Here is a 249574-nt window from a genome sequence, read left to right as displayed (position 1 = left end):
TAGTCGGAAGGGGCGTGTGTTTGTGGCTGGCTCAGCTTGGCTGCGCGTATAGCGGGTGAGGGATGTCGTGGGGCCTCTCCGCTGGCAGGTCGCTGTAGGCCCCAGCAGCAAGGCCTCTGTGAGACTCCTACGTTGCCCCAAGGCGCCGGCAAAGCCAGGCTGGAGCACAGGCAGCAGCCACCTGCCAGCACCCCCCCACTGTGACAAGGCGCAAGCAAGTGGTCAAGGGGCAGTTGCAATAGTCCAGGCGGGCAGCCACGATGAGCAGGGTTAAGTGACTGCTGATTTTCCCCCCCCCCAGTTGTGCAACTGCACCTTGCTCCATGCTCCTCTCTTCCTGGATGTGGTGGAGGCACAGAGTGGGGTCCTTCTGCATGCAAGAGATACGCACACCCTTACCCGGGCACAAGATTTCCCTGCTGAATAAGACCTTAATGGGCAGGACTGAGAGCTGCAAGATGCACACCAAAGTGCCAGGACAACTTGTTAGCCTGACAGCTGCGGAGAATTAGTAGTAGTAGAAAATATATTTTGAAAGCACTCAAAAGCCTGATCTGGTGCCCCATTGTTCTGGGTAATACATAAATACAGTAAAGAGACAATCTGTGCCAAGAATGAGTTCTCCATGTTTTATCACCAGTGTCAATCCAGAGGGATCACCACCAAGATGAGAAGCAGCTCAGTCTTCAGGCCCATTCAGTCCTTGGCCTCTGCTACTGAAGCAACCAGTACATGTGCTAATGGAGGTGTTTGCAATGTAGACATGTGGCTATGGAGACCTGGACTGAGACCAATCACTCACTCATGTGTAAACTATCAAAACCCATCAAGTAGTTTAATTCAGAACTATCAGAACTGGATATGAACGCTAGACCAGAAGTTCAAGATTTTATATCTTGTTACTAATCCCTTGAGTAATCAAGTCTCCTAGAAATGTATTGTGATACATTTTGAGATATATAGCTAGGAGCTTGGTGTCGGCCTTTTTTACACTTGGCTTTGTTTTTAAACCTCTCCAGTACAATTGTACTTTAAAACAGTCCCCAAATATCTATAAGGGCCAATACTGTCACATGATTGCCACAATTTTATCCTGGGGGGGGGGGGATTTCAAGTGTTTACAACCCTACTTTGATTAATTCATTTTCTGTTATGGCTTTGGCTTGGTATGAACAGTTACCAGTGATTAGCTAGTTCTAGGAAGTCATGTGAACTCTGGTACAGTTTCTATTTTATTTACTCTGACACATCTCATCTCAAATCTCTCACTTTTTATCAATCCCCTCAACCTCTCACTTTCATCTTCAATCTTGTTGCTTCTGTATCAGTCCGCTAACTCTGCCTACTCCCAATTACACATAATTAATTATTCATCCTTCCCAAATCCACTTCCTTATCTCTCAGCCCACTCCAACTAGGGGGTGATATTTAGGCTTTTCTACACAAGAAAGTTTTACCAGTCATACCAATATAGTGGTACAGGTACAATTATACTGGCATAACCCCCCAGCCTGTGGACACACATATTCTGATAGGAGGTTTCAGAGTAGCAGCCGTGTTAGTCTGTATTCGCAAAAAGAAAAGGAGTGCTTGTAGCACCTTAGAGACTAACAAATGTATTTGACCATAAGCTTTCGTGAGCTATGGCTCACTTCATGAGGGTTTCTTTCCCAGTTCAGCATGTCACATGGGAATGGGTTTAAACCAAAATCCTTTTATACCAAAATAAGTGTCTAGACAAGGGCTATACCTATATAACTATTCCAGTATAACTAGTAAAACTTTCTGTGTAGATGAGGTCAGAGGGGTGTCAGCACCAGAAGCCATGCAGACTGAGGTGAAAGAATGCTGGACAGAGTCCTTTATCATGCTCTAGAAGGGACCAAGGGTGTTGCTCTTCACCTCCCTTCCTTCAGCATTCTTTGTTCTCTTGCTACAATGGAGGGAAGGCATCTCGAGATCATATCTTCCCCTGCCCAAGTAGGAAAGGGGAAGGGGGGGAAAAAGGGTTGTAAATTCTTAGTCCCTGGTATGCAGCAGGCAGCACTAGAGGATTTTTCCTTAGCCTTAGTTTGCTTGTTTCAGAGTAGCAGCCGTGTTAGTCTGTATTCTCAAAAAGAAAAGGAGTACTTGTGGCACCTTAGAGACTAACAAATTTATTAGAGCATAAGCTTTCGTGAGCTACAGCTCACTTCATCGGATGCATTTGGTGGAAAAAACAGAGGAGAGATTTATATACACACACACAGAGAACATGAAACAATGGGTTTATCATACACACTGTAAGGAGAGTGATCACTTAAGATAAGCCATCACCCACAGCAGGGGGGGGAAAAGGAGGAAAACCTTCCATGGTGACAAGCAGGTAGGCTAATTCCAGCAGTTAACAAGAATATCAGAGGAACAGTGGGGGGTGGGGTGGGAGGGAGAAATACCATGGGGAAATAGTTTTACTTTGTGTAATGACTCATCCATTCCCAGTCTCTATTCAAGCCTAAGTTAATTGTATCCAGTTTGCAAATTAATTCCAATTCAGCAGTCTCTCGTTGGAGTCTGTTTTTGAAGCTTTTTTGTTGAAGTATAGCCACTCTTAGGTCTGTGATCGAGTGACCAGAGAGATTGAAGTGTTCTCCAACTGGTTTTTGAATGTTATAATTCTTGACGTCTGATTTGTGTCCATTCATTCTTTTACGTAGAGACTGTCCAGTTTGGCCAATGTACATGGCAGAGGGGCATTGCTGGCACATGATGGCATATATCACATTGGTAGATGCGCAGGTGAACGAGCCTCTGATAGTGTGGCTGATGTGATTAGGCCCTATGATGGTATCCCCTGAATAGACCCTATGATGGTATCCCCTGAATAGATATGTGGACAGAACTGCTGGAATTAGCCTACCTGCTTGTCACCATGGAAGGTTTTCCTCCTTTTCCCCCCCTGCTGTGGGTGATGGCTTATCTTAAGTGATCACTCTCCTTACAGTGTGTATGATAAACCCATTGTTTCATGTTCTCTGTGTGTGTGTATATAAATCTCTCCTCTGTTTTTTCCACCAAATGCATCCGATGAAGTGAGCTGTAGCTCACGAAAGCTTATGCTCTAATAAATTTGTTAGTCTCTAAGGTGCCACAAGTACTCCTTTTCTTTTTTAGTTTGCGTGACTGATGAAGGTGTGAGGCAAGCTGGATAGTAGGAAGAGCCAGGTGACAAGTTGGGGTAGCAGCAGTGGGACATAAGCAGGCATCACTGTTCCCTCTAAGCTGTGCGCGTGTCCGTGCGCACACAGATCCTAAACCCCATGCACACGACAACACCGTGCACACAAAAATTTGCACAGAAAAAATTTTTTGCACACACAGCCTGTCAAAAATTAGAGGGAACATTGGCAGGGATCCCAGTTTTCTGTGATAAAACCTCCAAAATTCTCTGATTAAAAAACATTAAAATCTGCATTTTTCTACAATTAAAATGAAATGCTGAACTTTAGTTTTTCTAGCCACAATATATATAGGTAACAGTTGAACACAAGGTTTTATTGATATATTTCCAATTGTTAAGCTAGTTCAAAACCTACCAGTGCCATCAATCATAATAAAATACTAATGTTTAATGTTGTCAATGGCTGCACTGTTTTAGTCTTTTGTTTTCATTTCTTTTAATTCAGTTTATGTTTAGCACTTTCCATGTGTTCTACAAGTGACTGCCTTCAAACATAATCTATAGCCTTGCTGCATATAGTAGAGAAAGGCATATTACCATCAATGTGAAATTTGTCCTTGCCAACCTCAGTGACACAACGTTTAGGGATGGTTTTTAGTTTTTGGCATCTTTCCATAACTTTAATTATGTCTGGAGGTTGAAGTGAAATTTAAGATGCATTAAAACATGAACTCCTACACACCACTGAGTAACCTCTATACACCAGAAGCAGTTTATTGGAGTATGTTTAGCTATGTAAATTTAAAGCACATTCAAAAATCAACCACAAAGGGGGAAGTTTGTGTGCACTAAGTAAGTGACACCAGTACTTTCAGTAAAATTCAGTTAATAGCTAATGTTTTTATTTTTTTTACAAAATGCAAAAACAAAAGATACTCTGTAAAAATGCAAATTCTGCATTTTTCTGTGGCAAATGGATTTCTAGAATCCCTGGACAAGACACTGCAGCTGAGCTCCTTTGTTACTGCTACTCGGAAGCCAGGATGGTCTCTGCACTAGAGCAAGCACACATTTTAGTTCCTCTTAAGAAGAAAGCAGACCAGCTGTACTACTATCTTGTTGTGGGCCTACTTGCAGCTAATCATATCTGCAATACATATTCCCTGTACTCCTTTCCCATCCCTTCTACACCACCTTTAGTCCTTCCTTACTGTATGCCAAAATGAAGGATCTGATCTCACAACTGGGCCACTCAACTGCTTCAGGAACGATTGGTTGCTTCAGGAATTGTCATCAGAGCCAAAGGATGTCCTGAAGTGACTAGTAAACAACTAATTCTAAGATTTTGAGCAGGAAGAATGCAGGCTATGCTAAAATATGTGCAGACCACATTCAAAATATTCTGTACACAAGAGTGATCAACAGCTGCAGTAGTCACATTATTTTAGGATTTTCTAATTAATTCATGGTTGCTATGATCTCAAGTAAGTCCACAGAGGGATCACAAACTGCATTCCACGTTTTTATACCAGGCTTGTTGCCATGATACTGAACTCCTTACAGGTTTTTGATGTATTTATTTTAAACAAAGTATCTTACACTAAGTATTAAGCAGCCCTAATAAACATGAATTGAATGTAACTTAAGAAACAATTTTATTTGTGACTATGCTATAGAGTGCACCTATGAATTTCTCTAACAAGGTGCTTCTACCTTTAATATATGGCCCTACTACTTAGAAAGGCCCAAGCCAAGGGTTTGAGCTAACTTTCAACAAAGATACTTTGCTATTTATCTTCTTTAAAATCATGGGTAGTGAGGGCTGCAGCCAAGTGATATTATAAACCACTGAGGCACTTGTAAATGCCTCAAGAGCTGTGTCTCAAGAATGGTATATCTCCTGCAGAGTTCCTATCTGGTTTTGGGGAAGCCTCTTGGCCTCTCTTCACTTTACCTTCCCTGTTATTAAAATAGGGATAATATTTACTATTCACCTGGTTGTTGTGGAGGTTAGTGAATGCTGATAAAGAACCTTGCAGATGCAGTGCTAAGTGCCAGCCTGCCCCGAGTTCAATCCAATGAGGTGTGCATGCATATAAGAGTCCACATGCTGCAACAAGGGGAGGATGGCTCTAGGAGTCCCCTGGACATCATAGTTCATTGGCTTTCAGTTAGGAGTATATGGCTATGCAAAGTTCCCCAACTGCAACAAGGGGAAGGCCTGCTTGAATATCATGCCTCCCATTTTTCCTCAAACTTCTATCCAATCAAGAGAGTGTGCTAATAGAAAGATCCCTGAAGTATGTTTTTTTTTTTAAATTTATTTTGTGCAGCATTGGCTTTCTTATAGTAAAGGTTCAGATGCCCTTTCTGTTTAAAGATTGTCTTGAAATTTGTTGTGCCTCATGAGGATGTGGAGTAGGGTTAGTGGTCTAAATTTTGGGTCATTTGAGCACGGGGTTCCTGAAATACAGGCCTTAGAAAAGAATAGCATTTCACAATATCAATAGTTTATCAATTCCCCCCAACACACACACACACACACACACACACACACACACCATGGCTCTGATCCTCCCCCAACAGATCTGTTATGCAACATTTATCTCAGCTAGTGCATGTCACCTGCTGCCCTTTGGGAAGCGATGTTGAAATATTTATGAAAGAAACAGTTTACCTCTCTAGAATAGTACATGCCAAACACTCACACACCAAAGCAATTGAAAAGCACACAGAAAAACTAGCCAAAAGGGTTTCCAGCCTTCCATTTTCACATTACATGTGTGGCTCAAGGGGACATGCTGTCTATGGAACTGGAGCTACACACATGCAATATAAACATGAACCCTATGGTTAGCAGAAATCTAAAAATGATCCATAGGCATGTTGGTACTATCTGCCAAGGTCAAGGGTTATTTTTCTCTTTGGGAAATTTGCCCTGATAATTTAGAAGAGCCTCTATTTTCTGAAAGATAATAAATTACACATGCTCTGTGCAGATATGGGAGAATGATTGCTAGGCATGTGTCTACTTTTCCATCTGAGGGATTATTATACCATAGTTTCCGCACTGATTTATCAATGCCTCTTTGGTGGGTCCAGCCTCGCTCCCTGCCCCATATAGGTGAGCCAAGATCTTGAGGGGGCCTGCCCCTCTGGAAGAAGTCTGAGTCCCTCTCCCTATTCCCCCATATGAGCCTGGAGCTGGAGGATGCTGCACCTCCAGGAATTATGAGTCCCGCTCCAATCTCCTCCTATCAGCTGCAACGTGTGGAGCCCTAACCCTTCTTCCTGCCTTCTGTGTGCGTTGGTATTCAGGGGATCCTCACCCCCAGAGAGCGAGTAACTGGGGAAGACCTGCCCTGCTGTGGGGATGTCTACACTGCTGTCAGGGTTCTCTCCCCACTCTGAACTTTAGGGTACAGATGTGAGAACCCGCATGAAAGACCCCCTAAGCTTATTTCTACCAGCTTACATTAAAAACTCCCCAGGCACAAATTCTCCCTTGTACCTTGGATTTAAGTAATGCTGCCACCACCACCAAGTGATTTTACAAAGAACCAGGGAAAAGGACCACTTGGAGTTCCTCTTCCCCCAGCAATCCCCCCCCCCAAACCCTTACACCTCCTTTCCTGGGAGGCTTGAGAATAATATCCTAACCAATTGGTTACAAAATGATCAAAGACACAAACTCCTGGGTCTTGGAACAATGGAAAAATCAGTCAGGTTCTTAAAAGAAGGATTTTATTTTAAAAAAAGAAAGGTAAAAATCATCTCTGTAAAATCAGGATGGAAAATACTTTACAGGGTATTCAGATTCAAAAAATAGAGGATCCCCCTCTGGGCAAAACCTTAAAGTTACAGAAAACAGGAATAAAACTCCCTCTTAGCACAAGGAAAATTCACAAGAAAAACAAAAGAAACTAATCTGCCTTGCCTGGCTTACCTATTGGTTGTAACATTGGAGACTTGGATTGGGATGGGTTGGAGAAGATGGATTTCTGTCTGACCCCTCTCAGTCCCAAGGGAGAACTCCCACACAAAACAAAGAGCACAAACAAAACCTTCCCCCCTCCCAAGATTTGAAAGTATCTTCTTTCCCCATTTGTCCTGTTGGTTAGGTGCCAACCAGGCTATTTGAGCTTCTTAACCCCTTACAGGTAAGGAGGAATTCTAGGCTACCCTTAGCTGTATGTTTATGACAACTGCAAACAGGCGTGACTGAAGCATGGAGTTGACATACCCAAGTTAGCTTTGATTTAGTTAGCTCAAATACCAATAGCAGTGAAGCCACCCTAGCAGGGGTGGCAGCACAAGCTAGATGCTCAAGTACACATCCAGGGTCTCAGACAGGGCTGTAGAGCCTTTGCTGCTGAAGCTTCATTGCTACTGTTATGCAAGCTAGTATGTGCTTGAGTAATTGCCACCATTCTAGAGATACTAAACTGCAATCCGCAGGGGAATTATGCATTTATCACACACATGGGGCAAGAGTCAGGCAGAGCACTCAGGAAACTCCCTCAGAGAGGCAGGACTCCCCGCCCCCAGCTAGGTTGCCTCATTTCACAGCTCAGCCAAACTTCTCCAACTCATCCCTCTGTTATTCAATGCAGCAACTTATAATACAATGAACACAGCTTGAGCACACACAGATTATTCCCAGTGGTTACTGCCAGCTCCAGAGAGCAGAGTTAAGGTTAGGTGGGTGTTCACCTTAACTCTGTAGTGTCTGGTTTTCAGAGCCTTGAGTTCAAGTTTAAAAAACTAAAAAAAATTAAGATGCTTGTTTCAAACTGGTTTTATTTTTCTATTTAAACCATGACAGCAGACCCTGGATTTTTTTCTTAAATACAGAACACTGTAAATGTTTCAGAGAACTTGTGGAAGCTTGTCTCTCTTTAACCCCAAAATGCACTGATATAGGGAGCATGATCCATCTCTGAAACACCCTCCACACAACAATGAAAAAAAGTAAGCCAGTACCGAAAGAAAGTCCTATTTGGGAACTGCTAGTTTAGTACTGTTTGTAAAAATATATGGAGTTTGTTTTCCCTGGCAATAATACTTCAAAAATGCACATACACATCACAGGCTGACAACTGGAAATCAATGACTCAACAGTTTGTGTCCCAGGCAACACAACTCAAACAAGTATTTTTATACATTCAAAAGCACAAACCCTGGATTCCATATGATAGTGAAACAGACTCACATTTCATTAATGTAACTCTGCAATCTAAGAATGAGGGGACCAAAGACTGCAATCTTCTTGGGACAGAGAACCACACCTCCTTCCTGTTATGTACACTGTTAGTGCTCAGTGAAATTCTACTAGATACAACCAGCCACAAAACTTCACAACACAACCTTCTCATTTCTCCCCCTACTCCCAAGAGAATGAGGTGATTTTCTCTTCCAAAATATCAAGAGTGCTGACCATTAAATACTTAAATATATGTATTTACCAAATCATGGACAACCTTGAACAATCCCATACTACACAGCTCAGTTACTTTAGCAGTTTGTGAAAATGATGGAGCTAAGTCTACATCAGTGTTGTCACACTGAAGCCAGGTCTACACTAGAAACTTTTGCAGCTATAGTAATGTCATTTAGGGATGTGATTTTTTTTATACCAGGAAAATTCCTATGTAAAATGCAGTTATACCTGCACAAGAGTGCTTTTGCTATTATAGCTTATTTTGTTCAGGGAACTGATCTAAACTATACCAGCAAGCTATATCTACAGTAGGGCCTCATCTGCACTACAAAAAACTTTGCTGGAACCGGGTGAGAGTTCTGTAGAACTATTTCAACAAGTGGGGAACATAGAAATGAAATACTTTTCTCCAATACCTAAAAATTCTTGAAGACACTTGTACAGACAGGACAGTGGAGACAATTATCTTTTCTTTTTTTGAAAGAGTAATAAAAATAACTCTGCTATTTTCCTGCAGGGCTTGGTGCTGGCATCCGGGAGTTGAGACCTGAAGGGAAGGCAAAGCGAACAGCAGAACTCCTTTTCCTTTCTGGCCTTACTGGGAAATTGAAAATGTGGGTCTGGGTCATCTTCAAAGATGGGTTCTGCCACAAACCAACAGTCTCTAGGACTGGGCAGGGAGGCAGTACAGAAAGTGAGGGCTGCCGTGGAACCTGGAATGAATCTTGAAAAGAACTGCTAATTTTTGGAGGAGTATAGGCAGACACAATGGCACTTTGCTTTGCACAAAGTAAGTCTTCATCCTTGTTTCCCATGAACAATAGTCTTATTTCTTCTTTTAAAGATCGAGCAGCCTGTGTGTGAGGTTTCTGCATTGGAGAGAATCCCTTCCCCGTTGCTTGGGTGTTTTCTGATACAGAGTTCCAGCTGATCAAGTTTCTTGCTCCTTCCTCCATTTCCAAGGGTGGATTTTTACAGCCAATTATAGACTCTTTATTTTCCCAGTGATCTACCACTTGCTTTTGCTCATCATAATGTTGATGAAGTGGATCTTGGGGATGGAAGGATGTCTTTTGTAAGGCTGCTCCATTAGAAGAAAGCCAACCACTATCCTCTCCTTGTTTTTCTTCCACCTCTACTGCCTTCTTTCCTTTAGATTCCAGAGGTGGTCTGATCAGGAGACCCTCCTCATTTACGTTGTACTTTTTTAATGCTGTCTCTCTTCGCAACTTTTGGAAATCTGCCAGCTGATGCAGCTCCTCTGGCAGCTCCATACAAGAGGTCTGATTAAAAAGACCAGGAGAAAAAACAATACAGGCAGAGCATGAGAGACGTCTGTACAAGTCACAGCCCAACAGAATAATCGCCTGTCATTAAAATTGTTTACTATAATGCCTCCCAAATTTAAAGTATAGTTTCTCTGGAAGAGAGGAATAACACAAAAAACTTTAAACTTCCTTCTTAAAGGCAACCTACAACAGAAAAAATATTTGGGCTTGTACCTTTTGCTTCTTTATGATGTATAAACTGAAAGGTTTGTTTTTTTTTAAAAAAAATCCTTCTGCTTATTTTTACATTAGAAATTTAGGCTGATCTACCCTAAAAGGCTTTCTGCACTAGGGAATTGTAGTAAAAAAAATTCCCACTGATACCACCACCTGTTCAGCAGCTCTGGTGGTGGGGTCTCTCTTTTAGACAAGGCTCCAGTGGCTTCTGGGGTTTTTACTGCCATGTCATTGAAGTGTTGGTAGAATTCCCTATTGTGAACTGGAGAACTAAGGAAATGACCATATCACAAGAGTAAAAAAGACTGAAAGAAAGAAAAAAAACCCTCAACCTCCCCTGCAAAAAACCTCTCCCCTCCAAAAACCAAACAACTAGGAAGGAAAGGGATTTTTAGACAGTTTAAAATCTGTTTTTTTGGTTTTTTTTTTTAAACACCTATTCCAATGTTGTGACATACCCAGGGACAATCCAGACTAATAAGCAGCTATGTCACCCCTGTCCTCCAACCTAGGGTGCCCTTTACAATGCTTTACTGCTGTTGCCTCTACCCTGGACTACTCAAAAATAGCTTCCAGCATGCAAGTCACTCCCAGCTACATCTCTGTGTGATGCAGCCAGCCAACCACACCTTTGTTCTTATCAGCCTTGGTCATACTGCAAGGTGACCCCTTCATACTCCCAGTTCCAGATTTTCTCCCAGAAATGTGCGTCTTGAATTACCCAGCCCTCTCCTAAGCAGTACAAATTCATATAAAGTCCACATTTCTTTAATAGAAATAATATGCACACGCCACCTTGTTAGCCCAAATAGAGTTTCCCAGACACTTCAACTTAAACATGCTGGATTAGAACAAGAAAAGTTTATTAACTACAAAGAGAGATTTTAAGTGAGTGCAAGTAATGAGGCATAAAAGTCAGAAACGGTTACTAGAAAAATAAAGATAAAGTGCAACTGGTGCTTAACATAAACTATGTTAAATTCAAAGCAAAGTTTTTCTCACCACATACTCTCAGCAGTCTTACTGACCAAACTGCTCAGGCCAGGACCCCTTTTCCAGTTCAATAGGTGCTTCTTTGTCACCTCTGGAACATGAATTGATGGACAGAGAGGAGGGGTACATTGGGGTGTCTGTCTCTCCTTTTTATATTGTCAGTCCCCCGCTTGGAAAACATTTCCAGCTGAGATTCTGGAGACGAAAAGTCTACAGAGAAGAATGTTCCCTGCTGCTTTTCCTCACCTGTTTAGAGTTTCTTTGTCTACCCTTCCTGCTTGATGACTCTGTTTACTACTTAAATGCAAATTAAGCAGGGCACACATTCCTTTGTTTGAGACAGACTTGTTTGACAACTTCTGCTGTGGTTTGGAACATGTGTTAACAACATTATACAGAGAAATCTTATAACTTCACATACAATATTGCCACACATTTTATCAGGACAACACTGACCAGCAAATTATGAGTTTTCAGATGATACCTCTCAAGGCATAGTTTGTTCAACATTTATTACAATAGTGTGTAGGACGTGGACAGAGGGCTACATTGTCACAAAAGTAAACTTAGCATTCTGGACGGAGGATATCTTTGCTAAAGATTCACACCTCCACCCTTTCAATTAAGGTGCAAAAAGTTCATTAACATGCTCAGAGACAGCAAGCAGGTCCTTCAGCTAAATTAGAGAAGACCATCCCCAATAATCATAACATATAAAGCAAGCAGTTTCAGGCCATCCTTGTGCATCATAAAGTGGCAAAAAATGCAAAATAATTTTTAAAAAATCCTTTAACATGTCACCTTTGAAAGGGATATGTCAAATAGATTGACTCCAAAAATCTAGATTTATAAAAACAAGATTTTTTATAAGAACAACCTAAAAAATACTCATGATATGTTCTGGTTATTTAAATTCCAATGAAAGTAGTAGTTTTTTTTTTTTAATTCCCCTACAGCATTTGCAACCCAGACATGTGGTCTTGGCTTGGAGACTTTATGTATCTATTGTTAAATCCCCTACTCATTGCTCTAAGTGCCTAAATAACATAAACATACATATTAAAGAATGTCACATTAATACCTACCCAGCCCTTTAGGAACACAACTCTTCTCCTTCCAATCCACTCTCACCCACTTAACCACCCCCTCATAAAGGCCTAGAGAAATAGATAAGCCTCCTAGCTTGCCCTGAAGGTCAATGGTTTGGCTCCACTGGATCAAAATGGTGATGGTAGTACATTCTAGTGTAAAATGCTTTTAACTGAAAACGTCCTGTCACTAGCCCTATCCTGTTTGGCCAGGAGGATGTGTGTCTAGCATCTCAAGTGCTGAGGTATCCTACAGGGAGAGGGGAAGCCAGGACCTAAACATTTAGGGCTGGGTCACTTGGAAACAAACTCGAAGCCAGTGCTATCTGTGGAACACAAGCATAGCATGCTTCCAATGAGAAGTAAACAGGCAGTCATTCTGTACCAGATGAACGTTCTAAGTAGTTCTCAGGAGTAGTTGTACAGAGCACATTGCAGTCATCTGTTCTAGAAGTGACTACCATGGTTTCCTGTGTCTCTACACAAAAGACTGTGACAGGTCTGCATCCAAAAGAAAATATTGCCAAATATAAATTGAAAAAAGCACTCTTGATCATTTTCTGTAACAAGGACATTGTCCAAATAACACTGTATGCCACTGAGTCCCTTCAGGATCTCATCCATGGCTTTCTGGAACAGGGCAGCTTTTGATGTGACACCAGAAAGCCACTTGTTATAACAAAATAAACCTGTGTGTGTGTTGATTGTGAGATGCTGCATCAATCTCTATTTGTAGGTATGCATTGAGCAAATCCAAATTATTGAAACAACATCTTCCACTAAGAGTAGCAAACAAATCTTCAATAGGAGGTAGTGGATACTGGTCTGCACATAAAACTGGATTCAGCATCACTTTGAAATCTCCACAAATTTGACCTGAGCCATCCTTCTTGATCACCGGTTGTCAAGGTTCCTTCCCCACTCTGAACTCTAGGATACAGATGAGGGAACCTGCATGAAAACCTCCTAAGATTACTTTTACCAGCTTAGGTTAAAACTTCCCCAAGGTACAAACTATTTTACCTTTTGCCCTTGGACTTTCGCTGCCACCACCAAACGTCTAACCGGCTTTATTATTGGGAAAGAGTCATTTGGAAACGTCTTTCCCCCAAAATCCTCACCAAAACCTTGCACCCCCCTTCCTGGGGAAGGTTTGATAAAAATCCTCACCAATTTGCATAGATGACCACAGACCCAAACCCTTGGATCTTAAGAACAATGAAAAAAGCATTCAGTTTCTTACAAGAAGAATTTTAATAGAAAGAAAAAGTAAAAAGAATCACCTCTGTAAAATCAGGATGGTAAATACCTTACAGGGTAATTAGATTTAAAAAAAAAAAAAAAAAAAAAAAAAAAAAAAAAAAAAAAAAAAAAAAAAAAAGAGAGAGTGAATCTCTCTAGGCAAAACCTTAAGTTACAAAAAGACACAAAGACAGGAATATCCATTTCATTCAGCACAGCTTATTTTCTCAGCCATTTAAAGAAATCATAATCTAACACATATCTAGCTAGATTACTTACTAAGTTCTAAGACTCCATTCCTGTTCTGACCCGGCAAAAGCATCACACAGACAGATACAGATCCTTTGTTTCTCCCCCGCTCCAGCTTTGAAAGTATCTTGTCTCCTCATTGGTCATTTTGATCAGGTGCCAGCGAGGTTATCCTAGCTTCTTAATCCTTTACAGGTGAAAGAGTTTTTCCTCTGGCCAGGAGGGACTTTAAAGGTGTTTACCCTTCCCTTTATATTTATGACACCGGTATAATGGGTGTAGCCCACTCACTGTGTGAAACCAGTGACAAGATTCCAATATTCACTCAACGGTCCAAATTAGCCTCCACCAGAGGCTTCAGAGCATAAGGCACAACTTTGCACTGGCAATATTTTGGCTGGCTGGCTGTCACACTTAACAGTGAGCTTCACTGACATGTTGCTCATCTGTACAAGTTCTTTTTCAAAAACTTTAGAATGTCTGTCAAGTATTTCCTGAAGATTTTGAGATACTTTCATGATTGCCTTGATCTCAGTCCAACTCACATTGAGTCTCAAGCTAAGATCTACCAAATAATCATGGATACTTTCCTTCAATCACATATTGTAAGTGTAAAACAACTGACTGTCCATCTAGTTGAAACTTCACCTGGAGTATCCCTTTTGGGACCAAACTTTTCTCCAGTATAAGTCTTCAGAACTGTGTAAATTTATTCCAGAGGAACTAGTGACAAAGTCCGGTGATAGGTAAATGCAGAAATCAGTGAGATGGCAGCTCCAGTATCATGCTCCATTCTTGTATGAACTCCTTTGATCAAATGTATGACCCAGATGCCATCGCTGACTCCAACTTCTGATAACACATGTAATGCTAGGTCTCGGTCACTGTCACTAGAGCTAATCTTTTTCCACATTATGAATTCCCAAATTCCATCCTTTCTTAGGTTGCTCTTCATAGGTGTCTTCTTGGATGGATGGTTACTCTGTGTTGGTTGCTGAGCTGAGCAACAGGTCATGGCAATGTCTCTTTTCTTCTGGCACTTTCTGCAAATAAACTGGCATGGCCAGCAATCCTTCTCAGTGTGCATAGTTTGTGCACAATGGCCACATAGAAATTGCTTCCGTTCCTGTAGTCTTCTGTCTCACCAATTCATGAGATGAACTTCCTGGTTCACACTAAATTCCAGAGACTACTTCACTGCAGTTTCCATTGTAATTGATACTTCAACGGCCTTCTTGAATGTAAGCCCTGATACGGCAATAACTTCTTCCAAACCGGGTCATTGCTTAATCCAGAGAATAACCGATCAATCAGGGCATCACTTAATGTTTACCCAAACTGACAATGCACAAATAACTTCCTTAGAGCAGCAACAAACTATGTTACCAACTCTCCACTTCCCTGATGGAACCAATAATGTTCTGCTATCATTGATGGGGTAGAAGAAAAATGCTGTGGATGTAACAGTTTCGGTCACAGTTGGAGATAATAGCAGTCTATATGCCTTCAGACCCATCACTGTCAGGAAGGTTGAAACTCGTTCATTTGGAATGGTGTTGTAGGTTACAAATTGCTCAAAACATTTGAGGTACAACACCATTCATGATTTGGATTGTCATCAAATTCACCAGCAATGCCCACAAAAGTTGCCATTTCTTTGTTCTCTTGTTGGACTTCGCCTTCCTGAACACCTTTTGTTCCACAGAGAAACTCCTTTTAGTGCACTATCTGTACTCCTTCTGCAGAATTCTTCCTTTGCCTGTACGTGGCCTCCCTCTGCTGGCTATAGATCCTCAGTGCAGGTTTAAACTGCTTGCCAGCCGCTTGCATATGGTCAATCAACATGGCTGCTTGCTTTCCCCTCACTGCTTTGTTTGCAGGAGGTCCAGGCATCAACCTAGTCCTTTGTTCTGCTTTTAATTGCCAATTCCCCCTCTCTAGCTGGCTGGTTCACACTGTCCCAGCAGCAAAATCAGCAGTCTGCCACCTTGTGCCTCTAGATAAACTTTTCCCCTTTTTTCATAGTATTATTTGCTTAATGTTTCTTCTTCCTCAGGCAGAGGCAGCTGTAGACACTTGTGCGATAGGTTTCAGAGTAGCAGCCGTGTTAGTCTGTATTCGCAAAAAGAAAAGGAGTATTTGTGACACCTTAGAGACTAACAAATTTATTTGAGCATAAGCTTTCGTGAACTACAGCTCACTTCATCAGATGCATTCAGTGGAAAATACAGTGGGGAGATTTATATACACAGAGAACATGAAACAATGGGTGTTACCATACACACTGTAAGGAGAGTGATCGTTTAAGATGAGCTATTACCAGCAGGAGAGCGGGGAGGGGGGGGGGAGAAAACCTTTTGTAGTGATAATCAAGGTGGGCCATTTCCAGCAGTTGACAAGAACATCTGAGGAACAGTGGGGTTGGGGTGGGGGGGGGGAGAAATAACATGGGAAAATAGTTTTACTTTGTGTAATGACCCATCCACTCCCAGTCTCTATTCAAGCCTAAGTTAATTGTATCCAGTTTGCAAATTAATTCCAATTCAGCAGTCTCTCGTTGGAGTCTGTTTTTGAAGTTTTTTTTCTTGAAGGATAGCTACTCTTAGGTCTGTAATCGAGTGACCAGAGAGATTGAAGTGTTCTCTGACTGGTTTTTGAATGTTACAATTCTTGACGTCTGATTTGTGTCCATTTATTCTTTTACGTAGAGACAGTCCAGTTTGACCAATGTACATGGCAGAGGGACATTGCTGGCACATGATGGCATATGTCACATGCGCAGATGAACAAGCCTTTCTCAGAATGATATATTTGGACCCAGAAAAGAAGGAGATAGACACAAAGGGAGCTTATAGGACCACAGCTGCCGGCTGTGCTCCCTTTACTACTCAGGCTGCAAAACTGAAAACAGCAGGAAAGTGAGGCTTTGCACTGGGGAGGGGAGAGCACTCAAACATTCAAAGGGGAAGGAAATCACAGATGCTTTTAAAATTGGTTTAGTTTAGTTAAGGAACCAAGTTTAATTCAATTCAAGAGTATCTGCACAGTGGTTTTGCACTGATTTAAATAAATCAGTTTTTAAACAGATTTTACTTAAACTGGTGCAACTTTGTGTTTAACAGAAGGCCATAATCTAGTGAACATCTAGTTGTTTCCCATACACACTGAGGTTACCTCTGTTAGTGCAAATGTAGCTGAAAGCACAGTTGCCAACTTTCACGCAGTATATAAGCACTCCAACTTTCACAATAAGCCAAAAATCAAGCTAATCCCGTTTCAAAACAAGGCCAAAACAAGCCAATCCCTAAGAACCCCAACACTCTATATAACTAGATCCCCCCAGCATGCAGTCTGGGACTATGGTGGGCCCACTATGCACTCCGACTTTCTCCCCCCCTTGCACCTGCTTGCCAGGAGCCGATCAAAAAAAAGAAGCAACAAGCTACAACAAGCAACAGCCAAACGGCAAAAACTAGCCAACAAGCAACTCACAAGCCAATTAAGCCAAAAACAAGTCCAATTTCTGAGGGTTTTTCATGGGTTTGGCATGACTATACCAAACAGAAACAGAAGTGAAACAAACTATTTTCACTGTCCAAGATGAGAAGTTTTTTAAAAAGGAAATAGATAGTGTGAAGAAAAATAGATCATCAAATGTGAGAACTATTTAGATTTTAACAGCAATTAAAAAAAAAAGTAAGGATTTTTTTAAATGAACACAGCCAGATTAATTCCCAATCTAAATCCTATAACGTCAATGGATTATAACCCAAGATTTGACCCACTGTTAGTATGGGTACTCCATCAGAGTAACCCACGAACAATTTTTTTTTTTTTGGTGAGCTGGTAGGGAGGGGAAAATAAATTTATGCTTTTTTTCTTCTTTATTACAAATAACGATGGTCTAAAAGGTTGGGTTTGCCCCAACCCCTTTTTTTTTGCATGTATTTTACATTAGAAATTCAGGTCCCCTCAGACCTATTTTTCTTGAAAAACTACGGACACCTTTTTCTTCCTTTGCAGGTCACCTTTACAAGAAATATTTGTTATTATGGCATCTTCCCCTTCATCTGTGAAGCAACGGTGACATCTAGTGGATGGAGCGTATGAGTAGTCCCATAGGATTTAAATTTCCGCTTTGTTGAATTGGGACCAGACCAGAAAAAGTTTAGATCGTGTCTCCTTCTTAAAGGTGAGCTAAATTATTATTCCTTATCTCATGTTTCCCATTTACATGTGGGGCAGTAGAATATTATCAGTAATTTTAGAAGATTTTTCCTCTGTGGATATATCCCAACCTCATTTCTTATTTACAATAGTAATAGCTAATTAAATTAACTCAAGAGTAGGTATTCCAAGACCCAAATCCTGGTGAAGTGTGATCCAGTGATGCAAGAGGATGGATAAGAGGTCCTTTCCAATCATTATCATCTGAATTCTCCAGTGAGTCTAATTCCAGACATAGCCTTCAGATATTGAATCCAATGCAGAGATTCTAATGAGGCTTAAGGAAAAAAACCCTCAGCGACCCAAAGTGATTCTCATGCAGGGACAAGTCAAAAGCCAAAATAAATCATATTAATGTGGGTCTCAGATATGATTTTTCATATTTGTTTTTTATGCATAGATTAAAGATTATAATGATACTTTAAAACAATGGCTTCTAAAATTATACACTGAAAGAAAAAAAATTCTGCATACTTTTAAAAAATATTCACATATCCAAGACTAACATTTTTAAACCTTTGATCCCAGACCCAAATTAAATGGTTTCTACTGACATTTGTGCTGATGGTAACTCAGACCTTTATTACTGTAAACCAGGGATAAAATACTAACAAAGACCCTGATGCTGCAAACACTTATGCAGGTGCTTAATTATTCATGTGTGTAGTCCCATTCAATGGGATTGTTCATGGACATGTTTAACTATATGCATATAAATGTTTACAAGATTGAGGCCTATGGGTGGGGTTTTATGAAGGGAAACCAAATTGGAGAATGCGTCTAAGAGAATTGTTACAGAGAGGGTTATTGAGGTGCTAGTGAATGGAGCGATAGCAGAGGGAATGCAGATGCCTAGGAACATATGCACCAGAATGTACGCACAGAGAGTAGCAAGATCATTTTGAAAAGCATTGCAACTTCTTTCCCTGAAGTCAGCAGCCCTTTGAGTATCCTTGCTGGTTCTGGTTTGTGTAACAGTTCTTCCCTCCTGATATCAGGAGTCTTGCAATAACAATCCACATCCCAGAACCACTTTCATAAGAACGGCCATACTGGATCAGACCAAAAAGGTCCATCTAACCCAGTATCCTGTCTTCCGACAGTGGCCAATGCCAGGTGCCCCAGAGGGAATGAACTGAACAGGTAATCATCAAGTGATCCATCCCCTGTCGCCCATTCCCAGGTTCGGGCAAACAGAGGCTAGGGACACCATCCCTCCCCATCCTGGCTAATAGCCATTGATGGATATTTCAAGATGGATGCTTCCACAAGTATCACAGGAGACACTGCGAGGAATTCTGGGATGTGTCTGACAGGCTCTCTGCAAGCAAGGATGTGTCTACCTCTGTGCTCCCCAGCAGATCTGCAGACCCTTCCCGATATGCATTTAAGTATCCATCCACCAAGGTTGTTAAGTCAGACATCATCTCATCCAGTAGCCACAAGCGGAGAGGTAGAAGGTAAACGGTTTCCAGAGCCAACACTTTCAGCAGTGAAGGTGGAAGAGGTCTCACAAACCATATATCAGGGGTCTCCTGCATGTCCCATATATAAATGAAAAAACCCAGTTATTAACCTAGCAAAATTTTTAAGAGCAACTTCTGCTCATGTGCTTTCTTTTCTCACCTGGTCACACTGTATTTCCAGATGCTCATAATATTCCCAGTGCTATTGAAGCGCACACTAGCTATACCATTGCAGCAGCATCCTCTAAGGCCTTCTCTATGCACAAAAGTTTTGCCAGTTTAACTATTCCAATCTAGACATACCCTACATTATCCAAGAGCTTCATGTCTCTTCATGGTTTGTAGTTTTTTTGCTCATAAATCATAATTTCAGAAAATTTAGAAAATACAATTATGAGCACTGATGGCAAGTGAAGCTTGAACCTGCTGTTGAGGTGACTCATCTGAGGGGCACAAAGGGTCAAGTGCCCCTCCAGTAGGGTCAAGTTCCTCTCCAGCAGTTGGCCCGGGCAGAAAGAAGAAGGGGCAGGGCCAGAGCTGGAAGAGAAGAGGCAGGGGCAGGGCCAGAGCCTCTTCTAGCCATGATGCCTTGGATGCTGCCTGGTACAGTTGGGAGAGCACCTGGCTGTGGCAGCAGCAGCTGCCCTCCACCCAGGTTCAGCTTCTGGGGACAGTGGCCAAGTAAGCCAGAGCACCTTCCCCCCTCCCCGCCCCGTTATGCTCAGAGTCGTCTCGTGTCCCCAGAAGTCAAGCCTGAGCAGAGAGCAGGCTGCTGCTGCCCCCTCCCCAGACAAGCTCTCTCGCAGCCAGCTACTGCTGCGCACAGAGCATGTTGGGGGGGCTCCAACTCGCTCAACCACTGTCCCGGAAGCCAAGCCTGGGCGGGAGGCAGCCAGCTGACTCTCCCAGGCAGCTGCAGTGCTGTACTGGGCAGAATCTGGGAGTGGCTCCAGGCCCTGGCTGCTAGGGAGAGCAACCAAACATGGCAGGGGGAGCCGGCACAACAGGAGGACAGAGACCCCCACCCAGGTAATGTGGGGTGGGGAGGGGCCACGGAGAGTGCAGGGACCCCTGGCTGGGGGTGGGGCAGGGAGGAGTCATGTGGGGAGGTCACATGTCCTCCCCTTTAGCTGGTGACCCTGAGTATGGGGTGGTGGGGTGGCACCAGTCGTCTAATGTGCTCCCTAGGTGGTTACAGAGATTGCCTGGATAATACCAAGTAGAATCAAACTCCCTCAGTTACAATCCCAAACTGCACCAATTAATCTGAGTTTCCTACCATCAAGCTCCTTCTCCAACTGACAATCATGATAGACAAACATTTAAAAGGGGCAATGTACAGTTCCCGATTGTCTCCTTAGAGACAATGACTAGTATCGAACTGGCTGAGCCACTCACTTGAACAGCCTGCTGCCTGCACACCAGGAAGGACACCTTTCTGGGGGACATTTTGAGGTGTCGCATCAAGCACTCCTGTAGGGAGCTGATCCGATGTGGAAGGAACCCGCCTGTTATACTGGAGAAATGCAGGACATCAGCAACCTGCAGAGGGAATATGAAAGGGATCAGTATGTCATGACCAGCATCTGTTGGCCCTAAAAGCAGAGAATATAGAAGTTTGTTACTGAAGAGTAAATTAAAAATAAAATTTCCAAATCAGAATCTTTCCATGTCTTCAAATGTCGCTTAGGGCATGAACAAGGCTCCGCCATCCCTGTCTATCCTGGGCCACTCAGCACATCCTCTAGATAAGTTTGCTGCCATCAAATTAATCCTTATTTCACCTGTATACAATCTCAGAGCTAAGAGTTTTCTGCCCACTCACTTTAAAATGTTACAGTTATGTTTAAGGAGAGTTCCTGTTAGATTTCTTCCTTTCTCACTAAACTTGTTGTTTCTTAAATTATTAAACTACTGACACAAAGGGCTTGGCTACACTTATATTTTATAGCACTCTAACTTGCTGGCTCAGGGGTGCGAAAAAATCACCCTGAGGGAAGCAAGTCAGAGCGCTTTAAAGCGCTAGTGTAAACAGGCTCCGAGAGCTCGGAGCTAATCCCCTCATGGAGGTGGATTACCAAGAGCGCTGAGAGAGCTTTCTCCTGGCGTTCGAGTGCGACCACACTTGCACTTCAGCTCCCGCAACAGCGCTTTGAAGTTTCCAGTGTGGCCATGCACAAAAATGAGGAAAAATATGATGAAACAAATTTATAAACAAAAACGATAAGCTTCAGTATTATAACACAATAGTAAAGCTATAGAATCAATACTTTCGCGGAAGTACATTAAAAGCCACACATAGCTACATAGCACAAAGGGGCTGCATTGAATGTTATATCACCTAACTGATAGCACCTGATTGGGCAGTTACTACAACAATTGTCTCACAGGTAGAAGGTAAATAAAATATTTTTGACAAGCCAGGCAGACCTGGGCTGTGTCTACACTGGAGATTCTTTTTTTAAACAAATAATTTCATTGTTCCTAATATCTGCACAGCTGTTAGTAACAGCGGGACCATGCCACTGAGTGAGGCATACTGATACATCTTTTGAATTTTCCTCTGAAAAGTTGTTGCTCTTTAAGAGCTGGTATTTGCTTGCTATAAAGTGACTCATAAATTAGATCTATGTGGGTTTGCCTGCACTAAGATGTGGTGACTTCTGGGCACTGACTCCAGTGCAATGGAGTGCAGAAAGGAAAACAGGTCGATTCTTCAGTGACTGGTGCAGTGAGACAGCAGTAGAAGGACTGTTTGCATCAGTTTAGATATACTGAAAGTGGAATGCATCTGCTCTGCCACCAAACAAATTTACCTCCCACCAAGACAGAGCTGGACTGATTACGAATCAGACAAAAGATCTAGCAATGGGGGAGGGAGGGAGTACGTGAGCATATTAGTTCCCACCAAAATAAGAGGAGTTATAACAATGCAACTTGTCTGCTTAGACCAGGCACTTACTATGTTGAAAACAATTTGCAGAGCCATCTGCAATGTGTCAGTTAACCATGCAGGAGCCAGAAAACCTGCTCTAGCATGGAAGGTTATCTGATGGTGGGTACTGAAGGAAATGTTTTGCAAAAATTTGCTTGTACAGACAAAGCCCATCACTGGCTTGGTGATTCTGATTGATATTTGGCTGCTGGTGGTGACTCTGAACAACAGTTCATCCATCTGCTCCAAAAGTCATTTAATAAAATATGTTTCGGGATGAGTTAGGAGAGAAGCCTTGCATACACTAAGAAAAATTATCCTGCTAGACTATGATTTTAAGAGTTGAGACAAGAAACACTATGCTGACTATGTCTTTTCACAAGTCATGCTTAGCACAATGACTAGCCAAACAATAATTTGTCCCTGTCTACACTGAGTGGAGTCATAGTTGGCATATGCTGGTTAACTCATTTCTTCACTATCAAGTTCCAACACAATAGCATTTAGTAGTCAAGACAAGCCTCATGCGTAGTACTGATGCAGCTCTATCATAGCTAGCAACTGTGGAACCAGATGCTTTCACCGCTGCCTGGTCTACTCTATCACTCTCACTGTTGCTAGCATTTGTGGAGCTGCACCAGCAGTACATATGTGTGGCCTAACTCATTCACTCTGTTTCTGCACTTGCAACAGGAATGGAAAAAGTAAAAATAGATTTACACTGACTTTATCCAGGGGCCAATCTGGCCCTCATGTTAAGTGGGAGTAAGCCTCAAGCTCCCAAGGTTGATCATGAGCAACTAACATATCTTTAAAGGTGTTAAGACCTGTCTACACTAGGTGCTAACATATTTTTAAACCAACGCTCAAACAAAACACCTTTTTCATAGGTTAAGATTTATCTTGACTAGGATAAAAAGGTGGGGGGAGGACTCAGAACTTTAGCTAACACATTCTGACTAACACATTCAAAAATTCCAATTTAGACAAGGCAAGCTATGCTTTAGCACAAACTGGCTGGTCAAATTGAAGCCTTTGACCATCTGTTCACACATATATACAGCTTGCCTTGCCTGTACTGGAGTTTTAGAGTGTGTTCATTAGAACGTGACAGCTAGTACATTCGAAGAAAAATGCTTGTATCCTAGTCAGGAGAAACCCTTACACCAAGCCAATAAGCTTTTCTCTTGCTGAAACTATTCTCTGGTTACAAACCAGTCAGCAGGGTACCTGTGTATCAAACACGTTGGAAAGAATGACTCCATACTGGTGTGAGAGGCAGTCTGAGATCGAACGGCAGTCATGGATGACCTGAAGAACCAAAGAAAGATGCTTGAACCTGGCTGTTGATTCAATATCCAATTGCAATTTCTTACTGATGTGGCTCATCCATTTCACACCCGCCCTGCCACCCTTCTGAACACTTACTTTCAAAATGTTCTTGTCTTCCAGCACCATTTGCAGTCCATTTTTGAAAACTCGAGGCCCCAGAAGGAAAATATCAAATAAAAAAACCCGACTCCTCGTGGCTACCTAAAACAAACCAATCCCAATTTATTTGCAAGTGGGGAGGCCAGAGAGGGATCTAAAAGAAGGGGTGAGGTCTGCTGTTACCCAGCTTTGTCAAAGAATGTCGTTCACAAAAAGTATCTTGAGGACAGCAGGTTTACAGTTTCATGAATATTAATCTGGAGAAAATCCCTGCTGTTTTCAAACAGATACTCACAGACAAGTTTGCAATAAGGGATCAAACTCAGTAGCTTGTTGTGTGTAGTTACATAATGGGCATTTTCAGAACATGCATATCAGAAATCCTATCCACAATGCTTGAATTAAAAACAACCTTCCATTTCCCCACTTCCTTCACTGGATATAGACAAAGCGAACAACAGCCCCCCCTTAACTTTTCCTTTCATTGACTCCCCCTTTCACTGCAAGGGTTAAAATGAAAACACTGTCTCCTGTCTTCTTCCACCAGACTTTGATACAAACTTGGCCTTGCTCATATTCAAAGTTGCCCTGGCTTAACTAAAGGAGTTGTTTTAAACCAATTTAATTAAACTCATTCATACCCTGTGTGGACACTTAATTTTACATAAACCAGATTTAAGATTGAATTAAGAGCATCCACACAGGCTTTGAACACATGTAAATAAATTGTTTTGTAAACCTTATAAGTTAAACCAATACAACTTTTAATTTAGATAAGGCCTTACTATCATTAATCTAAACATCTCTGGATTCATGCTTTTAAGCTAATTTTCCCATATTCTGACCTGTTTCAAGATCGATCATCATCAAGGCCTTGTCTACACATAAGAGTTTTGCTGCTAGCATAGTTAAAGCAGCAAAATTCTCTTAGTGTAGATGCAGTTATATTAAATTGCTTATATTGTTATAGCTTATTCTGGTTCAGCAAAGTAAAAGTAATACTGATATGAAACACTTTATATCGGTATAATCGCTTCTATAAAATGACTTTCACCAGCTTATCTATGTGGGTTATATAGGTATATTTTTTTAAGTGTAGACCTAGCCCAAGTTTTTCCCCAGATTATGCCTTTTTAAAAGTGGAACACCTTGGGAAAAAAAAACAAAACAAAAAACCATTCTCTCTTTCTTTAACTGTCCCTTACCTGAAGCCAGCAGAGTCTTCCATGACGACACAGATTAACACCCTCTGCTGCCACACCAAAAACACTCTGTTTTTTGATGTGCAGCATCTAGTGAGAACAAGAAGGAAAGGAATATAAGAATTGGATGGCTTGGGAGACTGGTCATAAAAACAGGGAGTCTTTCAACAGAAGTCATTAGTGACCAAAAGTAATTTGCATCTGAAAGATGTTCAGTGGCCTGTGAGAAATACACTGGAGGTTTCAGTCCCAATTACTGGAAGATAGCCATATAAACACAACATATACTATAATCAGTGCCCTCAGTGATAGTCTTAGAAGAGAGCTCAAGGACTGTATGGCACATGGATAATGAACAACTCTTTCACCACTAGAGGAGGTTTGAGGCATATTGTTGAGATAGTATGGATAAGCTTGCTCCCTGTACTTTACCTGTTTCCATGGATTAAAATATGGGTGGTGGGTGAACCACGGGCTCAGGAGGTTAGCCTCCGGCCCGCCCCTACCGCCATCTTCTCCTGCCGGAACCCAGATCATCCTCTCCAGAGTGTAGGGCAGGTGGTGTGAGCACCGGATCCAGCTGCACAGGCCAGCCCATACTAGCCCCAGCCCAGGGTCCCGGCCACAGGGGAAGAGCCGCAGAGCGCCGGGAAGCAGGAAGGGGCCTGGGGTTAGAGCGTGACCGGGCCACGCAGGGCTGTTTGCGGAGGCTTAGCCTCCCCCGGCCTTTGATACCCACTGCCCATGGATTAAAAGGAGTTCACCTTCTAAAGCTGTACATATTATTATTTATATTAATGTAGCACCGAGGAGCCCACTCACGGGCCAAGATCCCACTGTGCTAGGTGCTGTACAAAAACAGAACAAAAAAAGATGGTACCTGCCTCAAAGAGCTTACAATTTAAGTATAAGGCAAAATGGATTCAGACAAACAGATGGCAGAATACAAGAAAACAATGACACAGTATTGGTCAGCATGACTGGCAGTGGTCTCAGTATACCAGCAGCCTAACCACTGTCAAATTCTGTCAATATCTTTTGCAGTACTAAAAATCAGAAAGAAACTGAAGAGAGGCTCAGTTGGGGCACTGAAGGAAAAAGGGTCTGGACCATTATAGTATTCTTATAATAAAGCAAGTCTCAGAGCATAGGCCATTCACAGCAGCAAAGGCAAACATTATCGTTTTTTAGAAGAAAAAAAAATCTCATCTTCCTTTTCAAACAATGCTTAGATTAGCTCTCTGGGGCAGGGATCATCTTTTTGCTATGTGTGTGTATAAGGCCTAGCACAATGGGGCCCCAGTCCCTCGCAGGTCCTACTGCCATGCAAAAACAATAAAAGTTTATGACAGGTTTCAGAGTAGCAGCCGTGTTAGTCTGTATTCGCAAAAAGAAAAGGAGTACCCGTGGCACCTTAGAGACTAACAAATTTATTAGAGCATAAGCTTTCGTGAGCTACAGCTCACTTCATCGGATGCATTTGGTGGAAAAAGCAGAGGAGAGATTTATATACACACACACACACACACACACACACACACACACACACACACACACACACACACACACAGAACATGAAACAATGGGTTTATCATACACACTGTAAGGAGAGTGATCACTTAAGATAAGCCATCACCAGCAGCGGGGGGGGGGGGGGGAGGAGGAAAACCTTTCATGGTGACAGGCAAGGTAGGCTAATTCCAGCAGTTAACAAGAATATCAGATTTCAGAGTAGCAGCCGTGTTAGTCTGTATTCGCAAAAAGAAAAGGAGCACCCGTGGCACCCCAGAGACCAACAAACCCACTAGAGCATAAGCCTTCGCGAGCCACATCGTGAGATACATCAGAAATGCATCCGATGACGTGAGCTGTAGCTCACGAAAGCCCACGCTCCAACAAATTTGCTAGTCTCCAAGGTGCCACGGGCACTCCCCCTCTCTTCAAGAATATCAGAAGAACAGTGGGGGGTGGGGTGGGAGGGAGAAATACCATGGGGAAATAGTTTTACTTTGTGTAATGACTCATCCATTCCCAGTCTCTATTCAAGCCTAAGTTAATTGTATCCAGTTTGCAAATTAATTCCAATTCAGCAGTCTCTCGTTGGAGTCTGTTTTTCAAGCTTTTTTGTTGAAGTATAGCCACTCTTAGGTCTGTGATCGAGTGACCAGAGAGATTGAAGTGTTCTCCAACTGGTTTTTGAATGTTATAATTCTTGACGTCTGATTTGTGTCCATTCATTCTTTTACGTAGAGACTGTCCAGTTTGGCCAATGTACATGGCAGAGGGGCATTGCTGGCACATGATGGCATATATCACATTGGTAGATGCGCAGGTGAACGAGCCTCTGATAGTGTGGCTGATGTGATTAGGCCCTATGATGGTATCCCCTGAATAGATATGTGGACAGAGTTGGCAACGGGCTTTGTTGCAAGGATAGGTTCCTGGGTTAGTGGTTCTGTTGTGTGGTGTGTGGTTGCTGGTGAGTATTTGCTTCAGATTGGGGGGCTGTCTGTAAGCAAGGACTGGTCTGTCTCCCAAGATCTGAGAGAGCGATGGCTCGTCCTTCAGGATAGGTTGTAGATCCTTGATGATGCGTTGGAGAGGTTTTAGTTGGGGGCTGAAGGTGATGGCTAGTGGCGTTCTGTTGTTTTCTTTGTTGGGCCTGTCCTGTAGTAGGTGACTTCTGGGTACTCTTCTGGCTCTGTCAATCTGTTTCTTCACTTCAGCAGGTGGGTATTGTAGTTGTAGGAATGCATGATAGAGATCTTGTAGGTGTTTGTCTCTGTCTGAGGGGTTGGAGCAAATGCGGTTATATCGTAGCGCTTGGCTGTAGACAATGGATCGAGTGGTATGATCTGGATGAAAGCTAGAGGCATGTAGGTAGGAATAGCGGTCAGTAGGTTTCCGATATAGGGTGGTGTTTATGTGACCATCGCTTATTAGCACCGTAGTGTCCAGGAAGTGGATCTCTTGTGTGGACTGGTCCAGGCTGAGGTTGATGGTGGGATGGAAACTGTTGAAATCATGGTGGAATTCCTCAAGAGCTTCTTTTCCATGGGTCCAGATGATGAAGATGTCATCAATGTAGCGCAAGTAGAGTAGGGGCATTAGGGGACGAGAGCTGAGGAAGCGTTGTTCTAAGTCAGCCATAAAAATGTTGGCATACTGTGGGGCCATGCGGGTACCCATCGCAGTGCCGCTGATTTGAAGGTATACATTGTCACCAAATGTGAAATAGTTATGGGTCAGGACAAAGTCACAAAGTTCTGCCACCAGGTTAGCCGTGACAGTATCGGGGATACTGTTCCTGACGGCTTGTAGTCCATCTTTGTGTGGAATGTTGGTGTAGAGGGCTTCTACATCCATAGTGGCTAGGATGGTGTTTTTAGGAAGATCACCAATGGACTGTAGTTTCCTCAGGAAATCGGTGGTGTCTCGAAGATAGCTGGGAGTGCTGGTAACGAAGGGCCTGAGGAGGGAGTCTACATAGCCAGACAATCCTGCTGTCAGGGTGCCAATGCCTGAGATGATGGGGCGTCCAGGATTTCCAGGTTTATGGATCTTGGGTAGCAGATAGAATATCCCAGGTCGGGGTTCTAGGGGTGTGTCTGTGCGGATTTGTTCTTGTGCTTTTTCAGGGAGTTTCTTGAGCAAATGCTGTAGTTTCTTTTGGTAACTCTCAGTGGGATCAGAGGGTAATGGCTTGTAGAAAGTGGTGTTGGAGAGCTGCCTAGTAGCCTCTTGTTCATACTCCGACCTATTCATGATGACGACAGCACCTCCTTTGTCAGCCTTTTTGATTATGATGTCAGAGTTGTTTCTGAGGCTGTGGATGGCACTGTGTTCTGCATGGCTGAGGTTATGGGGTAAGCGATGCTGCTTTTCCACAATTTCAGCTAGTGCACGTCGGCGGAAGCACTCTATGTAGAAATCCAGGCTGCTGTTTCGACCTTCAGGAGGAGTCCACCCAGAATCCTTCTTTTTGTAGTGTTGGCAGGAAGGTCTCTGTGGGTTAATATGTTGGTCAGAGGTGTGTTGGAAATATTCCTTGAGTCTGAGACGTCGAAAATAGGATTCTAGGTCACCACAGAACTGTATCATGTTCGTGGGGGTGGAGGGGCAAAAGGAGAGGCCCCGAGATAGGACAGATTCTTCCGCTGGGCTAAGAGTATAGTTGGATAGATTAACAATATTGCTGGGTGGGTTACAGGAACCATTGTTGTGGCCCCTTGTGGCATATAGTAGTTTAGATAGCTTAGTGTCCTTTTTCTTTTGTAGAGAATCAAAGTGTGTTTTGTAAATGGCTTGTCTAGTTTTTGTAAAGTCCAGCCACGAGGAAGTTTGTGTGGAAGGTTGGTTCTTTATGAGAGTATCCAGTTTTGAGAGCTCATTCTTAATCTTTCCCTGTTTGCTGTAGAGGATGTTGATCAGGTGGTTCCGCAGTTTCCTTGAGAGTGTGTGGCACAAGCTGTCAGCATAGTCTGTGTGGTATGTAGATTGTAATGGATTTTTTACCTTCAGTCCTTTCGGTATGATGTCCATCTGTTTGCATTTGGAGAGGAAGATGATGTCTGTCTGTATCTGTGCGAGTTTTTTCATGAAGTTGACAGATTTCCACTCTATACGGCTAAATTCAGTGCCTTGCATAATCACAGGTTTCAGAGTAGCAGCCGTGTTAGTCTGTATTCACAAAAAGAAAAGGAGTACTTGTGGCACCTTAGAGACTAACAAATTTATTAGAGCATAAGCTTTCGTGAGCTACAGCTCACTTCATCGGATGCATTTGGTGGAAAAAACAGAGGAGAGATTTATATACACACACACAGAGAACATGAAACAATGGGTTTATCATACACACTGTAAGGAGAGTTATCACTTAAGATAAGCCATCACCAACAGCAGGGGGGGGAAAAGGAGGAAAACCTTTCATGGTGACAAGCAGGTAGGCTAATTCCAGCAGTTAACAAGAATATCAGAGGAACAGTGGGGGGTGGGGTGGGAGGGAGATCATACCACTCGATCCATTGTCTACAGCCAAGCGCTACGATATAACCGCATTTGCTCCAACCCCTCAGACAGAGACAAACACCTACAAGATCTCTATCATGCATTCCTACAACTACAATACCCACCTGCTGAAGTGAAGAAACAGATTGACAGAGCCAGAAGAGTACCCAGAAGTCACCCACTACAGGACAGGCCCAACAAAGAAAACAACAGAACGCCATAGCCATCACCTTCAGCCCCCAACTAAAACCTCTCCAACGCATCATCAAGGATCTACAACCTATCCTGAAGGACGAGCCATCGCTCTCTCAGATCTTGGGAGACAGACCAGTCCTTGCTTACAGACAGCCCCCCAATCTGAAGCAAATACTCACCAGCAAGCACACACCACACAACAGAACCACTAACCCAGGAACCTATCCTTGCAACAAAGCCCGTTGCCAACTCTGTCCACATATCTATTCAGGGGATACCATCATAGGGCCTAATCACATCAGCCACACTATCAGAGGCTCGTTCACCTGCGCATCTACCAATGTGATATATGCCATCATGTGCCAGCAATGCCCCTCTGCCATGTACATTGGCCAAACTGGACAGTCTCTACGTAAAAGAATGAATGGACACAAATCAGACGTCAAGAATTATAACATTCAAAAACCAGTTGGAGAACACTTCAATCTCTCTGGTCACTCGATCACAGACCTAAGAGTGGCTATACTTCAACAAAAAAGCTTCAAAAACAGACTCCAACGAGAGACTGCTGAATTGGAATTAATTTGCAAACTGGATACAATTAACTTAGGCTTGAATAGAGACTGGGAATGGATGAGTCATTACACAAAGTAAAACTATTTCCCCATGGTATTTCTCCCTCCCACCCCACCCCCCACTGTTCCTCTGATATTCTTGTTAACTGCTGGAATTAGCCTACCTGCTTGTCACCATGAAAGGTTTTCCTCCTTTCCCCCCCTGCTGTTGGTGATGGCTTATCTTAAGTGATCACTCTCCTTACAGTGTGTATGATAAACCCATTGTTTCATGTTCTCTGTGTGTGTGTGTATATAAATCTCTCCTCTGTTTTTTCCACCAAATGCATCCGATGAAGTGAGCTGTAGCTCACGAAAGCTTATGCTCTAATAAATTTGTTAGTCTCTAAGGTGCCACAAGTACTCCTTTTCTTTTTGCGAATACAGACTAACACGGCTGCTACTCTGAAACCTCTCCTTACAGTGTGTATGATAAACCCATTGTTTCATGTTCTGTGTGTGTGTGTGTGTGTGTGTGTGTGTGTGTGTGTGTGTGTGTGTATGTATAAATCTCTCCTCTGCTTTTTCCACCAAATGCATCCAATGAAGTGAGCTGTAGCTCACGAAAGCTTATGCTCTAATAAATTTGTTAGTCTCTAAGGTGCCACGGGTACTCCTTTTCTTTTCCTTTTCTTTTTTCTTTTTGCGAATACAGACTAACACGGCTGCTACTCTGAAATCTATTTCCCCATGGTATTTCTCCCTCCCACCCCCCCCCCCACTGTTCCTTTGATATTCTTGTTAACTGCTGGAATTAGCCTACCTTGCTTGTCACCATGAAAGGTTTTCCTCCTTTCCCCCCCTGCTGCTGGTGATGGCTTATCTTAAGTGATCACTCTCCTTACAGTGTGTATGATAAACCCATTGTTTCATGTTCTCTGTGTGTGTGTGTATAAATCTCTCCTCTGTTTTTTCCACCAAATGCATCCGATGAAGTGAGCTGTAGCTCACGAAAGCTTATGCTCTAATAAATTTGTTAGTCTCTAAGGTGCCACGGGTACTCCTTTTCTTTTTGCGAATAAAAGTTTATGTTATACAAACACAGGGGACAAGATAATTTCCCCCAAATAAGGCTTTTAATCATGAACCTGCCTTTAGTTCAAAGGGTGCTATGACAGAACCCTCTCATCACCAGCTACTTAAGCCTCCTGGTGAGCCTCCTGAATCTACAGCAGCAAAGCCAGTTTCCAGATCAGGGGCAGATTGGGGAAGGAAAAAAAAAAGTAAATGGTGGTAACTTGCAAAAAAGCCCCACACACCACTGAAAAGACAGACCAACTGATTCTGTCACCCAACACCAAGTAATTCTGAGGCTCCACACAATACAGACCATTCAATTTTAATTCTTACAAAACACATCCATTGAATTCTGACCCCCAATGATTGATAGACCCCCATACACACATGGCCCCTTGCACAACCGCTATGCACAATTGATATAAATCACACACACAAAAAGACACAGATCCCCATATTTGATAGACTTCATAAAGATAACAAACCCCAACATGCACAGAACTCCCCCCACCCCATTTGATACATGTGCACACACCTTTCCGCATCATTGTTATGCTGGTGTAAGAAGTCATTGGTGGTTATGAAAGAGATCATTGCCACTTTGCTCAGACAAACAGTGGTTACCACATCTCCATAGGAGTTAGGTAACACCAGCTGTAAAGTGTACTCCAGAACAAGATCTCATGGAGAACTGCTCAAGAACTTTCATAACAAAATCTATTGGACTAAGACAGGGTCACAGGTCATCACTCTAAGGCCATGTCTACACTACAAAGTTAAATCAACATAAGGCAGACAGACACAGTGTCAGTGTAGAAACTGCGTTGCTTACGTCACCCTAAGTGGCCTCCAGGAGGTATCCCACAAAGTCCATTGTGACCACTCTGGCCACCATTTTGAACTCTGCTGCCGGGCAGCCAGCTACAGAGGCATGTGCCCCTCCTCCTTTAAAGCCCCAGGAATTTTTGAAATTCCTCTTCCTGTTTGCTCAGCATGGAGAGCTCACATAACATTTGCCCAACTGACCATGCTGGCTTCATGCAGCTAAACCCGCTCCTGCCTGAAGTACACTGGAGTTGTTGGATCTGCTGGGTCTGTGGCGTGAGGAAGCTGTGCAGTCACAGATCCACTTCAGCCACAGGAACTTTGATATCTATGGGCAGATAGCTCATGGCATGGAGAAGAAGGGGCACAATAGGGACATGCAGCAGTGCCATGCCAAGATAAAGAAGCTGAGGCAGGCGTACCAGAAGGCAAGGGAGGCCAATCGTGCATCTGGTGCATTTCCAAAGACTTGCTGCTTCTACAAGGAGTTGTACGCCACCCTTGGCGACTACTATCCAACCTCCAAGGCCAAGAGCCCCATGGATACTTTATGGGGGCTGGAGACAGTGGTCAGTGGAGTCAACCCCGAAGAATATGTGATGGAAGAGGAAGTGGAGTTGGAGGAGGATGGGGACAGGTGACAAGGATGTCCGGTGGCATGGTGAGCCAGGACCTTTTCTTAACTCCAGAGGTGCCTAACCAGTCCCAGCACTCTGGCTCTGGCGTGCCTGATGCAAGAAAGGGTAGCTCTGGAAAATACTCTTTGTTCTTTGGTACTGCAGGGAGACGAGAAGTAGAACTCTGCTTTTTTAATCAGGGTAGAAGAGGGACTGAAATAATCAGTCCCCTGTGCACCAAGGCAGAGGGGGTGCTGCGGAAAAATTTCTTGATGCCCACCAGGATATCCCAGGAAACATCCATAGAGATGTCTAGGAAACTTACTTGTAGGTTCTCTGCAATCCTTTGCCAAAAGTTGTTTGGGAGGGCTACTTTGTTTTCCACCCCCCGCTATAGGAAACTTTGCTGCACCAATAGGCAATTATTTCTGCAGGCGACAAAGCGACACAGAGGCAAGCAGCATACGGACCCGGTCTGCAGCCACACGTAAGCAGGAGCTGCAACCTTGCATTCTCGGTTACCCTCAGGGGCAAGATAACAGCTGCTATCACCTCCGCCTGTGGAAAATGGTGCCAGTATTCAGAATAGTGGCCCCTAGGCGCTTGTAGTGATTCCGCTCTGAAGCCCCCCACCGTTAGTCCCATCTTGCCCCTTCTACCCAAAGGCCGAACTCCCCATGACTGGGGCTTCCACCGTGCTGTGTGCCGGCCAAGGGGAAGTGAGAAAGTGGTGTTTCTAACTAGTTTGAATCAAGGCTGTGAATGCACTCACAATAGTGCCTCTGCCTATTATTTCTTTAGGTTCTGCAGATGTGCCCTTGACAGTCTCCTCCTGCACACCGGCTGAGCGGCTCTGTCAGATAAGGAAATGAAACAGGAGGAATAAGGAAGACGTTCCAGGAGGTGCAGCAATCCTCAGATACTTCGGATTGTGAGCAGAGGGCATAAAGAGAAGATATCAATGAGAAAATGCTTATGGATACCCAGGAGAGGAAAGAGGGACAGGAGCAGATGATACAGCTGCTACAGGACCAAACAGACATGCTGAGGTCCCTGACTGAACTGCAGAAAGAACATATCCATGCTTGCCTCCACCTGCAGCTCATACAGAACTGTCTTCCATGCCCTCCCCACACACACATACCTTGCATGTTCCTGGGCCATCTCAGTACCCCATGCACTCCGCCCCGAAGGACATGTATCACAATAACAGCTGGACATATACCCAACTGTGAGAACCTCATTTGAAAATGTATTCTTCATTTTCATGTTCCTTGCAGAACAAATAAATGTTTGTATCGCTGTTGAATAACAATGTACTTTTAGAAAGATATGGAATCTTCATTTGTCTCCTACAAATGGTGGTTGCATCTGAAATTCATACCCAGTGGCAACTGGTGCATTCGCATTGTAAAATTAATGCGCACACAGCAATCATTACAATGTTCATACTACGGTACAAGAAAACAATTCTTGGCTAAATGCATTACAGAGAGACATATTACTGGGGCTAATTGTCAAAATGTTCCTTCAAAGCCTCCCTGATTCAAATAGCCCCCTGTTGAACCCCTCTAACAGCCTTAGTATCTGGCTACTCAAAATCAGCAGACTGATGATCCATCTCGATGCTCCTTCCCAGGCCATTCCACCTTGATATCGGTGAAACGACCCTAGTGATCCACCAGAGATTGTAATACCATAGAAAAGTAGCCATTTCTGAGGATGTATTCTGTTGCAAGGTGGCCTGGTGCCAAAATGGGGATGTGCATGCCATCTATCACCCTGCTTCAGTTCAGGAATCCCATTGCTGCAAAGCCATCCACTATTTCCCATTCACAGTCCTTCATAATAGGAGGCAATTAAGGGCTCTGCACACTTGCATCATTACAACCCCCACAGTGGACTTCCCAACTCCAAACTGATTTGTGACTGAACAGTAGCAGTCCAGAGTTGCCAGGTTCACCGCGATCACCACTTGCATCTTCACTGTTAGGGCAGCTCTCATTTTGGTCTTCTTGTGCCAAAAGGCAGGGGTGAGCGCCGCACACAGTTCCAGGTCGGTGGTTTTGTGCATCTAAAATGTCTGCAGTGACTGCTCATTATCCCATATATGCCTTATGATGCAATCCCACCACTCAGTGCTTGTTCCTGTGCCCAGAACCAACGGTCCACCATGTGCAGCTGCTCCATGAATGCAAAAAGCAATCTTGAATTGTTTCTTTCCATGACATAGATCAGGAGTCATCATCAGATTCGCAGCTCATGAAATACTGAAATACGTTCATCACAATACTGGAGAGCAGTATAAGATCCATGCTTTGGGACAGAGATGGCAGGCAAGCAGTTTACAGTGGCTGTTGAAAAGTGGTGCAAAATATAGTTGGAAGCCCATGGAATAATGGGATGGAGAAAACTGCATCATGGGATGGTGAACCCGCCCCCACACGGCACTGCAAACCCTTCGCAGAACACCCAGCAGCAGATGGTGGCGAGTTGCACAGTGGGATATCTACCCACGGTGCACTGCTGTCTGTCAATGCAAGAGCGCCAACTGTGGATGCGCTCCGCCATCACAACAAGCATTGCGTGGACTGCAAAAGCAGTAGAATTAGAGCAGCGGATGATGGTTGACGTAACTTAAATTGATTTAACTTTGTAATCTAGACTTAGCCTGAATATTATCATTGTTATTACTCACAGCGGGACCAAATTTCTGCTGGAATTGATCTATGACTATGTACTCCATATTTTCCTCCTCTTCATCCTCTGCAATGAAAAACACAACATTTTCCCTGCATCAGTAATCACAGTGGATGTATATTCATACCTGCACTCAAGTCCCATCTTTACAATGGCTGTACACAGTCCCACCTTCCCTTTCCTCAAAAACAAAAAACTCCAAGTACATTACTGCACTTCCAAACCAAGTTTGCTGCAACTATTCCCAGCAAACATAGAATGATTGTCTGTCAGCAGCAACTCCAGCCTCCAGGATTTTGATCTCACTGTGAAACAGAAACCACTAATGAGTTTTAAAAGTGATCTTCAAAGGTAAACAAAATAGGTAGGTGCCCTTTTTAGTTTCTGTTATGAAATACAGAGGAGTCAAGAAAAGTTTTGTAAAAAGGTTTAACATTTAAAATTCAGCTTCTGTCCAGGCTGGAACATGTTATAATGAGGGCAGAACTACTAAGTGATGACATCACAAGAGAGTGAAAATTAAGGAATCAAGAGAGAAAGGGATTTTTAGACAGTCTTAAAACTGGTTTTTTTGGTTTTGTTAATACTTAGTTAACAATAATGCCTAATGAACACCTGGAGAAAGGCTCTCTTTGCAAAGACTGAGCACTCCCTTTTCTTTCAGTTAAGGTGTGAGAGCTCACAACACACCTCTCTGACACCACCAGAAGGTCCTCTAGCAAAGCTAAGAAAAACTGGACTTGACACAATCCTGACATTTCTAATTTTTTTTTAAATGCAGATTAAAAAAACCCTTCCTTTCAGTATTTTTGTCCATCTTAAAGAACTGAAAAAGAACATAAACCTCACTTTAAAAAATCCTTTGCAAGTCATCATGTTCAAACTTTGTTCCATTCTCCCACTTCCTGAGTTGTTGTAACTGTACTTCCAATACAGAACAGAACAGAAGGTTCTTGTAGCACCCCAGTATCTGAACCACTTGCAAGACATTAGCCAGATTTTGAACCTGGGACCACTTGCACACAAAGCGGAACTGTTCTACTTGACCACCAACGCACTGCAAGAATCCTCCAAGTGTAATAACCAGCCTCGCACTGATCATCAATGGCCAATTGGGTTTAAGTTTTTAGTTGACACCACAAAATAATGAAACATCAGATTAACACACTCACAAGATGTATTGCTTATTGCATGAAATACTTTGACTTCTGTACAAGAGTAGGTGTGGTGTTTTGTGAAAGACTCATTTTACAGCTGGGAGAAATCCATAGTATAAGTGTTACGAAAAATGTATAATATGACAACTAAGATTTCCTTATTTGTATAGAATATATATTGTATATTTTAATACTGCTCCTTATGAGCCTGCAGTTGAACGTGGGAGGAAAAGACGTTGTGAACCACTTGAGTTCAAAAGGTGAGGAGGGAGAGACTACAGGGTCACAGTCCCAGAATGGCTGCATGTTGATGCTGAACCAATCAACAGTGAAATAGTCAGTAATGTTGACATTTAAATTGGCATCATTAGGCTTTCGTGTTAACTGATCTATGAGATAACTGGAGCCCATTTAATGAAGTTTATTCAAAATGCCTCTTGAAGGCATATATTTATTATGGAGAGAACTTTTTCCTCCTCATTAGTCAGGACAAATTGGGGAGTATTTTAATAGCAGCTCCAGTGCCAACGGCGTCTTCTTGTTTTCAGTTTATGACAAGACAAGGAGCTTGTACCACTCTGATGTAAACTTGCACTTCTGTTTAAGGTTTCAAACCACTTCATGAAGAAGGGCTTGTCTACACACAAAATAGAAATGAAATAACTAAATCGGTTTTAATTCACACAGTTAGTTATTTCAGGGAAAGTCTGTGTGGACTGCCATATTTGGAACAAGAGTGCCTTATTTCAATTTGACTTAAGAGAAAGGCACTCTTATTCCAAAATACAGGAGTTCACACACAGATTTGCCTAAAATAACTAAAGGTGAGAATTTAAAAAAAACTGTTTAGTTATTCTGGATCTGATTTGGACATAGTGTGAAAAGGGTATAGAACCTGGGAAAGGAGCTTGTGTCGCATACTAAGTGTTTGGCTTGCAGAAAGACTGAACTTGCATTCCTAATATCACAGTTACCTGCCAGGGTATATTTTAAGTTACTCAAGGTGGTGACCCGGCTCTTTGGGGAAATGCAAGTAGAACTCTGTGGGCTGGGCTCTGCTGGTTCTCCCCTCTCCATTCCAGTTCCTCCAGTAACTAGACTGTCCCTGCACAAGACGACAGTGTAAGATATCACAGACAGCGCTGCAGTGAACACACATTGGGACATACAACATATTATCAAGTTTATGTTGTAAGGCATTGTTTGACTTTCATCCAGTATCCTACACTTACATACAGCCATGTGGTGAGCTTACCCACATATCGTAATAGCTTCCTAGTCAACATTCACATGTTTCCTGAGAGCTTCTGGGCCGTCTCTTAACTAAAAGTTTGCTTTGTTTATTGGATATTTATTTCAGAGGGCAAATGTAAAGAAGCCAAAAGGCAAAAACCAAGCAGAAAAGAGGTCCACTGAGGAGGTTGGTGATGAAGGCCCTGACAGGGAGAGGAAGGTTCCCAAGATGCAGACATAAGAACATAAGAACTGCCATACTGGGTCAGACCAAAGGTCCATCTAGCCCAGTATTCTGTCTTCCAACAGTGGCCAATGCTAGGTGCCCAAGAGGGAATGATCAGAACAGGTAATCATCAAATGATCCATCCCCTGTCACCCATTCCTAGTTTCTGGCAAACAGAGGCTAGGGACACCATCCCTGCCCATCCTGGCTAATAGCCATTGATGGATCCATCATCCATGAACTTATCTAGTTCTATTTTGAACCCTGTTATAGTCTTGGCCTTCACAACATCCTCTGGCAAAAAGTTCCACAGACTGACTGTGCATTGTGTGAAGAAATACTTCCTTTTGTTTGTTTTAAACCTGCTGCCTATTCATTTCATTTGGTGACTCCTAGTTCTTGTGTTATGAGAAGGAGTAAATAACACTTTCTTATTTACTTTCTCCACACCAGTCATGATTTTATAGACCTCAATCATATCCTTCCTTAGTCATCTCTTTTTCAAGCTGAAAAGTCCCAGTCTTATTAATCTCGCCTCATACAGAAGCCATTCCATACCCCTAATCATTTTTGTTGCCCTTTTCTGAACCTTTTCCAATTCCAATGTATCTTTTTTGAGATGGGGCGACCACATCTCCAAGATGTGGGCATACCGTGCATTTATATAGAGGCAATATGATATTTTCTGTCTTATTATCTATCCCTTTCTTAATGATTCCCAACATTCTGTTTGCTGTTTTAACTGCCACTGCACATTGAGTGGATGTTTTCAGAGAACTATCCATAATAACTCCAAAATCTCTTTCTTGAGTGGCAACAGCTAATTTAGACCTCATTTTATATGTATGGTTGGGATGATGTTTTCCAGTGTGCATTACTTTGCATTTATCAACATCGAATTTCATCTACCATTTTGTTGGCCAGCCACCCAATTTTGTGAGATCCTTTTGTTGCTCTTTACAGTCTGCTTGGGACTTGCCTATCTTGAGTAGTTTTGTATCATCTGAAAATTTTGCCACCTCACTATTTACCCCCTTTTCCAGATAATTTATGAATATGTTGAATAGGACTAGTCCCAGTACAAACCCCGGGGGACACCATTATTTACCGCTTTCCATTCTGAAAACTGACCATTTATTCCTACCCTTTTTTCCCTATATTTTAATGAGTTACCGATCTGACCTTCCCTCTTATCCCATGACAGCTTACTTTGCTTAGGAGCCTTTGATGAGGGACCTTGTCAAAGGCTTTCTGAAAATTTAAGTACACTATATACACTGGATCCCCCTTGTCCACATGCTTGTTGTCCCCCTCAAAGAATTCTAGTAGATTGGTGAGGCATGATTTCCCTTTACAAAAAATTCTTCCCCCAACAAATTATGTTTATCTATGTGTCTGACAATTCTGTTCTTTATTATAGTTTCAACCAGTTTGCCTGGCCTGTAATTAATTGCCGGGATCACTTCTGGAGCCCTTTTTAAAAAATGGAATTACATTAGCTATCCTCTAGTCATTTGGTACAGAAACTGATTTAAATGATAGGTTACAAACTACAGTTAAAAGAAAAGGAGTACTTGTGGCACCTTAGAGAGCCACAAGTACTCCTTTTCTTTTTGCGGATACAGACTAACACGGCTGCTCCTCTGAAACTACAGTTAGTAGCTCTGCAAGTTCACATTTGGGTTCCTTCAGAACTCTTGGGTGAATATTATCTGATCCTGGTGACTTTTTACTGTTTAGTTAATAAATTTGTCCCAAACCTCCTCTAATGACACCTCAATCTGCAACAGTTCCTCAGATTTGTCACCTTAAAAGAATGGCTCAGGTTTGGGAATTTCCCTCACATCCTCAACAGTGAAGTCTGATGCAAAGAATTCATTTAGTTTCGCCACAATGGTCTTATCGTCTTTGAGTGCTCCCTTAGTATCTCAATCGTCCAGTGGTTTCATTGGCTGGTTAGCAGGCTTCCTGCTTCTGATGTACTCAAAGAAAATTGTTGCTATTACTTTTTGAGTGTTTGGCTAACTGTACTTCAAATTCTTTTTTGGCCTTCCTAATTATATTTTTACACTTCATTTGCCAGAGTTTATGCTCCTTCTATTTTTCCCACTAGGATTTAACTTCCACTTTTTAAAAGATGTCTTTTTGTCTCTTTGCTTCTTTTATTTTGTTGTATAGCCACGGTGGCACTTTTTTGGTTCTCTTACTGTGTTTTTTTAATTTGGGGTATACATTTAAGTTGAGCTTCTATTATGATGTCTTTAAAAAGTTTCCATGCAGCTTGCAGGGATTTCACTTTTGGCATTGTACCTTTTAATTTCTGTTTAACTAACTTTCTTATTTTTGTGTAGTCTCCCTTTCGGAAATTAAATGCTACAGTGTTGGGCTGCTGTGGTGTTTCCCCTGCCATAGGGATGTTAAATTTAATTATATTATGGTTACTATTACCAAGCAATCCAGCTATATTCACCTCTTGGACCAGATCCTGTGCTGCACTTAGGACTAAATCAAGAACTGCCTCTCCTCGTGTGAGTTCCAGGACTAGCTGCTCCAAGAAGCAGTCATTTAAGGTGTCAAGAAACTTTATCTCTGCATCCTGTCCTGAGGTGCCATGTACCCAGTCAATATGGGGATAGTTGAAATCCCGCATTATTATTGAGTTTTTTTATTTGTATAGCCTCTCTAATCTCCCTGAGCATTTCACAGTCACTATCACCATCCTGGTCAAGTTGTCGGTAATATATCCCTACTGCTATATTTTTATCATTAGAACATGGAATTACTTTCCATAGAAGTTCTATGGCACAGTTTTGTTCATTTAAGGTTTTTACTTCATTTGATTCTACGCTTTCTTTCACATAGAGTACCACTCCCCTGTTCTGCACGACCTGTTCTGTCCTTCTGATATATTTTGTACCCTGGTATTACTGTGTCCCATTGATTATTCTCATTCCACCAAGTTTCTGTGATGCCTATTATACCACTATCCTCATTTAATACGAAGCCCTCTAGTTCACACATCTTATTATTTAGACTTCTAGCATTTGTATAAAAGCACTTTAAAAACTTGTCACTTTCATTTGACTGTTTCTCATCAGATCTTACCCATATTTTCAAGGAATTCTGAAGCACCTGGCTTACGACTGAGCTACACAGTTTTATGGACGATTTCACTACCTTGGTTAGGAGTATGCTTTTATACCAAAATACTTATATCAGTACAATCCTTGGTGTTTATAAGCTATATCGCTATAAGCGTGGTTACACCATTATAACTGCATCCACACTAGGGGGTTATACCTCTTGAACAATATCTGTTTTTACACCAGTATAATTAAAGCAGTACAAGAGACAAGCCCCTAAAGACATAAAGGATCATTTATCAAAAAGCTTCTCTTTAAAGTATTGATGAATACAGGAATAAGTTTTGTTAAAAGACTAAGTTCAACTTTTTGTACATATAAAAGATTGCTGCTAAACAGAACGGTATTCACCTTGCAAACTGCAGTTTAAGGGATCGGTTAGCAAAAGCCAGTCAATTCCCATTTCCCTTATGAGGGAAATTAAATAGTTTCAAATATGGCCTTGAGAAATACTTGAAAACCAAGTAACCTAACACAATTTGCGTTGGAGATGCAACTCTGAGCAGAAATTCAAGAGTTTTATGTACAAATCCACACCTGTGCCAGCTTCCAGATGTCACATTTACCTACATTTGATAAGGTTTGAAATGTAGCTTCCCCTGTACAACTGTTTGGCTGTGGAGGAAGGGTTTTTTGTGAGAAATATTCCCTGGAAACCACGAGTTAATTATCAAACAAACCAAACAAATTATTCATTTTTGGAGAAAAGAAGAACATCTTAGAAGAGTCTTTTCAGTAATGGAAACACCCCAGCCATCTCCTTACCCACTCCCTCTTAGAACCGTTCAACACAATCTTGGTGTCACTTAACCTTACACTCATAAGATTTTCCATCCATTTGTTGGCTATTCTAATAGGTACATTCTTTTTCCAGTCATGAAAGATAAGTCCCTTCCAACATACCTGATGGGAATTGCAGCTCCTCTTGCTGCATCTTGTTCCAGTTCCTCCAGCAATTCCACTGTAATACAAACCAACAACTTCTGTTACAGCTCTAACATCAGCAACTCATTGACTAAGAACTACATTTAATCCCCAAGAAATTGAAGATGAGCCAGAACTAGTACTGACCAGTGTGGAACACAGTCATGGCAGGGCATAGTGAAAAAAGGGGCATTCATTGTAAAAAGTAATCATAGATCAGATATCAAAGGCAATAGCATGCAATAGAAATATTTTACACCAGTGGCATTTAACTTGAACCCAGCTGATGCTGCAGCATCTCTACTGAAACCTATATGGCCCTGCATAAGGCCAATATTGCACCACCAGTTTACAGATTAAATTTTGTTGTAAATGTGATAACCTGAAGAAGGAGGCAAGGATGTACAGTACATAGATCACTCTGAGAGCTGCCTTCCATCTCCTTGCCCCCAATGCAAAACTGAGAGTGTCAGCAGTACACAGAGACAGAGAGGCCTGTCTACACTAGGGACATTTCTAAAAAATTCACAATGGCTATCCCAAATGAAGCTTTAAAAAGGCTTCAGAGTAGCATGCTGCACATAAATTCTTTATCTGTGGGAGTGGCTTCAAAATAAACAGGTTTCAGAGTGCATCGGTGCATCCGATGAAGTGAGCTGTAGCTCACGAAAGCTTATGCTCTAATAAATTTGTTAGTCTCTAAGGTGCCACAAGTACTCCTTTGCTTCAAAATAAAGTTATTTTAGATAGTTTGACTCCATAGTTTGCTTCATCAGTAAAATTCTTCTGTGTCTGAGAACAGAATGCTCTGACTTCTCTGTCTTTTTGGATCTGGGGAAAAAGACAAGCAGAGGCCCAACACAGCCTTTCCACAAGCTGTTGCCATGAATTAATGAACTAAGTGAACAAGACATAAACACAAGGCTAACAAAATGTACTTTGATCATTTATTTTGCCTAGTTTTAATGAACTCAGTATTTCAGAGCATATTAATCAGTATAATTTGGCACAGCATACTAACCAACGTAATATAGCATACTTTATACAAATACTTAAGGAGAGACCATCAACTTGAAATATTGTCAATTTTTAAAAAAAAGCGTTAAAATAGTTTAAATTAAAGGATCTGATCCAAGATTTAAAACAATGGCAATCTTTATATTGACTGTAATGGACTTTGGATCAGCCCCATAAAGCACTTTATATGTTCAAGAATTCTATAAACATTAACTAATCCTAACAACTCCCTTTGAGACTGATGATCAAGTACTACTATCCCCATTTTATAATTTTTGCAGTTTTGGATACTACTTCCCTGCCGATTTTATTGTTGCATAATCAAAATTTCCTATTTTTTAAAAATGTTCTTCTCACCTATATTGCTATGTGACAGACCCAAAACAAATGAATGGGAAAACTGACTCGTTATATAGGGAAAAGACCAAAATTGATGATATGCTAAGTGCTGTTATATGCAAAAGGTAAATAAACTAAGGGGGAGTGGGGAAAGATGAACAGGAAATATTTCCCCCCCTGACCTCTCAGCTATAGTAATCTTAGGTTTTATCTATTATTTTAAGTACATTTTCAGACAGAAGAGTGATTTTTAAGGTGACAGTATCCCTTTAAATCATAGTAATAAGAGACTTCATTATAACATCTACTATTAAATCTTTGAAAGACAGGAAAACATCAGCTATTTTGTGTGTGTTTTACAGAATGCACAGTTTAATGAAATATTGAAGAGAGAGTTCTGTGCTGTTCAAATTATTATGTCTTAATGAGTCCCTTTAAAATGCTTCCAGTTTTTAATTACTTAACACTTGGATTATAAAGTTTTATTGTAGTCAGTTTCATTTGTTATAATCAGTTTCATTTTTATCACAATTCTATTGCATTTGGCTTAAACACTCTAGGGGAAAGTGAAAATCTAAACAAGAAACTTCTCACTGAATCTTTTTCAGTTTTGTTTTTTTGAACTACAAAACTTTTGCCCACAAAAGTGCTAGTGTAGACAAAGCCTAAAGATACTTACATGGCCCTCCCTGATTACTGTAGCATCTGAGCACATCACAATCTTTAATGCATCTATCCTCACAACATCCCTATGAGGAAAAGTAGTAGTATTATCCCCATTTTACAGCTGGAGAAACTGAGGCACAGAGAGGTTAATGACTTGCCCAACATCACAGCAGGGACTTGAATTCAGATCTTCTAAGTCCTAGACTAGGTCCCTTACCACTGGAGCATCCTTCCTCTCCTTACTTAGGAGTTACTCAGCCAAAACTCTCAATGACTAAAATGGGACTTTTATCTAAGTAAGAAGTCCTGAATAGGGCCCATCATTAGAAAAGAGAAACAAAAGTGCTAAACATGTGATAGTACCCATGAACCTCACCCTTGCAGAACAAAGGAAGTTCTCACCATTCACAATTTCATAACCAAAAAACATCTTCACACCTGGCATGCTTCTGCCTGTTTCCAAGTTCGTCACTGAAATAATTAAAAGATAGGTAGATAAATAAACAGAAACATTGAGCTCTGCAATAAAAATAAAGGTAATAACTGATTACACACCAAATAAGGCCAGAAAACTCTTCGCTAATGACAATTGGCAACAGCACTAAATCAACAATTTAAAATTACTGTATTGAGTAAAACTAATACAAAAAAACAATGAGACTGTTGTATGCAAGTGTCTGGTGGACACAACAGGGCAAATTCTCGGCTCAGCTATTCTTTTGCAATCCCAAAGCTGTGAGCATAGCTGGGCCCACATCCTTTGTAACGCTACATTAAGTAAGAGTGTTCACTCTTCCGCTGCTTGTTTTTCATTGCATGAGTACAACTATGTCCCTCTGAAATCAATGGAAGGTTAGTCTGTGTCTGGTACAATCAGCAGTAGGTGCAGTCCGCATGAAAGACTGAGCAGCCTAGTTCTAGTTAGTTTCTGAATGGCTGAAGATTAATTATTCTGGAGTCATCGGTGAAAGTCAGCCATTGAGTAATTTGAGTGGCACAAATTCCAGTTACACATAATTATTGCTGAGCAAGGCATAAGTACATCAGAACCCTCTCCTGTTCCTACTAACTCTCTTGAAATGAGGACTACATGCAGATTTAATTTGTTCAAGATAAATCCTGAAGGTAGATTATGCCTCTATTTCACTTAAAATCCCAGATATCTTTTAAAATAAACAGAATCTCAGATTTGTTCACTACATTCAGAATTTGGGCAAGCAATGCCCTCCATCTACTCAGTCTAAATAGTCTCAGAAAAGACCAGAGAACGGTATAGAACAAACACTCTGTTCAGTCCTGGCACATCAAAAATTGTATATCTATCACATGAATCTATTCCTCCTCTTGTGGGAAACAATGTTCTCTTTCCAATGTGGGATATGACGTTCCAACCCACACACCCTTCCAACATATGATATAGTATGCCAATGAGCCCCTACCCTATCCAATCTAGAATATGTAAATACACCTTCGTAAACTCCCCCATTCCCCCCCAGAATTTGAAAAACTACATTAATTTAGGTGACAAAGAGTTAAACCTCTGCTCAGAACGATACTTCTGCTGGAATCCACATGCTGCAATATTCCCTGGAAGATGCCACATTTCAAGGTGATTTTCACTGCTTTTCCCAGAATCTCATTGAGGAACTGGTAATCGCTGCTCGGATCCATGCTGGTATATCCCCAAACTAGCTCCCCATATAGTCTGGTTCTCAAAGCAGAGTAGAAAATGAAAAGGAGAACTCCTCTGTAAAAAGATTTGCTTTTCTTAGGACCTCTGCAGGACAATCCAAGAAGAAAAATGAAAAGACAGAGCCAGAATCATTTTAATACCCTCCAGCTGTGACACTCAGCCTCCAGTAGAATAAAGCTGCAGACTGAGGAGGAAAGCACCCCAGCATGCAATAATTCATAAACCTATACACACACAGGCACTGCATTTGTCAACCAACTGCATACATGGAGTAATGGTAATAGAAGAAATTACATTTAGCTCTAAAACCCAGCATTGTAGGCTTCCCAGTCAAATGGAGCATAAATGCCAAAATCTGAAGACCCTTTGCAAACTACAGGATTGAAATTATTATGACTGTAGAAAAGCATAACAATCTCAGAAATTTTGCTGAACAGATCAGGAGTTTGTCTCCTAAATGGGACCTGTTAACAGTTAAGATTAAGCAGGTCCATTCACTAAAAAGCAAATACAGTCAATGCACTGTTTGGTCCCTGTATAACGGCTTCTCTGCACCTATCAGCTAGGCAGCGGTTCCCAACCTTTACGGACATCTCTACTGGTTTGCCAGACCAAAGCCTCCTCTCTGCCAGCCAGTACTGCCTACTGTGCAGCGCACTAACTCGCCCCACGCTGGGGCTCCTTTCTGTGACCTCAACGCCGCCCTTAGGAGCGACCTTGAGTCGCAGCTCACCAAGTTGGAGTGACAGTGCGTGTGGGGAGCCCCTTAGCCCGCACCCGGGGGCAGGGCAGGCAGGCAGGGCTCGCACTGGGGTCCCCAGGGCAGCTCTTCCCAGAGAGGGGGAACCTGGAGACAGCCCTGTGGATAGGTCACCACTAAGGTCACTGTATGGGGCAAGGAATCACCCCAGGTGCTCGGATCCCACAGGGGCAGCTCCCAAGTTCCCTCCCCACTACCAAGTCCTCCAGACCCGTACGGAGCTACTCGCTAGTAGGTAGCGCGGGCAGGGCGGCGGCCACCTCAGAACGTACAAGCTCCCTGCTCCTAGCGTGGCATTAGAGCCATGGTGGGGACTACAACTCCCAGAGTACAAAGCGCACCTTGCGGCGAGTAATCAGTGCAACGCGGAACGCAGAATGCTGGGAGTAGTAGTTTTCAAGGGCCGCGCTTTTAGGGCCTCTCGTGATGACGTTAAACAGCCCTAAGTGTGACCGTTAGCGAGAGGGAAGATAGGAGCCGCTCCGCGCAGGCGCTGATGAGCTCTCCTCTGTGAGAGGCGGGGAGCTGCGGGGCGGGGCGGGGCTACAGCGTGATGCGGGAGGGGCGCTCCACCCCCCGCGGCCGGGTTGATAAGAGGAAGCGCCGCGGTGTCTCTCCCCTCTTTATAGGCGTCCAGCCGCATCGGTGTCCGGTCGCCGCGACCGGGGCCCGCACGCCGCCGCTGATTGGCCGAGCCCGCCATTACCTTTCCCCCCATTCTCTGCGCGGCGCCGCGGCTGCCACTGCCCCGCTCCCCTGCGGCCAGAGGCGGCGGCCGGAGATGGGCTCACGAGCATCCTCGCTGCTGCGGGACGAGGAGATCGAGGAGATCAAGAAGGAGACGGGCTGTGAGTAGCGGGCTGCCGGCCGGGGCTTTGCGGGCTTGGGCTGGGCGAGCCGGGACGGGAGCGGCCGGCCGGTCTCTGCCCCACAGCCGGGGCGCTGCGGCGCCGGCGAAGCCTCGGGCTGGTGGTCACCTGAACTCAGGCCCGGGGGTCGGGGCCATTGGGAACCCGAGCGCCGCTTCCATGCTGCGAGCGTAGTGCGGGCCCGTCTGCCGGCTTCAGCAGCTTCTGGGTGCCGGGGCAAGCACAGTCCCCTGCTCCGGCCGTGCTGCTAGCCCCTGGGCTGGGCCGCCGGGGGGCCCTCTCCCTTCCCGCTCCGGCCAGGCGGGGGCCGCTCGCTCGCCTGTGCACTGGTGTTCTCTGCGTGGCCCCGTCCCTTCTGCCCTGGTCATTCCCTCCGTCCCGGGAACGAGCCTCCCTGGAGGGAAGAGGGATGTGACTCACCGGCCCGCGTGAGCCCCTCGCGATGGGGGATGCGATCCCAGCAAAAGGGGCCGACCATCACTATAGGATTCTGGGGCTTTGCTCTAGCGGATCGGAGGCCTTTACACCCCCCGATCTGTACCCCCTGCCCCCATTATTTGATGTTAGTAAAGGAGGAACACGCAGGTGGAAAGAACAGGAGGACTTGTGGCACCTTAGAGACTAACAAATTTATTAGAGCATAAGCTTTTGTGAGCTACAGCCCAATTAATTGGTAGCTCTCGAAAGCTTATGCTCAACAAATTTGTCAGTCTCTAAGGTGCTACAAGTACTCCTGTTCTTTTTAGGGGTACAGACTAACACGGCTGCTACTCTGAAACCAGTTATTACAAAGGGTGGAAGCAATGCAGCACTTCTCGTCAAAATCAGTTACCTTTGCAAAGGTCCTACCTGCCTCCTAGGTAAAACTGTGCTAATATCCGCCATTGTTTAACTCCTAGTGCTAGCAGAGTTCCTAACCTGATAGGCCTAAACCAGCAAGACAGATTCTCCGGTGTGGTGGAGATCTGCATGGCACAATAGAAGGTAGAGACTGTCAGGGAGCTGGGAACAAAGCTCTGATTCTGTGCTGTAGCTCAGGGAACATGTAAGTGCTGAATAGGGACTGCTATTGCTATTGAGTGAATATTAGGAGTACAACACTCACTGTCCCCTGCAACAGTGCTATAGAGTGGAAGGTAGGAAGCACAGGAGCTGTTACTATGGACATTAGAAGATACAGATGTTTTGGCATTCGCAATGCCTGAGGTGCGAAGGGAGAAGAAGACAATAGTCAATCTACTTTTGTATTTACCAAAATATAAATTGATGGGGTACTTTCTGGTAGTCATTGGAGAGCTGGCTTATTGCATGTTTCTGGTTTTCATTGTTTCCAGCTACTAAACTGCTTTAAAAAAGGCTAAAAATACAGTAAATGCCTTCCTAGTATTACTTTGCTGTTGAAGTGATTGCATAGTTGCATTAGGGATGTTATGATTGCAAATAAGAGGGGATGTTGAAAGCACCCTGTATGCAAGAGAGGTGATCCATGAGACTTGCGGATGTGGTCAACAACAGAAAAGTTTGAAAATCCTTGTACTATGAATGCAGAGGGAGCATTTTAAGAACTGTTGTAGTAAAACTGTGCTCTGTATAACCTACCTCATCCTCTAATTGTTGAACATTGCCTTTCCATAAATACAGAATCTGGGCAAAATATGAGTGGTGTCACTAATCGTCCATGTATTAGTAAATAAAACTGTCTTGGTAAAATTGAGTGTTTATGTACTAGACATGATTGTTGCAGCTCTGAGAACCACAATCATTCACTTTCCCTAGAATTAAGAAATCTTTTTTTTTTTTCTTGTATCGTCTTACTTCAGCCCCTGCAAAGAATTAAGATCTTTCCAAATTAAATGTTTCCCTATCTCTTGTTTTTTGCCTCTGTGAGGATATTGTATCTCTCCCAATATCTTCCAGAAAGATGCATTTCCACCACATACATATTCCTGACACAAGTAGATTGAGCACTTAGAGTATTTCCATGCTTGTTGGATTCATCAACAGCCATAGATCTTTATTACCTGCAGCCCCCTGCACAATGTCAGCTGGAATTTGCTCTGCCCAGCTGATCATTGCATGTGTATTCAGACATCTCTCACTAAAAAAGAGGAACCTTAAAAACAAGCAAAGGTTTAACTTAAACTGTCGGCCTCTAGATAGTCCAAATGTTAGCTAATCCCAGTACCACTAGCAAATGCTTGGGAATGATTTTCCAACAGGCTCCTGATACTTGGTACATTATGCTGTTAATATTTCAGCTAATATTGGAGAATCATTACTGAGCAGTGGGCCTGGTTTATGAACATTTAGAACAGGAGTGGCCAACATGTGGCTCCTTGTATAGGCACCAACTCTGGGGCTGGAGCTACAGGTGCCAACTTCCAGTGTGCCAGGGGGTGCTCACTGCTCAACCCCTGGCTCTACCACAAGCCCTGCCCCCATGCCTTCGCCCCCCCCCAACCTCCTGCATGCCACGAACTGGGAGATGCTGTTTGGCAGGGCTGCTGGTGGGTGGGAGGTGTTCAGGGGGGAGGGGCTACTGCTGTATTATTGTGGCTCTTTGGCAATGTACATTTTGGTAAATTCCTGCTCCTTCTCAGGCTCAGGTTGGCTACCCCGATTTAGAGTATGTGTAGAGACTGAGTATTTAAGTGACAGCATTGGTATTAGGAGAGTTCCTGCCCTGATTACCCTTAAATGCTTCACTTAACTTTTTTTTTTAGTGTGGGACTTATATTTGTGGTTTGCAACTTAAATTTCAGATTCTGGTGTTTGCGGTCTGAGTTAAAATGTTAATGTCTATTTTTAGAATTTAATTTTTGTTAAGGATTTATAAAACTCTGCTCAGTGAGATTAATTTACAATGATTCATGTTTGTATGGACTGTCACAGGCTATACATTTTTTTCTCACTTCAATAATCTTTAACTTTCTAGTCTTTAATTTTAGGACTAGAAGCTTGTTCTGCTCTACCTTGTGTAGTCTGCACAGTGGATGGAAAATTCCACCATTAGGTTAGCACCTTACTTCCCTTTTCCACTGGTGTACATGTCTACACAAGTAAAAAGCAGTTAAAAAGCAGATCAGAAAGTACCTGGAACAAAGTTTGGTGGAAAAACAGTATTGCTGTGACTATGGGTCATTCTGAAGGTTCTGTAACATCCACCAATTCTTAGAAGCTTGGTGCTCCTGATACTCCCTCCGCTAAATAGTTCTTAAAGTGAACCCAGCTAAAGCAAAAAGAAAAGGAGTACTTGTGGCACATTAATAAATTTGTTAGTCTCTAAGGTGCCACGAGTACTCCTTTTCTTTTTGTGGATACAGACTAACACGGCTGCTACTCTGAAACCAGCTAAAGCAGAACATAATGTTGTGACTAAATCTCCAACTTGAGAAATGGTAACACTATTAATTACTCTGAGGACTCTATACTCATCTGTCTCCATTTTACTGAACTGCATTTTCTCCAGTTTCTGTTGGATAGGAGGAAGTAAATGGAAAGGGCATTTGGTTTAAACATTGTCTATTGGCGGATCCTTGCCTGTGGAGTTCTCTCAATTGTGGGTGACCTTTGTCTTTCCCACCACTGAAAGTGGACCCCTGCAGGCAATGCAAAGCCACAGCTGATAGTATTAATAGCTATACAGTACTCCATATTGGCTTTTGTACCTGGAGTGGATAGAAAAGACCTTTGTGGCAGAATGCTTTTTATTTCCTCCCATTATTGAATTTAAAACTTGGGTTCAAGTTTTGGATTGTTTCATACTTAGATTCTGTGCTGACAGTCTGAGATTCAGTCTGTGCATAATAGTGATTCTGCTATACCTGTATAGTTAAGGGTTTCAAGAAGGAAAATGGGTTAATGTTCCTTAAAACCCGCTATTTGACAAGTAATCATCAGTAGATTCTTGTGTAACCACAGTAACTTCTGGACTTTAGCTCTCTGAATTCTTAGTCCAAGGTAGTGGTAGTACCATGCTAAGATCTTGCATGGCATTTTACAGTCCTGCTGTTTCCTCCCCCGTCCCCTCCCCCTTAGTTCACTGTGATCAACTTAGAAATTTGCTGGGAACTTTTTCAAGACTATCTTAAGAACCTCCCTGAAGTGCACATTTCAGTAGCCAGTGTAAGAAATAGGGGAGAAGTCTGGAATGATGCCAGGTTTGGAAAATGTTGCTTGTTGACGTTCGGTTTTTACAGGTCCTTGAATAGACATAGGAATGTTACAGTACTTGAACTATTAGGTCACACCCTTTTCCCCTTGCGCTGAAGTAATGCACCTAAACATTTAGAGTACATCTCTATCATAGAATATCTGTTGCCCTACCTGTGACCTGTCTCATTGAATTTTTTGATCATATAATCTTGTTTCATGACTAATCAGATTACTATTGATCTGTCCCCTTTCTTTGTGTCTATGTGCAGTGGGAGGGGATTACAGACCAAGTTAGGCATGTATGTACAAGATCACAAAAGAGAACTAATCAGGGAAACTCTGATTACATGGAAATATACATGGAAATATCTGATTACATGGAAAACGCAAGTTCTCAAAACATAATGAATTACACGGAAAACATAAGTTCTCAAAATACACTTTTATTTGATGATACATCTGTACTATAAGTCTCTTAAAAGCATGTGATGCAGAAATATTAAATGTAAGTGCACCAAAAGGATTATTGTAGTAGTCCTAATCAGGGTGTTTAAAAGCAGTTTTCAGGCTACAGGGCGGGGGGGGGGAGAGATTTCCCTGAAGAGAGTGCAAGAGTTTGTAGATGTGTGTAAAATTTAATTTTTAATAGAAAAATTCAAGTGGATTCTTGATTGCAAGGAACTTTCCAAACATGAAACAAATGTAAACGTATGCAAGTGATAGCATACAGTGGGGCACCGTAAGTGCTTAATGGAAAAACCAAGACCGTTTCTACCCCAAAGTATGTACAATTTAAATTTTACAAGTGATTTAATGAATAAGGATGACTAAAGTAGGGAATGTTATCTTCCTGAGGCTGCAGATTGCTCAAGGACTGCCGCTGCTGCTGCTTGGTAAAGCTAAAATCAAAGTGAAATTAACACAACTTGAATCAGTTTCACTGTTGCCTTTCAGAATTTTGTGGATAGTAGTGAAAATGCCAAGAATCTTGTCATTCTCACACTGCCATTCAAGAATGCTGAGGACAGCAGAGTTGAGCACGGCAGATTTTTATGGGGGAGCAAAGGTAAGGCTCTTTTTAGTCACAGGTTTTTTTAGTAAAAGTCATGAACGGGTCACAGGCAGTAAACAAAAATTTACCTCCCCTTGACCAGTCCATAATTTGTACTACTAAAACTTTGAGGTGGGGGAGGCAGGACCCCTGCTAGTGTTGGGGGGGGGGCAGGCTCCCTACCTGGCTCCTCAGCTTCCCCCCTAGGGCGTGGCCAGCTGGCTCCATGCGCTGCCTCTATCCCAAGCGCTTGCTCTGCCAGATGGCTCCGTGGCCAATGGGAGCTGCAGGGGCAGTGCCTGCGGGTGGAGGCAGCAGGCGGAGCTAGGAGCTGAGGAAAGGGACATGTCACCGCTTTCCAGGAGCCCCCCAAGGTAAGCGCCACCTAGAGCCCTTACCCCCTACTGTGCCCGAGCCCTGAGCCCCCTCTCCTGCTGCTGCTGGGACGCAGGGGGACGCAGTGGCTGAAAACTGCCCCAGCAGCAGCTGGTGCGGCTGGCCCAGGGGCTGCCTGAGCTATCTAGGTAGCTCCTGGGCCAATTGCACTGGCCACTGCAGAAGTCACAGAAAGTCACGGAATCCGTGATGTCCATAACTCACAGCCTTAAGCATAGGCTCTGACTCTGTGGGAGCTCAATGGCTGGAGCACCATAGGAAAAAAAAAAATAGTGGGAGTTCAGCACCCACCCACTTATCAGCTACTCACCTTCTCTCCGCAGCACCTCCCACCCACTCGTGATCCACTGTTTAGTTGTGTTCAGGAGGTGCTGGTGGGGGAGGGGAGGAACAGGGATGGAAAGAGGGGGGTGGACTGGGGGTGGTAAGAGGTGGGGTGGGAGCTTGGGAAGGGGTGGGGCCTAGGGTGGAGCAGGGATCGAGCCCCCTTCAGGAACTCAAAGTCAGTGCCTCTGTGGGGAGGACCAAAAAGAGAAGTTGAGAGAGAAACATATTAGCACAATTAGCCCTGAATTGCTTCCCCTTTGCAGCAGTCATGAGATTCTCAGTGGGGAGAAGACAATGCCCTCTCTAGTAGTAAGTACAGTTTTCAAATTTATCAAGCTTCTACTAGTTGGGAGGTGATCCAAAAGATGGAATACCTGATCATTGTTCAGAGATGATTCCTGAGTGGAAATCCTGGCACCTTCCTCCTTTCCAGTGGCTTCCAATTCTGGACACTGGCCTAGACTTAGATGGTGGTGCATCCCTCTTCCCCATCACTTAACTCTACTCAAAAGTATGCATCTGGTAAGTATTTGAAGCTCTGGGACCTATCAGCTGGTCTATAATGCAATGAACTTCAATCTTTGAAAGACCAGAGCCAATTTGCTATGTGCTTGCATTATTTGGAATTGTCATATTGCCCAACCCACACTAAGACAAGATTGTCAAGGAAGTATTGAGCAAACTGCTGTTGGCAGCCCATCCTAGAGAAGGGAACAGCAGAGTTTAAACAAATAACTTAGTGAAAGAACAAGCCTGATAAAAGAATTCAGTTATTGTGTCCCAGTCATACAGACTTGATACCTGCTGTGCAACCTATTCAAGTAAGAATAAACCTTTGCAATTAGTAACCCTATTTATCGGCTCTTAAAACAACTGAGTTGGCATGGTACCAAATTAGCACACTAAGGCCTGGTCTACACTATAGAGTCAGGTTGACAAGTGTCTAAATGAGTGATACTTGCGGCTCCTAAGCCTCAGTCTGAGTATCTCTTTAATGTGTCCCCTGAAGCTTTTTGCAGCACATGATAAAACAGTTAACTAATCAGGATGCTTTGACCAAGTATTCTACAATTGGTCAACATTGTAAGTCATTTTGCTGTGGGAATAAGATGTATATAAAAACAATAGTAAATGAAAAAATGAATTCACACTATTGTGGCTCTCTTGGGTAATGTTTGTTAATTTGGCTCCTAAACCACTGAGATCTGAGTATCACTAATCTACAATAAAATGTAGCTCCCACCGATGTAACTTGCCCACTACACTGACTTAATAACTCCACCTCCAAAAGGCATAGCCCTTAAGTTGATGTGGTTAGGTCAATGCAGTGTCAATGTAGATACTGCATTGCTTACAGCAACTGTTGCTGCCTATCAGAAACAATTGCACTGATTTAACTGCCTGTGTGGGGCATTGTGAAAGTGGTCTTGGTGAGGATGCACTGTTAGCTGCAAAAATTCTGTTACATGCGCGCTCTAGGGTAGTGGTGGGCAACCTGCAGCCCCTCAGGGTAATCTGCTGGTGGGCTACAAGAGTTTGTTTACACTGACCATCTGTAGGTACAGCCGCCCGCAGCTCCCAGTGGCTGTGGTTTGCCGTTCCTGGCCAACGGAAGCTGCAGGAAGCGGCGTGGGCTGCAGGGATGTGCAGGCCACCACTTCCCACAGCTCCCATTGGCTGGAAATGGTGCATCACGGCCACTTGGAGCTGCAGGCAGCCATGCCTGCGAACAGTCAACGTAAACAGTCTTGTGGCCTGCCAGCAGATTACCTGACGGGCTGTGTGCAGGTTGTCCACCGCTGCTCTAGGGGCACCCACCTTTACCCAGTTCCTAGCGTTCAAGGTGTACTCTTTGCAGGTTTTCAGGACCTTTATCAGTGAAAGCTTTACACAGTAATATCCTTATCCTCTGTTTATTAATAATGACCAAGCTAAATACACATGCTAAGCATACAATGCTATGCTCACCAATCCTGACTTTCCCTGTTAGCCACGCAAGGCCAGTCTCATTTGGATTCTGGTTGCTGCATGTCATGATTGGTTGTGCAGAGGATTCTTAGCAGCTCTGATCTTAGGCTGTATCTGAGAGGTGAGTTCTTCTTCCAGGTCTTTCCTCCTCCTCCTCCTGTTCCCTTTGCTGGTCTCCTTCTTGGACCACAGTTTTTATTGTGAAACTTGAGTCCTGCTTAGCTATACCTTTACCAATATTTTAGTAAAATGATTGGTTAACCGTTCTTTAAAATTCTTTAACCAATCATACCCTACCACCATTTGATTTACACCTAGCAAAATTAATTATGTAACAGATGGAAACAATGGAAGAACCAGACCTAGATCAGACATACACACAATAGAAAAGTGGGGACCATAAAGACAAAACTATCCTTATAGTACACTGCCAACACAAGAAGTGTAACATGGAGGTGTAAAACCAACTGAATTATTGTGGTGGCTGTACGTTGACATAAGTAGCTTCACTTAATTTTGTAGTGTACAGTTGTCCTTAATGTCACTTTTATAACTAAGTTTTATAGAGGGCTGTAGACTAAACATCAGGATTTAGGAAACCCCTGCTCTAGGTTTGTTTAAATTGGTACACATCTGAAATACCTAACAAGGCATGAGCCATACTGCCAGTGCAGACCTGCCTGTTGACTTGGGGGATCAGGACTCCAGAATCCACAGAAAGAACTCCCTCACTAGAGTCTTTGGTAAGATATTAGACAATATCTTCAGCAGCACCATATCAGTTGTTGCCTCCAAAACCTGGGCTGATTTGAGTAGTTTGTTTTGAATTTGGCATTTTTACCACTAATTGTAGACTTGTTGGGTATGTAATGTTTGTCTTGTCTGCATGTAGGCTCCCTTGAACTTTCTGATCTGAAAGCTTTATTGCTCTGCTCTCTCAAAACTGAGTTCCTTTGCGTGATCTGTCTTTAATTTAATTTGAATGGGTTGTGGAGATGGAAACAAGTACAGCAAGGAACCCTGGAAACTAGTTGCATTCAGATTCAGGTAGACTTTTGCAGGAGGAGGCAAGTAGGTTTGATGTATTCTTCATTGCCTTTTTTCCTTTGCATGCCCAGCTAGCTTTCTAGAGGAACTACCGTAACTGTAAGCAAGATTTTAAAATGTTTTGCTCATCAGAAATATGGAAGAGATGAGAGCTTTGGTTTATTTAGCAATACAAAATATGCTATTGAAGGATATTCACATTGTATGAATTTAGAATGTAAATTTGAAAGCAAATTATAAGTGTAATCTGTATCAATGTAATTTTATAAAAATGCAAACTTCCACTCTTCAAACCTGAGTGGGGATTTGCGAAGGGGTGGATACAGTGAACAGAACTGACTTTTGGGGCATGAAAGGCTTTTGATTGTGGATTCTGACAATTTAGGGGTGAGGAAAGACATATTGGGGTTGAACTTGGCTATCATTAAATATTTAGCCTGAAAAATGTAAACTAAGCAGATTGCCAGGGTTGAAAACTTCAGTGATAGTTTGTGGTCTTTAACAAAAAAATAATCTGATCCCACTTACAGATGTACAGCACTGGCCTCTACTCTTTTGATTTCATGGGAGAACCCCAGAATTATTCCCTGCTATTGGGGAAGGTGGGAAGGGGCAGTGGCTCAGACTTCTGACAAGCTTGCCAGTGCTTTAGTGTTTTCATCTGTCTATTTGCAGATGACTGGTTCAGTATACTGAACCAATCTGGAGATGGGGTTATTGTTTAACTGACTTGTCTAATTTTCCTTTTTTCCCTCCAGTTTCCCACAGTCAGATCACTCGTCTGTACAGTCGGTTCACCAGCCTAGACAAAGGAGAGAATGGGACTCTTAGGTAGGTACTTTCTACCACTCATATTGTGATAATCCAATCCAATGCTTAAAATCAGTTTTTAAATTTATATATTAAATGTTTATAAAGCAGCTAGGAATTTGGAGAGCAACAGACAGTTACAATTAAAGCACAATAAACCAGTGTTTTAAAATGCATATAAAAATCAATGTCGACAAAAGTCAGATATCTTAAAAAATTATACCAAAAGGTAAGCTTGACAAGCCAGTTAATTGGCTGGTCAAATGTCAGATAATCCAGGAAGAATGCCCTGATATTGGTGATGGCCTACCTTTTTGATTTCATTATGGTAATATTTGTTAGCCAGCCTACTTAAATGTCTTGATCACTTACTTACTACATGCTGTTGGGAAAAAGATGAACTAATAGGAAGTTGAGCATCTTGGTTGTCTGGAATTTTCTCAAACATTGCATGTTTGTTTGAATACCAAGCCTTCAGCGTTTGTTTGAATACAAATGTGCTTTGTAAACCACCATTAAACAAGTTTAAAGGTACCATCCCTGCTCCTGAGAGTTTAAAATCTGATCTAAACTGACTAGATGCACAGAAATTAACTCAGAAGGGAGCTGAGGAGGGAAGAAAAGTTCAGTCACTAAACCTCTTTCCCAAAACCAAGAAAATCTGCACAGTCATTAAGCCTATTCCTTCTCAAATGCATCACAACTGTTCTCTTCCACCCTCATTAAGCAAACAACTCTGCATTAAATGACTATGTAAATAAACATCCAGTTCTCTCCCTCAACAAACATGCCATTTGTAATCCTCCTGTTCCACCTGGGTCCTCGGCTAGACCTTGCTGATCGTATTAAAAGCTCTGTGCTAGTGAGGGGAGTAGAGAGATCCCTCCCTTCCTGCTGTTTTTCCTTCTGCTGCTGCAGGACTCAATTTTCTGAGTTAAATAACCTAGTTAAGTAACTTTGTAATTAGGCATAAATGTCTATCCATGGCTGTGCATATTGGAGACCATAAAGCCTTACTTTTTTGTTACTTTTCTAATAAATTAGTAATTTAAAATATTTGACCACATTTGACAGTACTTATATTTGATCAATGTTTGACTGTCAGTTAACAATTATTTTTTTTGACCAGTTAAATGCCCAACCCTACCAAAAGGCTTCTTCCAAACCAATTTTCATAGCCACCACTTTGATCTTCCCTCAAATACTTAAGACTCGCCTCTGCCCATGTTAATGGCCTAATGGCAGTGGGACAAGTAACCTGTTGCTGAGTCACTAATATCTCTTGTTCACTTACCTTTTAAAAAAGCATCCCAATTAATATATGCAACCTTGTATTTGGCCACCCTTGTTATCCCTCTACCTACCCCTCTGCAGCTGTTTTCTATGCTCAGCTGAGTCTTGACCATTTAGATTGTAAGCTCTCTGGAGCAGGGACTGTTCTTGTTTAAATACCTAACATAAATGGAGGGAGGAAGTCCTGTAGGCTCTAATGTTTGTGTAAAATTGTGCACACTTATGATGCTGTGCAGATTTTTTTTCCTACAGAAATTATTCACATTGCATCTCCGTGTAGCTAGAAGAGTTCATAAGTCAGTTGCAGTTTTCTTACATCTTTTAAAACATTGTTAGGCTTAAAGTATTGATTCCCCAAAGCCTCAGCAAGACTTTTTTTTCTTCAACACTAATATCTGCAGCATGAGAACCCACAAAACGGCAGCTTCCATAGTTGTATCTTCCACTTATCCTGAGTTTTGAAACTTTCTGCCACTTACTCAATGCTCTTAGACAGATTTGGGGTCAAGAAATGCTAAACTTCTAGCTAAAACATTTTGCTATTGGGCTGTCAAGCAATTAAAAAAATTAATTGTAATGAATCACACTGTTAAACAATAGAATACCATTTAAATATTTTTGATGTCTACATTTTCAGATATACTGATTTCAATTACAACACAGAATAGAGTGTGTACAGTGCTCACTTTATATTTTGATTACAAATATTGCACTGTAAAAATTAACATTTTTTCAGTTCACTTAATACAAGTACTGTAGTGCAATCTCTTTATCATGAAAGGAACTTATAAATGTAGAATTTTTTTTAAAAAACAAAACCAACCCTGCATTCAAAAATAAAACAATGTGAAACTTTAAAGCCTACAAGTCCACTCAGTCCTATTTCTTGTTCACAATGTCACCTAAAAGTAAGAACAGGTGTTCGCATAGCACAATTGTAGCCGGTGTCGCAAGATATTTATATGCCTTGTGTCCCTTCATGCTTCAACCACCATTCCAGAGGACATGCATCCATGCTGATGACTGGTTCTGCTCGATAACAATTCAAAGCAGTGCGAACCGATGCATGTTCATTCATGAGTCAGATGCCACCAGCAGAAGTTTGATTTTCTTTTTGGTGGTCTGGGTTCTGTAGTTTCTGCACTGGAGTGTTGCTCTTTGAAGACTTCTGAAAGTAAGCTCCCCACCTCATCACTCTCGGATTTTGGAAGGCACTTCAGATTCTTAACCTTGGGTTGAGTGCTGTAGCTATCTTTAGAAATCTCACATTGGTACCTTTGCATTTTGTCAAATCTGCAATGAAAGTTTTCGTTTGTAAGATGAACAACATATGCTGAGTAGTCATCTGAGACTACTATAACATTAAATATATGGCAGAATGCGGGTAAAATAGAGCCAGAGATGTACAATTCTCCCCCAAGGAGTTTAGTCACAAATTTAATTAACACATTTTTTTAACAAGCGTCATCAGCATGGAAGCATGTCCTCTAGAATGGTGGCCAAAGCATGAAGGGGCATATGAATGTTTATCATATCTGGTATGTAAATACCTTGCAATGCCAGCTACAAAAGTCCCATGCGAATGCCTGTTCTCACTTTCTTTTAAATAAGAAGTTGGCGGCATTATCTCCCATAAATGTAAACAGACTTTTTGTCTTAAAAAAAAAAAAGAAAAGGAGAACTTGTGGCACCTTAGACTAACAAATTTATTTGAGCATAAGCTGCTACTCTGAAACTTGTTTGTCTTAGTGATTGGCTGAACAAGAAATAGGACTGAGTGGACTTGTAGGCGCTAAAGTTTTGCATTGTTTTTGAATGCAGTTTTGTAACAAAATATCTATTTGTAAGTTTCTTTCATGATAATGAGAATGCACTACAGTACTTGTATAAGGTGAATTTAAAAATACTGTTTTTACAATGCAAATATTTGTAATAAAAATATAAAGTGAACAGTATACTTTGTATTCTCTTGTAATTGAAATCAATATATTTGAAAATGTAGAAAAACATTCAAAAATATTTAATTTCAATTGGTATCCTATTTTAGTGATTTTAAAAATGCGATTAATCATAATTTTTTTGAGTTAATCACATGCGTTAAATGTAATTAATCAACAGCCCTACTTTGCTGCCATTCTTTTTATTCTCTATAGAAGGTGCAAAAGATGTTATAAAGTTTTCTTTTGCTTGTTTACATTAAATGGAGGTCTTGTCTTTTATGAAATTCTGTGGAGAACTGATAGGTATAGCATCAGGTAAACCATGCAAGTGAGAACCTGACTGAGATAGAATTGTTTTTTTGTTCACAATTGCTTTAAAGCTCTAATGCCTGCTGAACTTAGTTGAGATCCTTCTAATATTCATTGACCCCAGGGCCATCTAAGCTCAGAGGAAGCTGTAAGTGGAAGATCTAGCTATGGAAGCTGCTGTTTTGTATGGTCCTCATGCTGCAGATATTAGTGTTGAAGAAAAATCTTCCTGATGCTTTGGGGAAACCTATTTTAAACCAAAAGATGTTTTAAAAGTGATTTCAGAAAGCTGCAACTGGCGTAAGAACTTCTCTAGCTACATGAGGTTACAATGCAAATATACAGTCTGAGCCATGAAAGAAATCTCTCAAATATAAGACCAGACTTAACATTCCTGATGCTTCTAAGATTTAAACAAGAAAATGTTCAAGCCTTATTACAAGGACACAAATACAAACCCATATTTTCTTTGTAGGTCACCTCAAACTTTTATCAATACTTATCACAAAAGTTGTTCCATGATACCGGCTTTGCAGCTGCTTCTGTGACTAAAAAGATTGTTTGTATTGCTGCTGAGTCACAGGCTATTAATTGTCTTGGTGACGCCTAGTTAACTTGATACTATTTTGATCTGCAAATCATTCACTTTGTTCATTTGCACCTTTAAATGTATTTTATATACTTTGCTCAATAAAAGAACAAACAGGAGCATGGGAGCCAAGTATTTGGGGCATGGAGGGCTGTGAATGTTGTTCTTAAAAGTAATTGTTCATATTAAAAGGGTGCAAAGTGGGAGGTCTTTTTCATAGTTTCTTGTGTACAACTTTCAAATGAGAACTACAAAAATAAAGTGAAAACTGAGTTAATCACTGTTCCAATCAACCAGGTCATGGAGAGTTTGGCACAGAAAAGTTTGAAGTTGATTCTTCATAAAACTTTCCCCTCTGACATTGTTACTTCCTGGTTTGCTAAATGTATATTCACCAACAAAAATTTTAAACTTATTTTAATTACATGAATGCAGTGTCTTGGTCTCTACTGTTAACTTTTTTGGGGGGTTGTTGAACTGTTATATTAATACTTGTCCATCTACTGAAGTAATTTGGGATTTTAGTTCCGTTCACGTTTGCTAGCCTTACATTTTGATGTCTCTTGCAAATTTGATCTACTGAATTCACAATGAGGAAACATGTAACAGAGGAGTCAGCCATGCAAAGTGTGAAGAGTTGATTAGGGTTTGTTTAGTCAAATAAATCTCAGGAAACTCAGCCTTGGAATGGGCTACAATAGCAAGCATCACTCCTTGAAATCTGTGGGTACATCTACACAGCAAAAGCTAGCCTATTCACGCTAGCTTGAATGCAGCTAGTGCAGGTAATAGGTCCATTGACAGCAGGCTTGTCTGACTATGTAGACTCCCTCCTCAGGCCCTACACTCCCAGCTGTCTTAGACACCACTGACTTCCTGAGGAAACTACAATCCATCAGTGATCTTCCTGAAAACACCATCCTAGCCACTATGGATGTAGAAGCCCTCTACACCAACATTCCACACAAAGATGGACTTGCAAGCCATCAGGAACAGTATCCCCGATACTGTCACAGCTAACCTGGTGGCTGAACTTTGACTTTGTCCTCACCCATAACTATTTCACATTTGGGGACGATGTATACCTTCAGATCAGCGGCACGGTTATGGGTACCCGAATGGCCCCCACAGTATGCCAACATTTTTATGCCTGACTTAGAACAACACTTCCTCAGCTCTCATCCCCCTAATGCCCCTACTCTGCTTGCACTACATTGATGACATCATCTGGACCCATGGAAAAGAAGCCCTTGAGGAATTCCACCATGATTTCAACAATTTCCATCCCACCGTCAACCTCAGCCTGGACCAGTCCACACAAGAGATCTGCTTCCTGGACATTACAGTGCTAATAAGTGATGGTCACATAAACTCCACCCTATACCAGAAACCTACTGACCGCTATGCTTACCTACATGCCTCCAGACCACACCACACGATCCATTGTCTACAGCCAACTCTACGATACATCCACATTTGCTCCGACCCCTCAGGCAGAGACAAACACCTACAAGATCTCTCTCGTGCATTCTTACAACTACAATACCCACCTGCTGAAGTGAAGAAACAGATTGACAGAGCCAGAAGAATACCCAGAAGTCACCTACTACAGGACAGGCCCAACAAAGAAAACAACAGAACGCCACTAGCCATCACCTTCAGCCCCCAACTAAAACCTCTCTAATGCATCAAGGATCTACAGCCTATCCTGAAGGACAACCCATCACTCTCACAGATCTTGGGAGACAGGCCAGTCCTTGCTTACAGACAGCCCCCCAACCTGAAGCAAATACTCATCAGCAACCACACACCACACAACAGAACCACTAACCCAGGAACCTATCCTTGCAACAAAGCCCGTTGCCAACTCTGTCCACATCTATTCAGGGGACACAATCACAGGGCCTAATCACATCAGCCACACTATCAGAGGCTCGTTCACCTGCGCATCTACCAATGTGATGTATGCCATGTGCCAGCAATGCCCCTCTGCCATGTACATTGGTCAAACTGGACAGTCTCTACGTAAAAGAATAAATGGACACAAATCAGACGTCAAGTATTATAACATTCAAAAACCAGTCGGAGAACACGTCAATCTCTTTAGGCACTCAATTACAGACCTAAAAGTGGCAATTTTTCAACAAAAAAAAAAACTCAAAACCAGACACAATGAGAGACTGCTGAATTGGAATTAATTTGCAAACTGGATACAATTAACTTAGGCTTGAATAAAGACAGTACTTGTATGAGGTGAATATAAAAATACTGTTTTTTGTTTTTACAGTGCAAATATTTGTAATAAGTGAACAGTGTATACTTGTAATTGAAATCAATATATTTGAAAATGTAGAAACATTCAAAAATATTTAATTTCAATTGGTATTCTAATGGTGAACTAATAAAGTATTCCCCACCCCACTGTTCCTCAAACATTCTTGTCAACTGCTGGAAATGGCCCACCTTGATTATCACTACAAAAGGGTTCTCCCCCCCCGCTCTCCTGCTTGTAATAGCTCACCTTACCTGATCACTCTTGTTAGTGTGTATGGTAACACCCATTGTTTCATGTTCTTTGTGTGTATAAATCTCCCCACTGTATTTTCCACTGAATGCATCTGATGAAGTGAGCTGTAGCTCACAAAAGCTTATGCTCAAATTTGTTAGTCTCTACAGTGCCACAAGTCCTCCTTTTCTAGGTGCAGTGAAGATAGCACAGCATGGGCTTCAGTGTTTGCTAGCCCACTCTGTACTTACCTAGAGTCTGTGCTAGGCTTGTACAAACCAAACTGAACTTAGTGCTATACTGTCTTTGCTGCTGTTGTTGGCTTTAAGCTAGCTCAGGTACACTAGTCTGTGTACAGCTTTTTTTCACTGTAAGACATCTCTCAGGGTGTGAAAACTTTGACAAACAGATTTGCAGACCTCCAGGAAGTGCTCCATAGATTGCATTCAGTGGACTGCTGTCTGAGAATGAATAACCTACATCATTGACTCATTGATCCCAGTTGAATCTAGTCAACTCTGGTCCTTGCAAATAGCTCCAGTTCAGCCTTATTCTTAAACTTCAGAGATACAGTTTACTGTAAACTGTTTTGCAGGTTTGCATCCTGAAAAGATGAGTGCTAAATCTGTTTTGAATGATTTCAGCTCCAAGCAAAATGATGTGATCCTTAGAATAAGGACGTAGAATGTAGTGTTGGCAAAGACATGTTAGCAATTGACTGAGACAAAATACTGTTGTAGTGGGAAGGTTGTTGAAGCTGTCACTTTTCAAGGAGTGGATATATGATTGAAGCTAGACTCCTCTAAAATTAGCAACGTTTCACAGGCAAACTTTGAAAATGGGTTAACTTTTTGATGCAAAGTTTAGTGTTGCATTGGACACAAACAGAACCGAACACTTTTAGTCATTTTTGTTAGAAAAAATCAGTTTCTACCAGAATGAGAATTTTTCAGGAACATTTTTCATATGAGTTGAAATGCCATTTGTCCATAAGTTTGCCAGTTCTACTTCAAGCTAAACAGGGAAGTGTACTGTGCTGGGAAACCATTTCTAAACCCCAGTTCTTTTCGTAAAAAGAAAAGGAGTACTTGTGGCACCTTAGAGACTAACAAATTTATTTGAGCATAAGCTTTCGTGAGCTACAGCTCACTTCATCGGATGCATCCGATGAAGTGAGCTGTAGCTCACAAGGAATGTATCCGATTAAGTGAGCTGTAGCTCATGAAAAGTTATGCTCAAATTTGGTAGTCTCCTAAGGTGCCACAAGCAGGTTTTTTTTTTTTTCTTTTTCCGAATACAGACCAACATGGCTGCTACTCTGAAACCAGTTATTTTCATGTTAATCTTGAATACCTGCACAGATGTACAAAACCTTTTTACTCTACCCAGTTTAAACATCAAAGTTAGCGTGTGAAGCTGGTGGCTGCTAGAATAGACTTCTTTTTTTGGGGGGGAATCCAATTCACACCTATTTCCTCTGTTGAAGCTTAATTAATCTATTGAGTCTATACAAATATATTGCTGCCAGATGTAGCCCAATCTGTAATAGTGTAGCTTAAGAGTATAAGCTTTTGTGGAAAAGGGAGTTCATTTGTCTTTACTAGGATGAATAATTACTAAACTACTCCTGCAGTGTGAAACTCCATTACCTCCGTCTGTGGCCTAACTATTGGTTTCAAAGGGTGTGTACGTGACTGTAGAAAACCATTTAACTTCCAGTGCTAAGGTCTTGGAGTCTGAAGTAGGAAGCTCTGTGCTCAGAAAAATCATCCAGAACAAACTATGACACAGGTAGAAAGTGGGAGATTCTAAATGCATTTAGTCCCAGACAGGAGTGACTTTATGGATAATGGAATTGCACTCCCTTTCTATTCCAGTGCTCAAAATGGCTCTGCAACACTCGATTTATAAGAAAGATGAGTTCCCACTAAACCAATAAGGGAAAAATTACACAATTCCAGGTCAGATTCACAAGCTCTGGAATACAACTGGGCAAACAATTGATTTTGGGTTTTTTGGTTAAGTGGCAGTTTTGAAAAATTTGGAGAGAAATTGATTCAGATCAAACTGAATCTTTGTTGAATAAATTACTTTTCTGAAAATTAGCACTAATGTGCAACACTTGCTCATGGTACAGAACAGAGTTGGTCAGTTCACCTGTCAAATATTTTAAGCACTATTAGAACAGTAACAATAACACATGATTTTAGGGTCTCCCATAGGCTCGGTCTTAATTATGCCTTATTACAGAAAATGAGTTAGTCTCTAAGTTATTTTAACTTAGAAACCTGAAAAACACAATGAAATTCTAAGAGTGGCACCATGATGCAATCAATAAAAGTAGCTGCTGCCTACATCAGGGCATTGTTTCTGGGATATTTGTCAATATTTGACAGTGGTCAACTGACATTATTTGACTAGTCGGTTGACCGGCTTTTCATGCTTACTCTAGAAAACTGGCTAGTCCGGTGGTTCTTAGTTACCATCTCGCTATTAGAAAGCTAATGCACTTTTTGCCGTTTGATATACACTTTTTGTAAGTGATGGCTATTGTCACATGATTATAATTGGTAGAGGAGGTGGTCCATGTAACCATGACCAGAAGGGGAAGTGTCCATGATGCTGTCTAAGATGTAGCCCATCTTGAGATAATCTGAACCCCTGTTCTGGAAAGAGGCAAAAGATTAAAGAAATACCATCACTCTTCTCATGAGCAATGAGAAATGGTCACAGGATAAAATCTAAACAGTGAAACCTTTATCCTGGACAAACGTCTAAAAGTAGTCTTTTTGCATTCTAACAGTTGATGACTAGCTGTATTGAAAAACCATTGTAAACAAATTGTGGGGAGCAGGACATAGATAATTGGTATTAGTTCATGCACTCCCTGTTCTAGCATTTTCCCCTTCTTGCATGCTATGATGCCCCATAATCTCTAAATTCCATTTTCTACTCCTGAGAGACAGCCCTCTTAAATGAGGGGGATGAATCTTTGGGGGAAGTAGAACTGAAAGATAGTCTCCCATCCTTCCCCACCTATCTTAAATTAAAATGACTTGTCTGGGTGCAATTGAGCTGCATGAAAAAAGATCAGATTAGCTCCTTTTTCACTACTGAATCCAAATGAAATCATTATTGATGTAACAAGCTATAAGTGTTGCCAAAATGAAGTCTGGTAGGCTTCAGTGTCAGTGAGGAGGTAACTAAATTGGGTGTGCAGTCAAATGTTGCAATTACTTTGCTGGTGTCTTGAGCTTTAGACAAGTAGGTATCTGCTGAAGTTGGTGGTTCCCAACACTCTTGAAGCCAACAGTTCATAAAAAATTGATCTTCCTGTGACCTCTCAAAGTGACTTTTTCTATATTAGAGAGTTGAACTGTTAGGTACAAAGAATTCAGTATGCCCACTAGTCATATTGATTCAGTTAAAAAAAAATTGCACTCTTATTATGTTTCCACACTATCACCATATTAAACAAATGGCAAAGCACTGGGTGCAGTTCTGGATACAGTTCACAAACAGTACATTCTGGAGAACTTCTCACTGGCCTTGGATAGTTGAATTGCTTCAAGAAGTCTGTGTCCACACAAACTAATTCAGGTTGAAACATTACCAGTTCTCTGAAGTGGTGAGAGCAAGCTATTCCAGGCTATTCAAAGCGCACGCACACAGTGTTGGGGACAATTTCCTTGTGCAAGTGCTGGAGGAACCAACTAGGAGCCATGCTCCTTTTGACCTGCTGCTCTCAAACAGGGAAGAATTGGTAGGTGAAGTAGAAGTGGGTGATAACTTGGGTAGCAGTGACCATGAGATAGTAGAGGTCAGGATCCTGACAAAAGGAAGAAAAGAGCAACAGAATACAGATCCTGGACTTCAGAAAAGCAGACTTTGACTCCCTCGGAACTGATGGGCAGGATCCCCTGAGAGGCTAATATGAGGACAGGAAAGGAATCCAGGAAAGCTGGCTGTATTTTAAGGAAGCCTTATTGAGGGTGCAGGAACGGAACAGACCATCCCGATATGCAGAAAGAATACCAAATATGGTAGGCGACCAGCTGGGCTTAACAGAGAAATCTTCAGTGAGCTTAAACACAAAAAGGAAGCTTACAAGAAGTGGAAACTTGGACAGATGACTAGGGAAGAGTATAAAAAATATTGCTCGAGCATGCAGGGAGGCCAAAGCACAACTGGAATTGCAGCTACCAAGGGATATGAAGGGTTTCTACAGGTATGTTAGCAACAAGGTGATCAGGGAAAGAGTGGCGCCCTTACTAGGTTGCCTCCTTCATTCAGTAACAGTGGAAAAAGCTGAAGTACTTAATAGGGTGTTTTTTGCCTCAGTCTTCACAAGCAAGGTCAGCTCCCAGACTGCTGCACTGGGCAGCACAGTCTGGGGAGGAGGTGAGCAGCCCTCAGTGGTGAAAAAAATAGGTTGAGGACTATTTAGAAGAGCTGGACATGCACAAGTTCATGAGGCCAGATCTAATGCATCCGAGGGTGCTGAGGGAGTTGGCTGATGTGATTGCAGAGCCTTTGGCAATTATCTTTGAAAACCCATGGTGATAGGAAAGGTCCCGGACAATTGGAAAAAGGCAAATATAGTGCCCATCTTTTAAAAAGGGAAGAGAGAGAACCTAGGGAACTACAGACCAGTCAGCCTCACCTGAGTCCCTAGAAAAATCATGGAGCAGGTCCTCAAGGAATCCATTTTGAAGCACTTGGAGAGGAAGGTGATCAGGAACAGTCAACATGGATTCACCAAGGCAAGTCATGCCTGACCAACCTGGTTGCCTTCTTTGACGAGATGACTGGCTCTGTAGATATGGGGAAAGTGGTAGACGTGATTATCTTGTCTTTAGCAAAGCTTTTGACACTGTGTATTCTTCCCAGCAAGTTAAAGTATGGATTGGATGAGACTAAAAGTGGATTGAAACTTGGCTAGGTTGTCAGGCTCAATTGGTAGTGACCAACGGCTCAAGGTCTATTTGGCAACCAGTATCAAGCAGAGTACCCCCAGGGGTCTGTCCTGGGGCTGTCTTTAGTTTAACATCTTCATTAATGATCTGGATGATGGGATGGATTGCACCCTCACAAGTCTGCAGATGACGCTAAGATGGGGGGAGTGGTAGATATGCTGGAGGATAGGGTTAGGGTCCTGAGTGACCTAGACAAATTGTAAGATTGGGCCAAAAGAAATCTGAGGTTCAACAAGGACAAGTGCAGAGTTCTACACTTAAGACTGAAGAATCCCATGCACTGCTACAGGCTGGGGACCAACTGGCTAAATGGCAGTTCTGCAGAAAAGGACCTGTGGATTACAGTGGACGAGAAGCTGGATGAGTCAGCAGTGTGCCCTTGTTGCCAAGAAGGTTAACTGCATATTGGGCTGCATTAGTAGGAGCGTTGCCAGCAGATCAAGGGAAGTGATTATTCAGCACTGGTGAGGACACATCTGAAGTATTGCATCCAGTTTTGGGCCCCACACTACAGAAAGGAGGTTGACAAATCAGAGCATCCAGCAGAGGGCAATGAAATTGATTAGGGGACTGAGACACATGACTTGTGAGGAGAGGCTGAGAGAACTGGGCTTATTTAGTCTGCAGAAGAGAAGTGGGGTGGGATTTGATAGCAGCCTTCAACTACCTGAAGGGGGGTTCCAAAGAGGATGGAGCAAAGCTGTTGTCAGTGGTGGCAAATGACAGAACAAGGAGCAATTGTCTCAAGGTGCAGTGGTGAAGATCTAGGTTGGATATTAAACTATTTCACTAAACGGGTGGTGAAGCACTGGAGTGGGTTACCTAGGGAAGTGGTGGAATGTCCATCCTTAGTGGTTTCTAAGGCCCAGCTTGATAAAAGCCCTGGCTGGGATGATTTAGTTGGTGCTGGTCCTGCTTTGAGCAGGAGGTTGGACAAATGACCTCCTGAGGTCTCTTCCAACCCTAATCTTCTATGATTCTATGAAATTGGTTGGAGTACTTGTGTGTGTGTGTGTGGACATAATGTTTCACACATGTACTAGGGGGAAAGAGGGATTCTAGTTTTGTCTAAAATAAATGTACTGTTTTTTCGTGCACTGATGCAAATACCACATCTAGAATATAAGTATGGCCATACTGGATGAGACCAATGGTATCCAGTCTTTTGATAATGGCCAGTGCCAGATGATTCAGAGGAAATGAACAGAACAGGGCAATTGCCTGATTCTTCCTTCCCCACGGCATGGGCTTGCATTACTGGCCATCTTTGCTAATAGCCATTGGTGGACCTATCCTGCAGGAATTTATCTAATTTTAACCCAGTTATACTTTCAGCCTTCAATATCCCCGACCATGAATTCTAGCTGATTGTGCATTGTGTGAAGTACTTATGTATGTTTTTAAACTTGCTGGCTATTACTTTAATTGGGTGACCCCTGGTTCTTGTGTTGTAAAGAATAAATAACACTTCCTATTCACTTTCTCCACACCAGTCATGATTTTATAGACCTCTATCATATTCCCTTAGTCAACTTTTTTCTAAGATGAACAGTCCCAGTTTTTTAATCTCTCATATGAAAGCTGTTCCATACCCCCAGTTACCTTTGTTGCCCTTCTCTATACTTTTTTCAGTTCAGACCTCTTTCTTTTTTGAGATGGGTTGACCAAAACTGCATGGAGTATTCAACGTGTGGGTGTGCCATGGATTTGTACAGTGGCATGATATTCTGTTTTTATCTAACCCAGGGGTTGGCAAACTGCGGTAGTGTGAGTCACTTTTTTTTTTGAGTCAATTTTTTTACTATGTTTGATTCTATGCTTGTTTTTGCATATAGTGCTGCTCCCTCATCTCACCTGATTCATTTACACATTTGGTCTCCTTTGTATTTTTCTGCTTTGCTTAGTTTCCTCTCTCCCCATTTCTCTTCTCCTAATTTTTTCTTTCACGTCTGATATGTGTTACCGGTTCTTGTCCTGGTCTACCAGGGAAACTTCCCCAAATTCTATTTGTTTGGATTTTTTTTAAACCAGCATAGACTAAGCTTTACTCTCCTTGCCAGTTTTCTCTCCCTTTCACTTATTTCTCTCCCCACTTCTCCAATAGTTGCTCCTCTTTCCCATTTCCTCACTTTTGGGAACTGTCTTCCATTTATCTACCCCCACGGCTGCTGTCACATTCTCTCTTCAGTTCTTTCCTCAGTTCTACGCAGTGCTGCTCCCTGTCTTGTCAGACGTCCGGGAACAGCACTATGTATGACCACCTAGTCAAGGAAGACAATGTAAGAGCAGTAGCGGTGAAAGAATGACTGGCCAGTAATGGCCCTGCAGCGACTTGGGACAAGGCAATGAGATGGATGTGTCCCCCATGTTGGGCTCTTGTTCCCTTCAGAAGATACATCCCACAGCTTAGAAATGCATAGCCTACCTAGAAGCTACTAATTGTTTGCAGCAGAAACTCTTGTTTAGTACTGAATGTCATGGACACTCTTTATTATGCAGACTAACCAATTTGCAGTTAAAGATCATAGGCAAAGCAACCTTTCTTAAAGGTTTTAGTAGAAAAAGTTTCCTGGAAAGTCTCATTGGGAGAAGCCTGTTGCTATGGCTCCATGAATAAGGAAGAAATAGAACATCCAATTTCCTGTACGCTCCAGCCTCAACCAGGTGAAGTAGGTCCCTAATGACTGAGGGGCCTTGGGTGTATAAAATGAGGTACAACTTGCCTCTCTGCATTCAGTTATTTTTATGGCTGTTACAGCTATTCCAATTATAATACCTACCCCATAATGTCCCCTTAATGAGCAAAAATAGAAGTGGATTTGAAACCTAGGGGTTACTTGTAGTTAATTTTTAAACTGTTACCATAAACCAGGCACAACATGAGGCTGAAATGCTGAATGTAAATTCTCTGAAGCTGAAATTTAACAAGCAAGGAATCTGTTATGTCAATGGAAAATTCTAGACGGGATGTGGGAGTAGTTGGTTTCAGTGGCTTGTATATATTGGTAAGGCCCTACCAAATTTACACCCATGAAAAATGCATCACAGACCGTGAAATCTGGTCTTTTGTGTGCTTTTGCCCTATACTGTACAGATTTCATGGGGGAGACCAGCTTTTTCTCAAATTGGGGGTCCTGGCCCAAAAGAGTTGCGGGGGGGGGGTCACAACGTTATTTTAGGAGCGGTGCAATATTGCCACTCTTACTACGACACCGTCTTCAGAGCTGGATGGAGACCGGCAGCTGTTGGCCAGGCACCCAGCTCTGAAGGCAGCGCCAGCAGCAGCAGCAGTGCAGAAGTAAGGGTAACAGTACCGCAACCCCCCTAAAATAACCTTTTGACCTCCCCTTGCCACCCCAGTTCCTTTTTGGGTCAAGACCACTACAATTACAACACCATGATATTTCAGATTTAAATAGCTGAAATCATGACATTTGATTTTTAAAATCCTATGATCGTGAAATTGACCAAAGTGGACTGTGAATTTGGTAGGGTCTTATACATTGGAATTGGAGCCAAAGCACTGTAGTTAAAATGGTTTTTATCCCAATGTAGATGCTTCACCGCATCTTTGCTTCACAGCATCTGTGTGCTGTGCCCCTTGTCTATTTCAAATGCAACCATATTGAGGGGGTTGTTACAACATGGCTATCTATTTTTGATGTATAAATGCATCTTAATCATGTCTCTGAAGCATAACACAGGCATGGGCATGCACAGGGCAGTAGCATTGTTTGGAGACAGCTTAAAAAAAAAAAACTGGTAATTTCCCCACTATACTCTAAGATCATACTAAGAAAAGGAGTACTTGTGGCGCCTTAGAGACTAACAAATTTATTTGAGCATAAGCTTTCGTGAGCTATAGCTCACTTCATCGGATGCATTTGGTGGAAAATACAGTGGGGGGGATTCTCTCTCACACACACACACACACACACACACACACACACACACACACACACACACACACACACACACACACACGAAACAATGGGTTTTATCATACACACTGTAAGGAGAAAGAAAAGCAGTACTTGTGGCACCTTAGAGAATGCATCCGATGAAGTGAGCTGTAGCTCACGAAAGCTTATGCTCTAATAAATTTGTTAGTCTCTAAGGTGCCACAAGTACAGCTTTTCTTTTTGCGAATACAGACTAACACGGCTGCTACTCTGAAAACTATAAGGAGAGTGATCACTTAAGATGAGCCAGCACCAGCACCGGGGTGTGGGGGGGAGGAGGAAAACCTTTCACGGTGACAAGCAAGGTGGGCCATTTCCAGCAATTAACAAGAACGTCTGAGGAACAGTGGGGTGGAGAAATAATTTTACTTTGTGTAATGACTCATTTCCTCATGTTGTTTCTGCCCCCCCCCCCCCCCCCCATTGTTCCTCAGACGTTCTTGTTAACTGCTGGAAATGGTCCACCTTGATTATCACCATGAAAGGTTTTCCTCCTCCCCCCCACCGCTGGTGATGGCTCATCTTAAGTGATCAGTCTCCTTACAGTGTGCATGATAAAACCCATTGTTTCATGTTCTGTGTGTGTGTAAATCTCCCCACTGTATTTTCCACCGAATGCATCCGATGAAGTGAGCTGTAGCTCACAAAAGCTTATGCTCAAATAAATTTGTTAGTCTCTAAGGTGCCACAAGTACTCCTTTTCTTTTTGCGAATACAGACTAACACGGCTGCTACTCTGAAACCTGTCATTATGTAAGATCATACTATGTTTTAACCATGTTATGATAAATATACTATAATTGGGACCAGTGTCCTCTCATTTTTTACATACATGTGTGGAATGAATTTTGTTATGCACACCCAGTATGGAGGCGATGTGTGACACAACGAGGGGTTTGGAGTGTAGGAGGGGACTCGGGGCTGGGGCAGAGGGTTGGAGTGTGGGGGTGATGAGGACTCTGGCTGGGGGTGGGGCTGGGGATGAGGGGTTTGGAGTGTAGGGGGGGCTCAGGTCTAGGGCAGAGGGTTGGGGTGCAGGCACGGGTGAGGCCAGGGATGAGGGGTTTGGGGTGCAGGCTGCCCTGGGACTGGAGGGGGAGAGGACTCCCTCCAGCCCTCTCTCGCCACAGCAGTTTGGGGTCGGGAGAGAGGCGCCTCTCCCTGGCTGCAGCAGCTCGGGCAGGCCTGGCCTGAACCAAGGGTTGGGAGGGGCTCCTCTCCCCTGCCATGGCAGAACCATGCTGGGGGAGAGGCAGCTGCACAACCGCACAGCTTAGAGGGAACTTAGATTGGGACCCCAGCAATAGTTACACTACAACTGGTTCCTCAAGTATAGCAACAGCAGGAGAAATTTTAAAACTAGACTGGAAGAGCAGTAGAGAACATTGTGGGGAGCAGTTCCCCACTGACAATAGGTGAGACTAGACTCCATAGGTCTTTCTGTCTAATGTTTTATAGTTCTGTGAAGTGGTAGCTCACAGTTGTCTCCAGAATGTCCTCATGTTCAGGTTCCTGCATTACTAGGCCTGGGACTTGGAGAAGCTTGAACTGACTGTCATCTGTATCACCACTTCATTTGCTTAAGACAGTTTTCAAAAGCAACTAGTTCTTGGGTGCCCAACTTGAGACCTTTTAGCTGAATTTCAGAAGGGCTGAGTGCCCAGAGCTCCCGTTGACTTCAAGTGGAATTGTCAGTGTTTAGTATTTCTGCAAATATGGCACAAGGTCACAAGTTGGACACCCAACAAGGAAGAGATTGAAATTATTGCTTCTTGGCAGAAATGTGTTTAAACTTTCAACCGGCATTTTAGTACATCTTGGCCTCTACCACTAATTAATGTCTTAATACCTTTCCAGCTACAGGCCTAAATGAATAAGGAAATCTTGTACCAATTACCAACAGTTATACTGGTTGAACTTTTTTTTACAAACATAGCAGTATAACTATAAAGGTGCTTTATTGTTTGTTTTGCATTCTTAATTTGAATAAGCTATACAAGTACAACACTCTTTTATACTAATGTAACTTTGTCTATCAGTGTAGTTTTTAAGCAGCACAGCTATTTAGTTTCACTGGGTGCCTACAGAAAATCACTACTGTTCTAAAGTAGGGAACCCTTCCTGTTTGATATAGAAACAAGCTCAAATTTAATTTCCACAGCATTATGTAAATATCTTGATCAGACAAAGGGTCCAGACAGAAATTTAAAATTTAAAACCTGAAAATTGATTGGCTTTTGGTGATATCAAGACTGTGATGCATCGCTCCAGATGAACTAATCTAAAATTCCTTCCAATTCAAGTGACACTGTTCCTAAACACAATTTACTTTAGTTGTTACTTGTTTTTCATTATGTAGCTTTCTTTTCCTGTAGTTGAGTATTGTCCAATCATTCTAGAGGGATAATTAAAATTTTTTTGGTAGATTTTCTTTCACAAATTGGTATTCACTGTATCTGAGAAGTGCTATTAACTTGATAAATTAGCACTATTATAGGCATGTAATGTAATACAAACTCAGTACTATTCTCCTTATCTTGGTGCCATTAATAAACTTTTAACAGCTATTGCACTATTATGGTTGGAAGGCAAACAGCTAAGTACTTTGCTGAAGAAGTAAAATCCAAATGGATATACTGTATTGTGGATCCTCTCGTTAGACTTTACTCAGTCCTTATGCAACTTTCTCTACAGTTAAGTTTATGAAGACTCTCATATTCTTGCTTCCCTTAGCCGTGAAGACTTCCAACGGATTCCTGAGCTTGCCATCAACCCCCTGGGAGACCGGATTATCAATGCCTTTTTCCCAGAGGGGTAAGTTCCTATTGAATGCATTTCCAAATGGTCTAAAAGTTTTGTGACAAACATTGCAAAGTTCTAATTGGAGGTATGTTTATGGCTAAAGATGGGAGAATCCAGGTATTCAATTCCTACTATCTTCAGTCTTCCCATGCATTTGCTGTGTGACTTTGGGCAGTCACTTAACATCTTTTTGTATGGTTTCCAATCTGTAATATGGGGATACTTGCCTACCTTACCAGGGTGTGTTAATCCTTAATACTCGGTTCTGGTTCACATGTCAACCTATTCTCCATTCCTGTTATCTTGCTGCTGAATGCCTCTGGTGAAAGTCCAAGAGCCTTGAAATGTGTTAACCATAGGTGCTGACTTTCTTTCATGTGGGTGCTCGGCCCTCCCCCCCCACTCCACCCCTGCCCTGCCCCTATTCCAACTCCTTCCCCAAATCCCTGCCCCGGCCCCACCTCCTCCCCTGAGCACGCCATGTTTCTGCTCCTCCCCCTCCCTCCCGGAGCATGCTAATGCTGCCAAACAGCCGTTTGGCAGAGGCCAGGTGGGAAGTGCTGGGAGATGCAGCGTGCTCAGGGGAGGAGGAGGTGGGGCAGTGGATGAGGCAAGCTTGGCTGCTGGTGGGTGCACAGCACCCACTAATTTTTCCCTGTGGGTGCTCCAGCCCCAGAGCACCCACAGAGTTGGCGCCTATGGTGTCAACTACTTGCATTAAACTATCTGTTCCACCTTGTAGTTAGCTGTGACACTGAGTACATTTCCCAGACCTAAAGAACAGCTCTGTGTAAGCTTGAAAGCTTCTCTCTCATTAACAGAAGTTAATCCAATGAAAGCTATTACTTCTCCCACCTTCTCTCTCTAATATCCTGGGACCAATATGGCAACAGCAACCCTGCATAGAGGAGACAATACAGACTTATCCGCTACAAACTCACTTCTAGCACTAGTATCTCTTATCAAGCAGCTTTACTCCCTAATTGTCTGGTTCTCCACCTTTGGACTTTCTTTAAACCACCTTGCCTTCCTCCCAGGATCATCAACTTCAATGAAAAGTGACATTCAAGTGTAAGGTTTCAGAGTAGCAGCTGTGTTAGTCTGTATCCGCAAAAAGAGAAGGACTTGTGGCACCTTAGAGACTAACAAATTTATTTGAGCATAAGCTTTCATGAGCTACAGCTCACTTCATCGGATGCTTGTGCTCAAATTTGTTAGTTTCTAAGGTTCCACAAGTCCTCCTTTTCTTTATTTATGTGTAAGCTGCCTTATCCTGCACCTCAGTCTCTAGCTTGGCAGACTGTCAATCCATCAGCTGTAAGGCCTCTTCTTTGTCCTCGTTCTTCTTGCTGTCTAGATGTAGTCAGTCACATAGGTGCAGACTCCATGGGTGCTCTGCATCCGCCGGCAGCCCAGGTCCCCTCCCCGCTCCCCTGCCCCACCTTGCCTCCACCTCCTCCCCTGAGTGCACCATGTCCCTGCTTCTTCACCTACCTCCCAGCACTTGCTGCCGCAAAACAGCTGTTTTGCTGTGTAACAATTCCCAGGAGGGAGGCAGGAGGAGCGGGAATGCGGTGTGCTCAGGGGAAGAGGCGGGGCCAGGGTGGGGATTTGGGGAAGGGGTTGGAATGGGGGCAGGGGCAGAGGGAAGTCAAGCACCCCCGGCACCAGCAGAAGTCGGCGCCTATGGTCAGTCGGACCCTCCTAGAGACACTTTCTCTGGGATTCAGAGACTGCTTTCCTAGATTACTTCACTATCTGTCTGATCCTTCAGTATCTTCTTTGGGGATGCCTCCTCTTCCCCTTTCTCTGTAGGGGTTTGTCCTGGACCCTTCCTCAATAGATAATGTCAACCTGCTACATGGCTTCTGCTGCCACTTCAATACTGATCCTCAAATCTGCATCTGACATCTTGGATACCATACCACCAGCTAAAACTTAACATGGCTAAAACCAGACTTTTCTTTCTCTTCCCCTCAAACTGTTTCAAATCTCCAAAATTATCCATTCCGATTGCCAGTGCCAAGACCCTTGTCCAAGCCCTTGGATGTCTTTTTGCCTTGACTTCTGTAATTTCCTTTGGGCTTACTGATGATCTTCTCCCCCACACACCCCCAGCTGATCACTCCAGAAATTTGCTGCAAAATCTTTCTTGCCTGTCACTCTGACTACGCTCTGCATGGGTTGTAGTTGCTTCACTGGCTTCTCACCCTCCAGTTCAGTAAGCTCCTTGCCATGAATGTCTGGCATAAACTGCATCTCATCTGTCTCCTAACCACTTCACTTTGTTCAGAGCACCTTTGTGTCATTCTGTGTTCTCCTATCTTTTGCCTACCAAGCTGTCTCATGTACCTGGAACTCCCTTTTTGGTCCAGTGTGTCAGATCTCCACCCTTCTCCCCAGTTCCTCAGTGTTGACCCACTAAGGGAAAAACAAGATTGGCTTATGCCTTTCTTCCTCCTTTGTTGGATAAAAAGGGCCTGAGAAGAGGGGTCATAGGTAGTGTGGTATCCTGTAGTAAAAAGCTTTGTACAAGACTTCAATAAATTATTTGGGGTTCCTGAACTTCTGAGCTACCCAACTTGAGGTACCTTAAAGGGGCATGATTTTGAGGAAGTGGGAGCTCACACTTCCTGAATTTAGAGCTCTTTTAAGGTAATCATTTTAAAGAACTAGTGCCTGAGATTTTCAGATTCTACTTGCACAAACCTTGTTCATTTCTAAATTTTGGTTCCTCATTTTGTGCTTCATCTAAGAAATTTTGAAATGTTTTAGAAATCTTAAACCCCCTACAACAGTTTTGAGGTGAGTAAATATACCTATTTTATAGAAACTGACTTATCCAACCTCACCTTAAGAAATCTTGATTCTTTCTTTTTACTACATCAGACCACACCTCCTCTCTACATTGCATCATGTATCCACCAATAATTCTGCTACTGCTCTTGAAAACACTTGCAATTCCTGGGTGACCACAAGGAAATTCTGTGTGGTCACCCTTGACTGAAGGAGACCAAGAGGGCAAGGGCATGCTGGATGTAAATAAAAAATGTATAGAACACTCTAACTTGCCCCTACAGAAATATCATGAAGGGACTTGTTTGGTCACTGAAGCTTGTGTTCACAACTGCAATAGACAACCTGTTATTATGTTAAACTTTAGACAATGGACCTGTTTTAATACCTTGCAGAGAGGACCAGGTGAATTTCCGTGGATTCATGAGGACTTTGGCCCACTTTCGACCCATTGAAGATAATGAAAAAAGCAAAGACCAGAATGGGCCAGAACCACTCAACAGCCGGAGTAACAAGTTGCACTGTAAGGAACTTCACACTCTACCTGGACAATTCCATTCCTTGGCCTCCTGGCTCTTTAGTCTTCCACCCTTATGTTTCCTGAGAGAGTGACCCTACACACACAGTCTGAGCTGACATACTGCAGTACTTACTTTTAAACACAAACTGCCTTACTAAAACCTGTAAGTAATAGATTGTAATAGGCTGCCATAACCATTTCAGAAGCTAGTGGGATATGTTGAAGCTCAGTAAAATGGCGTTGCATACAGAGATTCTCAGAGCTCCCTCTGGAGACTTGATTATGCTGGACTAATTTCAGCTCTTTCCTAAATGTCTCATGACAGGATGCTGTGGTGTCAGAGCAGTTCTGAGATGCTCTCTGGAAGTAGAGTAGTGTTCCAGCCATGAATGGGCCTTCCAGTTCCCTTCCTCATACCACTTGCTATTTCTCCAGTCCTTCATATGATATGGTATTGCCACTCACCTTCACATCTCCATCCCACTCTCCCCCTCATGATTGTTCCTTATTCTGCTTGAAGCATATGGTCAGAGTGGAAAGTGGATCACTCCTATATAGTAGGTAGTCTGCAGCAGTCTTCTGATCAGCATTCTCTAGGCTCTGATTTGACCATATACTTAAGGCAAAGTGTAGGCCAGTCAGAGAAGTGACAGTGCAAAGATGATTCCTTATGGAATTAAAGAATTAAATACATTTAGAAGGGACAAACTCTCATGCTTCCGGGTTAGAAAGAAACTTCCCCTGCAAGCAGGCTATTTATAGAATTGTCCATTAGGGAGGCAGCTGTGTCTTCCTGTAAATCTAGTACTGACCACTGTCACGTTGGGTTCTCAACTAGATGAATTACTGGTTTGATCTTGAAAGGTAATTTCTAAGTGGCTGTTGTCTCGACAATAATGTGCAATCCTCTGAAAAGGACTATATACTGAGACACTAGCAAATTGCAAGAACAAACTGATTATCGTGGTAGGTGGGAACTCTGAATTATATAATTCTATAAAACATTTTTAACAGGATCATATAAAAGCTGTAGTCTTAATATTTACATCAATGGTCACTTTGTAATGACCGAACGCCTATATTGCTGCCAGCTTTCAGACAACCATGTTTTTGAGTACATGAAATTTAAGTTTACATATGTGGGTGGGGAAGGTGAACAAATAGTACCTGAATTCAGCTGACTCATTCTCACCTTCCCTCTAGTTGCTTTTCGACTATATGACCTGGATAAAGATGACAAGATATCCCGAGATGAGCTGCTTCAGGTAAAGAGCACTTTGGGCTAGAATGGGACTTAAAATGAGTCCATTGGTCTTTAGATGACCTAGCTTGCAACTTTAACCCTTAAAGAACAACTTTTCCTAAGAATGCTTTTTGTAAGAGTGAAATTGACCTGCTCATCACATTGACAACATGTGAAAGATTTTATTGGAAGTTGGGTACTTGGGTGACCTTCCCAAAGAATGTGCCATCGACCTAAAACAGCTTCAGAATATCGAAGATGTCTAATGGCAGCCTTTGATCTAATAGTTGGTACATCTGCAAGGAACTGTGGTTAGACCAGTTTTACAAGCCATTCAAAAATGTATGGCTGACTGGACTCTGCCTACCTGTAGCTTCAAAAATGTGGTGACTTTTGTCTTTCAATCTCCATTAAGAGCGTAGACTTCCTACTCCATCAGAAACTTCAACAGAGCATTAGGTTAATTTTTAACATGTTTATTTATGGATGACTATACTTCCATTGTAACAAAGACATCAGCAGATGTAACCTGCCCCTACAAAAAACCACCATACTTAGTTTTAATGACAGAGACAACAAGACTAGGTATGGGTCTGTTTTTTGAGGTGAATTAGTTTATCTGACCAGTTCTTCCCTGTGGGGATAAAGCTTTTGTTGCCTTCCTCCTGGATGGAGAAAAGCAACAAGAAATCAGTACTGTAATGGCATGAATATTTGAGATTTGAGTTGGGCTAGATTTGAGTTGGGAGTAACTGTGTTCTACTAATCCTTCCAAGTTGACAGTAATTTGTGGCTCACGTTGAGCAAGGAACTGCATTTGATCAAAACTGCTCACTTCTGTCTTCAGCACAGAAAAGCACCTTGCAAACTGTCAGGAAGATGAGTTACTAGTCCAGTTTTGATTGCATATTTGCAACTTGCAAGGCTTCAGAAAGCAACCAACCAATCCTAAACAGGGAAAGGACAAATCAAGCAGTTTTCAATCTTGTGAAAAATTGTTGAAACTACCAGATTAAAAAAAAATTATTCCGAGAATTCTATTCACTCACTTTGTAGGAGCTTTTTTGAATTCCACTTTTTTGGGAATGAGGAAGAAGCTTGCACTTCTGTTCAGGGGGCACATAAAGGCATCCTTGTAAATCCTGTATTTGTGTGGAGGCAGTTTTGGTCAATAGGTTTGGTGTACAAGAGGAACTGAATCTTGATCATAGAAAACATTTCCAGACAGTAACAAGGGTCCTGCTGTGTGTTTACGCAGGGTTGCTATTTGGATGGTATCCTTGTTCCAAGTACTATGCATAAACGCTGCACAAGGCTTTCAGAATAATCTTTCCATAACACTCTTAGCTTAAAGGTTATTTATATAGTGATATTCAGACTTCCTGGGCTTTCTGTATCTTGCAGGTATTGCGGATGATGGTTGGTGTAAACATTTCAGATGAGCAGCTGGGCAGTATTGCTGACAGGACAATCCAGGAGGCTGATCAGGATGGAGACAGTGCCATCTCCTTCACAGAGTTTGTCAAGGTTGGGAATTAACCTTTTGAATAACAAAGTGATTGAATGTGGTCATCACTCAGCAGTCACATAAACAGTTGGAAATGAGCCAAAAAGATACTACCCTTCATTTTTGCAGTTAGTGTAGCAGTCCTTCCCAGTATATCGTGATTTCCCTGTGCCGTAGCAGAGGGAATGAGATCATAGCCTCTTGAAGGGCAGGGTTCACTTCTGGGGCTGTGCTGTCAGCATATAATCCCTCATCAGCCTGTATACCTCTTCTGCAAACTTTTTCTTCTGAGGTTATGTAGCTGGATCCGTTTTGAATTTTCAGTCAAATAGATTTTCAGGCAAGAGGCCCACCACAAAAGTAACTTTCTTGTGGGAGAGAGTTAAATGGCCTGTGCCAGGAGTCAAACTAGGGAAAAAATAGCAGTCTTCCAAGGTCCACTTGAGATCCCAAAATGAGACTCCGATCACAGTAGATCGGAAAATGATAATCCACTTCCTTCCTTGAGGCTTGCCTACATGGGGATATTGGCTGGCACAGTTATAGCAGAATAATTACACCATGTTCTTAAATAGTCACACCGGGGAATTATACTAGCATAACTAAAGCAGAGTAACTATTCTTCTGTATCTGTGCCAGTCAAATTCCTGATGTAGACAAGCCCGTATGCCTTGTCCAGTAGTGAAAAAGGATAGAACCTCGGGAATGGAGGTTGTTCATAGCTCTGAAATGTTCTTAATGCTGAACAAAACGTTTTGTTCTTTCAAAAGTTTACAATTGAACATTGACTTAATATAGCTTTGAAACTTGACTATGCAGAAGAAAAATCCTTTTAGCCATCTTAATTTAAACGAAACAAGCATAAACTATTTCCTTACCTTGTCAAATCTTTTTTTAAACTTTATTTTTAGTAGTTTAACACAGTATTGTACTGTGTTTGTTTTTTTCTGTTGCTACCTGATTGCGTACTCTTAGTTCCAAATGAGGAGTGTGGTTGACAAGTCAGTTTGTAACTCTGAAGTTCTACTGTGTGGTGTAGATACTTGTCACATGAGTTAAAGCTTAACCTCTTAACAAAGGAGAATAGTCCACACTTCTTAGCTGTTTCTGGCTGTCAGGAGATTGACATTACTATATTAGTATCAGAGGGGTAGCTGTGTTAGTCCTGGATCTGTAAAAGCAGCAGAGTCCAGTGGCACCTTATAGACTAACAGATGTATTGGACCATAAGCTTTGTGGGTGAATAATGGACACAAATCAGATATTAGGAATGGCAATATACAGAAACCTGTAGGAGAACACTTCAAACTCCCTGGACACACAATAGCAGATTTAAAGGTAGCCATCCTGCAGCAAAAAAAACTTCAGGACCAGACTTCAAAGAGAAACTGCTGAGCTTCAGTTCATTTGCAAATTTGACACCATCAGCTCAGGATTAAACAAAGACTGTGAATGGCTAGCCAACTACAAAAGCAGTTTCTCCTCCCTCGGTGTTCACGCTTCATCCTCCCTGATTGAACTAACCTTGTTATCCCTAGCCTGATTCTTGCTTGCATATTTATACCTGCCTCTGGAAATTTCCACTATATGCATCTGACAAAGTGGGTATTCACCCACGAAAGCTTATGCTCCAATACGTCTGTTAGTTTAAAAGGTGCCATGGGACTCTTTGCCGCTATTACTATATTAGTTACACTTGGTCACATTGTGGTTTTCTTAATTTTTAAAAGGAAAGCTTAGCTTCTGGGGCACAGCATTAGCAGCCTCCAGATGAAAGACTGGCTCGCCATGATGCCCCATACTCCTCTTGCTTGCTATTTAATATCATTCAGCATTTTAACTGGAACAGAACTGTGCACATAAGTGACTTAACCAGCTGTCTCTTGGTTTTATTGCAGGTTTTGGAGAAGGTGGATGTAGAGCAGAAAATGAGCATTCGATTTCTTCACTGATGGATGGGAGACCCAATCCTTACCACTCCTAATTTCTAAGGACTAGAACTCCACTTTCTCCCCACCATCTTTCCATAGTGCATTGCTACTGGTGCATGGAAAAACACATCTGCAATCCCTCACCAGCTTGTTCCACCAAGGTGAACATTCCCTGTGTAGCAGGAACAATGGGAAGTGGCTGCAGTGCAGCTCGGAATGGAGCATTAAAAAGTCCCTATTTCTGATTTTTCCTATGCATTGCTGTATGACTGATTGCCTTTCCTTCCTATGTATTGCTTCTGCAAACTTATTCTTCTGGAGCTCTACATCGAGGAAGCCAAAAAAGGGGGTAATATCCCACAGAAAAGCCATCTGAATTTTTTTTACTGGGTGTAGTGTTTAATGTGAAACAAACCTCAGCTAAATCATTCCTTCAGTAAGTCCTAGGTGTCAGAGCAGCACTGCCATTTCCTACCCATGCTAGTACAACAGAGCTGCCGTTTTTGTTCCCCACTTGTTTTTTTTCAAGACCTTTCTTCCCTCTTTCCAGATCTGCCCTTTAGAGCGACGTTTAATTTAATCATTTAAGTCATGTAGCTTCTTTCCCAGGACTGTAGGATAGGGAGTATTGTGGCAGTTCTGAGCAGTCTGAAATGCTGTGACTGGATTCTGTGGAATTAATCCACAGGGGAGAGGAATCTGTCATGATTGCATGTTACAACTTCTGTGGAACAAACTGGACTCCACACAGATTCATAACCCTCAAACGACCCCAGTACCAGGTGCAGAAGTGGCTGTCTTAAGAGCAGCTTGCAGGCTCTGACTGCCAGTGGAGCACAAAGCACCCCTCCCTAGGTTGCTTTTCTGTATGACTATTCCTTCCCACAGGGCACTCTTACCTCCACCATCACAACGTATTGCTTTCATTAGTGCAGATTTATTTACCAGTGTTTATAATTCAAGAAAACCAGCCATGCACGAAGTTTGATTTCATGTCATTGTCACCATCCAGTGATAATAGCTCTAGTGACACCTTGTGCTGCTTTCATATTAATCCTTAGATTATTTGAAAACCATCTATCTGAGCCCCACCCTGGCTGTTGGATCTGCACTGTGGGTGTTAGTTTAGCTGCACTTGGAACACTTTCATGGAAGTTCAGATACAAGTGTTTTTAGGGAATTGCCTAGTATATCCCAGTTCAAATTAAAAGGTGAAATTTTAAAATATAATATTTTGATCAGATACTTTCCACAAATCTTTATGAAACCAACACAACTAAAAGGATAACTTTTTTAAATTAAAAACTTAACAGCAAGACTATATTAAATCAAGGATTCAAAAGCAATGAATGTGTTCAGTTGTAAACCTCCAAATTCATTGGCTACACAGCTTCTTATGCACATGTGGATAAGTCAACAAATGATCTGACAACCAGTACAAGTGGAGTGTCTTGAGTTGACTTGGAGGTCCATCTCTATGGAAGAATCAGTGTTTAAGTGCTTCCACACACCTCCACATCATGTGTTAACATAAGTTTCTGTAAGTATTGAGCTAAGATTCAACCCTCAAATGGATTTCTTTAGTTCCTTTACTTAATTGTATTAAGGAATCCTTTAGTGGATTCTTCAGACACTGTTTTTAATTGAGTTGCAGAAAGACATGTTGCACTTCGAAATTTTCAGACTGCAATTCAGTAGTAAGGCTGGAGAATTGTAAAATTTCTGTTCTGTACAAGAAAAACATTCTGGTTTTATGACCATATTATGTAAAATAGGAATTGTAAAAAGGAATGTGACTTAACATGGAAAGGTACACAAGATGTTATAGGCTTTGATTTGCTTATTTAAAAGTAGATGTTTCTCTTTCTCTTCTGCCTGTGTAGTTGTAGTCAACTGTTGTGCCTTATTGTCCCAATGAGTTCTGTATTTATCAATCCATAAATAAGTCTTCACTGTAAAAATTGTGCCTGTGTGGTGTTGACAGTCTCTGTTCACTATAGAAAAATCTTAAGGCTGTTAGGCTCTACAGTCTGATTCTGCACATTTCAGAAAGCAACCTAAAGTGATCTCCTTTCTTCAAGAAGATTATGAAAAATCCTATAATTAATTGAAGCAGTCATGACTTTGAAACAAGCAGTCATTCGCCATCCTGCAAGGAAGTTCAAACTGGGGGAGAGATTATTCTAAGCCTCAGCTTCATAACAGGGCATCTGTTAAAGGGAAGACTAGCAGTACTTACCCATAAGTCCATAAGTAACTTGAGCCTACTGCTCTATACTCAGCTCTCCAGTGTTCTAAACCAGTTGTTTTCAAACTTTTTTTTTCTGGTGACCCAGTTGAAGAAAATTGTTGATGCCCACAACGCAATGGAGCTGGGGATGAGGGGTGTGGGAGGGGCTCAAGGCTGGGGCAGAGGGTTGGGGTGCAAGGGTGAGGGCTGTAGGGTTGGGCTGGGAATGAGGGGTTCAGGGTGTGGGGGCTCAGGGCTGGGGCAGGGGTTGGAGTGCAGGAGGGGGTCAGGGCTTGGCTGGGGATGCAGGCTCTGGGATGGGGCTGGGGATGAGAGGTTAGGGGTGAAGGAAGGGGCTCCAGGATTTGTGGGGGGGCTCAGGGCAGGGATTGGGGTGCAGGGTTGGGGCATAGGCTTACCTCAGGCAGCTCCTGGTGAGCAGCAGAGCAGGGGTGCTATGGCAGGCTTCCTGTCTGTCCTGGCACCACAGACTGCCGTGTCCCAGAAGTGGCTAGCAGCAGGTTGGGCTCCTAGGCAGAGGCGCACAAGTGGCTCTGTGCACCTCTCGCCTGCAGGCATTGCCCCCCCAGCACTGTCCGGCTCTTGCCTGCAGGCACTGCCCCCATCCCCAGTCCCCACTAGCCGGAGTGCAGAGCTGGTGCTCAGGGCAGGGGCAGCACACAGAGCCCCATGGCGTAATCCCCCCCCTGCCCCCAGAGCCACTGGCTGGCTGCTTCCTGGGTGCAGGGCAGTGTCAGAACAGGTAGGGACTAGCCTGCCTTAGCCAGGCAGCACCACCAACAGCACTTTTAACTGCCCAGTTGGAGGTGCTGACCAGAGCTGCCGCAACCCTGTGCCTTAGATTCCGTGACCCAGTACTGGGTCATGACCTGCAGTTTGAAAACCACTGTTCTAAACTACCCTTTGTTGTTGCTTCCTGTCACCATCCCATTAGTCCCTGCGTTAAGTGCACTTCTAGTCTGATTTTAAAAAATACATTAGGATGCTCTGCATACTTAGTCATATCTAGTTGTGTATTGTGACACTTTAGAGTCCACACAGCTTTGGGACAGGGAGCTGAGCGCTGTGCTGACTTATGCATAAGTTTAAAAAAGTCTGCTTCAGGGCCATATTTTGCTGCTAGTTATGCAACTGCATTGATGACAAATGGAGTGTAAAGGTATAACTGAGGACCAATTTGAGCCTGTAGAACATCTTAGTGTGGGGCTGATGCATGAGGGAGTGAGGGCGAGGTAAGCTTGACTTTCACGTACCAGTTGGAGTATGCAGGGCTTGTAGCTGGTGGGAGAGGTGTAAGCTTGTTTTTTTTTTGTTTGGTTTTTTTATTGGCTATCAAGCTATAATTGAGAAGTGAAGGTAGATCTACAGTGTAACAAAAGAAGCAAGGATCCTTGAGGGGGAAAAGTTGTGTTCACTAATTTAACTAGACTAGCATAATGCATTTGCATAACAGGAAAGAATTGAAGTTATAGCCTTAAATTGGGGGAGGGGGTGTTAGATGTTGAGTGCTTGATTTTTTTGCAATCTACACTTTTATTGTAGTGTTTTGGTACATAATAAGTTGCTGTATGGGAAAGCAGTGTCAGAGATGCAAGATTTTAGTTTCAATTTGAACATGGACTTGTGATGGATCTAAGTTCCTGCAAAAGAATCCCCTGGTTGTGGGCACACCTCAACAGAAGCCCTGTTGGTAGCATTCATGTGCTTTACCCCATAGACTGAGTTTAATTGTAGCTGGGAACTGAAACTGTCAGTGAAGGTCTATCAATCAATTTAAACACAAGTGTTCAATAAATACTTTTATAGTTACAAAGAAGCAGGATGCTGCACTTAACATGAGGCAGTACTTTCCAGTCAGGTAGTAACTGAAACAAGGATGTTTAAACATCCTCTTATCCTTAACAGAAGTTGTCAGTAGGCCTGAATAATTTGCATGCAATGGTCATAAATGTTGGCAAAGAACTCCAAGGCTTGCTGCTTATTTTATTTTTAATCTTGGAATATCAGGGATATTGCAGGAGACTGGAAAAGTGCTACTGTTGTGCTAGTCAAAAGTTTAAACAGATGACCAAAGTAATCAGAGGCAGGTTAGTCTGACATCAATCCTGGGAAAATAATGGGGGAAAAAATGATTCAATTGATAAAGGACAGCAATATAAGGCTGGTCAACATGATTTTACGGAAAAGAGATTTTGTCTACCTTGGTTTCATTCTGTGAGGCAATGATGATTTTGGGTGAGAATTGCATAGATACAATATACTGAGATTCTTAGAAAACCTATTTAGTACCAGATGACACAGATTAAAAATTAGCACTACACTATCAAGCACACATTAAAAGGATTAAGAACTGATTGACAAATCTCAAATAGTTGTCAATGGGGAAACATCAGATGGGTCTGTTTCTAGTGGGGTTATGCAGGATCAGTACTAGGCCTGATACATTAACACTTCATCAGTGATTTGGAAGCAAATATAAAATCACTACATTTGCAGATGACAGTGGTAAACAAGGTCAAGGACAGGACCATCATACCAAGGGATCTGGATTGCTTGATAATCTGGGCCTATTCAAATAATGCATTTTAATACTTCCAAATACAAAATTGGATTCCTAGGAACAAGGAATGCAGACCACACCTACAGAATGGGGGCAAGTGACTCTTGGAAAGCAGGGACTAAAAAGGATTTAGGAGTTACAGTAGACAAGCAACTCAGCATAAGACCCCATTGCAATGCTGTGTTGAAAAGGTTAAAGTAATTCTTGGATGTATAAATGGAAGTAGTACATATGAAGATTTTATCTGTTTATGGCATTGATATTAGAATAGTGTTCAGGTCTGGTGTCTGCATTTTTAAAAAGGGATGTTGGAAAAAATGGTGAGAAGACAAGTGATCCAGAGGGCTAGAGAAAATGCTTTACAGTGAGAGACCAACCCATAATTCTGATGATCTTACCAAAAAAGATTCAGGGGTGGCAGGGCTTGATGGTGTAGAAATAGCTTCATGGGGAGAGCATACTGCATACTAAAAAGAAAGGGAGTACTTGTGGCACCTTAGAGACTAACAAATTTATTAGAGCATAAGCTTTCGTGAGCTACAGCTCACTTCATCGGATGCATTTGGTGGAAAAAAGAGGAGAGATTTATATATACACACACACACACACAGAGAACATGAAACAATGGGTTTATCATACACACTGTAAGGAGAGTGATCACTTAAGATAAGCCATCACCAACAGCGGGGGGGGGGGGGGAGGAGGAAAACCTTTCATGGTGACAAGCAGGTAGGCTAATTCCAGCAGTTAACAAGAATATCAGAGGAACAGTGGGGGGTGGGGTGGGAGGGAGAAATACCATGGGGAAATAGTTTTACTTTGTGTAATGACTCATCCAGTCCCAGTCTCTATTCAAGCCTAAGTTAATTGTATCCAGTTTGCAAATTAATTCCAATTCAGCAGTCTCTCGTTGGAGTCTGTTTTTCAAGCTTTTTTGTTGAAGTATAGCCACTCTTAGGTCTGTGATCGAGTGACCAGAGAGATTGAAGTGTTCTCCAACTGGTTTTTGAATGTTATAATTCTTGACGTCTGATTTGTGTCCATTCATTCTTTTACGTAGAGACTGTCCAGTTTGGCCAATGTACATGGCAGAGGGGCATTGCTGGCACATGATGGTATATATCACATTGGTAGATGCGCAGGTGAACGAGCCTCTGATAGTGTGGCTGATGTGATTAGGCCCTATGATGGTATCCCCTGAATAGATATGTGGACAGAGTTGGCAACGGGCTTTGTTGCAAGGATAGGTTCCTGGGTTAGTGGTTCTGTTGTGTGGTGTGTGCTTGCTGGTGAGTATTTGCTTCAGATTGGGGGGCTGTCTGTAAGCAAGGACTGGTCTGTCTCCCAAGATCTGAGAGAGTGATGGCTCGTCCTTCAGGATAGGTTGTAGATCCTTGGTGCCACAAGTACTCCTTTTCTTTTTGCGAATACAGACTAACACGGCTGCTACTCTGAAACCTGCATACTAAAAGTGCTCTTTTAACCTAATATAGAGTATAACAAGAACCAATGGCTGGAAATTGAAAGCAGACACCTTCCACTCAGAAACTAAGCACAAATGTTAAACAGTGAGGGCCATTAATCATGGGAACAAACTACCAAGGACAGTGATGGATTCAAAAGAATGGCCATGTTGGGTCAGACCAATCATCGATCTAGCCCAGTATCTGTCTTCTGACAATGCCTGGTGGACGATTCTTCAGAGGCAATCTGGTCCTGATGACTTATTACTATTTAATTCATCAGTTTGTTCCAAAACCACCACCTCTGATGCCTCAATCTGAGACAGTTCCCGAGGTTTGTTACTGACAAAGAATGACTGGTATGCAAATCTCCCTTAGGTCCTCTGCAGTGAAGACCAAAGCAAAGAATTAATTTTGCTTTCCCGCAATTGCCTCCTCGTCCCCGAGTCCTCCCTTACCACCTTGAAGGGCTAGTGGCTCTATTGATATACGCATCCGATGAAGTGAGCTGTAGCTCACGAAAGCTTATGCTCTAATAAATTTGTTAGTCTCTAAGGTGCCACAAGTACTCCTTTTCTTTTTATAGAAAAACTAACAATTTTTTTGTCTTACTAGTTCAAATTCTTCGTACTTTTTCACTGGGCTTGCTAGAGTTTTTGCTCTTTTCTATTTTTCTCCGTAGCTGCCAGGCCGGCTCCGCGCTCTCTGTCCCAGCTGCTAGGGAGGGGCAGGCAGTGCTAGTGGCCCTACATGTTCCCTGGCACAACAGGCTCAAATCCCCCGCCGGGAGATCAGCGCAGGCCTCCCTGGGCTGGCTCCCACGTGCTCTCGGCAGCGTGGGGCTTTCCTAGTAAAACATCCCTAGGTGGGGGCGCGCCACAACCTGGGGCGCCTTCGGTAACGGCTGGGCCGCCCCCGGCGCCTTTCCCGCGCTCCAGGCCCGGGCTCACTCCCTCCGCGCCAGCGGGCTGGAATCGCAGTCACACGAACACACGTTCGACCGCAAACGGCCCGTTTAAATGTAGGTGAGGGGAGGTCTCATCCCACGGGGTAACCAATACTTTCGCAAAAGGGTGCTCCTCTCCTGGCCAATCAGAGGAGAGAGTTTTGCAGGCGGCCTCCAAGTACCTCTGACGGATGCGTCCACTGACCAATGCTCGTCGAAGGCGGGGGGATGACGATGCGGTGCCCGATAGGTTGGCTCTCGAGTGGGCAGGGCTGGAGGCGCCGGGCGCCTGAGCCCCCAAGCGGGTGGCCGAGGTGAGCCGGGAAGATGGCGGAGTGAGAGGAAGAGGCTGAGGGGAGAGGGCCGGCCGCGGCCTGGCGGCCTCGGCCAGAGACAGGTAAACAGAGCGGGGAACGGCTGCCCGAGGAGCGAGACTGAGCCTGGGTAGCGGCGGCACCTCACCGCTCCCTGATTGGGCTGGGCCCGGGCATCTATGTACCCGCCTCCCCTTCCTGCTCCCTGATTGGGCTGGGCCTGGCTGTGTACGAATTCCGGCTGATGCTCGCTCTGGTTAAGTACCTACCCGCCCCCCAATCCCTGAGCCGGCTGGGCCTGGCCACCTCAGTCTAAGATGTCTCCACTCCCCTGCCGCGTCGTGTGTGTGTTTGTGTGTATGGTATCCCCCTGATTGGGCCGGGTGCCCCCTCTTCACCACCTCCCCTCCCCTCCCCCACGGGCCTGGCAGATTGCGTGTATTAATGAGGCTCCAAAACTGGAGCCGCAGAATTCTAGGGGGAGTGTTTAATTAGATTCCTCGTATCTGAATTTTACACACACGCACACGCTAGTTTACTCCAGTTGATAATGCTCCTCCCGAAGCTACCCGTCTGCTGTGGTTTGTATCGTCGTCTGTCTATCTTTGGGCTTATTACTGTTGTGTTTAAATACTCATGTATTTCAAAGGTTCGTAGAAAACCAGAGTAGAAATAGTTTGGAGTGCTGGTTTAAAGGGTCCTGAATTCAAGTCTGTCTGAATGAGGAGAGCTCGAATACACCCTGAAGAAGTCTGAATAACTTCAGAGACACTGGAAGTATGGATAACCCATAGCGATGCATTAGATACAGAGTTGTTAGTAGGCTGCAGCAGATGGTTGTTAGAACGTTTCCAGCATAGTAAATCAGCTGTAATTTATGTTCAGAGAACAGCTGCAACTGTTGATGTGCATGGCAGAAAAATCAAAACACATAATTTGAATTTAGTCTATTCAGCTGGTGAAAAGAGTGCTGAATATTTCAGACTACAAAAATAGAGGCCTGAAAATTACACTATTAAAAGATTGTATTTTTTTTTTAATACACGAAGTCTGGATGTTAATGGAATGCTGTTAAATTGATGACTTGACCTATTTTTTCTACCTCTTATTTTCTGTGAGCATATTACATTAGGTTAGGGGTGTACACAAGGAATGGATTTCAGATGCTTAAAAATTCAAAATCAGGATTCACAAGCAATATTACAGCAATAAAGAAGATTGTATGCACTGTGGAGAGAGGGAAATGTCAACAAGAAAATTGATTTCAGTTTCAAATTTCCAAATGATTATTGAAGACAGCAAGCAGGAAAGTATTCTATAAACAATGGGAAAATTCACATAATCCAATATTATTTAAAAACAGGCTTCCCCTTTTCCAGATTTGTAACTTGTAGCCAAGGTCAGTGTATTTACTAAATTATGCACATAGGCCTTCTGGATTCTTTGTTGCTCTGATGTGGTAGACTGGTACTAAACTAAAAAAAAGAACTTTTTTCATAGAATCATAGGGTTAGAAGGGACCACGGGGTCATCTAGTCCAGTGTTTCTCAAACGTGGCCACCAGGGGCTTTTTCTTGCTGCCACAGCCTCCTGGGCAGTGGTGATTGGGGAAGGGGCAAAGCAGTGGCCCCTCCCCCAAGGCCGCCAGCAGGGGTTGGGCCCTGTCCCCCTCTGGAGCCACAATTGTCAGAGGAGTGGGCAACCAGTGTGAGTTCCTGGGAGCATTGGTTCTCAGGCTTTGGACTTCAGTCTGGGGGTGGTGATCTGCAGGGTGGCCGCTCCAGGTCCTAGCTGCAGGGTCTGGGCTACAGCCATGAGGGTTCGGGCTTTGACCCTGGCCACATGACAGCGGGCACCAGCCCCAGGCTCATCACCACTCCCCATTACCTCTGCCCCCCTCTGCCTCCTACCCACATCCCCATCCAAAGTTTAGTTAGTTCCTTGGCTTGCCAGGGCTAAGAAAACTGCTGTGAAAATTGATATTTATATGTTTGCTAAATATCACTTTTCACAGCAGACTTAGTAGCTAGCTGAGAGCTGTGAAAGGTGATATTAACAAACATACAAATATCACTTTTCACAGCAGCAGACTTACTAGCTAGCAAGTCTTTAAAAAAATAAATAAATAAAAGCAAAAGAAATAATAAAAAAGACAAGAACATGAAAAGCACCTTATTTGAGTTTTTATTCTATTTAGGTCCAGTAAAGAATAGAGACAACTGTACATTATTTTTATTGTTGAGTCTGCAAAAAAAAAATTACGTAAATAAATTATGATTTGGATGTGTGTATATATGCATATTTATTTATTTTTCCTTAAGTTAATTAAGTATTTTAGGAAAAATTGTCAGAGCAGCCACCAGCAAGAGTTGGGGGCCACACTCTTGAGGTCCCCAAAAATATTGTGATAACCCTGATCTAGTCTAACCGCCATCCATGACAGACAGCCTCCTTTTGAAAACCTCCAGCGAAGGAGCTTACACAATTTTTACTTAGTTAAATCTGTAAATGATTAATATGATAAGTATAGAATTCTTAGTGTTGTTTAATTTGGTAATGCTGTCATTCAATTTTCAGTTTGCTATAGAATTTTATGTTGAAAATACATAACTACATTGTACTTGTCAGGAGGAAAGTGGAAGTCTCGGTGGGTAGGTAGAGTACATTTGGAGTTTTGGACAGCTGTGGAAAACATGGCAGGATGTTTGAAATTAGATGCATGTTACTGATAAAATAACTATACTGTAGTTAAGTTTGAGTTAACTATTGTTTTAGGTTGTGTGCATATTCAGGAAGACTGCACTCACATTGATTCTCTCAGTTTGTATTAGGAAGATTTTCTTAAAAGAAATCTTTCTTTTTCAAATTCAAGCTTAGACTCTGTTCTCTTTGATTCTGCAAGAGGTGGATATGTTGCTGGAATATTCCAGAATAAATATGGTCCTGCTTCTGACTAAAATTAACAGAATAATAAGAAGGCAAGTAACTCCCTTCTCCTTCACATGCATGCACTAATCGCTTCCATTCAACCCATAATAGCGATATGTACATTTAATGTGGATTAATGGTTATATTTAGCTGCATTGGCTCTCCAAGAGCTGCAGAAAATAAAACCTAATAATCTTGTTCCCATGGGCGAGGAGTGGGGGGACTGAGGACCTGATTGTCCATGTTCTAAACTCTCCTGGCCAGCTGGGGCTAAAAATGCTACCTGAGTTGCTGTTGAGCAATTTCCACATTCCTTTCCCAGTCTGGAGGATTTGTTTGAGGAACTCGGGAGATTATGTGTGTCCAGCCCTCTACCTTCATAGGTCAACATAGTCTTTGAGAAGGAAAAATAAAAGGGGAGTTCTCTAAAACTTTTTTTTTCTGAACTTGCTTTTGTTTTATTTTTCCCCATTATTGCATGGAATGGTGTTCTGGCTTCTTTTTAAAACCTCTCTCTAGAATACAATAGCAAGACTGTGAAGGCCATTCATTTCTGGACTGATTGTAAGCTCCTGTTGGAGCATTTTGTGGCCAGGCTTCAAGTGCTTGAGAGGTCATTAACTTCTTCAGCGAAAACATGGAATCCTAGTTCAGATAATGTTTTTTTTACAGGAACTTTCCCCTTACTGTGTGATTCCATATCTGTTTCCAGTTGGAAGTTAGTTGACATTTTTGTTGCTGAAAGGAATCCAATTTATGCTGCCAGAGAACATGAGCAAAATCTTTTCATCAAAGAACACAGAAGAAAATACTAGAAGCAATACAAAAAGTAGATCAATCAAGAAGCTGCCATTTTTATTTGCTCAGTTTTCTGACCAAAACTGCATCTTAAATCAATACTTGTGATAGAAGAGGAGGATCTGAAAGAAAAATTAACTCTGGGGACCATTGCTTATGAAACCATTAGAGACTAGCAGGTAGTGTAGTTCTCATGTATATTCCCTCAAATAAAAAAAAAACATGGTTAAAAAGCAGTTAAATGCCGATTGGCAATTTCCTGGAAAAACTAGCTTAGGACAGGGTGCTGGAAAATACTGTTAAACTTGGTTTGAATTGGAAAAATAATTGTACCGGTGTCCGGCAGGTTCAGCGCAAACAGAATGAATCTTTTGAAACTGTGGATACATCCATTAAAAATGGAGGAATAGGCTTGATCTCTCCACTACATCAAAGTTAGTCTTCTGCTACAGAGTGCTGCCTGATCAAATGGACCTAAACTGGTAGTCTGTAACTTTGCGTGCTTCTGATTGCTTAAATGCTTCAAGTGTGCAACTCTGCATTATTGTCATTTTCATGTAATCAAATGGTTTTTTACTTTTGTTTTATATCATATTGAAAACTGAAATATGTGATAACATGTATAACTTCCTTGAGAAAATACAAAATCAAATTGCATACAGACATTCCGATATTTATATATATTTGTATTATGCCCACTGCAGTTTTGTTTTATTTGTATAACCCTAAATTAATTACAAATCTACTGCCTTATGTAACCACGGTTTTTTGAATATGTAACTAAAACTAATTGAAATGAGGTGTGTGTTGACGAAACAGCAAATAGAAATAGAAAATGCCTTAAACTGTGACTGACTGGTTTTTCCCATGGTGGTAAAAACCACCTCTCATAAATACCATGCCATCCCTGGTTTAACTTGCTCAAGTGACAGTGCCACTAGTGCAACCGTGAAAAACAGGAAATCCCTAGTTAAGACCGTAGCAGTCTCTTGCAACCTATAACCTTGATTTTTTTTGCCTTCTCCACACTTCCTTAGCTACATCCATCACACATGACCTTCAAGCACTATGCCTTTGTGTGCCCTCACAAACCTGTTACTACTTCCCCCCCTCCCCCATCTATTCCAATCCTATTCTCTTCCTCAGAGATCAGCCCTTGCTGCCCTGCTTGGCAAAGCACAGCTGGTCAGGCAGGTGGTATTGGAAGAACCAGTACCTGGTGGATCTGAACAGTTCTGTTGGCTAATCTGGACAAAATTAAATTATCTTGAATTGGGGGACTAAGGGCTTGTCTATACAGGCAAATTCACTGGCATAATTATACCACTGTAGCTATACTGGTATAACTGCTTGTGTGGACAATCTTGTTCTGGTATGAGTACCTTTTTCCAGTTTACATAACCTAACTGGAAAAGGGCACTGTTTTACCTTAATAAGAGTGTCTGCATGAAGAGTTATACCAGTATAATTATGCTGGTAAATTTTCCCATGTAAATAAGCCCTAACTCTTCATGTGTTTAATTTTGAAATTTCAACAGTGGCTTATGTCCAAGATGCTACTTGTGTGAGTGTGACGTTTAGAATTGGTGGGGGAATAGGGTGGTTTAGCAAGAGGGAACCAAAGAAATATGTGGAGAAACAGATTGACATTCCATAAAGAGAACACTTGAAAAATATTTTCATAGCAACAGTTTGTAAGTTTTGAAGTAAAAATATTTACTGAGACAATTGTTGTCTTGTGAGTTATTGTTCCAAATTTGTGGACTGTATTCACGCATTAATAGTATAAAACAGAGGAATTTTAGTTCTGCTTTGTGTTGTGATTGCTACTTAATCTTAACATTGGAGTTGCTACCGACACCTCCATAATTAACAGAAAAGTAACTATAAAAAGGACACCTTACTAGTATATGCATTCCACACAGAGCTTTCAAGTTTTAACTGCTTTTTATAGTGGCAGCAAAATAAGTCTTCAAGTTTAAAGGTGAGCTGTATCTTATTCTGCCTCATGCTTCCGTATATACTGGCTAACTTTAATTTTTAATTATGCTGTATGGAAGAGAGAGTGAGAGCACTTCCATGCAAATGGTGGTGTGTTAGAAACCACCTTAAGTTTTCAGTGCTGGCAGCTGGAAAATCTGATTGTCTTGTAAACTAAGCACATCTTTTGAGGAAGTTTATTGAAGTGCAGTATCTAACATCAACACATTCTCAGAATCCCATTTTCCTTTGTCAATAATGCATTAACCTCACAATGGTAGATACGTACATCAATAGGAATGCTGGCTGGGATGGGGAAAAACTCCAATAAATTGGCTTGGCAGAATTAGATTTTTTTTCTTCTAATTTTTGACAGTCTTTATCAATTTAACCTCCCCTGCCCCCATTTTTAAGTATTTTTATTTTTACAGTTGTGGCAGGTAAGGCTGGGGTTAGGATTATGGCAGTGCTAACAGCAGGGTTATGGGAGCCTCCCTGAGTGATTGAGAGGTCCAAGACACCAGGGCTCAAGATGCAGGGGAGGCTGTGGCCCTGGCCTGTGGAGCAGAGACTCCCAGTTCAGAGCTGCAAGGAGAACAAGCCCCCCCCACTGTGGGGAAGGTCACTCTGTTGCTGAACAGTCCAGACCAGAGATGGATCCCACATTCCTGGCACATGAGTGAGGAAGTGTGGTCATGACAGTGGAGCTGCGGAGGGGGTCTCTGCCCGGCTGTGGGGCTGGTGACACCCAATCCCTTTGGCACAAGGTGCAGGGGAAGCTGGGATCCTGTGGGGGGGGAGCAGAACCCCCCTGTGGAGAACCATGAGTCCCTAGCCATGGTTGAGGTCACCGTGTTGCTGAAATGGCTCCTGCACGGGGATGGAGCCATTCAGCAGTGGGGTGGGCTCCTCTGTTATTGGGGGCAATTCTTCCTCCTTGCAGTCCTGGCTGGGGGTCTCTGCTCCACTGGGCCAGGACCCAAAGCCTTCCCTGCATTTTGTGCCTGCAGGGATTGGGTGTCACTGGCCCCATCCACCCACCCACTCACTCACTCACTGGCCAAATGTGTGGGAGCCATCCTGGGCTGGAACCGTTCAGCAGCAGGATGCTCTCCCCTGCAGCTGGAAGCTTGTCCTTCTCCTTGCAGCCCTAGCTGGGTGGTCTCTGATCCACTGGGCCAGGATGACCACAGCCTTTCCCGCGTCTTGTTCCTGCAGGGATTGGGCACCACGTCCCTGCGGCCATGCAGGGAGCCATCTGCACCTCCCATGTCATGAACACACTTCTGCCACAGGGGAACTGCCAATCCCTGCAGGTGCAAATTGTGGGGAAGGCTGTGGTCCTGGCAGAGCAGAGACCCCTGGCATTCCCTGACGGGGAGTGTGAGAGTGGGTCTGTAGCAGTGGGGCAGAGGGCTCCCTGCACTGTCGCAGGAGCCATTCAGCACCTTGTGACCTCACCACCAGCTAGGGGAGTCCTTCTCCTTGCAGACCTAGCCAGGGGTTTCTGCTCTGCCCTGCCAGGTCCACAGCCCCCCTACACCTTATGCCTGCAAGGCTCAGGTGTTACAGGCCCTGAGGCAGCACAGGGATTCCTCTGCACTTTGTACTCCTGTGTCACCAGGAGTGCAGAGGACTCGTTTTTTCCATTGATTTCAGTGTCCGCTAAAATGGATGTTTACTGGCAGTTATCAACTAAAATTAAATCCTGTGCAGCGTACCTGCAAATTACTAATCTTATGACCAAACAATCCTCTTTTTGTAAATAGCAAAAATTTTAAGTAGTGTTCACGAATTTTAAATGAACTTAATTCACTTGTGTGGGATTTTCAAAAGTTCAGAATATCTGCATTTTCCTTTGATGTTCGTGTGATGAATGGTTCCACATCACCTCTGAAAATCGGGTGGAAAGGGTGTCAAGCAGAGCACCCTAAAAATTAAATATGAAGTTAGTGAATGTCTGAAAATTTTGCCCCTAGCAAATTGAGGCACATTACTAGTTGAGGCACTCATTTGCATGATGTAGTTATGAAAAGGCAGCAGCAGCAGATGAAATATTTAAAATTTGACTTATTTTAATATGTAGTTCATTCACTTATAGTCTTGGGTCTTTCTTTGCTCATTCTAACGTCGCTTAGAAATTGTCTCTTCTTTCCTTTGGTCATGATGCATAGGCTTCTGAGAGCTCGGAATCACTCTTCTTTATCAAATGGATTGTTCTATGAAGGACTTGATGTTGTGTTCACATGCTCTCAAAATCTATTGTATATTTAGTTTGTCAAATTCTGACCTTTCACAATGTGAAAATGTAAGGGCTAACCTGAGAGAATAGAGCTAGAAATCACAATAGAGCACAGTGGATTGTATCTTGGCTAAAGGTCCTGTTTCTTCTCTGCCTGTGAAAGTGTTCCGCAGTGCAGGAGGAGGAGAATAAAAGGGATCAGAATGCTTTCATGTGTATTTTGGGAGTGTTTTTTAATTGTGTAAGCTCTATGTAATGAAGCAGCCCTGCTTACAGGTGATCCATCATTCTACCAGTTGGGTTGTCAGCATCACATTCTTGAGGCTTGACCTGATTCCTTCCCCCTACAACTGTTTAGACAGGCATTAAAGATGTATTTGTTTTATCAATCTGTAATAATTCTATTCACCTCAGTTTCTAAGGAAATGGAGTTGGACATATGTCTGTAGGAAAATCTCAGTCCTAGTGTGTTGAGCAATTATCACCATTAAAAAAAAAAAAAATTTCTTAGGGAACAAATCCAATTAAGAGCAGTGTGGGAAGTAGTGTATTGTACATGTAGTTCTCCAGGTGAGCTCTTCTGTGCATGGATTTACTGGTGTTTTTAATTAGATATGGCTATGTAAATTTTAGGAGGATGAGGAGTACAGTGTTTACTCCTGGTGGCATTCTGCGCCAAAAAATTAAAAATTCTGCAACAAAAAATTAAGTTCACACAATATTTTAAAATTCTGCATATTTTATTTGTCAAAATAACACAATATAGTCACACCAAGTTTCAATTATTTTTGGTCACTTATTTCAAAATACCTGTCAGCAAGTATGTCTGTAACAATACAGACAACAAAAAAGATTCAGGAAATGTTTTTTGACAAATAGATTTCTTACTAGGCTTATTAATACAGAATTCTGAGTAATAATTTTTTAAGTTTTCAGAATGGAGAGAGGTAACTAGTGGTGTTCCCCAAGGGTCAGTCCTAGGACCACTCCTATTCAACTTACTTATAAATGATCTGGAGAAAGGGGTAAATAGGGAGGTAGCAAAGTTTGCAGACTATACTAAACTTCTCAAGATAGTTAAGACCAAAGCAGACTGTGAAGAACTTCAAAAAAATCTCACAAAACTAAGTGATTGGGCAACAAAATGGCAAATGAAATTTAGTGTGGATAAATGTAAAGCAATGCACGTCGGGGGGAAAAAAAACAACTATACATACAATATGGTGGGGGCTAATTTAGCTACAGCTAATCAGGAAAGAGATCTTGGAGTCATTGTGGATAGTTCTCTGAAGACATCCACACAATGTGCAGCATCAGTCAAAAACTAATGGGATGTTAGGAATCATTAAAAAAGGAATAGAGAATCAGATGGAGAATATTTTATGGCCCTTATATAAATCCATGGTACGCCCACATCTTGAATACTACGTACAGATGTGGTCTCCTCATCACAAAAAAGATATACTGGTATTAGAAAAGGTTCAGAGAAGGGTAACTAAAATCATTAGGGGTTTGGAATGGGTCCCATATGAGGAGAGATTAAAGAGACTATGACTTTTCAGCTTGGAAAAGAGACTAAGGGGGAATATGATAGAGGTATATAAAACCATGAGTGGTGTGGCGAAAGTGAATGAGGAAAAGTTATTTACTTGTTCCCATAATATAAGAACTAGGGGCCACCAAATGAAATTAATGGGCAGCAGGTTTAAAACAAATAAGTTCTTCTTCACACAGCACACAGTCAACTTGTGGACCTCCTTGCCTGAGGCGGTTGTGAAGGCTAGGTCTAAAACAGGGTTTAAAAGAGAGCTAGATAAATTCATGGAGGTTAAGTCCATTAATGGCTATTAACCAGGATGGGTAAGGAATGGTGTCCCTAGCCTTTGTTTATCAGAGGGTAGAGATGGATGGCAGGAGAGAGACCACTTGATCATTGCCTTTTAGGTTCCCTCCCTCTGGGGCACCTGTCATTGACCACCGTTGGCAGACAGGATCCTGGGCTGGATGGACCTTTGGTCTGACCCGGTATGGCCATTCTTATGTTCTTAATTCATTTAAACAACAATTCAGAACCGTATTTCTCACACCCCTCAGAAGCAGAGCAAAGGCTTGGGGAAGTCAGGGATAATGGAGAAGCTGAGGGAGAGGGAAGTAAATTGCTGGGAAGGAACCTGGGTGTGAACTTGAGGGCTGTTGAGTATGGGTGGAAAAAGTATGGAACCATTTTTGGGGGGGGGGGGGGCTGTGGCAGGGATGGATTGTTAGGGAGCTTCCCCCATGCAGATCCTGGCTGACCCCTAGCCTCTCCCATTCAGTCAGGCACATCTGCCCCTGTCCCCACGTGTCTCTGTGCCCTCACCCAGCCACTCCCCTGTCCCTGTGTAGCTCTGCACCTCCCCCCGCCATGTGTCTTTACACCGCCCTAACCCCGTGGCCCTATGCCTCCACTCCCATTCAGCCCCTGCCCCAGTCTGTCCTCCCTCACTAGCCCTTATGAGCCCCTATCTGACACACCTCTCCTGCCTCCCACAGCCCATCTCCTGACCTGGCCTGACAAGCGCTGTGAAGGCAGCTCTCTCTTCTCTCCCTGCAGGGAGCTGCAACTTTGTTCTATTGCCACAGCACCCACGGTGGGCAAAAGGTGGAACTGTAGCAACATTTTGTCAGAAACTTTTTTCTGCTTGAAAAATTAGAAATCTGCAGGGCTCATTAAATATGCGCATGTGCAGTAATGTCTGATTCCCCCAGGAGTAAGTGTTGCACAAACTGACTAACGTGAAAGATTTCACCAACTGATCTGTTAAATAACATGCATATTCTGACCTCAGGGACAGAATGGTTTCTGAACAAAAACATTTTGGAAATGTCTTGGGTAGGTGCTCTTCTCCCCAGAAGTGAGGGGGAAAGTTGATTTGCCTCCCATTTAATCCATTGAAAACTAAACTTTAAAACCAGTGGCATTTTCCTACCATTTAGAATGAGGTCTTTGTTGGGATGGATGAGCTAGTTCTAGGGTGGCTCAGTAGGCTTTTTCCTATCGGGGGAAGGAAAGATTAATTCATCTGTATAATAATTTATGGAGTAACATCATGATTCTTGTTTAACTAATCCCTGAAAGATAACCAATGTTGCTCTTTTCCTAGTGGTGTTTGTACCCTGCACAATGTCAGGATAACAAAAATTTTGTTCTTGCTTTGCTCTTTTCTTTATTTTATTTATTTATTATCCATCTTGTGCCAATCAGGTTCACTTGTGTTCCATTTTGAGTGCCAATCAGCAAACTGAAAGGAAAGGCTCTTGGTGGAAAATGATGGCATGTGTGGCCATGAGGTTAAGGGTAGGTATAAACTATCTTTCTTTTTTGTTTCTGATTATTTTTTTTAAGTCAGTCCCAGAGGGATTTGGCTTTCCTTGGGTTGCTATAGGGGTACTGGACTATTACCACAGTGTCTGCTTGAGCTGCTCCTGATAACTGAGCCTGATTTAATGATTTATTCCAACAAGAATAAATGCTAATTGCATTCTATTTTATGCTGATAGTCAAAATGTCAAATATTAAACAACTAATTCCTGGGCTTTGATTTCATTTTTGTCTCTTGCAATGAGGAAAGATGTTCTTGTGGTTAAGACATAGAACAGGGAGTCAGGAAACACTGGATTCTCTCTCCAGGTCACCACAGACTGCTAGTGTGACATTAAGCAAGTCACTCACCCTCTCTGCCACAGTTACCCCACCTGTATAATGAAAATAATAAGACCTTCCTACTTATATGGGTATGATACTGTGAAATTTGTTAATATTGTGAAGTGCTTTGAGCTCCTTGGTGAGAAAGTTAGAGAGATGTGTACAATAGCTGTGTTTTTCTGATCCACCCAATATCCACCCACTCTTTCAATATGGGACCCTAAAATGTTAACTAGGAGATTAATTTCAGCTACCTGCCAAGCAAGGAATGAAGGTGATCTAGAGCAGGGAGGGAGACATAGGCAAGAAAGGACCAGATAAAGGGGGAAGAGGATAATGGAGGAAAAATAAAAACTGGTGTGTATATGAAATCTTCCCCCTTTCCCACATTGCAGCATAGAGAGGGTCATTGATGGACTTCATAGAGGAGAAAAATGATCTCTTGGCACCAACATGGCTGTGCCCCTACACAGTTGTATCATCAGTTTAAAACAGAAACTTCATTTCAAACTGCCACTATGATCAGATATACCAAGAAAGTGCTACTGGTGCAGGAGCATAGGTGTAGTCACACTGGGATTCTCTCTTCAGTAAATGAAGAAAAGCAAGTGGGCACAGGAAAAGTACCTACCTTGTGTGATCTTACAGCCACTACGAACACCTTTCTTCACTTGTGGTATTCATAGTCTTGTAGATTGTGGTTAATTAGCTCCTGGTTTATGGTACCTGTTTGTTTTGAAATTGTGGCCAAAAAGACAATCAAGGTGCAATGTGTGTATTCTTTTCCTGGCACCACACTCCCCTTGCTACAGTATATTTCTGGGTCACAATTAAGAAACAACATAGCTACCTACCACATTCCCAACAGTGTGATATTTGTTGCTGGACACATTGCTTCTGTGTGCGCAAGTAAGTTTTTAGTTCAGTATATCTGTAGTGTTTACTTAACCAGCCTAGAGATTTTTAAAGTTAGAACTCTAAGAACTTTAAGTCTAGCTATCATTGCAGTTTGTGCAACATCCTGATCTTGTATAAATTGAAATCAGATTTTGAAGAAGTGAACTTTTGAGCATTTTAATTTTGAGTTAATTTCATTCTGTTCTCTGTTGTTCCTTCTGTTTTTCCTTTTGTGTTTTCAGGTCTGTTCCTGGCATCCCAGAGGAAGTTATCCGGTTACTTTTGCTTAGAAACTGATCATAGACAGTGAAAGGTGGATTCTCCATTACTGGTGAAGAAAAGTCTTTTCCTTATCTCTATGGCATGTAATGAGAAAAGATTCTTTTCTTTATGTTTCAACTTCTTAAGCCAACATTTGATGTGTGGAGCCTGCACCAGCTGGCATCCCCCATAGGAGCACACAGCAAGCATTTTACCAACCCTTACAAGTGAGCAACTGAAATCAAAGTTTGATATGTCCCTGAAGTGATGTCTTCAGAGTTTTTGAGCTCTGTTTTTGCACCCTAGAGAAGATTTTTACAGGCATGCTCTCACAGAAACCAGTCTTCTTGAATGGTATCTCCTTTCTATAATCTTAGGAGCGTAACGTCTTCTCCCACTGTGCCCTATTGGAGAACCAAGTAAATGGATAATGCATCTGCATGTGATGCTGTGCCAAGCTGTTTCAACATATGTGAAAGGTTGCAGCAAGAGAACCAGAACAGATTTCCACCCTGAAATGAGGAACAAACTTTAAAAAAAAAAACAAAAAAAAACCCCAAAACCCACAATCCTGGAAAATCCCCTAATGAGGATGTCCTAATCCAGAACAAAGAACTGACTTTGTAGATAAATGTCTCGGATGTCACCTCGTGAAGCAGCTAATGAGCAGAAACAAATACAGAATTACCTTGTCTATCATGGATGAATGAATCCTCACATTCTGTGATCAAAAACATCTGCATGTGTAAATCCACATAACCTGTGAATGTGAAGAGCTTTCACCAGGAAAAGAAGTTGCTCTGCACTGTCTCTTTTGTAGCAAGCCCCTTCCCTAAGAAGGTGAATCTTTGAGAACCTTCTTGTGCTAAAGTTGATCCTATAGTGTTGGGTTTACATTGTACCTCCAGTCTTCTCCAGCAGCTTCAGCAGCAAAAGGAACAAAAAAAACTCTCTATGATCCAAGAGATGGAACAGAACTTCTTCTTTTTAATAAAGGAACTGACCTCTGGTGAGATGGGAGAGGCTACAAGTGTAATGCTCCAGCTCATCCCCTCAACGTCCTGGATGCAGTTTATAACTTCTTCATACAGCTGATGGAGTTGGTTTTTAACTCTCCTTTGGCTACTGGAAAACTGGGATGGGTACTTTTCCAGGGTGTAGGTGATGGGAGGTCTGATAAAGGAAACAAGTTCAGAGCGAGCAGAAATGCTGAAGGAAGTGTGCTCTTTTTCTGGCTCCTCCTGTATCTCCTTTCAAACTAAGGAGGAGATCATGGTTCTCACGTGTTTACACCAGAGTCTTTGTCTCCATCACTTGTGACTTATACGGGATGTTTTCCTTCCGTTTGAGAGAGAGAAGCTTTGTTGTTAGTTGCTCCCTGCAGTGGTAGTCTGTGTGGTCAATGAGGTTTCTTGGTGGAAAGGCCATAATTGGTTTATCTGTTTTCTTCCACTTGAACCTGGAACACTTAGTAGTGCACCTTATTTCAAGCTTGTGTTAATGTGAATTTAGCAAATGTGGTTTGCTGATTTTAAAAAAAAATATAATTTCAAATCTGGATCAAAAAAGGGGTATAGGCTCTGTTCATATTATTTATTTTCTTTTAGAAAACCACTGGAGAGAGCCAGGCAACCTAAAAATGGCTTTTTTTAAAACAAAAAAACAGCTGAAATTCTACTTAACTCCTGGTGACAAGTAGCGAAAGCAACATTTTATGACTGGTAGAGAAGGGAAGGGATTATAAAAGGATGGGAAGATAGAATCTCAAAAGAAACTTTTTTTCTTATATCTGTCTAATCTGTCTATCTAATCTATCTATTGTAATGGAAGTTGAAGAAGAACAAATTCTGGAGTTGAACAAACCCATGCACTGGCTTTGGTCCTGCTCTTCACTCCTGGGAATAAAGTTGTGTAGAGCCACAGGGAACTTGTGTTGTGACAATAAGGTTTAATTACATCGTTTTCTGTTTTGTGCTCTCTTAGAGAGAAAATCAGTCTCACTGGGTAGGGAATGTTGAGCTGTATTTCATGTTGAAAATAATGCAAGATGTAATGGCATCAGAATATAATAAGCGCCAATGCACCACAGTCAGCTGTGTTTATCTGTTCACTTGGAGAAATAATTATATTCATCATGGGTAGGCAGTTGGGCTGGTTTCCTTTAAATACATTGCAGTCCCTTGCCAAACAAAATTTGGATTTTTGAGAGTTAAAGATGACTGAAAAAATACTTTTAGGGCCTCCTCTTACTGAAGTCAATGGGATTTAGAATTGATTTCAGTAGAGGCAGGATCAGGCCGTTAGTGAGGGAAATATCTGCTGTCGATGTCACAGGTTTAAATGTGATTAGAAGGCATCCATTATGGCAAATGTTTGTTCTTAAACCTCGTGATTCTTTTTTTTCACCTTCCTGACTCCTATTTGTCTCCCTTTTGACATAACCACTTGCAGCTGTTTCTAGCACAGCCTGATAGCAAATTTGATATTGTTTCTCATATATTGTAAAAGGCAGAGAATGGACTCTGGAGAAGGTGGACACACTTTAGCCCACTTTGCCACGTTGATAGGAATAATTGTCTTCAAGCTCTGCCTCATAGTGAGAAATGGAAACAAATGTTGACTTTCCCTGCCTGCCCCCTAACATGTAACTACTTGATTAATTTTTAAGATAAAATTATAATCAGACTAATGTTCTGTGGCTGTCACAGGAGTAACTGCAGTTGTGCATGCCCAAAAGACCCCTCTGCAGTATGCTTTCTGCCAGTTTCTTTATGAAACCGCTGTTAGGCAATACTGCATCAGCCTTTAGACTTTACTCTTTGCTCCGCTTCTGTTTCTCCATGTTGGCTGGAAATCTTCCCGTATGAAAGGTTAAACAAATAAATAAGGGGCATGTGCAATAGATATATATAGATCTATATATATATATAGATATATATATATATATATATATATATATTTTAATACTTGTGGACAAAATGATGTTACAAGTTGTTTGAAAACAACAAAATCACCAATGTCTTCCATTTTGAGATGTGTATAGTTCCATAAGCATTAGTGCTTCGTAGCAAACTGTAGTGCCATGTTAGGATCAGTGCATGAGCCTAGTAGTATTTTTACAATTTCAGAGTGGCAAATTATTAATGACAATAATGTAACTAACAGTGGAAAGCAGACAGTAACAGATGTTATGAACGTGGTCTAAAGATGCAGTATCCTCCTTAGGCAGTGGTAGTGACAATGCTATCTTTGGAAACAGAGTTTATTAACTTGATGGGCTTTGTGGAATAATAGCTGACTTTGTTTTGTTTTTGTTTTTGGTAAAGTCTGTCCAAGCTAAACAGTAGACCGTGAGCATCCAGACGAATCATCTCTTCATCCACATAAGGTGAACTGCAAGACAAATCCAGCACACGCACCAAATTGACGGTGGCATTTGTTTCCTTTTAGTCTTAGTGAAACACCCTAAACTGTTCTTGCAGACTCTGTCTTCGTGTAGACTGCTTCATTACTACCTATCCCATCCACCATACAGAAGCTGAAGAGGCACTGTACATGTTTTATAGGCAACTCTGCTGCCTTCTCATATGAGTATAATTAATGTTATCTGTTAACATTATATTGTTGAGCAGACTAACATTTTGCAGAAATAACTCTATTTAAAAACGATATGCTAATGATCATCTTAATTAGTAAGACTAGTTAAATTATTAAATTCAAATTGCTGTCTACAAGTTTTTTCAATTTTGTGCATTTAGCATCCTAAATTATAGATTGACACTTCCAATACTTTTCCCAGCTATCTGATTTCTTTTTTAATTGCATGGCAATTTTCTCTCTCTCCACAATGCCTCTCCCTCTACCTTCTGAGAATGGAAAGCTGAGCTAGGTGAAATCCAAATGGTTTATCACTAAGGATAAGATTTTGTCATGGAAGTCTTAGATTCTGTGACTTTCAGAGACCTCTGTGACGTTTTCCCTTCAGCTTCAGCCCTGGGTCTGGGGCATTGGGGCCAGAGTTGTCAGCCGGCGGGGGCTCCGAGCTGCCGCAGGTGGCAGGGGCCCCACTGCCGTCAGCCATTGTGGGCAGTGGGGGTCCCGCATCTCCGAGCCATCGTGAGCAGAGGGGACCTGTAGCTGTCAGCCGCTATAGACGGTGGGGGCTCCAGAGCTCTCAGTCACTGGCACTGGAGCCATCAGCTGTTGCAGGTGGCGGGGGCCCTAGAGCTATCAGCCAGGGTGGGTGCTAGAGCTCCCCCTCCTCCAACTGCAGGACTTGGGCTTCAGTCATCCCCTGGTCAGTTTCCCCCATCCCCATTATTTTTAGTAAAAGTCAGAGACGCATCATGGGCTTCCCTGCATTTTTTTATTGCCCGCGACCTGTCCCTGACTTTTACTAAAAATAATCTTGACAAAATCTTAACTTTTATTTATCACTTTCTCAAAAGGCCATTTAGACTATTGAAGCAAGAGATGCAACTCCCAACCCAGGTTTGCAACAATCTGTGTATGATATCTGTCTGATTTCCTGGAATAGCTTTTTAATTGCTGTCACTATTGGTTTTCACCCACCTCTGTTTTAAAATAACAAAGACTGCTGTCAGCTAAGAGAGGGTACTGCATCTTTTCTTGAGCCCTGCCTGTAAATGGCCACCTGGGGAAAAATGGGTAGCTTTGGTTTGAGTTGATCTAGATTAATTAAATGGGCAAAATGTACTGAGATACAAAACCAGTGATTCTTGCAGAGTTAATTATGTAATAAAACACAGAGTCTCTGCATATTCCGTCTCTCCATGTATATTGGGCAGGTGGGCTGTTTACAGTAGAGCTCTGGGGAACTGTGCTTAAAGCTAGTTCAGTTCCGAATAAAAGTAGCTATACCATTGAATCAAGTAGCTCAGTGCTTGGGGGAATCAATTGATAAAAAAATACCTCTGAAACTGGAATGCAAAATAGCACAGTATGTAGGGGGAAATATCCCTGATGCAAACAAAGCCATAAAAGATTTAATAAAACTAGAATTTTAGTAGCAATAACTGTTTTGCATGTAATAGTAACTAACTTGCATTAGCAAGATTGTACAGTAGAATAAGTGGTAATAACCAAATAAGTTTGTGGTCTGTGCTGCAGGGAGTTGCATGAAGAGAACAGTGTCTCTTTTCAAAAAGATGGAAGAATTCCTCTTACTATTTCCCTCTTTTGAGGGGATATGGCGCTTAAATACCATGGTGATGAGCCTGGTATAAAACCTGGATAGCTATAGGTCATGCGTCTGAATTGGTGCATGTACGGGAAGAGTGGGCAGTTGTGTATGAGTGGCTGGTTTCCCTATTGCTTGTTTTGTAGTGTAGCATGTGCTGTGCCTCTGAGAGGAAAGTGCTGAGATACAAAGAAGACCCGTTTCCCACAGTTGAAAAGCATGATTCAAAGCTTTTATTGCAGAGAGGGTTTTTGTTTTTTGTAAAAATAAACTAAGTAGAGATATGACCGGTCCTGAAAAGAAAATATTGTAAAATGTTGACATGCCAAATGTTTCTTCTGCAGGGACAGAATTGTAGGATTTATTTCTTTCAAAAGACTATCCTACTTCCTCTTTAAAATTTTCAGTACAAACCGGCCATATGCTTCCATTTAAGATTAAAACTTTTCTGTTCACCCTTTGAGTTTTGCAAAGCCAATTGCAGTAGATTCTCTGGTAAGGCAGAGGAGAAATGATCTGCTGCTGTGGTCTTTGTGCCGGGCAACTATTAGAGGGGCACTCAAAAGAGCCCATGGAGTTTCAAAATACAACCCACAGCTGACCTTGTCTTCAATACAGAAGTGTAGCCTGCAGAGAATATACAGCTCAGCATGCCATGTTCTGTCCTGAATTGAATTATTAAATCAAAGTGTGTATTGATCCATGTGGTGGCTTAATCTCTTTGATCAGGATGGAATATTGCATGCTACCATTTGTAGTGTCTGAGAGTGGCTGAACTTTGCTTCATTATTTAGTAAACTAGGTGGGGCCATTTGTCCCCTGGCAAGTCGATAACATGACCCTCTGTTAGGGCAAAATGTGGGCACCCCATATCTAATATAACCAAGATGGATGTATGGATAAGTAGTTAAGTGTTGGCAAGTAGGGCATATCCAATAGTAGTCTTGCACATGAAACCCTGTGATCTAAAAGATGGTGATTTGAAATAAATTCCAGCCCTTAAATTATTATTAAAACAGGAAACATACCGAGACCTTCACTTGATCATGTCCTAGACATACTAGGTGGTATTAGACCAGCCTTATACAATTACTAAAATCTAGCTGTAGCTCACGAAAGCTTATGCTCAAATAAATGTGTTAGTCTCTAAGGTGCCACAAGTACTCCTTTTCTTTTTGCGAATACAGACTAACACGGCTGCTACTCTGAAATAAAATCTACTTGCCAGTCTTTTACCATAATAATGAAAACACTATCTTGCTCATATCTCCAGAATATTTACTTTTCCTAGCCGAGTAGAATTTTGCAAGACTGTGTTATACAGTTACAATGAAAACTTGAATGCTATCTGCTTGTTGCTGCCATTGCAGACTTTCTGGTGAACTATTCTACAGGGGTGACTAAATTTCCAAAGACAGCTCACAGCAGCAATGTCAGAGATCCTGTTGCCCTGAGGCCACTGAGCTGTGGTATGATTTTTTTTTTTTTTTTCCCCTCCCAAGCCCTTGATTTCCTTGCTTTGCAAAACAAAGCAGAAAGTTCAGATAATGTGATGGTTTTCAAGCAGTGGCATGCTAATACTAGGTCTAAGCAGTGCTAAGTCTAGATCATAAGTGTGTGGACTGTGCAGAAAACTGTGGTCTACTTTCTTGCTCATTGGTGCTGCTGGAGAAGTTCTAGCCAATACCTATCCTGTTAATTGAAGCTCTTGCTAGATACAGCTGGCTGTTAAAGACCTTCTCAGCACTAAGAAATCCTTGTGGCAAGTTTTTGGGAATAGAGAGCTGTGACAAGCTTCAGGACAATGATATTTTAAACAGGGCTTCGCTACCAGCTCTGCTGTCAAGGTTATTTTCAGGGTTTTATGGAAGTACTCCTCAGTAATAATGGAGAACAGAACCTTTCCTAGGAAGTTTCAGTGCTCTTAGAGACCCCTTTTTTCCTTACATTGCAGTGACCATCTTTTCAGCTGTGAATGGAGTCTAGCTGAGATTTCCTTCCAAGCCCATTCGTGCAGCTTTTTACTTGCGCCAGAGGGCTATATGTTGGGCAATTCATGGTGTTGCCTTTCCTCCCAAAGGTTCAGCATGTTGCCTTCACAGGATGGCCAGGCTAAGGCACAAGGACCAGTTGCAGAACCTGGGTGTCTCTCACAGCAGTGCAGAATGCTGCTACCTATGGACACCCACCCTCCACCCCCATTTTCCTTCAGTCTCCTTTGCACTTTTTCCTGAAGTTTGACTTTAGAATAATGTGTATACATGTACAGCATAAATAAAGGATATGTCTGGCACTAAACCTACATACCAAGCAGTCACAGTATACTCAAATTCTCTAAGGCTTACCTTTTATCTTTACTGTCAGATGTTCTAACTTGCTGTAGCATGTCCTGTGTAAATTCTGTTTTCCTCTCCAAACTGAATGTGTGTTTGCAGAGCAACTAAAAGAATGTTCATTTGTGAAGCCCTAGGCACAAAGAACTGCATGGACAAACCGAGGAAGAGTGGCACAGGCCCACAAATCAAGTCTTATAGAGCTAGTATTCTAATTATGCATGATTCAAAATGTCTAGTGTTACATAGTTATTACCAGTAAATTCAGATATGCAGTTATTTATAATGAAGCAATAGGAACTAATATACCAATAGCTTGAACTTACTGCTTTGAGTCTCAAATTTTGTTTTTAGAGAATGCACTGCCTCTGTAGAGAAAGGGGCAGATTATACAGATAGGGACGGAAGCATGGCACCAAAATTGTGTATCAGGAACGAGGATCAGCAGAACTCGCCTTTTTAACCTCTTGCCTGGTTCACATTAGTGCCCTGAGCATGTAAAAAACAGGGCATGAACTAAGCATGTTTAGTGGCGAGATGAGGTTTCTCAGCTGCTGCAATTGTAGCAAACAGAAAGGTGCAGAGTTTCCTAGGGTGTGGGGAGGGCAACAGGTGAAATCCAAGTTGGATAACATAAAAACTGACTCATAGTAAACTGAGTGTAGGAGTTGCCTGACAATAGGTGAAAGAGGTCTTGGCCTAGTGAGGTAAATTCTTTGGAAGGGGTTGAAATCAATAAGCACAGTCCACATATTTCAGGTGTTTAATAGCTTTTTAATAGTATTTTCAGGTAACTCTAGCCACATAGGCTGCTGTATGGAAGCATACTGGTATGAACCAGTTGTAATGGCAACCTTTATGAATGAACCTGAAATTTGACAAAACTTGTGTTTTTATTTTGTTGAGCTCTGTGACTAAAACTTTGAAAAAGTTATAAAATGAGATTTGCTCAATGAGTGTCCTGACCTCTAGCAACATAGGTGACAATGTTTTGTTCTTAATTTAACTAATTAAAAAAAAATAGTAATTTTTGACATGAGAGAACTGATGGAAATCAGGTGCCATCTATTTGTTTGCAAACTTTCACTGTTTTCTGCAGAGAATTTTTCTTTAGCCACTTTGTGGGTGTTTGGGGAAAATTGCTGCTTAGAATGTTTGTTAAAAAAAAAAGTTATATCTGTAGCAGAGCACAAGAACTAATGCTGCTTTCCTAGTGTGGAGCGTGTAAATTCAGAAGCTCTCAGACTGAGACAAGTAGCCTTCAAGATTCATTACTTCTATCTTATGGCTATATCTAACTTTGCAGGTGACCTAGTTTATGTGGAAATCCCTCTGTCAGAAATTCCCACCTCTTTCTTTGAAGAAAGAAATGGGGCAAGAGGAAGGGTTTATGGGTCAAGTTAACTCCTGTCTACATTCTTAACCAGTGTAATACAAGCACACCCACAATGCAGGCTTGGTGTGGGGGCCATATATTTTTCTCATTGTTCTTTCTTTAGATGTACAGTAGTTGCCAAATGGAAAAAGGGAATATTAGATTTAATCTATGATCGACTGTATTTTATAGTATCAGAATATGGTTGAAATTTTTTCTTTGGGCCATCTTCTGTAGGCAAAAGGAATGGTTAAAACATGTTTAGCCCAAGTGGTCAAGCATGCCAATAAAAACCCTACTGGACATCCTTCAGGACTACTCTTCAGTTTAAAATCCTGCATTAGTACTTTTTTTTTTTTTTCCCTTCAAATAAGGCCTGGTCTGCACTTAAATATAGGTCAACAGAGTAACTGCACTCAGGGTGTGAAAAATCTACACTCCTGAATGTTGCAGCTATGCTGACATAAACCCGCTATGGCTAGGTACACAAAGAGGGTAGTAACTAGGTTAAGAATTCAAGTTGATGGAGTTACTACAGTGACAGAGAAACTTCTTCCATCGCTGTAATGTACACTACAGTTGTGCCACTGTAGTATTTGGAGTGTAGACATTGCCTGAGGGATAAGCAGTTAGTATATTTACAAGTACACACTTATTTCCCTTCTAAACAAAAAGAAAATAAGACTTCATTGTAAATAATCTCTTTGTGAGGAGCATCGTGGAAGAGCAGAGGAGAAATTTTGAAGGTGGTTTTCAGCTCTAACATAGGAAGGGGATGAGAAGGACATTTTTTTTTTAAAAAAAGGCATCTAAAGTTTAGAAACTAGGTTAGAGAATACTTCCTATACTGAACTTCTGATAGTATGATCACATATTCATTGTACTCAATAGACCATGCACAGGAAAAGATTAGTGAAGGAATTTAGTGGTAACACTGGAAACCATTTATTCCATCGCACTGTGTTTTGATGTGGTAATACTGAAAATTTCTCCCTGTATATAGTTGACGTTTTCCAAAGGCAGCTTGCTTTTATATCTATGCATCTTTGGGGATTTCAAGAAAAGATTTTATTCTTTTGACACTGTAAAGAGGAACTGTTTAAAAATGAATTTGGAAACTCTGCACCTGTATACAATTTTTTTTTAGCAATAAAGCAGCACGGGCTGAGAATGCACTGAAACCTCATTGTGTGTCATTTGTTAGGAAAAAAGACAAGCTAGAAGGTAGCCATGTTGTTTCAGGTGGAACTGGTAGTTCTGCCTGTTAAGATTACCTGACCCTTCTCATTATATTGTTTTCAGAGTTATAAACTACTCTGCCAAAACTTTAATGTGCCTCAGGCTGAATTATTTTGGAAAACTTCAGCCAAAATGATTCCGCCATTTACAAAAACACAGCTAGGGAAATGTACATTGTTTGCATACATTTAAAAAATTTGATTTTTTTCTTTGAAAATCTCTAGCACCCAATTGGCAAGTGGCCTTTGTGTCAGGGATGTGCCTTTTGCCATTCCTATGAAAATCTGTCCAAATTTGTTCAAGTTAAATCCATTGTGAAAATTGCAGTTTGCTCAGTTTCAGTAGATTTTTAGCAGCTCCATCCTCTGAAGATTTAGTCCACTAACTGCAATTGTAGCTCTGGACTGCATTGGGTAATGCTGTACTCACAACATGCACACACCCCCATCCCCAAAACAGGGCGTAGGAGGAAGTTGCCTGCTTTGAATGCAGAGGGAACAAAAGCTCAGTGTGATTGGGACAGGTAGCCTGAAGAGAGGGGGACAGAAACTGGGACTGAAGAGGGAGAGGGAAATTGAAACCGGGAGTTGGAATGGTAAGGAAGAATGGAACTGGAGATGGGTGTGGTTGGGGAAAGAAATTAGATAAGGAACTAGCATGTATAGGTGGGAGAAGTGGGACTGTTTGGACAAGGAGACTGGGACAATGATTGGAGGTGATGGACAGTCTGGGAATGGCTAAGTAAGGAAGATGGGAGTGGGATTAGGAGCAGGGAAGAGACAGAACTGGGACACAGAAGGGATGGAAAGGAGCCTGTGACCATTAGAAAACACTCCCCTCCAGAGTCAGGAATGGAACTCAAGATTGCTTTCATCAGCTGTCAGCAAATATCTGGAAAACCTATTGGCTGAGTGTCCAGTCCTCATCTAGCACTGGTCCACAGAAAGGATGAGACCCTACTATGGCTAATCAGTCACTGTGTTAGCTCAATTGGCAGAGGTTGGTGTGGTAGATGTAAAGGTTCCAACACTGCTGATTACCTGTGTGGGTGTTATCATGCCACATGGTGGAATTTTGATTTTTAAAAACCTAGGAACCTACATACACGAACTACAGTAACCTTGCAGTGTCAAACACTCAAGTTAGGAAATGCCAGAATTAAGGTTCTTATGCAATATCAGTTCTTTCCCCTTGTGTGCATGCATTGAGAGTCTTTAATTACATGATCATTCTGTTTTTTCCACAGGAATCCCTGCCTCCGATCAGTGCACAGGTTAGACATCCTCTGGCAATGAATCAGAGTTGTGTAGTGAAGGAGGCTGTTGCCTATAGGACCCCACCTTATTTGTTGCAGAAGCTGGAAAGCATGCACTGAAGGAGGCAGTGGATGGCCGAAAGAGGGGGTTAAGGCAATTGAATGCTGCTCTGGAGAATTGGATTCTGTCCCATTCCTCTGATGCTAGGCAAGTCATTTAAACCAAAAACTTCTCACAGTGTTTTTGGGTACCCAGTTTGAGACGCCTAGGTGCAAGGATGTCAGTCTGTATGGGAATCCCCTTCTTACTTCCATGTCATTTCTCAGCTGGGGCGCTCATTTAAAGGATAATACAGATGGGCTCCACTACAGTTGTTGCTACACCTTAGCGTCCTCTACTTTGAGCAGTACCTTTAGGTTTTACTTCAACATCTCATTCAAGGCCAACCACAGTGATGTCAGACAACTGAATGAGCATGCACTATATAATCTGCCAAAGAGGAGCAAAAGCCTGATCCTTAGGCAGAGCTGGTGAGGCAATGGAACTAATATATAGCTCCATAAATACTCAGCCATCTCTCTGATGGCATTCTAGAACATGATCGACCACAGATTTTTTCCATCAAGACCACAGGCAAGAGCTACCTTACCTGGGGTCTTCTGCAGGTAGACCTCTGCCACATTTTCCAACACTGTCATCAGTTCTTAAGGGGTGGAACATAGTTGCAACTCCTTAGGAACACCCTCCTTGCCCTTTGGGTCTCTTATACACCTTCCCCCTAACTCCACTGATCCACAAAGCCCTGCTGAAACTGAAATGAGAAAGCAGTGACCATTTTCATAGCTCTGATCTGGCTGAGAGGTGTGGCTCCCATCCTGACTGATCTGGCATCGTCTGCCTCTTTGCTTCCCTCTAGTGACGCCCCCCACCCAAAGAGTCGAGCTCCATAACCCATCCCAACTTATCATCCCTGCACCACGAGGCCTGGCTCCCTGATGGTTCTCAGGTCTAAAGCAGGGATGTTCTCCTGAAGTCTAAATCAGTGCTATTAGATAGAAATTTATCCCACAAAAGACTTACCCTGAAGAAGTGAAAGTGCATCCAATGCTCCATATCTCCTACTAATTCTCCTGTGATACCCATCCTCAGCTACCTCCTAGACCTGAAATTGCTAGAGTTGTTCCTGACCTTGATATTGGTTCATTTAGCTGCCATCACTGCACTCTACTTTGTCAATTGATAGTTTATCAGTCTTCACATATCCTACAACAGCAAAATTCTTCCAGGGACTCCTTAACCTGTTGCCTTAGTGTGGGACCCTAACCCCACCCTGGGACCTCAGTTCAGTGCCTTACATGTTAAGGGTATATCTACACTACAATAAAAGACCCAGGCCATGGCTGGCCTGGATCGCTTGACCCAGACCTGCTCTGCACTGAAAGTTAGCTAGGTCAAGCTAAGTCACTTCAGGGCTGTGAAAATTTTTGCACCACTGTTAGGTTGACCTATTCCTCCCCTCCCCCCCGTCCCTGTGTAGATGAAGAAGAATTCCTCCACTGACCTAGCTACCATCTCTTAGAGGTGGATTAACTACATATCAAGTGAAACCCCCTTCTGTTGATATAGGAAGCATCTATGGCTCTACAGCCACAGAGTAGACATGGCCTAGAGACAGTAGTTTTTCAACCTGTTGTCTGCAGACCTCTGGGGGTCCACAGGCAGTCTATGATTTTTCAAAGGGGTCCGCACCTCCATTAAAAATGTAGGGGTCTGCAAATAAATAAAAAGTTAAACCATTAGCCTAAGAGAAAGGGGATTTAGACTTACTCCAGAGATCAGATCAAACCTGCCTGATTACACATGGGCTGTAGAATATACCGGTAATCAGATTCTGCTGAATTTCAGCTTTCAAAAACAAAAATAAAATTTTTTAGCCTTAACAATGGCAAAGATAGCGCTGAATACATGAACAAAATGTAACTGACCAGAGGCTTCTCTTCCAAGTTAACAACAATGAAATAGTGGGTTGTGTAAACACCCCTGCTCCCCCATTAGAGTGCCAATTCTGAAACATAGCACTGCTTACAAACATTAACTGTTTATTTAAATCTTAGCAGACAGGAGGTAGGACTAAAGCCCAGGGGACCTAACGACTTACTGCAGAGATAGAGGGATGAGAAAAAAAGGGAGGGGAAATGGGGGCGGGGGGTGGAAGAGAATTGGTCTCACGGTTAGGCATTTTTTCAAGATTAACGCTGAATGCAACAGTTAAGAGGCTGAACAAATAACTGAAAAATGAAGTTACAATATTAAGATCATACTCTACCCTTGATCTTTGAACAAGTCTATTAACATCAACTATATATTACTGGTAGTATAGCCTAGACCATAAAACAGATTTTGGTCATCTCTACTTCTTGAACAATGCCCAAGAAATTCCATTATTCTTACATTAGTGAAGTAGTATACAGTAACTCTGGACCTTTTGTAATAAGGATTTCTGAAGTATTTGCTATTTAAAAGAGCAATTTGCTCTGAGAGGCTCTGACTACAGCTCTTATAGAAGAGGAAATAAAATTAAAATCTGCTAGTATGAACAAATAAGTTGTCTGCAGTGTTGTTGTAGCTGTGTTGGTCCCTGGATAAGAGACAGACAAGGTAGGTCAGGAAATTATTAGACAAACTTCTACTTGTTAAAAGTACAAGCTTTTAAGCAACACTGGAGCTGAAGAAGAGCTCGGTGTAGCTTGAAAGCTGTACCTCCACCAGCAGACATTGGTCCAATAAAAAGATATTACTGCACCTATCTTGTCTCAAACAAATAGGTTGACATGCAAAATACATACATACATATATATATACACCACACATAAATCTCATGTTTACATCACACACCTAGTTTTTGACTTCACCTTTAGTTACGAATTCTGTTACTATTGAAAAATAGTATGATATATTGAAGTATCAGCTCCTGGGATGGTTGTGGAGCATACACAATTTTGCATCTTAAAAATGAAGTAATTTACAAGATTTGAATGTAGCACTAGTTTAGGAGATATTAAGTTCTCCTATTTCAGTCTGAGAACCTCAAAACACAGCTGTTGCTAGTCTAGGTTATTGCCAAATATTTAGCCTAACCAGAATGCACACTTCAAAAGACTTCCTATGATCATTAACCAAAAAACTCCACATGATTTATTATGTAATAGCTGCTGATCCAGATCATTCTAATATCATGGAGTGGGGCTATTTTCCAGCTGTCCCAGACTCCCTTCTCTCATTTAGAAGTTTGCATTTTCCCTACATAGCTCAGCTTGAGAAAAATCAAACCAATCACTAACTGAAAAGCATGAGGTACTAGGATTGCTGAGATCAGCAACTCAGGCCAGAAACAATACTGCTTGTAGTCCTTTGCTCAGGGTGTGGAGGAAAAAAAAAAAATCACTTATCAATGGAATTAAAATGAGCATGTAAGTACTTTCCCCTCTATGCCTGATTCCAAAATTTCAGGCATAATTTCCAACATACTGGAGGCTTTAAAACATAAGTATGCCTTCTGTGGAGGGGGAGTAAAAAGGGCAGCTCCTTTCATCTTCCCAGGTAGAGAGAGAAATAAGAGCTTCTACCCCCACAGCCAGGGAGGAGGAAGAGCCCTCTCACTCTCTCTCTCACACACCCACGCATACTACATAAATAAATAAATCAAACAATCTACACCAAGAGAAAGAACCAATTCAAAACTCAACAGGAAGATAACTGGATCAAGGCCTAGCTCCTGTGAACATTTCCTCTATATGAAGAGATGATATCAGCATTTCAGCCCCCACTAAAAACCTTGTATAATGGCTGATCTTGAATAACATCACATGGTAGCATATTTAGAATCACTCAGGAACTTAAATCTTAGTTTCCAACAGCTGGTTTTTAAACATATATTGCTCAGGAAGAACCACAGTACAAGCTGTATTACACCTCCAAGAGGGGAAGTTCTGCAGGATGAGGTATTGTTTTGAAGTCGCAGAAGGAGGAAACGGTTTTCTTGCTCCTCAAAAATCCAGTCCACTTCACCAGTCCAGCTATATTTCAGCAAACGCATTCACACATATACAAAGTAGCAAATTATCTTTCTCTGACATTTTTCAGTGTGGTGGTGATTCAAACTGCTTTGGTCACCACAATGAAGAAATCTGCAATGATACACAAATGGCTCTATATTCTCTGATGGCATATTAATGGCTTGACTAGATTCCTGCAAATCCTGGCTTTAGGCCAATTGTCCTTGATGCATAGCCCTGCTTGTCAGCCACATTGATCTGTTGGTCATTTCTTCCAGCCTCTTAATCAGTAACTCTAGGCGCACGTGGACCCCCACAAGTGTTCTTTCAGCTAGAAAAAAAATAAATTAAAAATTAAGGGTAAGTAAAGAATAGTTATATACCCTACAGTAACTGTGGTTCTTTGAGATGTGTGTTCCAGATTCCACTGTTGGTGCACCAGTGCCAAAGATCAATTATTTTGAAACAGCAGTGTTTTTTGTAGCTGTGCCTACACCCTGAGTGCCCTCTTGTCTCTTCAGCAGAGGGCATAAAGGGGAGAGCTGCCTCAACCACCCTTCACTCATAAGAATCCTATAACAGGACTCTGAATTAGCAGGGAAGGAGGGCCAGGCATGGAATCTGCTGTGTTACTGTAAGGTAAATTATAGGGCTGTCGATTAATCGCAGTTAACTCATGCAATTAACTCAAAAAAATTAATTGTGATTAATCGCAGTTTTAATCGCACTGTTAAACAATAGAATACCAATTGAAATTTATTAAATATTTTTGGATATTTTTCTACATTTTCAGATATATTGATTTCAATTACACACAGTATACAAAGTAGACAGGTCCTCACTCATGAATTGGAGAGTGCTTGGAGCTGTCTGATATCTGTCATAGTTTGGAATCTCTGCTGAGGGAGGTATGCTCCCACAAATGTGAAATCTAATCACTTCCATGATGAACTATATCCTTTGAGTTGGTGCAATTATGGATTTGTCTCTGACCTTAAGGCCCAGCAAGATGAAGATTTAAGAGAGACATGAAAATAGCTGATTACTTGCTATGGGGATTTCCCTCAAATGAGCCAGTTTAAGTAGGGGTATGCCTGGATTTTTTGCCTTCTCAGATGAGCTGCCACCATGGTTAAGAACTTTAAAGACTCATGGAGCAGTGGAGAGGCCAAAGGGTAGGACCCTGTATTGCTAATGAGATGCTCCTATGAATCTCAGCTACTTTTCTGTGAGTTTAATAATCTAAGTGTGACAATAGGCATCCTGAAGTTGAGAACTACAGACCACTGGATCCAAAGAGGGTATTATAGAATCTAGGGCAAGCATGTGGAACATGAAATGATGGGAATGAAAAGTATTAAAACATCAAAGACAGAGAAATAGAGACCCATCTTCTTCTTTACTTCCTAACCCAATGCAAATAAAAGCTCTGCCACAGAAATCTGGGGCATTTCCTTCACTGCTCCCAGTCATATGAGAGACTTGTTGAAGCAGGAAGTAGACTCCCACATGGGAAGGGTTCCTGAAGAGAGACTAGGGGGATTAGGAGGACATTGGAACAGTTTAAAATTGGAAGTGATACCCATTGATGATTATCTCAAGGACTAATCAGTCTGAGGTTATCCTAGCCCAGGCTTCTTGGAAGTAAGGCAGTTGCCAGGCAGGGGTAAAAAAAAAAAAAAAAAAAAGGATCTGAAGGTGGTCCAGACAGCCCCTTGACAGTTTCAGAGTAGCAGCCGTGTTATTTGAGCATAAGCTTTCGTGAGCTACAGTTCACTTCATCGGATGCATGCAATGAAAATACAGAAGGGAGATTTTATATACACAGAGAACATGAAACAATGGGTGTTACCATACACACTGTAACGAGAGTGATCAGGTAAGGTGAGCTGTTACCAGCAGGAGAGTGGGGAGGGGGGACCTTTGTAGTGATAATCAAGATGGGACATTTCCAGCAGTTGACAAGAACACGTGAGGAACAGTAGGGGGGGAAAGAAACATGGGGAAATAGTTTTATTTTGTGTAATGACACATCCACTCCCAGTCTTTATTCAAGCCTAATTTAATGGCGTCCAGTTTGCAAATTAATTCCAATTCAGCAGTCTCTCATTGGAGTCTGTTTCTGAAGTTTTTTTGTTGTAATATTGCCACTTTTAGGTCTGTAATCGAGTGACCAGAGAGATTGAAGTGTTCTCTGAATGGTTTTTGAATGTTATAAATCTTGACGTCTGATTTGTGTCCATTTATTCTTTACGTAGAGACTGTCCAGTTTGGCCAATGTACCAAATGCAGAGGGGCATTGCTGGCACATGATGGCATATATCTCATTGGTAGATGCGCAGGTGAACGAGCCTCTGATAGTGTGGCTGATGTGATTAGGGCCCTCTGATGGTGTCCCCTGAATAGATATGTGGACACAGTTGGCAATGGGCTTTGCTGCAAGGATAGGTTCCTGGGTTAGTGTTTTGTTGTGTGGTTGCTAGTGAGTATTTGCTTCAGGTTGGGGGGCTGTCTGTAAGCAAGGACTGGCCTGTCTCCCAAGATCTGTGAAAGTGATGGGTTGTCCTTGTTGCCAATTTGATTCCTGTTGAATGCCCTAGACTGTGAGGCAGCTGAGGAAGAGGCAGCGGTTTGCCTCAGGTGAAGTCTCTGCCTCTTTCTTGGGCGTTGAAAATCTGAGAATACTATTGTGATAGGACAAATGCCATAGAACAGCTGATGCTCCTGTTGTTCTCTCTTTGAGGCTGTATGTTCTAGTCCCCAGGATTGCAGGGTCACTTCCAAGTCTTTCTGGGTGGGAAGTGCTCATCTGTGTCACTGTTAAATAGCTAGTTCCCTCAAATGAGAGGTCCTTAGTGGTAACTTGGACTTCCCTCAGGATCCCAGATGCTTGCAGCCAAGAGGACCTCCTTATTGTGGCAGCAATGGGCATGGTTCTTGCTGCCATATCAGATATATCTAGTGCTGCTTGAAGTACCAGGCTGCCAATAAGTTGACCTTCTGCCACTAGAGATTTGAATTCTCTTAGGTCTCCAAGAATTTATCGAGAAAGTTGGAAAGCTGATCCCAAATCAAAGAATCATATTTTGAGTAGCACCTGGTAATTTGCTATTCTCATCTGGAGGCTCAATAAGTAGACTTTTCTACCAGAGATCTAGTTTTTTTTGAGGTCCTTCTCTCAAGGGATGGATTTCAGCTGGCCTTGATGTTTAGATTTACTAAAATGCCTATACCATCAGAGTGCCTAAAGTGGGATGCTGATAATATTCAAATCCCATGGCTGATACCTGGTACCCTCCTATCAGTTTTATTGGAGGTAAGTGGAACTGAGCCATATGTATGCCAAATTATCTGGCTGGATCAAGCAGTCCATCACTTATTTTAACCCATCTCCTTGAAGATGAAGTCTGCAGGATATCACAGTATCCAGCATCTCCACCATTCATCTCATCAGGTTTTGGAAGACTTTTACCTCATCCAATGAGGCAACAGATAGAGAATTAACTGCTTCATCTGGAGGAGCACAAGGATACGGTATGAGATGGTTGTGCAGGAGTGTGGTTGTCTCCATTATATTCTTCCTCAACTTTCATGAATTGTGGCTAGGACAGGTACTTGTGCAGGTTGGAGTGGTTTCTCTGGTGATAGAGCTCTGGCATTGTAGACTGCGAAGGATTCTGAGTTCCTAGAATATGGTTTCCCAGCTGAGGGGGACAAGTATGGCCAAACCTAGTAAGAACAGTGGACGGAGGGCACATGGGTGGATACCAATGGAATGCTCCCTACAGGACCCCAATGACTTCCTGACACCCTTCAGAGATTATCCCTAGACTCCCAGCCCAATTCCCACTGTGCTACCCACAGGGGGTGGAAAGGGATGCTCAAGAGAGGAGGCCTGGTGTGTTCTATTGAGTAAGACAAAAAGGAGTGAACCTTTGGGTGAGAAGTTGAAGGTTTGGTGATCACCTTTCCAAGTCTCTCTATAAAAGAGGTGACTCCACAGCACCAAGAGACCTTGTTTTAGGCCAAGCACTGAAGTTGTACTGGTGCCAAGATGCTCAGACATTTCGTGTGATGGTTTCAGACAGTACTGAAGAGGCCAGTGCTGCATACAGGGCACTTGGTGCTCACAGGTCCTTATGCTGAAAATCAGTCTGATTTCAGTATGGAGGTACTGAAGCAGGACTCTGATTTCAAGCTCTTCACAGAAATAGTCTTAGGAAAGGATCTCTGTCTCCTGCTTGGAAAGGGGGTGGTACCTGCGCTGATCCCAGGAGCGGCTCTCCTTGAAGCCCCTTTTTGGAAGTAGATGTGAATGTGGTGGACGAACAGAACTTAAAAGGTGGCTTAGGAGCTGAGAACGGTGCCTTGGCTTACTGGGGCTCTGGAGGCATATGACTGACCTAATCGGTGAAGTTATGCCAGAGGTCTGCCAATCCAGTGAGGCTTGCATAAGTTTTTCCAGGAGAAAGAGCTTAAGCCTTGCCTCCCTTGTCTGCTGAAGCACATTTAGAAAAGGAATGGAACACAGAGCAGCACTCCAAGACGTATCCCCCTCCTAGGCAAATTAGACACCTAGAATATCCATTAATAATGGGCATTGCTGCATCACAAGATGGACACGTTTTCAACCCTAGTGATTTGATGTCAGGCATTTTAAAGTATTATATGGGGGTATATTTTTTTAATAAACCAGTGGGTAAAAGTAACCTACAGAATAAGTAATAACTATAGAAATGCTAAAGCTAAAGTCGCAAAGGATGCAGACACTAAAGGGACTCTGTCTTGCAGCCACAGGTGGTAAGAAGGAACTGAGCGATGGCTGAGGCTTCTCCACCATTTATGTCTCCAACTACAGAGGGCAATAAGACATTCAGGATATAGGTGCAGTCATAAAGGATTCTTTTTAATAACAGCGTCTGATCTCACGCAAGTGGACACCCAAGTGGAATCTGTGTGGACAATTATTTGAAAGAGAACCTGAGATACCATCAGGTTACCACTGCAAACAGAGTCCTGCACATGTCATTATTTTTTGAATGGCAAAGATTCCATAAAGAGTTCAATCCTATGATCATTCTAGCATCATCCCTTGTAAGCAAACCTTTCAAAAACTTTTGTTTGCACTTCTGATCAAATGCTACCATTATTTGAGCAAAACATTGATTGATTTCAATGGAAGTTTTGCTTGAACAAGGGCCGCAACAATTGACTCTTTAAAGTGTTTAATGTGACAGTGAAAACAGAATTCTCCCTATTCAGGTCACAGAGGGTACATCTACATAGCTAGGGCCAACCGACTCTGGCTCATGAGGCTGTTTTGCTGCTGTGTAGGCTTCCAGGCTCAGGCTGCAGCCTGAGCTCTGGGACCCTCCCACCTCACATGGTTCTAGCGCTCAGACTCCAGCCCAAGCCTAGGAGTCTACACAGCAATGAAACAGCCCTGCAGTTCAAGCCCAAGTTGACTGGCTTGGGCCAGCTACAGGCGTATCTAGTTGATATGTAGATGTACCCAGAAAGGCCTGATGATGACTTGCAGAAGGAGAGAAGTCTTAAGAAAACATATCCAGCCCAATTTCATATTCAGACCAGAAAACAAAGACAAAAACAAAGGCAGAAGTGGTTTACAACTTAGGAGGAATAAATTTGAAGAAAAAGGGATATTCAAACTAATTTAGGTCTAAAATATAGGTACTGTAAAAGCAGTTACAGGATTTAAATAGAAGTGTCCCCATGAAACTGAAAGACAGTAGAACCAAATTTTAGGGTAGCAGCATTTTTCTACATTTAGCACAGCCCAAACATTGCAATATATGAGAACATAGACGTCAATTAGATAAGACTTTGACTAATTATTGTCCATCCTAAGTTTGATACAGAAGGTAAATGTCAGTGATGAAGAATGAAATTTGTTTTTCTTCCGTTTAATAACAGGATGTTGACACAGACAAGAACGATAGGTTAAATTAAACCTGCTTGTGTTCCTTTAATCCCCTTTAAAGATAAGTTTCTGTCCTGTGCCAGAAGAACATGCACATCCATTTGTTTATGGGATTTATTAAGAATGACTGTTCTAACAAGTTAGTGTATTTGGGGTGGTGCTGAAAACTTAATTTGTATGAAATTTGCATTCCCCCCCATTTTAACACACACAAAATCACAAAGAAACTTTACTTTTCCCAGGTGTTCCTTTAGGCTCAAAGCAGGAAAGTTCATCTCAGAGACCTCTATTATGGCTTTAGTTTTTAATAGATAACTGAAAAACAAAAGTCAAAAGAGAGAATAGTAATAAAAACCAGAGAAACATTCATTCTATAAAAAGGTACTTATGCATAAACTAATCCAGGTGCCAAACTATGACCAAAAATAGTCAATGTAATCATTAAATATTAAAATAGAATAATAAAGTTTTTATTTCCTTAATTGTTTAATCTCTTGTAGTTGTAGAGCAACTACAATTTATAGCTGCCACAGATAGACCCTCAGTCTAAAAAGATCACTTTTGCTTGACAACCAGCATGCTATTATAACAATTAGTAAGTTTGACTCAATTATAGTTAAGTGATATACAATTGTGATATTTCTATATTGTGAGGAACAAAACTTAGTGTTTATGACTAGGCTGGCTAGAAATAGTCTTCAAGCAATACAGATGTATTAACTTAGATGTATTAATTTGGAGAGTTGCACTCTCTCTACTTCTATTACCCTTGCAATAGAAAGCAAGGACCAAATAATTTTTCCAAGTTAAGAATTTACATAGATGTTGCAGGTGGAGAGTGCACAATGGTGGCTACATTCTAGTGGTGGTATAAGGTAGAATAATATAATGTACATTAATCAATACATTATAAAACTTAGCCAGTGTCATTCTAAACAAAAAGGATTGTAACGATACTGGAATGTTTGTAGAAGACAAGTTTAATGTGCCTTCTTATAAGCTTCTCAGCACTACATTAAAAAATGTAGAGTAGACTGGTAGCTGAGGATTTGCTATTTATGGACAAAGTAAGGACTTCCACAGGAAGCATTTTTGTTACTAGAATTCACACAGCTTTTGATTGACCTGCATTTATTACCAGACAGAGAAACTATGAACAAGCAGTTCAGGGTTAGCTTTGATATATCAGTTCTCGCTGGCAGCAGAAAAATATCACCAACCTGCATTTCCCATTCTTGTTTTATACAAATCAAATTATTCTTCCTTATATTGGTATTCCCTCCCTTCCCATGAAGAGCTCTGCTCTGGACCCAATTTCTAAGTCGTCGCTCTCCATCATATTGGTGTGTACTAACCAAAGGATCCTGTCCTTGAAAAGACAAAAGAGGCCTCGCAGATGAACCAGGGCAGCGAAGGCAGAATAGAGGCTGAAGCCCACCATTAATCCACATGAACGACAGTACAATGCATAGTAAGCGCTGAAAGAAGGAAAAGGTTTCAGTAGAGCAGAGGTTTCCAAACTGTAGTCCAAACACCACTTACTGGTGCCATCAGGCCATAACAAGACATGTAGTATTACTTCTCCATATAAGCAAGCACTGTAATAGGAGTCCATAACCTCTGTGACAAAGCAGTGGGGCACATGGTCCACAAGATTGCCTTTAATACAAAGACTGTTACCCACTCAAAGTTTGGAAAACTCCAGAAGCTGAGGTTAAATATGAAAACTGAAATCTAACTTAAAAGGTCAGTTCAGGACACTCTGCTGCTATTGAAAACACATCTATTAATTTTAAGAGAGAAATTAATTTCAGACAGACTTAAAAATGAAAACAAAAAATAGAAAGATGCACAGAGGAAACTGAGGTAGGTGTAACCATAACATCATCAACTCATTAGCTATACAACCATTAAGTTTTGCTTTTGTCTTGTCCCTCCTACCCCATTAGAGGAGAAAAGCTAAAAATGGCCACAAGAGTGGTTTGGGATACACAAATACAGTACATAACTTAACAGGTAGAATTACAAGCTGTGCAAGATGCCTGTAAAAAATTCACTTCCCCATGGGGAGTAGAAAGCAAGTGCTATCACCTTCTGCAGAATACAAACTTTCCTTTAAAAAAAGTTTCTAACCCTTATAATTGTGACAAACCTTCCAAATATGAATCAAGCACAATACAGACACAGGGCTGCCTCCTCAAATTTGCAGACAGCTCAAGCTGCTTCAGCTCCTCAACTTTGAAAGTTGATTCAAACTCAGTTTCTTATTTTCTTCTCTGAAGTCTAATAAAAACACTGTAAACCATGCTTGACAAAGATACTCTCCTCTAGCCACTTCCCTTTCTGCAGAGTTTTGATTAACTCAAATTATTTCCCTCCCATTAGATTCACCCCATAATAGGTAAAGAAAAAACATTATCCTATCTAGGTGAACCAGCTTCTACTGATTGTTTAATTCATTACCAGCAAAACTTGTTCACTTTCACTATTAAAGAATATAAAAAGACTTTCTATCTTAACAGGTATATAAACCTTTATTTTTTGATAGAGATTGCTTCCTTTTTTGATCCCCCCCTCACCTCAAGGGTAAATAGGGCAAACACTTAGTTTTATTGGGGGGGGGGAGGAGAGAATATAGGCTATCGATTTACAAAGGCTTTCTCAGTTGAAAAAGCGGTGGACAGGTCCAAAACCAAACTAGATTATTTGTCAATTCTATGAAACACCTCCAAGAGGGAGCTGGAGAGATTTTAGAAACTTATTTTCTTCTGGCACAGAGACATTTCTAAAATTCAAAAGCAACACATTAATGCCTTTCTGCTCTGCTTGGTGACCATCTCAAATTGAGAACTAATACCAAAAGCAAAAAGCAACATCTGAGATACCTACCATCCTAGAAGGGCTCCTTCAATACCGACCATTAAAGAATCGTCCAAAACAACATCATTTGTGACTTCTGAGAAGATAAACCCATAGATAGTCATACACCACTGATCGTTCACCCATACCTTTATTTGTTTCCCAACACTAAGGTTCTGAACTTGCTATCTTTAGACTTGGAAAGATTCATTTTTGTCTATATTTATTTTAATGGGAAAAAAAACACCACATTTTAATCCTAGTAGATTTTTTTAAATGTTTGCGTCGACTTAAACGTTTGCATTAATAGAAAATTTAAATCCTCCAATGCTGTTATTCAGACTATGTGACTGAATCCCAAATTCAAATATGTTTTGTAATATTTAACTTGTGTAAGCATAATAGAATACTGACTTTTTGCTGGAGCCACCCACTAGCGCAAAAACGGGTGTATTTAAAGACTCATGCAATTCCACTTTGCTCTAGTGAGAGTATCTTGTATTGGAGCACGAGGAAAAGGGAAGGGACAGCTCACAGGTGGCAGACAGTGGGGCAGATCTGAGTGGGAATGAAACTAACAGTCGCTGGGCAGGGGCAACGTGAGGGGAAGGGAGCAGCTTTACAGCCACTTATGTCCCGACTGAGTTTTACAGGACTGCTGTTTCACTTGCAAACTGAGTAGAGCGGAGAGGGAAGTTACTGTTTTTATGTCACTTCAGAGCAGAACTGAAACTGATGCCACGTTTTATGAAGTCTCCCAACATTTCGTGCTTTCCGAGCACGCATTAGGGCCATTTGGTGGCCCAGAGAAAACAAGGAGCTACAAGACCAGCTCACTCAGGCGGAGATAGCCCACTGGTTACGCTGCTCTCCATGGAGAGGATGCTAGGCCCGCCCTTTGATCACCGAGGACCGCAACAGCCGCATCCCTCTCCGGAGGGGCACGTCAGCGCCGGTGCCAGGTAGCCCTGCCCTGCCCTGCCCAGCCCACGGGGCTGACCCGGGGCTCCCACAGGCAGTCAGGCCAGGGGAGCGCTAGTGAATCCAGGCCCAGAGTCTGGCGCTCCGGGGACTCACTGAAGCAGACGAGGACCCGCAGGCAACGGTCCTCCTGGGCGCAGAGGTGCAGCGAGTCGCCCAGCACCGCGCGGCAGCCCCTGCAGTGGAACAGGGCGCACTCCTCCAGCCGGAGCCCTCGGCGCAGCAGCGTCCCGCCTCCGGGGCTGTTCGGCTCCCGCGGGGGCTCCCCGCCGCGCGGCACGCCCGCGTCCTCCTGCGGTGGGCGGCCCCAGCTCTGCAGAGCAGGGCAGGGTCGCTCGAAGGTGATGGCGCCGTCAACCTGAGGTTCCTGGAACAGCTGCTGGATGCACCTCCGCACTGCCATCTTCTTCTCCCGCGGTGCCCGGCCTCCCGCTCCCGCCCGGATTCGAACCCAACGCCCGCCCCCTTCCTGTTCCAATTGGAGTACTACCTATAGCTCCGCGCTCCGATTGGACGGAATACAAGCAATCACTTGACCAGGCGCTCGCAGCAAGGAAATAACTTCCTCCGGCCATTGGATGATGGGGGATACCAATCATTCTATTTCCCAATCAGATAGCGATAGTTTGGGCTAGGGCGGGTCTTTAAATTGATAGACTGTATACATGTGCCTATCGTGTTTAAACAAAACAAATGCCATTCCCCAGGATGCCATTGGCTGTCGGTGTGTCTCACGGTTCCTCCGCTGGTAGGTTATTCAGCCAATGACAGGGCGGGACGGGTGAGTTTGAATGGCGGGGGGTGGGATGAAGCAGCTTCGCGTCAGTTGAGCGCGAGATTCGAAGCACGGGCACGGCGGTTACTACGGGCCGCGCTCACAGGCCGGCTGCTGGGGTCCCGGTCGTTGCTATAGGCCTGCCGCCATGGAGCCGCCCTCGCTGCCGCAGCTGGAGTCGCTCAAATACAGCGAGTTACAGCGGGTGGCCAAAGCCGCCGGCCTCCGGGCCAACCTGAAGGTGAGGCGGTGGCGCCCCGGCGGGGGAGAGTCCCCCAGCCGCTGGGAAGGCAGATGGGGTACCCATGGAGAGGGGATGCCACAGGCTTCGGGACCGGGCCAGGGGTCTGCTTCCCTGGGTGGCAGCGGGAGGGAGGGATGATACCGCTGAGCAAAGGTGTGAGCGGGGACCTGGGTTAAGGGTGGCGGAGCGGGCGCGGCTGACGCTCCTGTGGCTGGGAGTCGGGACTCCTGGGTCCTTGTGCTAGCTGGGCTCCAGTTCTCTGTGCGGCTGCGGTGGGGGCGCAGGGTGCACGTGCCCCCGTCACCACTGTGTGTGGAGGCTCCCAACTTACAGTCTGGTCCCTATCCAACATGGATTGACTGACAGGGCGCAGAGGTGGGACCACAGCCCCTAAGCTTCCATGTGAACTTCTAGGACATAAGAATGGCCATGCTGGATTAGACCAAGGAACCAGCTAGCCCAGTATCCTGTCTTCTGACAGTGGATAATGCCAGGTGCTTCAGAGGGAATGAGCAGAATAGGGCAATTCTCAAGTGATCCATCCAAGTAGGTAGAGGCTAAAGACAACCAGTGCATGGGGTTGTGTCCCTGACCATCTTGGCTAATAACCATTGATGGGCCTATCCTCCATGAATGTATCTAATTTTTTTTAATCCAGTTATACTTTTGGCTGTCACAACATCCCCTGTTGACAAATTCCACAGGTTGACTGCCTTGTGTGAAGTAGTACTTCCTTATGTTAGTGTTAAACCTGGTGTCTGTTAATTTAATCGGGTGACCACTTCCCGATAATAATGCTTCCTTATTCATTCTCTCCATCCCATTCATAGATCTCTATCAGAACTTCCCTTAGTTATCTCTTTTTTCCAAGCTGAAAAGTCTTTTTAACTTCTCCTCATATGGAAGCTGTTCCACATCCTTAATCAATTTTGTTGTCCTTCTCTGTACCTTTTCCATTTCTAATATGTTTTTTTTTTTTTGAGATGGGGCAACCAGAACTGCCTGCAGTATTCAAGGTGTGGGCATACCATGGATTTATACAGAGGCATTTACTTCTTATTGCCCATCCCTTTCCTAATGTTTCCTAACACACTGTTATCTTTTTTGACTGAGTAGATTAAATAGATGTTTTCAGGGAACTATCCACAAAACTCCAAGATCTCTTTCTTGAGTGGTAACCGCTAATTTAGACCCCATAGTTTGGTATATTTAATTGGGATTATATTTTCCAATATAAATTGCTTTGCATTTATCAACATTGAATTTCATATGACATTTTGTTGCCCAGTCACTCAGTTTTATGAGAGCCCTTTGTAACTCTTTGCTGTCTGCTTTGGACTTAGCTCTGTTGAGTAATTTTGTATCATCTGCAAACTTTGCCACCTCCCTATTTACCCTTTTTCCAGATCATTCATGAATATTTTGAACAGCATTGGTCCCAGTATAGATCCTTAGGGGACACCACTATTTACTCACTCCATTCAGAAAACTGACCATTTAGTCCTCCCTTTTTTCCTGTCTTTTAACCAGTCACTGATCCATGAGAGGAGCATCCCTCTTATCCTATGACTGTTTAATTTGCTTAAGAGCCTTGGTGAGGGATCTTGTCAAAGGCTTTCTGAAAGTCCAAGTACACCATATCCAATGGATTCTCTTTGTCCGCATGTTTGTTGACTCCCCTAAAGAATTCTGCGTTCTGGTATTTCTGATTCCTCCCACCCCATACATGTCAGTAACTCTCAACACAGGGCTAGGTGCCTTTCTGGCGATAAAAAAGGTGCTGTCAAAGGCACAAAGTAATCTGGGGGGGAAACATTTCCTCTCACCTGTCCGCTGTCATGCGATGGATAACATCAGGAACATGCAGGGTGTGTTGGATTTTTGCAGTTGATAGTGACCCTTTGTGGTGGTGTTTAAGCTTATCCAGAAAGCCATCACTATCTGACTTCCATGGAAAACATCACATCAAAGCCAATTCAGTCATGGTGGATGTGGCCCATTCCCAACAGTTGACAAGAAGGTGTGAGTATCAGCAGAGGGAAAATTATTTTTTGTTGTGACCCAGCCACTCCCAGTCTTTATTCAGGCCTAATTTGGTGGTGTCAGGTTTGCAAATTAATTCCAGTTCTGCAGTTTCTCATTGAAGTTTTTTTGTTGAAGAATGGCCACTTTTAAGTCTGTTATTGAGTGTCCAGGGAGATTGAAGTGCTCTCCTACTGGTTTTTGAATGTTACAATTCTTGATGTCTGATTTGTGTCCATTTATTCTTCTGGGTAGAGACTGTCCAGTTTGGCCAATGTACATGGCAGAGGGGCATTGCTGGCACATGATGGCATATATCACATTGGTAAATGTGCAGGTGAATGAGCCCCTGATGGTGTGGCTGATGTGGTTAAATCCTGTGATGGTGTCCCTTGAATAGATATGTGGATAGAACTGTATCATGTTCGTGGGTGTGGTGGGGCAGAAGGAGAGGCCCCGAGATAGGACAGACTCTTCTGCCAGGCTGAGAGTATAGCTGGATAAATTAATGATATTGTTGGGTGAGTTAAGAGTACCACTGTTGTGGCCCCTTGTGGCATGTAGGAGACAAACACCTACAGAATCTCTATCAAGCGTTCTTAAAACTACAATATCCACCTGGGGAAGTGAAGAAACTGATTGACAGAGCCAGAAGGGTACCCAGAAGTCATCTACTACATGATAGGCCCAACAAAAAAAAGTAACAGAATGCCACTAGCCATCACCTACAGCCCCCAACTAAAACCTCTCCAGTGCATCATCAAGCATCTACAACCTATCCTGAAGGACGATCCCTCACTCTCACAGACCTTGGGAGACAGGCCAGTACTCGCTTACAGACAGCCCCACAACCTGAAGCAAATACTTACCAGCAACTATACACCACAGAACAAAAAGACTAACCCAGGAACCAATCCCTGCAACAAACCCCGTTGCCAACTCTGTCCACATAGTCTAAGGTGCCACAAGGACTCCTCGTTGTTTTTTGCTGATGCAGACTAACATGGCTACCCCTCTAAAACCAGTGGCATATAGTGACCTAAACATCCTTCTTAAAGCAAACGTAATATTTACCACTAGGAACAAAGCATTAGAGAAAAAGAGGATTTTGAAACAACAGTCTACACACATGTCTAACTTACCTAGAATCCAGTCCAGTCACTGCCCCTGTCTTGGGCTTCGGATCCTCTATCATCTCATCCTCAAAGCTGTGAACACATGGTCCCTCTGCCTAGTTCCTGAAACCCTGGTGACTCCTGCACTCCCCCATAGCTTAAACAAAGCCTCTCCCAGAACTAGACCCAAAAGAGTGAGCTTTCTAGTTTCCTTCTTCAAGGGGCCACATCGTAAGTGGAGAATATAGCACAAAGATGCTTTGCACAGAATTATACCACATTATTGCTCGTTACCTAATCACATGAGGAATGCACAGAACTATTCACAAACAAACTACATGCATTTCACTGCCTCCATTTCCTTACCAGTCCAGGGTATTCTGAGAGCTGGGATCAGAGGCCATTGGGCCCATCTGGAGTCATTCTTTCTGCTCCAGTGCATAGCTTGATATACATTGACACAGGAGCTCTCTAGGATACAGTAATTGTATGACTCTGTTAAGACTCCTGGGAGCTTAAAACACCTGAGGATTCAGCAGTTGGGTCCCTTCGCAGCAATCTGGTGAGTCGCCAGCAGGGAGAGCCCAGTCAGATCTGGGACAATAACCTATCCCCAAAGTTAAATACAATATACATCAGGTCTTAAATAGTAATTCATGGAGGCTGCACTAGTCACATGATGCTGACTTGCCTTGTTTTCATTTGCTAAACTGCATTAAAAGAAATAAACAAAATCCATACTTTCCTAATATTAAAAAGAAAAGGAATACTTGTGGCGCCTTAGAGACTAACAAAGATGCCACAAGTCCTCCTTTTCTTTTTGCGGATACAGACTAACACGGCTGCTACTCTGAAACCTTAATATTACTTTCCTATGCAGTAAGTGCTATAGGTGCCTCATGGATATTACGGTGACTGCACGTGGGAGAGGAAATGATCCATAAGATCATTTCTATATTGAAATGTGTATTTGTACAGTAATCACATTGGAGAATCCTTGCAATATTTCATTTTGCAACTATTATTTTAGACAAAGGAAAAGTGGGAGAAGGTATTGAGGAAGGGGAATGTTTGATAAGAATGCCACTCAGGAAAGACATTGGAGTAAACTGCCTTTTGTGACCAAAAAGAAAACGGAAGCTTTTTTGTTTTTCATGGCAACAAACCAAGCAAGTTTCACTCTTGACTATTTATTTAAATGAAATTGTTCTTGTATCAGGCTTGTATATAAAATTGTCCTGTTCTAAAATCACTGACTTATTGTGTTGTGGTGGTTCAAGAGAGAGCATGTCTATACAAGATTTTTAACAACAGATACTTTAATTTCCTGTTCCAAGAAACTTGCAGTGTTTAGCCAGTTCTTGTTTTTATCTCTGGGCTGAGTGCATTTTCAAGCTAACTTTTCTGTAGTATTATCTAATGCAAACTTTAAAAAAGTTGCATTATCTGTAAGGTTTAACACAATGGAAAAACCACAGCATTGTTGCCTGTCAAGATAGGGTCTAAGATTACAAAGTGGGAGGTGTGGAAGAAGTATAAGTGTTTTAAAATGTAACTGGTAGTGCATTTCAACAGCCTTAATTATATCAACTTTTTACATTCTGCACTGACTTCTGGCACCTTTGCTACAATGAATGGCTTCACAAGTACTTTAAACATGGTGTTGGACTGAACACAGGTTTCAAAAATCCCTCAAACTTTTCCAAAGCTTTCCCTTTACTTTGGAATCTCCTAAAAACTTCAAACTCAGTTTTATATTTTGGAAAGCTTCTCCCAATCACCTGATTGTCTCCTTATACAACCAATAAGGAAAAGAGAATAAGCTGTTCCTATAATGTGTTTGGAATGAATATTATTTTTTAAAATGCTAAACCAGCTGTGTATTTAGAGCAAAAAAATAATTCATGCCAAATCAAAGTTGAATTTGACCCTTTCATCTCCAGCTGGGATGAGCACCCTTGACATTTGGAAAAATATTGGTATATGTATAAAATCTGCAAGGACTTTTAAATGGCTACAGGATATACTATGCATGGTTGTTATTGTTTTCAAGTTACTTATAGTTTTCGTTGAGCCATAATGTCTTCAAATTTATGTTGGGCTGAGACTTCACCTGCCAAGTTTCCTAAAATTAAAAAGTAAATAATCTGGTTAGGGTTAATTAAACTTAATTAATTTTATTTAATTTGTTTTAACCTCTGAAAATTAGTTTATTATGGAAGGGCTGATGTTCTCATTTACAATGCTGCAAAAGTGGCACATAGATTTATATAGTTCTAAATTTTAAAAACATGGCAATGGGTAATCTTTAACATTCATTCAGTAGGAACTTTTTCATAAGGGAGGAGATAAACTTTGGTATTATGTGGATTTTTTCCCATTTAGATCCTTGGAAAATTGCCATTATGCAGCTTAAAAATTCCATTCTGCAATTTTTTTGTATTGAATATTTTCCCTTTTGGCATTATTTACTTAGGAAAGTATGATCTGCATGTGAGCATGGCTCAAAGTAAGTGATGCTGTTGCAGAAATTAGATTGTATTTAACTAGGTGAGTCAAAATACCTTGTCCTAAAACTACTTGCATCTCTGGAAAAAGGATGGATTGTAAGATCTCTGGTCAGGAGAATCTACATCTCTACTACAATGAACCAAGCGAGCTATTCAGCAAAGCACTTAAGATGTGCTTAAGTCCTATTGATTTTAATGAGACTCAAGTACCTGCTTAAAATTAGGAAATTTCTATATTCCACGCCACTGGCAACGGCGTGTAGAGTACATGTAGCCACGTGCTGCAGTGAAAAGCAGTCTGCGTCCATACTGCGGCGCATAGCTATACATGCTAGAGAAACGCTCTGGCAGAGGGGAGACAGCAAGAAAAAGCTTCAGCAGCTCCCTGCCACTGGAGCCTTTCACTGTGGAAAGGAAAAGTTCTGGCATGGGGGAGGTAGCGGGAAAAGTCTGCCTTTCCCTGCTGCCTCCCTCCTGCCAGAGTCTTTTATAGCTTCTGTAGTGTTTTCCTGTGGCAAGGAAGAGCTGTAGCAACAGGGAGCTGGCAGAGGTTTCCCCACTTAACCCCTGCTGCTGAAGTCTTTCCCTGCTGTGGGAGTCTTTCCTGCAGATGGAAAAGGCTCCAGCAGCAGGACGCTACACTGATAAAAGCAGCAGTGTAGACTGAGAGGCACGGCTTGGGCCAGCAGAGAGTGTGTAGGCTAGTATGTGCAAACAGAGCCACCTCCCCCAGACATGTTTTTTACTCTACTTACCTAAGCCAAGCCTCACCAGCTACACTGCTTATTTATACTTGTGCTGGGGGCTTGGCAGGTAGGTACTCTACATGCTGCCAAAAGGCATACTCTTAAACATGTGTTTTGCTGAATAGAAAAGGCCTTATGCAGATGCTTAAGTGCTTTGCTGAATTGGTCGGTATACAAGGTTGGCTTATGCAACCTTTTGTTTAATGGACTTATCTCTTCTTTGGGTCACATTTTATACTCTTGACTCCTCTGCAGGCAGAAAAATTGCTGAAAGCTCTGAAGCAGCACTTTCATGAGCCAAAACAAGAAAATGGAAGTAAGGTAAGAACAGATGTCTGCTGACTTCTTATGATCTTATGAAAGACAATATGCAGAAACCATTCTTTCTAAGAAAGTTGCTCCTATTTTGATAATTGCAGGGTATTGCATTTAATGAAAAGTGCTTCTCATTTAATGGTAATATAAATTTAAGTTTACTTAAAATCAGTGCTTCATGCTTACTGTGTTCACCTACTGCTGGAAATTGACATTTTTGGTATTTAGTTTTGAAATGGTTCCATAAACGACTAGGCCAGTGTCCATGCTAGTAATGGAATTGTGACAAAACAATTTGGAGTTAAAACTTAACTTGTGCTCCAGTACCTACACAGATTTATCTTTAGTGTGAACTAAAATGTGGTCAAATGGAAACTGATATGCTAATGTTCAAATTTGCTCTGATCTGTTCAGCTCCAGACATTAGCAATGGGAAATGTACAAAATTCTCCATTGTATCCTTTAAGAGAAGATCATCTTCAGGAGCTGAACCAAGCCAATGACAACCTAGGTCTCAATATTTTAAATACTAGCTGTGAAGCTTTGAACCCACCATCAGGGAACACCTGTGCTGCTTCTGCAACTAATGCTTTCCCAGGATAGCCTACAAACAGGGAATGTTATGCCAGATCCGTAGTCCATCAAATCTGCCATCCTCTCTGATAGTGGTCAATACTTCAGAGGAAGGTACAAGAAATCCCATAAAGACAATCATTATATGGAATAAACTAGCTTGTATGGGAAGCCTTATGCTAAACCTAGGCAGTTGGGTGGGAGGGAGTGTCCCTTCCTTTTTTTGTTTGTTTATCCTATCTACCTTTTTATATTCTCTAACTGGATGTTCTCACCTCTGTGAATGTCTAGTCCTATTTGTCTGTCCATTTTGTGCCTACTACACTTACAAGTTACTCCTAAGGATGCTATAACCAAAGGACATCCTAGAGAAAAAGGGTTTTTTTTTATTTTGTTATTTTTTTTTTAGGTTTTTTTTTTTTTTAATCAATCCTAATATATTGTTATGCTGTATGTGTTTTTTTTTTTTTTTTAAAAAAAAAAAAACCAAAAACAACCTTCCTCTTTTATTTAAATGTGTTGCCTTTCAGTTTCATTGAATGTTCGCTTGTTTTTATGTTATGAAATAAGGTAAATCAGAAGCTTCTTTCTCTGACATTATGTATTGCATATACTTCTATTGTGGCCCCTTTTGTGAAACCATTAAGAACTGATATGATCCCTGTCAGATTCACTCTTCTGCTGAGTCCTTGGGCTGTGGTATATGCAGTAGCAACAGCATAGGTATGCTTTTCCATTGCTAGAGATCAGAGTAGCCTTGTAGGAGGAGAACAGATGACATGATCTCTTGCAGGATTTTAAAAAGATCTCTGAGATCTTAAAAACTTGGAGAGCCCCAGGATTCTTACAGTCAGGTGTCAAATGTGAAATGCTGAATGTGTTAAATACCTTGACGGAATGCTAGGTATACAATAAAAACAAATGAGAGGATTTCAGATCGAAGGCTAACAAACTGCCCCCAAAAATCTAACTTCAGTATTGAGGAAAAAGCTGACATCAGCACACTGACTGTGATGCCAGTGAACAGTGAGAATGCCAACAGGTTTGTTGTTTGTGAACAATGGGTGTGACATATCTGTGGTCCATTAATAAGTTGTGAAGCTTTCTCGTTAGTGCATCTGACATGAATATGCACATGTAAGGATGTTAGACAATAATCCCATTTCTCTTATACAGGACTTTGGAAGGAGCGAATCCTCCTCCACAGACACAGAGGAGCTCAGCAGTCTGGAGCAGGTCAAACCTATTCCAGTGTCCTTTGTCACAAAAAGGCGTGGGAAAGGGAGGAAGGTAGCAACTGGAAAGATGGCCTCCAAGGAGGAAATTAATACTAATGAAGAAGATATGGTGCTTCGTGTTGAGAAAGAGGTAACTCAAGTTCTTAAGTTTTATTTTTTTTATTAAGAGAAACACGTTAAATAGAACCTATGGTCTATTCTGCCACCACTTGGCAGGAAATGCCTGCCTTTCAATAGGCAAACCAGTAATGTTATTGACTTTGTATTTTGGTACCCTACTTTTCTGAAACTTGTGTCAACTGCTAGCTGCAATGAACTATTCTGTTTAAGCTTATTCTTTATCAACTTCAGATCACGTGTAATCTTCATGGGTCTTTCCCAGAGTCATAATTTGACTTTAGGTGCACAGTGGGTGCAGTTTAAGAACCTTATTAGAGATTAAGTACCAGGACAGTAAATCATGTTTCACTCTCTTTTCAGGCTAAATACACTCAACTCTTGAAGTTTTTTTTCTTAATAGACTCTCTGATCACCAGATGAGTCTAGTAGCCATCTTTGCATTTTTTCAAGCATTGAAATATCCTCTTCTTTTTTGTACTCTATATGACACCATGTTCTAAGTACGACTTTTTGAGTGCTTTAAACTTGCTGAAAGTGTCCTTAAATTTGAAGAAACATTTTTTAGACTTTTTGGTCACTTTTTTTTTCCTTGTTCTTCATAACTGCAGGTTTCTTCAGCAGAGATTGACAAGACGTGTTCTTTAGAGAATTCTGAATATAACTGCCCTTTTTTAAAATGGCCACAACCGTGTCCTCCTCCTTCCCTCCCACACTGTCCCTAATGGGATTTAAACCAAGTTGCCCTCAAAGAAAGATGATGGTCCCCCTGTTGTAAGTTTTTAAAATTATCTAGAACTTTTGAAATGTCACTGTTGAGGAAACAACCAATTTTCTGCAGTCTGAAGCAGAGCTGTACACAGTATTCCAGGTGCAGTTGCACCAAAGCTGCAGAGACCTCACTATTTCTTAACTTGGTCCTGCAGCTTTTGAATTTCTCCTTCTCCTCACTTACTCTGGCAGAATGACAACTAATGACCAACAAGAATTTTCCTTCTCGTCTGCTATCTTTGTTAAAATATTTTCCTTCATGTTTGCTCTTTTCAGTTAAATAAGAGTTTCTGTGTTCTCCTCTCCCACATCTGTGTATTGCGACATTCTTGGGTGTTCCAATAAAAGGGTGGAACTCTATGCTGTACCTGATGCATCCAGCGCAGCACTGGTGCCAGGCATGTTCATCATCCAGCCAATCAACTTGCATTAAATTCTATGCTTCTACAATACTCCTTATCTCTGCTGGCTAGCTTTAATGAAAAGGGAGTTCTAGCAAGACTGAGAACTTTGCTTGCCCTACCTTGTTATAAGCAGTCCATCTAATTAACATAACATGGTCAAAATCTTTTCCTAGTGTTCCTGGAACATTATGTAATTGCTGAGATAACTAGGTGATCTCACTCTTTTATCCTAAACATAAAGAGCATCGGTCAGTTTGGAAAAATAGAGTAAGGATGTTTTCAGTTTGTCATGCCGCTTCTGAAATGTTAACTAGTATACACAAGCAACACTTCAGATGACCAGAATTGAAATAAAAACTTTCTTCAGTTGGTTTGCTTTGTGCATTTAGCAGCATTTGGTGTCTGGAATGTTTCATTTTCCCTTATATAGACAGTAGGTTTCCCTCTTTGTAGGTCTTTCTCTCTAGGTTGGCATGTGAGACTTTTTCTTTAAAAAGAAAAGGCGGGGGAGGAAAGGGGTGCAGAAGGAGAATGTTTGTTTATTTGTTTGTAAAGTGCCAAATTGGTCTAGCATATTAGGCCAGGTCTAAACTAAAAGCTTTTGCCGGTATAGCTGTGACAGATGTGAGACCATGGAAACATCAGACTATTATGTGGAGATTTGTCAGATGCTATGCACACATGGAATAGTGATAGACCATTGTATCAATAAGTGGTGTATGTATCTTAGTGTTTTTTGGCTCACAGGGTGGGTTTGCAGTGGAATCTAGAATTAGTGAGGGGTGGAAGTTTAATGCAAATTTCCAGTGCTGACTATGCAATACCCAGCCCTTGGAAGCTTCTCCCCATAGGAGAAGTAGAATTAACTGGTTTTACCTGGCTTAGGAGGCCTAAGAGACAAAGACCCAAAAACTATATAAAGAGTCAACCTGATCTGACTCATGGAGAGATTCATTCTGGAACAGAGAACTGACAAATTTATGGACCTACCAGAATCTCATGCAGATGATGGGTCATATCTGGTAAGCTTAGGATGCATATAGATTAATAGTTGAATTTTTTTTCTCTGTAATGCTTTGACTTAACTAATATACTGTACTTTGCGGAAAGCTGGTTGGTCACTGACTCTCATTGTTCCTGAGAGAGCAAAACGGCAAGTGTTAAACTAAAGTCAGATTTTCTATGACAAGCGCAGTGAATTGCAAGGGGACTGCATCCCTAAAACTCTGATCTGGAGGGAGAAGAACAGAGGTGTCAGGCCGGGAACCTAAGGGGATGCTCTTGAGGAGACCACAGAGGGGGCAGATGTGCAGTTTAAACCCAAAACTGTGACCATAGCAATGTCAGTGGGGTTTTTGTTTATAAGGGTGAGAGATTGCAACACATATACCAGCAAACCCCCCTGGTGTAGATGCAGGTATAGTGGCAACAAAGTGACTGTGGAGTAGGTTTATTTTGCTTGCTAAATATAAGCTATCAGAAAAATTACTTCTTTGCTGGTATAAGTTTCATTTACACTACTAGGGTTGATGATATAGCTATACTGGCAAACCTTTTCTACTGTAGACCTTGTCCTAAAGAACAGGCAGAACATCCTGGAAAAAAAGGCTTAACCTAAACATCTTTGAACTCCAGAATTATCCAGAAATGACAGAAAAAAGAAGTATCCCAGGATGGAAACAGCAAGAGATTGAAAAGACGCCAAAATGAGGAACTTGTAGCTAAGAACAAAGCTCCTGTGAACCCAGCGATGCATCCCATGCAGAGCCAGCAAAGGGAGAAGATGGTTTCTGCTAAAGAAATGGAGTTGAAAGTAAGGGGAAAACGCAAGTAGCTCTTAGTTTGGGTACTTATGATACTTCAAACAGGAATTTTGATTTATGTACTATGTCTGTAAAAATATTGTGGAATGTCCTGGTGGTCTAATGGTCTAATAGCCTAGATCGTTGTTCCATGACAGATTGTTTGTTTGAGGAACACCTTTCACTTAAAGGTGATATGTGAAGAATCTTTTAAAATTGGGCTTGTGCACCTGTTTTCTTTATGAATTGTAAAGGACGCTTGAAAGTTTGGCGATGGCGGGGATTCTGCTTGGGTTTTTTCCTTGGGAATGTCAAGTCTGGTCTTCTGTAGTTTTGGTGAAGGACTTCTTGGGGGTCTAAGCATGCCCTTACTTAAATTGACTACTGTATCAAATCTTTAGCAAAGGTCCGTTTCCCAAACATTACTTCTTGGAGAACTAGTAAAATAACCTTCACAAGCTTAAAGTGAGTGAAAGGTGAGCAGTTGAGAATAGAAAGATTTTTGGTCAGGCTATTTAAATCCAGTCACCATAGCCTTTCAGGGTAGACAAGACCTGAATTTATTATGTGAAAAGCAAGCTGAATATTAAAAAAAAAAAAAAAAAATCGTTCAGGCCTTCTTCGTATATTTAAAAAAAGATGATGATGATGATGAGGTGCGCAATCCCAACTCTTTTCCTCTGCAGGTCACCTTTAAATTCAGTGCCTCTTAGATTATCATAAATGTGGCACTCTCTTCCTGAGGAAAGAGGTGGGGAAGTGTACTTCAGGTGTTGTATTTCATTGGCTTCTGCTTGCAGATGACTCCACTTTCCCAGATGTGTAGTTAGTATAAATTTATATGCAGGCTAGGAAAAAATATTATTGTTGGCAGCTTAGACAGCAAAAAACATGCCCAGGGAAGTGAAACTTCATTCCCTGCCTGCTATGTTTGATATGATGCTGAAAATCAGAACTGGTGTCTTCCTCACTTGTGTGGCCGTGGCCGTGGCCATGAGCAGGTTTATGGGGATCTGCCAAATAAAGCAGAGAGCAGAACCGATGTTAGACTCGCTGGGGCCCAGGGCAGAAAGCCAAAGGCTGAGCCCTGTCGCCCAGGGTTTGAAGCCAAAACCTGAGCAACTTAGCTTTACGAGGCCACCTGTGACATCGGGCCCTGAGCCATTGTCCTGCTTGCTATCCCCTAATGCTAGCTCTGGCTTTTAATCTACTGGATATGGAGAAAAACAGTTGTGGCACAAATGGGTCATGGAATTTTATAGCATACTGGCAGGGAGGGCTCAGAAAGAGAGGCTGAGAACCCAAGCACTAAGCCATATGCAATCCCATGCTCTGCTCTAGGAAGATGGCACAATAGGTATGTACAGTCTGAGTTGAAGCATGGGCATAACTGCTGTTCAGTAGAGTATGCAAGAAAACTGTTATGGGAAGCCAACTTTAATGTTTCGCCCCAAGTTAGATACACCAATCAACACACACAGCTGAGTTTTTCAAGCAACACACAATATAAAGAGCCTTCTGTTTGACCCAACAAGTTGAGCTTTCACATTGAGAAACGGCTCTAGTATCCCTCTCTTATACCATGATCATAGTTCTTATTTGAGTTTACACTTGCTGCCTTCTATCTGAGCAATGTGTCCTTCTAGTGACTCAACAAGTGTTCTGTTACAAGCCTACAGAGAAACTTACACACATGGGTTAAAAGAAATCACTAATTTTCCCACCCCTTGGTCCCATCGTGTTGAGTTTTTTTTTTTTTTCCCCCAATATCTTGGGGCCATTCTATACTGATTTCAGGACAGGCCTGAAATAAGGAATAATTGAGCATTCGCTCTCTGTGTACAAATGCTATTATACTCTATTCTAATATCTTTTTAAAAAATACAGCTGTTTGTGAATTGTTTTAAAATTAAGAAAGAAGACTAACTGAACTCAGCAGAAATATCGGTGTAAACATGATACAGAAGAAGCTGAAATTCAAACCATAAAAATGAGGAAAAGCTTTAAGACTTATTGGCTAAATCTTTAGTCACTGTGTGGTTCTGCTCTCAAGTCTCTCAGTAAAATGTCACCCCCTGTTTAAACAGATAAGCTCCCAGATGTGCATTCATGTTCAATAGTCATGGAAGCTTTTATTATTACTAGTAGTAGTGCTGCAGAGCCAACACAGCTAAGAGAAAGTGAGTGGAGTTGGGTTCTGTTCCTCCTTTATGTATATTCAACAAAATACTACTCATTCTAATTGAGTACTATTCATACAGGGCCAATCCAATTATACTTTATGTGCAGGCAATTGGGTTGCCACCCAGAGCAGAATTTGGCCTGCAGAACCTTTACTGATAGTTATGCATGAGAAGGAAACAATCTACTTTGACTTTCTGATACCATTTTGAGCTTGCAGTTGGCAAACTCTTCCTATTTCTTGAACATCTTTAACGTGGAAGCCTTTGAGAGACTCTAAACGGGGGACTCCACAGTTCCATTTTTACTTCTCATTCTACAGCCCCAATGTAAGGGAGTGAGTACTCCTTTGGTATTGGAAGCTTCCAGAGTTTCATGAAGAAAAAGAATAGCTTGAGTTTTAGTAGCATTAAGCTAACCTTCCAGCAGTTTTAACAGTCTTGTTTGATTTGATTGTACCAGATGACACTCTCCCAGCCATCCTCCAGCTGGGAAGATCCTCGATATGTAGACAGTCTGTCTAAAACTGGAAAAACAAGAGTGAAACCCATTACACCAAGTAAGTTATTTACTATCTCTGAAAATAGGCTTATTGAACATGTATGAAAGGAGACTTGCCTGTTACTGCCTAAATGAATTCAATTTTTTTTTTTAAATATGGGGTTTGAAATCTCATAGGGCTTGCTTAGGGAAAACATCTTGCTCTTTTATAAAGCAATTGTCATGGCTCCGAAGTGTTCCAGTGTGGTGTATATCTGCCCGTGTTTCTCCCAAGAGCTGGCTGTGTGTTGGTAGTAGATAAATGTGCTTAGTTTTAAAATCAGTTTGTCAAGCGCTTTGAAACCCTTCTGAATAAAAAGCATTTATATATGTAAGGGGTTTTTTTTAACATCAGACAGGAAATGCTAAATTATGTTGCTATCTTTTTTCTTTGAATTAATGATCTGCACTAAAATGGACACCCAGTAACTGAAGAAATAATGACTTGCCATTCGTTTAGGACTAATCAAGGCAGAGATAGGTGACCACTTCCACTTGTTTTTAATCACTTAGACCAATGGTTCTCAACCTATTTACCATTGTGGGCCACATATGAAGCACTCTATGGCTATGTCTACACTACGAAATTAGGTTGAATTTATAGAAGTCGATTTTTTAGAAATTGATTTTATACAGTCGATTGTGTGTCTTCCCCCCCCCCCCCCACTTAAGACCATTAAGTCAGCAGAGTGCATCCACAGTATCAAGGCTAGCATCGACTTCCGGAGCGTTGCACTGTGGGTAGCTATCCCACAGTTTCCACAGTCTCTGCCGCCCATTGGAATTCTGGGTTGAGATCCCAATGCCTGATGAGGCAAAAAACATTGTCGTGGGTGGTTTTGGGTACATGTTGTCAGGCCCCCCACCCCCATCCCTCCCTCCGTGAAAGCAACAGCAGACAATCATTTCGCGCCTTTTTCCCTTCGTTACCTGTGCAGACACCATACCACGGCAAGCATGGAGCCCACTCAGCTCACCGTCACCGTACGTCTCCTGCGTGCTGGCAGACACGGGACTGCATTGCTACACAGCAGCAGCTCATTGCCTTGTGGCAGCAGATGGTGCATTACAACGGGTAGCCGTGCTCGTCGTCTCCTGGGTGCTCTGGGCCGGCCCCGGTGAGGTTGGTCGGGGCACCTGGGCAGACATAGGTGCTTCTGGCAGACCTTGGTGAGGTCTGTCAGGGCGCCTGGATATAAATGGGAGTGACTCAGGTCATTCTCTTCTTTAAATTTTGTCTAATGGAGATTCAGTCCTGCCTGGATATTGGCAGAGGGACAGCTCAGTGGTTTGAGCATTGGCCTGCTAAACCCAGGGTTGTGAGTTTAATCCTTGAGGGGGCCATTCTGCCTCAGGCTGCTCTCCCAGCCAGCAGCACCGTGAGCACCCAGGATACGATGATAGCTAGCATTCATACTCCACTGTCTGCTGCCAGCCTACCCCTTGCTCCCCCCTCCCTCCCTCCGTGAAAGCAACAGCCAACAATCGTTTCGCGCCTTTTTCCATGCGGGCACCATATTGCTGTCAGCATCATCATCCACCCACCGCTTTTGCTGCCACTCTGCTCCTGCAGACACCATGCCACGGCAAGCTCAGATCACTGCAGCAGTTATGACTGTTCTAAACACCCTGCACATTATCCAGCAGTATATGCAGAACCAGAACCCGCAAAAGCAGGCGAGTAGGCAATGGCAGCACAGTGAGGAGAGTGATGAGTACATGGACACAGACATCTCTCAAGTATGGGCCCCGGCAATGTGGACACCAAGTACAGGCACCAGTTTTAGACAGACGGTGGTAATGGGGCAGGTTCATGCCGTGGAACGCCGATTCTGGGCCCGGGAAACAAGCACAGACTGGTGGGACCGCATAGTGTTGCAGGTCTGGGACGATTCCCAATGGCTGCGAAACTTTCACATGTGTAAGGGCACTTTCATGGAACTTTGACTTGCTTTCCCCTGCCCTGAAGCGCCAGGATACCAAGATGAGAGCAACCCTCACAGTTGAGAAGCGAGTGGCAGTAGCCCTGTGGAAGCTTGCAACGCCAGAAAGCTACCGATCAGTCGGGAATCAATTTGGAGTGGGCAAATCTACTGTGGGGGCTGCTGTGATGCAAGTAGCCAGTGCAATCACTGAGCTGCTGCTACCAAGGGTAGTGACTCTGGGAAATGTGCAGATCATAGTGGATGGCTTTGCTGCAATGGGATTCCCTAACTGTGGTGGGGCGATAGACGGAACCCATATTCCTATCTTGGCACCAGAGCACCAAGGCAGCGAGTACATAAACCAAAAGGGGTACTTTTCAATGGTGCTGCAAGCACTGGTGGATCACAAGGGACATTTCACCAACATCAAGGTGGGATGGCCGGGAAAGGTGCATGATGCTCGCATCTTCAGGAACTCTGGTCTGTTTCAACAGCTGCAGCAAGGGACTTTCTTCCCAGACCAGAAAATAACCGTGGGGGATGTTGAAATGCCTATAGTTATCCTTGGGGACCCAGCCTACCCCTTAATGCCATAGCTCATGAAGCCAGACACAGGCAGCCTGGACACTAATCAGGAGTTGTTCAACTATAGGCTGAGCAAGTGCAGAATGGTGGTAGAATGTGCAGTTGGGTGTTTAAAAGCGCGCTGGCTCAGTTTACTGACTCAGTTAGACCTCAGTGGAACCAGTATTCCCATTGTTATTACTGCTTGCTGTGCGCTCCACAATGTCTGTGAGAGTAAGGGGAGACATTTATGGTGGGGTGCGAGGTTGAGGCAAATTGCCTGGCCGCTTATTACGTGCAGCCAGACACCAAGGCGGTTAGAGTACAGGAGGGTGTGGTGCACATCAGAGAAGCTTTGAAAACCAGTTTCATGACTGTCCAGGCTACAGTGTGAAAGTTCTGTTTATTTCTCATTGATGAAAACCCCTGCCCCTTGGTTCACTCTACTTCCCTGTAAGCTAACCACCGCCCCCTGCCCCCTTCAATCACCACTTGCAGAGGCAATAAAGTCATTGTTGCTTCAAATTCATGCTTTATTAATTCATCACACAAATAGGGGGATAACCGCCACGGTAGCGTGGGAGGGGTGAGGGAGGAAGGAAGGACAAGGCCACACTTCACTTTTAAAACTTATTGAATGCCAGCTTTCTGTTGCTTGGGCAGTCCTCTGGGGTGGAGTGGTTGGGTGACCGGAGGCCCCCGCACCATGTTCTTGGGTGTCTGGGTGAGGAAGCTATGGAACTTGGGGAGCAGGACAGTTGGTTACACAGGGGCTGTAGCAGTGGTCTGTGCTCATGTTGCCTTTCCTGCACCTCAACCATATGCCAGAGCATATCAGTTTGATCCTCCCAGTAGCCTCAGAATTGACTTCTGCCTTCTGTCAGCAAGCTTTATAGAGATATCCCCGGAGGATTTCCACTCCATCCCCAGACATGTTAACAGACTTTTCCAGTAGCTGTACTGGCCACAAATTAATCATATAACATGCTTGCTTTTAAACCATGTATTATATTTACAAAGGTACACTCACCAGAGGTCCCTTCTCCGCCTGGCAGGTCCAGGGGGTACTGGCTCCAGGTCCAGGGTGAGAAACAGTTCCTGGCTCTCGGGGGGGGAAAAACAATTTCTCCGCTTGCTTGCTGTGCGCTATCGTCCTAGTCTTCCTCATCCCCAAAATGTGCATCCCTGTTGCGTGATAATTCATTGACTGAGTCAAAGCACAGCAGTGGGGTAGTGGTGGCTGCACCTGCTAGAATGGCATGAAGATAATCATAGAAGCAGCATGTCTGGGGCTCTGACCCTGAGCAGCCATTTGCCTCTCTGGTTTTTTGGAAGGCTTTCCTGAGTTCCTTAAGTTTCACGCGGCACTGCTGCGGGTCCCTGTTATAGCCTCTGCCCTTCATGCCCTTGGAGATTTTTTTTCAAATGTTTGGGCATTTCTTCTTTTGGAACAGAGTTCTGATAGCACGGATTTGTCATCCCGTACCTCCTGTTCGGTCCATGCTGGAGTTCTTTTGCAATTCTGGGACTCCATCATGGTCACCTCTGCTGATGAGATCTGCACTCACCTGCAACTTGCCACACTGGCCAAACAGGAAATGATATTCAAAAGCTCACGGGCCTTTTCCTGTCTACCTGGCTAGTGCATCTGAGTTGAGAGTGCTGTCCAGAGCGGTCACAATGGAGCATTCTGGGATGGCTCCCAGAGGCCAATACCGTCTAATTGTGACCACACTACCCCAAATTCGACCTGGCAAAGTCGATTTCAGCACTAATCCCTTTGTTGGGGGAGGAGTACAGAAATTTATTTTAAGAGCCCTTTAAGTCGCAGTAAATGGCTTTGTCGTGTGGAGAGGTGCAGAGTTAAATCGATCTAATGCTGCTAAATTCGACCTAAACTCATAGTGTAGACCAGGGCTTTGTTATATGGGCCACATCTACACTAAAATATATAGATAAATAATACTGCCTGTATGGGCCTGAGGATGTTACATGGGCCGCAGCTGTCTGCTGATTGGGCCACAGTTTGAGAACCACTCACAGGATACAGTCAGAAAAAATAGTGCACTTAAATTTTTTTTTCTCCTATCCCCTAGTGACAATTATTCCAGGTTTGCTCCATCCTCTGATCATTTACACTTACCTATAAATGTCCAATCTTGACAATTTCTCTTCCATATCTTTGGAATTTTGAAGATTTCAAGAAGCTGCATGAGGCTCACTTCGAGAAAATGGAGTCTATTGATGCTTACATTGAGAGAAAAAATAAACTGATTGAAAACTTCAGCAATTCTATCAATGAGGTCAAGGTAGGAATCAATAGAGGATCATATCCCTCATCCCTACATTCTTCTAAAATCTTGAGAGGGTTCTTTATTGCATTGTCTCCACACAGTGCCTCAGTATGAGTCATGCATTTTCCCATGTGGCTAAAGAACCATTTTTGAGGAGTAGTTGACTGGTAGGGGGCCCATGCAATTTCAACAATCATAACGTCCCATAGACTGAGGATATAAGTCTATCCTGAGTACTGACTGTCCCCCGAGGCCTCTTTCTGCCTCCCACAAAACTAACCCTTCTTTGACTCTATCAGGGTAGCATAAATACTTTATAAGTAGTTCTTTAAAAAAGTAGACTCCTAATTACATTGGTGGGGTTGTTTGGCTTTTTTGTCTAACGTCTTAATTGTGTCTGGGTTGCCATGGAACTTGAACATCTTGAAAAGTGGGATTTAAATTATGGTCTTGACTGGTCAATGCCCATCCAATGTGGAAAACTTAAGTGCTTTTTATATACCTTCTCAGGGAAAGGCATTCGACTCAACTTCAAAAGACCTGGCATGTAAATGGTTCTTAACGGCCCGTGGATCTCTCTCAAATTCTGTATTCTAAACTTGAACGTGTGGGAATGCCAAAATAATGGCATTTCCAGGTGTGACAAATGTGTGCACATGCTAAGATTTACAGAAATGTACAGCAATGAATATGGTCAAAACAAGAAAATTGAAACTTATTCTGAATTATGTTTCTTACCTTGCTGATACTCATCAATGCACTTGGTATCTATTTAAAACCCCTTACATTTTATTTTTGCAGATGTTGGCTAAAAAGGCTAACCACGCAAAGGCATGTGAGAAAGGAACTCCACACAGCAATGCTAAGGTGAGTTTTTTTTTTTCCCCCCAGATAATATTGTCTGTCTAATTGAGGGAGATCTTCTCTTTTTTTGAAATACTATTCTTTAAAGCAGACTGATCTGTGCACTTATGATTAAATGTATTCTGTTCTGTAGCTCCAGCACAATCCAGGCTGCAATGCCTTTCCAAATGCCAAACTCTCATAGAACGTGCTAAATGCCCACTTCTCTGTTTCTAGAAATGCTCCAGTGGCAGAGTGTTTTTATTCAGCCCACCTCCCCAAAGAGGAAGGTTCTCTACCAGTTGTACTCCAGGCAACCTGCGGCACTCCCCACGCATCTCTGTAGGCACCACAAATCGGAGTATTTTATCTCAGAAATCTTCATTCAATCCCTCCATTCTCTCAACAACTAAAATGAATGTCAGGTAAAAAGGACTCACCAAAAACATCAGTCAAGTATTTAGTATAATATATAAACAACATAGATTTAATGAACATTTACTTTGATTTATCCTACTACATTCATAACTCCAAAAGTGAACTAAATCATGAAAGTTAAAAATTGAACTTCAAAATTAAATTGCAACAATCACACAAACAATGTTTTTAAGTGAGCTGTAGCTCACGAAAGCTTATGCTCTAATAAATTTGTTAGTCTCTAAGGTGCCACAAGTACTCCTTTTCTTTTTGCGAATAAAGACTAACACGGCTGCTACTCTAATTCCTTTCAGATTCTCAGAAGCTACAAAAGATAATGAACACAAGCGCTCCCTTACCAAGACTCCATCTAGAAAGTCACCATTCTTGGAGATCTGCACACCTGATAGCCAGAAAAGTGGCAAACCCACAATTAGAAAGAGCACTAATGGAAATGCAACGAACCATGAGCTGACTGCATCAAAGACCAACCCTAATGGTAATCTTCTGAGAAACTGATGCTTTAAAATTTACATAATATTTGGAAACAAACTTTAATGCTTTAGCAAAGAGCAAGGGGAAATATTTCCCAAGACAGGAGTGATTCTTTAGGGGACTGCAATATCTTGTTTTTAAATTTTTATATTTTCTTTCAATCCTTTGAACTGAAAAGGGTAGGTGTTAAAAAATCTTTGGATAAGATAAAAGGCAAGAATTATCTCCAGTCTACCTGTTCTTATTGTGTGTGGTTGAGCAGTTTCTGTATTATGCTATTAGCAGATAAAACTGCCCCAAGGAAATATAAAAGCACCATTGCAGACTCGGTACTAGAGTACTCCAGAAGAGGTTTAAGTGTCTTTGTATAAAAGCTCCCTGGACCACCAAATAACCATACAATGGAATAGGGAATGAGCTATCAAACTTGTTCTGGAGAAGTGGAAAATCATGCATGGTGTAATGCATGACATACCAGTCTCGAAATATGCTCATACAATTGTATAAAAGTCCCACTCCTGATAATAAAACTAACAATTCATATCCTACAGAGTACTGAAGTTGAGAACAGGGAAGCAAGTGTTGGACAGCATGTGAAGGTCATGTCCTGAGATAGCTAAAATAAATCAATCCTGAGCAAGAAGTCAATATTGGAACTGCTTGAGTGCTTTACTTTGTTTTGGGTAGTTCAGGATTAGGGTTAAATTCAACATTTCCTGGAAGTGTTGATAAAAGTTTGAATGGGATAGTAGCTGGGTTACATAAAAGGGATAAGGCACCCCAGGTAGTCTTGTTTTCTTAAACATCTTAAGAAAGGACTGAGCTCCTCACTCATTCACACTTTATGTCCTATGTGGCACGTTTGACCTATGTGTCAAGGACCTGAGAATGGCATGCAGGCACTTATGCCAATCAGTATAGTATCCATTTGTTGATCTGTTTTTTTTTTTGTTTTTTTTCTCTTGAAACATGAGATCAAGACATAGAGAATCTTGAACTGCTAGAGAATTAATGTTTTTAAATGAAGACTTAGATTCTGGAGTAAATTATGTAGCATTTTAAAAATGGTCCATGGTTCCATAGCAAACTACATGACCATGTAAATTGCATTATATATGTGATTCACAACTTTTACTTGGCACTAACAGTTTGCTCAGTGGTGTGCAGGTAGAACTGTTAACAGCCATCCATTACCCTCAGTGTCTTCCAGTGGAGATCACATGCTAGACTGTCACGGACACTTCCCTTTCCATTCATAGTTTTGTGGACTACCTTCCCTGCTTCTCATGATTGCAGACCAACCTTATGTAACCTACAGTAATTGCTTACATGAAAAAAATAGCATTAAATACTTAATGTATTTTTAGTTGTGATTTAATGTGACAGCTGGCAATAAGCATCATGTGATCAGTGTTCTCTCTGTAGATCACTGGGAGGCCACAGGCCAGTTGAGAAGCACTGGACTAGATTTATGGCTAAGCAAATCTGCTACACACCAGGGCAATCTACTTAAAACCCAACCAAAAGTGTGAGATCTTCCACATCTGTCCTTTGTACACTATTGCCCCATATTGTTGAACCTCTTCCGTGTTATCTCAAGTGTTAAATGTGTTTTCAGTGGAATACATTTTATAGTGTGTGGATCCTTGGTAGTTTGTAAGACCCTGTGGTTCTTTGGTTTGGCTGGCTTATAGACTTGAGCTGTTGTAGTGCTCTCCTTGTGCAGTTTCCTAACTGTTTGCTTAAATTTGGCTGTTTGGAAATTCTTGTTCCCTCTCTCTAAACATGGTACCCTGATTTTCTTTTTAGTTGTTACACCATTCAAGTTTGCAGCTCAGACTGCAGAACCCACAAGTACCAAGAAGCCAACATTTGATCTGAAAGCAAGTCTGTCAAGGCCACTTGGGTATCAGCCACACAGAGGTACTATGACTTTGTGCTATTTCCATGGGGGGGACACAAGTACTGAACTTATGAAAGAGGGCATTCTTACATTATGTGCAGCAACAAAGCAGCTCTGTCATAGTCCATATCTGATCACACACTTTACATGGGGATGCAGCTTTAAAAATGATAGCTTGTGCTCTGAAGTTAAACCATTCAAAGTGCGTTCTCTAGCAGAGAGGCTTTTGCTAAAACAATCTGGGCTTTTAACAGCTGGACTGGTTCTTTCTGTTTGCTGCTAGAAGAATTCTAGTTTCTCTTAAGTGTTTAGACATACTGCATTCTAGGTATCAGAACATCAAGTTCAAACAAACAGGCAACTTTTTCCAAGCCCTGTCAAACACCTATTCACCAGGCTGAAAAACACACCCTCCTGTGGGGCCTATAGATACTGGATTCCTGCTGACTGAGCTCTGCTGCCAATTAATGCTGCCCTCTTACCACCATCACCACCACCACCACACAAAACAAGTCAGTTTTGGGACATCTCCACAGCAACATATGACCCCCCCATAAATCAAGTTCTTCTTCGAGTGATTGCTCATGTCCGTTCCATTGTAGGTGTGCGTGTCCACCACATGCACCAGTCCTGGAAGTTTTTCCCTTAGTGGTATCCATAGGAGACCAGTTCTGGCACCCTCTAGAGTGGTGTACATATGTGCCAGTATAAGGGGCGTTGCTGGTTTGTTTTTTCCCCCCCTCCCTCAATTCCTTCTTACTGCCAGTGACAGTGCTGGAACGTCTCCTTGCCTCCATAAGCTTACATCTCTCAACTGTGTCAGTTGTGAACTTTTTGTATATAGTTGTGTGACAAAGTTTTGTCCTTGCCTCCATGGGTCCCGTGTTTCCTGGCGGATTTCGCTAGCCTCAGAGGCTCACTGTGACCCTCCACGTAACCCTTCTTTCTCTAGAGACAAGGGTCACAGTCTACTAAGCCATTTTCATCATAAGCCAGCGAGGGAGGTGAGGAGAAGTTATCCTTCCTTGCAAAGTCTCTGTTGTCTCCCAGTCTCAGTGATTAAACAGGGGGCAAAGGTGCGGGGGCGGGGAGCCCGGGCCCACCCTCTACTCCGGACTCCAGCCCAGGGACCCTAATAGTATCAGCTATGGTAGCTGACCTTTTAGAAACATGACATGTACAATTCCCTGGGCTACTTCCCCCACAGCAGCCCTCACTTCCTCAAGCTCCACTTCACCTTTACCTCGGGGCCTCCTTCCTTGTGCCTGATATGGTGTGTACTACTCAGCCTCTCCAACAGCGCAACTTCTTCCCACAGCTCCTGACATGCCCACCCACCTGACTGACTGGGAGGCTTTTAACTAGTTTCAGCCAGCCCCTGATTGGCTTCAGGTGTCCCAATCAACCTAGCCTTCTCTCTGCCTTCTGGAAAGTTCTTAATTGGCCCCAGGTGTCTTAATTGACCTGGAGCAGCTGCCACTTCACTTATCCTGGTACCAGGGATTTGTTTAGCCTGGAGCTAATATATCTATCTCCCACTACTCTTCCATAGCCATCTGGCCTTGCCCCGTCACAGTTGTTAAAAACGTTTATAGTTTATACAGTTCCCTTTGTGTTAGTTAGTAATAGTTGGTTAGTCTTGGACGGGACTTAGCCTAGAGACGGGGCATGCCCTGGTCCCCAGGCTTCAAGCCTTGCGACTGCTGCAAGAAACTTATGCCAGTCAGTGATCCCCATAAAAGATGTCTAAAGTGCTTGGGGGAAACCCATGTGAGCGACAAGTGTCGTATCTGTAAGAGCTTCAGGCCACGAACGAAAAAAGTGGGACATTCGTCTTTGAGCACTCCTTATGGAGTCGGCCCTCGCACTGGCATTGGAGCCGACTAGATTGGACTCTGCTCTGAGCACTGAAGCCTCGATGCAGAGCGTGCTGCCAGCACCAACCTCATACTGGCGCCGATCCCCATCCCTGGTACCAGCTGAAAAGCAAAGAAAGGCCGGGAGAGGGTGTTCTCTTGTGTTCCGTAAAGGGAAGGAGAGAGCTGGAGGACAGCAAAGACCCTTATGTGAGGGGCAGCTCTTTCTCTACGGACAGTGGCCAGGCTCCAGCACCTACAGAACTGTTAAGCCCCCTTTGAGATCCGCCCACCAGCCCCAGATGCGTGTCAGCTTACCTGCCAGAGTTCCCAGCGTTGTTCTCCAGTCTCTAAGCAGCGTTCACTGGGATCCTAGCGTCAATCACCTGCTGTCTGGCACACACCTTTGGAGGCACATCACTGGTCCCCAGAGCCCCAGCACCTGGAGCATCCGAATCAGTCTTCAGGCTCACGGCACCATTCTGGAGGGTTGGTACGCCGGTCCACAGAGTCCTGTTACCAGTCTCCAGTTCACCAGTACATATCCCCGTGGGTGTGTTGACAGTCTCCAAGATATCTATCTTCTCACTCCTGGTCCACAGAACAGCAGCGCTCCCATCGCGTGAGGCGTCGATTGCTGAGGTACTGTCGCCGAATGCAGCCGCCAGTCACCGAAATTGTGGCATCAAGGGACATCGTCCCAATACAGCTCCCCAGTGGAGGTCCACAGAGAGAGCTGACAGGAACAGGGTAGACAGGGAACATCAGTCCCGTCCTAGTCCCCCCAGACAAGCCTCCCCGTCTTCAGGCTCTGAAAACAAGGAGGAACTCCTACACAGGGGCAAAGGCCAGCCACTGGGGCCGTCGGCATTTCCTTCTGGGCCCCCACAGGCTGCATGGCCCCAGGGCCAATTGCCAACCCCCTGGCACCTGTGGAACCTCTGGGCATTTCCCCAACCATTGCCAAGGAATCAGTTGGTCTCGGGCATCGGAAAGACAGTCTGTCACAGTCTCCCACCCGCCCCCTGACTTGGAAGCGGAGTCAGAGAAAGCTCCAACTGAGGCTCCCCTGGCGGAGGCAGTGGAGTTACAAGGCCCACCTATACCTGCCTCCTCATCTTCGTCCAATGAGGTGATAGTGGGGCCCTCTCACACGGTCCCCCAGGATGATGGAAAAGCCCACCAAGAGCTTTTGAACAGGGTGGCTTCAAACCTCAGGCTGGAAGCCGAGGTGCTGGCGGAGCGCTTGGACTCCCTGTTCGATGTGCTGAGTGCAGCAGCCCCCTCAAAGGTGGCATTACCAGTACACAAGGGAGTTGTGAAACTGATCAAAGCCCTTTTGGCAAACCCACTCCTCCATGCCCCCCCATCTCTAACTGGGTGGAGCGGAAGTACTATGTCCCCGCTTAGGGGTTTGAATATCTGTACACACACCCCACCCCAAGCTCACTGGAATTGTCAGCAGCCTATAAGCGCGATAGACAAGGCCAACTGGGATCGACCCCTAAGAATAAGGAGGTGAAGAGGCTCAATCGTTTCAGTAGAAAGATTTATTCTACAACCAGCCTTCAGCTAAGCATGGCTAACCATCAGGCCCTACTTGGCCACTTTGATTTATAACATTGGGCAATCCATGGCCAAGTTCCCAGAGTCGCTGCCTGAGGAGCCCAGGAAGGAATTCCTGGCTATTCTGGAGGAGGGCAGAGCAGTAGTCAGGGCAGGCAAGCAGCCTCAGATGCAGTGGACTCAGGCCATTTCAATGAGGCAGGCATCCTGGTTGCAGTCGTCGGGTTTGTCAGCAGAGGTTCAGCAACTCATCCAGGACCTTCCCTTTGATGGCTTGGCGTTGTTCGCAGAACAGAAAGCAAGTTGAATGGCCTAAAAGACTAGGGCCACCTTGCGCTCACGGTACCTGTACACCAAGTTGCCCACGAGGAAGCAGTTCAAGCCGCAACAGTCCCACAAGTTCGGGGGCTCTTCCTGTTCAGAGCCCTTCCATAAAAAGGGCAGGGGCTACAAGAGCCGGCAAGGCCATTAGCTGGCCTCCTTAGCTCACTGGAGCTCTATCTGCACCCAATTGGGTAATAAGAAGGCATTTTGAGGGTGCGCTCAAGGGTGACCTTCTAGCTTGTGTCCCGGATCCAGGATCCCTCTTTCTTTTTTACAACCGCCTGTCTCTCTTCCTCCCTGCCTGGAACTCTATAACATTGGACCAGTGGGTCCTCAGTACAGTAGCAGGGGGGTATACCCTTCATTTTATTTCTATCCCCCTCTTCAGGGACTCTTCTCACAGGCATCTACTCGCTCAGGAGGTGCAGGGCCTTCTGCAGGTGGGAGCGGTAGAAGATGTTCCTCTGCACTTAAGGGGAAAAGGGTTTTATTCCCACAATCTTTTTTTTTTTTTTTTTTAATCCCAAAGGGGGTCTATGCCCCATCCTCTACCTGCAGGGCCTCAATAAGTATCTCAAGAAATTGAAGTTCCGCATGGTATCCCTGGCCTCCATCATTTCTTCCCTGGATCTGGGAGACTGGTACGTCGCCCTTGACCTGAAAGATGCCTACTCGCATGTCAATATTTCAGGGACACAGACAGTTCCTACATTTTGTAGTTGGGACCAGTCACTACCAATTTGTCATGCTCCCCTTTGGCCTAGCAAAGGCATCAAGGGTATTCACGAAGTGCAAGTCGGTGGTAGCGGCCTACCTCAGACGTCAAGGTATCCAGATCTACCAGTACCTCAACGACTGGCTCATCAAGGGCCGCTCCAGGTCCAGCATAATGTTGAGAAGTTGTGGGCCACTTGCCAAGCTTTAGGCCTGTTGATAAATGAACAATAATCAACATTAATCCCGATTCAAAGGATAGAATTTGTTGGAGTGATACTCTACTCTATCCAAACCAGAGCATTCCTGCCAGAGACCAGATTCAGGGCAATGGCAGATCTGATTGCCAGCATCATGGCCCATCTGCTCGCCACTGCCTGGGTCTGCCTCAGACTACTGGGGCGCATGGCAGCTTGCACATATGTTATTCGTCACGTAAGACTCAGGCTGCCTCCCCTCCAGATGTGGCTGGTGTCAGTCTACTCCCTGGCCAGATATCACCTGGACAAGATTGTCACAGTCCCACCACACATGTATTTACCTTCCTGCAGTAGTGGTCCGATCCAACTCTGGTAATGGAAGGTGTGCCATTTGCAAGCCCACAACCCACAGTCTCCCTGATTTCAGGTACGTCTGACCTCAGTTGGGGAGCGTATCTCTATGCACTGCAGACTCGGGGATTATGGTCTCGGGAGGATCTCATGTTACATTTAAATGCCAGAGAACTCAGAGCCATCCACGTGGCTTGTAGAGTCTTCCTTCCCCAGCTGTCTGCTCGGGTGGTGCAGGTGTTGACAGACAACACAGCCTCCATCATCTATGTCAACAGGCAGGGGGGAGCATATTCACTGGCTCTGTGTCAAGAAGCCCCCTGTCTATGGGACTTTTGTATTTAGCATGCAATCCACCTGGAAGCCTCGCTCCTCCCTGGCGTCCTGAACACGCTGGCGGATCATCTCAGCCTGAGTAGTCCCCTTCTTCTCTCACCCTGAGTAGTCCCTTCACTCGGAAGTAGTCAGGATGCTCTCCCAGAAGTGCGGAGCTCCCCGAGTGGACCTGTTTGCCACAAGACAGAACAGAATGTGTCATCAATTCTGCTCTCTGCAAGGCCTAGGCAGAGGCTAACTTTCTGATGCCTTTCTCCTGTTGTGGTCAGCTGACCTGATGTATGCCTTCCTGCCGATTCCACTCATGAGCAAGGTTCTCTTGAAGATCAAGAGGGACCAAGGCATAGATCATGGTTGTACCAGCATTGGTTCGGCATGCTCATGGACCTGGTCACTTTAAACCGCCCGGACCTGTCTCCCAGGATCACGGTCAATTCTTGCACTCGAATCTCGCCGCTCTTCACCTCACAGCTTGGCTGCTGTGTGGCTGAACCTAGAGGAACAAGCCTGCTCTAATCAGGTACAGCAGGCTCTCTTGGAGAGCAGAAAGCACTCCACCAGAGCAATTTACCTGGAAAAGAGGAAGCATTTCTCCTGCTGGGAGTCAGAATGGAATATCTTTCCTGACCCAGTCGTCCCTACAGGCCCATCTGGATTACCTGCTTCACTTGAAGCACCAGGGCCTCACCTTTTCCTCAATCAAGGTGCACTTGGCAGCCATATTGGCCTTCCATCCCTGTGTCCAGGGTAGATCTGTATTATCACATGAGATGATTATCAGGTTCTTAAAAGACTTTCCAGCCTGGTTCCCCTATGGGACTTTTTAACCTGGTCCTCTCCAGGTTCACAGGTCCACCCTTTGAATCTATGGCTTTTTGTTCCCCCTGCTCCTGTTGTGGAAGGTTGCATTCCTTGTCGGCATTACTTCAGCAAGTTGAGTCTCCGAGATTAAAGCCCTCACTTCGGAGCCCCCGTATACGGTATTCTACAAGGACAATGTTCAGCTGTGACCCTATCAGGCCTTCCTGCTGTAGGTGGTGTCGCACCTCCATGTCAGTCAGGATATCTTCCTCCCAGTGTTCTGTCCAAAGTCTCACACGACCAACAAGGAGAGATGCCTGCACACTCTAGATGTTGGGTGTGCCCTAGCTTTCTACTTGGAGTGCACCAAGCCCTTCCACAGATTGACTCAGCTCTTTACTGTGATCGCTGATAGGATGAAGGGCCTTCCGGTGTCCTCTCAGATGATTTCAGACTGGATTACCACCTGCATCTGCACTTGTTACAAGTTGGCACAGGCTGTGCCACCACCAATAGTGAAGGCTCACTCTACTAGAGCTCAAGTGTCTTCAGCTACCTTCCTGGTCATGGCCCTGTCCAGGACATCTGCAGGGCTGCAAGCTGGTCTTTGGTACACACGTTCACCACGTATTACGCCATTACCCAGTAGACCAGAGATGATGCTAGATTTGGCAGAGCTGTGTTGCAATTGACTGAACTCCTGCCCGCCTCCAGAGGTACTGCTTAGGAGTTGCCTAGAATGGAATGGACACGAGCAATCACTCAGAGAAGGAAAACCATTACTAACCTTTTTGTAACTGTTCTTTGAGATGTGTTGCTAATGTTCATTCCATGATCCACTCTCCTTCCCCTCTCTCGGAGTTCCAGCAAGAAGGAACTGAGGGAGGGAGAAGCTGGCGGCGCTCCTTATACCAGTGAACACATGCACCACTCCAGTGGGCACCAGAGCTGGTTCTCTATTAATACCACGGAGGGAAAAACTTTCAGCACCACTGCATGTGGTGAGCACATAAACCTACAATGGAAAGGACATGAGCAACACAACTCTGAGAACAATAGTTACAAAAGGTTAGTAACTCTTTTTTCTGCTGACCCTAGAGTCTGCTGCTGTGTTGGCAAGACAGCCCCCCTCAGAGCTTTCTGCTCAGATGGCAGGGAGCTGAGGCTGCTCTTCCTCTGAACCAGGCCACTTCCCCTCCCTCTAAAATAGGGCACAGTGGATTAAGGAACGGGAAGGATTTTGTCAGCCAAAGACCATCGTGGCAGATTCCTGCCTTCCACGGTAGCAGAGAGGGCTCCATTATGGGAGCCCAATTAATACTACCCCACAGGCAGGGTTCTGAGCAGAGGCTTCTGCCACCCCCAATAGAAAGCCCTCTCCCCAAATAGCTGGCTAGTATCCAGATTGATGTAATTCACCAAGGTGTTTGTGCTTGATCTTAAATGCAGTCAGGCAACTTGTGTTATCTGTAGAGTTGAGGGTAAGAATGCCAGTATTAACAACATAAATTCACACAATTACTAAATTTTAATAACTAGCTGGTCTGTTGTTTTTGTTGGGATTTTTTGCTCCTTACAATGTAGGAAGACTGAAACCTTGGGGTGACTCAAAAGAAAACACTGTCCTGAATAAATCTATGAATAGCAGCATCTCTTCACACACAAAAGATTACAAACAGCCACATCTCCAGACCAGGTCAGTACAAGGGTGTTTTAGGTGCCATTTTAACACTAGAACTCTGTAGGAGAGCACTAAAACTTAAATGTGTGACAAGTCAACACTTTTTTTTAAATAAATGCACTGTCCTTAACCATACTTAATGTAAGAGAAATTTTTCTATCTCTATCAAAATGTTTAGCATCAGGATGACCAAAGTATAGCTCACAGCTGCCTTCTCCCTAGGCTAAATGTGACTGCTGGAAAGTACAGGTCCCAGCATGGTAGGCCCCACCTTGATTTTAACAGGTTGATCAGCTCAAGATGTAGCCTTGTATAGTGTGACCAGTATGCTTTATGGGCTGTGCTTCTGCAAAAGAGTTCATAAGAGTCAGACTTTTAAGAATAGGTTAGACAAACACCTGTCAGGGATGGCCTCTGTTTACTTGGCCCTTCCTCAGTGGAGGGGGCTGGACTAGATGGCTCCTTGAGGTTCCTTCCAGCCATATATTTCTATATGTAATCTAATGAGTAAAAAATGGAGCAGTGGCCAGTGCAACTAAGCGAATCTGGGAGCCTCTAGTCTAGCTAACCTAAGCGATTCCTTCTAACTGCTTATGCATATAGTTATTTCTGTGCCTATGCAACTAATTGCTCACTTGCTCCAATTTAGTGTGATTTGTTTTCTTTTCACTTTCAGAGAAGGGAGGCGTGAGAAGCATGTGCAGGAGAGAAAGCAGAAAAAGGCTCAGCTGCTTGGAACCCGCAGAGGACTATCCATGGCTTAGGAGGAATTTAGTAACTTCTTAAGGTCTCACTGTAAATACTGTTCTCAGGAAAAATCTTTCCGACCTTTGTAAATATTTATGGTTATAATGTGTGCATTAAAAGATGAGTCGGGTCACCTGAGTTGACTGGATATTACTAGCCATGTAGGACAGGCTTTCTTAGTGCTGTTGAGCTTAACGTTGTTAGTGATTTTTACAAGTTCGATAAAATATCGATACTCTAAATCTTTTAATGTTTTAAGTAGAGCCCCAGAGTATCTCAAATCACATGGAGCTATTCATCCCATTAGGTTTTAGATTGTCCGGATATTCTTGATTGTAGATTTGCTGGATATTCTTGGTTGTAGATTTTGAACAAAAGCTTCCTCCTAAGTCAGCAGATTCCATAAAATTATTAGACTGAAGAGATATTAAGGGGGGGGGGCGGGGAAGAGGAAATGTTAAAGGAATAATCATGAAGCCTATTCACATTGAGTCACTTATCAATTGGGCATATTTCTCTAGATGCTAAATAACTTCAAATATATTCCATTATCAAGACATATTTAAGACACTGGGAGACTTCTCTGACAAGTAGGGTATATGTAGCAGCAATTGCTAGAGCAGTTTCCTATATTTAAGTCTTTTGTGAAGTACACGACAATCTCTAGGAGAGGGAAAACCATATTATAAGGGCTTTCTGGAGAACTAAAAGCCCTAAATAATGGTACCCTTTTTTAAAATGAAATAGGAAAAAAATAAGTAGAAGTTAACACAAACCTTGGTAGGAGGCTAATCAGATATGTGAAGAGCAGTTATTAGTTTTTTGTCCCTCTCCATGTTTATTACAGGATAAAATTTGGCATAATAGAACAATTGTTGTCTAGTCTGAAGTGTTTACAAGATACTCTATATTAGTAAACCAAGTTCTTTTGAGGTATGATGTATTTAGAGTAGATTTAGAAAGTAATGTAGCAGTAATATCAGCAATTTTCCAAAGATGATGATTAAAGAAAAATCATCTTGATTTTATCATTAAACATCATGGAATGGACTGGAAGCACAGGGGAAAGGAGTGGGGGGAGGAGGAGGCACTGCAGTTGCTATTTCATTACAACTCTTTGGACTTGGGAGCAAATATTTACAAAGTAATAGGTTCACTTTTGTGTTTAGGCTTAACCTTTCCTGTGATATTTGAAACATTAGATTCAGAAATAGTAAAGCTTTTTATATAAATTTTTAAACTGTTTAACTGGAGAAAATAAATGTTTTGGGTTTTTTTTGTATTTAATGCTGTTGCTTATGACTTAAATAATGAGGGTGGCTGTTAGTGTCTGTGTGCGACAGACAGACAGACACACTCAAAGTTTAACCGTATGCAATTGCCAGATGTGCTCATACATACAGGTCATATCCTCTCTTACACTAAAGAAAAGGAATGTATTACCATTTGCCAAGCTTCGTGGTCCACCTAATCACTTTTAGTAACGCAGTTCACTTGTTGAGATGTCCTAAATTAGAATTTTGAAACACTCTTACTGATAGTGATTAGCAGGGACAGAGGGATAACGTTACAGAATGTTACTTTGTTTTTGACAATATTGTGTATGGTCTTATCAGTTTACTGTCTGAGTCTGACATAAATGGGAGACACTTAAATAGGAAAATATGCCTCAAACTGGCAAGGAATATAAGCAGGTACAGCATCTGAACTGTTCTAACTCTCTAGACTTTAAGTTGAGCACTTTTTTTGAACACTCTTTTTTGATTGAAATCCTTTATTAAATATAAACCTTTCCTCAGGAATATGGAAGAACTGAAACCCAGCACTCCTTGTCCTAAAACAAATGTATGCAAAACCAAACCCTCTTCAGGAAAATCTCATCACCTCCACACCCTGCTGTGTGTTGTATAAATTAAGATGTGTAGGTCTTTACCAGCTTTTGAATACCCACTCTGGAGAATCCTGGTGTAACTCTTCATATACTTCCCCTCCTCTCAAAGGCTCTGAGTAATGAAATACTTTGTGTCAATATCCTCATCACTGACATCTACGCCCATTGAAATGTGATAGCTGACACCTCAAAGCAATTTTTTTTTCAGGTTCTCTCCATTCATTACACAGCTCACGTTTTTGAAGATTTGCTTTGTAACCATAACTAGATTTTTTTTTTTTTTTTTTTTTTTTAAAAAGGGGAAAGCTCAGACTGGATTCCTATCCACCCCCCCGTCTACTCCTCTGTGAGGCCCAGGGAAGGTTGCTCCTCAATTTATGGAACAGTCCTAGTTTCTGAGAGTCTTTTTCACAGCCCAAGGACTATGGTTTTCTGTGTGCAATAGTATTAAGCAGGGAAGGTTATTCTAATTCTAGAGGTGAGATGAAATACAAACCAGGAAATCTTACAGCATTGCAAGCCCCTATTATCTTATGAATTGTGCCTTGTCAGTTATGGGATAGAAACTGCCTCTAACGAGTAGGCATGTGTCTGAACAATATATTGAGACAGCAGTTTCTATCATAACTTTGCACTACTGGACCCTGATTCTCTTTGAAATGCTCTCATATGGTCTGTTTTCACAGTGGACTTCTGCAACTGGCTGTTGGAAACCACAAGAAACCTTTAATACCATATGTTCTGAAGCTGCAAGTCTGCTCAGTTTATTATGGAGTCCATCCCACTCACTTCATGCAGTTACTCTAATATTTATGTGAATTCCCACCCCCATCATGCATGAAGAAACTCAAGTTTAACATGATGTATAAATATTTAATAAAATGAGCTACTGAAGCAGGTTCCACAGGATTTCAGGCCCATCTAGACCTTAGGATTTCTTTCATATTTTTCATAGGCGAATTCTTCTGTATGAGCTCTGTCATTTAGCAATCCAATAAAGTCTATTTCCAGCTGGAAAGGGCCATCTGCCTTGTCTCCCAATGTGAATCCAACAGTACTAATCTGATAAAAGAAATTGGTTATTCATTTGGATATTGTTTCAAGTAATGGGGAGATTAAAGGTAGTAAAGCCTAGGAAACTTTTCCATGTTCTCCATACAGTGCATTGACCACACAAGCATATTCATGTTACAACAGGAATCTATTCAAATGTGCAACACTGCTACAGCAAAATTACTCCTGAAACACTTTGGATTAATACTACAGAATATGATTGAGTGATATAATGTGCCCTTGTGTATTTTCTAAAGTCTTTGAACTATGTTGAGCTATATGGAAAAAGGAGTGTCTTATTGATCCTGGAAAAGCCCTGGAATTTTTAACCCAGGAAATTCTTCAATACTGCAAATTTCTCTGATTCTGCCTTTAAGTATACTGCTAAATATGCAGACTTATTTATTCATGGCAAACTTCCCATTTGACATAATGACTATTTCCATGTAATTTAGGATTTCAAAACTTAAGTAGACTGCTAAAGATTCTCACAAAGAAAAATGTTAAGGATGGAAGCCATTGCGGAAGGGGGGGGGAATTTAAGGAGGAAATGTCAGGTATTACACACAAGAATTCCCATACTCAATCAAACCAAGGAAAGTGCATGAAATTTTGTAGTAGCCAATTATGGCTTATGTTACTCTGATAGTTTCTTTCTGGCCCTCATCAAACAGAGGGTGGCTAATGCCCTGAAATGTAAAGCCTCTCTTAAAAGATTTTGGGTTTGATTTTTATCTTCAATAATGTAACTCTGGATGTTCTCATTAACTATACAAAAGGTATAATACTTTTTTGAACCTTAAGCCTGTAGTCTCAATGATATCTTGTGGTAAGGAGTCTGACAGGGTAACATTGAGTATTCTGTTAGGTTTGTATTTAAGCTTTAATTTCATTGAATTTCCCCTGTTCTTGTATCTGATTTACCTACTCTATCAATTGCTCTTTTGTATACCTTTACCATGTCTCATCTACAGTTCCAATTTCTTCATTCTTACTACTGAAGTATTTTCGGGCTGTTAATCACTTTCATCACCCCTCTCTGAACCCCCTATGTATTTTTTTTTAACTGGGTACTTGCATTGAACCCAGTATTCCAGGTGAGTACATAACATTGATTTATGTAATGGATACTACATAAAATGACTCTCCTCCTTACATTGTTTGCTTACTTTTGACAAACTGTACATTGACCAGTCCTCAGTGATGACCAGCATTCTCCTGAGTTAACATAGAACTGAGTAAGGTGTACAAATAGCCCATTGCTTCCAATGTGTCTCACCTTGCATTTAACAGTGAATTTCATATGCTACAGTGTTACCCATTCACCTAGCTTTTGGTTTCTTCTGTCTTGACTATCCTAAAGAATTGTTAGCTACAAATTATCACCTCACTACTCACCATTTTGAGGTTGCTAATACATATTTAATACCTGTCCTAGTACACCCCACTTTGCCATAATTGACCATTTAGAGCTACTTTTCTTTGACTTTGTCTAAATGCAGGACTTTGCCTCCTCATCAGTAGTTTTTCAGGGTTCTCTGAAAGCCTCAAATTGTCAACTGATTCTTAGTAACCAAATCTCTTCAAATTTGTTTAGATCAGTGGTCTCCAAAATGGGGTGCGCAAGACGATTGATTTGGGGGACGCAGCAGGCGGAGCACCACCAGAGCAAAAGGGTGGCACAGCAGGAGGGGTGGTTCTGAGTCCTTCGGCCCATCGAACAGGGGCAGCCGCGCAGCCAGAAAGAAGCGGCACTTTCCCCTTCAAAGCCAGCCGAAAAGAAGCGGCACTTCTCTCCAGCCACTGGCTGCACGGCTACCCCTGCTCCTCCTGAGTCTTCCGGCCCATACTCGCAGGGCCGCATTCCAAAAGGAGCTTTAGAGCTGCAGATTGGGGCTTTGTTAGCCCAGGGTCCTGAAGCCCCTGCATTCTGGGTGGCCCTGCTGCTGGGGTGGGGGGGGACAGCTCCCAGAATTGTGGCCATGCGCGTGGTGCTGCGCAGAGCTACCCGCACACCCCCTGCACCAAACAGGAGCTGCCTCAGGTAAGTGCTCTGCACCCCCTGCCTGCCCCAGCCCTAAGCTGCCTCCCGCACCCCCACTCTGAGCGCCCTTCTGCACCCCCACCCTGAGCACCTGCTATATCAAAGTCTTAAACCAAGATTTTCAAAAATAAAGCATATTCAATCACATTGTTCACTAAGATTATTAATTTTTTAATGAGCAAAAAAGGTTTATACTGTTAAACAATATTTTTAATTTTATTTATTTCATCTCATTGTTTAATTTATTTTTTGTGTATTTTATAACTTACACAAATATATAGGGGGGTACGTGCTCAAAATTTTTACTGATAGGGGTGTGTGATCAAAAAAGTTTGGAGACCACTGGTTTAGATGAGTAATTAAATTTGGAAAATTAAGAGGGAAAGATAAAATTAATATCTGTGGAGAAAAAATACTGCAATTTCAAGTTCATATAGCTCTAGATACCTTGAAGAGTTTTAAATGGTCTTCACTTACACAGTTACTATCATTTAATGAGAATTTCAGTAGTATTATGTGCAGAAACAACTTACCTTATCTAACCAGAGTGGGTGCTGATCATCCTGGATTCTCCCCCGACTTGAGAGAAAAAACTTGGAGAATGGAATCTGACAATAAGGAATACAGCCTTTAGTTTTACATGTACACATACAATACTAGAAGAACTACTTTCCCTATAAGGCTTAATAACCTATTTTATGCTCTGCCTGGCTCCTGCAATAGTGCCAGTCATACACATGGAGTTAATACACAGAAGATGGACCAGATCAAACTTATTCTTTATTTCCCTCTGAAGCCAGCTCCAGCCCTATATTCTTCTGTGGTGACTGTTGCTGGTTGCCCTGTGGAACTCCATGACCTGACCATGTGACTAGACAGAATTATATAAGCTAGCTATTTTCTCAATAGAAAAAGAATAGCTGTTGGGGGAACTTCTGTCAGTATTGATAAGCCCAAGAACTAAGTATGCATAAATGCAGCAGTCTTTAAAGCAATACAGTACTGAAGAGGATTAATCTTCCTCAGTCCCAAGGAAATATTCAAAGTTACCTTAATTTCCTGCCAGTATGGACCCCCTCGGGTGAATATGAAGTAATTGTACAGGTCATCCTTTTGATGGGAGAAGTATGGGTTGGTATAGATGTTTATCATCCAGGGTCGACCATCACCACGAATGCGTAAATACAGACTATTGAAGTTTGACCAATCATAATACTTCTTTGTTTCAAACGCTCCCTAGAAGGTATAAATAAAGCATGTTATTGCAGCTCAATATTTCAATGAGAATTACTACTATGAAGACCACAGGTAACTACCACTTTGATCAATTTCCCCTTTCTGGACACTCTCCTTATCCAAGCTATCTACTGTGACCTACAGAAACTGGAGGATAAGAAAAGCTAGAGTGAGTGACTATCACTATGCTATCAGTCACATAGAATTTCGGTTATGTGTTAGAGGCCTCAAATGGGATTGAATGCTCTAAAGCAGTGGTTCCCAAACTTGTTCCACGGCTGGTGAAGGGAAAGCCCCTGGGATGCTGGGCCGGTTTGTTTACCTGCTGCGTCCAGCCAATCGTGGCTCCCAGTGGCCGTGGTTCACTGCTCCAGGCCAACGGGAGCTGCTGGAAGCGGTGGTCAGTACGTCTTTCAGTCCGTGCTGCTTCCAGCAGCTCCCATTGGCCTGGAGCAGCGAACTGCGGCCACTGGGAGCCGCGATTGGCCAAACCTGCAGACGCGGCAGGTAAACAAACCGGCCTGGCCCAGCAGGGGCTTTCCCTGCACAAGTGGTGGAACAAGTATGGGAACCACTGGTCTAAAGATTCATGCTTGCTGTTTCTTCAATCACAATAACAAGTGAGACTTCATTTCCAGCACCAGATTATCCGCTCAAAGGTAGCAGACCTAACATCTGTTTTTACTTCCACCCATAAAAAGGGGTACCATAGTACATCAGACCAATGCTCCATCTAGCCCAGCATGCTTCAGAGGAAGGTGCAAGAAACCTCACAGATGGCAGATGTGGGAGACCCTGCCCCCGATGAAAGTCTCATTCTAATCCCTAATAAAAATTGGCTTGAGCCTTGAAACTAGCTTTTATATATCTACCATCCTTTCCAAAATGTATTAGATGCTAACATGCTTGTTATCCATATAAATGTCCAATTCCTCTGACTCTTGCACACCTTCTCTATTTCATCACCTTTATTTTATAAGATGCAGCCCTGATCTTGCAACTTGTTCCACACAGGCAGACCCAAGCACCTACAAGGATCCCCACTGAGATTAATGACAGGTTTCAGAGTAGCAGCCGTGTTAGTTTGTATTCGCAAAAAGAAAAGCAGTACTTGTGGCACCTTAGAGACTAACAAATTTATTTGAGCATAAGCTTTTGTGAACTACAGCTCACTTCATCGAATGCATTCGGTGGAAAATACAGTGGGGAGATTTATATTCACACACAGAGAACATGAAACAATGGGTTTATCATACACACTGTAAGGAGAGTGATCACTTAAGATAAGCCATCACCAGCAGCAGGGGGGGGAAGGAGGAAAACCTTTCATGGTGACAAGCAAAGTAGGCTAATTCCAGCAGTTAACAAGAATATCTGAGGAACGGTGGGGTGGGGGGGGGGGAGAAATACCATGGGGAAATAGTTTTACTTTGTGTAATGACTCATCCATTCCCAGTCTCTATTCAAGCCTAAATTAATTGTATCCAGTTTGCAAATTAATTCCAATTCAGCAGTCTCTCGTTGGAGTCTGTTTTTGAAGCTTTTTTGTTGAAGGATAGCCACTCTTAGGTCTGTGATCGAGTGACCAGAGAGATTGAAGTGTTCTCTAACTGGTTTTTGAATGTTATAATTCTTGACGTCTGATTTGTGTCCATTCATTCTTTTACATAGAGACTGTCCAGTTTGGCCAATGTAAATGGCAGAGGGGCATTGCTGGCACATGATGGCATATATCACATTGGTAGATGTGCAGGTGAACAAGCCTCTGATAGTGTGGCTGATGTGATTAGGCCCTATGATGGTATCCCCTGAATAGATATGTGGACAGAGTTGGCAACGGGCTTTGTTGCAAGGATAGGTTCCTGGGTTAGTGGTTCTGTTGTGTGATGTGTGGTTGCTGGTGAGTATTTGCTTCAGATTGGGGGGCTGTCTGTAAGCAAGGACTGGCCTGTCTCCCAAGATCTGTGAGAGTGATGCGTCGTCCTTCAGGATAGGTTGTAGATCCTTGATGATGCGTTGGAGAGGTTTTAGTTGGGGGCTGAAGGTGATGGCTAGTGGCGTTCTGTTATTTTCTTTGTTGGGCCTGTCCTGTAGTAGGTGACTTCTGGGTACTCTTCTGGCTCTGTCAATCTGTTTCTTCACTTCAGCAGGTGGATATTGTAGTTGTAGGAATGCATGATAGAGATCTTGTAGGTGTTTGTCTCTGTCTGAGGGGTTGGAGCAAATGCGGTTGTATCGTAGAGCTTGGCTCTAGACAATGGATCGAGTGGTATGATCTGGATGAAAGCTAGAGACATGTAGGTAGGATAGCGGTCAGTAGGTTTCCGATATAGGGTGGTGTTTATGTGACCATCGCTTATTAGCACCGTAGTGTCCAGGAAGTGGATCTCTTGTGTGGACTGGTCCAGGCTGAGGTTGATGGTGGGATGGAAATTGTTGAAATCATGGTGGAATTCCTCAAGGGCTTCTTTTCCATGGGTCCAAATGATGAAGATGTCATCAATGTAGCGCAAGTAGAGTAGGGGCATTAGGGGACGAGAGCTGAGGAAGCGTTGTTCTAAGTCAACCATAAAAATGTTGGCATACTGTGGGGTCATGCGGGTACCCTTCGCAGTGCCGCTGATTTGAAGGTATACATTGTCCCCAAATGTGAAATAGTTATGGGTGAGGACAAAGTCACAAAGTTCAGCCACCAGGTTAGCCGTGACAGTATCGGGGATACTGTTCCTGACGGCTTGTAGTCCATCTTTGTGTGGAATGTTGGTGTAGAGGGCTTCTACATCCATAGTGGCTAGGATGGTGTTTTTAGGAAGATCACCAATGGACTGTAGTTTCCTCAGGAAATCGGTGGTGTCTCGAAGATAGCTGGGAGTGCTGGTAACGAAGGGCCTGAGGAGGGAGTCTACATAGCCAGACAATCCTGCTGTCAGGGTGCCAATGCCTGAGATGATGGGGCGTCCAGGATTTCCAGGTTTATGGATCTTGGGTAGCAGATAGAATACCCCAGGTCGGGGTTCTAGGGGTGTGTCTGTGCGGATTTGTTCTTGTGCTTTTTCAGGGAGTTTCTTGAGCAAATGCTGTAGTTTCTTTTGGTAACTCTCAGTGGGATCAGAGGGTAATGGCTTGTAGAAAGTGGTGTTGGAGAGCTGCCTAGTAGCCTCTTGTTCATATTCCGACCTATTCATGATGATGATAGCACCTCCTTTGTCAGCCTTTTTGATTATGATGTCAGAGTTGTTTCTGAGGCCGTGGATGGCACTGTGTTCTGCATGGCTGAGGTTATGGGGTAAGCGATGCTGCTTTTCCACAATTTCAGCTCGTGCACGTCGGCGGAAGCATTCTATGTAGAAATCCAGGCTGCTGTTTCGACCTTCAGGAGGAGTCCACGCAGAATCCTTCTTTTTGTAGTGTTGGCAGGAAGGTCTCTGTGGGTTAATATGTTGGTCAGAGGTGTGTTGGAAATATTCCTTGAGTCTGAGACGTCAAAAATAGGATTCTAGGTCACCACAGAACTGTATTATGTTCGTGGGGGTGGAGGGGTAAAAGGAGACGCCCCGAGATAGGACAGATTCTTCTGCTGGGCTAAGAGTATAGTTGGATAGATTAACAATATTGCTGGGTGGGTTACGGGAACCATTGTTGTGGCCCCTTGTGGCATATAGTAGTTTAGATAGCTTAGTGTCCTTTTTCTTTTGTAGAGAAGCAAAGTGTGTGTTGTAAATGGCTTATCTAGTTTTTGTAAAGTCCAGCCACAAGGAAGTTTGTGTGGAAGGTTGATTCTTTATGAGAGTATCCAGTTTTGAGAGCTCATTCTTAATCTTTCCCTGTCAGGAACAGTATCCCCGATACTGTCACGGCTAGCCTGGTGGCTGAACTTCGTGACTTTGTCCTCACCCATAACTATTTCACATTTGGGGACAATGTATACCTTCAAATCAGCGGCACTGCGATGGGTACCCGCATGGCCCCACAGTATGCCAACATTTTTATGGCTGACTTAGAACAACGCTTCCTCAGCTCTCGTCCCCTAATGCCCCTACTCTACTTGCGCTACATTGATGACATCTTCATCATCTGGACCCATGGAAAAGAAGCCCTTGAGGAATTCCACCATGATTTCAACAATTTCCATCCCACCATCAACCTCAGCCTGGACCAGTCCACACAAGAGATCCACTTCCTGGACACTACGGTGCTAATAAGCGATGGTCACATAAACACCACCCTATATCGGAAACCTACTGACCGCTATTCCTACCTACATGCCTCTAGCTTTCATCCAGATCATACCACTCGATCCATTGTCTAGAGCCAAGCTCTACGATATAATCGCATTTGCTCCAACCCCTCAGACAGAGACAAACACCTACAAGATCTCTATCATGCATTCCTACAACTACAATACCCACCTGCTGAAGTGAAGAAACAGATTGACAGAGCCAGAAGAGTACCCAGAAGTCACCTACTACAGGACAGGCCCAACAAAGAAAACAACAGAACGCCACTAGCCATCACCTTCAGCCCCCAACTAAAACCTCTCCAACGCATCATCAAGGATCTACAACCTATCCTGAAGGACGACCCGTCACTCTCACAGATCTTGGGAGACAGACCAGTCCTTGCTTACAGACAGCCCCCCAATCTGAAGCAAATACTCACCAGCAACCACACACCACACAACAGAACCACTAACCCAGGAACCTATCCTTGCAACAAAGCCCGTTGCCAACTCTGTCCACATATCTATTCAGGGGATACCATCATAGGGCCTAATCACATCAGCCACACTATCAGGGGCTTGTTCACCTGCGCACCTACCAATGTGATATATGCCATCATGTGCCAGCAATGCCCCTCTGCCATGTACATTGGCCAAACTGGACAGTCTCTACGTAAAAGAATGAATGGACACAAATCAGACGTCAAGAATTATAACATTCAAAAACCAGTTGGAGAACACTTCAATCTCTCTGGTCACTCGATCACAGACCTAAGAGTGGCTATCCTTCAACAAAAAAGCTTCAAAAACAGACTCCAACGAGAGACTGCTGAATTGGAATTAATTTGCAAACTGGATACAATTAACTTAGGCTTGAATAGAGACTGGGAATGGATGAGTCATTACACAAAGTAAAACTATTTCCCCATGGTATTTTCCCCCACCCCACCTCCAACTGTTCCTCTGATATTCTTGTTAACTGCTGGAATTAGCCTACCTTGTTTGTCACCATGCAAGGTTTTCCTCCTTTCCCCCCACTGCTGCTGGTGATGGCTTATCGTAAGTGATCACTCTCCTTACAGTGTGTATGATAAACCCATTGTTTCATGTTCTCTGTGTGTGTATATAAATCTCTCCTCTGTTTTTTCCCCCAAATGCATCCGATGAAGTGAGCTGAAGCTCACAAAAGCTTATGCTCTAATAAATGTTAGTCTCTAAGGTGCCACAAGTACTGCTTTTCTTACTGAGATTAATGAGACTCTGGGGGAACACATGTTAGTCACTAAACCAGTCATTTAAAACAAACCAATTCTGGGTACAAAACTTTGTTGCAGGAGATTTTTGGTTTGTGTGGAGACCATACACAAGGTTGTCTTTTGCTCAGTTATCAAGGTGCAGTAGGAAACCCACTTTATGCAGATAAAAAAAAAGTAATTTGTTTCTTTCCTGAAAAGGAAGATCTAGCCCTGAGATAAGGCTTCATTCAGCCTGCTCACAGCGCAGGACAGCAATAACATCACTGAATGGACTGATGCAGTAGTGTCTCATTCCTTCAGATGCTCTGATACATTTGCAACAAGTAAAAGACCACCTATTCTGGCTGGTTTGACGAGCAGTTATACAGCTGTAAAACACAGGACAATAGATTTTCCTGTTAAATTCTCAAGAGGTTCTGATCTTAGGTGAAAGGCTGCCTTTGTTTTAGTCAAATTGACACATTAAGTTGTTATAAATTTAAATTTCAGAACCCTAATTAGCTAACACCAGTAAAAAGCAATAGTACGAGCTTTGCTTTTTTTATTCAATGGACAGACTGTGAAATGTGTGGAATAGTGAAAGTTAATCTGTAAGCTCCCTGCACCATGCCAAGTAAACACATCAGTTATTCATATTCAGAAGAACAAGTACCCAAGGGGTAGAGGTTTCTCCAGTTGGGTGTGGCGTGAAGTCAATTTTGTGCAATAAAATTGAGATGCATAGTATGTAACTTCAGCCTGTTTCTCTTTTTCTTGCATCAGGGAGCATTTGTTTTCTTTCCTCATTTAAATTAAACATGACACAATAAGGTATTCTTCTAGAGAGAATTTCCACCCAAGTCTCTACTGCTCCAGTCCTGATTGCAGAGAAATGCTGACTGATTCAACACAATGTTAATAACTTAAGTCATTAAGTTATACTCACCTTTGGCAGCTTGGCTCTCATTGCGCAATATCCACTGTATCCTGTCTCCCCATCACGAGGTGCTTCAGTATTGAGGGTCCCATACAGCAGAGCAGTTTGATTATTTTTACCCAGTTTTAGGTAGGCTTCACTTTTCCCTCCGATCTCTACATCAGAAGAAATCACCCATTCATCTAAATCTTTCTGGCTGCGAAACTCCCAGACCACTCTAGTCTGTTCCAACAAGTACTCGTCTAAACGATAGCCCTCAGGGCCTTTCCAGTGATCCACCAACTCCTTTTTTAGGACACCAAAATGCTTCTTAATTCCATCCACTCCCTTCTCAAAGCTGAAATTCATCTTCCAAGGTGGAGTGTTATCAGGGGATGTCCCTGGTCTCCTATAGCTACTGTACAATTTTGAGATGCAATCAGTGAGGAGAGGTCCAAGCAAAGGATGCAAGGCATTTTGCCTATGGCACCTACTAGAAAGAGAGATACTGTCCAGCAATTTAAAAGATAGAGCCATAATGATAAACAAGGTTGAAGAATAATCAGAATTCCTTAAGATAACTATCAGGTTGGAAACAAATTCTTCAAAAAAACAAAACAAAACAAAAACCTAGATAGATCCTATTTTGGTTAATGTAGCTTGCCTCCACCTGTAATGAGAAGAAACAATTAGAGAAGCTATACCTGAAGCATTCTTGCAAGTTTAATTTAAAAGGGACACCAACTTGAAGTCCAGTCAGTTCAAAATATACGAGTTAAAAGTAGTTTCAAGTACTACACCTGCTGAGCCCTCTTGTGAATTTACAGTGACATTTTCCTAATTTTTAAATACTTTTTGCCTGCACTTGTTGTGTTGAAGACACCACAAACAGGAGAAACTGACTGACTTACACAAAGTACTGTAAAATGCATAAAGTAAATCAACTGAAAAATATTTTCCCATTTATTCTCTTTCCATTATAGTAAATTCAGGTGCTACTTGTAACAACAGTAGATACAACTTTTACAAAGAGATATAAAATTTTCAAGTTGATGGTGTACCTTTAAAGCAGCGGTTCTCAAACTTTTGTACTGGTGACCCCTGTGACACAGCAAGCCTCTGAGTGCGACTTTCTCGCCTTATAAATTAAAAGCATTTTTTTTATATTTAACACTATTATAAATGCTGGAGGCGAAGCGGGGTTTGGGGTGGAGGCTGACAGCTCATGACCCCCCCATGTAATAACCTCATGACCCCCTGAGGGGTCCCAACCCCCAGTTTGAGAACCCCTACTTTAAAGCATTGTGTGAACAAAATTTTGTGAACAATTTTGACCCAAACTAGTTATGGAATCATTATGTAGTTAACAGTGTTTTTAGGACAACTAAGTACAGATTAAATTACTAGGTTTCATGCAAAGGGAATTTCCACCTCACTTTTTTTTTTTAAACTTATATATGTTATTATCCATCTCAATGACTATTAATTTTCCAATTCATTACTGCATTTATTTTAGAGTTTATATCAAAGGCATACCATTAGAAACTCTCAGACTGAAAGATGCTCATGTCTGATAACCCATCCACATAATTTCTTATAAAATATTTTTAAAAATTGAAAAGTTTCTGTAGCCTGATGGAACTTAGTGTGCAGGGAATACTCTAAGCAAAAGAGAGAACTGAAGAAAGGAGAGGGAAAAGAAAAAAAAAAAAAGGCATGTTAGCTCAAAAAATACACATTTCATCTCTTTGTATAAATAGCTCCTAAATACCCTACCATAACTGTTAGAGGACTCCTGAATTCTAATTAACAAATCTGAACACAATTTCAAGATAACTATATGTCTGGGAATAATCACTACATATGTGCACCATATCCTGACAAAGTGAAAGAAGAACTGCAGATATATAATTGCATAGAAATATTCACAGCCTAGCTATTAACATGAAGACTGGGACTCAGACTCTAAGGTCTGTGGTACCCAGACCACCTGTTGAATTCTGTCACAGGACAGGAAAAGGTCACTTGACAAAGGTAGACCTTATAGTGCAATAGCTTAGCCCCTGCTTTACATCCCTTATTTAGGCACAAGTTAAAAGACAACCCTGAAGGAACTTTCATCTAAAGAAGTCATGGAACAAATGTTATGAAAGACCAGCTTCAGTCCGACATCACTTGTGATCTTTGTTCTAACAATATCATCCAATGTTGACCATTCCAGTAACTGAAGCAATCTGGTATTTAACGTGGGAAAAAACAGGAACTCCATACTAGGACAGCAATGGCCCATCTCGTCTTCTATCTCAGCAGTTCTCAAACTGTGGGTCGGGATCCCAAAGTGGGTCACAACCCCATTTTAATGGGATTGCCAGCATAGGCGCCGACTTCTGGTGCTGGTGGGTGCTCGACCTCACTCTGCCCCCGGCCCAGCCCTGACTCCACCCCTGTCCTGCCCCCTCTTGCCCTGTCCCACCCCCATTCCAACCCCTTCCCCAAAGTCCCCACCCCAACTCCGCCCCCTCCCTGCCCCTATTGGACTCCTTCCCCAAATCCCCACCCCAGCGCCGCCTCCTCCCCTGAGCGCACCACGTTCCCACTCCTCCTCCATCTTCACCAGAGCTTGTTACGCCACGAAACAGCTGTTTTGCAGTGGCAAATGCTGGGAGGTAGGCGGAGGAGCGAGGACGCTGCATGCTCAAGGGAGGAGGCAGAGGTGAGGTGAGGTGAGGTGAGAGGAGGTGGGGAGGGGAGCTTGGCTGCCGGTGGGTGTAGAGCACCCACTAATTTTTCTCCGTGGGTGCTCCAGCCCCAGAGCACCCACGGAGTCAACACCCACGGTCGCGAGAGCTGGCTTAGACTTGCTGGGGCCCGGGGCCAGACCTGAAGCCCAAGGGCTTCAGCCCTGGGCAGCAGGGCTCAGGTTACAGGCCCCCTGTTGGGGCTGAAGCCCTTGGGCTTCAGCTTTGGTCTCCCCACTTGGGGCAGTGGGACTTGGGCTTGGGCCTGGGCTTTCGCTTTGCCTCCTCTTCCCCACTCGGGGCGGTGGGGCTCAGGCTTTGGCTCAGGCTTCAGTTCCCCCTTCCTGGGGTTGTGTAGTAATTTTAGTTGTCAGAAGGGGGTTGCAGTGCAATGAAGTTTGAAAACCCCTGTGGTATCTTGTCTCCAACAGTATCAAATGCCAGATATGGAAAAACTGAAAAGTCCATAATTCATCTGCACAATATTCTTTCCTGCGGGGAACGTGGCAGAGTCAGTAAGAGGCATAGGCCTGGTCTACAAAGAATTTTACATCAGTATAGCTACATCTCTTAGGGTGTGAAAATCCACATCCCTGAGAAATTTAGCTAAATCCACTGTGTAGACAGCACTAAGTTGAAGGAATAATTCTTCCGTTGACCTAGGCTATGTCTACACTACCACTTATATTGGCATAACTGATGCCACTTATGTTTTTTCACACCTCTGAGCAACTTAAGTTACATCGACATAAGCACCAGCGTGGACAGCGCTATGTTGGCAGGAGAGCTTCTCCCACTGACATAGCTACTGCTGCTCATTGGGGGTGGTGTAATTATGTTGACTGGAGAGCTCTTTTCCATCATCATAGAGCAGCTGCACAAGAGATCTTACAGCTGTGCTGCTGTAAGTTCTCTAGTGTAGACATGGCCCTAGCTATTGCCTCTTGGGGAGGTAGATTATATAAGTCAATGGGAGCATCCCTCCCATTGGCATAGGCAGTGTCTACACTGAAGCACTACAGCAGCATAACTGTAGCATTTTAAGTGTAGATCAGTCCATAGGGAAGAGCACAGCAGTTGAACCATAATGCCATATGGACTGCTATGGTCCTTTCATCTGGCATTCAATTATGACCTTTCAGATGTAAATATGCAGAAAGTCTAAGCAGTCATACTGTACCTTCCCTCATTCTGCCTGTCATTATTAAGCATCACTCAACCACCTTGCATGCCTAACAGATCACATTTAGTCTAGCACCAATAGAAATGCCAGGAAGAGTTGAATTGGCTGGAGGATTTAAAATGGCAGATTGCATCCAAAAACATCCCCAAAAATGCTTTTAAAGCCTCCACCCCAAAGTAGTATGACAATCTTCCCCTTAGGAGAAGAAAGGATGTTCTCTGTATTCTTTTTAGACTGCTACCCTCCCCCTCACCCCCAACCCACCCACACACTTTTCCCTCTATTTCACAGCCCCATGTACTGGCTATTATAATTTCAGACAAGTAAAACTAGACTGGATTGGACTTGCTATAGAAATTGACCTGACCTTTTAAAATACACTATTTCCTCTGGGATTTTAAGAAAGGTGTTCAAGACAAATATTATCAAAGTGCCAATAATGCTCAACAGTTGTACTTGTTCTTTCCCCATGGAAATTCTTAATTCAAAAGTCCAACTTCCCTACTCCAGAGTTTCTTCTGAACGTTGACGTCCCATATAATTCAAAGTTAAAATCTTTTGTGGAACATCAGCAGGACTCTTATATCCAACCCTCTGCATTTGCTTATCCTCCAGTCCTTCTCATTTTCTTCCTCTCTTTTCCCCTTTTTCTTCTCCTTTCCTTGCAGTGTCAGAAGCAGTTACATAGGAGCAACTAACTTAAGCACAGAAGCACTTTACATGTAGTATTGACTGCATCAGGAAACTAGATCAGTTATAATTAGTTTGCCGTTTGCCTCTGCAGCCAGCTTCAACACTAGCACTGTGCTACTCTGAAGCAGCTGTTGCTAGTTGTCCTGTGGGAGTCTGCCACCTAACCAATGATACGTCCAGGCAGGCAGTAGCAGACCAAAGATTAGAGAGCATGACAGAAGAACATGTGTGTCAAAAAAAGAAGAAAGTGTTGCTTATCCAGCACATAACTGCTATGAGAGTGGAGAAATAGCCTGTAGCATTATTATTATTCTCATGTCCCATATTTGCTTCTTGACAGATCAAGGGATATGTGTTGTAGCCTAAAATAATTTTCAGGACAAGGAATTCCCACCCCATAAACACACACACTACTGTTCAATCAGAATGACTGGCAAGGAAAGGTTTTGCAGTTCCCTGCTAGCAAGGGATGAAGTAAAGATCCTCCCTAAAACAAAGTACAGTTACTAACTAAAAGAGAAGTGACAGTCCTAGGAATGTTATGCAGACCTCAGCCCTTCCGAAGTGCAATGAAGATTAATAGGCCAGGCTCAACGTAGATTTATTCTGGTCCCCCATAGGCTTTGGAGAGGGACGGATTGGCAAATTTACTGTTCATTCTGTAAATTACATTGCAGTTCTGATCTCCACTTTAAAAGCATGTAAACACTGATCTAAGAGACAGAGTGCTGATAAAACTTAACGGTTATAGAACTTCAATTTAGTCAGTTAAGTAGAAATTATTTGCATAAGTTTTTATAAGTAAAGTCAGATTTCAGCACATATATTAGTGGAGGGCTCTTTTACTCTTTTGCAAAGACATCCTTTTTCCAAAATGGAAATTTATCACAGATGTTAAAAGAACTCAAAAAGTGCCTCATGGGGAATTATTAGTTAAATTGGAGAAGATGGGGATCAATATGAACATCAAAAGGTGGATAAGGAATTGGTTAAAGGGGAGACTGCAACGGGTCCTACTGAAAGGCGAACTGTCAGGTTGGAGGGAGGTTACCAGTGGAGTTCCTCAGGGATCAGTTTTGGGACCAATTTTATTTAATCTTTTTATTACTGACCTTGGCACAAAAAGTGGGAGTGTGCTAATAAAGTTTGCAGATGATACAAAGCTGGGAGGTATTGCCAATTCGGAGAAGGATTGGGATATTATACAGGAGGATCTGGATGACCTTGTAAACTGGAGTAATAATAATAGGATGAAATTTAATAGTGAGAAGTGTAAGGTTATGCATTTAGGGATTAATAACAAGAATTTTAGTTATAAATTGGGGACGCATCAATTAGAAGTAACGGAAGAGGAGAAGGACCTTGGAGTATTGGTTGATCATAGGATGACTATGAGCTGCCAATGTGATATGGCTGTGAAAAAAGCTAATGCAGTTTTGGGATGCATCAGGAGAGGCATTTCCAGTAGGGATAAGGAGGTTTTAGTACCGTTATACAAGGCACTGGTGAGACCTCACCTAGAATACTGTGTGCAGTTCTGGTCTCCCATGTTTAAAAAGGATGAATTCAAACTGGAGCAGGTCTACTCCACCGAATGCATCCGATGAAGTGAGCTGTAGCTCACGAAAGCTTATGCTCAAATAAATGTGTTAGTCTCTAAGGTGCCACAAGTACTCCTTTTCTTTTTGCGAATACAGACTAACATGGCTGCTACTCTGAAACCTCTTCTCTGCAGGTAACCTTTAAAGTTTGCTTTGGCAGGCACCTCACTGCCAAGTCTCCAGGGGACCTCAGAGACCTTTGGAGAGCTGGGGTTCTACCGAATCTGCAACATTTTGTAGGAATGCAGCATTTTGTGAGTATAAACAAATGCACTCAGAGCTGAATAATTCCCATGCATTCACTCCCCCTTAACACACAAGCACTCCCACTATGCTCCCCTCTGTACTCATATGCATTTTAAGCTCTGCCCTAATTAACAGGTTGTTTTCTCTAATCCTCCTGATGTGTGAGGCCGTGGGGGACATGATAGATAGCACAAAGGAGCTCCGCCATTTACCTTTGAGGGGCCGACCCCACCTTTCCCAGACGTGATTACAGCGGCCCTGGACGCTACTCTACGGCTAGCTCGGCAGCATCATGTCACGACGCGGTGACTGTCACAAGGCGCCCGGTTGCAGCAGCCCGACCAGCCTCCCCAGACCAGCTCATTGGAAAACACCAGGCTGGGGGCGCTGATCGGTGCTGAGGAGAGACGGGCCGATGCCAGTCAGGAACCTCCTCCCCGCAGACCAGCCCCACTCCCGGGGATAGGTTGGCTACCCGCTGCTCCCAAGTGAGCCTGCCGTAGGACAGCCACGGCCCCCGTTCCAACGGCCTCACCTAACACCAGAGGCCGCAGGCTTCCCCCTTACCACAGGCCGCTCAGCCTCTAGCGACCAGGTCCGCCGCATTCAGCTCCCGTCAGGGGAACCCTGGCCGCGTCGCAAAGGTTCCGCACCCCCCTGAGGCGCTGCAACGCTTTGGCGGACCAGCTTCACTTGGGAGCGAGTCACTCGGAACCTCAGTGCTCACAGTTACACCCACCGCATTCCCCGCGCAGCCGGCATGCCATTGTCCGCAGCTGGGTCCCCGTGTGTGTGTGTGTTTCAGAGTAGCAGCCGTGTTAGTCTGTATTCCCAAAAAGAAAAGGAGTACTTGTGGCACCTTAGAGACTAACAAATTTATTTGAGCGTAAGCTTTCGTGATGCATCCGATGAAGCGAGCTGTAGCTCACGAAAGCTTTCATGCGCACGCATCCCTCCAGGATACAGATCCCTCTGCCAGGAGGCAGCATCACCTACTGGTTAGAACAAGGGCTGGGAATCAGGATTCCTGGTTTTTATTCCCAACTGTATCACTATGTCCTTGTTGCATCCGATGAAGTGAGCTGTAGCTCACGAAAGCTTATGCTCAAATAAATGTGTTAGTCTCTAAGGTGCCACAAGTCCTCCTATTCTTTTTGCGAATACAGACTAACACGGCTGCTACTCTGAAACCTGAAAAACTAGTGGTAGCAGGTTCGGCCGATCGCGGCTCCCACTGGCAGAGGTTTGCCGCTCCAGGCCAATGGTGGCTGCAGGAAGAGGCTCGGGCCAAGGGACGTGCTGGCCGCCCTTCCCGCAGCCCCCACTGGCCTGGGGCTTTCCCTGAGCAAGAGACGGACTGGCTTTCAGAACCACTGGTTTAGAGTACCTTAACTATATCATTGATACATCTCAACATTTGATGTTTGAGGTTTTAACCACTACCTTCATATTCATGGCTTTCCAATATCAATGGTATTTTAATGGAACCCCCATAGATTATATATACTGAATTACAATCTTAACTATAATTTACTGAAGATTTTTGTCTTGATTACAAAAGTAATTATTCTTAATAGCAACCGTTAGTCCTTATCTAAACATATGTACAGCTAAGAAAATGTCATGTCAACTGCAGAGCCTCATGCAGAATCAGGGACGAAGTATGTAACCTGTTAAGAAAAGAAGGTTATATTCTATTCTCCAGGGGCAAATCTTGAATTCTGTAATATTTCTTACATGGTACCTATCACCATGGTATAGTATCTGAGCACTTCACTCAGTCAAAACTCTCTGAAGTCAATGGGAAATTTCCCAAAGTACAACTTGAGTAAAAACGTCAGGTTGTACTCTCATATGTACAGTTAGCTGACTGTTTTGATGTTTGTGTGATCATGAAGCTGCAGTGCTCTATGCCTTTACTTATTAAAAGGTGATTTTATAAAGCCCGCTGCAAACCCACTCTCATGATTGAACCCATTCGGTTATAATATAAAAACAACAGGATACATTCTGTCCTCATTTCGGGCCTGATCCTGCACCAGTGAAATCAGTGGGAGTTAGATCGCTGACTTTCAGTGGAAGCAGGATCGAGCCCTTGAGCCCTAATCCTGAAACAAGCTGTGCATCATGACACTTGTACCTCTAAGGAGCCCTACTGACGTCAATGGGGCTTTGTCCAAGGTGCCGGTGCTTACTTTGCTATCTAGTCAATTTCAAGCCTCAGTTCAAAGTATTTTTGCGTATTACACACACGCCTTTGTAGTCGTGTCCCCCCTCCCTCCCAGTTGGAGACTTCACAGTCACAGGTTCCCGTGTTTTAAATATTTTCTCTCCCCAGTTGCGCTATGAAAGCCCCACCCAGACAGGGGGGCAATCGGCCTGACTCTCGGGACGGCAGCGAACGTGTCTGCGCTCAGAGCGCTGCCAGATGCACTGAGACACCAGCCCGCACTGGTAAACGGAGAAGAACATACTTCTCCGCAATCCCTGTCGGCCCCAGTCACCCGGGAGCCACAAGCTGCAGCGCACGGGCGCCCCGGGGCGCCGAGAGGCCGTGGCGGCAGGCGCGACGCTGCGGTGACAGACACCCCCGCCGCACGGGTGACACCGCGTCCCAGCAGCCCCCCACAGGCACGTGCACCCGGCCCAGGCCCCGCCCCCTCTGCCCGTGGCTGCGGAGGCCCCGCCCCAGAGGGCGGGGCGGCGCGGGGCGCATGCTCGGTGCCCTTTGTGTCCAGGGCGGTCGGGCGGCGCGGGGGAGGCCGAGCCGCTCTCAGTGCCGCACCGTCCGCGGGCCCCTCAGCGCGGCGGAGCCGGCCCCGCCATGGTGAAGAAGCGGAAAGGCCGGGTCCTCATCGACTCCGACACCGAGGACAGCGGCAGCGAGGAGAACCTGGACCAGGTACGCAGCGGAGCGGGAGGCAGGGCCGGGGCCTGGGCTCGGGCTCGCTGCTCGGAGCACACGGCTGGGCGCCACTGTCCCCCCGCCGGGGCCGGCCGGAGCTCGCTCCGCCCTGTTGGGGGAGGCCTCGGACCCCCCTCCCCGTGCGGGGATGGGGTCCCGATTGGCTTCCGGGGCCGCGGGAGAGACCCCCGGGCATAGCGCATGTGGGGGAAGGGAGGCAGCGGGTGCTGGTAGAGAGTAGACCAGCACTTGGGGGGTGGCGTGGGGTGGCGAGGCCCCCTGCGGGAGGCGGGGGGGGGGTGTGACAACAGAAGCTCTAGAGCCCTGGATACAGGTGTTAATTATGGTACACCCCCCTGGGGATATAAGAATCCATGGAAACCTTGGCATCAATTTGGACTAGAATGTGGGGCAGAGGGTAAATGTCTGTGCTGTAGAATGGTGGCTACTTTCATCCAGGCCCTGGAAAGAGATCTGTAAAGTCCTCTTTCATTGCTAGTCTTACTTGCTAGGAAAAAGTGTTAGCATGTTCTGTTTTAAAGGTGAAGGTATGAGGGTCAGATAGGCTGCTAAAAGTGGGAGAAAGATTGATGCTCTAAAATGCTTTCATCCCCTGGACTTAGTTCCTGGTGCTGGCTCCATGGGAAAAGTGTCACTCAGTTGCTGATGCTCAGATGCTGATGATTGGGGGTTCAGGTGGCCTATGCCTATAGGTACACCAAAAACTGCAGGAATAAGTGGAATATACTTAAATGAACAGTTAATTTTCTCATGGTATTTCAGATGCTAGGAGACCAATTGGGGAAGATAAATATAATCAGACTCTCTCCAGACCCTCTAGTATCATATGTCCGCAGAGGGTCAAGATGGGCTACTGTGGGAATTATTAATACACGTTCATTAGTTTCTACTGAGCCTCGGGGAGCTCAATTGGTGGGAGATTACTTTAGGTTAGGAGCCCAGAAATGGTAATGAGATAGAGTGTCTGCACATCCCAAGAGGAATCCAAAAGAAAAATACTATATCTGGCATTAATTGAAGTGCATGAGAGCTTCAAAAAGGGCATGGAAGGTAGACTCCAATTCTTTTGCCCTGTGGAATGGACTTTCTTCAAAAGACATCCCATCTTTTTTTAATTTTCCTGTAATCTTAACAGTCACTGGTGATAGGATATATTTCTCTACAGTATATATTATAACTCACATAAGGAAGTTCATCCAGTTGGGTATCTTGGTTAAATATTCTTAAGCATACATATAACTGAAGCGGATGCGGGTACTGGTCCATTAACTGGTAACTTCATAGGAGAAGCTTTTGGTGTGTTGGGAAATAAAACAAATTTAAACTTTTGTTGTTTGGCATTTTGGTGGAAAGATGAAGAATGAACATTGCCTGGAGACCGAATTTGTCTCTGACCCAGAGAGGTGGCTCCTTCAGGAAAGGTTGAGAAATAGTAGTGGAGCAGTGATAGGAAAACTTGCACAGATGCTATGGTTGTATCTCTGTTCTTTGCATGAATAATGAACTTCAGTCTCCAGGGCTTTCAGCTCTTCACCGTTACTAAATTCATACTAATTTCACAGTGTTAAACAGCCTGAGAATGACCACAAGCCAGGGCTAGAGCAGGCTGGCATAGGCCAGAGAAAAGGAACATTGTGCATGAGTGGAGCTTGTGGATCCTCTTCCCCCATACACTATAAACGTGTTCACAGCTGTGGGTGAAGTAGTCGATGGCTCCATCAAAGCTACCCATCTACTCCTTCTGTTCCACAAAGGCCTTTGAGACAATCATATTAGCAGCTCACATGTACTGGACTTCAGGATCAGGTAGCAAAGATGCAGTTTTATCTTTTGTGGCTCCACTGGGAAAGCATATGCTAAATAGGGCCTTGACTGGTGCCTCCTCTCTAGCCTTGCAGCATATAGTCTTTTGGGAAATTGGAGAAGAAGGAACACTTCAGAATAGTTATTCAGAAAAGAAAAAAAAACCCAAAACATTTAGGACAGAAGAAGGAAAATGGTCAAGAATAAAAGGACAATGGTGACAGTGTGAGGGGATACACAGGGAGGTGGAGTGAGGGATGCTATTCAGCCATTTCTGTGCAAGTGGTTAGGAGTTCCAACAAAAAAGGTCAGGAATCACTGCTTCAAAAAAATTACAATCTTATATAAACTTAATTTTCTGATGTTACATGCCTTTGTTTCAGAGAGAGGCTTGAAAAAACCACTTGCCAGTGGAAGCTTCCTTGGCAAGTGTGCTGACCTAAGCCATCAATTTCTGCAGAATTTACATGCATTTAAAAAATGAAGTTCCAGACCATATGGTTGTGAGGTAAACCTTCCATTTGTGGAAACTATTTGTAAACCAGTTTAGTGTTATCTTCCCAAGACTGCAAAAGTTCCCATGTGGTGGTGCTGCTACGGATAGCTTAAGTTCAGCAGCAGCAAAGGATTTTAAAGAATCTGCTCTTCAGAATGACGCAGGCAACAGCTAAACTCTAGAGTCATGTCAACTTCATGTGGTTGCTTGTGCTCCTTGAAAGAGCTAGGAATGGAGCCAGGGAGTGGAATTATTCATGGTGGGAGAGTCCAGAAATAAGGTAAGGTTAGAGAAGTTGTGACTCTTTACATCCTTACAAGAAACAGAAGACAAAAAGCTCCTCTTCCTTTTAACAGCTAGGGAGGGTTGACACTTCTGGTTTATCACAGTGGTTCTCAAAGCTGGTACGCTGCTTGTTCAGGGAAAGCCCCTGGTGGGCCGGCCAGTTTTTTTTTACCTGCTGGGTCCGCAGGTTCAGCTGATCGCGGCTCCCACTGGTTGCCGCTCCAGGCTAGTGGGGGCTGCGGGAAGCGGCACAGGCCGAGGGATGTGCTGGCCGCCCTTCCTGCAGCCCCCATTGGCCTGGAGTGGCGAACGGCTGCCACTGGGAGCTGCGATTGGCCGAACCTGCGGACGCGGCAGGTAAACAGACTGGCCCGGCCCACCAGGGGCGTTTCCTGAACAAGTGGTGGACCGGCTTTGAGAACCACTGGTTTATCAGACACAAACTAGCCAAAGGCTGCTGCAGAACATAGAATCCCAGCACCCAGCTCCACCTAGCTGAGATAGTAGGAGTTTATTTTATTGCCCCTGGACCTATTAGTGGAGCCCTTGATTCTTGACAGTTGATATTTACTTTTGGCTAATAGATTTACTCCTCTTGATAATGCATTTTTGTAAATTTATTTTCAGTCCCAGTTTTTGAAAGTGCTCATTAGAACTTTGAGTTGTGAGAGCATGACTTTGCTAATTTACAGTCTTCCAGCCTGAGGCCTGCCATATGAATGTGTTTATACAAAGATTTAGTGTGTCATTTTTATTGTAGTTATGGGATGTGAAGAGGGATTGAATGGACCAGTTAGGATTCTGAATCGTGTATGTCTTAATGTCTTTGCAACTTTAAAATAACTTACTTTAAAAGTATATAACTACTAACATACTTCAAAAAATGAGATTACTTAGGAATTACCTGATTAGTTAGAGGCTGTTGGCCTTTGGGTCATGCAACAATGCACTTAAGTGTCTGTAACGCACTTTGCCATGTGGCATCACCAAAAGGTAATCTGTCTCTGAAAGTAATCAGTCTTGATGCTGTGTCTCTTTACAAAGTAAACAGTAGTAATAATACTTAGCACTTATGGCTTGTCATCTTCAAAATCTTTTTCCAGCATTGATCTGTTTTTATTTTCATGTAATGCAAACACAGACTTGATGATTGACGCTGACTGAGAGACCTACTGGTTTTGGAAAGTACTTGGATACTATAGAGTGGGGTACAAATATAAAAGCATGAATTAGCAGATCCAGTTATTTGTCTTTAAAATAAGTATAAACTTTTTTTTGTACTAGGAGCTCCTGTCTTTGGCCAAACGGAAACGCAGCGACTCTGAGGAGAAAGAGCCACCTGTTAGCAAACCAACAGCTTCTTCAGACTCTGAGACCTCAGACAGTGATGATGAGGTAAGTTTGACACGGTATATCCTGAGTTGCTACAGCTTGTTTCTTGAGTTCTGACATTATTAGCAGTGATAAATATTTTTATTATACAGTATGCTCAGAATCAGTGTGTAGACACACAAAGTGAGGCTGACCTCTCTGAGAGGCTTAACTAAGCCTACAGAAAATAGCTTCAGAAAGAACATTTTTCTTTCTCTTTCACTTGGAATTCAGCAAATGCAGAATTGTAATTGTATGCTCAGTACACTGAATATCTTTAGAAAATTCAGCACTTGTTTAATGCTATGAGAAAATGGCCTAAATGGTTTTTGACCTGCGAGCTTAAAACTACTGCTTTCCCCATATGATATTGTCATAGGTGAGATCTGTGGAGGTGCTTGAGAGCCCTTGGGTTTGAGGGACTGCTTGTTTTCGAACTTGAGTATTCTTTGGAGTTGAGGGGCTTGGCGTTAGAACTGCCCTTTGCATTGTTCCTCTCTAACTTCCTCCAGAAAACCTTGTCTGAAATAGCCCGGATTTGATGATCATCAGCATGCTACAGAGCACATCTTTTTACCAGAGCTTTTGAGGAAGTGGGGATGCCTGGGGAGAGCAAGATATTTCTGATCTCTCTTGTTCTAAGGGTTTGGCTGACTATTTCTGTTATATGGTAAGGCCTGGCTGTTGGCTTTGTTTTTTTTGTTTGGTCTTGGTGTGTAGGAGTTCTAGAACTAGGGATAGGTGCCTCCTAATTTCATTTTTATTAAAAATTAAAATAAAAATGACCCAGTAAGACAGAAAAATTAACAAGCTGTTTGCACAACTACATGAGTAAAAATATTCTGTTGCAATGTTGGGCTCAAGAGTCTGGCAATGTTACAGTTAGCTTTGCAAACATCTTTCTGCAGGAAGTTTCTTCAGTTCTTCTGTTCTAAGTGGAGTGATGGTTCATTCCGCCCTTTAAAAATGATCACACCGGGAGCTGTGGAATTCTTCTTTCTATAATTGCAGGAAAGAACATTTTGACAATTTGAAAACCACTAGTGTAGACCAATGATAAACAACCATTCTCTCCAAATTTCTAGCACGTAGTCAAGTGTTCTTCCAATAAATATAAATGAGTAGGAAGAATGTGTTTGGCTATAGTTCTCCTGCTGAGACATTTAGAAAACAAGGATTGAAACAAAACTGTGGTGTTAAGTCTTTAAAGAAGGAGATGATGCTGTGAAGCTTCATTCCAATGACTTTCTATTATATTTAGTACAACTTTGAGATCTACAGATGAAAAATGCTATATCAGAGCTAGATGGTATTATTAACAAGTAAATTATTTTATTTGACTGTTGGCTTTTAATCACTTATCTTATGCATTCTGATTTTCTGGCACACAGCTGATTTGTTCTAAATGTAGTGTACATCTTGGGGATGTGAAAAATTCAGTTCATCGTCATTGACTGTCTTGTCACTTTGCGCAAGTATTTATATTCAGTTTTTTTATTCTGAATAAATGCAAATAAAAAAAACCTGTCCATACATATTCTGAAGTTTAATTTAGGAATTGATTACATCATGATTCAGCCATCAAGCCTCCATATTCACTGTTCACAAAATATGAAAATAAAGGGGGTTGTAAATTGCAGGGAAAATAAAGAAAGTATTCAGTTTTCACCCACACTGAATTTTAAGATGAAGTACATATTTCTGCTCCATCATGTGCTATTCATGCACCTTGATCATTGCAGTAGATGTTTTTCCATGAGTGAAGACTCTAACATAAAATATCTTGTATGCAACAGAGTGGTGTCATCTTAGCAAGAAGGTAACGGTGGAAAATCTTCATCTCTCCTCTTCTTTCATTATGGCTGAATTCTGCAGTGTTTGGTGCTCTTGGCATGGTAGGGTTTGCAAGAAGGGAGGGACAGGGCCATGACTCCTCTGGGGATTCCTCTGCTTTGGTGAGAAGTGTGCTTCTAAGTAAATGATTGGTAGCAGACATAATTATAACTATTCAGCAACTCATTGGCCTCTTAAGTGAAATGCAGCAGCACCTCTGCTATATCAATGTCTTGTGAAGTGGAAATGGGGGAAGGAAGCTATCTGTCATGTTCTACTTCATTCCCTCTCTGCTTTTTGCTCTGCTGAACAGCCATGTGGAAGCAGGGCAGAGTTTAATGTTGAAAAAAAATTCATAAAGAAATTTCATGGTTGTTGCAGATCTTTAACATCTGTAACACTAAGTGGAAAACTTAAAGGGATGCTGAGAGCATGGAATACACCGATAAACACCTTGCTAGTCATCTGTCAAATCTCACTAGATCATTGGTCATTATTATTCATAATAGCTGCTAGTGGGTTTTGAGACAAATATAATTCAGCTGTTTGATCAATCTATAGTAGTTGTATACATTTCAAAAACTCTGGAAGTGATGGAGCCTCCCCCATAAACTGATGAGCAAAGGATATTTAAACATGGGAAGAGAATGCACTGCACAGCACTAAGTAACTTTCAATTGTGGAGAACTGTATGTAGAGGATCAAAGAGGGAAAATAGAACTCAAGAGATGGAAAAATAAAACATTGTTGACAGATCAGAGGATAAGGTCTATAACTGAGTATCAGGAGAGTTAATTCAGAATCTGTGGCGTCCAGGCATTCTAGGAATGGCAGGCTAACTGGATGAAAAAAGGTACTTGCTGAAGGAGAACAAAGTCAAATTTGATTTGTGACCATTGATTGCAGGCAGGGAGGATGGGAGTTGATATGTGCCAAAAGGAATAACAGGTGTGGTCTGAGGTATATATGTGACTACGTTCAGGTCTGACACAGTCTCCTAATAATACTTAAGAAGTAGGCTGTCAAACAATTAAAAAAATTAATTGTAATTAAAATTAATTGTGATTAATCGCGTGATTAAACAATAATGAAATACAATTTATTTAAATATTTTTGGATGTTTGCTATGTTTTCAAATGTATTGATTTCAATTACAACACAGAATACAAAGTGTATAGTGCTCACTTTTTATATTTTTATTACAAATATTTGCACTGCAAACAATAGAAATACTACTTTTCAATTCACGTCATACAAGTACTGTAGTGCAATCTCTTTATCATCGAAGTTGAACTTAAAAATATAGAACTATGTACAAAAAAAACTGCATTGAAAAACAAAACAATGTAAAATTTCAGTGCCTACAAGTCCACACAGTCCTACTTCAGCCAATCGCTCGAACAAACAAACTTGGTTACAATTTGCAGGAGATAATGCTGCCCGCTTCTTGTTTACAATGTCACTTGAAAGTGAGAACAGGTGTTTGCATGGCACTGTTGTAGTTGGTATCGCAAGATATTTATGTGCCAGAACTGCTGAAGATTCATATGTCCCTTCATCTTCAACCACCATTCCATAGGATATGCGTCCATTCTGATGATGGGTTCTGCTCAATAACGATCCCAAGCAGAGTGGACCGATGCATGTTCATTTTCATCATCTGAGTCAGATGCCACCACCAGAAGGTTGATTTCCTTTTTTGTTGGTCTGGTGCTGTAATTTCTGTATCTGAATGTTGCTCCACACCTCGTCCCTCTCCGATTTTGGAAGGTACTTCTGATTCTTAAACCTTGTGTCGAGTGCTGTAGCTATTTTTAGAAAACTCATATTGATATCTTCTTTGCGTTTTGTCAAATCTGTGAAAGTGTTCTTAAAACAAACTTGTGCTGGGTCATCATCTGCGACTGCTATAATATGAAATATATGGCAGAATGCGGGTAAAACAGAGCCGAAGATGTACAGTTCTCCCACAAGAAGTTCAGTCACAAATTTAATTAACGCAATATTTTTTAACAAGCATCATCGGCATGGAAGCATATCCTCTGGAATGGTGGCCAAAGCATGAAGGGGCATATGAATGTTTAATATATCTGGTACGTAAATACCTTGCAATGCTGGCTACAAAAGCGCTATGCGAACGCCTATTCTCACTTTCAGGTGACATTGTAAATAAGAAGCAGACAGCAGCATCTCCTGTAAATGTAAAAAACTTGTTTGTCTTAGCGATAGGCTGAACAAGAAGTAGGACTGAGTGGACTTGTAGGCTCTAAAGTTTTACATTGTTTTGTTTTTGAGAGCAGTTTTGTAACACAAATTTAGGGTTTTTTTTTTCCTAAGTTGCACTTTCGTGATAAAGAGATTGCGCTACAGTATATGTATAAGGTTAATTGAAAAACATTTTTTTTTTTTCATTTTTACAGTGCAAGTATTTGTAATAAAAATAATATAAGGTGAGTCCTGTATACATTTGTATTCTGTGTTGTAATAGAAATCAATATATTTGAAAATGTAAAAAAAATCCAAAAATATTTAATAAATTTCAATAGGTATTCTATGGTTTAACAGTGCAATTAATCACAATTAATTTTTGAGTTAATTGCATGAGTTACCTGTGATTAAGTGACAGCCCTATTAATTAGGCGGCAGTTTTGCATCCCCTCTCTCTTTTTAAAATAGCCTGGGGGAATGGTCTTGAGTGTAAGATCTCATTCATGCAAAAGGATATCTGTAATACCACAAGGAGTTTTTTTAATGGACTGGTTGCTTAAATAATGTCAGTGGACCCTGACCGGGGGTGGTCATGAGGATGAGGTTAATGTCATGGCATGGTGTCAAGATACAAAAATTTTAAAACTCTTACCCCTTTTGGAGATAAAGGAACCTTCTTTCATATCAAATGGGAATTCTCAAAAGCACAAGACTACTGGCAGTTAATGATGGACCAGAGCACATGAACACATTATATGTTTACTGAATGATCATTGACCCTTCTTGTTGGTTGGTCAGCTGTGACTGGGTGATGAGTGGTTAGGAATGATGAAGAAACCTAATACAAAAATATACTGTATAATAGAAGGTAAAAGGAATTTGTGTCCCTGTAGTTGCACAATGTTAATCTTTTGCACTATGTGCTAAGTGCCTCCATACACACTTTAAGGTCAGAAGGGACCATCATGATCCTCTAGTCTGACCTTCTGCGCATTGCAGGCCACAGAACCTCATCGACCCATCCCCTTACAAGAAGGTACAGTCCTGCCCCAGGAAGCTTATAATTTAAGCATATTAACAAGCAGAGAAGGATGTTAAGAGAATGCTGAAGTTGAGCCTTTTAAGTATAGAAGTCAAACTAAATTTATAGTTCCTGTTGCAGCAGTTACTGTGTCTCTTATGTATGTGGAAATATTTTGTATTACTGCATATGGTGTTTCATGCATTAATCTTGGGGCAAAAAAAGCTGCAATTGCACATCTGATACTTGTCTGTTTTGTGTATTCTTGGTAGGGGTTGAAGGTGAGGACTTTTTTGCAGGACTCTGTTTCTATACCTCTTTCCCTTAGTGGAATCTAAAATATGCTTCTTGAATAAACTTGATTTGGAAACAAATCAATCGCTTTTGCCTGTTTAATAGTGGGAGACTAAAGCTAAAACACTGAATAAGAAATGTCCAGCTATGTCGGTAAACTTTGTTTTTCTGAGTAAAAGCCCTCATGGCTCAGATTTGTTGTTAAATATTACAAAACAATGATTTTAGAGTTTGGGGACCGTCCTGTGACTTAAAACTGTTCTGTCCTATCAGTATGAGCCATCTGTTAGCAGTTGGTAAAAATCTGGGTGATTTTCATGTGACTGATTTTTAGATTCTTTCTAATGGGATGAATGCACGGCTTGCCATTTGCCTCAGTTTTTTTGTAGCACTGATTTGTCTTCCAGCTGTCTGTATATTGGGATGCTTCTCAAAACTGTATTTCTTATACTGTGGTGTGGTACTGATTATTTTTGAGGATAGTAGGTGGGGTCTTCCAGTGTCTTGTCTCATGTTTCTGTCCTTTCCTTTTACTTTTCAGTGGACTGTTGGAGGTTCTAAAAACAAAAAGAAGGGAAAAGCTGGCAAAGTGGAGAAGAAGGGAGCTATGAAGAAACAGATGAACAAAGCTGCCTCCTCAGGCAGCTCAGACAAAGACAGCTCAGCTGAGAGTTCAGCACCTGAAGAGGGTAAGAAAACACTTCTTGTGCACTAGCTGCCAGTGCTACTCAGAATGAAGCTACCTCACTTTATGTGCTATTCAGTATGTCAGAGATACCCCAAATCATCTTCAGAATACTTGTGTTATGCTCCTAGTAATCTGGATGGTCTTGTCTAATGATTTTTGGACTTGCGGTGGCTCGGAGCTGACCTCTAACTGCATGTAGTTGACTACAGTATTGCTGAAAGCACTTATTAAAAATACTAAATAGTACTTCAACAGAAAAACGTTAAATCTATCTCAGTCTCTCTTAGAAATTAAAGATGGGGAGGGCAGAGTTTTTAGGCCGTCTAGTTTGTTCCTCCCCTTTAGGGCCCATGATCTTTTATTCCCATGGATGTTCCTCCTCATTTCCTGCCCACACTCCCATAAACGTTTCCTTTGGCTGTTATTACAGGTACTGTGCTGTATGGGGAATACTTAAGTATTCATATAGGACTGCTCATTATCCTATACACTGTATCAAAATTCTTGTACTATGTGTTGGTGAAATTGTAGAAGAAAAATCAAGTGTAACTGTGTTTATAGTAAAAATGTCAGGCGGGTATCTGGAAATGGAATAGATCTAGGAAGATGTTAGACCCATTGTTTATCTATTCCATTATTCTGTCTTGAACAGTGGCTGGTAATAGATATTTCAGAGGAAGGTGCTGTAATCCATATTAATGCAAAGAAAAACTTGCAATGACAATTCTTGTTGCATCCAGGCACATCTTGTATCCAGACACATCCCACATCTCTAATTAAAATAAATTAAGGGAAAAATATTCTTTGCCACTTTCATAATGCCAACCGTGGTGCTGATAACATTCTGACAAGTTTAAGGGTTGTTACTTCCATTTCCAACAAATACTGAAAAGCAGTATGTTCCCCAGCTTTATCAAACTCACTCTAACTTAATATTGCTGAGGTCACTTAAGTTATTCAGGCAGAATAATTTCCTAAGTGAATGAACTGTGTGACAGTTAGATATGCCAATCTGTTGCTATAAAAGCATATGAGCTTATTTAAGGATTTGTGCTAGATTGCAAGTTTTGAAGTTGGGGGATGTAGGGCCCTATGAAATCTCCATTAATGAGAACTCCAATGGAATCGTGGAATCAAAATAATACAGAATCAAGGCTCTCCCCGGCGTTAGGACCGCAGTGGCAGGCAGGCAGTGCAGGCTACGCAGCTGAGGTAACTGCAGCCCCGGAGGTAAGAAACCAGTGGATGTCGGGACGTGGCGCAGGGGCTAGGGCTGTGGGGAGGGACACGCAGGGTGCTAGGGCCATCCGGGAGTGCAAGGGCTAGGGGAGAAGGGCCAGCATCTGGGATTTAAATGCAGCTTTTGAGAACTCAGTTCCTTGCTGTGTTAGTTTCACAGGAGTTGTGGCTCTCAAGCAGACTCCAGCCATGCAACAAAACATTGATCAGTACAGTAAGTTACCACCTCTCACCAGAACTGTATGAACAATGGCTAGTATTTCTGTGCAGCACTCAGAATGAACCTATCCCAGATGCACTACATCTTTGCACTTACTGGAAGGTTATGAAGGGACGAGCACCTAAAATAGCAGAGATTGTCCTACCCTTATGTCTTTCTCTGTCAGCTCTGTAGTCACAAAAAGAAGCTTTAGTAAATATAAAAATCTGCTTAGAGCCAAGAGGGAATCACTTTCTGAAGAAAACACTACAGGGCTAACCATGTTGTATCACAGTGGAGATGTCTGCCAGAGATGGCAAAAATGACATTTATGTTTGTCAATTTGTAATGCGACTCAGCAATAAACTGATAGGATAGTTTAAAATTATTTAATCACATTCAAAATAAATTTAAGCATTCCTTCAGAATATAAGAAGCTTGAAAGTACTGAATTTAATTTAAAATGGCAACTGCTCCAAGGATAAAATATTTATGCTTCGTGCATTTTTTAAAATTTTTTAATTATTCAAATATGTAAGAGCTCTTACTTCTGTGAGCTTGTGTTATTGTTCAGCAGTGTCAGTTTGGTCACATTACTGAGCACAACTTTAAAAAGTGATTTTAAATGTGTTACTTTTACTGTATATCTGCAGGATGTTTTGTTTAAATGGTAGGATTGTTTTTGTAAAATCAGTTTTTCCCATTGCAGTCCAATTCTGAATATTTTTATGCATTTACGGTAAGGCGACTTAATTGTCAATGTGTCAAACAATTTTGATTTTAAAAAACCCCATAAAGATGGATTTTTTTTTTAAATGGGGGGAAAAAACAATCAGAAAATAATAAATCTGAAAATCCACAGTAATAAAATGGGTTTCATAGGACCCTACGGCTGTATTGCTTTTTAGTGTCTGCTGGGAATAAGGTCAGGAACCCAAGATTCTATCCGTGACTCTAGGAGGGCAGTATGGTTGGTTGATCCACATTGTTATTTTAACCAATACCTCTGTGGTGCAGTATGGCTGGGTAATATTTGGGTGGTCATATCAGAGGCCTGGGCTCTGTTCTCAGCAGTGCCTGAAGCTAATTTGTTTGTAAAGTGTTGGTGGGGAGGTACTGGCAGTTATAATTGCCTTCTTGGGTTGCCTAGCAATAAGGGTGGTGAAGGGTATGGAACTATAAACTTCCATCAGTTGAGTTGAGAGATGAACTTAAGGACCCCTCAAGGAACTATCCATTGGGGTAGTCTGTCTCAGCTCTAGCTTGTGTTGTAGCTTAGCAATGTTGTCACCTGAAGTCCTATGCAGACAAAATTCTGTTTCAACAACTATGGGAATGGTGATGTTGACAGTGCTTAAGCTGTCAGCTTCATGTTGGTGTATTAAAATTAACTTGTAGGAAGCTTAATGCCACTTATAAGTAGGTTCTGTGTCCTACTTAGCAGATGTAAAGTAATATGTGGGGCAAAAATCGTATCACAGGACTTTAACGTCCTTGTCAAAAGGAATTGAAAAATTAAAAACTGGTAGTCACTTATTATTCAGTGTGTGTCAATCTGATCTGCATCAAAACAATGTGAAAAATTCACATACTCTGTCACTCAATATTTTTGTTACTTTTACATTTCAGGAAAAATACATTTTTAACAGTCCTGTCAAAATGAAAACTTCATTGCATCTTTAAGTGGACATTATGGTGGAACAGTAGTGACAAAATAATCTTTTGGAAATTCTGTAAAATCCTTGGACTCCATGATACCTTGAAGATGATAGTGCATTTTGTGTGAAAACAAAGTATTCCATTTTGAGTTTTTAAATGTATTGTCTTTCAATTTAATTGTCTTTATTCTGATTCCTTATTCCATACTATTGTTACTAGCATAGTGGAGAACTAATATGGATGCCATATTCCACATCCCTTGTTGGTAGGGCCAAGCTGGAGTACTTAGTTTTACTGCAGCATAACATAACTGTCCCATGGTTTCATTTTAGGTGAAGTGTCTGATTCTGAGAGCAACAGCTCCTCCTCCAGCTCAGATTCAGATTCATCATCTGAAGATGAGGAGTTCCATGATGGCTATGGGGAGGACCTGATGGGAGATGAGGAAGACAGAGCTCGGCTGGAACAGATGACGGAGAAGGAGAGGGAACAGGAGCTGTTTAACCGGATAGAGAAGAGGGAAGTGCTGAAGAGAAGGTAAGTTTATGAATTATTAAGAACATAAAAACGGCCATAATGGGTCAGACCAATTGTCCATCTAACCCAGGATCCCATCTTCTGACAGTGGCCTGTGCCAGATGCTTCAAAGGGAATGAACAGAACAGGGCAGCTATCAAGTGATCCATCCCCTGTCATCCATTCCCATCTTCTGGCAGTTGGAGGTTTAGAGACACCGAGAGCATAGGGTTGTGTCCTGGCCCATCTTGGCTAATAGCCATTGATGGACTTATCCTCCATGAACTTATTTAGTTCTTTTTTTAAACCCCCGTATACTTTTTCCCTTCACAACATTGTCTGGCAATGAGTTCTACAGGTTAACTGTTTGTTGTGTGAAGAAGTGTTTGGTTTGTTTTAAACCTGCTGCCTATTTATTTCATTGGTATTCTAGTATGTGAAGGGGTAAATAACACTTCCCTATTCACTTGCTCTACACCATTCATGCTTTTATAAACCTCTGTTATATCCCTGCTTAGTTGTCTCTTTGCTAAGCTGAACAGACCCAGTCTTTTTAATCTCTCTTCGTATGGACGCTGTTCCATACCCCTAATCATCTTTGTTGCCCTTCTCTGTATCTTTTCCAATTCTAATATCTTTTTTTTTTTTGAGATGGGGCGACCAGAACTGCATGCAGTAGTCAAGGCGTGGGCGTACCATACATTTATCTAGTGGCCTTATATTTTCTGTCTTTTCTATCCATTTCCTAATGGTTCCTAACATTCTGTTAGCTTTTTTGACTGATACTGCTACTCAGCAGATGTTTTTCAGAGAACTATCCGTGATGACTCCAGTATCTCTCTCTTGAGTGGTAACAGCTGATTTAGACCTCATAATTTCTTATATAGAGTTGGGATTATGTTTTACAACATGCACTATGTTGCATTTATCAGCATTGAATTTCATCTGCCATTTTGTTGCCCAGTCATCCAGTTCTGTGAGATCCCTTTGTAACTCTTAGTTAAATCCAAAGCTGACTGCAATCTTGAGTAATTTTGTATCATCAAACTTTTCCACCTTTTTCCAGATCATTTATTATGAATATGTTGATCAGCACTGGTCCCAGTACAGATCCTTGAGGGACCCTGCTATTTACATCTCTCCACTGTGAAAACTGAGCATGCATTCCTACCCTTTGTTTCCTGTCTTCTAACCAGCTACTCACTCATGAGAAGACCATGTGACATTACTCAGGGTACAATCTGGACTGCTAAACAGCTGTGTCCTCTCAATTCTCCAACATTAGGTGCATTTTACACTGCTCTGCTGTGAGAGCAACCACTCTTGGCCTGCTCACACACGGCCTCTAGCATGTAAATTACTGCCAGCTGAGTTATATGAGTGCTCTAGTCATTCACTCCTGAATTATATTGCATAGTGACACCAGCAAATTTCCAGTCCCAGACTTGTCCCCAGAATGTGCGTCTTATACTACCCAGTTCTTTCCTTCTGGACAATACAAGCTCATAGATAACATCATTTACTATTAATAAAATGACAGACTATCTCAAATGAAGTTGCCCAAACACTTCAATCCAAATGTACACTGGTTTAGATACAACAATAAAACAAGTTTATTAACTACAGAAAGTTGGATTTTAAGTGATTACATGTAATGAGGCATAAAAGTCAGAAATGGTTACAAAGAAATAAAAGGTAAAATGCAAATTAATACTTAGCTTTTAAGTGAATTTAAAGCAAAAAGGTTTCTCTCACCACATGCTTACAGCAGCCTGGCTGGGTTCTTTTCAGCCAGGAGTCCTCCCCCAGTTCAGTGATGCTTCCTTTGTCTTTCAAGTGTTTGTTGATGCCGTGAGTTAGAGATGAGGGGAGAAAGATAATCTGGAGAATGTTCCCCTTTCTTATAGCATTTCCCTTCTTTGAGAATCATCTCCAACTGGGATTCAGGCGACAGCAAATCTGTTTGCATGGGAACTTCCAGCTGTTCCACTGTCAGGATATAAATTTCTTGCTCACACCCCTTTTTCCTGCAAAAGAAAGGCCGCTTAACCAGGTGATGGCTCATTTGATTTTTGTTTATACCTGGCTGAGGCATCAATTTGTTTTGTCTTCAAGGAACTGTTTGTGCCTTCTTTTCTAAACTTGGAATATGTTTCAGTAATGTTATACAGTAGACTCTCTTATAATTTTACATACAGTGTTGCCCCACACATTTTACCAGGAGAATAATGATCAGCACATCATGAGTTTTTAAATGATACCTCACAAGGCATAATTTGTACAAAATTTCTCAGTCTTGTAAAAAGGGTGAATCTAAAGGTACAGACTGTCACAGGCCTTCCCTCTTATTCCATGATCCCTTACTTTGCTTAAGAGCCTTTGGTGTGGGACTTAGTCAAAACTTTTCTGAAAGTCCGAGTACACTATATCAACTGGATCACCGTTTTCCATGTGTTTGTTGACACCATCAAATAATTCTAATAGATAGATGAGGTATGATTTCCCTTTACAAAAGCTGTGTGTTGACTCTTCTCCAACATATCGCATTCATCTCTGTCTGATAATTCTGTTCTTTACTATAGTTTCAGTTAATTTGCCTGGTGTGTATAAATTATTGCAACATTGGTTTTGTTTTGTTTTTTCCTGGTGTGAGCAAATGCAGTCTTGCCCTGTTCATAGTGCTGCAGAGATCCTTCTTAGTCCATTGCTTTGACCATGTCACAGCCTCTTTGTATTCCTCATCTGGCTCCCCCTTCTCTATCACATCAGACATAAAATGCATGTTTTCACTTTTGTGGCCCCTCATGATCAGTCCCCAACTTACTTCTCTCATTTGCTATGGAGATATGAAGTCCTGCCTCCTACTGGCCTGTGACTATCTTTCAAACAAGCACTTTCATGTGTTATCCTATGCTGTCCCTGTAGTTGGGAGGAGCTCCCTGTAAACATTCACAAAGCCACTTTGTTGTTCTCCTTTGAATCCCTCCTTGAAATTCTCCTTTGCCATGGTGCCTACAATATACTGATGGTGGGTACTCCGTTAGTGTGCTGAGACCACTGTTGATCATTCTGTCCAAGATTCTCTCATTGTTTCCTTGTCTTCCCCAGTCTATTCACCTGTCTCATATTTAGCTTATAAGTTTTTCGGGAGAGGGTCTGTCTGTTTTGTTTGTACTGTACCTAGCATAATTGAGTCCTGGCCCATGACTGGGACTCCTAGGTGTTACAGTAATACAAATAACTAATAATCTGTACAGAAACTGGTGTTACAATATTGATATTAAATTGAAAGAACTATTAACGCACCATCAAGGTTACATAGGTAAAATCACAAATCCTACAGCCACATTCTCATTGTTGCACATCCTGTGTGTTGTATGGTGTGTAAAACATATACAGAAACAGGAATAGAAACAACAGCATATTTGAAGTCAGAAAGTATTGCTGGAAGTCTTAAATCTTACTGGGTTTGTGATTTACAGTGTGTTACTTTGAGATTGCATTAGCATAGCTTTTATATTTAATTTATTTTTAAACCAAAAAAAATGAAGGCGGGAAGGAAAAAAATAGTACAGAAATTTCACTGTCAGACCTAATAGGCACCAGTTGGTAAAGACTGACTGCTGCTCGCGTCATGTGGAAGTGTAAAGCAAAGATTCATAGATACTAAGGTCAGAAGGGATCATTCTGATCATCTAGTCCGACCTACTGCACAGCGCAGGCCACAGAATCTCACCCACCCACTCCTACAAAAAACCTCACCTATGTCTGAGCTATTGAAGTCCTTAAATCATGGTTTAAAGACTTCAAGGAGCAGAGAAGCCTCCCTCAGATCACCCATGCCCCATGCTACAGAGGAAGGCAAAAAACCTCCAGGGCCTCTCCAATCTGCCCTGGAGGAAAATTCCTTCCTGATCCCAAATATGGCGATCAGCTAAACCCTGAGCATATGGGCAAGATTCACCAGCCAGATACTACAGAAAATTCTTTCCTGGGTAACTCAGATCCCATCCATCTAATATCCCATCTCAGGGGATTAGTCCTATTTACCCTGAATATTTAAAGATCAATTACTTACCAAAATCCCATTATCCCATCGTACCATCTCCTCCATAAAGTCATCGAGTAGAATCTTAAAACCAAATAGATCTTTTGCCCCCACTGCTTCCCTTGGAAGGCTCTTCCAAAACTTCACTCCTCTGATGGTTAGAAACCTTTGTCTGATTTCAAGTCTAAACTTCCTGGTGGCCAGTTTATACCCATTTGTTCTTGTGTCCACATTGGTGCTGAGCTGAAATAATTCCTCTCCCTCTCCTGTATTTATCCCTCTGATATATTTATAGAGAGCAATCATATCTCCCCTCAACCTTCTTTTAGTTAGGCTAAACAAGCCAAGCTCCTTAAGTCTCCTTTCATAAGACAAGTTTTCCATTCCTCGGATCATCCTAGTAGCCCTTCTCTGTACCTGCTCCAGTTTGAATTCATCCTTTTTAAACATAGGAGACCAGAACTGCACACAGTATTCTAGGTGAGGTCTCACCAGTGCCTTGTATAACGGTACTAAAACCTCCTTATCCCTACTGGAAATGCCTCTCCTGATGCATCCCAAAACCGAATTAGCTTTTTTCACAGCCATATCCCATTGGCAGCTCATAGTCATCCTATGATCAACCAATACTCCAAGGTCCTTCTCCTCTTCCGTTACTTCTAATTGATGCATCCCCAACTTATAACTAAAATTCTTGTTGTTAATCCCTAAATGCATAACCTTACACTTCTCACTATTAAATTTCATCCTATTACTATTACTCCAGTTTACAAGGTCATCCAGATCCTCCTGTATAATATCCCGATCCTTCTCTGAATTGGCAATACCTCCCAGTTTTGTATCCTCTGCAAACTTTATTAGAACACTCCCACTTTTTGTGCCAAGGTCAGTAATAAAAAGATTAAATAAGATTGGTCCCAAAACCAATCCCTGAGGAACTCCATTGGTAACCTCCCTCCAACCTGACAGTTCTCTTTTCAGTAGGACCCATTGCAGTCTCCCCTTTAACCAATCCCTTATCCACCTTTTGATGTTCATATTGATCCCTATCTTCTCCAATTTAACTAATAATTCCCCATGTGGCACGGTATCAAACGCCTTACTGAAATCTAGGTACCTTAGATCTACCTAGATCTACTTAAATCTAGGTAAACACTGTATTTCCTTTATCTAAAAAATCTGTTACTTTTGGGTATGAGGGGACTAAGGTTTGATGAGTTTACATGCTCACATAGAAATCCAACCCCTAAATTTTAGGTTTGTTAAAAACATCACAGTGCCGGGATCACATCACAATAGGGAGGTAGAATCAGTCTAGATTTTGGGAGAGAGTTGCTCCAGAGGAAGCCAAGGCTCAGGGTAGCTGAGAAAATACCTAATCCCTTTGAGTCTAATTCCATAAAAGCAGCTGTGCAATATTCCTAATAGAGCTTCTCCCCCTTTCTTTGAGAATCTACCAGAGGAAGGAGGAGGGCTGACCGAAGCTTCCAGATTTCGCTACTGCTGGAAACTGGCAACTAGACCAGATGTAATTAGTATGTCCTGTTCTGTCAGTTCATATGTTAATTAATTAACAAGGCTGTAGACTACATTAATCTATTACAGGTTTCAGAGTAGCAGCCGTGTTAGTCTGTTGGTTTCTAAGGTGCCACAAGTACTCCTTTTATTAATCTATTAGTTTGTGCTGTGTGAACTGGTGGCCATCCATGTCCTCCATTGCCACCAAAAACAAATAGATGGTGAATGTGTGAGGAATGGAATTTCTATTTTTTCCACTCTCTCCACAGAAGATAAAACTTAGACACATCTTAACGTTCTAACTCTCAGAAGTTCAAGTATCTGTAAAAGCCTGTTTCCTCATTGCTGGATATAATAGGGTGGTCTCTGCCAACTACTATTAAAGCTCCTGCTGCTTCTCAGGGACTTGTTGCCAGCTGATCTGTACAAAAGAGAATCACTTTCTCTCTTGCCTTTCCGCATTACTGTTTTCTAAAATACCATTATATGGTCTGAGAAGTTAAACAAGGAGTATACTTTGCCTAGAGTAGTAAATCTAACAGGTAGTATTGGGCTCCTGAAATTTTTTCAGAAATCATGGAGAGCTGTATAGTGGGGCAACACACAGTTAGAAAGGGAAAGGAAACTGCAGAGGGAGTGAGTTCTTGGATGGGCCAGAAGTGGGAGGGAAGCTGTAGGGGGAGCATCTGGGAATTATCTGCGTAAACTACCTCTGCATCTGTGGTCAATACATTTAAGCCACACACAGTCAAAAGAAATTATGTAACCTTTTCTTTGTTTTCTTCAGTGGGCTTCTCAGCATTCTCCTCTGTCATTTTCAGGGGGTTGTTTCTGGTTTCCTATCTTAGGCCTCGTCTACGCTACAGAGTTTTGTCAAGAAAAGTTAAGTTGACACTCAAAAAGCACTATAATAAAAATCTGTATTGCATGTTCACACTCATCCCTCTGTCAGCAGAGCATGTCCACACTTGGGGCACTAGCATAGATAGTGTGAGCAGTGCACTGTGGATACCTATCCCACAGTCCAGCTTGACACCTTCTGCCATTAGGTCTTGTGGGAAGGCGGAGCGGATCACAGCATATCTTGGGACTGGGCTCAATGTCCCATGATGCATTGCTTTCTTTCCCAGTGTTCCTTGGGCTTCCGGCTTTCTTTCACGGCATTTTTCAACAGTCCTTGTTTGCTGTGCACCCCAGCATCTTTGTGAGAAGGGATGGATCCTGTACTGTTCTCTTATGCTCTGATAACCGTCATGAAGACATTGAGGATGGCAGTGCAGTTAATCGTGAAATTCCTAACTGAAGAAGACTCCCAGTTGCCTGACATGCTATGTGATATGGATAGGAGCAATATTAGATTGCTTTTGACATTCACAGAACAGCTGCAGAGGGTGGACTGTCGCTTTTGGGCTCAGGAAACAAGCACTGAACGGTGGGATCGTATCGTCATGCAGTTGTGGGATGACGAGCAGTGGCTACAGAAGTTTCGGATGCAAAAAGCCATCTTCCTGGAACTGTGTACAGAGCTCAGCCCAGCACTGCGGCACAAGGACACCAGAATGAGAGCTGCCTTATTGGTAGAGAAGCGTGAGGCAATCACTGTGTGGAAACTGGTGATTCCAGACTGCTACCGGTCAGTTGCGAATTAATTTGGAGTCAGGAAGTTGACCGTTGGGGCTGCATTAATGCAAGTGTGCAGGGCAATTAATCGCATCCTGCTATGAAGGACCGTGACTCTGGGAAATGTGCGGTAAATAGTGGACGGCTTTGCAGAAATGGGTTTCCCTAACTGTGGAGGGGCGATAGATGGCATGCACATTCCAATTTTGGCACCAGACCACCTTGAAATGGAGTACATAAATAGGAAGGGGTACTTCTCCATGGTGTTGTAGGTGCTTGTGGATTACCATGGGCGTTTTACTGACATCAGCGCAGGGTGATCTGGGAAGGTGCATGACGTACGCATTTTCAGGAACACCGGCCTGTATAGAAAGCTACAAGCAGGGACTTTCTTTCCAGATCCGAATATTACAGTGAAGGATATTGAAATTCCCATAGTGATCCTAGGAGACCTGGCGTACCCCTTACAGCCATGGCTCATGAAAACTTGCATGGGAAACCTGGACAGCAGTAAGGAGCGGTTCCACTGTCATCCTGCACCTACTCAGCCGGTTGTTGAATGTGCCTTTGGCAGATTAAAGGCGCGCTGGTGCTGCCTTTATGGCAGGTTAGACCTCAGTGAAGATAATATTCCCATGGTCATAGCCACATGTTGTATGTTGGATAATCTTTGTGAAGTTAAGGGTGAAATGTTTGCTCAAGGGTGGAGTGTTGAGGCAGACTGCTTGGCTGCTGATTTTGAACAACAAGATACCAGGGGTATCAGAGGGGTCCTGAGGGGAGCAATTCAAATCAGGGAGGCCTTGAGGCAACATTTTGAAAATGAGAACCAGTAATGTCTATCTCGGCGATTGGTGCTGCAATGTTACATTGCATGTAGTTTTCCTGGGAAGCAATGGAGACGTTTGGGGCCTTACATTCCAGTTAGGAAATGATTGACCTACCTGTGTATGTATTGGTAGTGCCTGCTATCTCAATTTATAGGAAACACATAAGGATGAGTTATCATTCAAAAACTTTGCTTTTATTGCACAAGAAAACGCGTGCACACACAAAGGTGCTTGGTGGGAAAGGAGGTATCAGGGAAAGGTAGATTTTCAGAGCTGCGTGTAGGTCCAGCTATCATTTTGAAAGTTTGTCCAAGGGGGTGGAGTGAAGGGGAAAGCAAAAAAGGACTGTGTGGGCGGAGTTTGGGGTGGGGGAGGGGCATGGAAAAGAATTCTGAATGTGCTGCAGGGGAGGGCAGGCATGCATCTGCTCAGTCTGCAGCATTATTAAGGACTTCAGCATTTGCGTTTGCTCCTCCGTGACTTTAATCATCTGCTCAGTAGCATCCTTAACAAACTCCTGATTTTCTTTTCTGTCCTGCCTTTTGGCTTCCCAGCACTCCTTTCATTCCCTTTTCTTTGCATTGGGGAAGTGCAGGACCTCCCGGAACATGTCTTCTTTGCTCTGTCTTGGGCGATTTCTTACCTGGTGGAGACGCTCGGCTGATGTGTGCTGTGTTCCTGAAGGCCACATCTGCTGAAGCAGAAGGAACAATGCACAGAAGCATGATTAAGTTCACGCACGGCATTGAAACATTTCAGTAAAATACCTTTTGTAACATAATCACTTTCTCACTGACCCTTGGCAAGCACACATCTCAGTGAACACCCAAAGCATGGTGAGTGTTGGCTGGGGGGCTTTACCTCCCAGCACTCTGCAAGGGTTGTGGTGCAGCCGACTAGGGGAAAAATTCTCCCACACTTTTCCACAGGCGGGAGGTCGTTGTAGGTATTTCACTGCTGAGAGTAAGGAGGGAAGCAAGGGTACATCTACTACATGCTTATGGCTTCCGCACTGGTTCCCTATGCTGCTCACTTGTTTGTCGCTTTTGTCCCTGCACAAGTGATTGCCAAATGGCACGGGAAAGTTTCCTATTATGGGGGAAGGACAAAGCAGATCTGCCAAGGAACCTTCAGCAGCGGATTACCAAATACCTCCAGGAAACTTTCCTAGAGATCTCTCTGGAGGATTCCTGTGAGATCTCGGCATGCATCAACACCCTGTTCTGCCCTACTGATTAGCTACACAGGGAATGTCCAGCACACAGAAACACAGCCAGCCTTGTACATTTCAATACACTGAATCCACCACACTACACGAACCACAGCCACTTACCAGGCGTCTCCTCTCCTGTTTCTTGCTCACTGGAGAGGAACTGCTGAGACTGGCTAGACACTTCCAGAGTGGTGAACAGTTCCTGGCTGCTTGCTCCACATTGTCCCCTAACTCCACCTCTTCATCAGTGACTTGTTCCTCTGGGTTAGGTCCTCTTTCTGCTGCCTCCAGGTCTGCCGAACTATCCATGGGGCTCTTGGCAGTGGAGGTGGGGTCACCACCAGGGATAGCATCCAGCTCCTTATAGAACCAGCAGGTCTTAGGTGCAGCACCAAAGCGATGGTTTGCCTCCCTCGCCTTATGGTACGCCTGCCTCAGCTCCTTTATCTTGGCTCTGCACTGCAGCGTGTCCCGATCATAGCCCTTTTCACGCAAGCCTCAAGAAATCTGCCCGTAGGTATCAAAAATCCTATGGCTCAAGTGCAGCTGGAATTGCTCAGCCTCCTCTCCCCATATACCCAGCAGCTCTGCAGGGGTCCAAGTGGGAAAGCGTTTGTGCAATAACTTGTCAGGGTCACCTTGGAAGATGTGATGAGACCTCTCCATGCCGAGCAAACAGGAAATGGAATTTCAAAAATTCCCAGGGTTTCTCAGAGGGGAGGGGGGATGATTGTTTACCTGGCTGCAGGGCAGTAGAGTTCAAACTGCTGACCAGCTCTGTCCCGATGGGCATTGTGGAGCACTTCCTGGAGGCCAATTAAAGCTATAAAATCAAGCATGGTATTTACACTGGCACTTTGTAAACACAAATTTTGTGCAAAAAGCCTTGTCTCTCTCGTCAGGGTGGTTTTAATTTGTTGCCAAAACAGGGCACTTTTGCTGGCAAAAGTCGCTTCGCAGTGTGTACGCATCCACTGATTTGTCGACAAAAGATGCCTTTTGTCTACAAAACTTTGTAGTGTAGACAACGCTTTAGATTGAGTGGGTTTTTTGTCTCTCTTGTCAAACTTGCTATTTCAGTGACAAAATCCTTTCCATTAAAGGTGGTGCTGTTGTGTGTAATTGACAAAATTATGGTTTACACGAAACAGATTTTTCTCTTCTATTCTGCTTTTTTCTCAGTGTTTTTCATCTCTTCTTCCCACCTTTCCTGTGGCAGGTCTGTAGAGGGGTAGGTTCTGGCTTACTACCCATGCCAGTATGATCAGTTATGGGATCTTCATGAGTCTGACCCAGCCTGGCTGTTAAGAATCTGCTTTTAGCAGTTTCTTCCAAGTCTTCTCTGAACAATCTCTGTCTTAAGATGGTTCGTGAATCAGTTTGCGTGAAAAATAGGTGGTATTCTACCCACTCTGCATTCACAGCCTAAGTTGAAATGGATGTTTCTGCTAAAGCAATCAGCAGAGGAAGTAGTTGAAGCTGAGAATTTAAACTGTTGTCTCTAGGTTTGCATTAACACTCTATTGAAGTGAATGGATGCAGGCTTTGTGCAAAGAATCAGAGGGTAGGAGAAAAGGGAATCCATTTATTTCTCCCCCAACCAAGTGGCTTGTAATGGAGCAGCTGCATAGCCATTATATTACAGCTTATGTGCCATAAGAGAAGCTTGGACCCCTCAGAGGAACATATTTCCTTTCATTTTAGAAACTTACATGGGCTTCTACATTGCTACTGCTTTGATCACCTTCAGTGCAGAATTCCTGATGCTCAGGTAATTCCTGCTGTACTGAAAGGGCCAGAAAGAGCTAGTGTCTCTCTGAATCCCCATCTCTTACAAACCATCTGCTCAGTTGGTCTAGTTACCATGCTGACTAAGAAAATCTATAAACAGCTGAGCATTGCAAAGAGTGGCTCAAGATCTTTTCAGGGTCTTCTGTTTAAATTGAACAAGTTGCCAAATCTTTAAAAATTAAGGTGTTTTGCAAAAGTTTGCTAGATGAGAAGTGTCTAAGTTTAGTTTCTCATCCTAGGAAATACTCCGTGATATACCCATGTAACTCCTCAATCCATGATGTTTTGGATCCACCTCAGTGACTTGCTGTTACGTTGTTCTATGCGTTAGGAAAGTGGAGTTTAACTAAAAATGTTAACATGTTGGTGGGTTTTATATGATCATCCTTTAGGTTATGGAGATTTTAACAGCTTGGAATAGTCAACTTTGAATATTTGAAGGTGTCTGCTGAGGCAACCTGGAGGGAGCCACTGTGCTGGAGAAGAGGAAGATGAAGTTGAGATTGGACTCTAGGGAGAAGCTAGTCCCACATGGCCTCCTCCTCACTCCTTGTGGTGTAGTTCCAGCTTCCCCTGATCTGTGCTCTTCAGTGCCCAGTTTCCCCTCCATTCTACTTCACCTTTCTCTTAAGGCAAGGTGGATTGCATGTTGAACAAGATATGGGGAGGTACCAGCATGGAGCGGTGTTTTGAAACTCTGGAAACACTAATTGTGGTTTTCTGATAGCATCTTGGGAGCTGGGGCCAGTGGGTAGCAAGTGATATTCTGTTCACTCAAAAAGGGTATCTTCTTCCTGGGCTCAGCAGCGGATTTTTGGAGATTCTTAGTGGGGTGGTAGAGAGCCTTCATTGACTGAGCCTCTTGAAAGGAGGTTGACGAGAACTGGAAACTAATTTACTCAGCTCTGGTCTCTCAACAGAGCACATTAATAAAAGTTTGTCAACATTCTTCTTGGGGGTTAAGTGTTCCAATGGAACTACTTGTTTGAGTAAAGTTACTCACATGCTCAATCTTTTTGCAGGATTGGGCTGTTAGAGTGGAGATGGTGTTATCTAACCAGAAAATCTAGATACTTCTCTTCCTTAAATTAACATTATTTCTGTGGAATACATTCAAACCCATGGGAAGACCCCATCTACATAAATGATGCTATACAGGTCAGCGTTGAGTTTGTATATGCAGGCATCAAAAATATGCTGCTTTTTCTCTGCTGTAGGCTCAATCACTCTGCTCCAGCACTCCTACCCATTCTGTGCATGTCTCCTCCTAAGTTGGCGGGTGTTTGAATGGAAACCCTATTTGTAGTTTTATAATAATAAATATAAGTTGTCAAACCATGTCTTTGTTCTCTGGCTGTTTTATAATGTGAAGTATGTGTATAATAGAACTGGGACCAAGTTTGAAATGCAGTTTTGGATTATTTTGTTCTTGTAGCTTATGAATACTAGATGCATGCTTTTTCTGGTTCTTTTGGAAAGGTCTATAGCTGTGGAGTTGAACAGAGATTTGTATGGGTGCTGAAAAAGAAACTTCACAATCTTACAGGCTGAAATCTAAAGAACCTGATTACATTTAGGACTGTGCTGCAATGTAACAAATAAAATTTGCAAGTTAGTATGTCTGTTCCCCCAGGTATAATGTGGTATTACATGTACCTTTCCAACGAGTCTGTGTCTGGGTTCTAGATTATCATCAAACTTCAACTACTAGTTCTTACTGTACTTTGCTTGACTGTTCCAATTCCTACTTTATCATAGCATAACTGTGGCTCAGCTATGAGAGTCTGAGCACGTATCCATTTTCTTTAACTTCAGGCACTATTTCAGTGGTAGAGAACTCAAGATTTTACACTTACTGTCCATCTCAGTTTTTAATCCGTAATGCTCCTTGAATCTGATGCTGTCCTTGTCTGAGTCATGCCAGAAATTGGTTTCATCCCTTTCATAGAATATCAGGGTTGGAAGGGACCTCAGGAGCTCATCTAGTCCAACCCCCTGCTCAAAGCAGGACCAATCCCCAATTTTTGCCCCACATCCCTAAATGGCCTCCTCAAGGATTGAACTCAGAACCCTGGGTTTAGCAGGCCAATACTCAAACCACTGAGCTATCCCTCCCCCTGAGGAGGGATACTTTCATCTACTTCTTCACCCCCACTTGTTTATGCCCAGATTTGAAATTAAGAAGAAACTAAAAACAGCAAAAAAGAAAGAAAAAAAGGAGAAAAAGAAAAAGCAAGAGGAAGAGCAGGAGAAGAAAAAGCTCACACAGATCCAGGAGTGCCAGGTAAGAAACAGCAATTCTCACTACTAGTCACTTTATCCAACAGAGGAATGCTGCTGCCTTTTGCCCTCCTTCCTGCCACTTTCCATACCCCTCTCAGCAACCTGGTAGGGAAGTCGGGTCACTTCTGTTCTCAATGCAATCTTGTGTTTTCAGATCACTTTAAAAAAAAAAAAAAAATTTAAATAAAGCTACCAAACATCTTTTGTCTATTGAGGAATGTACAGGCGACTCTTCACAAAGAAAGTATAAATTAAAGAAAAAATATAGCTATATTTGTTGTGCTATTATATAATATTTGCTTAACTGCTTTCGTTCTAAAGGGGCTTTTTTTTGTTGCTTATATCTTTTTGTCAAACTTTTACCTTTCAAGCTGAAATTTCCCACATTTGGTATCATGGTGGAAGTGCATTTTTAAGAGAGTTTGTCCAAAAACAGTTAAACCATTTTTGAGCACAAAGAATAAGCACATCTGCAACCTAGAGACTTTCTGTAGTTTGGTGAAAATCTGTTTAGAATTAGTTTAAGTTATAACTTCTTAAACATGTGTTGTGCATGTGTACAGACTTTTACACAGGAGTTGTCTTTGAAGAATGACCTCTCAATATTCTAATGACTCTATTACCTGCATTTATAAGGAAGTTGAGCTGAATTTCTCATTACACCCGTAAGTGTATGCGGCAATGTTCTACGAAGGCCAGAGATAGGGCTCTGAAGGAATGCCTTCATGTCATGAAGGACTGTATTGTAATTCACATGCACAAGGGGTAAGAGTTAATTATGCAAGAACATTTTGGCATTTCTTGCCTCTTGAGTGCTTCACTTTGCAACCTGAATGCTCTTTTAGTATAGCTTTCTGTGTGAAATTTAATTTACACAATGTTTGTCATCTAGCAAATATAAAGAAAGAACCCACTTTGTCTATATAGTCTTTTGTCTCCTACCTGGGTAACCTCCCTTGTGTGTACTTTACTTTTATATGTGATAAATGGCAGAGCCACATGTTACATTTTTTTTCTGCATCTTTAACTGACTCACATGTATTCTGCCAACTATTCCATCTTTCCTAGGGGCTACCTCTTAAAATTCCAAACATTTTGAACAACTTCAAACTGCCACTTTTTTTGAAAAACAACCTGCCAGAGAAATGGTCTTTTTTGTGGTGGTGGTGGTGGTCTTTTTTCCCTTGCAAAGAAATGTCATTGGTCTGAAGTGCAGGCTGTGCAATATGCACTCTTGCACCAGTGACAGATTGTAAAGTCTGCTATCTCATAACCCAGGAGGGCTAGAAATAAGAGTTTTATACCACTGAAAAGGGAAGAGTCTGAGCTTTCTACTTGTGTTCCATTGGGAAATTCCAAGATCAGACTTTACAGTGATGATAGTAGAGCTACGTTAGGAAACTTTCAGCTACATCTAAAAACTTTAGTTGGTTTTTGCCCTTGATGTCTGTGCTGTTGGGCTCATGGTACCAAGAAAGTCTGGAGGGGGGGAAAAATAGTAACTCTTGAACTCAAATCATTTGTATGATAGTAGTTCTGTAACACACAGCATAAAGAGAACACCCAGATAATGGTGTGTTAGAAAGGTTTTGTCCAAGAATATCCTTCATAAGTCACTCAGGACTTATGCTGATAGAACCTTCCATACTACACTACCAGGTATTTGAGATAGAGGTGCTTGAAATAGAAAAATCTCTTGTGAGAAATGACATCTTCAAGTTGTTTCCATCTTGCAGAGTTTGAAATGGAACAACGTTTTGCTTTTTTGAAATTCTGTGCGAAATATATTTTGAAAAATGTAACTTTTTCCCCATCATCCCCCTTTGTCCCTTTTGTTACTGCTTGCAATAAAATGAATGATGTCCAGGATTATTTACGTTGATTGCCCCATTTTTCCTTTGCCATTTTAACTTTTCAAAACTTTTGAGACTCTCTAAGTTAGTGGCAAAGTTAGTTTCATTTTTGCTTTTGCCATTCTGTAACTCTTCCAAAATTGAAGTAGTTCTGAAATTTAGCAAAAAAAAGTGAAAACAAACCCTAGGCAACACTCAGTGGCAGAAAGGAATAAGGAAGTAAAAAAGGAGGAAAAAGCAGGAGAGAAACACAAAATTAAACTTTGAAATTTGAAATATCAATCTTCAGTTTTGACACAGAGCTTAGGATTTTCAAAGGCTTTTCTGAAAATTTTCAGGTTTTTGGGGGCAGGGAAAGGGACTTGATTGAATGAATGGTTTGAATGAAAAATTTCAACCAGCTCTAATTCTAGAATAGAGAACTCTTAATTTCATTCCTCATTTCAGTCTCTGAGCTGTGGCTAGGTAGTGAAGTGTTCTCTGTACACACCCTTTAGGTGATGTCACACAACAAAGAACGACGGTCAAAGCGAGATGAGAAACTGGATAAGAAATCTCAGGCCATGGAGGAACTGAAAGCAGAGAGAGAGAAAAGGAAGAACAGAACAGGTGAGTGTGAACATTTGTTGTCAACCTGCAAAGAACCTAATTTGGAATGTGTTTCCTAATCATGTAATATGGCTATAGCAGGTAATGCTGCGGCATTGGTCTCTAAACTGGTGTCAATATAAAAAACTCAGTTAAGTGGGTTGATTTTGGTTTTGAAACTAATGGTGGTGGTCTTATGCCCCATTTCCTCCTTGTTTGCCCCCAGTTCTTGATTTGGGCAGAGCTTTCCCGAACCCAGTTCTCCCTATAGTGCTGCCTCCACCATTTTAAAAGCCAGTACATTTTGTTCTTTAGTGGCCTACTGAACTGATTCTAAACCCTGTAATAGCTCCGAAACTGTGTGGTTTATAATTTAAAAAAAAAAACTTAGCCCAAAATCCTTAAGCTCTCACACTCCGCCCCTAACATGCTCCAACTTTTGACTTTTGTTCACTCCAGAATTGCCATTTCCATGTTCACTCTTTCCTTGGTCTTTTGACTGAAATTGCTAACCAAGGTGCCAGTTGGCAGTGGTGGCTTGTGAGACAGGGATATGTATTCACTGGGGAGTGGACTGAAACCACCAAATAATTTCACACAGTCTGTTGAATCGTGAGCCCATGGCAACATTTCATTCCTGCCAGCTTGAGATATGGCTCAAGTGACTACCTCGAGATTAAAGGTTCCATTACTAACCCCCTAAACCATCTAGATTGTTAATTTCTTAGTAATGTTTTGTCTATGTCCATCTGTTTCTATACATGTAAACCGAACACATTTTGTTCATTCCACCACTTGCCCAGGCTTCTTGTTGCAGATTACAGTTGCGACACCGTCTTTTGGCCTTCCTTGGTCCTTGGCTAGAATGGTTAAAAAGGTCTAATACCTTCAGGGTTTGTGCCTTTTCTTTCAAAAGTTGGTGTCATGAGCAGATAGACTGGCAAGGTAGTGATAAGCTCAAGTATTGTATGTGAATCCTGTTTCCTTATCACGTTGCTGTTCCCCACCAAGTGTTTCAAATGAGCACAGTTGAGATTTAGGAAACTTTTGCATACTCCTGTTTCTGTTTCAAACAGTATACCTACAGTGACTAAGTGAATGTTTAGGTGCAAGTGTAACTACATGCTATGAAGCCGGTTTCCAGCTTGTGAGCACATAATTATTTGGTTATCCTGTCTCTTACATCCTGTCTCCTTCCATGTGCAAGGAGAAGCTTTCAGCAAAAATAAAGGCTCAATTATTTATTTTTTCAGCTGAGTTGCTTGCAAAAAAACAGCCATTAAAAACTAGTGAAGTATACTCAGATGATGAAGAGGAAGAGGAAGATGATAAGTCTAGTGAGAAGAGTGATCGCACGTCCCGATCATCTTCATCTGATGAGGAGGAAGAGTAAGTATTGAACACAGGTTATAGAAAACTGCTGTTCTGTGTATGTGTTTAAAATACCCGTCCATGTTTTGGTTCAGAGGATTAAGTGGGGGCAATTTGGTGCATCAGAGGTGGCTCTGCCTCTTGGCAATGTCATCTGCAGGCTTCTATGTGCAGATAGATTTGGGATTTTTTTGCATTCCCTCTTATAGTCTAGCTTCCCACTACTGGATCAGCAGCTAGGATTTAAGACTCTTGTGGCTCAAGTGTGTTCTTTCCTGTTGTCTTCAGTGATTGGAAGGTGAGGTAATTCTTGCTTGTTGGCACCAGAGTTTGCACTTGAACCTTGAGGGCTAAGCCAGTTGAGGAAACATTTTGAAATAGCCCTAGTTGTGTTGAAAAATTGAAGCTACACACATGCATTGTGAAAAATGTTGAGTATAAACTGGCTGGTTGAGGAGCCTTGTAATGATGGGATAAGAAGCCTACATTATTGTTCAAATCGTCCCCATATTTTTAGCGACTGAAATTTACTACCATTGATTTTTGATTTGGTGGCCTTGGGCCAAGGATTAAATTGCTCTGGAGACTAAAGTACTTGCACCCTGAAGAACATGGCTCATAGTTGAGAAGTGTAAGGGAAACTACTGCCCATGCTGTACCTGTCCTATGGATAGAGGGCTTTGGTCTCCAGTGCTTTCCATTGGACACTTCTCATGAGCACTAAATTCACATAGCTACACTGTTCCATCCTGACAAATTGAATCCCTTTACAAATGTTTCAGTTAGTTAGCATTTGGTGGTCCACATCTTATCTAAAGCCCTTTTGTTTGGTGCTAATAGATTTATATTTCTTTTGTCTTCCTTGTTTATTTTTTTATTTTATATGTATTCCTTGTTGTTTTCCAAACCAGAAAAGAAGAAATTCCTCCCAAATCCCAGCCAGTCTCCTTACCCGAAGAACTGAATCGGGTACGGTTATCTCGGCATAAGCTGGAGCGTTGGTGTCATATGCCTTTCTTTGCCAAGACAGTCACCGGCTGCTTTGTGCGTATTGGCATTGGGAACCATAACAGTAAACCTGTCTATCGGGTAAGTTTGTCTTCCAGGGATTTGATTCCCATTTGGTAGCAGTATTCACAGCTACCGTTATTTGTGTGGTATCTCACGAGAAAGAGCCCATAACTATTGGGCGGTTACAAGTAAACCATTCTTCATTATGTACTGAAGGAGCCTGCTGCTGTTAGAGTAGTGGAGACAGCTGTATTTATTTTTAAAAAGTTGAAGGGGGCAGGGGGGCCAAATAGGGAGCTGCAGCTTACTGATTTCTAAATCCAATGCAATAAATTGGGGCCATACTAAAACTATATTGAAAACCTAGTCTTCCAAACCTAACTGGTGCTGCTCTACTTCTCTTTATTCTGTATTGAAAATTAGTTTGAGTTATTGCTGTGACCAAGTAAGGATCAGTATGATTCCTGCTTCCTGTAATTTGTGGTCACTCCCGTAAATTCTTACCGCTTCGTCTCTTGAGAAATCAGAAAGTATGCACTACGGTACCAGACATTTCCACTTTGCCTGTGCTCTTCAGAAAAGAGGGTAATTGGGGAAACGATGCTTTGCTGCTTCAAAACTGATAGTGAATTTGAGGACACTGGTAAAGGATTTAACACCAGCTGTGCTCTACAGTGAAGACAAGGTAGTGCTGTCAAACTGGTTTTTTGAACTGATGAGAGAGCGCATAGGTCCATTTTTTTTCTCCTGTGCTAATTTATTTTATTTTACACAATCTGACACATCTGACTATTCTTGGGGAGATAATTTAATCATTTCATTGCTGTTCATCACAGAGACTACATGAAAGAATATGGCAGCATCCTCTGAAGTTCCAATCAAAAACTGGTATTCAGAGTGATTGTGCTAATACATGGGGCAGGGCTGAAGGTGTATTTTATTTCCTCCCTATACCAGATACAGCTGTTTTACTGTAGGATTATATACATCATGCTACTGGGGAAGAATTGAGACCACTTAAACGCCATACCTATTTCAGCTGGCATCATAAACTTCCAGCTAGTTGCCAGCTGAAGGTAAAGAACAAAACTATAGGAAGTAACTTGTACAATATCTGCTAACATAGCAGGGAGGAGTCTTCAGTGTAACTTTCTTTGCTCTAAATTAAGATTTCTAGTTAGAATTATTAATCAGACTAAGCTTGGTCTCAAGCGGAGAGGACTTTGAAGTACGGAGAGTGTTCAGAAAATGTCATGAACTTAGTCCTCACGGTCTGTTCTCCTGCACATCTTTTTTTAATGGTCTAGGTTGCTGAAATAACTGGTGTTGTAGAAACTGCAAAGGTTTACCAGCTTGGGGGTACCAGGACAAACAAAGGACTACAGTTACGGTAAGGTGATAAAATTACTCTATCAATTGGTGCATTGCCCTCTTATGGGATGGAATGTTTCCTGTGTGATATAGAGACAAGAGCCATAAAGCAGATTGCTTGTCAGAACGCTCTTCCCCCTTAAATAGGGAGGTGGTAAATAGCTCACAAAATGGCCACTTCCTTCCCTTGCGGTCCAAGAAATTCATCTGGAGACTGCCAGAGCAGAGGTCTGCATATTCCTGCTATGCGATGTCAGCCATCTGTATTTCTTCTTCCTCTTGCCCTATCTGGAGGTGGTGAATGAGGAAATGAATATTCCTATGGCAGAGGTAGCACAGGATTGGCACAAGTGCTGCTTAAACACCGGATGGTGGACAGGTTGACATCATATCAAATCTCTCTCTTGGGTACCTATATGGACCCCATTAAAGATTGTGAGGCACTCAGCATGGTAATATAGTCATCCTCATAACATCCTGGTGAGGTACGAAAATGAGACACCTGCTTTCTTAATTCTCACAGATGTTTGGAGACTGCATATTGGTGCAGGTTTGCAATAACTTGATAAACTCTCTGAAAGAGCCTTATTAATCATTGACACCTTTGATGGCTGGTAATAGCCTCTGCTTCCTAGTTTAAGGAGAGAAATCCTTACTCTAAGCCTTAGAGTCTAAGGGAATGTTTCATCAGGGCAGCTAACTTTCTCAGGCAGTAGGGATTCCCTGGTAATCTGAGAGCCATGTGAGATGCTCATCAGAAATAGAATTCTGACTAGCTGATGGTGAGAACTTTTTATACTGTTTAGAAACTAGGAGGATTCCTTCACTTAGCGTTAAGGATAGTATAATTTAGTCATCATCTTCGAGTAGTGTCCCTATGGGTGCTTGTGTCCGGCCCAGCTGATCAGAAAACTTTTGGTAGCAGTGTCCATTCAGCCTGCACATGTGCTGTCCCCCCCTCGTGCTCTGCCATGAGGCTAACCAGTGTGCACAGGTGAACCCCCCCTCAGTTCCTTCTCAACCGCCTCTGGCTAGAGACTGAGCTGTTAACAATATGGTGAACAGACTGCTATCGCTCGCTTAGCACTTAATAGTTTAGTTAATCCCTTTCTGAGTTGTAGAGTTTTCTTTATTTTCTCTTTCTTTAAAAATAACAAAAATAACAACCTTTGCCCCAGCATGGGAGTGTGCCCACTTCACTGGGCTTTGAGAGGTGCCTCACATGCAAGGAGGCCATCACTGTAGTGGATAAACATTCCCACTGCATCTGTTGCCTTTGGGAAAGCCACATTTCCCAAAACTGTAGTCTCTGCCAACAACTCAAGTCCAGATCTCTGAAGGACTGAGAGCTGAGACTAAAACTCCTCATGGAGGCAGCTCTTCAGCCATCCCTGGACCCATGCCAGGAGTCACGCAGATGGCACGTATCTTCCCCACAGCCCTTGACATCTAAGGACTATGTGTCAAAGAAAATAGCCACGGACCCCTCAGGTAAGGCTTCAAAAAAGAGAACCGTGAGTCCTGAGCTAGCTGGGAAAGATCATCATTTGGTATCGTCGGTACTGAGATGGTCTAAACACAATAGCCAGACTCACAAGGGTCTGAAGTGGCAGGTATTGTTGTGCTGAAAGACCTGATGGGCACCGAAGCAACAGTACTGACAGATAAAGGCAAGGACAGAGACTGCACCATCACTAAAGACCCTGCCAATACAAGCTTTGGCACTGGCACTGTCAACAGCAAGCCATCCAGCCTCAGAGCGCTTGGTACAGCCCAGATCACCGATCCCTTCAGTGCCATGGCCACTGACAATGACCATCAGCACCTAGGAGGTTGGCACAACAAGAATTCAGGCACTCTAAAACCTCATGGGGCTCCGGTACCGAGTTCACTTTAGGTGCAGGAATCTCGTGCTGTCATACATCTCCATCCTCCAGTGGTGAATCAGATAGTGAGCAGGAAAAGGTAGTCTCCCATCACTCCTCCCCCATTCCTTATTGTGCCCTCTACCAACCTGGGTCCCCTCAATCATACCCCTCTGTCTGCTCCTCAACCACCTTGGTATGACCAACCTGGGAACCACCACCCCACTGGCCCTACTGTGATCCCTGGGTGGCATACAGACTCCAAGCCTCTCAAGCATCTAGTGTGGCCTGCTGTGAGCCTTTGAGATGCTTTCCCTCAGCTACAGTATCCAGAGCCTCTGAACCTCCAGAGGAGATTATGGAGGAACAGGAGGGTGGATTTGAGGAGGAAGTCACACCCACAGACTCGCATCTTTTCCTCCTCTCCAGATGAGGTAGTGATTCCCCTTCTGCTATCCCTAGACTATGATTTCAGGCTCTTTCGAGATCGAGCTAAATGAGTGGCAAACACATAGCAGGTTCCTCTTGAAGAAGTAAGACACCCATCACAAACTGCTGGACATCTTGCACTCCTCCTCTTCCTCCTGAATAGCCCTCCCCTTCTGGATCCAGCCCAATTTATGTGGCAAACCCCGGCATGAGTCATGCCTACCTGCAAACAGGCCAATAAGAAATATTATGTCCCAGCTAAGGAGATGGAATTTTCTTTTGTTCCCACCCTTTCCTCCCAATTCCATTTTGGATCAAATAAACTCCCAAGGTTGCCAACACCAGGTGAAGCCCATCCCCAGTGATAGGGATTGGAAGTGCTTTGACCTGTTTGGGAGAGAGGCCTATTCATCTGCCATACTGCAATTCAGAATTGCCGACTATCAAGCTCTGATAGCAAAATACGACTACGACAATTACACCAGCTTAATGCATTTATTGATCAGCTCCCGGAGTCACATCGGGAACAGTTTTGAGCCATTGTTAGTGAAGGTCAACTGGTGGCAATGCCCCTCTGTCATGTACATTGGCCAAACTGGACAGTCTCTACGCAAAAGAATAAATGGACACAAATCTGACATCAGGAATTATAACATTCAAAACCCAGTAGGAGAATACTTCAGTCTCCCTGGTCACTCAATAACAGACCTCAAAGTGGCAATTCTTCAACAAAAAAACTTCAAAAACAGACTCCAACGTGAAACTGCAGAACTGGAATTAATTTGCAAACTGGACACCATCAAATTAGGCCTGAATAAAGACTGGGAGTGGTTGGGTCATTTCAAAACCTAATTTCCCCCTTCTGTTACTCACACCTTCTGTCAACTGTTTGAAATGGGCCACTCTCATTACCACTACAAAAGTGATTTTTCCTCCCTTGGTATCCTACTGTTAATTGAATTGTCTCATTAGACTGACCTTCCACTTGGTAAGGCAACTCCCATCTTTTCATGTGCTGTGTATTTATACCTGCTACTGTATTTTCCACTCCATGCATCTGATGAAAGCTTATGCCCAAATAAATACGTTAGTCTCTAAGGTGCCACAAGAACTCCTCATTGTTTTTGCTGATACAGACTGACACAGCTACCACTCTGAAACCTGGTGGCCAAGAGAGCGCTACAATCAGCACTTGATGCAGCTGACACAGCAGCTGGTCTATTTCTACAGTGGTGGTTATGCGGCAAGTGTCCTGGTTGCACCTGTCTGGCTTCCCTAAAGTAGTACAGACTACAGTAGAGGACCTCCCCTTCGTAGGGCACCAAATTGTTTGCTGAGAAGACTGATGCGTCCCTTCATACGCTCAAAGACTCCAGGGTTGCTCTCCGGTCATTAGGGATTTATACACCTGGACAAAAAAGAAAATGTAGTCCTCAACCACAGCATAAATCCTGCACACCACATTTTCCAACTCGACGCTATTGAGCCACAAAAGAGAAAATCTAGATTTTCCATACATAAACTGTCAGACTCCCAGTCTTCCTCATCACAATCATCCACCTCAGATGTCTACACAGGGATCTCCTTTTTGCACACTTGCTCATCACTATGCCTCACCACCAGTGCAACCCTCATAGGGTGGGGTGCACATCTCAACAATCTTACAACACAGGGCAAGTGGTCATCCTCCTCGAACTCGGCATGGTCAAGAATTCCTGCACTCACTTCTTTCCACTAATCAAGGGTACACACACTAGGGTCTTGACACAGCATGCATGTACTACATAAATCACCAGGGAGGTGCCAGATCGCTCTCCCTTTGTGTGGGTTATGGAACTAGTGCGTTTCCCACAGTGTCACCATATCAGCAACCTATCTTCCAGGAGTATAAAACATGAAAGTGGGCTATTTCAGACACAAGTTCCCATGCAACTATGAATGGGGGATGAACTCAGCCATGCTACACAACATATTCAGATGGTGGGGGACACCAACTAATAGACATGTTCGCAACTTACCTGAACAAAAAATGTTCACACTGCGGGGCAGAAATAGGACGGTTCTCCTTAGGGGATGCTCTTCTTCTAGCAAGAGATGTCAAGAGTAACAAGAAGGGTTTCTTCAGGTATGTTGGCAACAAGAAGAAAGCCAAGGAAAGTGTGGGCCCCTTACTGAATGAGGGAGGCAAGCTAGTGACAGAGGATGTGGGAAAAGCTAATGTACTCAATGCTTTTTTTGCCTCTGTTTTCACTAACAAGGTCAGCTCCCAGACTGCTGTGCTGGGCATCACAAAATGGGGAAGAGATGGCCAGCCCTCTGTAGAGATAGAGGTGGTTAGGGACTATTTAGAAAAGCTGGACGTGCACAAGTCCATGGGGCCGGACGAATTGCATCCGAGAGTGCTGAGGGAATTGGCGGCTGTGATTGCAGAGCCCTTGGCCATTATCTTTGAAAACTCGTGGCGAACGGGGGAAGTCCCGGATGACTGGAAAAAGGCTAATGTAGTGCCCATCTTTAAAAAAGGGAAGAAGGAGGATCCTGGGAACTACAGGCCGGTCAGCCTCACCTCAGTCCCTGGAAAAATCATGGAGCAGGTCCTCAAAGAATCAATCCTGAAGCACTTAGAGGAGAGGAAAGTGATCAGGAACAGTCAGCAAGGATTCACCAAGGGAAGGTCATGCCTGACTAATCTAATCGCCTTTTATGATGAGATTACTGGTTCTGTGGATGAAGGGAAAGCAGTGGATGTATTGTTTCTTGACTTTAGCAAAGCTTTTGACACGGTCTCCCACAGCATTCTTGTCAGCAAGTTAAGGAAGTATGGGCTGGATGAATGCACTATAAGGTGGGTAGAAAGCTGGCTAGATTGTCGGGCTCAACGGGTAGTGATCAATGGCTCCATGTCTAGTTGGCAGCCGGTGTCAAGTGGAGTGCCCCAGGGGTCGGTCCTGGGGCCCGTTTTGTTCAATATCTTCATAAATGATCTGGAGGATGGTGTGGATTGCACTCTCAGCAAATTTGCGGATGATACTAAACTGGGAGGAGTGGTAGATACGCTGGAGGGGAGGGATAGGATACAGAAGGACCTAGACAAACTGGAGGATTGGGCCAAAAGAAATCTAATGAGGTTCAATAAGGATAAGTGCAGGGTCCTGCACTTAGGATGGAAGAATCCAATGCACCGCTACAGACTAGGGACCGAATGGCTCGGCAGCAGTTCTGCGGAAAAGGACCTAGGGGTGACAGTGGACGAGAAGCTGGATATGAGTCAGCAGTGTGCCCTTGTTGCCAAGAAGGCCAATGGCATTTTGGGATGTATAAGTAGGGGCATAGCGAGCAGATCGAGGGACGTGATCGTTCCCCTCTATTCGACACTGGTGAGGCCTCATCTGGAGTACTGTGTCCAGTTTTGGGCCCCACACTACAAGAAGGATGTGGATAAATTGGAAAGAGTACAGCGAAGGGCAACAAAAATGATTAGGGGTCTAGAGCACATGACTTATGAGGAGAGGCTGAGGGAGCTGGGATTGTTTAGTCTGCAGAAGAGAAGAATGAGGGGGGATTTGATAGCTGCTTTCAACTACCTGAAAGGGGGTTTCAAAGAGGATGGCTCTAGACTGTTCTCAATGGTAGCAGATGACAGAACGAGGAGTAATGGTCTCAAGTTGCAATGGGGGAGGTTTAGATTGGATATTAGGAAAAACTTTTTCACTAAGAGGGTGGTGAAACACTGGAATGCGTTACCTAGGGAGGTGGTAGAATCTCCTTCCTTAGAGGTTTTTAAGGTCAGGCTTGACAAAGCCCTGGCTAGGATGATTTAACTGGGACTTGGTCCTGCTTTGAGCAGGGGGTTGGACTAGATGACCTTCTGGGGTCCCTTCCAACCCTGATATTCTATGATTCTATGATTCTATGATTCTTCCATGGGACAAGGACCTTCTCTACACCTTCCCCCCCCCATTCCCTCTATTGCTGAAAGTCCTCTTGAAAATAGAGAGCAAACATCATACTGATTGCTCCCTCCTGGCTGAGACAGACGTGGTACCCTTACCTGTCATAATTGGCGACATGCCTGCTGATATTTCTCTAACCCACTCCATACCTCCTTTCGCAGAACGAAGGATGCACTCTCTATTCCAACCTGTAGATACTCTGACTCGAGGCCTGGCTCCTTCGTGGTTCCAGCACATAGAAAGATCCTGCTCTGAGGAGGTACAGGGTGTGTTACTACGCAGTAGAAAATCTGCTACACATTGTACTTTACCTGCAAAAGTGGACCATGTTTTAAGTTTGGTGTAATTCCAGACAAATTTCCCTGACATCTGCTACTCTCCCAGTGGTCTTAGATGATATACTGACTCTCAAGAAATCAGGACTATCTCTTAGTTCACTCAAAGTTCATCTAGCCACCATTGCAGCTTTCCATCAACAAATAGAGGAATATTCAGTGCTCTCACACCCAACCACAAATCAGTTCCTCAAGGGTATAGTAAACCTTTTCCCCCAACCCAGACATATCCCAACATGGGTCCTAAACTTAATACTAAAGAGCCTGACAAGGCAGCCCTTTGAATCCATGGCTACTTGTTTGCTCACATATCAATCTATGAAGACAGCCTTCTTGTTGGTGATCACATCAGTGAGAAGAATAGGGGAAAGAGTGGCATTGATAGCACACCCCCCTTATACAATATTTTTTCAGGACAGGCTTACTCTTACACTACACCTGAAGTTCATCCCTAAGGTGACCTCATCTTTTCACATAAACCAACTGATTCATCTCCTGACCTTTTACCCTAAGCCTCACCATGATTAGAGGGAGGCTATATTGCACACTCTAGACATTAGAAGAGCCCTGGCCTTTTACCTGGACAGGATGAAGGCCTTTAGGAGATCTCCTAAGCTTTTTCTTTCTATTGCACAAAGGTTTAAAGGCGCTGCAATATCGTCCTAGAGACTCTCCAAATGGAACTTGAACTGTATCAAACACTGCTATCAGGTTCATATCGTAGTACCTCCATCTGGAATACATGCACAATCCACAAGATCGGGTTCCTCCTCTGTCACCTTCCTCAGGCATGTCCCTATTCCTGAAATCTGCAGGGCAGCAACCCCTGCGTCTGAGCATACCTTCGCAAAACGCTATGCGATTACCATTGGCTCTGCTTTTGATGCTGACTTTGCTTCCGCAGCATTGTCATTCATAGCAGACTCGATGCTGAAGCTGAAGCCTCCCACTGGGGATGCTGCATGGGAGTCACCTGCAGTGGAGCACCCATAGGGACGCTACTCAAAGAGGAAGTTACTCACATTGTGCAGTAACGATGATTCTTTGAGATGTGTGTCCCTGTGGATGCTCCAATACAGGTGAACTTGTGTCCTTGTGCTGCTGCTGAACTAAGCAGCTGATGAAATGCTATGAATTAACCAGCACATGCAGGCGGGTGACCCCTGCCCCCGATCCTTCTCTACTGCAGAGTACTTGACAAGAACTCTGAAGTAGGGGGGAGGAGGGTGGGTAGTGGAGCACTCATAGGGGGACACATCTCAAACCATCACTACTGTACAAGGTGAGTAACTTCCTTTTATCAAATGTCACTGTTCAAAACTAAGGTAGTGGAGGAGAATCCTGTTTTAGTGGCTAGTGCCATATGCTGTCAAGGTTTGTGGGAGAGATGGGTGTTCTTATGCCTTTGGATGGAACTAGTGCCACCATATAATATGCCTGGATATTGTCAGCTTCATGCTCCTTAGAAACTGGCTTTTAAGTAATAATTCAATGTAAAGGCATCGGCAGTCCCTCCATGCCCCATTTGGCTATTGTGGCACTGCAAATATGCCCCACCTTAATTTTCACAGTTCAGGGCACACTTCCCTTCAGTGGTTCAGCAAGGGCACTGACTCTCGGCTTCCAGCTCCTAGTCATTGCTTTTCTGGGTGGAGACCCATGTTTCTTCCGCTTGTGATCAGGGTATTCGCAGGCTGCACAGTTCCCTGCTTTCCCTGTTTATTTCTTAGCCAAGACAGTCTGCTGAAACAGACCTGTTTTGCTCTCTCTTCAGAGATGGATAAAGAGTATAATTGCTATAGATATGTTACCACACAGTTCTTTCTAAACAAGCCTACTTTATACTTTACAGAGAAAATAATAAAAGAATCTCCATGCACACTAATGAGCTTACCAGGAACCCCAGTCCCAACATGGATTCTGCCAAGATAAGTCCTTTAACTCCCCCCTCTAGGGGAGTCCTTGTGTTTAACAGTTTACCACAGCTCCCACTCAGAACAAGCACCCAGCCCTATGGGGCCTTAATAGACCAAATCCTTCCAGCCCTCCCTGAAGGATTGGGACCCTCCATGGATCAGAGGTCCTGTCCGTTGGCTGGATCAGGAAGAAGGCCCTGAGTCCATCTAAACCCAGGTTATTTATCAAAAAGTATTTTCTTTGTCTGTTAGTCACTGAAGAATCCAGTTTGAACTAGAATATGCATCTCCTGGGGAGGGAAGGGATGGCCTGGCTCTTCCAAGGCTGATGACGGAGGAAGTTCATTTAGGATCCTCCCTCCTGCTTAAGAAAATACATAGTTGCATTTTTAATAAAATTTTCCCCAAAAGTATTAACCCTATTTAAGTGAAGTTTAACTTTATTGAATTCAGTTTTTATCTTAATTCCATTAGGCTTGTTCACAACATTACAGGACGTTGTCAGTCTGTCTCATTAATTTTCCAAGGTAGAGTCACTTAAACAGCTCAGGTCAGGGAGAAACCAACACACAGTGACCAAATGCCACCTCCCCTCTTAATACGGTTACAGGACAGGAATCATTACAACAAACAGTTCAACAGGGCCCTGCTTCAGAGCTCGTAAACAAGTCCACAAACCCAAATCTGAGAATCAGGTTAGGCTTTTCTCCTGGTTTCTGAGAGAAATCACCACCCACTGCAGCCTACCTGGCGTCTCCTCCCCTCAACTTCTTGGTCATGTGTTTTAAATAGCCCAGCCCCCAGGCCTCCTTGATTATCTCCAGGCTGTAGGGTAGTACACTCCTCCCCCATACAGTCTTTCACTTGCAGACTGGAACAGGACTAACCCACTGGAGTGTGTATGTAGGAATTTTGGGATGGAGGTAGGCACCTAGTGAACACAATTAGAGCAGCCTAAATTGTCACTCAACTGGCTAGAGTACATTGAACCTTTTGTCTTTCTTTGTAGACCCACGTCATTGCCCTGTATCCAGCAGATAGGCATGTTGCTGTATTGATTGGCATAAGTTTTCCTGTAAGTTTTTTTTTTTTTTTTTTTTTGTTTTGTTCCACCCCCCCCCCCCCCTTGCAGACATGGCAGTGACCAGCGTGTGTTTCGTCTGGAGTTTGTCTCAAATCAGGAATTTACTGAAAGTGAGTTCATGAAGTGGAAGGAAGCGGTGAGTTTGCCTGAATTTTTCCTCTTCGCAGCAGCTTTCTGCCAGGGATATTCTGATGAATGGAGAATGATCGTGACACCTTCTGTTTTTCTATCTAGATGTTCTCTGCTGGAATGCAGTTGCCTACGCTAGATGAGATAAACAAGAAGGAAGTATCCATCAAAGAAGCCCTCAACTACAAATTTAATGACCAAGACATTGAGGAGGTAAACGAAATGACTGTACTTTGAGATGGGGCCCTGTAAGTAAGCTCTCCTAGAGTGACACTAGGGCAGTGCTCAAAAGGAGAAGAAACTCACAAGAGCAGAGCTCTGGAGCTTGTGAAGTCAGACGTGCTTGGTTTCACTGTGGTGAGGGTGAGTGGGAAGGGTACAAGTGACAAAATTAAGTGGAATAAATGAAAGAGATGGAAAGAATAGTTTGGGATCTAAGTAGGCCTGATTTTTAATGCCTGCTCCTACTTTATTATATCCTCTCTGTGTTCTGTGCCCCATCTCAGGCTTATGCTGCAGCCTTACAAAGAGTTCCTTCACTTAGTTACCCCTTCTCTGAGCAGAGTAAAATAGTACGGAGTCCTAAGTAGTTATTGACATCACGTTAAAGTTGGCTATTATAAATTCTTCAGCTCTTTACTAGCTCAGTATTTACTAAGTGTAATTTGGTGGTGTTAGTCTGTTATAGGCCATATATACAGTAAAAGGTTGTAACTTGTTAGTTTGTATTTTGGTAGAGTAATGAATACAGAGGTCCGATACAGCTGAAAAAAATTCTATAGAAGTAAATATTGTCTTGCGTTTAATGGGACCAGTTGGCCTGTCACTTGTAGCTCCTCCAGGTATTATAAAATGTATATATTGTTATAACTTCTCTATTCTGATTCCTTTGAAAGATTGTAAAAGAGAAAGAGAGGTTCCGAAAAGCCCCTCCCAACTATGCCATGAAGAAAACTCAGCTACTAAAGGAGAAGGTAAGAGATGATACTCCCCTACTTAGTTCAAAGCTTATTTAGATGCTAGTTATAACCAAAGCACCACGTACTTCGCAGCAACTTGACTTAAATTCTACAGCAAATAGAACGCAGAGAACTGCTGGGTTCCAGAACATCTGGAGCCCAGTCAGAATCATTAAATTCCTTCACCACAGGAGGACACTTGCCATCTGTTGATGAGGCACAACGGCCAGCAGCTGTCTCAGCTGTCCTTTCTTGTCCTCAGGGTGAGACGCTCCTAGTCAGTGGCTGTAGAAGCTCGCTTTCTTTCCTCGTTGTTGCTACTATATAGTCTTTGGAGAATTTGAAAATTGCTTGCCTGTATTGATTTTTTTTTTTTTACAGCCCGCTGTTCAAATTCCTATTGAAAGGAATGGATGGATGAACCATTTACTGACCATTATGGTTTCTTTCCATGCAACCATCTCACGTGAAGAGACTTGAATATTCAGAGCCTTTAGTGGCTTACTTGGTCATGTGCATAGCATAGGTCTAAAAGTCAAACAGTTTAAAATACCTTTGGAGAATAAAAATTGCCGTAGCTTCTCACACCAAGGAAAAATCTACACTTGGTTTTCTCGTTAAGTTTGATACTAGAAAATACAAACCCAAGAAAACAAGGGATTTAGCATCCTGTTAACTTTGCTCTTGCACACTTTGGACTGATTTAACTTCTTCGATAAGCCATTATTTACTGAAATTCACTTATGCAGAGTTGTGGGTTGTGTGATGGTGTATGTTCAGTTTTAGAGAGACAAGGAGGGTAAGGTAATATTTTTTTATAGGACCCACTTCTGTCGGTGAGAGAGAAGCTTTTGAGTTTGACTTTCTGAAAGGAAGTCTGATCACTGCCACCAGGTGGCACATTAGACAAAGGTTGTATTGTGTATATCATTAAATGAGGAGTCTGATTTTAAACTCCCATTGCATTAACTAAACTAAAATTCACAATTGCAATAATAATCAGTCTTTTCCTGTACTGGGCAGAGGAAAGATGAGTTTTAATCCAAACTATAGCAGTCTTCTGTATAGGAACGAAAAATGAGATCCTCTTATTCTAGTGGTAGAAGTAAGAACGGCACTGAAGTAAAACAGGCTAGATGACTCTATCCCTAATATCTGACTGGTCCTGTGGTGGAGAATTATGCCTAACAAATTACTGGTTGGTTGAAGGCTATGGCAGAGGACTTGGGGGACCAGGACAAGGCAAAACAGATTCAAGATCAGCTTAATGAACTGGAAGAAAGAGCAGAGGCCCTGGATCGCCAGCGGACAAAAAACATTTCTGCAATCAGGTAGGTACCTGAAGTTGACATTGTCCCTTTAAAGCACATCAATAAAAAGGCAACAGAAGAGAGAAATCAATTACAGAAAACATTTAGTGCTACTTGCAAGTTCTGGCATGTCTCTCCTGTACCTATACTTATGACCTGAATACCTTGATTGATAATTATGCTACTTATTCACTTGCTCTTTCTCTCCATCTGATCATATGCACCAGAAGCAATTTCCTGTTGTCAACAATGAAACCTTTCTTCCCAACCATCTCAAATAAAGGGTTGTGTGCCAGAAAGTGATTGCCAGTGAGAGCAGTCACTTAAATAAAATGACTATTAAAGGCATATAGGAAAAAATTAGAAAGGCCAAGGCACAAAATGAGATTAAACTAGACAGGGACATAAAGGGTTACTTAGCCCTGGTAAGGCCTCAATTGGAGTACTTTGTCCAGTTCTGGGCACCACACTTTGGGAAAGATGTGGACAAATTGGAGAAATACAGAGGAGAGCAACAAAAATGATGAAATGTCGAGTAAACATGACCTGTGAGGAAAGATTGAAAACACTAGATTTGTTTAACCTGGAGAAGAGAAGATTGAGGTGGGGGACAAAACAGTCTTCAAGTACATAAAAGGTTGTTATAAAGAGGAGGGGATGGTTCTCCATATCTACTGAAGACAGGACAAGAAGCAATGGGCTTAAATTGCAGCAAGTGAGCTTTAGGTTAGACATTAGGAAAAACTTCTTAACTGCAAGGGTAGTTAAGCACTTGAACAAATTATCTAGGGAGGCTGTGGAATCTCCTTTGTAGGTTTTTAAGAACAGGTTAGACAAATACCTGTCAGGGATGGTCTTCGAGATCAGGGGTTCTCAACCTTTTTCTTTCTGAGGCCCCCCCAACATGCTATAAAAACTCCATAGCCCACCTGTGCCACAACAACTGTTTTCTACATCTAAAAGCCAGGGCCACCGTTGGGGGGTAGCAAGCAGGGCAATTGCCTGGAGACCCACACCACGGGGGCACCACAAAGCTAAGTTGCTCAGGCTTCAGATTCAGCCCCTGGTGGTGGGATTCGGGGGCCCCGGCTGCAGTCCCATGCAGCAGGGCTTTGGGTTTCTGCCCTGGGCATTAGCAAGTCTGATGACCACCATGTTTGGTGGACCCCGGAAACCTGCTCACGGCCCCCTGGTTGAGAACCACTGTTCTAGATAATACTTAACCCTGCCTCAGTGAAGGGGACTCGACTAGATGTCTTATTAAGGTCCCTTCCAGTCCTGGGTTTCTATGATTTCCTGCTTTTTTGGTAGCGTGCATTAAATAACACTGTTGTTGTACTCTGTCTCCTCTCCCCTCCCCTCTGTCCCCCTTCTTTTTTGCAGTTACATCAACCAGAGGAATAGAGAATGGAACATTGTGGAGTCTGAGAAGGCTCTAGTGGTAAGGAATGTTGAAGCAATACTTGGGCTACAAGAAAAAAAGGAATTTTCAGGGGAGTGGCAGGTAGCTAATTATATGGTGAGGTTTACCACATTTTATTTTATCCTACAAGATGTTCTTTAAAAAAAAACAAAACTCAGTGACATTATAAAGAAATTACATGCCCCTCCCATGACCAGCCCCATTTTCAGCAGGTTTCCATGGTGGTTGTAATAGTAGAATACTGTTGCATGAGTCAGAAATCAGACTTACGAAGGTATAGTAATGGAGGGAAATACTGCTCTGCCCTGTAGTGCTTTTCATTCAAGGGACTTTAAAGTATTTAACAAACACTAATTAAGCCTCACAACATCTATGAGAAATTTGCAAGTAGCGTCTCCACTTTGTATGTCAGGGAGTAGAGCAGGGGTCGGCAACCTTTTAGAAGTGGTGTGCCAAGTCTTCCTTCATTCACTTTTAATTTAAGGTTTCACATGCCAATAATACACTTTAACATTTTTTAGAAGATCTCTCTTTCTCTCTGTCTATATATTATATAACTAAACTATTGTCGTATGTAAACAAGGTTTTCAAAATGTTTAAGAAGCTTCATTTAAAATTAAATTAAAATGCTGATCTTGCACCGCCGGCCCGCTCAGCCCGTTGCTGGCCTGGAGTTCCGTTCACCTAGGCTGGCAGCAGGCTGAGCGGGGCCTGCGGCCAGGACTCCGGCTGGCCAGGGGCAGGCAGCTAGAACCCCAGACCGGCAGTCGGCTGAGCAGGGCCAGTGGCCGGGACCCCAGACTGGCAGTGGGCTGAGCGGCTCAGCGTGCTGCTGCTCAGCCTGTTGTTGGCCTGGGGTTCCGTCCGCCGGCTCCTGCCAGCCATGGTCCCAGCTGCCGGCCCCGCTCACTCCGCTGCTGGTCTGGAGTCCTGGCCCTGTCCACATAGAGTAGGTACCTACCTTCTCCCTGGTTCTAGCCATTCTCTCCCTCTCTCTGCACTGAGATGAGGGTGGGAGTGTGCTGAGAACAGGGATGGGGGTTGGGGTGCAGGGTCTGGCCAGGAGCTAGAATGAGAGAGGGGGCTCAAGGTTGGGGCTGGAGGTTTGTGTTGATTTAGTTGGGGATGGGTCCTGCTTTGAGCAGAGGGTTGGACTTCCAACCCTTATATTCTATGATTCTGTGATGATTCTGTGGGTGTAGAGCGCTTACCTGGGCAGCTCCCATTTGGTGCAAGGGGTGCATGTGGGGGGTGGGGTGTGCAGGAGCTCCTGTTTGGTGCTCAGGGTGGGAGTGAGAATGTGGGGGGGTGCAAGAATCAGGGCATGGTGGGGGCTGGGTATGTGTGGAGGATGCTGGAGTCAGGGCTGGGGCTGTGTGAGGGGGGTGCAGGGATCAGAGCAGAGGACTGGGCTTGTGTGGGTGCTCCCAGCCCCCTGTCCTGAGCGGCTCACGGCAGGGGGCTGGAGGCGATATGCCCTGATTCCACCCCCCTTCTCCAAGGTCCCTGGAGCAGAGCGTGCTGCGGCTCTGCTTTTACCTCTGCTGCTCCATGGCAAGGGCTGTCAGCTGATTGGCCGCAGGGAGGGAGAGGAGGAGGGGCAGGAACCCAGCACGCTGGGGGAAGAGGCGGGGGGGAGGGGGAAGCTTGCCTGCCCTGCAAGGAGAGAGCGATGGGCGCGGGGGGGGGAGAGGGGCGGAAAAGAGCGGGCCGGGCAGGATTTTTAGTGGCATGTTGCTGTCTACCCAGGTCCGGCAGGCAACAGCGTGCCATTAGAAATTGGCTCGCGTGCCGTGTTTGGCACATGTGCCATAGGTTGCCGACTCCTGGAGTAGAGTGATTGGAGTGTAAAATTTGTGGATATATCTAGTAGAGGTTATTGGTGGTGCTTGTTGTCTTTCTAACCTTGATGCTGCAGATGGCTATGGTGTCTGTGTTGGGGTTGACAAAGGCAAGATAGGTGAAAGTAGTGAGGTATGTAAGACTGTTCATTGCTTCTTCTGTAGGCTGAAAGTCACAATATGAAAAACCAGCAAATGGACCCTTTTACTAGGCGGCAGTGCAAGCCCACGATAGTTTCCAATGTAAGTATAACACTGAAGTCAGTCCAAGGCAAGTGGACGATGGTAAGGAGCAGTGCAGACTGTCCGTGTGTGGAATAGAAAGGAAAAGAATAAATATCCTGTTGTGTCACAGTCAGGAAAGACTATTGGGAACAGTTGTCCAGATACAACGGTGATACATACTCAGACCAGGATCAATACACCCACCACAAGGAAAAGGTGTTATAACCCATTATTCTTAGCGAAGTGTATTGGATTAGTGATCCGGACATGGGCATGGAGGAGCAGGGAGATGATGGTGCTTTGGAACTCACTAGTAAATTCTTATAGGACAGCTTTGGGACAATAGCCTGCTCTGTGCTGGTGTAGGGGACTGCAGAAGACTTTGTTACAGCCTAGCTAGGGAACTTCAGCTTTCTTGAGGTGATAGGTTATTGTAAAATACAGACACCCAGCTAGAACCGGCCGTTGGCCAGTTACAACTGCTTCGCATGGCCCTTTGCCAGGTAGCGAAAAACCCCTTTTAAAAAGTACTTACTCATATATTCATAAGCTGTTTTTTGTGTAGTTATTAATGCTGGCCGTCTAACCCTCCATCGGATTCCGTCCCAGGCAGAGCTCCGGTGTGCTGGGTTCCCCGCCTCCATGATTTCAACACTTAAAATCCCCATTGCGGGTGTGTCACTAACCTTCAGTAAAGCCAATAACTCACAGCTACGTGTAAGCCTTGTTTTTTCAAAGTACTCCTGCCAGGCCTGTGGTGCTTCGAACACCTTGGCCCAAAACAGCTGGTATAGCTGCAAAGTCTCACTGTGTAACATAATACATGTTTTTAATGCTTAAAATATTTAGTTGAGTGCATAGTTTCCTAAAACATCCCAGGGGGACTGTGGACTGGAAAGCAGTGATCCTGAAATGGATTTAGGGATCATAGTGAACAAGCAGCTCAACATGACTTTGTGGTGCAATGCTGTGGCAAAACTGGGCTATGTGATCCTTGTATAAATCGGAGTAGGTGCAGGGAGGGGTGTTTTACCTCTGGATAGCACAATGGAATATTGCGTACAGTTCGGGAGTCCACAGTATAAAAAGGATGTTGAAAAGTTGGCAAGGGTGCAGAGAAGAGTCACGAACATTACTGGAGGACTGGAGAAGATACCTTGCAATAAGAGACTTAAACGTATCAAAAAAGATTGAGGTGACTTGATTACAGTGTACAAGTACCTTCTATGGGGAAAAATACCCCATGCTAAAGGACTCTTTAACGTAGAGGAGAAAAGCATAGCAAGATCCAATATCTGGAAGCCGAAGCCAGAAAAATTCAAATCGGAAATTAGGCACAATTTTTTTTTAGCAGTAAGGGTCATTAACAGTTGGACCAACCACCGAGGGAAGTGGTGGATTCTCCCTCTCCTGATGTCTTCAGATCAAGCCTGGATGATTTCCTGGAAGCTATGCTTTCACCAAACACAAGTTATTGGGCTCAATACAGGGGTAACTGTGTGATATATACGAAGTCTGACTAAATGATCTAATGGTCCATTTGGGCCTTACGCTCTCTGAATCTGAGCATTTTGAGCTTTAATGTCAGGACAGATCTCACATGGGTATCACTAAGGATATGCAGTTGCTCACTGTCTCTCTTGCTCATAGTCCAGGGATCCTGCTGTCCAAGCTGCCATTCTCGCCCAACTAAATGCAAAATATGGATCTGGTGCTTTACCGGATGCACCAAAGGACATAGGCAAGGCAAGTACTGCATCCCTCCTTTGCTGTGTTCCTTCACCTTTTTATTTAGAATCCTTCAGTTTAATTTTAAGGTACTATTGCTATTTATTTGTATTATCATAGTGCCTTGGAGTCATGGGTATAGAGAAGTGTTGTATTAATTGATATGGAACATATGGGCCCAAAGAATTGAAGGTTTTAACATGACGCTATTACTGTCCAGTATTAAACAGTGTTACACAAGGTTTGGGGTACAGAGACCTCAGCCTACTTAGTACCATGGCACAAACACCATTAAATGTCTTTTAACCTTTTATTAAAAATACAGAACAGAGGGGGGAAAAAAGAGAGCATTTGAAATGTAATCTGTTAAGGTTTTCATGTTAACAACCTTCCTTGTACCCTTTTGCTGGAGAGCATTTTCAAAAAGAAACCTTTTCACCCCCTCTAATTGGCAAGGTGTTGCTTGGCATTAAAGGTGGTAATAACTGTCTTTTTGGAGGAAAGAAAAGAAGTTAGTTGAGCTGCTTTTTATTTACCTTTTGGTTACAGCAGTGTTGCGAAATACACAGTCTTAGCCAGCTAAACTAGGCTTTTATTAGACAGAAGGAAGGAGGGGAGGGATAGAAAAGAGAAGAAAATGAAGTGGGGGAGGGAAAAGGACACACAAGGGGACAGGGAAGACAATCTTGTACCCCAGGTGGTGGTCAGGAGTCAGGTGGAGATGGCAATGTCATTTGGGTCCCTTTTGCTGCTGCCCCCCACCCCCAGTCTGGGGATATATTTTCAGGATTAGGATAATGAAGGCCTAATGGTTTCACGGTAGATCTCAAGGTCTGAGAGATGGTGAGAATGGCAGCCCTGATGGTGAAGCTCGCTCTTTCCTGTTCTCCAGCCTTTTAGCCAGCGTCCATATTTGTCCTTCAATTGTTTTCCCCCAAAGTCTTTTAAAGACCCCCAAAAGGGAGTGGTGGTGCAATACCCCATCCCCTCATTATTTTGTTCATCCATTAGGCCTAATTTTCTACATACCCATTTTGGTTAATTGATTTCCAGTTCCATACTTCTCTTGTTTACCAGGCGTGATCTTAACATTGGCCTTGAGTTATATCAGCAGGCCTTCTAGGCTGGACTAATTCAGTCTCTGTCTCCGTTTTGGACCTCTTTTTATCTGTTTGTTTGTTATAGGTTGTTGTGACATTTTGTGAATTTTCACTCAATTTTTACAATTAAGCTCATAATTAGGATAAATGTGTAGCGTCTGTTACAAGAGAAGGTCCAGACTGAACATGTTAGTGGCTAATAAAACTTTCTCATCTCTGGCTGTGATTCTACTTTGTCAGATTTGTGCTGCTGCTACTGCTGAAACTTTGTTTAAATTTCAGGGTCAGGGGAAGGACAAAGACGTGAACTCAAAATCAGCTAGTGACCTCTCAGAGGACCTGTTCAAAGTGCATGACTTTGATGTGAAGATTGATCTCCAGGTTCCAAGCTCAGGTGGGTGTCTCTTATGTATGTGTAGGGAGGTGATTTTCCAGTTTTGCTAGATTACAGAAGTATGTGGACCAGGGCTGCCAGTTTTAGTTGGGAGTCAACTGCTGTTTGGATCAGCAGCAGTCTTGGGAATGGGACTTGCGGGCTTTGTACTGTAGTTCTGGCAAATACCTTTTAAGAGAAGGTGCTGTACCACAGGAACATCTGTGACTTTGCTTTGAGATGCATGTTACTAGTAAAACTCTTGGGACACCAAGGCAGTAGCCTAATGAGGTAAGGAGATAAGATGTTAATTGTAGCAGTGAACTTGTGGCTACCTTTCTACATAGTCTTTTTGATGGTGGCGTTTGTTTATGCACTGCCAGCAATCTCCTTGAGACACATAGGAAGACAAGACCCCTGTCCCAAAGAGCTTGCAGTCTAAACAGACAACTTTATAAATGTAGGGAGTGGGTGGGGGTGTAACATAGTGTGAATAATGAAGATTAACTTATATCAAGTTGCTGGGAGGACTAAAGCTAGCAGGGCTCTCAGAAGAGGACCATGGGGCTGATCCAATATGGAAGTTCTTATGTTGTAGTTTCAGGAGGGAAAAGAAAGAGAACGTCAAGTCATGGCAGAACAGGCCAAGAGGGACCTTGTAGGCATAAGGGTCAGAGTGGAAGAAGTCAGAAAGATAAGAGTTGAAGGACACACAAGGGGGTAGTGGGAATGAAAGTGAAGGGCTTGGGAGGAGTGAAGTGAGCAAGGGAGTTAAATCCAAAGTAGTGCCAAAAGGTGGATAATGCAGTGTATGCCACAGCAGGGAGCTTAAATCTAATGTAAGATTGGGTGACAAGTTGGGATTTTGCAAAATGTGGCTTTTACTGCTGAGGGAGAACCAGTATAGGGATATGAGTGTGACTGTATGTGTTCAGAGCAGATAGATTCTTTGTGAAGTTGCATTTTGACATTAGTGTGTTGGATGAATTGAAGGAGAATGAGATGGGAGGCTGTACTAGTCAATGTGAAAAAACCCAGCTTGGACAAAGCTTTTTATTATGGAAGTAAAGAAATGTTGCATAGAAAACTTGACTGGTTTCACCCCCTAGTGAGGTCTGTCCTGTGTCTCTGCTATGCTCATGTAACAAATGTCCTTCATTGTCAGAACACTGCAATGCAGCATGTGAGACTGCAACGTTAGTAACTTCAGAGTAGTTTCTTCCGGAGATGGAAGTATTGGTGGCAGAGAGCAGGTTTAAGAGGTGCAAAGTCAAAACTGAACATGCTTGTCATATAACTGGAAATGTCCTTAGTTCAAAGTACTATTATTTTAACTAATGTTTAGCAGAGAAGCTAACCATACTTCCAATGTGAAATTGTCACAAAGAAGCTTGGTTTATTTTGTGGCAGGGAAGGCTGAAATCTCTTCTCTCCTATCGTTACCACCAAGCAAAAGAACTTCCACTTTCATGTATTCTAGCACTGACTTTCTGTTATTTCCTCACAGAATCTAAGACGCTGGCCATCACCTCCAAAGCTCCACCAGCAAAAGATGGTGCCCCTCGGCGATCACTGAACCTGGAAGACTACAAGAAAAGGCGGGGGCTTATTTGAGCATACCCACTCCACTGCTTCTGATCCCGCATGCTCCATGACGATGTCCAAACTTCTCTTCTTCCTTCCTTTTCCGTTCCCCTTCTGGGTTGGAGCAGCAATGGAGCTGGGAAGAGACTCTTTAAAACTGCCAGTCATCTGTAACATAAATCATTTGACTATTTACTGTATAGACCTCCCTTCTTGCCCTTTCACCAATGTGGATCTGTGCTATTTGGGGTTCTCCCACTTTTTAGTTTATTTTTATTTTTTTGTTGATGCAGCTCGTTGTGTTCAGTATTAGCCTCAAGTTGGGATTTCTGTAGGAATCTCTTTGGTGGTGGCAGCATCGGCACTTGGTGATCTCTCCTTACATACCACCACAGGCATGGCGAGTAAACATTGGCACAAGACCTTTGTGGCTTGAAGGTCATCTGCACTTTCTTCCTCCTCTTCTTCCTCCTTCTAGCTCTGGAGAAGGGAAACTTCAAAAACTGGCTTAGGTTCAAAGTGTAAATTTTTTGGGGGGGAGGGTGTTACGTGACTTTTTTTCAGGTGTTTTTTATCATTTTTTATGCTGCAGTACTATTTGTATCAGTCTGTCACATTTCTTTACGGCTGTTTTTGAATTTCTACCAGCTGTATTTGAGCATCTGAAATTGAAAGAAAGAAACTCATTAAATGTGATTCTTACTAAACAGGCCTGGCTGATATAGCTGTGTACCTTCACATTCCCCTTTTTACTCACACATACTTGTTGAGAGTCCCACACACTGCTCTTGTGTGAGACTCGTCCTCTGTAGATCTGTAGAGTATCTTGAGTCTCCTGCTGTAACTGAATGAAGTAGCTCCTTCTGGGATGCCCCTGGGCGCTCATGAGGTAGGCTCCTATATTTCTTCTACAAATCCAACTAATCATTCAACATCCCATCTTTCTCATGTCACCTTGTCTTTACTGAGCTCCAGCCTGTTTGTGGTTTTTGTTTTTTTGCTTTGTGAGCAATTCTAAACTAGGCTTTAAAAAAAAAAACAGTTCATATTGTGTGGAAGGGGAAGGACAAGGTAGAAACTGTACTGAAAATGTCTGAGGGCAGTTGCTGATACATATTTTCTATATATAACTGGTACAGGTGCAGTAAAACACTAGCACAAGGATTGTATGGCTTTATGGAATGTTTGACTAGAAACAAGATGACTGCTTGATAATCACTCAGGTGTAAAAATCCAAGTGTAAATATAAGTGGCATTTAACAAAGAGCTTTTCAAAATAAATACAGCTGAATATACTGAACTAAGAACTAAATTAAAAAAGCATTAGAGGTCTGACAATTCAGAGACCCTGATTGAGCTAAGCACCAAAGCATGAGCTTAAGTGCTGAACAAGTAAGGATGCTCTTCTAAATTGAGGCTTGAAGGAACGGAAGATCCTGACACCTCCTCCTGGAGTGTTGTAGCATTATTTTTCTAAGAGCTGCATGTAGTGGTTATATCTAAACCTGAGTCTGACTCTTGGTGACTTACTTGTTGGATCCTTAATGAAACTTTAATCTAGCTCTTATTTTAATTTCCTTTTGTTAATTTTTTAACAGTAGTTTTAAAGAAATGTCATGTAATTGTGTGAAAATTGATATAATGAACTATGTATAAAAAAATTCCACCTCTGAAGCAGCTCTTATTTGCTGTGTAAACAAATTTTTAATAGCTTATTTACTAGATAGTCCATAGCTTTGGAACTCCTTTATGGACTATTGTGTAAATATGTAATCATAGACTTTTTCCTTGATGGTCTGTCTGTAGCAACTTCTCTGGAGCTGTTGTGGGCTCTCATTTACATATGTCCTTTTGACATTTTTTTTTTTTTAAAAAGTGGATTTATGGAATCTGCCATTATAGCTTTGTAGGAGACATCATGATCCACTGGATAGATATGCATTTGGAATCATTTTGGTTTTGCAGCAACTACAATGATGTTACAGATATGTAATAAAAAAAAAACTTTTTATTTGCAGTAGACAGTTTCCCAACTATCAATTTCTGAAGATTTACAAAAGAATAACTGCAAAATTGTGCAAGGCAAAACTTGAATTGCCTACAAAAATTACTAAAACCTATTGTGGGATACAATGACTACAGAGAAACTTTTCACTCAATTCTTTTTACATGCTTTCACTTGATGTGCCATTTCATCCCAGAGTAAACGTCTACAACTGAGTTACAAACTAAGATATGGACTTTATAATAAAAACAGTGATGAGACCCTGATATTGTTGTAAATAGTACATCTGCTTTGTTTTCCCACATTAATTAATGGAGTTTATCAAATTAAAAAGATGGGTGCACACAGTGAATTTAATGTGCAGAACTTGTAAAGTGGTTATGTCCTGAGCATCCCCAGTTATCAGCTACCACTTGCCACCTTCTGGAAGTCTGAATGGTTTCTGCGGAAATACTGTCGAACAGAGGCAATAGCCAAGGAGTTACTGTATGCAAACCACACTCTGTGTTGAGAATAATGCATCAAGGGACTCCATTTCTTGAATAGTTACAGAACTAATTGTGTATGAAGATGTAATCTTATTTTTGCTTTTTTAAGTGCATGTAAAGGTGAGTGACACCTCCCGTTCATTGGGAAGGGATGGGTTTATTTGTTTTTGTTTCATTGGTGTCCTAGCTGAGTTCATTACAAATGTACAGACTTCTATAAATAAACTTGGTTGGTTGGTTTAATAAGGTTGATCATGTTTAATCCCTTGATATGGGGCACTCTGGTCTCCACATGCTTGGAACTTGTGTTTTTTCCATGTTCCTATGCATTTTTGTCCATAACATGACTTGAAATGATTAAAAAACCCCAACATTATAACATACTTATTGAAAAGTGCTACTGCTGTTAATGATAAAATGGACAATTGTTTTCTGAGCAGCTCTCTACTTCTGGGTACAAGAAAATCAAGTGTGGGCTCCTTGATGCTATTAAGTGTTGAGTGAAGTAGAGCCACTGGGAAGGATAGTTCACTATGATTTATGCCTTCCTATTGTCCTTCACTGCAGACCCAAACTTACCTCTGTTCATTCTACAGAAATCTGAGCTACTCTTCTCCTATCTCATTATTTGTCAGAAATGCTGAACTATGAAACTGAGGTCAGAGAAGCTATTTAAAGAAATGGATGCCATATCACTTAAACGTCCTTCAGTTTTATCTGGCTTGTCTCCTTCTGGCTTGCCCTCCGTACACACAGGTCCTTGTCTGAAGAGAGCTGTCATGAGACTAAGTGGCTTATATGGTGGACACACTATTGTTTTGATAGCATGTTTGTTTCCTTGACATTTTCTAAATTGGTCTAGAGACTTCTCATCAAGGAATCTTTTTTGAAGAAAACAAATCTGCAGAAACTGACCCTATCTCACTAAATCTGTTGGGAAAATTCAGTGTGTCTGGATCATCTGCTAAGTGTGCTATTTATAATAGTTTGTCTTGTCACTTTTAGGGAGATATATACCTATTGGTCACTGTTGAACACTTTAAAATACATCTGTGCTTTTGTCTTCCTGCTGAATTCTAACTAAATGCACTTTTAAAATGCTAAGTGGAATCTTGCAGCATCACAAGACTTCCGGCAGTTTTCATCAAGGCAATATTTGGGGGTGTGAGGTGTTGATTACATATTTTTTTTGGCGTAAGTAGGTAAAATTGAGTCAAAGTGGGGGTGCTGGTTCCCTGAAGAAAGAACTCGCAATAAGAGAAGACAAACTAAGTGTTCAATGAATAGCACATGTAAAGTGGAAATGATAAGAGTACAACAATGGATCACTGATCATACATGTCAAGAAATAGACCATATATTTCCAAATTCTTTATCTTGATATGCCAGTCTCCCCAAGGTATGCAAATTCATATGACTGGTCATCTGCATGAAGACATGTTGATGCCTTCCATCCTGGGTATATTTCCAGTGGGGTCCCAGAGGCATTGACCGACACTATTTAATATTTTTATTCATGACCTAGAAGAGAAAACAAAATCACTGATAGTTTGCAGATGACCCACTATTGGGGGATGTAGTAAATAATGAAGAGAACAGGTCACTGATTCAGCGTGACCTGGATTGCTTGATAAATTGAGTGCAAACCAATGTATTTTAATGTCACTAAATATAAATGCCTTCATCTAGGAACCAAGAATGTAGGCCTTACAGGATGGGGGATACTATCCTGGGAAGCAGTGATCTGAAAGTTTTTGCGGGTCTTGGTGGATAATCAGCTGAACACTAGCTCCCAGTGCACCATCTAACATTTTGACAGATTAAAGGAGACGCAACAAAGTCCACAAGTAGTGCTTAGCAATGGTATGGGAAAAGAACCCAATGTGCAAGCAGCAAATCTTCCAGTGGCTCCAGGTCCACTTGTGAGATGGAGGTTGAAGCATACTCTGCTTCCTGGCTTGCCTGCAGGCCTCAGCCTGGGCTCTGTGATGGCACTCCACAGTGACTGCACCAGCTTTAACCCGTCTTCTTCAAACTGAGCAATTGTGGTCAGGATTTTCCCAGTGGGAATGCTGAATTACTTGAGACCTTGCTTGACCTTGTTGCTGTATTGGCACTTTGGCCTTCCTCTGTGTTGCAGGCAGTTCTTAAGAGCACAGCCTTTGGCATGCAGTCCATGTGTCCCAACCAGCAAAGCCTGCAAACATGCAGCGTAGTCTGCATAGACTGTAGGCTGGTTCTCTCAAGGATCTCGTTGTTGATCTGTTGGTCCTAAGTAACTCCAAGGATTTTTCTAAGACATCGGAGATGGAAACAGTTCAATCTTTGCTCCTGCTTGGAGTATGTAACCCAGCTTTCACAATCCTAAAGGAGAGTACAAAGGACACCAGCTTGATACATGGACACCTTTATGTTCAGGATTAGTAACTTGTTGCTCCAAACACTTGATGTAAATTTGCCAAAAGTGACAGAAGCTTTGCTGATTCTAGCATCAAGTTCTCTATCAAAGTTAAGCGAGCTGGTAAGAATTGAGCTGAGATAGCAGAAGAGATCCATGTTATCCAGAGCTTCGTTGACATCAATTTTAGGTGGAAAGGTGGTATCTTGTGACATAACTGTTTTATTGATACTGATTATCATGCCAAACTTGGTGTATACATCAGATAACTTATTATCGTGACCTGCAGTTCATCAGGTGAATTAGAGACTAATACAGCATCTGTGGAAAAACAGATTCTGAATAGTGAGCTGGGTGACATGCCTTCTGCTCTGGAACCATCTGATAAACAAGCTGCTGTCCATCCTTGATTCAATTAGTATGCCAGATTGATCATTTCCAAAGGCTTACTTAAGAAGAATAGGGAAGAAGATGCCAAAGCTGGTGGCTGATGCAGCCTTGCTTCATACCAGTATCAACACTAAACTCTGTTTCATTTTCATACTGTATGGTTGTCTTCATTCCCTTGTGGAACTCCTTGCATAGAGGAGGATGTTTTGTGGACATCCAATTTCAACAGAATCTTATAGATGCCATTCCTGCTAACCATATTTGAAGGCCTTTTGTAGGTCATCGAATGCTATGTAGTGAGATGCCTGTTCACGCCATTTTTTCTTGCAACAAGTGCAATGTGAAGAACATGTCAGTCATGGAGCATTTAGCTCTGAACCCACTTTGGCTCTCAGGGTAGACTCTCTCTCAGCAAGGACTTCGTTTTTTCAGCAGGACCCCTTTAAGCATCTTGCTGAGCAGATATCACTCAATAGTTGTTGCAATCTGCTCTGTCCCCTTTACTTTTATATAGAGTAATTATCTTCACATTTTTCAGATCCTGAGGTATGTGGTTGCCTTCCCAACAGGAACAGAGAAGAGCATAGTTGTCACTTGCTAGCTTCCTTCCCTCTGCCTTTAGGAGCTGGAGAGGAATCTGATAGTTGTCTGCTGCTTTCCCAGGTGCAATCTCTTTGATAGCTTTCTCTACATCTTGAAGAGTTGGTGTCTGGACCAGCTCCTGCATTTTTGGAAGATGGGGAATGGCAGCTAAGGCAGTATCACAGATAATGGCATCCTTTGAATAGAGTTCTTTGTAATGTTCAGTCCTTCGGTCAAGTTGTTCTTGCCTATCAGCCTTGGTAGCATCTCCCAGTGTGACGCTGTAGCCAAAACAGCAAATGCGACCCTTGTATGCATAAATGGGAATCTTGAGTAAGAGTAAAGATGTTGTTTTACTCTGTATTTGGTACTGGTGTGACTGCTGTTGGAATACTGTGTCCAGTTCTGGTGCTCAGAATTCAAGGATGTTAATAAATTGTGGAGGGTTCAACGAAGAGCCCTGAGATTGACTGACTGAAGGATTAGAAAACATGCCTTACAGATTTCCATCAATCTATCTATAAGGCATGTTTTCTAATCCTTCAGTCAGTCAATCTATCACTGTTTTAGTTTAACAAAGAGAAAGTTAAGGGGTGACTTGATCAGTCTATAAGTACCTATACAGGAAACAGATTTAATAAAGGGCTCTTCAGTTTATCAGAGAGAAGGTAATGTGATCCAATGGCTGGAAGTTGAAGCTAGACAAGTACAGACTGGAAATAAGATGTAAATTTTTAAGTGAGTAATTAACCATTAGAACAATTTACTAAGGGTCGTGGTAGATTCTCCATCACTAATAATTCTTAAATTGATAGGATGTCCTGATGGACTCTCAACACTTGCGTCAAAGCTGGGAGGAGATACAGCATGTTGGAAGGAAGACTACTGAGATAGTGTCCGTGGAACTGGTCTCTTTCCTGTGGATTCAGACAAGTGCTTTTACTCTTGTAGTAGGCTCCTCTGAGGGCAGGTCTACACGAGAAGCTCTAAATTGGTGCAGGTGCACCAATGCAGCTGCGCCGCTTTAGCGTATCTGATGAAGACACTCTCTGCTGACAGGAGAGGCAGTTGCTATGTCGGTGGGAGAGCGTCTCTTGCTGATGTACCATCGGTGTGGACAGCACTAAGGTGGCTGTAACTTGGGTCGCTCGGGGGGGTGAGTGTGTGTCTTTTTCACACCCCTGAGCGACGCAAGTTACATAGATTTAAGCTGTAGTGTAGATCTGCCCTGAGATGTAGGTATGGAAAGTCCCAATGATCCAGAATTGCTTTAGTGTCTTTAGCGCTACATAGTGTCACATCTGTAGAACTGGCAAAGATTTTAGTAGCCTCAAATGCAAGATCCATAAAGGGGATTCCAGATGCCTAGAGACAGGAAGCGCATCTCATGGTTGTGACGGAGGTCATTGTGCTTGTTGCTGTGTTAGAGGTCATCCAACATGGCCTGCAGGGAGATTCACTTTAGCCCTCTGTCATCAGGGTCTTCTACTCTCCCTGCTGTCCCTCTGGCAGATTATCCATGACAATAGCCTGCCCCACAGGAGAAAAGCATATCTTGAGAGCAAGGTTTCATGACTTGTCACCATCCTTTAGAGACTGGTGGAGAAGTACACCTTGTAGCAGAAAGTCCAGTCTTTTTGTCTGTCTTGATGGGTTTTCTTAGCAACCTCTTGCTGCTTACGCTTCTCTTGGGCCACCAGTCAGCTGTTAAAAGAATTACTCTAATTCCTTTTCAGGGACCTAATATTTTCCTGTCTGCTTTCTTTGAGATTGGTAGGATGGAGGTGGGAGTATGCCAGGTCACTTTAGCAGGCTCAAGAAGGCCCTTATTTATGGGCATTGCTATTCTACCCAATTTTGCAGCATGGATAATCACCAACAATTTGTTTGTCCTGAATAACTTCAAGAGGAATGTCCAGAGTCTAGGCAGTCCTCTTGAGGAAATCATGAAAAATCTTAAACTCGTCCTGAGATGTTGAAGAAGGTGGATTTATGGCCTCATTGGGAGAAGAGGAAGTGGCTCCTTGAGAAGTTGGTAGCTCCTGGACTAGGGCAGGTTGGTCATCCACACTCATGTACTCTTCCTGTACCTGCTAAGATTGGGGAAGCAGAGCAGATGGAGGAGGTTGTAGCTGACTCCTTGGAGAAGGGGATGTCAGTTAAGAAAATGTAGAAGTAGCTCTTCTGGCGTAAGAGTTTTTATACTCCAGCGAGACCAATACTGCTCCAGCTGGTAGCAAAACTGTGGAAGTGGGCACACAGTTACTAAGAAGGGTAGGTGTTTGGGTCTGCCTGTCTTTCTAGGCCTCTCTCCTTTTTGCTAGTCTCCCATTGGGTCACCAGGGTGGAGATTGAGGTTTGGAGGAGGGAGATCACCCCCCCCCCCCCGCCCAGTGCATTCAGGAGTGAAGGACATCTAGGAGTAAGGTTTCAGAGTGGTAGCCATATTAGTCTGTATCCTCAGAAAGAACGGGGAGTACTTGTGGCAGCTTAGAGACTAACAAACTTATTTGAGCATAAGCTTTCGTGGGCTAAAGCCCTCTTCATCAGATGCATGCAGTGGAAAATACAGTAGGAAGATGTATATAATTTTTTTTTAGTGTATGTATAAAAAAATACACACCCAGAGAGAGAGAGAGCATGAAAAAATGGGGGTTGCCATACCAACTCTTAACCAATTCTCCTCAGGCCCTATGCTACCAGCACTCCTAGCTATCTTCGAGACACCGCTGACTTCCTGAGGAAACTACAATGCATTGGTGATCTTCCAGAAAACACCATCCTGGCCACTATGGATGTAGAAGCCCTCTGCACCAACATTTCACACAAAGATGGACTACAAGCAATCAGGAACAGTATCCCCGATAATATCGTGGCAAACCTGGTGGCTGAACTTTGACTTTGTCCTTACCCACAAATATTTCACATTTTGGGGACAATGTATACTTTCAAGTCAGCAGCACTGCTATGGGTACCCGCATGGCCCCACAGTATGCCAACATTTTTATGGCTGACATAGAACAACGCTTCCTCAGCTCTCATCCCCTAACTCCCCTACTCTACTTGCACTACATTGATGACATCATCTTCATCTTCATCTGGACCCATGGAAAAGAAGCCCTTGAGGAATTCCACCAAGATTTCAACAATTTCCATCCCACCATCAACCTCAGCCTGGACCAGTCCACACAAGAGATCCACTTCCTGGACACTATAGTGCTAATAAGTGATGGTCACATAAACACCTTCCTATACCAGAACCTACTGACTGCTATACTTACCTACATGCCTCCAGCTTTCATCCAGACCACACCACATGATCCATTGTCTACAGCCAAGCTCTAAGATACAATCGCATTTGCTCCAACCCCTCAGACAGAGACAAACACCTACAAGATCTTTATCAAGCATTCTTACAACTACAATACCCAACTGCTGGAGTGAAGAAACAGATTGACAGAGCCAGAAGTCACGTAATACAAGACAGGCCCAACAAAGAAAGTAACAGAACGCCAATAAGCGTCACCTTCAGCCCCCAACTAAAACCTCTCCAGATCTACAACCTATCCTGAAGGACGATCCCTCACTCTCTCAGATCTTGGAAGACAGGCCAGTCCTTGCTTACAGACAGCCCCCCAACCTGAAGCAAATACTCACCAGCAACCACACAACAAAAACACTAATCCAGGTGTGACGCACTCTGTGATTTTATAAAAATATGCTAATGAGTGTGAATATAATGTAACTGGAATATGCTTCATGCAAAAGGTCTCTGGCAAGGTATCATTACAAAGCTAATAATCTATTGAGTGTGGTCATCCTATTGTATAAATGTATCACTCTTGTATCTGAAACTAGAAATAAGAAATATAACTCTGAGGGCCTATTGTAATTATGCAAAGTGTAGGCCATTTAATGGTGGTTTGGAATCTTGATGGCTCCCGTCAACCAGGACAACTGACTGTGGATGGCTCTGTTTGCAGGCAGGCCTTCCTGTGAGTCAGGTTGGGAGGAATGAAGACTTGGAGTCTTACAGTGACATGTGATCATGTCACCTGAACTGGAATCCATCTTTAATCTGGTGTTTTTCCATTGAGAAGGAGGGTTGGGAACCCAGAGGGACAAAGAATTCCTGCCTTATACAAAGATAAATAGATAGATAGATAGATAAAGGTGGGTGGAACAGAACAAGTGGGAAGCCATCATGAGGAATCTCCTAGCTACCACCTGAGCTGGAACAAGGGCTGTACCAGGGGAAAGGATTGTGCGCAGACTAGAAAGGTGTCCGGTCTGTGAAAGAAACTTACTGAAATATCTGTAAGGGTGAGATTTTATCTGTATTCAGTTTTTAATTAATGTACTAGACTTAGACTTCTGTGTTTTATTTTATTTTGCGTGGTAATTCACTTTGTTCTGTCACTACTTGGAACCACTTGCATCCTACTTTCTGTATTTAATAAAATCACTTTTTACTTAATTAACCCAGAGTATGTATTAAACAGCTGTGCATACCTCTCTATCAGTGTTATAGAGGGTGAACAATTTGAGTTTACCCTGTATAAGCTTTATACAGGGAAAAATGGATTTATTTAGGGTTTGGACCCCATTGGGAGTTGGGCAACTGAGTGTTAAATACAGGAACACTTCTGTAAGCTGCTTTCAGTCAAGCCTACAGCTGTTAGGGGATGTAGTTCAGACCTGGATCTGGGTTTGCAGCAGGCTAGCGGGTCTGGCTCAAACCAGGCAGGGCACTGAAGTCCGAAGCTGCCAGGGCAGGAAAGCAGGAGCAGAAGTAGTCTTGGTACATCAGGTGGCAGCTCCCAGGGGGTTTCTATGATCCAACCCATCACATCAGGAACCTATCCTTGCAACAAAGCCCGTTGCCAACTCTGTCCACATATCTACTCATGGGACATCATCATAGGACCTAATCACATCAGCCACTCCATCAGAGGCTCGTTCACCTGCACATCTACCAATGTGATATATGTCATTATGTGCCAGCAATGCCCCACTGCCATATACATTGGCCGAACTGGACAGTCTCTACACAAACAAATGGATAAAAATCTGACATCAAAAATTATAATATTCAAAAACCAGTCGGAGAACACTTCAACCTCCCTGGACACTCCGTTGCAGACCTAAAAGTCATAATTATTCAACAAAAAAACTTCAAAAACAGACTCCAATGAAAAACAGCAGAACTGGAATTAATCTGCAAACTGGACACAATTAAATTAGGTTTGAATAAAGACTGGGAATGGACGAGTCATTACACTAACTAAAAACTATTTCCCCATGCTAATTTTCCCCCTGCTGTTACTCACACTTTCTTGTCAACTGTTTGAGAAGGGCCATCCTGATTATCAGTACAAAAGTTTTTTTTTTTTTTCCTCCTGCTGATAAGAGCTCATCTTAATCGATTGGTCTAGTTAAGAGTTGGTATGGCAACCCTCATTTTTTCATGTTCTGTGGGTGTATATGTGTGTGTATATATATGTGTGTATATATATAAAATCTTGTCTATATAATCTTCCTACTGTATTTTCCACTGCATGGAATTTAAATTTAAATTACATTTAGTTTAAATTTGTTAATCTCTAAGGTGCCACAAGTACTCTTCGATCTAGGAGTAAGTTTCTTCCATCTGAGGAGCAAGTCCTGTCCAGGATATGAGGTCTGCACAGTGTTGGATGGACTGAGGCCAAAGGAGATAGCTGGTTAAAGATCACCTCTGTCCAATGATCTAGAAAAAGGGACTTGGGTATTGGACTGATTGATAGGTCTGCTGGTACTATAAATGGTTTTGTAGCTGAGATCTGGTACTAAGTAGAGATGGATGCTGAGGAAGTGATTGGTACCAGAGGCTAGATGGTAGCCTCCATAGGTCTTCGTGCTAGGATAGGCACTGGAACATTCTGTGCTGACACAGTGCCTGAGGCAGTGCAGTCCTTCCAGCATGAAGAAGCTGCCAGTGTCAAGTTACCCTTAGGTGCTGAGATGCTAGGGAGAATGTTTAGACTCTGAACTCTTGGAAAGGACACCCAAGGAGATGTCTGTCTTAGAGTTGGTGAGGGTGATCTGGGTCTGAAGTCCTGACCAGAGCAGTTCTTCCTCCCTCTCATGCCACAGACATGGTAGCTGAGTGAGATCTATGCAAGGATATTGCATGAGAGGTGTAGGTAGTAGTGCACGTAGCCAATGCTGAGTGTCTGTCTTGGTGGTTGTGAACTGAGGTTGTATGGATTTCTCCATCAAGAACAATTTCAGCCTCACCTTTGGGTTCTTTTCTAGAAGGACCTTTCAAGAAGTGGCATATGGAGCTGAGATCTGGAATGTGCCCCTCTGTCAAGACCAAGATG

The 249574-nt window shown here is 42.7% G+C and overlaps 6 protein-coding genes and 2 long non-coding RNA genes across 35 annotated transcripts; 4 read left to right on the top strand and 4 right to left on the bottom strand.

Moving 5' to 3' along the window:
- Positions 1–6892: 6892 nt before the first annotated feature.
- On the bottom strand, positions 6893–47560 carry EXD1 (exonuclease 3'-5' domain containing 1). Of its 21 annotated transcripts, none has more exons than XM_043517493.1 (12): positions 47344–47380; positions 46157–46395; positions 45021–45089; positions 42576–42633; positions 38045–38175; positions 35912–35979; positions 24942–25028; positions 23734–23838; positions 23536–23616; positions 20769–20912; positions 19248–19439; positions 6893–9883 (listed from the first exon to the last, which is right to left on the bottom strand). In XM_043517493.1, exons 2-12 carry the CDS (start codon positions 46287–46289, stop codon positions 9104–9106), a joined length of 1848 nt encoding a protein of 615 aa, XP_043373428.1. In that variant the 5' UTR covers positions 46290–46395; positions 47344–47380; the 3' UTR covers positions 6893–9103. The 21 variants fall into 21 exon arrangements, with proteins under 21 accessions (XP_043373428.1, XP_043373426.1, XP_038263993.1 ...); XM_038408065.2 differs by lacking the exon at positions 47344–47380 and adding an exon at positions 47413–47557 and having other exon boundaries at positions 6899–9883; XM_038408064.2 differs by having other exon boundaries at positions 6899–9883; positions 47269–47344.
- Positions 47543–86029, top strand: CHP1 (calcineurin like EF-hand protein 1). Its single transcript, XM_038407400.2, has 7 exons — positions 47543–47919; positions 57643–57715; positions 76003–76083; positions 79263–79390; positions 80591–80652; positions 82035–82157; positions 84036–86029. Exons 1-7 carry the CDS (start codon positions 47625–47627, stop codon positions 84087–84089), a joined length of 816 nt encoding a protein of 271 aa, XP_038263328.1. The 5' UTR covers positions 47543–47624; the 3' UTR covers positions 84090–86029.
- Positions 86030–91513: 5484 nt separating this feature from the next.
- LOC119857499 lies at positions 91514–106058 on the top strand. Its single transcript, XR_005293610.2, has 3 exons — positions 91514–91685; positions 102795–102887; positions 104375–106058. It is a non-coding gene; the product is annotated as an uncharacterized LOC119857499 (long non-coding RNA).
- A 1644-nt stretch (positions 106059–107702) lies between these two features.
- LOC122460817 lies at positions 107703–115538 on the bottom strand. The gene is made up of 2 exons (XR_006282335.1): positions 110815–115538; positions 107703–110696 (listed from the first exon to the last, which is right to left on the bottom strand). It is a non-coding gene; the product is annotated as an uncharacterized LOC122460817 (long non-coding RNA).
- Positions 115539–117878: 2340 nt separating this feature from the next.
- OIP5 (Opa interacting protein 5) lies at positions 117879–130069 on the bottom strand. The gene is given in 6 exon segments (XM_038406529.2): positions 117879–120117; positions 120120–120175; positions 126021–126107; positions 127148–127270; positions 128682–128748; positions 129729–130069. Coding segments are annotated over 6 exon segments (720 nt in total). The 5' UTR covers positions 130036–130069; the 3' UTR covers positions 117879–120037.
- A 370-nt stretch (positions 130070–130439) lies between these two features.
- Positions 130440–163286, top strand: NUSAP1 (nucleolar and spindle associated protein 1). The gene is given in 13 exon segments (XM_038406523.2): positions 130440–130648; positions 137300–137365; positions 139109–139300; positions 142098–142124; positions 142126–142275; positions 144908–145004; positions 149671–149783; positions 150570–150635; positions 150849–151036; positions 151343–151527; positions 153333–153446; positions 161159–161270; positions 161932–163286. Coding segments are annotated over 13 exon segments (1491 nt in total). The 5' UTR covers positions 130440–130555; the 3' UTR covers positions 162020–163286.
- Positions 157436–181784, bottom strand: NDUFAF1 (NADH:ubiquinone oxidoreductase complex assembly factor 1). Of its 8 annotated transcripts, none has more exons than XR_006282333.1 (6): positions 181593–181739; positions 174627–175266; positions 168041–168226; positions 167524–167598; positions 158428–160308; positions 157436–158099 (listed from the first exon to the last, which is right to left on the bottom strand). XR_006282333.1 is itself a non-coding variant. In XM_043517514.1 (5 exons), exons 2-5 carry the CDS (start codon positions 175131–175133, stop codon positions 160237–160239), a joined length of 840 nt encoding a protein of 279 aa, XP_043373449.1. In that variant the 5' UTR covers positions 175134–175266; positions 181593–181739; the 3' UTR covers positions 157436–160236. The 8 variants fall into 8 exon arrangements, 5 of the variants coding, with proteins under 5 accessions (XP_043373449.1, XP_038262455.1, XP_038262452.1 ...); XR_006282334.1 differs by having other exon boundaries at positions 158525–160308; XR_005293607.2 differs by having other exon boundaries at positions 181270–181645.
- A 1966-nt stretch (positions 181785–183750) lies between these two features.
- Positions 183751–240082, top strand: RTF1 (RTF1 homolog, Paf1/RNA polymerase II complex component). The gene is made up of 18 exons (XM_038405858.2): positions 183751–183959; positions 187852–187962; positions 193836–193983; positions 197412–197616; positions 210785–210899; positions 213249–213360; positions 214593–214728; positions 215622–215799; positions 217029–217111; positions 226723–226810; positions 226909–227016; positions 227700–227777; positions 228972–229093; positions 230456–230513; positions 232502–232579; positions 234212–234307; positions 235672–235783; positions 237270–240082. Exons 1-18 carry the CDS (start codon positions 183882–183884, stop codon positions 237374–237376), a joined length of 2013 nt encoding a protein of 670 aa, XP_038261786.1. The 5' UTR covers positions 183751–183881; the 3' UTR covers positions 237377–240082.
- Positions 240083–249574: the final 9492 nt, after the last annotated feature.

This window comes from Dermochelys coriacea, chromosome 6 (assembly GCF_009764565.3).
Source record: "Dermochelys coriacea isolate rDerCor1 chromosome 6, rDerCor1.pri.v4, whole genome shotgun sequence".
Classification (NCBI taxonomy): domain Eukaryota; kingdom Metazoa; phylum Chordata; order Testudines; family Dermochelyidae; genus Dermochelys; species Dermochelys coriacea.
This window is presented reverse-complemented; position numbering and strand designations above follow the sequence as displayed.

Excerpts from the sequence above, each read along its gene's own strand:
- RTF1 (XM_038405858.2), top strand. The coding sequence starts at position 183,882 with ATGGTGAAGAAGCGGAAAGGCCGGGTCCTCATCGACTCCGACACCGAG. Across the intron at positions 227,017-227,699 it reads ATGACCAAGACATTGAGGAG|ATTGTAAAAGAGAAAGAGAG; the intron begins GTAAACGAAATG and ends TTCCTTTGAAAG. Across the intron at positions 227,778-228,971 it reads CTCAGCTACTAAAGGAGAAG|GCTATGGCAGAGGACTTGGG; the intron begins GTAAGAGATGAT and ends GGTTGGTTGAAG.
- CHP1 (XM_038407400.2), top strand. The coding sequence starts at position 47,625 with ATGCGGGAGGGGCGCTCCACCCCCCGCGGCCGGGTTGATAAGAGGAAG. Across the intron at positions 47,920-57,642 it reads GATCAAGAAGGAGACGGGCT|TTTCCCACAGTCAGATCACT; the intron begins GTGAGTAGCGGG and ends TTTTCCCTCCAG. Across the intron at positions 57,716-76,002 it reads GGAGAGAATGGGACTCTTAG|CCGTGAAGACTTCCAACGGA; the intron begins GTAGGTACTTTC and ends TGCTTCCCTTAG.
- EXD1 (XM_038408061.2), bottom strand. The coding sequence starts at position 46,289 with ATGGATCCGAGCAGCGATTACCAGTTCCTCAATGAGATTCTGGGAAAA. Across the intron at positions 45,090-46,156 it reads AAGTATCGTTCTGAGCAGAG|TGACGAACTTGGAAACAGGC; the intron begins GTTTAACTCTTT and ends TAATTATTTCAG. Across the intron at positions 35,980-38,044 it reads CTTAAAATATACCCTGGCAG|AGGATGAAGAGGAGGAAAAT; the intron begins GTAACTGTGATA and ends TTTTCATTGCAG.
- NDUFAF1 (XM_038406524.2), bottom strand. The coding sequence starts at position 175,133 with ATGGCTCTATCTTTTAAATTGCTGGACAGTATCTCTCTTTCTAGTAGG. Across the intron at positions 167,599-168,040 it reads CATACTGGCAGGAAATTAAG|ATTCCATTCTCCAAGTTTTT; the intron begins GTAACTTTGAAT and ends CCTTATTGTCAG. Across the intron at positions 164,956-167,523 it reads ACCCACTCTGGTTAGATAAG|ATTAGTACTGTTGGATTCAC; the intron begins GTAAGTTGTTTC and ends TTCTTTTATCAG.